General features: G+C 38.6%; 1 protein-coding gene across 1 annotated transcript; it reads right to left on the minus strand.

Moving 5' to 3' along the window:
- Window positions 1-93784: 93784 nt before the first annotated feature.
- On the minus strand, window positions 93785-243398 carry CPE (carboxypeptidase E). The gene is made up of 9 exons (XM_065904668.1): window positions 242882-243398; window positions 150711-150907; window positions 148884-149051; window positions 138755-138872; window positions 136978-137160; window positions 126931-127070; window positions 108670-108769; window positions 96777-96895; window positions 93785-94972 (listed from the first exon to the last, which is right to left on the minus strand). The coding sequence occupies exons 1-9, from the start codon at window positions 243183-243185 to the stop codon at window positions 94874-94876; spliced, it is 1428 nt and encodes a 475-aa protein (XP_065760740.1). The 5' UTR covers window positions 243186-243398; the 3' UTR covers window positions 93785-94873.
- Between the last annotated feature and the right edge of the window lie 12070 nt (window positions 243399-255468).

Below are 255468 nucleotides of genomic sequence, written 5' to 3' on the forward strand. Positions count from 1 at the left end.
GTGTCATATTTAAAATTGCTTATAATATGAAATATTGACCACTAAGTAAGGGTTAATAACTTTTCTAACATTTTTGTATATCTCATTTACATAATAAAATAACAAGTAACAAATGAATGCTGTTGATTGAAAAGACATGTATTATACCTATAATGAATTTTATTTAGAGCCCAGAGTTGGAAATAAGCTTTCCAACCATAAAGAACAGGATAGTTTCAAGAATAACAAATATCTCTGCACTTTCATTATGTATCTCAGGATAAAAATAAAATAGTTTTGAAAATAAACTAATAACCAGAACTTCTTTACGTATTTTAACATTAGATCTCAAAGCAAAGCTAAGAAGATTTGAAATGGAGCATAAAGAATCTTGCCTGTGTTACAAACACTATTAAAATCAGATAATGAAATGGAAATTTGGGGCATTCATATTACCAGAGCAGAGAATTGCTTATGCCAAGAAAATTATGTTATGTTTCTAATCCATACATTCCAGGGTTCTGTGTGTGTCATTAATATTCCTGTTTTAAAGGTAAGCCTGTGTTTCATAAGGACACTGAAATCACTGTTATGCTTAAATTTAAAAGTAGTCTGGCTATAATCAAAGTTAGTATTTATACAGAGGGCACTATATTCCATGTACTACTTTAAACCTTTACATATGTTAAGTCAATATACAACTCTCCTAAGTTAGGTGCCATTCCAATCATAACCCCATAAGATGAAGAATCAGAAGTTTAAAAGGTGGGTATCTTGCCCAAGTCACACAGCTAATATGTGACAGAGAAAGCGCTAACCTCACCAGTCTGAGTCATTTTCAACTTAATCAGTACATTATAATATTCTTCAAAAATAAACAAACAAAAAATGACCAGGAGGGAAATCAGGATGGCCAAGAAAGAGGATGCTGAATTCATCTTCCATCCTTGAACATATTAAAAATACATCTACATGTGAAGCAATTCCCACTGAAAACAATCTGGAGACTTGTAGAAAGGCTCTTCTACTACTAAGGCTGTAAAGAAAGATTCACACAGAGTTGGATAAGAAGGGAAGAGGGGCGATCAGATCAGGACCTGTGCCCCTGAGAGGGTACTCAGGAAGTGAATTACATAGGCAGAGATCCTTCCTGGGGAATGAGGGGTTTGAGCCACACATTAGGCATCCCAGATCTGGGGTCTGACAACAGAAAATGAGCCCCTTTAGTTGGCTTGAAAACCACTGGGACTTAACTGTGGGCTGTAAGAAACTAAGACTCTGCTCATGAGCAGTGCATACACAGGCTTGCTTACCTCCAGGAACAGTGCAGAGAAAATAGACTGAAAACTCCCTGAGGCATTGACTGACTTGCCACAATCATCCCAACACACACTCCAGTCACATAAAGAACTTCTCAGAAAAACAAAAGGTGAAAGAGTTTGTTAAAAATAAACCAACTTTGCAAGAAACGATAGTCTTCTTTAAGTGGAAAAGAAAAGGTTAAAACAAAAAGTAAGAATTTACAGGAAAAGAAAAACACCAGAAGACAAAAATTGCAAAATCAACTAAAACTACAATAAAGGTAAGGGATAGACATGAAGATATAAAATATGACATCAAAAACAAAAAGAGTGAGTGGAATAAATGTAGATGTTTTAGTATGTGTTTGAGCTTAAATGACTACAAATTTAAAACAAGTAGATATATTATTGTCAACATATATAAATCCCATGGTAACTACAAATCAAAGACATACAATAGATACACAAAAATGAGAAAAAATCACAAGCATGCCACTAAAGAAAATTATCAGACCACAAAGAAAGAGACTAAGAAAAGAACAGAGAAGAAATATAAAAACAACTAGAAGATAAGGAACAAATTTGGCACTAAGTACCTACCCATCAATAATAACTTTATTTTTAAAAAATATTTTATTTTATATTGGAGTGTAGCCAAGTAATAATGCTGTGGTATTTTCAGGTGGACAACAAAGGGACTCAGCCATATATGTATCCATTCTCCCCTAAATTTCTCTCTCATACAGGCTGCCACATAACATTGAGTAAAGCTCCATGTGCTATACAGTAGGCTTTTCTTGGTATTCCACTTTATTTATTTATTTTTTATTTATCTTTTCATTTATTTTTATTAGTTTGGAGGCTAATTACTTTACAATATTGTAGTGGTTTTTTGCCATACATTGACATGAATCAGCCATGGATTTACATGTGCTCCCCATCCTGAACCCCCCTTTCAGCTCTCTCCCCATCCCATCCCTCTGGGTCATCCCAGTGCACCAGCTCCGAGCACTTGTCTCATGCATCCAACCTGGACTGGCCACTTTAAATATAACAGTGTGAAAATGTCGATCCTAAACTCCCTAGTTATCCCTTCCCCACATCCTTCTCCCCTGGTAATCCTTGGTTCATTCTCTAAGTCTGTGAGTCTGTTTCTGCTTTGTAAATAAATTCACTTGTATCATTTATTTTAGATTCTGCATATGAGGTGTCATACAATATTTCTCCTTCTCTGTATGGCTGGCTTCACTCAGTGTGACAATCTCTAGGTTCATCCCTGTTGCTTAAAATGGCATTATTTTGCTCTTTTTAATGGCCAAGTAATGCTTCATTATACATATATGCATCATATCTTCTTCAGTCATTCCTCTATCAGTGGACAGATAGATTGCGTCCATGTCCTTGGCTATTAAAACAATGCTACAGTGAACGTTGGGGTGCATGTATACGTTTGTGTTGCGTTTTTCTCTGGATATATACCTGGGAGCAGGATTGCAGGGTCACATTGTAGCTTTATTTTCTGTTTTTTAAGGAACCTCCATACTGTTTGCCATAGTGGCTGTACCAGTTTATATTTCCACCAACAGTGCCAGAGGGTTCTCTTCTCCCCATACCCTCTCCAGCATTGACTGTTGGTTTTCTGATGATAGCCATTTTACCTGAAGTGAGGTGATATCTCTTTGTAGTTTTGGCTTGATTTGCATTTCTCTAATAATTAGCAACATTGAACATCTTTTCATGTGCCTCTTGGCCATCTGTATGTCTTTGGAGAAATGTCTATTTAGGTTTTCTGCCCATGTTTTGATTGGGTTGTTTTGATGTTATTAAGCCTCATGTGTTGTTTATAAATTTTGGAAACTAATCCATTGTTGATCACAAAATTTGCAAATATTTTCTCCCAATCTGTAGGTTGTCTTTTCATTTTGTTTATTTTTTCCTTTGCTATGCTAAAGCTTTTGAGTTTAAACAGGTTCCATTTGTTTATTTGTGTTTCTATTTCCATTATTTTGGGAGACAGTTCAAAGAAGATATTACTGCAATTTATGTCAGACTCTAGGAGTTTTGCAGTGTTTTGTCTCACATTTAATATCTGAGAAAGTGGTGAATATTCAGTAACAACCTATTTTGCTCTTAATTTCTTTAAAATACATGACTGTTTAATGTGAAAATCATAGCATCTTATGTAGTTTATAATGCACATAATTGTAACACATATGACAACTACAGCATAAAAACAGAGGCATGGTCAATGGGCCTATATGGTTGGAAATTTTCTATATTTTACATGAAGAGAAGTGCTAATGTTAACTCTAAATAGACTATGAGAAGTTAAAGTTGTATATTTTTATTGCTAAAACAGTGATTTTTAAATAAAAAAAAGCATATAACTAAAAAGCCAAAAATAAACAAAAATAAACAGAGGACACAGCTGGAAAATAATAATAACAAAAATAATAAGTGCATGTGAAGTCACTTCAGTGAAGTTCGACTCTTTGCAACACCATGGATGATAGCCCACAAGACTCCTCTGTCCATGGAATCTCCCAGACAGGAATACTGGAGTGGGTTGCCATTTCCTTCTCCAGGAGATCTTCCTGACCTAAGGATCGAACCTGTGTCTCTTAAGTCTCCTGCATTCACAGGTAGATTCTTTACCACTAGTGTCACCTAGAAAAACTAATAATAGCTACATGAAATATTAGTAGTCTTTATCAATTCAAAAAAAAAAAAAGACAGAGATTTTCACATTAGATTTTTAAAAGTAAGACTCAATGATATACTATCTATATAAACAATATAAATATTTTGTCAAGAGGGACTTGCCCAACTTTATTATAAAACTGTAATAACTGATATAGTGCAAAGATAAGCAAACTGACCAAACTGAAGAACTATAGAATGCAGAAATAGTGCCCCAAACAGAAATGGATTTAATTTTTTCAAGGTAGGCAAAATCTTCTGTTTAGAAAACTATAAGACTTACAGAAGACAATACAGGGAACTATGTATAAGACCCTGGGAGAGCAAATGATTTCTCAAGACAAAGCAAAAACTAGCTGTGTCAGCTTCTTTCCAGAGAAAGAGAACCAATCGGAGATGATAAGTAGATACATAGACACACAGACAGATACATGGATAGATATAAATAGATGCGGACGTGCTAAGTTGCTTCAGTCATGTCCAACCCTATGCAACCCTATGAACCATAGTCTGCCAGGCTCTTCTGTCCATGGGATTCTTCAGGCAGGAATACTGGAGTGGATTGCCAACTTCCTCCAGGGGATCTTCCCAACCTGGGGATCAAACCTGTGTCTCTTATGTTTCCTGCATTGGCAGGTGGGAAGATAGAAATAGATTTATTATAAGGAATAAACTCACTTAATTAAAGAGGCTGTGTCACTCTTCATCCTGTTCACAGTGCCAATTTTCTTGCCATTCACACTGTCAGCACTGTTCACTGAACCCAGGGTAGACAAGGTGTGAAGCTAAGAAGCCAGAAGAAAACTCAAGGAGCCATAGGAACTGCTGATGTGTTTATTCTCTCCTGGCTGGTGCAGCAGCCATAGTAGTAGACACGCTATATTCTCTCCTCTCGTGGCTGAACCAATGGACACAGCCATGACACAGCAGTAATGCCAGCAATTTCTGGGTGGAGCTCACATATCGCTACAGCACAAAGTGACTTGTGACCAAGTGAGTACCTCATGATGTGCATGCACAGTGCCATAAATGATCTCAGCTGCTACATAGTCATTATTTACAAAATGTGGAGCAAGAGAGCCTGAACATGCCATCTTGGCTAAGTTGCTCTCTTCCGCACAGAGGCCAAGTCGCAAGATCTGAAGCCAGCAACCTGGAGACCTAGAAAAGCTGATAAAATTCCAGTCTGAATCTGAGTACCTGAGAACCAGGAGAACTGACACTATAGTTTTTGTTTGAATGTGAGCAGGCTCAAAACCCAGAAAAAGACAATGTTTAAGTTCAAGTTTGTAGAACAAAAAGAACTGATGTGCCAGGTCGAGGCAATCAGGTAGAAGTTCCCTCGTCATTTTTATTCTATTCAGACCTTCAACTAATTGGATGATGCTCACTCACATTACAGAGGGCAAGCCACTTTACTCAGTCTCTGATTCAAATATTCGTCTCATTGAGAAACATCCCACAAACACAGCCAGAATAATTCCTACCAAATGTCTGGGTACCCTGTTGCCAATCAAGTTAATACATAGACTTAATCATTACAGGTTCACCCCTTTTCAGCTTGGCACCCATACACATCTCCTTAAACCATACTTAATTTCCAAGTAAAGACAATAACAAGGTCATAATTCAATCTTACACAATATAACTATGCTACCTACAACCAAAAATGCACTAACCCGGTCCACAGGACTTTTCCTTGAGTGATGTTTACTCTTCTCCTTGTTGTCTATATTCTAACACCTAATGTCTATAACCTAAACACTATGATCTAAAATTAACAATGCTGAGGAGGCTGCAGAAGAAGGCAGAGTAGTAAGATGGAAGATTATCAGCCTCCCCACAGATACATCAAAAACTCGTCAAGATATGGAACAATTTCTCTAAGGCAACCTCTGGGTGACAGCAGAAGACCCCAGACCTCCAGGGGGACAGGCAGTGAAGTAGGAGAGAAGACGGAGACATAACAAGAGAAAAGACAGAGACCTTCTGGATGGGAGCTTCTGCCCCGAGGAAGGGAAAGAGTCCTGAAACAGGAGGAGTTCCGGAGCCCATAGAAGCTCCCTCGCAAGCAGGCGAAGGGGAAGCTGCGGAGTCTCGGAAAACTGGGCAAAGCAGGGACTTAGAGGGCAGAGAACAGAGAAAGCCGCACTCCTCAGCCCTTAAACAGCTCACAGACTGTAGCCCTGACCAGTCTGCGGGCTCAGAGGACCGAGAGAAGCCCATAGAGACCCCACGGCACAGAAGGCAGGCCTGGGGTGCTGAGAGAGGCGAAGCATACAAACCTCTCCAGAGCACACAAACCGTGGGGTGCAGAGGGAAGGCCCGGGGAGCTGAACGAGGAGCACGCAAGTCTCCGCAATGCAGCAGGCATGATCAGGGACCCGAGAAAACATCCACACAAGCCCCTACCTATCAAGCTTCAGCCAGCAGTGCAGGGAGGGACCCGGGAACAGAAGCACCAGCAATGATTCCAGGGACAAGTAGGGGGCTGGCAGCAATGAAGATATGCTGAGAGGGTCACTTTGAAGTGTCTGTGGCAATAGAGGTGTCCAAAACTGCAAAAGCCAAAAGGACTGCCCAAAAACATACTGAACCCATAGACACCCCCAAAACCTTCTACTGGACACTGAACTACCCTTCAGAGAGAGGAGATCCAACTCCATCAACCAGAACACAGGCACAAGCTCCCCCAACCAGGAAGACCTCGCAGACCAACCCCATCCACAGGGGCAGACTCCACAACCAAGAACTACAACCTTGAGAACACTTTTTTCTTTTTTTTTTTTTTTTCTTATAAATCACACTGTTCGTTCCCCCTACATATTTCTACCTTCACATTAACCTTTTGTGTTGCTGTGGAGTTTTGCTTCTTGCTTTTCTTGTTAAAAACAAAAATTCATGTTAAGATTTTTTTCTTTTCCACCTATTTTTTTTGGTGATTTTTCTGATTTTGTTTTTTATATTTTTGACTGCTTTTCTTATAGTTCTTTACCCACTGTAGCTGTTTCTGAATATATATAAATCTTTTTCACATATGTATATTTTTCTTTGCTTTTCTATTTTTTAATTTTCTCTATTTTTAACCCTCTTTTCCATCCCCTCCTTTTCTACTTTCCCTCCCTTCTCCTCTTTTTTTTTCTTTTTTTCTTCTCCCCTTGTTTCCTTCACTTTCTTTTTTTCCCCAACTAAGTTAAATTATTGAGCTCTCTTTGCTATATTCCCCTGTTGGCTCATGCTCAGTTTTCCAGATTGAGCATTAGCTAGCTCTGCTTTTAATGGGTTAATATCACTTTTTGTTTCCCTTGTTCACAACGTCAATCTCCTGTACTCTTTTCTTTAGACTACTTTGGTTATAATTGTGTGTGTGTAAGTGTGTGTATATGTCCTATTATCTCTATAATTACCTGTTTGATCTGCTTGATCTCCTCACACTAGAACACAGGCACAAGTCACCCCTAACGAGAAGTCAGCACAAACCACTCAACCAACCTTTCCCTCCAAGGGCAAAACCAAAAGGAAGAAGAAATACAACCCTGAAGCCTAGGGAAAGGAAACCTCAAGTGCAGAAAGTTAGAAAGAAAAATTAAAAGACAGAGAAAGTAAAAGTGAAGTCGCTCAGTCATGTTCAACTCTTTGCAGCCCCATGGACTGTAGCCCACCAGGCTCCTCTGTCCATGGGATTCTCCAGACAACAATACTGGAGTGGGTTGCCATTTCCTTCTCCAGGGGGTCTTCTCAACCCAGGGCTTGAACTCAGGTCTCTCATATTGCAGGCAGATTCTTTAACCTCTGAGCCACCAGGGAAGCCCAAAAGACAGAGGAATACAGCATAAATGAAGGAACAAGGTAGAAACTCACAAGACCAAATAAATGAAGAGGAAATGAGCAATCTACCTGAAAGAGAATTCAGAATAATGATAGTAAAGATGCTCTGAAAACTTGGAAATAGAGTGGAGAAAATGCAAGAAACACTTAACATGGTTAATAGAATCACAAGAACATAGAAGAAATAAAGATTAAGCAAACAGAGATAAATAACACAATTACTGATATTAAAAATACTCTAGAAGGAACCAATAGCAGAATAACTGAGGCAGAGGAACAGAAAAGTGAGCTGGAGATAGAATGGTGGAAATAACTTCTGAAGAGCAGAATAAAGGGAAAATAATGAAAAGAATTGAGGACAGCTTCAGAGGCATTTGGGAGAATATTAAACACATCAACATTCAACTTACAGGGGTCCCAGAAGAAGAAGAAAAAGAGGTGCTGAGGAAACTTTTGAAGAAGCTATAGTTGAAAACTTCCTCAACATGGGAAGGAAATAGCCAACCAAGTCCAAGAAGTGCAGAGACTCCCTTACAGGATAATCCAAGGAGAGACACATCGAGACACATATTAATCAAGCTAACAGAGACTAAACACAAAGAAAGGATATTAAAGGCAGCAAGGCAGAGGGGTGTCCTAAGAGGGCAGAGGAATAGGACGTGGAGACCACTTTCTCCCCCACACATTCATCGAAAGAACATTTGAACGTGGAGCAAATTCCACAGACTAACTTCTGAATGCTGACAGAGGACATCAGGCACCCAGAAAGGCAGCCCATTGTCTTCAGGAAAAGGAAGGACAAAATATAAAAGATAAAAAGAGAGACAAAAGAGGTAGGGATGGAGATCCGTTCTGGGGAGGGAGTCTTAAAAAAGAGAGAAGATTCCAAACACCAGGAAACACTCTCTCCTGCAGGTCTGTGGCGAGTCTTGGAATCTCAGAGGGCAAAATAACCAGAAGGAAAAATAAATAAATAATTAAAACCCACAGATTATGTGCCTAACAGCAACTCCCAGTGGAGCAGCAGCCCAGACGCTTGCATCCCCCACTAGTCAGTGGGGGGAGGGGCAGGGAGGAGCGGGCTGCTTTGCTTAGGGTAAGGACCAGGCCTGAATGCCCTGAGGGCAATCTGAGGGATCTAGCTTGAGACAGCATCCCAGACTGTGGGATAGATCTCCCTCGATCCCCACAATTCAAATATTCATCTCATTGAGAAACATCCCACAAACACAGCCAGAATAATTCCTACCAATGTCCCAAAAAAATAAAGTCTAACACTGTTTCCCTATCTATTTGCCATGAAGTGATGGGACCAGATGCCATGATCTTAGTTTTTTGAATGTTGAGCTTTAAGCCAACTTTTTCACTCTCCTCTCACTTTCATCAAAAAGCTTTTTAGTTCCTCTTCACTTTCTGCCATAAGGGTGGTGTCATCTGCATATCTGAGGTTATTGATATTTCTCCCAGCAATCTTGATTCCAGCTTGTGCTTCCTCCAGCCCAGCATTTCTCATGATGTACTCTTCATAGAAGTTAAATAATAAGGGTGACAATATACAGCCTTGACGTACTCTTTTTCCTCTTTGGAACCAGTCTGTTGTTCCATGCCCAGTTCTAACTGTTGTTTCCTGACCTGCATATAGATTTCTCAAGAGGTGGGTCAGGTGGTCTGATATTCCCACCTCTTTCAGAATTTTCCACAGTTTGTTGTGATCCACACAGTCGAAGACTTTGGCATAGTCAATAAAGCAGAAATAGATGTTTTTCTGGAACTGTCTTGCTTTTCCATGATCCAGCAAATGTTGGCTATCTGATCACTGGTTCCTCTGTCTTTTCTAAAACCAACTTGAACATCTGGAAGTTCACAGTTCATGTATTGCTGAAACCTGGCTTGGAGAATTTTGAGAATTACTTTACTAGCATGTAAGATGAGTGCAATTGTGTGGTAGTTCAAGCATTCTTTGGCATTGCCCTTCTTTGTGATTGGGATGAAAACTGACCTTTTCCAGTCCTGTGGCCACTGCTGAGTTTTCCAAATTTGCTGGCATATTAAGTGCAGCACTTTCACAGCATCAACTTTCAGGATTTGAAATAGCTCAACTGGAATTCCATCACCTCCACTAGTTTTTTTCATCATGATACTTTCTAAGGACCACTTGAGTTCACATTCCAGGATGTATGGCTCTAGGTAAGTGATCACACCATCATGATTATCTGGGTCGTGAAGATCTTTTTTGTACAATTCTTCCATGTATTCTTGTCACCTCTTCTTAATATCTTCTGCTTCTGTTAGGTCCATACCATTTCTGTCCTTTATTGAGCCCATCTTTGCATGAAATGTTCCCTTGGTATCTCTAATTTTCTTGAAGAGATCTCTAGTCTTTCCCATTCTGTTGTTTTCCTCTATTTCTTTGCATTGATTGCTGAGGAAGGCTTTCTTATTCTCCTTGCTATTCTTTGGAACTCTGCATTCAAATAGGGATATCTTTCCTTTTCTCCTTTGCTTTTTGCTTCTTTTCTTTTCACAGCTATTTGTAAGGCCTCCTCAGACACCCATTTTGCTTTTTTCATTTCTTTTCCATTGGGGTGGTCTTGATCCCTGTCTCCTTTACAATGTCACGAACCTCCATCAGGCTCTCGTCTATCAGATCTAGTCCCTTAAATCTATTTCACACTTCCACTGATACTCTCAATATATGTAGAAAAAATGCTTTGACAAAATTCAGCACTCATTTATGGTAAAAATGCTTCAAAAAATGGGCATGGAAGGAAACTACCTCAACATGGTAAGGTCATATGATAATCCCACAGCAATCATCATTCTCAATGGTGAAAAACCAAAAGCATTCCCTCTAAGATTGGGAACAAGACAAAGTTGTCCCCTCTCATCACTATTATTCAATAGTGATTATAGTTTTGGAAGTGCTAGCTACAGTAATTAGAGACAAAAAAGAAATAAAATGAATCCAGATCAGAAAAGAGGAAGAAAAACTCTCACTGTTTGCAGATAACATGCTATACATAGAAAATCCAAAATAAGCTATCAGAAAATTCCTGGAGCTAATCAGTGAATTGAGCAAATGTCCAGGATATAAGGTCAATAAACAGAAATCACTTGCATTCCTATATACTAACAATGAAAAATCAGAAAGAGAAATTAAGGAATCAATTTTATTCACCATTGAAACAAACAAACAAAAAAATATCTAGGAACAAACCTACCGAAGAAGACAAAAGAATTGTAAATGGAAAATTATAAGACAATGATGAATTAAATCAAAGATAACCTAAACAATTGGAGAGATATTCCTGCTTAGGAAGAATCAATATTTTGAAAATGACTATATTTCCAAATTCAATCTGCAGGTTCATTGCAATCCCTATCAAACTATCAATGGCATTTTTCGCAGAACTGGAACAAGTAATTTCACAATTCATATGGAAAGACAGGAGAACCCAAATAGACAAAACAGTCTTGAGAAAAAAGAATGGAGCTGGAAGAATCAACCTTCCTGACTTTAGAATATACTACAAAGCTACAGTCATCAAGAAAATATGGCAAAGGCACAAAAACAGAAATATAGTCCAACGGAACAAGATAGAGAGCCCAGAGATAAACTCACTGACCTATGGGTACTTTCTTTTGACAAAGGAGGCAAGAATATTCAATGGGCCAAAGAGCGTCTCTTCCATAAGCAGCGATGGGAAAATTGAACAGTTATGTGCAAAATAGTGAAATTAGAACAGTTCTTAACACCAGACACAAATATAAAGTCAAAATGGATTAAAGACCTAAATGTAAGACCAGAAACTATAAAATTTTTAGAAGAAAACATAGGCAGAACACTCGATGATATAAATCAAAGCTAGATTTTCTATGACCCACCTCCTAGAATAATGGAAATAAAAACAAAAGTAAACAAGCGGGATCCAATTAAACTTAAAAGCTTTTGCACAGAAAAGGAAACTACAAACAAGGTGAAAAGACAACCCTCAGAACTGGAGAAAATAATAGCAAAGGAAACAACTGACAAAGGATTAATTTCCCAAATATATGAGCAGTTCATACAATTTAATGACAGAAAAACAAACAATCCAGTCAAAAAGTGGGGGAAAGATCCAAACAGACATTTTTCCAAATAAGACATACAAATGGCTAACAAACACATAAAAAGATGCTCAACACCACTCATTATTAGAGAAATGCAAATCAAAACTACAATGAGATACCACCTCACACCAGTCAGAATGACCATCATCAAAAAGTCTACAAATGATAAATGCTGGAGAGGGTGTAGAGAAAAGGGAACTCTCTTGCATTGCTGGTGGGAGTGTAAATTGATACATCCAGTGTGGGAGATGGTAAGGAGATTCCTTAAAAGACTAGGAATAAAATCACCATATGACCCAGCAATCCCACTACTGGCATATACCCTGAAGAAACCAAAATTGAAAGATAAACATGTATCCCATTGTTCATTGCAGCACTATTTACAATAGCTAGAACCTGGGAGCAACCTATATGTCCGTTGACAGATGAATGGATAAAGAAGCTGTGGTACATATATAGAATGGAACACTATTCAGCCATAAAAAAGGAACGCACTTGAGTCAGTTCCAATGAGGTGGATGAGCCTAGAGCCTATTATACAGAGTGAAGTAAGTCAGAAAGAGAAACATAAATATCATATACTGACACATATATATGTAATCTAGAAAGATGATACTGATGAATTTAATTTCAGGACAACAATAGAGAACAGACCTATGGACATGGCGGGGAGGGGTGGAGGGAAAGGGTGAGATGTATAGAAAGAGTAACATGGAAACTTATAATACATAAATATGTAATGTATAAAATAAACAGCCAATAGGAATTTTCTGTATGACTCTGGGAACTCAAACAGGGCCTCTGTGGCAATCTAGAAGGGTGGGATGAGAAGGGAGATGGGAGGGAGGCTAGGGAAGGAGTGGACATAGGTGTACCTATGGATGATTTTTGTTGATGTTTGACAGAAAATCACAGAATTCTGTAAAGCAACTACCCTCCAGTTAAAATAAATAAATAAAATGGCAAAATAAGTAAAAACTAAAATTAACAATGCTTAAATACTATGATACAGGGTCCATACACCTTACATTACATTATAAGGGGATAAGAGAAAAATATATATATATATCTATATATATATAATGTTATATACATATTAATATTTGTTGCATATTATATACATACACATACACTTTCATAAGAAAACAAGGAAGAAATGTTAATGACAGTTATAGGTCTTGTTTCTGTAACTGATATGCAGGACATAGCAGTCATATTTATAACCATGTTTTTCACTACCCATCCCATAGTCCCTTCACCCTCAACAAGCAGCTCAGCTAGTTGTTTTCCATCAAACCTTCATTCTGTTAGCAGTTTTTCCTGGGGTGGTTGTTTGTAGATTTCCATTGACCTTAATCACAGGGCAAGGTAACACTAAGAGATGCCCTATAAGATGTCTTGTATTCTAGATCTAATACTCTTCCTCTAGGCCAACAGGGGCTTCCCAGGTGGTGCCATGGTAAAGAACCTGCCTGCCAAAGCAGGTGAGGTAAGAGACGGGGGTTTGATCCCTGGGTAAAGATCCTTTGGAGAAGGAAGGGGCAACCCACTCCAGTATTCAAGCCTGGGAAATCCAACGGCCGTGGGAGCCTGGTGGACTACAGTCCATGTGATCGCAAAGAGTTGGGCACAGCTGAGCACACATGTAAGCAGGCCAATAAAGTATAAGGTTGTAGCAATAGGAAGCAAAGAGTTTGCTAAAGGTGTCTTTCTTATTTTTGCCATACCTGGGCCAGTGAACCCTGGCTATGAGAGAAACAATGTCATATATTAGACCCTGATTCAGAGCATATATAGCCTTCAAGAGTACCCCCACTTTAGTAGCAACCACTTTATGAACTGGGATTTCATCTTCTATTACAATGCAACCAGTTGCAGGATGAGATTCTAGGCTTGATATTCAGCAGTCTCAGCCTTGTAGCAACAGGAAATAAGGGTTTCATTTATGACAGCAAATTCAAACTCCTGAGGTCATCTTTTTCTTGTATCACTTTGTCCAGTGGAACAAACATCTGGAAAACCAGCCTAAGAACAACCGGCCTGCAAGTTACATCCATTGGTCTGACAAAAAAAGTTTGAAACACTATACTCACAGTCACCTATCTCCCTGCTTTTTGATGGATTTGGAGTGCCCAATGGTGAGATTCTGAGTATCTCTCTTCATCATCAGATCATGCCATGGATTATCAGTGTTCTCTACTTCTGGAAATAGAGCCATTAGCATCTTCAAATGTAATTAGGTTAGAGAGCCAATTTCAGAAACCAATTCAAGATATCTTGAATTTTTATCAGAACAGATTTAAAAACAGATACTTAAAGTTTTGTTCCTCTAAAACTACTCTTGGTACCAAAATCTGTGTTAGTCAAGGTAACCATTGGCCTAGCCAAGTTGACACATAAAATTAACTATCACACTAACCAAAGGAAACATTTGATAAATGTAACCACATTAAATTTAAGAACTTCTTTTCATCAAAAGATACTATAAATAATTTGAAAAACAAGTCACAAATTTGGAAAGGACAATTGCAAAATAAGTGATCACATAAAATTAGTATCTAGACTATTTAAATAACTCTTGTGAATCAATCTCACTTATAACCAAAGAAATAAAATTTAAATTTAAAAGGCAGAATTTTATACCCACAGGATTGATAAAACAATATCAAGTACTGATAAGGCTATGAAACAACTCTTACACACCTTATTAAGAAGGAAATTAGTCATAATAATCATCTTAGAAAATCATTTTACATTGCCTAATAAAATTCAGCGTGCACAAATCCTATGACCTAGGAATTTTCTTAGGAATACATCCTAAAATCACACAGCAAATCTTGCCCTTGCCCAACAAGTCCTGCACAGAAATATTCTTACCAGTAAAGCTCAGTAATAACAGCAAAAATCTTAATAAAGCCCAAATACCTATCAGCATTAAAATTGAGACATCAATATGAAATAAACTTTTTTAAAAGAAATTGAAGCATCGGGGCTTCCCTAGTGACTCAGTGGTAAAGAATCTGCCTGCCAATTCAGTTGCCACCGGTTCAATCCCTGATCTGGGAATTGCCACGGAGCAACTAAGCCCATGTGCCACAACTATTCAATCTGTGCTCTAGAACCTGTGAGTTGCAACTACTGAGCCCATGCACCACAACTATTGAAGCCTGCATACTCTAGAGCTGGCACTCCACAACAAGAGAAGCCACCTCGATGATAAGTCTTGTGGGCACCACAACTAGAGTGTAACCCCTGCACACTGTCGCTAGAGAAAAGCCCATGCAGTAACAAAGACCCAGCACAGCCAAAAATAAATAAATAAATAAAATTATTTTTTTAATTGAGGCATTAATCCTGTATGTATAATGGAACTCTATATGACAGTGACAATAAATATAGCTGCATGCACCAATAGTATATGGGGCACTGAGTCACTGAAGAATATAATAACAATAGTAATAATATGTACAATTATTGTTCTTATCTTATAGATGAGGAAATTACAATAAGAGGGATGAAATAATTTACCCAAATTGACCCAGCTACCTAGTGAAGAGGTTATAAAGTGGATTTCAAGCCCTAAGAATATGAGAGAAGTCTATTGGGTAAAGTTAGGTATGTAAAAAATGATTTGAGAATACACATAAGTATGTTTATTATGATATGAGAAAATATGTTGGGATGATTCACATAATGTTATTCCTCTAGATACAATTAAAGGAGGGGCACTTTGATATTTCAATATTAGTAGAATTCTTTATTTCTTAAGCTGAGTGATATGTATATGGTTGTTCACTCTATTACCATTCCTGAGCCTCTATTTATATATATATATACATATATATTTATATATAATGTAAATATATACACTTACACATGTAAGTAAATTTATTTATTTATTACCTGATTTATTGGGTGTTTTTCTAAGATAAAACAGTAAGAATCAAAGCTTATGAAAATTTTCAAACCTCTAATAATAAAAGAAATTAAACACCCTCGAGATTTCAATCAACAAATCTTGTGCAAGCAGAGACTTCTTATAACATCCACTGTTGTAGAGGATAAGAGGAAATGTGCATCCTCACATAATAATGATTGGCAACATGAATAAGAAGCCTTAAGATGTGCCTATTTTATTATGATAATTCCATATCCAGGAACTTGACCTAAGGAAATTATCATTAATATGCTCAAAGTTTTAACTACGTAAATGTCTATTTCAATGCTATTATAGTAGTGAACAACAAGGGAAATGTCCAACTACTTAAGGTTAAATAGTGGCATATTTACTGAATGGAATAATAATAATTTAAATGATATCAGAGAATGGAAATCAACATCAAAAATTAAAATACATTAAGTGGAAAAATTCTTCTTACAACCTATACATACAACTCGTCTGCCAGGTAGTTAACTTTAATATTTGAAGGAAGGAAATGAAAAGTAACAAGAGCTTCCCAGGTGATGCTAGTGGTAGAAATTCGCCCTGCCAGTGGAGGAGACATAAGAGACATGAGTTTGACCCTGGATAGGAAAACTTCCCTGAAGGAGGGCATGGCAACACACTTGTATTCCTTCCTGGAGAATCCCATGTACAAAAGAGCCTGATGGATCACTGTTGATAGGGTCACAAAGAGTAGGTTATGGCTGAAGCAACTTAGGATATGCACACATAGATATGAAACATGCTGGCAAAGAATAGTGAGTCTCACCAGTTGCCTAAGTCCAACACTGGTTGTAAGGCTCAAAATAAAGACTTGTTTCTTTTTCTAAAATAAATGATAAGCTATGTTCTATAAAGTACATACTATCAAAGAAGAAATGATTAAGAATATTTAAACTACCTTAGTTTATTGATGGAGAATGCAATGGCAACCCACTCCAGTACTCTTGCCTGGAAAATCCCATAGACGGAGGAGCCTGGTAGGCTGCAGTCCATGGGGTCGTGAAGAATCGGACAGGGCTGAGCGACTTCACTTTCACTTTTCACTTTCTTACATTGGAGTAGGAAATGGCAATCCACTCCAGTGTTCTTGCCTAGAGAATCCCAGGGACCGGGGAGCCTGGTTGGCTGCCGTCTATGGGGTCGCACAGAGTCGGACATGACTGAAGCAACTTAGCAGCAGCAACAGCAGCTTATTGATAAGGGAAAGAGAAAAATTTAATGAGTATTCAGTTTGCATACACGCCCATTAAGACTTTCTGATCATGGCTGATGTAAAGAAACTAAAATCAATCATGTTAAACCCCACGAAGAAAACAAAATGTTGAGATGGTCAAAGCTCTGTAATCACAGACAATCATTCTTGAGAATGCCAATAGCCCATCTCCAAAAGTGGTATATTAGTCCTGGATCGTTGATCTGGAACTTTGCAAAGGTAATTCTAATTGTTTATGTATTTTTATCCAAGAGAACAAAAAGTTTTCTCTCACCTACTTCCTAAAGGAAATTTATACATTCTTTCCCATAGGAATCAGGATTGGAATAATTGTATCCAGGATTTTCAACACATCTCACATATGTATGGAAAAAGCAATTATTACGAACTAAAAAGGCAAAACATTTTACATCTGTAAGACAAAGTGGTTGAAAAGTGTATGTGTTAAAAAGGATGTTAAAGTCATGAACAGCATGCATTTGTTCACCATAAACACAAACTACCAAATCTCAAAATACTAAATATGAGCAAAAAAGGAGATAGTTCTGGAACAATTTTACTAAACATATGGAGTTCATTTCCCCCAATAAATTGTGTGAGGCAAAATTGGAATAATCCAAGAAGCAATTGGCTAGAGCTCTTTTGTTTATGGATTCCATATATTATGAAAAGAGGGTAGTAACGACAGTCTATGAAGACCATCAGAGCAGGAAATAGCCAAGCTTTTCTAAACATGTGTTCTTATGTCACTGACAGTTCCCAAACAGATTCTGTACAATGTCATTTATTGCATTTTACTTGCATTGGCACAGTTCCTGGTATAGAGCAAGTACTTAATGTATATTCACTCAGTGACACCAAATAAAATCTGTATATCCCAGCATCCTTCAAACCATCTTTTATCTTCAAACTGCTATGTCATTGCTCTTCAGTTCAGTTCAGTTCAGTTACTCAGTCGTGAGTCAGTTCTTCACATCAGGTGGCTGAAGTATTGGAGCTTCAGCTTCAGCATCAGTTCTTCCAATTTACTTAAAGTTGCCATTATTTATATCTGTCATTTTAATACAAAAAACACTACTTAGCAAAGAATCTCATCACGCCACATCTCCTTCATCCAACAATTGTTTGATGAAATTTTGTTACTTTTTCAAAAGATCTATGAGAACTACAGGGGTGGCCACTCCCTGGATAAGATCATCCTTCCAGGGACAGTGAAAGTTGCTCAGTCATGTTCAACACTTTGTGATCCCATGGACTATAGTCCACGAAATTCTCCAGGCCAGAATACTGGAGTGGGTAGTCTTTCCCTTCTCCAAGGGATCTCCCCAAACCAGGGATTGAACCCAGGACTTCTGCATTGTGGGTGGATCCCTTATGAGCTGAGCTACAAGGGAAGCCCAAGAATACTGGAGTGCATGCCTATCCCTTCTCCAAGGGGTCTTCCTCATCTAGAAATTGAACCAGGGTCTCCTGCATTGCAGATGGGATTCTTTATCAACTGAGATATCAGGGAATCTGACTCAATGCAGGAGACCCTGGTTTGATTCCTGAGTTGGGAACATCCACTGGAGAAAAGAAAATTTACCCCCTCCAGTATTCTGGCATGGAGAATTCCATGGACTGTATAGTCAATGGGATTGAAAAGAGTCAGACATGACTGAGCAACTTTCACTTTCACGACAACTACAGAGTTGTGACTTGAATTCTATCTTGTCTACTTGTCTTTGGAGAATAAAATTTGTGGAAAAATAAACCCTGCTTTCTTTCCTCTCTACCAAATTTTCTTATGCAGAGGCACCCAAAAACATCCCTTGCAAGTAGTAGCTCAAAATGCATGGTTACCTTTCAGGGTTGCCAAGCTCTGTCAACAAAAGGAAATAGGCAAAATGCTATAAAATGCACTGTATGTGATGACTCTGACAGACGTGTATGTAATAATTTACAAGATATTTCCCTCCTACTTATTCCAGCCTTCCCCTGAATCATAAGGAATGTGCCATGTATTCTAATCAGATTTCTTTACTAACCTTCTGGAACCTGCTATTGTAGCTGCAGAAAATAATGAATCAAGATCTTCTCAAGGTTCCAAGCTATCACTTCACATATCAATCAAAAATGAGTCTCAAAAGAAAGTGTATCCACAAAGGGGTTCCCATAAGGATAACAGCTGATCTATCAATAGAAACCCTTCAGGCCAGAAGGGAATGGCAGGACATACTTAAAGTAATGAAAGAGAATATCTTACAACTTAGATTACTGTATCCAGCAAGGATCTCATTCAGATAAGAAGGAGAATTCAAACGCTTTACAGACGAGTGAAAGCTGAGAGAATTCAGCACCACCAAACCAGTTCTTCAACAAATGCTAAAGGATATTCTCTAGACAGGAAACACAGAAAGGCTGTATAAACGTGAACCCAAAACAACAAAGTAAATGGCAACGGGACCATACCTATCAATAATTACCTTAAATGTAAATGGGTTGAATGTCCCAACCAAAAGACAAAGACTGGCTGAATGGACACAAAAACAAGACCCCTATATATGCTGTCAACAAGAGACCCACCTCAAAACAAGAGACACATACAGACTAAAAGTAGAGGGCTGGAAAAGACTATTTCACACAAACGGAGACCAAAAGAAAGCAGGAGTCACAATACTCATATCAGATAAAATAGACTTTAAAATGAAGGCTGTGAAAAGAGACAAAGAAGATCACTACATAATGATCAAAGGATCAATTCAAGAAGAAGATATAACAATTATAAATATATATGCACCCAACATAGGAGCACCGCAATATGTAAGGCAAATGCTACCGAGTATGAAAGAGGAAATTAATAGTAACACAATAGTAGTGGGAGACTTTAATACCCCACTCACACATATGGATGGATCAATTAAACAGAAAATTAACAAGGAAACACAAACTTTAAATGACACAATGGACCAGCTAGACCTAATTGATATCTATGGGACATTTCACCCTAAAACAATCAGTTTCACCTTTTTCTCAAGTACACATGGAACCTTCTCCAGAATAGATTACATCTTGGGCCATAAATCTAGCCTTGGGAAATTTAAAAAATTGAAATCATTCCAGTCATCTTTTCTGACCACAGTGCAGTAAGATTAGATCTCAGTTATAGGAAAAAAATTATTAAAAATTCAAACATATGGAGGTTAAATAACACGCTTCTGAATAACCAAAAAATGATAGAAGAAATCAAAAGAGAAATCATGAGACAAGTGCTCGGGCCGGGTTCACTGGGAAGACCCAGAGGGATCGGCATGGGGAATATATATAAATCCATGGCTGATTCATGACAATGGATGACAATATTGCAAAGTAATTAGCCTCCAACTAATAAAAATAAATGGGGAAAAAAAAAACCTGGAAAAAAAAAAAGAAATCAACATATTCATAGAAACGAATGAAAATGAACACACAACAACCCAAAACCTATGGGACACTGTAAAAGCAGTGCTAAGGGGAAGGTTCATAGCATTGCAGGCTTACCTTAAGAAACAAGAAAAAAGACAAATAAATAGCTTAACTCTACACCTAAAGCAACTAGAGAAGGAAGAAATGAAGAACCTGAGGGTTAGTAGGAGGAAAGAAATCTTAAAAATTAGGGCAGAAATAAAAGCAAAAGAAATGAAAGAGTCCATAGCAAAAATCAGCAAAGCTAAAAGCTGGGTTTTTTTTTTTAAAAATAAACAAAATTTGACAAACTGTTAGCAAGACTCATCAAGAAATAAACGGAGAAGAACCAAATTAACAAAATTAGAAATGAAAATGGAGAGATCACAACAGACAGCTCTGAAATACAAAGGATCATAAGAGACTACTACCAGCAGCTCTATGCCAATAAAATGGACAACTTGGAAGAAATGGACAAATTCTTAGAAAAGTACAACTTTCCAAAACTGAACCAGAAAGAAATAGAAGATCTTAACAGACCCATCACAAGCAAGGAAATCAAAACTGTAATCAGAAATCTTCCAGCAAACAAAAGCCCAGGACCAGATGGCTTCACAGCTGAATTCTACCAAAAGTTTAGAGAAGAGATAACACTTATCTTACTCAAACTCTTCCAGAAAATTGCAGAAGAAGGTAAACTTCCAAACTCATTCTATGAGGCCACCATAACCCTAATTCCAAAATCAGACAAAGATGTCATAAAGAAAAAAGAAAACTAAATGCCAATATACTGGTGAACATAGATGCAAAAATCCTTAACAAAATTCTAGCAAACAGAATCCAACAACATATTTTAAAAAAATCATACATCATGACCAAGTGGGCTTTATCCCAGGAATGCAAGGATTATTTAATATCTGCAAATCAATCAATGCAATACATCACATTAACAAATTGAAAGATAAAAACCATAAGATTATCTCAAAAGATGCAGAAAAAGCCTTTGACAAGATTTAACATCCATTTATGATTAAAACTCTCCAGAAAGCAGGAATAGAAGAAGCATACCTCAACATAGTAAAGGCTATATATGAAAAACCCACAGCAAGCATTACCCTCAATGGTGAAAAATTGAAAGCATTTCCCTTAAAATCAGGAAAAAGACAAGGGTGCCCACTCTCACAACTATTATTCAACATAGTTTTGGAAGTTTTAGCCACGGCAATCAGAGCAGAAAAAGAAGTAAAAAGAATCCAGATAGGAAAAGAAGAAGTGAAACTGTCGCTGTTTGCAAATGACATGATCCTCTACATAGAAAACCTTCAAGATTCTACCATAAAATTGCTAGAGCTAACCCACGAATATAGTAAAGTTACAGGATATAGAATTAGCACACAGAAATCCCTTGCATTCCTATACACTAACAATGAGGAAACAGAAAGAGAAATTAAGGAAACAATACCATCCACCATTGCAACAAAAAGAATAAAATGCTTAGGAGTATATCTACCTAAAGAAACAAAAGACCTATATGTAGAAAACTGTAAAACACTGATGAAAGAAATCAAAGAGGACACAAACAGATGGAGAAATATACGATGTTCATGGATTGGAAGAATCAATATTGTCAAAATGACTATACTACCCAAAGTAATCTATAGATTCAATTCAATCCCTATCAAGGTACCAACGGTATTTTTCACAGAACTAGAACAAATAATTTCACAATTTGCATGGAAATACAAAAAACCTCGAATAGCCAAAGTAAAATTGAGAAAGAAGAATGGAACTGGAGGAATCAACTTTCCTGACTTCAGACTATACTACAAAGCCACAGTCATCAAGACAGTATGGTACTGGCACAAAGACAGAAATATAGATCAATGGAACAGAATAGAAAGCCCAGAGATAAATCCATGAACCTAAGAACACCTTATCTTCGACAAAGGATGCAAGAATATACAATGGAGAAAAGACAATCTCTTTAACAAGTGGTGCTGGGAAAACTGGTCAACCACTTGTAAAAGAATGCAACTAGAACACTTTCTAACACCATACACAAAAGTAAACTCAAAATGGATTAAAGATTTAAATGTAAGACCAGAAACTATAAAACTTCTACAGGAGAACATAGGCAAAACACTCTCCGACATAAACCACAGCAGGACCCTCTATGACCCACCTCCCAGGATATTGGAAATAAAAGCAAAAATTAAAAAATGGGACCTAATGAAACTTAAAATCTTTTGCACAACAAAGGAAACTATAAGCAAGGTTAAAAGACAGCCCTCAGATTGGGAGAAAATAATAGCAAACAAAGCAACAGACAAAGGATTAATCTCAAAAATATACAAACAACTCCTACAGCTCAATTCCAGAAAAATAAACGACCCAATCAAAAAATGGGCCAAAGAACTAAACAGACATTTCTCCAAAGAAGACATACAGATGGCTAACAAACACATGAAAAGATGCTCAACATCACTCACTATCAGAGAACTGCAAATCAAAACCACAATGAGGTACCATTACACGCCAGTCAGGATGGCTGCTATCCAAAAGTCTACAAGCAATAAATGCTGGAGAGGGTGTGGAGAAAAGGGAACCCTCTTAGACTGTTGGTGGGAATGCAAACTAGTACAGCCACTATGGAGAAGAGTGTGGAGACTTCTTAAAAAACTGGAAATAGAACTGCCATATGACCCAGCAATACCACTTCTGGGCATACACACCGAGGAAACCAGATCTGAAAGAGACACGTGCACCCCAATGTTCATTGCAGCACTGTTTATAATAGCCAGGACATGGAAGCAGCCTAGATGCCCATCAGCAGATGAATGGATAAGGAAGCTGTGGTACATATACACCGTGGAATATTACTCAGTCATTAAAAAGAATACATTTGAATCAGTTCTAATGAGATGGATGAAACTGGAGCCCATTATACAGAGTGAAGTAAGCCAGAAAGATAAAGACCAATACAGTATACTAACACATATGTATGGAATTTAGAATGATGGTAACAATAACCCTACATGCAAAACAGAAAAAGAGACACAGACGTATTGAACAGACTTTTGGACTCTGTGGGAGAAGGCGAAGGTGGGATATTTTGAGAGAACGGCATCAAAACATGTATATTATCAAGGGTGAAACAGATCACCAGCCCAGGTTGGATGCATGAGACAAGTGCTCGGGGCTGGTGTACTGGGAAGACCCAGAGGGATCAGGTGGAGAGGGAGGTGGGAGGGGGGATCAGGATGGGAATACATGTAAATCCATGGCTGATTCATGTCAATGTATGGCAAAACCCACTACAAAATTGTAAAGTAATTCGCCTCCAACTAGTAAAAACAAATGGACAATAAAAATAAAAATAAAGCTGATGTTTCTACAAAAAAAAAAAAAAAAAAGGTGTATCTTAGAAGCCCTAACTTGCTGTTCCTGCACCATCCTAATCACTGCTGGGATATAGAGGGAGTTGAAGTCATTAGAGCTAAACACCACACAGGAGACAAATCTAATAAGTCAAAGCATAACTTTTACTTCCTAGAATGAAGATTAAGTAGAGGAAGACAAGATAAAATAGTCAGTGGGAGTTTTGAGAGAGTCAATTTATAGACAGGTTGATAAGAAGTCCAAAGTCCCCAAGGAGGAAAGAGGGATCTGGGGCTCTTGAAGAGGAGATAAGGGTCTGGAATTCTCAAGGAGGAGAAAAGAACAAACTTTTTTTTTTTTTTTCTACATTGCTTTGTCTTGGTCAATATAACATGTATCTTACTTTGTTTATCCTTAACAAGAACTTTCTGACCAATCTTGTTATCTTAAAACCTATACTGGGAGAGTGGGTCTGGTAAGACCTTTCTATTGTTAGTTCTAATCTTGTTAATTTAAGATGTATGTTGTGGGAACAGGTCTGGTAAATGTATATAAGACCTTGATAAGATGAGTGAGTGTGGGCACTCTCTGTCCCCCTCCTGATGTGTATGTCAGAAGCTTTATCTGTCCCTTTTTGTACCTTAATAAATATCTTGCTATACAAAAGCTCTCGAGTGATCAAACCTTGTCCCTGGTCCCAAGCTAAATCTTCTTCTTCGGAGATCACGAATCCAGCATCGTTCAACATAAGCTCTCTGTTTGATGTGTGGTCAGAAAATGAAACCACATGCCCTGTGACAACCTAGAAGGGTGGGGTAGGGAGAGGGAGGTGAGAGGGGAGATCAGGACGGAGGGGACACATGTATACCTATGGCTGATTCATGCTGAGGTATGGGAAAGACCAACACAATATTGCAAATTAATTATCCTCCAATTAAAATAAACAAAAATTTTTAAAAATTTAAAGGATGGAAAAATATTTTCTCTCAATGATTCTCACAGACTGTATCTTTTTATTTTGAAAAAGTTCACATCCATACAAAATTGAAAGAATAGTACAACGCACACTGGTATATCATTTACCTATATAAACCCACTGTTAGTTAGCTTGTTGCATCTGCTTCATCTCTCTCTATGTTGCTGTTCAGTAACTCTGTCGTGTCTGACTCTTTGTGACCCCATGGACTACAGCATGCCAGACTTCCCTGTCCTTCTCTATCTTCCAGAGTTGGCTCAAACTCATGTCCATTGAGTCGGTGATGCCATCCAACCATCTCATCCTCTGTTGCCACCTTCTCCTTTCACATTCAATTTTTCCCAACATCAGAGTCTTCTAGTGAGCCAGCTCTTTGCATCTGGTGGGCAAAGTATTTGAGTTTCAGCCTCAGTATCAGTCCATCCAATGAATATTCAGGGTTGATTTCCTTTAGGATGAACTGGTTTGATCTCCTTGATGTCCAAGGGACTCTCAGGAGTCTTGTCCAATGCCGCTTCTCTACATCAGTTCAGTTCAGTTCAGTTCAGTCTCTCAATCGTGTCCAACTCTTTGTGACCCCATGAATCGCAGCACACCAGGACTTCCTGTCTATCACCAACTCCCAGAGTTTACTCAAACTCATGCCCATAGAGTCAGTGATGTCATCCAGCCATCTCATCCTCTGTCATCCACTTCTCCTCTTGCCCCCAGTCCCTCCCAGCATCACAGTCTTTTCCAATGAGTCAATTCTTCGCATGAGGTGGCCAAAGTATTGGAGTTTCAGTTTCAGCATCAGTTCTTCCAATGAACACCCAGGACTGATCTCCTTTAGGATGGACTGGTTAGATGTTCTTGCAGGCCAAGGGACTCTCAAGAGTCTTCTCAGCACCACAGTTCAAAAGCATTAACTCTTCGGTGCTCAGCTTTCTTCACCGTCCAACTCTCACGTCCATACATGACCACTGGAAAAACCATAGCCTTGACTAAACGGACCTTTGTTGGCAAAGTAATGTCTCTGATTTTTAATATGCTATCTAGGTTTGTCATAACTTTCCTTCCAAGGTGTAAGCGTCTTTTAATTTCGTGACTGCAATCACCATCTGCAGTGATTTTGGAGCCCAAAAAGATAAAGTATGACACTGTTTCCACTGTTTCCCTATCTTTTTGCCATGAAGTGATAGGCCCAGATACCATGATCTTAGTTTTATGAATGTTGAGCTTTAAGCCAACTTTTTCACTCTCCTCTTTCACTTTCATCAAGAGGCTTTTTAGTTCCTCTTCAATTTCTGCCATAAGGGTGGTGTCATCTGCATATCTGAGGTTATTGATATTTCTCCTGGCAATCCTGATTCCAGCTTGTGCTTCTTCCAGCCCAGAGTTTCTCATGATGTACTCTGCATAGAAGTTAAATAAGCAGGGTGACAATATACAGCCTTGACGTACTCTTTTTCCTATTTGGAACCAGTCTGTTTTTCCATGTCCAGTTTTAACTGTTGCTTCCTGACATGCATATAGGTTTCTCAAGAGGCAGGTCACGTGGTCTGGTATTCCTATTTCTTTCAGAATTTTCCACAGTTTATTGTGATCCATACAGTCAAAGGCTTTGGCATAGTCAATAATGCAGAAATAGATGTTTTTTCTGGAACTCTCTTGCTTTTTTGATGATCCAGTGGATGTTGGCAATTTGATCTCTGGTTCATCTGCCTTTTCTAAAACCATCTTGAACACCTGGAAGTTCACAGTTCAATATCTAAGCTATAGTCAAATGACCCCACTTGTCCCTAATATGTTCTTAGTAGCTTTTTTAAACATTCAGGATATGGTCAAATCTACATATTTGAATGCCATATGTACATTTCATCTTCCATTGTCTCCCACAGACCTTTATGACACTAAATCTTTTGATGAATCCAGGCCAATTGTTCTACAGAATATTCCACTTTCTGAATTTGTTTGTTTCCTCAATAGATATGAATAAAACATTTCTGTCAAGAATTCCACTTAGGTGATGCTGAGTAATCACTTACTGCATCACACCTGAAGGCACCAATTTTAGGCTTGGCCATTGATGCAGGGCTGAGCTCCACCATTTTATACAACAGTTGCTGCCAGATCTTTCCACTGTTAAAGGCACGTGTTGTCACATTGGAATTAACAAGTGATATGTGGTGTGACACTTTGAAACCATGTTAGTAATCTGTCACTCAATAACCTAAAATCTGATCGACATTTAGAGATGTTCTTGATGAAATTATTTTACTAGGAAATTTACAAAGCAGAAAAATTTCTAATTCTGTCATTCCTTCTGCACTTAATACCTGACATACTGTGATCCCTTCATGGATCACAGCCTTATCATGTTGAAGGGGTTTGCATAACTCAGTGAAGCTATAAGATTTGCCATGCAAGGCCACCCAAGATGGAAGAATCACAGTGAAGAGTTATGACAAAATGTGGTCCAATGGAGGTAGAAATGGCAACCCACTCCAGTATTCTTGCCAAGAGACCCCAGGGACAGTATGAAAAGACAGAGTGATATGATACCATATGATGAACCTTCCAAGTTAGAAGGTATCCAGTATGCTACTGGGATGAATGGAAGTGGCTGGGTCAAAGCAGAAATGATGCTCAGTTCTGGATGAGTCTAGTGAAAGTCCAGTGCTGTAAAGAACAATATTGCATATGAAGTGGGAATGTTAGTTTCATGAATCAAGGTAAATTGGAGGTGGTCAAGAAAGAGAAGGAAAAATTCAACATCAACATCTTCAGAATCATTGAACTGAAATGGACAGGAATAAGCGAATTTAATTCAGATGATCATTAAATCTACTACTGTGGGCAAGAATCTATTAGAAGGAATGGGGTAGCCCTGATAGTCAACAGAAAGATTCAGAAATGCAATTCTGAATGCAATATTGAGTGCAATCTCAAAAATGATAATATGATCTCTGTTTCTTTCCAAGGCAAACCATTCAATATCACAATAATTCAAGTCTATACCTGAGCCACTAATGCCAAAGAAGCTAAAGTTGAACAGATCTATGAAGACTACAAGACCTTATGGACCTAACATATATTTAAAAAAAAAAAAAAAACGTTCTTTTCATCGTTGGGGATTGGAATGAAAAAGTAAGAAGTCAAGAGATACCTGGAGTAACAGGCAAATTTGGCCTTGGAGCACAAAATGAAGCAGGGTAAAGTTGCTGAGTTTTGTCAGAAAACATGCTAGTCATAGCAAACATTCTTTTCCAACAACCCAAGAGATGACTTGACACATGAAAACGACCAGGTGGTCAATACTGATATCAGACTCACTATGTTTTTTGCAGCCTAAGGGGGAGAAGCTCTATACAGTCAGCAAAAACAAGACTTGGAGTTGATTATGGCTCAGATCATGACCTCCTTATTGCTAAATACAGGATTAAATTGAAGACACTAGGGAAAACCACTAGGTCATACAGGTATGACCTAAATCATATCCCTTGTGATTATACAGTGGAGGTGATGAATAGATTCAAGGGATTAGATCTGATAGACAGAATCCCTGAAGAACTACGAACAGAGGTTCATAATAATGTACAGGAGGCAATGACCAAAATCAACCCAAAGAAAAAGAAATGCAAGAAGCTAAGTGGTTGTCTGAGGAGGCTTCAAATAGCTGAGGCAAGAAGAAAAGCACAAGGCAAGAGGGAAAGGGACAGATATAACCAACTTAATGCAGAGTTCCAGAGAATAGCAAGGTGAGATCAGAAGACTTCTTAAAAGAACAGTGAAAAAAATTGAGGAAAACAATAGAATGGGAGAGATGAGACAAGAAAGAGGAAAATTGGAGATATCAGGGAAAGTTTCACACAAGCATGGACAAAATAAAGGATGGAAATGGTAAGAATCTAATAGAATTAAAAGAGATTAAGAAGAGGTGTCAAGAACACACAGAAGAACTACACAAGAAAGTCTTAACCTAAATAACCATGATGGTGTAGTCATTCAGTCACTCACCTAGAGCCAGACACCCTGGAGTGTGAAGTTAAGTGGATCTTAGGAAGCATTCCTATGAAGAAATATTGTGGCAGTGACAGAAGTCTAGCTGAATAATTTTTTTTTTAAGATACCATTAAAAGCTGTAGTCAATATGTCAGAAAATTTGGAAAACTCATCAGTGGCCACAGGACTGGAAAAGGTGAATATTCATTCCAATCCCAAAGAAGGACAATCCCAAAGAATGTCCCAACTACCATACATTTGTGGTCATTTCATAAGTTATCAAAGTTATGCTCAAAATCCTTCAAACTAGGCTTCATCAGTATCTGAACCAGGAATTTTCACATGTACAAGTTTGGTTTAGAAAAGGCAGAGAAATCAGAGATCAAATTACCAGCATTCATTGAATCATGGAGAAAGTAAGGGAGTTCCAGAAAAACATCTACTTCTGCTTCACTGAGTATGCTAAAGCCTTTGACTGTGTGGATCACAACAAAATATGGAAAATTCTTAGAGAGATGGGAGTACCTGACCACCTTATCTGTCTCCTGAGAAATCTGTATGCAGGTCAAGAAGAACAGTTAGAACCGGACAAGAAACAATGAATTGGTTCAAAATTAGGTAAGGAGTATGTCAAGGCTGTATATTGTCACCTGGCTTATTTAAATTATATGCAGAGTACATCATGAGAAATTCTGGGCTGAATGAATCACAAGCTGGAATCAAGATTGCCAGGAGAAGTATCAACAACTTCAGATGTGCAGATGATACCACCCTAATGGCAAAAAGTGAAGAGGAACTGAAGAGCCTCTTTATGAGGGTGAAAGAGAAGAGTGAAAATGTTGGCTTAAAACTCAACATAAAAAAGAATAAGTTCATTGGAGCCAGTCTCAATCACTTCATGGCAAATAGATGGAGAAACAATGGAAGCAGTGACAGATTTTATTTCTTGGGTTCCAAAATCACTGCCAATGGTGACTACAGTCATGAAATTAAAAGACACTTGCTCTTTGGAAGAAAAGTTATGACAAACCTAGACAGTGTATTAAATAGCAAAGACATCACTTTGCTGACAAAGTGTAGCCAAAGCTATGGTTCTTCCAGTAGTCTTGTATGAATGTGTGTGTTGGATCATAAAGAAGGCTGATCACCAAAGAAATGATGTTTTCATATTGTGGTGCTGGAGAAGACTCTTGAGTGTCCCTTGGACTGCAGAGATCAATGAAGTCAACCCTAAAGGAAATCAACCTTGAATATTCTTTGGAAGGACTGTTGCTGAAGCTGAAACTCCAAGAGCATTCTAAGAGCCAACTCATTAGAAAAGACCCTAATGCTGGGAAAGGTTGAGGGCAAAAGGAGAAGGGGGATCCAGGGGATGAGATGGTTAGATAGCATGACTAACTCAATGGACATGAATTTAAGCAAACTCTGGGAGACAGTGGAGGACAGAGGAGCATGGTATGTTGCAGTCCATGAAGCTGCAAAGAGTAAGACAACTTAGTGACTGAACATCAACATCAAAAATACAGATTTATAGAAGAGATTTTGTTTTCTTCTTTCTCCCTCTTTTTCTCCCTTTCTTTCTAATATCATTATGGAATCAAGGAATTTTCATATGTGCTATCCTTTATTATCCATCAGAGGGCAAACAGAATGGAAACCACAATTATAGAAACCTAATCAAGCTGATCTCTTGGATCACAGCCTTATCTAAGTCAATGAAATTATTAGCCATGCCCTGTAGGGCCACCCAAGACAGACAGGTCATGGTGGAGAATTATGACACAGTGTGGTCCACTGGAGAAAGCAATGGCAAACCACTTCGTATTCTTGCTTGTGAGAACCCCATGAAGAGTATGAAAAGGCAAAAAGATATGACACTGAAAGATGAGCTCACAGGTAGTTGGTGCCCAATAAGCTACTGGAGAAGAGCAGAGAAATAGCTCCAGAAAGAATGAAGAGACTGAGCAAAAGTGAAAACAACACCCAGTTATTGATGTGACTTCTGATAGAAGTAAAGCCCAATGCTGTAAAGAACAATATTGCATAGGAACCTGGAATGTTAGGTCCACAAATCAAAGGTAAATTGAAAATGGTCAAACAGCAGATGGCAAGAGTGGATATTGACATTTCAGAAATCAGTGGACTAAAATGGACAGGGACAAATTTAATTCAGATGACCACTATTTCTACAACTATGGTCAAGAATCACTTGGAAGAAATGGAATAATGCTCATAGTCAACAAAAGAGTTTGAAATGCAGTGCTTGGGTACAATCTCAAAAACAACAGAATGATCTCTGTTCATTTCCAAGGCAAACTATTCAGTATCACAACAATGCAAGTCTATGCCCCAACCACTAATGGTGAAGAAGCTGAAGTTGAACGGTTCTATGAAGACCTACAACACTTTATTGAAATAACACCAAAAAAAAAAGAAAAAAGTTGTCCATTTCATCACAGGGAACTGAAATGCAAAAGTAGGAAGTCAAGAGATACCTGGAATAATAGGCAACTTTGGCCTTGGAGTACAGAGTGAAGCAAGGCACATGCTAACAGAGTTTTGCCAAGAGAAGGCACTGGTCATAGCAAACACCCTCTTCCAATAACATATGAGACAACTCTATAGGTGGACATCACCAAATGGCCAATACCGAAATCAGATTCATTGTACTCTTGGTAGCCAAAGATGGAGAAGCTCTATACAGTCAGTGAAAACAAGACCTGGAGCTGACTGTGGCTCAGATCATGAACTCCCTGTTTCAAAATTCAGACTTAAATTGAAGAAAATAGGGAAAACTGCTAGACCATTCAGGTATGACCTAAATCAATGCTCTTATGATTATACAGTGGAAGTGACAAATAGATTCAAGGGATTAGATCTCATAGATAGAATGTTTGAAGAACTATGGATGGAGGTTCATAACATTAGACAGGATGCGGTGATCAAAGCCAGACCCAAGAAGAAGAAATGTGAAGATGGTTACTTTGAGGCACCAGCCTGCCATTTTCTCAGTCTGCTGGCTCCCCAATTAAAATCTCTTCCTTGCCTCAGCACATCGTTTCTCAGATTCATTGGCCTATCATGCAGTGAGAAGAGCAAGCTTGAAATTGGTAACAATTCTCTACTTTCAGGTTTTACTGATGGAACTGCAAGAATGGACTAAAAAGGCAACTGTAATTGAAGGACCAAAAGCCAGAGGCAGGAGACTTAACTCCAGAACTTTAGAATATCAGAAAACTCCAGACTCCAGGAAACATTAATAGACAAGAGCACACCCAAAGTCTCCACACCTACACTGAAACCAAACTTCATCCAACAGTCAACAAGATCCAGTGAAATACACACCACAATAATTCTCCAGCAAAGCAGGAACACAACCCTGATCATTAAAAAATGGAAGACATGCTAGACCCATAGAAATCCCAAAACTCACTACTGGACCCTTCATTGCACTCCAGACAGAAGAAATCCAGTTCCACACACCAGAACACAGACACAAGCTCCCCCAACCAGGAAACCTTGACAAGCCAGTAGTCCAAACCCACCCAGAGGAAGAAGACTCCACAATTAAGAGGAAACACAAACTTCTAGACTGCAGAAAGGGCACTCCAAACACAGTAATCAAACAAATGAAAAGGCAGAGAAATATTCAACAGATGAAGGGGCATGATAAAAACCCACCAAATCAAACAAATGAAAAGGCAGAGAAATATTCAACAGATGAAGGGGCATGATAAAAACCCACCAAATCAAACAGAAGAGAAGGAGATAGGGAGACTACCTGAAAAAGAATTCAGAATGATGATAAAAAAATGATCTAAAATCTTAAAAAACAAAATGGAGCTGCAGATAAATAGACTAGAGACAAGAATTGAAAAGATGCAAGAAATGTTTAACAAAGACCTAGAAGAAATAAAGAAGAATCAATCAATAATGAATAATGTAATAACTTAGATCAAAAGCTGGAGGGAACCAACAGTAGATAAACTGAAGCAGAAGAGAGGATAAGTGAGATGGAAGATAGAATGGTGGAAATAAATGAAGTAGAGAGGAAAAAAGAAAGAAGAATTAAAAGAAGTGAAGACAACCTCAGAATCCTCTGGGACAATGTTAAATGTCCCAACATTCGAATCATAAGTGTCCCAGAAGAAGAAGATAAAAAGAAAGGGCATGAGAAAATAGTTGAAGAGATAACAGTTGAAAACTTCCCTAATATGGGGGAGGAAATAGCCACTCAAGTCCAAAAACCCCCAGAGAGTCCCAAACAGGAAAAACTCAAGGTAATACACCCCTAGACACATATTAATCAAACTAACAAAGATCAAACACAAAGAGCAAATATTAAAAGCAGCAAGGGAAAAACAACAAATAACACACAAGAGGATCACCATAAGGATAACAGCTGACCTTCCAATAACAACTCTTCAGGCCAGAAGGGAATGACAGGGCATACTTATAGTGATAAAAGAAAAAAAACCTATAACCAAGATTACTCTATCCAGCAAGGATCTTGTTTAGATATGAAGGAGAAATCAAAAACTTTACAGACAAGCAAACCTGAGAGAATTCAGCACCACTAAACCAGCTCTTTGACAAATGCTAAAGGATCTTCTCTAGACAGGCAACACAGTAGCGGCTTATACAAACAAACCCAAAACAACAAAGTAAATGGTAACTAGATCATACTTATCAATAATTACCTTAAAAGTAAATGGGCTAAATGCTCAAGCAAAAAGACAAAGACTGGCCAAATGGATACAAAAACACTACCCCTATACATGCTGTTTACTAGATACCCACCTCAAACCTAGGGACACATACAGATTGAAACTGAAGGACTGCAAAAATATATTTCATTCAAATGGGAACCAAAAGAAAGCAGGAGTAGCAATACTCATATGAGATAAAATAGACTTTGAAATAAAAATTATGATAAGAGATGAAGAAGGACAATACATAAAGATCAAAGGATCAATCCAAAGAAGAAGATATAAAAATTATATATAGGAGCACCTCAATATGTAAGGCAAACACTAACAAGCATGAATAGCAATACAATAATAGTGGGGGACCTTAATATCCCCATTCACACCTATGGATAAATCAACCAAACAGAAAATTAGCAAGCAAACACAGCTCTAAATGATACAATGGACCAAAGTTAATTGATATATATATATAGGACATTTCACACCAAAACAATGGAATTCACATTTTTCTCAAGTACACAGGAACATTATCCATTATAGATCACATCCTGGATCATAAATCTAGCCTTGGTAAATTCAAAAAAATTGAAATCATTTCAAACATCTTTTCCAATCACAATGCAGTAAGATTAGATGTCAACTACAGGGGGGGAAAAAAAACTATTAAAAACACAAACATATGGAGGCTAAAAAATATGCTTGATCATGAAAGAAATCAAAAAGAAAATCAAAATATGCATAGAAAAAGTGAAAATGAAAACCCAATAACCAAAATTCTATGGGATTTAGTAGAAGCAGTGCTAAGAGGAAGATTCATAGCAACGCAAGCCTACCTCAAGAAACAAGAGAAACATCAAATAAACAACCTAACTTTACATCTAAAGCAACTAGAAAAAGAAGAATAGAAGAACCCCAAAGTAAGCAGAAGGAAAGAACTTATAAAAATCAGAGAAGAAATAAATGAAAAAGAAATGAAAGGGATTATAGCAAAATAAAAAAATAAAAACTGGTTCTTTGAGAAGAAAAAATAGACAAATCATTAGCCAGACTCATCAAGAAAAAAAAGGAGAATAATCAAATCAATAAAATTAGAAGTGGAGATGGATAAATCACAACAGACAACACAGAAATACAGAAGATCTTAAGAGACTACTATCAGCAACTATACGCCAATAAAATGGACAAACTGAAAAAAAAATTGACAAATTCTTAGAAAAGTATAACCTTCCAAAACTGAACCAGGAAGAAACAGAAAATCTTAACAGACCCATCACAAGTACAGAAATTGAAGTTGTAATAAAAAATAACCAAAAATATTCCAACAAAAAGCCCAGGACCAGAAGGCATCACAGGTGAATTCTACCAAAAATTTAGAGAAGAGCTAACACCTATTCTACTCAAACTCTTCTAGAAAATTTCAGAAGAAGGCAAACTCCAAAACTCACTCTGTGAGGCCACCACCACCCTAATACAGAAAACTTACAAAGATGTCACAAGAAAAGCAAACTACCAGCCAATATTACTGAGGAATATCCTCAACAAAATTCTCATCAAAATTTCCCAGCAAATATCCTTAACAGAATGCTAAAAAGCAGAATCCAACAACATATTGAAAAGATCATACATCAGGACCAATTGGACTTTATTCCAGGGTTGCAAGGATTCTTCAATATTTGCAAATCAATCAATGTGATGCACCATATTAACAAACTGAAAGGTAAAAAACATATTATTATCTCAATAAATGCAGAGAAAGTGTTTGGCAAAATTCAACACCCACTTATGATAAAACTCTCCAGAAAGCAGGCATAGAAGGACCATACCTCAACATAATAAAAGCCATATATGACAAACCCACAGCAAACATTATCCTCAATGGTGAAAAACTGAAGCATTACCTTTAAAATCAGAAGCAAGACAAGGATGCCCACTCTCACCACTACTATTCCACATAGTTTTGAAAGTCCTAGCCACAGCAATCAGAGAATAAAAAGAAATAAAAGGAATCCAGATTGGAAAAGAAGTAAAACTCTCACTGTTTGTGGATGACATGATCCTTGAGAGTTTACAGTGATCAGTGTTGGATTCATAATCTCCAGAGAAGATTTAGCTTCAGGACCAGGGACCAGGCCTGATCATTCAAGAGCTTTTGTGTAGCAGAGTTTTATTAAAGTATAAAAAAGAACAGAGAAGAGCTTCTGACATAGACATCCGAAGGGGGACAGAGAGTTCCCCATTCACTAGTCTAAGAAAGGGAATTATACACTTTGTTTATTATTTATTACAATAAATCAAAAGAATGTCTCAAGGTTGTAAAAGTTTTACCAGACCCACTCCCATAACTTACATTTTAAGATAACAGGATTAGAACTTAACAATAGAAAGATCTTACCAGACCCACTCCCATAATATACATTCTAAGATATCAGGATTAGTCAGAAGGTTTTCAGGAAGGAGAAATTGTCCTCAAACAGGATACAATGCTTTATATAATCCTTAGAACAGAGTTTAAACTAAGTTGTTTGTTGTGTAATCATCAGTTTACTAAAATTTATGTAGCTAAGACTAAGGAATATAAATGGAGAAAAAAAGATATTTGTCCTTTCCTCCACCTTGAGAATTCCAGACTTCTATCCCCTCTTCAAGAACCCCAGACCCCTCTCTCCTCTTCAGGAGCCCCAGACCCCCTTCTCTTCCTTGGGGACCCCAGAATTCTTATCAACCTGCCTAGGAATTGATTCTGTCATCCTCTACATAGAAAACCCTAAAGACTCCACCAGAAAATTACTAGAACTAGTCAATGAATATAGTAAATTTTCAGGACATAAAATTAATACACAGATATAACTTGTATTCCTACACACTAACAATGAGAAAACAGAAAGAGCAAACTATCCCATTCAGCATTAAAATGAAAAGAATAAAACACCTAGAAATAAATATACCCAATGAAACAAAAGACCCTTATATAGAAAACTATAAAACACTGATGAAATCAAACTGACACAAATAGATGGAGAAATATACCATGTTTGTGGATTGGAAGAATCAATATAATGAAAATGAGTATAATAGACAAAGCAATCTATAGATTCAATGCAATCCCTATCAAGTTACCAATGATATTTTTCACAGAACTAGAACAAATAATTTCAAATTTTGTATGGAAATACAAAAAAAAAAAAAAAAAACCCTCGAATAGCCAAAGTAATCTTTAGAAAGAAGAATGGAACTGGAAGAATCAACCTGCCTGACTTCAGACTATACTACAAAGCTATAGTCATCAAGACAGTATGGTACTGGCACAAAGACAGATACATAGATCGATGGAACAAAATAGAAAGCCCAAAGATAAAACCATGCATCTATGGACACCTCATCTTTGAAGAAGGAGGCAAAAATATACAATGGAGAATAGACTATCTCTTTAACAAGTGGTGCTGGGTAAACTGGTCAACCACATGCTAAAAGAATGGAATTAGAACACTTTCTAACACCATACACAAAAATAAACTCAGAATGGATTAAAGATCTAGATGTAAGACTAGAAACTGTAAAACTTTTGTAGAAAAACATAGGCAGAACAGTCTCTGGCATAAATTACAGCAAGATCCTCTATGATCCACCTCCCAGAGCAATGGAAATAAAAAGAAAAATAAACAAATGGGACCTAATTAAAGCTTTTGCACAATGAAGCAAACTATAAGCAAGGTGAAAAGGCAGCCTTAGAAATGGGAGAAAATAAGAGTGAATGAAGCAACTGACAAAGAATCTCCAAAATATACAAGAAACATATGCAGCTCAACACCAGAAAAATAAATGACCCAATCAAGAAGTTGGCCAAAGAACTTGGTGATCATTTTACAATACATACAAGGGTGAAGTCATTGTGTCATCTATGCAAAGCTAATATAATGCTAGAAGTTACTTATGCCTTAATGTGTGAATCAGTGAATTTGTATCAGATCAGTTCAGATCAGTTCAGTTCAGTCACTCAATCATGTCCGACTCCTTGCAACCCCATGGACTGCAGGACACCAGGCTTCCCTGTCCATCACAAACTCCCAGAGCTTGCTCAAACTCATGTCCATCAATTCAGTGATGCCATCGAGCCATCTCACCCTCTGTCATCCCCTTATCCTCCTGCCTGCAATCTTTCCCAGCATGAGGGTCTTTTCCAATGAATCAGTTCTTCACATTGGGTAGTCAAAGTACTGGAGCTTCAGCTTTAGCATCAGTCTTTCAAATTAATATTCAGGACTGATTTGCTAAGATTGACTAGTCTGATCTCCTTGCAGTCCAAGAGACTCTCAAGAGTCTTCTCCAACACCACAGTCCAAAAGCATCAATTCTTCAGTGCTCAGCTTTCTTTATAGTCCAACTTTCATATCCATACCTGACTAGTGGAAAAACCATAGCTTTGACTAGATGGACACTTGTTGGCAAAATAATGTCACTGCTTTTTAATATACTGTCTAGGTTGGTCATAGCTTTTCTTCCAAGGACCAAGCATCTATTTATTTCATGGCTGCAGTCACCATCTGCAGTGATTTTGGAGCCCCCCAAAATAAAGTCTGTCAATGTTTCCATTGTTTCCCCATCTATTTGCCATGAAGTTATGGGATAGGATGCCATGATCGTAGTTTCCTGAATGTTGAGTTTTAAGCCAAATTTTTCACTCTCCTCTTTCACTTTCATCAAGATCTTTAGTTTTTCTTCACTGTCTGCCATAAGGGTAGTGTCATCTGTGTATCTGAGTATCCAGAATGCCCAGTTGTGGATGTGACTGGTGATGAAAGTAAAGTCTGATGCTTTAAGTCCAATATTGCATTGGAACCTGGAATGTTAGGTCCATTAATCATGGTAAATTGTATCAAATATTGACACAGGTTATGTGAATTGTATTTTGACACTAACTTTATTGCCCAAATTCTATTTTGCTTAAGCTCATTAAGAAATTAATTTGTCTTCTTGGAGTTTACATTGACATATATGAGGGAGATAAAGTGCACCAGCCCTTAAGTGAACTATCTTCTGAATGTAATTTTCAAAGGTAAAGTAAGTGTAAGTCACACTTATTTTTATACTTACAAAGTATGTGTAAGTCACACTTACTTCAGCCTTTCTTTGTCTTGTTACTGCCCTAGCTTAGGTGTTTAGTTCCTCTCACTTGGACTTCAACATAACATGATAGGATGTCCTTATTTTTAGAATTCACGTGTTCAAGTACTTGACAGTGAAGAGTCAAATGCCTGAAACATACCTTCAAATAGTCAGGAGGAAAAACTACAGAAAGCAAGTATGGAAAAATGTTAAGAATTGAACATAGAGGCTGCATATACAGGTTTTCATTGTGCTTATCTTTAAGCTTTTCTGTGTTTGAAAATTTTACAGCAAAATAAGGAAAAATAACTCCTTAATGGATTCAACCTACTCATCCTCTAAGTCTTTGCAAAGCAACTATAATTGCCTTCTTTAAACCTAATGATAATGTCACTCTCTTGCTTAGAAGACTTCAGGAACTCCAAAATCACCTCGTAGCATTGGAGACACTGTTTATTAATAACACTGATGATAAATATGGGCCCTGTGGTCAGACCACTTAGGCTCAAGTCCTAGAGTCCTTGTTATCTTGTGAAATGGACACATTTCTTAACCTCTCTGTGTCTCAAATTCCACATATGTGAAAAGAAAAGTGAAGTCACTCAGTCGTGTCTGACTCTTTGCAACCCCATGGACTGTAGCCTACCAGGCTCTTCCATCTATGGAATTTTCCAAGCAAGAGTACTGGAGTGGGTTGCCATTTCCTTCTCCAATATATGAAAAAAAGATAAATAATATCAGTACCTACCCCCACAAAGTGTCATAAGGATTGAATGGGCAAATACATGTAGCTCATAAAAGACTGTGTGCCTAGCACATTGTTATGTATCACTGGTAGTTTTATATAGGTTTAAGTTACTTCCTTTCATAATATTATTTTTAAAGGATCCTGTGGTTACAAGCCTTTAGAAAAATGCCAGATTAAATTAAGTAAACAAGAATCTTGACTGTATGAATTCTAATTGCAATTAAATATTTTAATGTCTGTAATGAATCTTCAGATATGTAAATCTCACATTCAGTGCATCTCCTTGGACAAGTACATTGCAATGTGATTTAGGGAACTGCCGAAGTAGGAAATAAAATCTCAGTTCCTTCACTTGATTTTGAAGGGCTTCCAGGGCAAAGCTCTACCCACCTGTCAGCCTCTCAGTCTTCTACTTTCACTTACGTTGCTCTTCAGCCAAACTTCAATCCCTGCTACATTCCAATGTGCCATTTATTTCCCCAAGAGTGCTTTCCTGTCTGCCCGCAGAAATTTTTCTCCCATCTCCACCCATCAAAACCAGCTCATGTGGAGTTGCCTTTACAAAGACCACCCAGAAGCTCCCAGGGAAAATTAATTTTTTATTCTTACTCCCACTGCATATTTTGTTTGTTGTTGTTTAATTGTGAAGCTATTTTCAACCCTTTTGCAACCCCAGGGACTGTAGCCTGCCAGGCTCCTCTGTTCATGGGATTTCCCAGGCAAGAATACTAGAGTGTGTTGCCATTTCCTTCTCCAGGGGATCTTCCTGACCCAGGGATAAAACCTACATTTCTTGCATTGGCAGGTGAATAATCTACCACTGAGCCACCAGAGAAAACTGAGTATTTTGTTCAAAATACTGTAAAATTCTATGAAAATAAATGACATTTTATCATATATTATGGGTTTTTACTTTTATTTTTATGAAAAAATTGTATTGGAATTATCTGTAATTGTGTAAGAAGAGAAGCACATTCAAGATATAGAGGAAAACATTTGTTCACCACCGATTTTAATCTCTTCCCTCAAAGAATTTTTTAATCCTTTGTGACACACACTGGTAGTAGTATATTCTGAACTGAACATGTCTGTGTCCATACAAAGCTATACATTGCTAGAGGGTCAAATTGAATCTGGTCATTTTTTTACATCTCTCATAATACCTAACAGAGTTCAATCAGTTCAGTTCAGATCAGTCGCTCAGTTGTATCTGACTCCTTGTGACCCCATGGGCTATAGCCGGCCAATTCTCCCTGTTCATCATCAACTCCCAGAGTTTGCTCAAACTCATGTCCATTGAGTTGGTGATGCTATCCAACCATCTCACTCTCTGTTGTCCCCTTCTCCTCCTGCCTTCAATATTTCCCAGCATCAAGGTCTTTCCAATAAATACCATACCATGTATGCTACATAAACATGTGGAACATTATTGACTATACAAAATCTGTACTCACACACTTTGATTCAGAATAGAAAAAAGAAGACAAAGAATAACTTTTAAAATAACAGCTTTTTTGGAGAGGTGGGCAAAATGGCAAAGTAGGAAGACCCTGACCTCACATCTTCCTTCTGTCACACTAAAAAAAAAATTACAACTATTTGCAGAGCAACTACCAATCAGAATGGCCTCAAAACTAATAGTAGAAAAGATTTTCTGCAACAAAATATATGAAGAAGGAACTACACTGAAATAAGTTGGAGGGGCAGAGTCCCAGTCTAGTCTAGACCCATATCCCTGGTCCATGACTCGCAAAGAGGAAGATAATGAATCACAATTGCAGAGGTTCTCAGCAAGGAGTGATGGATCCAAGCCCCACATCAGGACTGCAACCCAGAGGTTTTGCACCAGAGCGACAAGGTTCCAGGATGTCTGGTTTTGAAGGCCAGTGGGGTTTGCATGGGGGAAAGATGGAGGGCTATAGTAAGCAGAGACTTTGCCCTTAAAGGGCGCGCTCAAAATCTCACACACTCCGAGTCTCCCAGCGCAGAGGCAGTCATTAGAAAGGAGTCTGTCAGACCCACCTGCTTGCTGATCTTTGAGCGCTTCCTGGAGAGACAACCGAGACTCTCTCTGGTGACAGAGACAGTTGTGGCAGGTATTTTGCGAATCTCATTCTACCATGAGGCCACTAGTGCTGGCAAGCACCATCTTTGTGTCCTTCTAACTTATCAGAGTCAGAGGCTTACTCACACACAAGTAAGTTAACACCAGTCCTGGGACACCTTGGGCCAAACTGCCAGCCATACAGGGACGCAGTCCCACACACTGAAGAGCTAGGCTCTTGTCCCCACAGCCAGCTGCCCTGAATCCCAGCCCTGCCCACTAGCGGGCTAGTAGCCAACCAAACCAAAGGCCAGCCCCCCCACCCGCCCCAATTACCATTCTCATTATAGCCCCACCACAACAGATAAGACAGAGTGCTGCTCTGCCACATAAGACATCATATACATAAGATCATTTCTCCAAGATCTGAGAATTTTCCTGACCTACCTAACAAATAGAAATAAATACGGATGATTAGGCAAAATGGGGAGACAAAGAAGTATGTTCTAAATAAAGAAACAAAGCAACAGTTTACAGGAATAACTAAACAAAGTGGAGATAAGCAATCTACCTAATAAAGAATTCAAGGTAATGGTCATCAAGGTGTTCAATGAACTCAGGAGAACAGTAGATAAACACAGAGAGAACAAAGTGTTAGAATATACAAAGAAGAACCAAACAGAGTTGAGGATTACAATAACTGAAATTTTAAAATACACTGGAAAGAATCAAAAGTAGATTAGGTGATAGGATAATCTGTGTATTCAATGTAACCTGTCATAATTCCACTGGCATTTATCACAGAACTAGAACAAAAAAATTCTAAAATGTGTATGGAAGTGAAAAAAAAACCAAGAATAGTTAAAATAATATTGAGAAAGAAGAACAAAGGAAGAGGTATTATGCTTTCTGATTTCAAACTACAGTTTGAGATGTGCAAATCTACAGTAATCAAAATAGTATGGGAGGGGACATATGTATATCTATGGCTGATTCATGTTATGTTTGGCAGAAACCAACACAATATTATAGAGGAATTATCCTTCAATTAAAAATAAATAAATTTAATTATATTTACAAAAAAACAGTATGGTTCTGGAACAAAGATAGATATATATAGATCAATAAAATAGAATAAACAACCCAGAAAGAAATACATACCTATATAGTCAATGGAGACAAGACTATACAATGGGGGAAAGGCAGCTTCTTCAATAAATAATGGTGGGAAAACTTGACAGCTATGTGCAGTAGATTATGTGCAGCAGATTATTTTCACACACTATACAAAAATAAATATATAAACTCAAAATTGATTAAAGATGTAAATGCCATATCTAAAGCCATAAAACTCCTGAATGAAAACATAAGTAGTAAAGGATTTTGACATTTGTCCTAGCAGTATTTTTTTTTCAATCTATCTCCTAACACAAGTGCAACAAAAGCAAAAATAAACAAATTAAACTAAAAAGTTTACTCAAAATTGCTTTGGCAATTCTGGATATTTTGTGGTTTTGTATAAAATTTAGGATTATTTGTTCTAGTTTTATGAAAACATCATAGATATTTTCCATGCATATTTTATGAAAATGTCATGGGTAATGTCTACAAAGAGTCAGACATGACTAAGCAACAGAACTAACATGGGTATTTTGACAGGGATTACAATCTGTAGATCATTTTAGGTAATATGGCCATTTTAACAATATTAATTCCTCCTAACCCAAGAGCATGAGATACCTTTCCATTTTTTTGAATCATCTTCAGTTTCCTTTATCAGTGTTTTATGGGTTTTAGCATATAGGTTTTTCACTTCCTTGGTCAAGTTTATTCCCAGATATTTTTTTATGCAATTTGAAATGGGATTTTATTTTACTCTCTCTTTCCCATATTTCATGGTAGTGTAAAAAAAAAAAAAATGCAACAGGTTTATGTGTGTTAATCTTGTATCCTGATACCTTGCTTAATTTATCAGTTCTAATAGTTTCCTGTGTAATTTTTAAAAAGAAGGTTCACACCAGTCATAAAGGCTATCCCCGAAAAGTCTTCAAATAATAAATGCTAGAGAGGGTGCAGACTCTGACACTTTTGATAGGCATGTAAAGTGATACAGACATTATGGAAAATAGTATAGAGACTCCTTAAAAACTAAAATAGAGATACCATATAGTCCAGCAATTCTGCTCTTGGACATATATCCAGAAAAGGTGAAATTTTAATTTGAGAAAGATATATGTACCCCAGTGTTCATAAAAGAACTATTTACAATAGCCAAGACACAGAAACAGCCTAATTACCTGTCACTGGACAATTAATATAAGATGCTATGTATGACGGAGATTGGCTTTTGCAGCAAATCTATGGACCTAGAGAAAATCATACTAAGTGAAGTAAGTCAGACAGAGAAACTCAAGTATTATATCATTTATAATAAAAATGAATTTATAATAAAAATGAATCTACAAATAAAACAGAAACAGAATCACAGGCAGAAAACAAACTTATGGCTACCAAAGAGGAAAAGGGTGGGAGGAGGATAAATTAAGCATATGGGATTAATAGATACTAGTTCAGTCCAGTTTCTCAGTCCTGTCCAACTCTTTGCAACCCCGTGGATTGCAGCATGCCAAGCTTCCCTATCCATCACCAACTCCTGGAGCTGGCTCAAACTCATGTCCATCTAATCAGTGATGCCATTCAACCATTTCATCCTCTGTTGTCCCCTTCTCCTCCTGCCTTAAATCTTTTCCAGCATCAGGGTCTTTTCCAACGAGTCAGTTCTTTACATTAGGTGGCCAAAGTATTAGAGTTTCAGCATCAGTCTTTCCAATGAATATTCAGGACTGATTTCCTTTATGATGGACTGGTTTGATCACCTTACAGTCCAAGGGACTCGCAAGAGTCTTCTCCAACACCACAGTTCAAAAGCATCGATTCTTTGGTGCTCGGCTTTCTTTATGGTCCAACTCTCACATTTATACATGACTACTGGAAAAATCGAGCTTTAACTAGACGGACCTTTGTTGGCAAAGTAATGTCTCTGCTTTTTAATGTGCTGTCTAGGTTGGTCATAGCTTTTCTTCAGAGGACCAAGCATCTTTATCTGCCTCCTGAGAAATCTGTATGAAGGTCAAGAAACAAGAGTTAGAACCAGATGTGGAACAATGGACTGGTTCAAAATTGTGAAAGGAGTACTTCAGGGCTATAAATTTAACTTATTTGGAGAGTAAATCATGCAAAATGCTGGACTGGATGAGTTGGAATCAAGCAAAGGCTGGAATCAAGCTTGCTGGGAGAAATATCAATAATCTCAGATTTGAAGATGACACCACCTTTCTGGCAGAAACAAAGAAGAACTAAAGAGCCTCTTAATGAAAGTGAAAGAGGAGAGTGAAAAATTTAGCTTAAAACAAATACTAAACTATACATAAAATAGATAAGCAACAGGATTTACTATATAATGCAGGGAATTATAGTCAATATTTTGTGAGAACCTACAATGAATGTATATAAATTATATATATATATATATATATCACTTTTTTGTACACTTGAAACTAACACAATGTTGTAAGTCAACTTTCTGTACTGTACTTTCTGTGCTAATTTTTAAAAATAAAGAACTTTTTCTGCTTCTCCATTTGAATGCTACAAACTACCTGAAGAAATGAACTCTGTAAACAAACTGAACACTTTAATTTCACTTTAGTAATGGCAACAGGCAAGGTGCAGAACTCAAAACTTACTACGGAGAAAGTAAATGTTATTTGGGGAGCAGAACTCATTGACATGAAATCCAGTAGGAAAAGGTAATTTGATATGTTCAGATTCTGGTCATCTGGAACTATAGCTTTTGTTCAGCTGCTCAGTAATGTTTGACTCCGCAACCCTATGGACTGAAATATGCCTGCAATCTTCCCTGCCCTTCACTGTCTCTTGGAGTCTGCGCAAACTCATGTCCATTGAGCTGCTGATGCCATCCAACCATGTCATTCTCTGTCTTCCTCTTTTCCTCCTGCCCTCAGTCTTTCCCAGCATCATGGTCTTTTCCTATGAGTCAGTTCTTCACATCAGGTGGCCAAAGTATTGGAGCTTCAGCTCCAGCATCAGTCATTCTAATAAATATTCAGGGTTGATTGCCGTTAGAAGAATGAATGATATACATCTAATGAATTGTTTTAGAACTTCCCTATAGGAAGCTTCTAAGTTTGATTTGTGTTGGAGAAATTTTGATTAAAAAAGGAACATGTGCATGGTGATATGAATATAGAACAAAAAGTGGCCTTCTTGGACCTCAAATCATGTAATTCTAGAAGACAACATAAGGAGAGGAATGTCTGGAGATATCTACCTAGAATTTCTAATCTCTCAGGCAATAAGCAATTTGATATTTTATATGAGACCCTTTACACTAGAAACCAAATGCCCTACCAAAAATCGGTGCTAGAAATTCTGTAAGCTTTAAGCACTATGAGTGATTCCAAAGCAAAAGGAACCAACTAAATGGTGTACAGAAAACATTTCACTCCCATGCAGTAGTGACATTAGCAGAGATTATTTTAAACCAGGCCAAGGAGGGCTGAGAGGTATAGATTTTGGCTGCTTTCACAAGGGGGCTAAAGGCATTTGTAGAAAATAGTAACATGAAAATTCTATGGACTTATATAGATTAAATCACAAATCAGTCTTTCTGGAAACATAAAGACAGTGAAAGGGGTCATCTTGTTATTGTTCAAAGGTATTATGGTACTCAAATGACTGAACTAATCATAAGTGAAGCAGAGAAGGAAGAATCTGACTCTCTAGCTTTTCCAGGCATCATTGGTCTAACCATGACTTAGAGGTTTGACTCTGTTTGGAAATTTTAAGTGGATATGAAAGAATTGCCAGGCTTTAAAATCTTCATGGAAGCAAATTTAAAAACATAATTACCTTGGGTCCTGCAAAAAAGGGGGGAGGGATGCATTTGTCTATATTATCATTTGAAATAACAAGTGTGTTCTCATGTGGCTTTCTTCCTACTCCTGAAATGTGAATTGTAATCTTAAAGCCTTCAGTTATAACTAATATACTTCATATGTGATCTCCTGAAGCAAATAGTTTCTGTAGAAGGAAAAAGCTGGAATAATGTCTGAAGAGCTTGAAAGATGACTTCTTTCAAATCATGCATTGGCCACTCACTAGGCTGTATCTTTAGTTAGGACTCCAAGCTTCAGTTTCCTGAGCTAAAAAATGGGATAAATTATACCTACCATACAGTATTGTAAAGATAAAATAAGACAATGAATGCACAGTGCTTTACCTGTAGGAAGTCTGCCTTTATTTTCCAGTCTTTCTATTTGAGAATCTAGGTAAAACCATGTTGTTGTTCAGTTACTCAGTCATGTCCAACTCTTTGCAGTCCCATGGACTGCAGCATGCCGACCATGATAGATAGTAAATACAAATTTTATTATCTAATATAGTCTATTTTTCTCAACCAGAAAAGTGTCTGACTGCTTCCATATTCTTCATCATAAAATTTAATTCCCTGGTGATGCAAAGCAGTAAAATCACTGTGTGATTACAACCATCAAAGTCTTGTGTGTGCTGAATCACTTCAGTTGCTCTTTGTGAACCCATAGAGTGCAGCCCACCAAGCTCTTCTCCAGGCAAGAATACTGGAGTGGATTGCCATGCCGCCCTCCAGGTAATCTTCCCAACCTAGGGATCAAACCCACATGTCATGTCTCCTAAATCGGCAGGCTTGTCCTTTACCACTGAGCTACCTGGGAAGCCCTACCATTGAAGCCTTACTATTTATCATTCAAGTACTTTGAGTAACTTTTTATATTCTCATCTGATTATCATGGTAAAACTAGCTTTATGCCTTTTTTGGCTAAAACAGGCAATAAAGCACAAAATCTTAAACAATCTGCTTATAGTTACACAGCTTATAAGTGGCAGCCCTGAAACTCAACCCCAAGCAGTCTGACCCAAGGGCCCATACTCTCAGAAACTATTACTTACAATGATGAATACACACTCAGTCCCTAGAATACACTCAGTTCCCAGTGAGAGAGACAATGTGTGCTGCCATCACTTGATAACAACTGCCCTCAGACCTCTCCTGCTCTCACACACACAAGTACAAAGTCATTTTCAATGATAAAGCTCACACCTCATTTCATATGAGATTCTTTAGGAACTATCAGGAAAAGTGCTAGGATTTTACCTTCTTCAATACTGCATTTGAAAGCTTATATACCTATTGACGGAAAGCTACCTTCTGACTCCAAGAATCTTGTCTGTGTGTTGTAACAGCATATCCAACTTTTTGCAAACCCATGGACTTTAGGCCACCAGGCTCCTCTGTCCATGGAATTCTCCAAGTAAGAATACTGGAGTGTGTTGCCATTTCCTTCTCCACCAGAATCTTGTCTGGTATCTAACAAAGAAAGCCTATCATTAGTCTGTTCCTCCATTTTTCACTTCATTGGTAGGTTAGTAGATTAGTGATGCCATTGAGGGAAAAGTTATTCCTATCACTGCCCACCAGCTAATTTCTTCATCCTTCAGATCCCCTCTGATTCCCTTTCACAGACTCTTAAGCTACTCACTCATCCAGCTTGTAACTTTCAATACCATGAAATGGTAATGATGTCAGTTCCTAAATTTATACCTCCAACTGAGACAAGTTATTGACCCCTGCATGATCAACACACATTTCAACCTTGACCTGTCTTAAACTGAATTCCAGGTCCTTAACCTCAAAGCCTGCCCCATCCTCAGTCTCTTTCATCTCAATTAGTGGCTCCTCTACTTTTAAGATGGTCAGACCAAATGTCTGTCCAACAGACAAATGATCATACCTCCTCTCTTTATCTCCTGCTCTCTTTAAAAATGTTCCATCCAAAACTAGAAAAAAATGGTACTGATGAACCCAGTAGAAATGGTTTTGTGGACATAGTAGGGTATGGTGAGGATGGGATGAACTGAGAAAGTAGCATTTACATGTATGCTCTGTCACTTGTGAAATAGTTAGTGGGAAGTTGCTAAATAGCACAGGGAGCCCAGTCTGGTGCTCTGTGATGACTTAGAAGGATGGGATGGGGGGAAGGAATGGAGGCTCAGGAAGGAGGGGATATATATATAATTATGACTGGGTCACATTTCTGTTTGGCAGAAACCAACACAAAACTGTAAAGCAATTTTCCACCAATTAAAAAAATAAACTTTTTTTAATTTCCATCTAATCCACCAGGAAATTCTATTAGCCGTACCTTCAAAGTCTAACCTGAATTTTACCACTTCTCAATACCATCCACATCCATACTACTATAATATTTATCTGATTTTTGGGTATCTTGGCATCCCTCTTTGATCCTTTAAAACTTTTGTCACAACAGCAAGAGTGATCCTCTTATCAGTAAGATGGTGTCTCTATTCAGAACATTATGGCTCCTGGCTCTGACCAAGATAGTGTTTCAATGGCCTACAAGGCCCCACGTGGTCTGCCACTCTCTACCTCTCTGACAAGTCCCTTAAATCTCTCTATTCCTTCTGGCCACATTGGCTTCCATGCAGCTCCTTGAACTCACCAGATGTGTTCCTGCTTGCTCCAGGAGTTCGCACTTTCTCATCTCTGACCACAGCTATTTCTCTCATTTCTTTCAAGTTTCAATTTTCTTTCAAGTTTCAAGTTCGCCCTCTCAAAAAGGCCCTTTCTCACTGCACCATTAAAAATTGCAGATTCTTACTCTGTGCAGTTTTTCTCCTTTCACAGCTTTATTCTTCTCCATAGCACTTATATTGGAAGCAACCAACTACAAAATTAGCTTCTTTTGTTTGTCTGTATCACTAAAGAAACAAATCAAAAGAATTCAATATGGAAATCTTTCTTCAAAAGCTTGCTCGAATCTGGGAGGTATCAAAATCTCTTCCAAGAATAAGAAAGAAGAATGTTATAGGATTATTTCAGCATATTCCAAACAGAAAAATCAAGTTACAAGTCTGAATTATCTGAAGCCTGAAACAAAAGAGGTTAGAAAACTTTTTACTCCTAAGAGCAAGCTGACTTTGCACTTTTATTTTTTAAAAATTTGGTGTGCTTTTGATATATTTTGTGTTTTCTTTTTGTTTTGTTTTTACTCCTAGTACACAATTACCCCTCTCAAGACAGCTGTCTTTTTTTTTTTAATTTATTTTTATTAGTTGGAGGCTAATTACTTTACAATATTGTAGTGGGTTTTGTCATACATTGAAATGAATCAGCCATGGATTTACATGTATTCCCCATCCCGATCCTGCCTCCCACCTCCCTCTCTACCCGATCCCTCTGGGTCTTCCCAGTGCACCAGGCCCGAGCACTTGTCTTATGCATCCAACCTGGGCTGGTGATCTGTTGAACCATAGATAATATACATGTTTCAATGCTGTTCTCTCAAAACATCCCACCCTCACCTTCTCCCACAGAATCCAAAAGTCTGTTCTGTACATCTGTGTCTCTTATTCTGTTTTGCATATAGGGTTATCATTACCATCTTTCTAAATTTCATATATATGTGTTAGTATGCTGTAATGTTCTTTATCTTTCTGGCTTACTTCACTCTGTATAATGGGCTCCAGCTTCATCCATCTCATTAGAACTGATTCAAATGAATTCTTTTTAATGGCTGAGTAATATTCCATGGTGTATATGTACCACAGCTTCCTTATCCATTCATCTGCTGATGAGCATCTAGGTTGCTTCCATGTCCTGGCTATTATAAACAGTGCTGCGATGAACATTTTCCTGCAGCTCAATTCCAGAAAAATAAATGACCCAATCAAAAAATGGGCCAAAGAACTAAACAGACATTTCTCCAAAGAAGACATACAGATAGCTAACAAACACATGAAAAGATGCTCAACATCACTCATTATCAGAGAAATGCAAATCAAAACCGCAGTGAGGTACCATTACACGCCAGTAAGGATGGCTGCTATCCAAAAGTCTACAAGACGGCTGTCTTTAAACTGTGATAGCGTACGTTAAACTTGCTTTGAAAATGGGGAAAATAAATTTTCTTAGCTTTTTGTTAGTGTTATATTGCCATCTAGTGATGAAAAACTATATGACTAGCACACAGCTAAAATGCAAAGTAACAGTAAAATCTCCACATGACTTTTCCTTTCCTTTCCTTTTTAAAATTTTATTGGAGTGCAGTTGATTTACAATGCTATGTTAGTTTTATCTGTATAGAAAAAATTAATTAGCTATTCATAGGCATATATCCATTTTTTTTAAAAGATTCTTTTCCCATATAGGTCATTATAGAGTATTAAATAGGGCTACTGTGTTATACAGTAGGTTCTTAATAGTTATCTATTTTATATATAGTATTGTGTATATATCAATCCCTCTCCCATATCTCCTGGTATCCTTAAGTTTGTTTCCTACATCTGTGATCGTGTTTTATAAATAAGTTCATTTGTACCCATTTTTTAGACTCCACACATAAGTGCACATATAGGTCTTCCCAAGTGGTGCTGGTAACTGGCTCCTGCCTGCCAGTGCAGGAGACTCAAGAGACACAAGTTTGACCCCTGGGTTGGGAATATCCCTGGAGGAGAGCGTGGCAACTCACTTCAGTATTCTTGCCTGGAGAATTCCACGGACAGAGGACCCCAGTGGACTAAGTCCATAGGGTCATAGAGTTGGACATGACTAAAACCACTGCACTGCACATAAGTGATATTATATATCTTTCTTTGACTTACTTCACTGACTTTACTTCAGTCTCTAGGTTCATCCATGTCACTGCAAATGGCATTACCTCATTCTTTGTTATGGGTGAGTAATATCCCATTGTACTTTATCCATTCCTCTGTTGATGGACACTTAGACTCCTTCCATGTCCTGGCTATTGTAAATAGTGTTGCAATGAACATCGGGGTGCATGCGTCTTTCCAAATTATTATTTTTTCCAGATATATGGTCAAGAGTAGGATTGCTGGATCATATGGTAGTTCTAAGGCAAATATAAACAAATGGTACCTAATTAAACTTAAAAGATTTGCACAGCAAAGGAAACTATAAACAAAACAAAAAGACAATCACAGAATTGGAGAAAATGTTTGCAAATGAAGTGACTGACAAGGGGTTAATCTCCAAAATAATCAACATGTGCAGCTCACTATCAAAAAAAGAAAAAGAAAAAAAAAATGGACAAAAGTTCTAAATAGCTATTTCTCCAAAGAAGATATACAAACAACCCAAAAAGCACATGAAAAGACTCTCGACATCACTAATTATTAGAGAAATGCAAATAGAAACTACACTCACACTGGTCAGAATGGCCATGATCAAAAAATCTACAAACAATAAATGCTTGGGAGGGTGTGGAGAAAAGGGAACCCTCCTACACTGCTTGTGGGAATGTAAATAGGTACAAAAGGCTATGTGGAATATAGAAAAGGACACAAATGCACTTACTTACAAGACAGAAGTGAAGTCAGAGATGTAGAAAACTAATATACGGTTACTGGGGGACAAAGCAGGGAGGGATAAATTAGGAGACTGGGATTGATATATACACACTACTGATAGTGAACAATGTCAGAAACCTGATCTCCAAAGAAGATTTAGCTTCAGGATCACTCAGAACCAGGCTTGATCACTCAGAACTTTTGGGTGGCAGAAGTGAAAAAGGACAGAGAAAGATTCTGACATAGACTTCAGAAGGACAGAGTGCTCACTCGCTAATCTTAGCAAGGGAGTTATATACTTTTTCAATTGGTTATTACTGTAGATCAAAAGAATGTCTCTAGGTTATGCACTTCTTACCAGACCCACTCCCACAATTTACATTTTAAGATAACAAGATTAGAACTAACAATAGAAAGATCTTACCAGACCCTTTCCCACAACATACACTTCAAAATGACAGGATTAGTCAAAAGGTTCTTAAGGAGAAACATGTCCTCAAGCAGAATACACTGCTGTTATATAAACATTGGTACAGTGTGTGTGTGTGTGTGTTAGTCACTCAGTTATGTCTTTGTGACCCCATGGACTTTAGCCCTCCAGGCTCCTTTGTCCATGGGATTCTCCAGGCAAGAATACTGGAGTGGGTTTGCCATTTCCTTCTCAGAGCTTAAGTAAAAACATACCCTTGAGCAAGATGAGTTGTTTTGTTGTGTAATCATTAACTCTGGGATTAAACAAAAAATGTTTGTCATTTTCTCCTCCAGAGTCCCAGACCCCTTTCTCCTCCTCAGAGACCCCAGACTACCTAAGAATTAACTCTCTCACTACTATAAAATAGTATAAAATAGATATATAAAATAGATAGTATAGCACAGGGAATTCTACTCAAATCTCCATAATGATCTGTATGGGAAAAGAATCTAAAAGAGTGAATATACATATAACTGAGTTACTTAACTGTACAGCATAAGCTAATACAACATTGTAAATCAACTATATTTCAATAAAAATTAATTATAAAAAAACTACACATCCAGCTTATCAAGCTTTGCCTTGGACATCCCTTCCAGACAATCTGCTGAGTTAGAACCTCCTCCTGACCAAAGCTTGCCCCTGACATGTTCAAACAGGGAAAATGATTTCTGTATTTGATAACTTCCCTGTACCAAATAAAAAGGGCTTTCCTAGTAGTTCAATTGGTAAAGAATCCGCCTGCAATGCAGAAGACCCTGGTTCAATTCCTGGATTGGGAAGATCCTCTGGAGCAGGGATAGGCTACCCACTCCAGTATTCTTGGGCTTCCATGGTGGCTAAGCTGGTAAAGAATCTGCCTGCAATGCAGAAGGCCTGGGTTCGATCCCTGGAGAAGGGAACAGCTACCCACTCCAGTATTCTGGCCTGGAGAATTCCATGGGCTATAGTCCATGGGGCCTGAACGAATCAGACGTGACTTTCACTTTCACTTTTTCCTGTGCCAACTTGACAGCTTTTGCATGATTCATAAATCACTTTAATGGCGCTCATGAAGAAAACACCCTATTTGGGAGATGTGATTCACTAACGTCTCTTCTGGCTTCATGGCGATCAGGAGATGCTTTGATCAGGGACTTGAAACACTTTTCTATCCACTTCAAAGCAGAGAAACTGTTGAGACCAGTGTAGTTCCATTTAGATACATGTGAATGCAAATATTTATGCATATTTTGGGGATCAATGATAATCACAAAGCACTCACATCACCTAAGTTTATTCATCTTCTGATAAATTTACACTATTGCACTCAACTGACACTTAAGCCCCTGGAAATTACCAGCTTTTATGAATATTTTTTTCTGCCTAATAAGCCCAAACTGCTAGTTTATATGCCTTTCATCTCTCACCACATTTATTTTACATAATAAATACATGCAATAATTTTATAATAAATATTTTAATTGGCTTATTCTAAAGATAACATATAAAGAAAAATGTGATGCAGAAATTAGAATACATTCACTTAGTTGATTTTATATGAACAAAAAGGGATTGGTATATACTTATAAGATAATCTTGTTTGGTTAACATCTGGTGTGGATATATTTAGAGAATAAGGAGGTCTCCAGAGAGATGGAAGCATATTTACAAAATGAAACAGAGATCATGGTACAAGTCTTGTAATCTAGCAATTTATTGCCACTGTGAAAAGCAAGGATATCCTTCATTTTTATTCAAGGGAGTTAAATGTGTTTCTCCTGGAAAAGATTGTTACAATTATGGATACTGTGTGCTGCCTCAATCCATTCAGTTACTATAACAAAGTATCATAGACTGGTATTTATAAACAACAGACATTTATTTCCCAAAGTTCTGGAAGCTGGAGTTCAAGACACAAGCAGGTTCAGTGTCTGGGCTCTTGCCCACTTTCTGGTTCATACATGGCTATTTTCTTGCTGTGTCCTCACAAGGCAGAAGGGATAAGGGAGTTGTCTGGGGTCTCTTTATAGGGCCACCAATCCATTCATAACTGCTACATCCTTGTGACCTCATCACCCCACAAAGGCCCCACCTCCAAATACCATTACAATGGGCATTGGGATTTAACATATGAATTCTGGGGGGAGGGACACAAGCATTAGGTCTAAAGCTCATGTAAACAACATATTCTTATAAGAAGGGACAGTAAGGTAAGGTGTTTATTGAAACTCCAAAAGCAGAGGCTAAATCTTATCTATTTAAATAGCTCATTAGTAGATAATGAGTAATTAACTGATTTTATTTTGCCTTATCTTGGTAGCAAAATTTTAAAACAAAGCTTAGAAAAGTGTCTGATATACCATAAACTACACACAAGTTGCACACAAGATGACTGAGTAGAAGGACATGTGCTTATCTGCTGCAAGAACTCCAAAATCACAACTCACTGCTGAACAACCATTGACAGGAGAATGTTGGATCCCCCCCAAAAAAGATACCTCACATCCAAGGGCAAAGGAGAAGCCCCAGCAAGATGGTAGAAGGGGTAAAATCACATTTAGAATTCAAACCCCATATCTGCCAGACAGCCTCAGAGGGTTCAAACAAAACCTACTGCACAGCAGGATCCAGACACCCCACAGAGACTGATCCAGGCCTGCCTGTGAGAGTTTGATTGTCTCCTGAGGAGGTAGAGGTCAGCAGGGGCCTGCCAGAGTGACAGGGGCTCTGGGTGCAATAGACCTGGGTCACACAGCATATGGCATAAGCCCCTTTTGGAAGAGGCTGTCATTAACCCCACCTTAGAACCACCAAGCAGACAACCAACTGCAGAACAATTATACCAAATAAATTCTTACACTGTTAAGAAAGTTATAGGGCCAACAACAGATTTTCCCATCAGGGGATCTGGAAAAGGGACTGAGAACCCCCAGGGAAACTGACTTTGGAGGCAAGTGGGATTTGATTACAGAATTTCCATACGACTGGGGAAATAGGCTCTTGGAGGGCACAAACAAAACCTTGCATGCACCAGGATCCAGGAGAAAGGAGCAGTGACCCTACAAGAAACTGCCTCAGACTTGCCTGTGAGTGTCCAGGAGTCTCTGGCAGAGGCATGGGTCTGCCATGGCCTGCTGCAGGGTTGGGGGCACTGAATGCAGCAGTGCCTCCTTTGGAAGGAGGCCAACATCATCTTCATTTAACTCCACCAAGGTTTGGTATCAGGTCAAACAACAGGGAGGGAACACAGCCTTGCCCATAAACAGAAAATTGAATTAAAGATTTACTGAGCATGGCCCAGCTCAACACAGCAGGATCCAGTTTCCCCCACAGTCAGTCTCTCACATGGACCATGGCCTTGTCTAACTCAATGAAACTGCAAGCCATGCTGTGTAGGGCCAACAAAGACAGATGGGCTATGGTGGAGAGTTGTGACACAACGCGGTCCACTGGAGAAGGAAATAGCAAACCACTTCAGTCTTCTTGCCTTGAGAACGCCATGAACAGTACGGAAAGGCAAAAATACATGACACTGAAAGAAGAACTCCCTAGGTTGGTAGGTGCCCAATATGTTAATGGAGAAGAGTGGAGAAATAATTCCAGAAAGAATGAAGAGATGCAGCCAAAGCAAAAACAACACCCAGGTTGTTATATGACTGGTGATTGAATTAAAGTCCAACGCTGTAAAGAACAATATTGCATAGGAACCTGGTATGTTACGTCCAGGAATCAAGGTAAATCAGAAGTAGTCAAACGTGAGATGACAAGAGTGAACATCAACATTTTAGGAATCAGTGAACTAAAATGGGCTGGAATGGGTGAATTTAATTCAGATGACAATTACATCTGAATTACATGACAATTGCCCACAATTACTACTGTGGGCAAGAATTTCTTATAGGAAATGGAATGGCCATCATAGTCAACAAAGGAGTCCAAAATGCAGTACTTGGATGCAATCTCAAAAATGACAGAATGATCTTTGTTCATTTCCAAGGCAAACCGCTCAGTAACACAGTAATCCAAGTCCATGCCCCAACAAGTAATGCTGAAGAAGCTGAAGTTGAAAGGTTCTACGAAGACTTGCAAGACTTTCTAGAACTAACACCAAAAAAAGATGTCCTTTTCATCATAGGGGACTGGAATGCAAAAGGAGGAAGTCAAGAGTTACATGGAGAAACAGACAAATTTGGTCTTGGAGTACAGAATGAAGCAGGGCAAAGGCTACCAGAACTTTGCCAAGAGAACACACTGGTCATAGCAAACACTCTCTTCCAACAACCCAACAGAAGACTCTACCCATGAACATCACCAGATGACCAATACTGAATCAGATTGATTATTATTTTTCCAGCCAAACATGGAGAAGGTCTATGCATTCAATTAAAACAAGACCGTGAGCCGACTGTGTCTCAGAACATGAATTCTTTGTTGCAAAATTCAGACATAAATTGAAGAAAGTAGGGAAACCACTAGACTATACAGGTATGACCTAAATCAAATCCCTTATAATTATACAGTGGAAGTGACAAATGGATTCAAGGGATTAGATCTGATAGACAGAGTGTTTGAAGAACTATAGACAGAGGTTTGTGACACTGTACAGGAGGCAAGGATCAAGACCATTCCTATGGAAAAGAAATGCTTAAAGGCAAAATGATTGTCTGAGGAAGGCTTACAAATAGCTGAGAAAAAAGAGATGCTAAAGGCAAAGGAGAAAAAGAAAAATATACACATTTGAATGCAGAGTTCCAACGAATAGCCAGGAGAGATAAGAAGGCCTTCCTCAGTGATCAATGCAAAGAAATAGAGGAAAGCAGTAGAATGGGAAAGCTTAGAGATCTCTTCAAGAAAATTAGAGATACCAAGGGAACATTCCACGCAAAGATGGGCATGATAAAGGAAAGAAATTGTATGGACCTAACACAAGTAGAATATTTTAAGAAGAGGTGGCAAGAATACACCGAAGAACTGTACAAAAAAGATCTTCAAGATCCAGATAATCACGAAGGTGTGATCACTCACCTAGAGCCAGACATCCTGGAATGTGAAGTCAAGTGCACCTTAGAAAGCATCACTATGAACAAAGCTAGTGGACGTGATGGAATTTGAATTGAGCAATTACAAATCCTTAAAAATGATGCTATGAAAGTACTGCACTCAATATGCCAGCAAAGTTGGAAAACAGCAGTGGTCACAGGACTGGAAAAAGTCAGTTTTCATTCCAATCCCCAAAAAAGGCAATGCCAAAGAATGTTCAAACACAACTACACTCACCTCATATGCTAGCAAAGTAATGCTCAAAATTCTCCAAGCCAGGCTCCAGCAGTATGTGAATTGAGAACTTCCAGATGTTCAAACTGGATGTAGAAAAGGCAAAATAACCAGAGGTCAAATTGCTAACATCTGTTGCATCATAGAAAAGCAAGAGGGTTCCAGAAAAATATCTACTTCTGCTTTATTCATTACTCCAAAGCCTTTGACTGTGTGCATCACATCAAACTGTAGAAAATTCTTCAAGAGATGGGAATACCAGACCACCTTACTTGCCTCCTGAGATATCTGTATGCAGGCCAAGAAGCAACAGTTAGAACCAGACATGGAACAGACTGGCTCCAAATTGTGAAAGGAGTTCAACAAGTTTGTATATTGTCACCCTTCTTATTTAGCTTATATACAGAGTACATCATGAGAAACACTGGGCTGGATGAAGCACAAGCTGGAATCAAGATTGCCAGGAGAAATATCAATAACCTCAGATGACACCACCCTTATGGAAGAAAGCAAAGAAGAACTAAAGAGCCTCTTGATGAAAGTGAAAGAGGAGAGTGAAAAAGTTGCCTTAAAACTCAACTTTCAAAAACTTAAGATCATGGCATCTGATCCCATCACTTCATGGCAAATAGACGGGGAAACAATGGAAGCAGTAGAAACTTTCTTTTCTTGGGCTCCAAAATCACTGCAGATCGTGACTGCAGCCATGAAATTAAAAGATGCTTGCTCCTTGGAAGAAAAGCTATGCACAACCTAGACAGCATATTAAGAAGCAGAGACATTACTTTGCCAACAAAGGTCCTTCTAGTCAAAGCTATGGTTTTTCTAGTAATCATGTATAAATGTGAGAGTTGGACCATAAAGAAAGCTGAGTGACAAAGAATTGATGATTTTGAACTGTGGTGTTGGAGAAGACTCTTGAGAGTCACTTGGACTGCAAGAAAATCAAACCAGTCCATCATAAAGGAAGTCAGTCTTGAATATTCATTGGAAGGATTGATGCTGAATCTGAAGGTTCAATATTTTGGCCACGTGATTAAAGAACTGACTCATTGGAAAAGACACTGATGCTGGGCAAGATTGAAGGCAGGAGCAGAAGGGGAAGACAGAGGATGAGATGGATGGATGGCATCACTAACTCGATGGATTTGAGTTTGAGCAAGCTCCGGGAGTTGGTGATCGACAGTGAAGCCTAGTATGCTGCAGTCCACAGGGTTGCAAAAAGTCGAACATGGCTGAACTGATACCATAAACATTTAATAAATAATAGTGACTCACTAATCGAAGTTGTGCTATATATTTGAGCTGTTAGAGGCAAAAGTGGCTCAGACGGTAAAGGGCCTGTCTACAGTGAGGGAGACCCAGATACGATCCCTGGGTCAGGAAGATCCTCTGGAGAAGGAAATGGCAACCCACTCCAGTACTCTTGTCTGGAAAATCCTATGGACAGAGGAGCATGGTAGGCTACAGTCCATGGGTTCCAAAGAGTGGGACACGACTGAGCGACTTCACTTTCTTTTTCTTTAGGGCAGAAAGTGAAGAGGAAGAGAAAGCAAAGAAGTCGTTTTCATAGTAGGGGACTGGAATGCAAAAGTAGGAAGTCAAGAGATACCTGGAGTAACAAGCAAATTTGGCCTTGCAATACAAAATGAGGCAGACAAAGACTAACAGCGTTTTGCCAAGAGAATACACTGATCACAGCAAACTCTGTCTCAGCAACTGGCAAATTCATGTTTTATATATCAGGTTTTAAAAAAAAAAATGTAAGAGCAGCTAATGAATAAAGATCCAGAACCGACACTGAAGTCCCAAAGACTTGTGACTTCTAACTACTGCATTACTGCCTCCAGTAAATAATATACCATGCACATCAGTTAACCAAATATTTCTTGAGAAACTATTAGGCTACATTTTTCATTTTAAAAATAGGGCAGTGTGTGTATCAAGCTTACACTGGGAATAAGAATATAAACAAAAATTTAATGAAGCATGAAACATCCAATGAAAGAGCTACAAGGTCGTGAGAGCACAAAAATGTTGAGTAATTCAGGAAGTAAAGAGGAGGGGAGCAGGGCTGGCCTCAGAATTTCAAGGCTGTGGACACTAACATGTGTTTGCACACATGAAAAATACATGTATTTAAGAGAAAGAACAGCTAAATGCAAATGTGTTTTTAGCCTTTCAGAGACCTCTTGGTGCCAACTTGCAAGGTCTGTTTGGCCTGCAGTTCTTTTGGAAGCCAAGGGGGTGTCACAGTGAAAGGTTGTTGCTGAACGGTAAGATGCCAGGAGTCTTGGCCTCCAGAAGAGACGAATTCAATCCGGGGCCAGAGATGAGGCTGGATCGCTCAGAGCTTTCGTGTAACAAAGTTTTATTAAAGTATAAAGGAGATAGAGAAAGCTTCTGACATAGGCATCAGAAGGGGGCAAAAGAGCACCCCCTCCTAGTCTTTAGCTCTATGTTATATAGTCACTCACAGTCTGTTAATGAAAAGAAAGGAATATCTTAGAATTTAGAATGGCACCAGATAATTCATCCCTGACCGTAAGATTGACTTGAATCTTGTAGAAGGTCTGATTACCAAACAAATAGCTTTGTTTACATAGATTAGGGAAAAATATCTGAGTAAGTATGTTAGGCCATTTGGCGGAACCAACTTGAAGATAGAGTCTGGGGTACATTAACATAGCTTAAGGCAACATTTCCATAAGAAAAAGAAATGTATGGGTTAGCTCAAGGTTTGAGAGTAGTTAGCTTCAGGTGAAACCAGGTGTCATGGCAACACAGCATTTTAAGAGAAACCTCTTTTTAAATTTGTATAGAGAAGGAAAAACATATGGCTGGCTTGTTTCTTCCAGCCGCTTAAGAGAGATAAAATTGTCTGGCACTTGCAGCCTTTTTCCTCCATTTGGAGACCCCTGGCCTTCCTACCTGTTACCCTCTCATTCCCCCCTTTTCTTTTAGGAGAATTATGTTGCCTAGAGAAAAGGGGCGTCGTTCTCATCCCATAACTGCTTCCGAGCTGACAAGGGGCATTGTCCCTAAATTGGTGAGGCAACATATTCTCCTAATCCTCAGAGTGAGGATGTCTGATCCAGGGGCCCCAAATAGTAGTCGGAAGAAGCTGCAGTGATAGCAGGAGTTTGAGCAACCATTTGTAACTTAAAAGCTTTCATGCGACTAGAAAGAAATCCAGTTACACAGTTACAGATGCGGGGAGCAAACAGCAAAAACAAAGCAATCAGAATTATTGTCGTTAAGATAGATTTCCACCATGGGGAACTAGTTAACGTCTCCCAAAGTGAGGCAATCGAGGCTTCAGGAGTATCCATGGCCCCAATCATCTTGTTCATGTGTTTAGTGAAGTGAGTAACATTAGTGCTCATATCAGGTATATATGTACAGCACTGGGTATGAATGATGGCACAAATTCCTCCTTGCACAGCTGTCAGAATATCTAAAGCCAATCTGTTTTGTAAACCCACCTTTCTAATTTGTGCTTGTTCAGCATTAAGAGCTGAAATCGCTTTTTGAGAATCTTGTAATGCCTGTTGAGTAAAATTAGTCAAAGCATCCACTCGAAGCATAACATCTGCAGTTCCCAAAGAAGGGACAAACACTACAGCCAAATAATCATGCCAGTGAAATACAGACCTTGCCCACCGAGTTTTAAGGTGGGGTAAATTAGCAGGTTTCTCTGGAAGCTCTGAAAATATAAAGCCATGAGTAAAGGCTAGACCCAGGGTGCTTCTCCCTATCCAACCAGGGGGAAGCCAAGCCCACAGGTAAGAGACACATATCCAATAAGTCCCATTTGGAGCAAGCCAGCGTGACTGAGATATCCAGTCCCAATTAGTGCCTGGCCAGACAAAGGGATGTCAGGAACTAGGGTTGGAAAACAGGGGGATGATTATGTTACATATTTCCTGAGGCAAAAATCCCAGTTGTTTCCAATCAATGTGATTAAGTTGTTGGCTAACTTTGGGGTATGGCTCTGTTTGTTCCCAGCATATAGGGGCAGTAGATATTAGACGTCCTTTTTCAGGAGTTAGCCATATAACCTCATACCATATTTGATAAACATCAGGTAAAAAACTATCAGATCTAGACCTATTTGTCTTATGTGTAGCAAAATAGTCATTAAACTGAGACAGTGTATAATCAAAATTAAAAGTCACATTATGTCTATAGTTATGGTACAAAGCATTGCACCAGTCCATTCTAGGGTTGTTAGATGTCATCAGATGAAGAAGAGGCATCACCTGTGATTGTTGTCGAAGATATTCGCAGACCTGGAGAAAGTCTTTTCCTTGAGGTGGAGATGTCCACCATGGGAAGCCTTCCACTGATGAAGAGGGGAGTGCTCCGCAGACCCAGCAGTTAGACTGATTGTGGAATGCAGCATAGGAGTGAGCCCAGGACAGGAAGGCATTGTCTTGAGGATCAAACGGCAGACTCAGGATTTCTGGAGTCAGCAGAAGTAGGCTCACATAGATTATCAGACCCACCTGAAACATATAAAGTCAGAGCATAGAAAGTAAAAACATAAAATGACATCACTTAGTTCTGGTCAGGGTGCCACCTCTTGACTCGAATGTGATGTACCCATGAATCAATTCCTGGCACTTTGACAGCTGTGGGAGAAGAAAGAATGACCTGGTAAGGGCCTTCCCAGAGGGGTTCAAGGGATGGGCCCCCAGACCCCAATGTTTTTATGAGGACCTCGGTTCCTGGCTCGAATAGAGGCTTGCTGGATTCAGAGGCTGGGTCAGGAGTCGTCTGCCGGAGTTCTGTTAATGCCTGTTGAAAAGCTGAGAGCTGAGTTACATAATTAGTTAACTCCAAGGCTTCAGGATCTATAACAATGTCTGTGCGTAAGAAAGGCCTTCCATAAATACATTCAAAGGGGGACAGTCCCTCCTTTTTTGGGGCAGTTCGAGCCCTCATTAAAGCTATGGATAGGACTTTAATCCAGTTGTCCTGCGTTTCTTGAGCTAATTTGAGCAGATGTCTTTTGATAATGTCATTAGCTTTTTCAGCCTTTCCTGAGGGTTGGGGTCTCCAGGAACAGTGTAAGTGATATTCTATTCCTAGAGCTTTAGACACCCCCTGAGTTACAGCAGCTTTAAAGGCAGAGCCATTGTCACTCTGAAGGCTCCGTGGCAGCCCAAACCTGGGGATGATTTCATGGATTAAAATCTTTATAACCTCCTTAGCTCTTTCACCACGACAGGGGAAAGTCTCAATTCATCCAGTAAAAGTATCCACCCAAACTTGTAAGCAAGAATATCCATTAGCTTTTGGCATATGAGTAAAATCAATTTCCCAGTCCTCTCCAGGATACTTTCCCTTTCATTGTAATCCAGATTTTGCTAGCTTTTCAGTCTTTGGGTTATTTTTCTGACAAACCTCACACCATTTGATAATGTTCTTTAAAGTTTTCATTACATTTTTACCTTCAAACAAACGAGAAGCCATCTGGTAAGTACTTTCTACACCCAAATGAAAACTCTGATGCAAACCCTTAAGAATTTTCCACTGAGCATTTTCAGGAATTATTAATCGTCCATCCTCGGACTGTAACCATCCTTTATCAGTGATCTTTGCTCCTCTTTTCTCATATCTTTTTAATTCTTCCTCAATATATTGTGGTTTTTCCTGTTCCACAGGACCTGTCCAGATCAAAGGCATCTGTAGGGAGGGGGGTTTCATAAAGTGCCGCTTTTTTTGGCTTGAGAGTCCGCTAACAGGTTACCGGCGGCTACTTTACTCCCATCCCTGCTGTGCCCTTTGTAATGCATAACCACTACTTCTTTAGGACAATAGATAGCAGTTAAAAGTCTCTCAATCTCTCTGAAATGCTTAATTGGTTCTCCTGTTGCTGTTTTAAACTGTCTTTCTTTCCATATTGCAGCATGAGCGTGTAAAGTTAAATAAGCATACTTAGAATCCGTGTAGATATTTACCCGTTGCCCTTTTCTTAACTCTAGAGCTCGGCTCAGAGCCACAAGCTCCACTAACTGGACACTGGTTTCCTGGGGGAGAGATTTTGCTTCTAAAACCTGTTCAGCAGTCACCACAGCATAACCTGCTTTACGCTTTCCATCCCGAACAAAAGAACTGCCATCTGTAAATATTTCCATGTCAGGATTGTCTAATGGGGTATCCATTAGATCCTCCTGAGCTGCATAGTTTAAAGTTAGGAATTGAGAACAATCGTGATCAGGTGTTTCATTTTCTCTCTCAGGAAAGAAAGTAGCAGGATTTAAATTTTCACAAACTTTAAGCTTAGTTACTGGTCCTTCTAACAACAATGACTGATATTTAAGAAGCCTACTGTCTGTCATCCAAATATTAACCTTAGAATTTAAGATTCCACTCACATCATGAGAAGTCAGTACAGTAAGGTTTCGTCCATTAATTATTTTTAAAGCTTCAGGTGCTAATAAACCGCTGCCCCAATTACTCTTAGGCAGTGGTGCCACCCACGTGGAATTACATCTAATTCTTTGTTTAGATAAGCAATAGGTTGCTGGTGAGGCCCTCGGGGTTGTGTCAAAACTCCCAAGGCCATACCTTTTCTTTCAGTGACAAACAAGTTAAATTCTGACCCTGTGGGCAAACTCAAAGCGGGAGCTTGCAGGAAAGCAATCTGAAGAACCTTAAGAGCCTTTTGAGTATCTGGAGACCAAACCAGTTTGTCGGTTTGGGCCTGCTGAGTTTCAGCTATAAGTTTATATAAAGGCCGGGCAAGTTCCCCATAGCCCGGAATCCAAATATGACAGTAGGCTGTGATTCCCAAAAATCCTCTCAATTGTCTTAAAGTCATAGGTAGGGGATGGTTTAGGATAGGTTTAATTCTCTCAGGGCCTATGGTCCTAGTTCCTTCTGATATGATTAGGCCCAGATATCTAGCAGATTGTTGACAAAGCTGAGCCTTATCGCTTGATGCCTTGTAACCGCAGCCTGCCAGAAAGTTTAAGAAATCTTCTGAGGCTCGTGAACAAGCTTCCTCTGTCTCAGCACAGAGCAAAATATCATCTACATATTGTAACACTACCGCTTCAGAGCTATTAAAGTTTTGTAGATTCCATGACAAACTTTGTCCAAATAAGTGAGGACTGTCAAGAAATCCCTGGGGCAAAACTGTCCAGGTTAACTGCGAAGCTGGCTGTACAGGGTCTTCAAAGGCAAATAGAAATTGACTTTCCTCCGCCAAAGGCACTGAGTAGAAGGCATCTTTCAAATCAATTACTGAGAAACGTTTGGCTCATTAAGGAATTTCAGACAATAGAGTATAAGGATTAGGCACCGCGGGGTGTAAAGGAACCACAGCCTTATTTATTATTCAATCTTGAGCTAGTCTCCATTTATCATTTGATTTCTTTATACCCAAAATAGGAGTGTTGCATGGACTGTTACAGGGAATTAATAGTCCCTGCTCCTTTAAATTCTCAATAATGGGTTTTAACCCTTCCTTAAGCTCAGGTTTCAGTGAATAGTGCTTCTCATGTGGGAATAAGTGTGGGTCTTTGAACTTGACAACTACAGGAATAGCATTTTGTGCTCGATCCACAGATTTTTCATCAGCCCATACCCTAGGATACACATTTTGTTCAACTAAAGGGAGAGAAAGGGAGGGCTCCATATTCATGAAAACAGAGGCATGGGCCTTGCTCAGTATATCCCTCTCCAAAAGGTGTGAGGGTGATTCTGGCACTATAAGAAATTCGTGTGAAATAGCACAGAATCCCAGTTGCAAGATAGAGAATAACTGAAATAATACCTTTTGGCTCATCCAGACAGTCCCATTAAGGAAGCGGATCGGGAAGAAAGTGGGCCAGGGGCTTCAGTAAGCACGGAGTAAGTTGTCCCAGTATCTAAAAGGAAATTGACGGATTGGCCTCCCACCGTTATCAATACCCGGGGCTCCTCAGGTGTAATTAGGACGGGAGCTTGTGTGGGGACCCCCGGGCACCTTCAGTCTTGATGGTCTTGAGAGTCAGACCCCTGAGCCCTCGCCTCTGGGGGCAGTCTCTCCTCCAGTGTGGTCCCTTGCAGACCGGACATGGAGCAGGGGCGGCTTAGATGCCTGAGGGCAATCCCACTTGAGATTCCCCTCCTTTCCACAGCAATAGCAAGCCCATCCCTTTTCACCTGGGTCCCTCTGGGCATTTTTCTCAGGCTGTTTAAGAACGGTTTTCATAGCCATTGCGAGGACTTCCGCCTTTTCCTTCATTTTTCTCTGCCTTTCTTTCTTTTCCTCATATTCCCTACCATAATAGACTGTCTGAACCAGTTGTAACAGATTATTAGACTGATTTGGTCCATACGCCCGTTTTGATAACTTACGGCGAATATCTGGAGCCGACTGAGTGAGAAATCTATCCTTTAAGATCACTTTTCCCTCTTCACTTTCAGGATCAATCTCAGTGAATCTGCGAAGGGCTTCTCTCAGTCTGTCTAGGAATTTACCAGGAGCTTCCTTCTCCTCCTGTTCTATGTCTGCCAGTTTGCCATAGTTTAAAGGCTTAGAACGCACCTGCCTGAGTCCTTCAAGAATACATCTGACAAAATGACTCTGATCCCATCTTCCTTTAGCAGTGTTATAGTCCCAGTCTGGTTCTGTAGCTGGGACCGCCTGACTCCCAGCGGGGAGGGCAGTTATCTCGTCCTCCCTCTTTCCTACTGATTCATTACCAAGCGATTCATCTCCATAAGCAACCGCTTTTCCCAAAACTCGAGCTTTTGAGTCGAGAGTCAACGTTTGTCCCAAGATATACATCACATCCTTCCAAGTAAGGTCATAATGCAGAGTAACACTTTTAAAAGCTCTAATATACTTTTCTGGATCCTCTAAACAGTCTTCCAGATCCTCCTTAATTCTTTGTACCTCTTGATAAGAAAAAGGCTTATTAACTCTCATAGACTGATAATTTCTCCCAGTGGGTACTTCATGAAGAGGCAACAGCATGAGTGGCTTTCCCTCAATCTCTCTGGCTGCTCTGCGCATATCCCAGGGATAGATTGGAGAAACCTGCTTTTCTTTATCTCTTACTTCAGTGGTCTGAGTTTCTACTGAAACCAGAGTAGTCTGAAGTCGTACTGAGACAGGAGTTGTTTGGACCTCTACGTGAGCGGTTTGAGTCTCAATTTGGGTTCCCACTGAGACCGAGGCAGTTTTAATCTCAGTTTGTGTTTCCACTGAGACCAAAGCAGTTTGAACCTCAGCTTGAAGCCCCGGATATGGGGGCAAAGTAGGAGGACAGGGGGGAGCTGAAGGTTTTACACCCAAATCTATGCCCTTAGGACATAAGTTTGGCATATTTCGCAGAGAGAAAAAGGGCAACACATACGCTACTTCTACCCATTTCCTTTGTTTTTTACATAACCGATCTAATTGTAAAACAGTATTATACTTAAGAGACCCTCCAACTGGCCACCATTCGCTGTCCTCCAGTGGGTACCACGGCCATACAGTATCACATAGGAAGACCAGGTGTGTCTTCTTTAAGCTCTGGGGATCAAATTTATCCCAGTTTTTCAGGATACAGTTCAAAGGAGTGAGGCTGGAACTGTTAGCTCCCATCTGTAAGAGAGAAAAAAAGTGACCAGCGCCATTTTTTCTACCAGAGGCGTCCCTCCCTGCTCTAGATGGGGGTGTAGACAGACGTTACGCCAAAAGCTTTTCCTTGCTGATCGGACTTTGTCTGTCCCTTACCGACGCAGGTGTCACACTCGTCCCTCCCGGTTCTACCACCGAGACGGGGTGGGGATGCACCCAGGGTAGACCTGATGGCATCCCTGACTGACGTCCAGCTCTTCACCTCGCTTGCCTCTGATGCCACCCGGGGTGCAGAGTAACCTTCTGGAATGCTTCCCAAGCTAACACCTCTGGGGGAAACATTCATCACCTGAGTGCCTGTGCACGACCATGAGTATATTCCTGACCACAGTAAGACCAACCGTCACCACACTGGTATAAAAGCCTCCTCTGGTCCACTAAGAGCCAGTGTTACCAAAGGAAAAAAAACCATTGCAGTTCCAATCTGAGTAACCTTTAACCTCAGAGATGCTCTTGGAGTTAGCTCCATCTAGCTTCCAACTTTCCATGCCTAGCAAGGCTAGGCACTTCCTGAATACCAATCCCAGTTTGAGACCTAGGCCACAATAGAGTAGCAACATAGATCACAAGCCCCTTGAAAGTCTATGATCCGATAGATAAGGTTAGTATTTCTAATTCCCAAGGAGTTATGAAATGGTCAAAGAGATCGAAAAGTTTGACCAAGAAGGGAAAGTTCGGTCCACACGCTTTGCCCGTTTCTGGTCGGATCCTGAGAGAGACATTGGTTGCATCTTGGCATTGGCAGGTCGGTATAAACCCCCAACAGGTTTCTGCCATAAGCCTTATGAGGTCACTGCGGAACTGCAGAACAGGGCTCCTCACTTGCTTCGCGCAGGGCGTTTCATTCATTCACACAAGCACACCGTGGAGTTAGTAAAGTACAGCGGAAAACGTGTTCGCTAGGAGAACAAAGAACTAGAGCTCCAAGCATCCTTACCTTGTCCTGAAGGATCCCTGATGAGCCCCCAAGATGAAAGGTTGTTGCTGAACGATAAGACGCCGGGATTCTTGGCCTCTGAAGGAGACGAATTCAATCCGGGGCCAAAGACAAGGCTGGATCACTCAGAGCTTTCGTGTAATAAAGTTTTATTAAAGTATAAAGGAGATAGAGAAAGCTTCTGACATAGGCATCAGAAGGGGGCAAAAGAGCACCCCTTTCCTAGCCTTCAGCTGTAAGTTATATAGTCACTCACAGTATGTTAATGAAAAGAAAGGAATGTCTTAGAATTTAGAATGGCACTAGATAATTCATTCCTGGCCGTAAAATGATTGACTTGAATCTTGTAGAAGGTCAGATTACCAAACAAAGAGTTTCATTTACATAGATTAGGGAACAATATCTGAGTAAGTATGTTAGGCCATTTGGCGGAACCAACTTGAAGATAGAGTCTGGGGTACATTAACATAGCTTAAGACAATATTTCCATAAGAAAAAGAAATGTATGGGTTAACTCAAGGTTTGAGAGTAGTTAGCTTCAGGTGAAACCAGGTGTCATGGCAGCACAGCATTTTAAGAGAAACCTCCTTTTAAATTTGCATAGAGAAGAAAAAATATACCGCTGGTTTGTTTCCTCCTGTCGCTTAAGAGAGATAAAAATGTCTGGCACTTGCAGTCTATTTCCTCCGTTTGGAGACCCCTGACCTTCCTGCCTGTTACCGTCTCAACAGTGAATCCCAAATCAGTGAGAATTGAAGCTCAAAAGTTTTTAGAACAGATTCATTTTACTTTCTAAAAAGTATGCTTTTTCTTATCATTTATATGTCATATTTTATTAAGTGAACTAACAAAAAGGCAATGAATATAGCTTAAAATATGATAAAAATACGGACTTTGAAATTTTGCATATGAACTTATACCATGGGCAGAACAATAGGTTCCCTTGAACAAAGTAGGCATGACACAGAAGCAAGGATGATGAGTTATGAAGATATTTTTGCTTTATAAACAGATACAAGGGATTCTCTATTTATTATTTCTTCAGACTGATGTATCCTTATTTCTTACAGAAAAATAGTGTTATAGATCTTATTACAAAAACCATACATACTCAGATGTACTTGAAAAGATACACAAAGTTATTTCATTCTTTCACCAAGTTGTAGACCCTTGGTGAAACTTCCTCTCTAGAAGGAAAGACAGAACACACCTTTGCATCATTCATGAAAAAAAAACCATAACCCACAAGATACAAAGTACAGACCAGAAGTCAGTCCTTTAAGAGATCAGTCCAAAAATCTTAAGTGATTTTAAAATTTTAATCTTGAATGCCCCAGAAATATGCAGGTGTGAGTTTGTCGGCATCAAATGCAGTTGATCATGTGGTAAAAGTATTTTTCTTATGGCATCCTAGCCATAAAAAGCTGCCATTGCCCTTCTAAGATACACAGAAATTTTTCACCTCAGAATAAGTGAGCACTCTACTTAGGGAAAAAAAAAAAAAAAAAAAAAAAAACCTTCTTTTAACTTCATCCTAGCCTACAAATCTAACTTAAAAACTAAAAAACATTTAATCAATTATTTTTTATTTTAAAGTAATGTAATCTATCATGCCTCTCCAGGCTGCCTATTATTAACACTTAGCACATACATCATAAAGCATAAATCATTTTAAAATAAAATATAGTATATTTATATTCAAGAGTTAGTACCAACACAATTCTGGGTATAAACCATATAATGAAGAAAATATAAGTGAACTAACCTGCTATTGCTATTTATACATTGAAACTACTCATTCCTATGAAAAAAAGAAAATATGGTTGGACAAATTAATATTTAGTAGATATGTGTTGAGCTTATTTTAATTTTAACATTTGGACAACATTGGGGCATGTAGATACACACACACACACACACACACACAAACACACACACATCATGAATCAGGAAAATCATTTAGTTCGTACCTTAGAATTTCTTACTTAAAATTCTCAAAGAATTGTCCCCTGGGATGACCCATCAGTGCAATATACTTCTAAATTACATTTGTATTTGTAACAAGTAGATAGTGTGAAGTAATGGTAAGATCGAGACTTGGTAGTAAAGGATTATGTTTCAGTGCTATCTCTGCCACTTTTTCTAACCTTTGACAAGTTACTGAACCTTAGTTTGTCTTCTGTAAAACAGGGATGTTTACAAGTTTCAGCAGGTCACTGTGAGGATAAAGTAGGGAAGTTCAGTTCAGTTCAGTCCTCAGTCATGTCCCACTCTTTTCAACCCCATGGACTGAAGTGTGCCAAGCTTCCCTGTCCACCACCAACTCCTGGAGCTGGCTCAAACTCATGTCCATCAAGTCAGTAATGCTATCCAACCATCTCATCCTCTGTCGTCCTCTTCTCCTCCTGCCTTCAATCTTTCCCAGTATCAGGGTCTTTTCCAATGAGTCAGTTCTTTGCATAAGGTGGCCAAAGTATTGGAATTTCAGTTCCAAAGAATATTCAGGACTGACTTCTTTTATGATGGACTGGTTTGAATGATCAAACTACTGAACAGTTGCAATCATCTCACACACTAGCAAAATAATGCTCAAAATTCTCCAAGGAGGCTTCAACAGTACATGAACAGAGAACTTCCAGATGTCCAAGCTGGATTTAGAAAAGGCAGAGGAACAAGAGATCAAATCGCCAACATCCACTGGATCATCAAAAAAGCAAGAGAGTTCCAGAGAAATGCCTACTTCTTTTTTATTAACTATGCCAAAGCCTTTCACTCTGTGGATCATAACAAACTCTGGAAAAGTAGGGAAAGTGGCCAGTGAATAGTGGACACCCAGCAATATATTTTTCTCCATCATTTCCTTAATTCCCATGGCTCCACACTCAAGCATTTTGATAAGTTTAAGATGCTCTTTACTTGATGACACAGTCAAATAACTCATTCAAATATTTGCTTTTAGTATCTTTCTAGATATTTCTCCTATAGGAGAAATAGGCAAGGGAAATAAAGCCAAAATAAACTAATGGGACTCCACCAAACTAAAAAGCTTCTGCACAGCAAAAGAAACCATCAATAAAAAAAGACAGCCTACCAAATGGGAGAAGATATTTGCAAGTGATATATCTGATGTGTTAGTATATAAAATATATATTTATACATACATAATACATAAATATATTACTATAAAATTTTATATATAAAATACATAAAGAATTCATACAACAGAAGAACAAAAGTCATCAGAAAATCTGATAGACAACTTTCCAAAGAAGACATGAAGATAGCCAACTGGCACATGAAAAAGTGTTCTCACACCACTAATTATTAGGAAAATGCAAATTAAAACCACAACGAGATATCACCTTACACTTGTCAGAATAGCTGTCATCAAAAAGATGAAAAATAGCAAATGTTAATGAGGAGGTGGAGAAAAAGGAACACTCATACACTATTAGTGGAAATGTAAGTTGATGAGGCTGCTATGGAAAATAGTATGGATGTTCCTCAAAAAGCTAAAAGTAGAGTTGATGGAAAGATGGCAGATGAGCAAGATTGGGAGATAAACTTCCTCCCCACAAATACATCAGAAATACATCTGCATGTGGAACATCTCCGACAGAACACCTTTTGAATGCTGAATGAAACCCAGATTTTCAAAAAGTAATCTTTTGTTATATTGCATTTTTCCCATGCTTTTGATTTTGTACTTTTGCTAATTTAGTTTTTAGTATTCATGTTCACTTATGGGTTTGTTTATTGACCTGATTGCTCTCTTTTTTGATTCTTATTTTTCTTTCTTTTTCTCTTTTTACTCTTTGTAAGTGTGTAAGTTTCTTTGGCTGATCTTGGCTGTTAAGTGTTGCTTTTACCATTAGTCTTGTCTTCTGTGCTCTGTGGACTATGAAATCTTGGTGCTACAGTAAGGAGGTGGGCCTGAACATTCAAAGAGGGAGACCTGAGTCCAGGACTTTGTACCACCAGAGACCTCCTGCCCCATGGAGCATTAATCAGTGAGAGCTTTCACAAAGGCCTCCATCTCAACTCTAAGACCAGGTTCAATCCAAAGCACAGCAAGCTCAGGTGCCAGATGCCTCATGCCAAACTTTCAGTAAAACAAGAACACAATCCTGTTAGCAGACAGTCTGCCCATAAGAATACCAAGCCCCCAGAAGCCCCCAAACTCACTACTAGACATGGCATTGCCCTTCAGAAAGACAAGATATAGCTCCATCCGCAAGAACACAGGCACAAGTCCCCCCAACCAGAAAAGCCTAGCAGGGTCCAACCCCACCCTTGGAGGGAAGACACCACAAATAAGAGGAACTACAGTCTTTGAGCCAGCAGAAAGGAGATGACAAACATAGTAAATTAAACAAAATAAAAAGACAAAGAAACATGCAGCAGATGAAGGAACATGGTAACACCCACAAGACCAAACAAATGAAGGAGAAGCAGGCAGCCTACCTGAAAAATAACTCAGGGTAAGAATAATAAAGATGATCCAAAATCTTAGAAATAAAAGAGAGACACAAAGGGAATGGAGGCATGGATCAAGAAGATACATGAAATATTTAACAAGGACCTAGAATAAACAAAGAACAGACAATCAGCAACAAACAACAGAATGAGACAAAGGATATACTAGAAGAAACCAGTAACATAATAACTGAAGCAGAAAAACAGATATGTGAACTAGGGTGGAAATAGTTGAAGCAGAGCAGAATAAAGGAAAAAGGATGAAAAGGAATAAAGACAGCCTCAGAGGCTCTTGGGACTACATTAAGTGCACCAATATCCAAATTATAAGGGTTCCAGAAGAAGAAGGGAAAAAGAAAGGGTATGAGAAAATACTTGTTGAGATTATAATCAAAAAATCTTCTAACATGGGGAAGGAAATAGCCCCCCAAGTCCAGACAGACAAAGAGATCCATAAAAAAAAAAAAAAAAACCCAAAGAGAAATATGCCAATCAAACATATTAATTGAAACATATTATTCAGAAACATATTAATCAAACTAACAAACACAAAGAAAAATATTAAAGGGAGCAAAGAAAAAGCAACAAATAATATACAGGGGGGTCCCCATAAGACTAACAGCTGATCTTTCAACAGAAATTTGGCAGGCCAGAAGGGAGTAACAGGGTATACTTAAAGTGATGAAAGGGAAAAAACCTACAACCAAGATTACTCTATCCAGCAAGGATCTCATTCAGATTCAAAGGAGAAATAAAAAACTTTACAGATAAGCAAAAGTCAGGAGAATTCAGCACAATCAAACCAGCCTTACAACAAATGCTAAAGGAACTTCTCTAGAAAAGGAAACGTAAGAGAAAGAAAAGGCCTACAGAAACAAACCCAAAACAATGAAGTAAATGATAATAGCATCATATATATCAACCTTAAATGTAAATGGATTTAAAGATCCAACCAAAAGAAGTAGATTGGGTGAAAGGACATAAAAGCAAGACCCCTATATCTGCTGTCTACAAGAGACCTACTTCATAACTAAAGATATATACAGATTGAAAGTGAGGGGATGGAAAAAGATATTCCATGCAAATTGAAATCAAAATAAAGCAGAGGTAGCAATACTCATATCAGATAAAATAGACTCTAAAATAAAGACCATTACAAGAAACAGTTAAGGACTACATAACAATTAAGGGATCAATCCAAGAAGAAGATATAACAATTATACATGCACCCAACATAGGAGCATCTCAATACATAAGGCAAATGCCAACAGTTCCTAAAAGTGATTCAGAAGTAGCACAATAATGGTGAGGGATTTAACACTCCACTCACATCAATGGACAGATCATCCAGACAAATTGAAATTATTTCAAGCATCGTTTCTGACCACAGTGCTATAAAATTAGATGTCAAATACAGGAAAATGCCTGTAAAAAACACAAACACATGGAGGCTAAACAATATGCTCTGAATATCCAAAGGGTCACTGAAGAAATCAAAGAGGAAATTTAAAAAAAAAAAAAAAACCTAGAAACAAATGACAATGAAAACACAATTAAAAACCTATGGGATGCAATAAAAGCAGTGGTAAGAGGGAAGTTTATAGCAATACAAGCCTACTTCAAGAAACAAGAGAAATATCAAATAACCTAAACTTAACCTAAAGCAACTAGAAAAAGAAGAACCAAAAACTCCAAAATTAGTAGAAGGAAAGAAATCCTAAAGATCAGAACAGAAGTAAATGAAATGAAGACAATAGCAAAGATCAATAAAACTAAAAGCTTGTTCTTTGAGAAAATAAACAAATTTGACAAACCATTAGCCAGACTCATCCAGAAAAAAACTGAGAAGACTCAAATCAATAAAATTAGAAAAGAAAAAGAAGTGACAACAGACAATTCAGAAATGCAAAGAATCATAAGAGACTACTAAGAGCAACTATGCCAATAAAATAGATGACCTGGAAGAATTGGAAAAATTCTTAGGAAAGTATAATCTTTTAAAACTGGATGAGAAAGAAGTTGAAAATTTGAACAGACCAGTCACAAGCATGGACATCAAACCTGTGATCAAAAACCTTCCACAAACAAAAGCCCATGGCCATATGGCTTCACAGGTGAATTCTGGCAAAAGAGCTAATACCTATCTTTCTCAAACTCTTCCAGAAAATTGCAGATGAAAGAACACTTCCAAACTCATTATATAAGGCCAGCATCACCCTGACACAGAAATCAGACAGAGATATCACAAAAAAATAAAATAAAATAAAACAAAATTACAGGCCAATGTCACTGATGAACATAAATGGAAAAATCCTCAACAAAATTCTAGCAAACAGAATCCATGATCAAGTGGGCAATATCCCTGGAATGCAAGGGTAGGTTGCTTGCATGTCCTAGCTATTGTAAACAGTGCTGTGATGAACATGTGGGTACACGTGTCTCTTTAATTCTGATTTCCTCAGTGTGTATGCCCAGAAGTGGTTTTGCTGGGTCATATGGCAGTTCTATTTTCAGTTTTTTAAGGAATCTCCACACTGTTCTCCATAGTGGCTTTACTAGTTTGCATTCCCACCAACAGTGTAAGAGGGTTCCCTTTTCTCCATACCCTCTCCAGTATTTATTGTTTGTAGACATTTTGATAGCAGCCATTATGAATGGCATGATGTGGTACCTCATTGTGGTTTTGATTTGCATTTCTCTGATAATGAGTGAAGTTGAGCATCTTTTCATGTGTTTGTTAGCCATCTGTATGTCTTCTTTGGAGAAATGTCTGTTCAGTTCTTTGGCCCACTTTTTGACTGGGTCATTTATTTTTCTGGAATTGAGCTGCAGGAGTTACTTGTATATTTTGGAGATTAATTCTCTGTCAATTGCTTTGTTTGCTATTATTTTCTTCCTCTCTGAAGGCTGTCTTTTCACCTTGCTTATAGTTTCCTTTGGTGTGCAAAAGCTTTTAAGTTTAATTAGCAAGTGGTGCTGGGAAAACTGGTCAACCACTTGTAAAAGAATGAAACTAGAACACTTTCTAACACCATACACAAAAATAAACTCAAAATGGATTAAAGATCTAAATGTAAGACCAGAAACTATAAAACTCCTAGAGGAGAACATAGGCAAAACACTCTCTGACATAAATCACAGCAAGATCTTCTATGACCCACCTCCCAGAATATTGGAAATAAAAGCAAAAATAAACAAATGGGACCTAATGAAAATTAAAAGCTTTTGCACAACAAAGGAAACTATAAGTAAGGTGAAAAGACAGCCCTCGGATTGGGAGAAAATAATAGCAAATGAGGAAACAGACAAAGGATTAATCTCAAAAATATACAAGCAACTCCTGAAGCTCAATTCCAGAAAAATAAATGACCCAATAAAAAAATGGGCCAAAGAACTAAACAGACATTTCTCCAAAGAAGACATACAGATGGCTAACAAACACATGAAAAGATGCTCCACATCACTCATTATCAGAGAAATGCAAATCAAAACCACAATGAGGTACCATTACACGCCAGTCAGGATGGCTGCTATCCAAAAGTCTACAAGCAATAAATGCTGGAGAGGGTGTGGAGAAAAGGGAACCCTCTTACACTGTTGGTGGGAATGCAAACTAGTACAGCCACTATGGAAAACAGTGTGGAGATTTCTTAAAAAACTGGAAATAGAACTACCATATGACCCAGCAATACCACTTCTGGGCATACACACTGAGGAATCCAGATCTGAAAGAGACACGTGCACCCCAATGTTCATCGCAGCACTGTTTATAATAGCTAGGACATGGAAGCAACCTAGATGCCCATCAGCAGATGAATGGATAAGGAAGCTGTGGTATATTTACACCATGGACTATTACTCAGCCATTCAAAAGAATTCATTTGAATCAGTTCTAATGAGATGGATGAAACTGGAGCCCATTATACAGAGTGAGGTGAGCCAGAAAGATAAAGAACATTACAGTATACTAACGCATATATGCGGAATTTAGAAAGATGGTAACGATGGCCCTATATGCAGGGCAGAAGAAGAGACGCAGAAGTACGGAACAGACTTTTGAACTCTGTGGGAGAAGGGGAGGGTGGGATGTTTCAAAAGAACAGTATGTATATTATCTGTGGTGAAACAGACCACCAGCCCAGGTGGGAGGCATGAGTCAAGTGCTCGGGCCTGTTGGGCTGGGGGGATCCAGAGGAATCGGGTGGAGAGGGAGGTGGGATGGGAGACCGGGATGGGGAATTCATGTAGCTCTATGGCTGATTCATATCAATGTATGACAAAACCCACTGAAAAATAAAAAAATAAATTAAAAACAAAACAAAACAAAAAACAATCAAACAAACAAAATTAGGTCCCAACTGTTTATTTTTGCTTTTATGTCCATTACTCTGGGAGGTGAGTCATAGAGGATCTTGCTGTGATTTTAGTCAGAGTGTTCTGCCTATATTTTCCTCTAGAAGTTTTATAGGTCCTGGTCTTACATTTAAATCTTTAATCCATTTTGAGTTTACTTTTGTGTCTGGTGTTAGAAAGTGTTCTAGTTTCATTCTTTTACAGGTGGTTGACCAGTTTTCCCAGGACCATTTGTTAAAGGGATTGTCTTTTCTCCATTGTATATTTTTGCCTCCTCTGTCAAAGATGAAATGTCCATAGATGTGTGGATTTATCTCTTAGCTTTCTATTTTGTTCCATTGATCTATATTCCTGTCCTTGTGCCAGTACCATACTGTCTTGATGACTGTAGCTTTGTAGTATAGTCTGAAGTCAGGAAGATTGATTTCTCCAGTTCCATCCTTCTTTCTCAAGATTTCTTTGGTTATTCAAGATTTTTTGTATTTCCATAGAAATTGTGAAATTATTTGTTCTAGTTCTGTGAAAAACACCATTGGTAGCTTGATAGGGATTGCATTGATTCTATAGATTGCCTTGGGTAGTATACTCATTTTCACTATATTGATTCTTCCGATTCATGAACATGGTATATTTCTCCATCTACTTGTATCATCTTTGATTTCTTTCATCAATGTTTTATAGTTTTCTATATATAGGTCTTTTGTTTCTTTAGATAGATTTATTTCTAAGTATTTTATTCCTTTTGTAGCAATGGTGAATGGGATTGTTTCCTTAATTTTTTTTCTGTTTTCTCATTGTTAGTGTATAGGAATGCAAGGGATTTCTGTGTATTAATTTTATATCCTGCAGCTTTACTATATTCATTGATTAGCTCTAGTAATTTTCTGGTGGTGTCTTTAGGGTCTTCTATGTAGAGGATCATGTCATCTGCAAACAGTGAGAGTGTTACTTCTTCTTTTCCAATCTGGATTCTTTTTATTTCTTTTTCTTCTCTGATTGCCATGGCTAAAACTTCCAAAACTATGTTGAATAGCAGTGGTGAGAGTGGACACCCTTGTCTTGTTCCTGACTTTGGGGGAAATGCTTTCAAGTTTTGCCAATGTTTGCTGTAGGTTTATTATATATGGCTTTTATTATGTTGAGGTATGTTCCTTCTATGCCTGTTTTCTGGAGAGTTTTTGTCATAAATGGGTGTTGAATTTTGCCAAAGGCTTTCTCTGCATCCATTGAGGTAATTGCATGATTTTTATCCTTCAATTTGTTAATGTGGTGTATCACATTTATTGATTTGCAAAATTGAAGAATCCTTACATCCCTGAGATAAAGCTGACCTGGTCATGATGTATAATCTTTTCATGTATTGTTGAATTCTGTTTGCTAGAATTTTGTTGAGGATTTTTGCATCTATGTTCATCAGTGATATTGGCCTGTAGTTTTCTTTTTTTGTGGTGTCTGTCTGGTTTTGGTATTAGGGTGATTGTGGCCTCACAGCATGAGTTTGGGAGTTGACCTTCCTTTGTAATTTTCTGAAAGTGTTTGAGAAGGATAGGTGTTAGTTCTTCTCTAAATTTTTGGTGAAATTCACCTGTGAAGCCATCTGGTCCTGGGCTTTATTTTGTTAGAAGATTTTTTATTATAGTTTCTATTCTGTGCTTGTGATGGGTCTATACAGATTTTCTATTTCTTCCTGGTTCAGTTTTGGAAAGTTATACTTTTCTAAGAATTCATCCGTTTCCTCCAAGTTGTCCATTTTATTGGCATATTGTTGCTGATAGTAGTCTCTTATGATCTTTTGTATTTCTGTGTTGTCTGTTGTAATTTCTACATTTTTATTTCTAATTTTGTTGATTTGATTCTTCTACCTTTTATTCTTGATGAGTCTGGCTAATGGTTTGTCTATTTTATTTATCTTCTCAAAGAACCAGCTTTTAGTTTTGGTGATTTTTGCTATATTCTCCTTTTGTTTCTTTGTCATTTATTTCTGCCCTAATTTTCATTATTTCTTTCCTTCTACTGACCCTGGAGTTCTTCATTTCTTCTTTTTCTAGTTGCTTTAGTGTAAAGTTAGGTTATTCATTTGATTTTTCTCTTGTTTCTTGAGGTAAGCTTGTAATACTATGAACCTTCCCCTTAACACTGCTTTTACTGAATCCCATAGGTCTTGTGTTGTCATTGTTATCCTGGACCATAAATATAGTCTTAACAAATTCAAATAAACTGAAATCATTTCAAGCATTTTTTTCTGATCACAATGCAGTAAGATTAGATGTCAACTACAGGGGGGAAAACTATTAAAAATACTAACATATGGAGGCTAAATAACAGGTTTCTGAATAACCAATAAATCATGGAAAAAATAAAAAAGGAAACCAAAATATGCATAGAAACAAATGAAAATGTAGTTACTTTGGATTCTGTCTTTCTTCAAGCTGGTTCTGCCTAAGACTCAGAACTGATAATGGCTCAACAAACCAATAGGTTTTACTCATGGAAATGTTCTCACAAGCCATGTTAATGAAACTATGTATTTGCTTGGAAATCTGCCTGTCTTTAAAATTCATGTCAATTGTTTTATGGCCTGGGATGACTCCACTTGTTCCAATGCTATCTCAAAATGCAAGTTGTGGGTGAGGGGCCTGGGGTCACTCTGACTTTGAGACATTTTCTTTCTCTAATTAGCAGCTTACTAATAGGAACATCCTATGGATGGAGAAGCCTGGTAGGTTACAGTCCATGGGGTCGCAAAGAGTCGGACACGACTGAGCAACTTCACTTTCACTTTTCAATAGGTATATAGCTTCTTGCTAAAAACTAGTAAGGGAGGCACTCTTTCTGTCCCCTGCTGATGTCTATGTCAGAAGCTTTCTCTATCTCTTTTACACTTTAATACTTTAATAAAAGTTTAATTACACAAACGCTCCAAGTGATCAAGCCTCGTCAATTGATCCAGATCGAATTCCTTTTCTCCAGAGGCCAAGAATCCCAGGGTCATTCACAGCTCATAGTGACAACCTTTCACAGGGATGGACATATGCCTGGTGGTGTCAGAGCTGATTTTTCAGGAATTTCTAGAGTAAATATTAGTGTAAATGTGGGTGAGAAGAAAGAGCAATTTTAGCCAAAAGGTTCAGTGGAAAACTGTAAGTCATGTAATCATAACAATTAGAAGAATGCATTATTATGATATTCAAACTCATGAAATTTGACTAACTCAACCTCTGGTTTACATATTTTGTATTTGTTATGCTTCCTTTTGTGGTAATAAGTTAGTGATTTCTTAGAAATTCAGTAAATATTCATTAACCAGGTTTTCTAAGTCCATGAATAGGTTTGCTGCCAATCAACACAGAGTTAGTTACCATTTAATTCTGAAAAATCATATAGAAAATAAATATCAGAAAAAGACTGTACTTTGTCCAGTTTTAACAACAATTATAGTAGGTAAATTTTGTGTTAAGTAAAAAGGGCAGGGTTATTTGTGTCTATTTCATCAGTGTTTTCTTCCTTGTAAGTTTTCTAAACTTGTCAAATGGATTGCTTGCTGTTGATCAGACTCGGATCATATTTGTGCATCAATGTTGGGACAACTTTGTTCAAGGTCCGCCTGCTTTCCTGACACCATGTGCCTTCCTTTCCCATATCATCATCCTTCTGAAAGATACCTGAGGATAGACATTCATGCCCAGTAACTCTATGTCCCACCATCTTCCATCACTGGCCTCTCAACATGGATGTTTAGCCAAAGATATTTCAGAAGCACCAAGATTTCATAGACATTCATGCCCATTAACTCTATGTCCCACCTTCTTCCATCACTGGCCTCTCAACATGGATGTTTAACTGAAGATATTTCAGAAGCACCAAGATTTCAAAATACAGGCTGAACACTAACCTCACAAATCTTAAAGTACTGATTCATTATGGTTTTATTGCTCTTTTTCATTTTATCATTTTGGCTTTATGATTGCTAATTAAATATAGCAATGAGTAGCAAAATATCAATAATTATTTTAGATCATTTTCAGTTATTCAAATACCACTATAAATGACACTAAAACTATACCTAAAGAAGATCCTTTTACGTGAGGCTCACATCACTTTTCCTTTTCTGCCCACTGATATCATGGTCAGGCTCAAATCAACTTTGGCTACGTGGACTGATCCTGATCTAACAGAGGGATATTTAAACAGCTCTAAGAGTCTTTTTTTTTTTTTTTTTTTTAGCTCTAAGAGTCTTATCTCCATCTCTTAAAACCTTTAAGAGACATAAATAATATGTTCAGTGTGGTTTTTCTTTTCTTTTTTTTCCAAAAGTGAAATCTTTTTCCAAAGGTGAAATTGGACCAGCACCTCTTGCATTTTGAATAGTGTGCTTCTCTTATTTCCAAGATGATACTTACCTTTGTTACCATTGCACTTCTGATAAGTAGGTTTTCATCTTGTTTCCAAGTTCTGATCCCACCTGTGGGTCTTTTACCTGGGAATTTTTCATGATTCCAGTTTCTCAGTACCAAATCTAGTAACTTATCTTGCAATAAAAGCAATAGTATAACACATCTTTGGGTAATAAGAACACATTGTTGAGAAATGATAATTACATTTTGAGCACTTACTACATACCAGGCAGTTTTCAAAATGCATTACACATTAATTCATTTAATATGTGCATCACAGGTGCTTCCTGCCAGCCTGCCTCCTAGAATTGCAAACTGACTGAGAATCTTCATCCAGGAACAGAAGCCTCTCTCTTCAAGGAGAGCAGACTTAACACTAAGGGTCCCTTCATCCCTTTAGTGAAGTGTTAATACATCAACTTCTACCTGATTTTAGAGGCTCTACTATTTCATTTTGTATCTTCCCATCCACTCTTGCTGTAGCTTATCCTGAATGCAATGTCAAGAAAGACAGCTTCTGAAATTAGAGCCAGCAGTTTGTCAGCTTCCCAGGAAGTGGGGAATAAGAGGCAATTGTGATGCCAAGCTCTCCTTTCCTCAAGTGCCCTGCTTTGTTATCAGTTACTGACATGTCCTGGAAAATCCTGAAATGCGTCTCTCTACAGAATTCATTTGAGGGCTAAATATCACCATATCCACAAGGAACTCGATGGAACTAATTGATTCACACTAATTCCATGTAGCAAGAAGCTATCAAACATAAGCTTATTATATTTATTTGCAAAATGTTCTAAAATTATCTTTAAAGGGCTTTTTTCAGAATAAGTAATAAATACGCCCCAGAAACCCAAAATATAACCATCTAAAGCAATTTGAAACCAGCCTTGTAGCCCCTGGCATCATAAACATTTCCTACAAGCTTCATCAAGGTGATTTTTCTTTTCTCAGCCATTACAGATATTTGAAAATCTGCTTGGGTTGCAATGAGGATCCTTAACCCAACTGAGTTTTGCACTGTCTTTAAAAACATTAATTCTCCAGGAATTTGAGATGATTTAAATTAATCACATGAAACTAAAGGTATGCATTCAATACGACACTATGCTACAAACAGAAGTTATAAATTGGGTTGATTCTTTGGCTGTCTCGTAGAAAATGAAGGAAAAAGAATCAGAACATTCATAAGTACCTAGAATGTTTACCTAAGAGGAGCAAAAGCAGGAAGTAGTATATAGATAAAGTGAGTCCTGAAATTCTGTGCTATTCTACCAGATTTTTCTGAGGTAGACTCCCCAAATGTCATCCAATCACAACAACAGAAGATGACCCTCATGAGAGTTTTGAAAGAGAAGCTGAGTCATATTTTGGGAAAAAAATGATGTTTTTAGTCTCCCACAACATCAAATTGTTGAAAGATTTCAGAAGTATAAATAAAATATGACTATATGAATATCAAAGTTTAAAGTTCCCTTCCTGCAAGTTTATCTTGGGGTGAGCTGAAAATCAAAATGTGAGTGGAGGTTAGCTATTCCTTCTGTAGTAATATCTAATTTTGATAGTCAATGAAGAAAAAACAAAGTTCAAGTATGCTCATTATTTCACTAAAATCAACTGCCTAGTCCTCTCCCTTCCTGACTTTGGTTACCTAAAATAATCTGGTCTTGTTGTTTATGGTTTGATTTGCTTAGCCCTCAGCTTTCATATCCCTCATGTTCTTCTCTGCTCTAACTTGTACTTTCAAATCAAATCAGAGTTTACATTTATGCTAAGTTATGTGAGGCACAAATGTGACATAACCTCCAAAAAAGGTAAGTATCATCTTGGAAATAAGAGAAGCACACTATTCAAAATGCAAGAGGTGCTGGTCCAATTTCACCTTTGGAAAAAGATTTCACTTTTGGAAAAAAAAGAAAAGAAAAACCACACTGAACATATTATTTATGTCTCTTAAAGGTTTTAAGGATTCAACACATAATATCCATTTCTTCCATTGCTGAGTTTAGAACCAACTGAAAAATAAGACACAGAAGACTAACATGTTAAACTGTCAACGTTATTATTGGTAAACTAATTAGAGAAAGTGACATTTAATCTGTGGACAAAATGGCCTGTTAATTCTCCACTCCTACAAGTCCTTCTTGCATCTCAGCAGACACACCCACACCTCCTTCAGTGCTTTGGGGGGGTCTGAAGTTGTCTCTGCCTGGGGCAGAAGAGGAAGGAAAAGGGGGAGGTTATAGTTCTTTCATAGATTTGTTATACTCAATTAGCTTACTTGTCATCACCTAACTGTTCCTGGCTTCTCTGTATGAAAGAGTAAGTGAAGGATGAACTGGAGGCTATGAGACTTGTTCTAGCTGGGGTCCTTCGATGTAGAAATATTGACCAAATGAAAGGAATTTCCTTGTTGTTGTTCAGTTGCTAATTTGTGTCTGACTATTTGCAACAAGTGCAGACTTCCCTGTACTTCACTATTTCCCAGAGTTTGCTCAGACTCATGTCCATTGAGTCAGAGATGCCACCAACTGTCTTATCCTGTGTTGCTCAATTTTTCTCCTGCCCTCAGTCTTTCCCAGCATCATGTCAGCTCTTTGCATCAGGTGACCCAAGTATTTGAGCTTCAGTTTCAGCATCAGTCCATCCCATGACTATTAAGGGTTGATTTGCTTTAGGACTGACTGGTTTGATCATCTTGCAGTCCAAGGGACTCTTACCCTTGGAGTCCAACACCACAGTTCAAAAGCATCAGTTCTTTAATGCTCAGTCTTCTTTATGTTCCAACTCTCATATGCATACATGACTACTGGAAAAACCATAGCTTTGACAATACAGACTTTTGTCGACAAAATGACATCTCTGCTTTTTAAAACGCTGTCTACATTTGTCATAGCGATTCTTCCAAGGAGCAAACATATTTTAATTTCATGCCTGCAGTCACCATCTGCAGTGATATTTTTAGCCCAAGAAAATAAAATCTGACACTGCTTCCATTATTTCCACACTTATTTGCCATGAAGTGATAGAACCGGATACCATGATCTTAGATTTTTGAATGCCAGTTCTAAGCCAGCTTTCTCATGCTCCTCTTTTGCCCTCATCAAGAGGCTCTTTAGTTTCTCTTCACCTTCTGCTATTAAAATGGTATCACATGCATATCTGAAATTGTTGATATTTCTCCCAGCAGTTTTGATTCAGCTCAGCATTTCCCATGATGTATTCCCATTGTAATTCACCCAGTCCAGCATTTCCTTTAAGGAGGGCTGAGAGGAGCTACTCCACGTTCAAGGTCAGGAGGGGCGGCTGTGAGAAGATACCCCTCCTATAAGGTAAGGAGCAGCTGTGAAGAGATACCCCACGTACGCGGTAAGAGAAACCTAAGTAAGATGGTAGGTATTGCGAGAGAGCATCAGAGGGCAGACACACTATAACCATTATCATAGAAAACTAGACAATCTGATCACAGGACCACAGCCTTGTCTAACTCAATGAAACTAAGCCATGCCATGTGGGGCCACCCAAGACGGTCGGGTCATGGTGGAGATGTCTGATAGGATGTGGTCCACGGGAGAAGGGAATGACAAACCACTTCAGTATTCTTGCCTTGAGAATCCCATCAACAATATGAGAAGGCAAAATGATAGGATACTGAATGAGGAACTCCCCAGGTTGGTAGGTGCCCAATATGCTACTGGAGTTCAGTGGAGAAATAACTCCAGAAAGAATGAAGGGATAGAGCCAAAGCAAAAACAATACCCAGTTGTGGATGGGACTGGTGATAGAAGCAAGGTCCGATTCTGTAAACAGCAATATTGCATAGGAACCTGGAATGTTAGGTCCATGAATCAAGGCAAATTGGAAGAGGTCAAACAGGAGATGGCAAGAGTGAATGTCGACATACTAGGAATCAGTGAACTAAAATGGACTGGAATGGGTGAATGTAACTCAGATGACCATTATACCTACTCCTGTGGGCAGGAATCCCTTAGAAGAAATGGAGTAGCCATCATGGTCAACAAAAGAGTCCGAAATGCAGTACTTGGGGAAGTGGGAAATAGATTTAAGAGACTAGATCTGATAGACAGAGAGCCTGATGAACTATGGATGGAGCTTTGTGACATTGTACAGGAGACAGGGATCAAGACCATCCCCATGGAAAGGAAATGCAAAAAGGCAAAATGGTTGTGTGAGGAGGTCTTACAAATAGCTGTGAAAAGAAGAGAAGCAAAAAGCCAAGGAGAAAAGGAAAGATATTCCTATTTGAATGCAGAGCTCCAAAGAATAGCTAGGAGAGATAAGAAAGCCTTCCTCAGCGATCAATGCAAAGAAATAGAGGAAAACAACAGAATGGGAAAGACTAGAGATCTCTTCAAGAAAATTAAAGATATCAAGGAAACATTTCAGGCAAAAATGTGTTCGATAAAGGACAGAAATGGTATGGACCTAACAGAAGCAGAAGGTATTAAGAAGAGATGGCAAGAATACACAGAAGAACTGTACAAAAATGATCTTCACGACCCAATAATCACAAAGGTGTGATCACTCACCTAAGCCAGACATCCTGGAATGTGGCATTAAGTGGGCCTTAGAAAGCATCACTAAGGAAAAAGCTAGTGGGTGTGATGGAATTCCAGTTGAGCTATTTCAAATCCTGAAAGAAGATGCTGTGAAAGTACTGCACTCAATATGCCAGCAAATTTGGAAAACTCAGCAGTGGCCACAGGACTGGAAAAGGTCAGTTTTCAATCCAACCCCTAAGAAAGGCAATCCCAAAGAATGCTCAAACTACTGAACAATTACAATAATCTCACACACTAGTAAAGTAATGCTCAAAATTCTCTAAGCCAGGTTTCAGCAATAGGTAAACTGTGAACTTCCAGATGTTCAAGTTGGTTTTAGAAAAGGCAGAGTAACCAGAGATTAAATTGCCAATATTCGCTGGATCATCGAAAAAGCAAGGGAGTTCCAGGAAAACATCTATTTCTGCTTTATTGACTATGCCAAAGCTTTTGACTGTGTGGATCACAATAAACTGTGCAAAATTCTGAAAGGGATAGGAATACCAGACCACCTGAGTTGCCTCTTGGAAACCTGTATGCAGGTCAGGAAATGACAGTTAGAACTGTGCATGGAACGACAGACTGGTTCCAAATAGGAAAAGGAGTAGTCAAGGCTGTATATTGTCACCCTGCTTATTTAACTTATATGCAGACTACATCACGAGAAACGCTGGGCTGGAAAAACACAAGCTGGAATCAGGATTGCCGGAAGAAATATCAATAACCTCAGATATACAGATGACACCACCTTTATGGCAGAGAGTGAAGAGGAACTAAAAAGCCTCTTGATGAAAGTGAAAGAGGAGGGTGAAAAAGTTGAATTAAAGCTTAATATTCAGAAAACTAAGATCATGGCATCTGGTCCCATCACCTCATGGGAAATAGATGGGGAGACAGTGTAAACAGTGTCAGACTTTATTTTTTTGGGCTCCAAAATCACTGCAGATGGTGATTGCAACCATGAAATTAAAAGACGCTTACTCCTTGGAAGGAAAGTGATGACCAACCTAGACAGAATTTTTAAAAGCCTGAGGAGTCGGGTGGAGAGGGAGGTGGGAGGGGGGATCGGGATGGGGAATACGTGTAACTCTATGGCTGATTCATGTCAATGTATGACAAAACCCACTGAAATGTTGTGAAGTGATTGGCCTCCAACTAATAAAATAATATTAAAAAAAAAAAAAAAAAAAGCAGAGACATTACTTTGCCAACAAATATCCGTCTGGTCAAAGCTATGGTTTTTCCAGTGGTCATGTATGGATGTGAGAGTTGGACTGTGAAGAAAGTTGAGCGCCAAAGAATTGATCCTTTTGAACTGTGGTGCTGGAGAAAATTCTTGAGAGTCCCTTGGACTGCAAGGAGATCCAAACAGTCCATCCTAAAGGAGATCAGTCCTGGGTGTTCATTGGAAGGACTGATGCTGAATCTGAAACTCCAGTACTTTGGCCACCTCATGCAAAGAGTTGACTCATTGGAAAAGAACCTGATGGTGGGAGGGATTAGGGGCAGGAGCAGACGGGGGACAACAGAAGATGTGATGGCTGGATGGCATCACTGACTCAATGGGCATGAGTTTGAGTAAACTCCAGGAGTTTGTGATGGACAGGGAGGCCTGGTGTGCTGTGATTCATGGGGTCCCAAAGAGTCGGATAGGACTGAGCGACTGAACTGAACTGAACTAAGGGAACATTTCACGCATAGATCAGCACAATAAAGGACAGAAATGTTATAGACCTAAGAGAAGAAGAAGATATTAAGAAGAGGTGACAAGAATACACAGAAGAACTATACGTAAAAAGACCTTAATAACCCAGATAACCATGATGGTGTGATCACTCACCTAGAGTGAGACATCCTGCAATGTGAACTCAAGTTGGTCTTAGTGAAATGGGAAACCAAGTTCTTGTTTGCAGGGCAAAAGAATGAACTTCACAAACACACAAATCTCACAGTAGCAAACAAACAGGATTTATTTTAAGAAGAAAGTACAAATCTCTCAGCATAGACACTGACAGCGGGCAAAGAGTCCCCCAAAGGTGGGGTAACAGCAACTTATATCCTCATTAGTATTGATCTGTACATTTGGTATTGATCTGGTTGGTTCCTGTCCATAACATATGTCATTTCTAACCAATCATTTTAAAATGTTTAACTTGATAATTTTATGACTTCTTTTGATTCCCAGTTTCTAAGTCTCCTAAGACATTGAGTTACTGTCCTGTGACCCTACCTTATGACCTTCGCCATTCCACAAAGGACCAGATATAGGCCAAAAGTTGATTTTCTACCTGTTGTTTTTCTTTTAGATAAGAGGGCCAGGAGTTAATGGTTGTCCTGTCCAGGATCTGAGTGTTTGATCTACCAGACTGAAGATGAATTGCTCTGAAAGTCAGGAAACTGAAACAAAGTGCATAGCTTTAGGTTGTGGAGTGAGATGTTTACTGAAAAAAAGATGGAGGTCAAAGAGCCCTACACTGATTGCCTGCCTAGCAATTTCTGCCTCATTAGGAAGCATCACTATGAACAAAGCTTAAGGGAAGTGATGGAATTCCAGCTGAGCTATTCCAAATCCTAAAAGATGATGCTATTAAAGTACTTCACTCAATATGCCAGCAAAATTGGAAAACCCAGAGTAGCCACAGCACTGGGAAAGGTCTGTTTTCATTACAATACCAAAGAAGGACTGTGCCAAAGAATGTTCAAACTACAGTCCCATTGTGCTAGTTTCACATGATAGCAAGGTAATACTCAAAATCCTCCAAGTTAGGCTTCAAACAGTATGTGTACTGAGAATGTCCAGATGCACAAGCTGAATTTAAAAAGACAGAGGAAGCAGAGATCAAATCCCCAACATCCTTTAGATCATAGAAAAAGCAAGAGAATTCCTGAAAAACATCTACATCTGTTTAATTGACCACCCTAAAGCCTTTGACTGTGTCAATCACAACAAACTGTGGAAAATTCTTCAAGAGATATGAATGCCAGACCACCTGACCTGCCTCCTGAGAAACCTATATGCAGTCAAGAAGCAACAACTTGAACCAGACATGAAATAATGGACTGGTTCCAAGTTGGGAAAGGAGTCCATCAAGGCTGTATATTGTCACCCGGTTTATTTAATTTATATGCAGAGTACTTCATGTGAAATGCCAGGCTGGAGGAAGCACATGCTTGAGTCAAGATTGCTGGAAAAAATATAAGCAACTTCAGATATACATATGACACCACCCTTATGGCAAAAAAATCAAAGAGGAATTAGAGTCTCTTGATGAAGGTGAAAGAGGATAGTGAAAAAACTGGCTTAAAACTTAACATTCAAAAACTAAGATCATGGTATACAGTTGCATCACTTCATGGCAAATAGATGGGAAAACAAGGGAAATATTGACAGACTTTATTTTCTTAAGCTTCAAAATTACTGTGGCTGGTGACTGCAACCATGAAGCTAAGAGATGTTTGTTTCTCAGAAGAAAAGCAATGAGAAACCTAGACAATGTATTGAAAAGCAGAGATATTACTTTGTCAACAAAGGTCCATATAGTCAAAGCTATGGTTTTTCCAGTAGTCATTCATGAGTGTGAGAGTTGGGCCATAAAGAAGGCTGAGCACTGAAGAATGGATGCTCATGAACTGGTGTTGGAGAAGACTCTTGAGAGGCTGGCTTAAAACTTAGCATTCAGAAAACTAGATCATGGCATCCAGTCCCATAACTTCAAGGCAAAGAGATGGGGGAAAAGTGGAAACAGTGACAGAGTTTATTTTCTTGGGCTTCAAAATTACTGTGGCCAGTGACTGCAGCCATGAAATTAAAAGACGCTTGCTCCTTGGAAGAAATGCTGTGACAAACCTACACAGTATATTAAAAAACAGAGAAATCACTTTGCTGACAAAAATCCATATAGTCAAAGCTATGGTTTTTCCAGTAGTCAGGTATGGACGTGAGAGTCAGACTATAAAGAAAGTTGAGTGCTGAAGAATTGATGCTTTTGAACTGTGGTGTTGAAGAAGACTCTTGAGAGTCCCTTGAACTGCAAGGAGATCAAACCAGTGAATCCTAAAGGATTTCCTAAAGGAAATCAACCCTGAATATTTGTTGGAAGGACTGATGATGCAGTTGAAATTCCAATACTTTTCCACCTGCTATGAAAAGACAACTCATTGTAAAAGATCCTGATGCTATGAAAGATTGAATGCAGGAGGAGAAGAGGGCAACAGAGGATCAGATGGTTGGATGGCATTACCGTCTCAATGGACATGAGTTTGAGCAAGTTCCAGGAGATGGTGAAGGTCAGGGAAGCCTGGTGGATTGCAGTCCATGGGATCACAAAGAGTCAAATGCCAATTAGTGACTGAACAACAACATCAACCTGAAGCATTGCTCAACCATATCACCACCACCATACATACAAATGCATGCTCAGTAACTCTGCATTGCTCACACATACTCACAGTCGGGAGGAGCCCAATATGCTACTGGAGATCAATGGAGAACTAACTCCAAAAAGAATGAAGAGACAGAGTCAAAGCAAAAACTGCACCCAGATATGGATGTGACTGGTGATGGAAGTAAAGTCCGATGCTGTAAAGAGCAATTTTGCGTAGGAACCTGGAATGTTAGGTCTATGAATCAAGGCAAATTGGAAGTGGTCAAACAGGAGATGGTAAAAGTGAACATCGACATTTTAGGAATCAGAAAACTAAAATGGACGGGAATGGGTGAATTTAACTCAGATGACCATTATATCTACTACTTTGGGCAAGAATCCCTTAGAAGAAATGCACTGGCTATCATACTCAACAAGAGTCTGAAATGCAGTATTTGGATGCACTCTCAAAAACGACAGAATGATCTCTGTTCATTTCAAAGGCAAACCATTAAATATCATAGTAGTTCAAGTCTATGCCCCAACCAATAATGCTGAAGAAGCTGAAGTAGAATGGTTCTATGAAGACCTGCAAGACCTTGTAGAACTAACACCCAAAAAAGATGTCTTTCATTTTAGGGGACTGGAATGTGAAAGAAGAAAGTCAAGACATACCTAGAGTAAGGAGCAAATTTGGCCTTGGAGTACAGAATGAAGCAAGGCAAAGGCTCACAGAGCTTGGCCAAGAGAACGAACTGGTCACAGCAAACACACTCTTCCAACAACACAAGAGAAGACTCTACACATGGACATCACCAGATGGCCAACACCAAAATCAAATTATATTCTTTGCAGCCAAAGATGGAGAAGTTCTATACAGTCAGCAAAAACAAGACTTCAACCTGACTGTGGCTCAGATCATGACCTCCTTATTGCCAAATTCAGGCTGAAAATGAAGAAAGTAGGGAAAACCACTAGACCATTCAGGTATGACCTAAATCAAATCCCTTATGACTATACAGTGGAAGTGACAAATGATTCAAGGTGTTAGATCTGATAGACAGAGTGCCTGAAGAACTCTGGACAGAGGTTTGTAACATTGTATAGGAGGCAGGGATCAAGATCATCCCCAAGAAAAAGAAATGTAAAAAGGCAAAATGGTTGTCTGAAGAGGCCTTACAAGCCACTATGAAAAGAAGAGAAGTGAAAGGCAAAGGAAAAAAGGAAAGATTTACCCATTTGAATTCAGAGTTCCAATGAATAGCAAGGAGAGATAAGAAAGCCTTCCTCAGTGATCAATGCAAAGAAATAGAGGAAAACAATAGAATGGGAAAGACCAGAGATCTCTTCATAAAAATTAGAGATACCAAGAGAAATTGTCCTGCACAGATGGGCTCAATAAAGGACAGAAATGGTATGGACCTAACAGAAGTAGAAGATATTAAGAAAACGTGGCAAGAATACACAGAACTATACAAAAAAAGATCTTCATGACCCAGATGATCACAATGGTGTGATCACTCACCTAGAGTCAGATGTCCTGGAATGCGAAGTCAAGAGGGTCTTAAGAAACATCACTACAAACAAAGCTAGTGGAGGTGATGGAATTCCAGTTGAGCTATTACAAACCCTCAAATATGATGTTGTTAAAGTGCTGCACTCAATATGCTAGCAAATTTGGAAAATTCAGCAATGGCCACAGGACTGGAAAAGGTCAGTTTCATTCCAATCCCAAAGATAGGCAATCCCAAAGAATGCTCAAACTACCTCATAATTCTATTTATCTCGCACGCTCAAACGCTCAAAATTCTCCAAGCCAGGTTTCAACAGTACATGAACCGTGAACTTCCACATGCTCAAACTGGATTTAGGAAAGGCAGAGGAACCAGAGTTCAAATAGCCAACATCCGTTGGATCATTGAAAAAGCAATAGAGTTCCAGAAAAACATCTACTCCTGCTTTACTGACTACACTAAAGCCTTTGACTGTGTGGATAACAACACACCATGGAGAATTCTTCAAGAGATGGGAATACAAGACCACCTGACCTGCCTCTTAAGAAATCTGTATGCAGGTCAGGAAGCAACAGTTAGAACTGGACATGGAACAACAGACTGACTCCAAATAGGAAAAGAACTAAATCAAGGCTGTATATTTAACTTATTTATGGCTGCTTATTTAACTTATGTGCAAAGTACATCATGGGAAATGCTGGATGGACTGGATGAAACACAAGCTGGAATCAAGATTGCTGGGAGAAATATCAATAACCTCAGATATGCAAATGACACCACTCTTACGGCAGAAAGCAAAGAACTAAAGAGCTTCTTGATGAAAGTGAAAGAGGAGAGCGAAAAAGTTGGCTTAAAGCTCAACATTCAGAAAACTAAGATCATGACATCTGGTCCCATCACTTCATGGCAAATAGATGGGGAAACAGTGGAAACAATGACAGACTTTATTTTGGGGGGCTCCAAAATCACTGCAGATGGTGACTGCAGTCATAAGATTAAAAGACACTTGCTCTTTGGAGGAAAAGTTATGATCAACCTAGACAGCTTATTAAAAAGCAGAGACGTTAGTTTGCCAACAAAGGTCTGTCTAGTCAAAGCTATGGTTTTTAGTAGTTATGTACGGATGTGAGAGTTGGACTATAAAGAAAGCTGAGTGCGGAAGAACTGATGCCTTTGAATTGTGGTGTTGAAGAAGACTCTTGAGAGTCCCTTGGACTGCAGGGAGATCCAACCAGTCTATCCTAAAGGAAATCAGTCCTGAATATTCATTGGAAGGACTGATGCTGAAGCTGAAACTCCAGTACTTCGGCCACCTGATGCGACGAACTGACTCATTTGAAAAGACCCTGATGCTGGGAAAGATTGAATGCAGGAGGTGAACGGGATGACAGAGGATAAGATGGTTGGATGGCATCACCGACTCAATGGACATGAGTTTGAGTAAACTCCGGGAGTTGGTGATGGACAGGGAGGCCTGGCATGCTGCAGTCCATGGGGTTGCAAAGAGTCGGACACGGCTGAGCAACTGAACTGACCGAACTGAACTCATAGTCTAAGTATGGGCTTAACTTGCATGAGAGGCCATCCCTGAATCTAGTCTAAAGCAAGTCCAGTCTAAATGCTCTGACATTTCTTTTGATCCACACACTAGTCCTTCCTATCACTTTACTCATCACAATGCTTAATTACATATTCATTTTTGTGTATATGTATTTAAAGTTTATGTCCACACCTGATCAATGGAATCACATTTTGTCCACCAAAATAATGTACACAGTGCATGCAGTGCAGTGCTTGCACTGTGCTTGGCATACAGCAGTCACTTAATAAATTTAAAATTATAGAAGATGAATCAATGAGAGGATGCTCTCAAGGGAATACGTTTTTTATCACAAGATCAAAACTGTAGACCAAAAATAATAGAGAATTAAAATACATACCATAGGGATTTTTTAAAATCTTTATTCATTCAGAATGCAATTCTGGGACAATCTACAACCAAGAGAAACCCTACACTTTGTAGTGTTAGCACACTGAATAATATAACACTATTGCGCCAATGTATACAGCAAGAAATCAATTTCCACTTCTTTCATAAAACTTCTCACTAAACATGTACATTTTATTCCCATCAAGAATGCGTTAACAAGATCATACTCCTATAGCTAGACAGTACAATACACAATGATGATTAATACAGGACTGTTTAAGTCTTGCAGTATAGTGTTCACAACTCAAGCTGTAGCTGTTGACCTTTCCAATGGCATTCATTATGTGACACTGTCACCAAATACATTAATTAAAAGGACTCACTATTTTTTCCTTTTTTTTTTTGCTTTTAGTTTTTATCATGTCAAAGTACCCCTTGTTTACTCTCCCCCTCTATCCATTGCACAGATGCTTGTTCAAATACATTTTCCTTACTTTTTTTTTTTTTAGGATTTTTTAAGTTTTTTACTTTATATTAGAGTATAGCCAATTACCAATGTTGTGATAGTTTTGGGTGTATGGCAAAGGGACTCAATCATGTATATACATGTATCCATTCTCTCCCAAATATCCCTCCCCTCCAGGCTGCCAGATAACACTAAGCAGAGTTCTCTGTACCATACAGTAGGACCTTGTTGGTTATCCATTTTAAATACAGCAGTGTGTACATGCTGATCCCAGACTCCTTATCTCTTCTTCCCCTATGACAACCATAAGTGGACTCACTAATTTTTAAAAACTAGAATTACTCAAAAAGTTCTGTACTGTAAATAATACATGGAATATTGTATCTAAGCCTAAAATGGCATAATCACTTAAATCTCTTCTACAGTCCTCTGTATCACATATATAGGAAAAAGAATGCTATAGACCACGTTCTTATATTTTAACCTAAGAGTCTATTTTAAGTAATGTTTATTAATATTTAAATGATCAAAAAATAAATCAATGTTAAATATTAACTGCACAAAGCCTAAAAGGAAATGGCCACATTACATCATACTACATACATTATATAGATTTAAAGCAATTAATTAGAAGCCTTCTTAAAAATTTAAAGTTTCTGACATCATCTTCCACCATTCCATTAATTCTTCCTTCTCTTCTTCTTTCCTTTCAGAAAATGACTCCAGTTCAAAATCAACCTAAAGGAGAAAATAATAATATATTATTATCAAATTGATTATGTACTTATAAAAACTAAAATTAAAAATGAAGAGCAGGTTTAGAGTTTATTAGAATAATCTCAATCTAGCCATCTGAATTAAAGTAAATCCTAAAAAATCTCTCGTGATAACCAAAAAGATACTTTTAGGGAAAAAGAATAGTTAGGGGAAAAGTCATTATGTTTGAAATGTGCTTTAATCTAATAGGGTCTCAAAGAATCGGACATGACTGAAGCAATTTAGCACATGCGCATGCACAGGATTATTGGAAAGCAGATTATTTATAGGCATATTATTTAAAGACAGTCTTTTCTCCCATAAAAAGATGTAACTTCTCTCACATCACCCCACTGTCTCCTCTCTCCCGGTGTCCAAATGTCTGTTCTTTACGCCTGCATCTCCTTTGCTGCCCTGCTAGCAGGATCATCAGTCTTGTCTTTCTAGATTCCATATATGTGCATTAATATTGTCTTTCTCTTTTTAACTTACTTCACTCTGTCTATGGCTGATTAATACTGATATATGGCAGAAACCATCACAATATTGTAAAGTAATTATCTTCTAATTAAAAATAAAAATTAAAAAAAAAAAAAAAAAACCCACACATAGCTTTTACAGGGTTCTGTTTTCCAGAATCTTGAATCTGTGAAAGAACTGATGGAAATACACACACCTCCAAACCACCATGAAGATCAGTAACCCAGGAGCTCAACTCTCCTATAGACTGGACATCCTCATTAGGTCTATGGAGAATTCATACATTTCTCCACAAAGGACTATTTAAAATATGCAGCCTCTTTTTGACCCATGAAATAGCCCTGCTCCATTCCACATGGAGCTAAGAGCTCTTTTATTTGGCCATTCAAGCCTATGGTTATTTAACAGTGTGACTACTCAATACCTCCTTGAATTAACACAAAGCAGAAAGGCCAAGGGTCAAAATAGTTGAAATCTTTTATAACCTGACTCTGAAGGCACATTTTTCCAGGATTTATTTTTTCAAATTTATCTCCTGATTTTAATACATATCCAGCCTAATAAACACATACAATCAAAACCAAAGGACCACTTAAAAACCCAAAATATTTAGCTTACAAAACCAAGCATTTATACTCCAAACTTTGGGTATATAACCAAAAATACAATAAATTCTTTTCAAGTAAGGCTTTCAATTGGAAATCCTGTAGGCCATTCCATAGTAATATATTACAAGGATAATAGTAAAATCATGCTCTATGAAAATTGTGGTCTCATCATCATCACCCTTACTAGTAAAATACCAATAAACGGCATCTACTTAAATAGGTATCATTTTTTATAGTTCTTATCATAGAGACCTGACTTTGCTCACAGTATGTGCTTAATAGATGTTTAGCGCCTAAAATTATGTTGCAGGCCTAATTTATTTTTCAAAATACTTATTGAGTAAGGTATGATACTAGCTGTTAGGGATAAAAAGATAAACAGAACATTATTTATATGTAAATCAAGATCAGCAAATAAAAGCTTAATTTTTTAAAGTTTTATTTAATTTTTTCGTGGATATCCTCAGAAAATGAGAAATGGTAACAGAGTTTCACACTGAGTGTTATTAAACACTGAGCCTCTGGTCAAGTCACTTAACTTTTCGAGGCCTCAGTTTTCTCATCTCTTAACAGATGGACAACAGGGTAAAAATAATTCTACGTCATAGAGTTATTATGAAAGCTAAATATAATGATTTAAATATGCCTGACCCATGGTAAGTGCTTAATAGATTTTAGCTAGTATCACGATCACTTACCCTGACAGCAGGGCTATACGGAACTGCTACTTTCTTTGCTATCGCCAGGTAGCCTGGCGCTGAGGCTGTGAGCTTATAGTTTCCAGGAACGAGCAATCTCCAGTAATCACCATCCTTTGCTGTGGGGAACAGAAAATCAAGTCACAGGCACAGATGAGAAATGCATAGTTATGCCACCTAAGTTCAATTTTTATTCCCTGTCTTTAGATATTTATAGAATTTCATGAAATTCCATTGAAAAGAGTACGACATTCTCTAGAAAGCATCATTTCTTATAGCAGTTTTACAGATATTAATGTTATCTAATGAATCTTCTAATATAATGAACCGTCATATTCACGTCAGAAATAACACAGATTAATGGATATTCTCAAGTCCCCAAGCTGCTGGAACCATGATTTGATTCTTGCTGCCATCTGGCTATGAAGATCTGAAAATCTGAGAGTCTGGGTAAGTATCTCACAAAGTGTGACCCAATGGCACCTCTTTGGAAATCCTGAGGGATGTGTTAGAATTTAGATTTCTAAAGACTCAGAATAGCTGGTCTGGCGTGCTTTCTAGGATTGCATTTTCAACCAGCTTTCCAGAGGATTTCTAAGCAGAGTTGTGTTCCTGCACCGACATCCTCTCTTTGAGCAGCTTAGGTTCCCAGACTCCCCAGTCATTCACTCACATGTCTCCTTCAGCTGATGTACTCTTCCCCACCTGTTTATATGCCTGGAAAGCCACCAGCACTGGGAAACAGCCACCCCTCTACTCTCTGCCTGCCTCTGTGGCTGCAAGGGGCTGGGGAAAACACACACCGATGATGAGCTGTCCCCTTTCTACAAACACAAGGCCCTGTCCTGCGCTGTCTTCCTCTCAAGTCCTTTCACTTTCCTGTTTCCTAGATTAGTGCACATCAATCACCTGGGAAATAGTAAGGAACAAATTCTAACTCCCTAGATCTGGGGTGAGGCCTGAGATTCTGCATTTCTAGCTAGTTCCAGGTGATGCTGAATTCAATCTTGGTAGGGGCCACAATCTGAATAGCAAGGTCCAAGTGGAATTCTCCCTTTTCCTAACACCTGTACAGCATTCTCTTCATCCTCACTCTTAGTTGATCTTCACATCGTACTAATATTTCACTGTGAATATGGAAACCATTTGAAGAAAATAAACTCCCATCACCATCTCTTTTCCTCTCTGGACTCTACATCTTTAAGCTAGTGTCTCATTTCTCTTTTTCACTTTACAGCAAAAGTTCTAGAAAGACTTGTCAGTACTCCCCATTTCAGGCCCTTTTCTCCTCCTCCACAGTCTACTGAAATAGGCTCATCAAGCCTCCACAGTGCCTCATTCAAAGGTGCATCTTTCCTGACACTTCACATTTCATCTCTCCTGAAACACTTTCAGGCTTCCCAGACAAGGCTTTCTCCCCACCTTTGACCCCACTGCCCCATTGCTTGTTTCTCCTGACTACCCTACGCTGCCCTTGAAAAGCTGCAGTGTCAAGGGAGAACAAGGTGGAGGAGGGGTAGGTGGGCGTGGAGTACATCTCTCTCCATGGATACATCAAGAACACACCTTCAGACACAGAAGTGCAAGCAGAACACCAGCTGAGAGCAGACAGGAGGACCTCATCAGTGGAAAAGAATATACAGAACCACACAAAACTCAGTAGGATGAAGGAACTAGGGGGGAAACAGGAGTGTTAGTAGGACTGGACCTGCCTCTGGTGGGTGGGGGAACTGAAGCAGGGGTCAGACCCCACATCAGGTCTGAGTCAGAGGAGAAACATTTAAGGCTGAGAGTGAAACAGCTGACCTGTGGCAGCCTAAATGGAATGAGAATCAGACAGTCCTTGCCACAGCCATACATACCCCGGGCAGGAATGCTGGTCTCCTGGAAGGGGCAGCTGCTGGGAGCTGGAGTTTAGGGATTGTGGAGCAATCTCAGGGTGAGGGCTGCTGTTGACTGCAGAGAGACGGATTGAGGGGATGTGAAGGAGGAGACAGTGGTGGGAAATGCTGGTAGAAGAAAGCCAGTCAACCATGGAAGCAAGGCAATACAGCTGAGTCACGCGTACGGGGTGGAGCCATCATCATAGCCTCTCTCTCCCCACACGCCAGCATCAGCATCTGAACAACAGAGAGGCTGGCCCATCAAACGCCCGATTGCACCGAACTACAGAGCAGGACCCCACCCAGGGTGCTCCTTTCAGTGACTGATGCACCAAACTACAGAGCAGGAGCCCACCCAGGTGCCCCTTTAAGTGTCCCATGTGCCAATCTACAGAGTACGACCCCAGCCAGGGGGCCCCTATGTGCCTGACACAGCGAACAACAGAGAAGGACCCCAGGCAAAGGAGCCCTTTAAGTGCCTGAATGGGTGGAGCTGTGAAGAAAGACGGGCCACAGAGGCCTTCTGAGCACCAGCTACAAGAAGCTCAAAAAAGACTCTGGTAGGGCTGTAACTCCTGTGTCCCTGCACATTTGGCGCCGCCAGCATCCCCAAAACCCAAGCAGCTGCTCCATGTTCACGCTCAACTCTCACTGGGGCAGAGATGCCACAGTCAAAAAAGACAGTCTTGCATTTATGCACGCGGGGTCGCTTTGGTCGTGTCTGACTCTTTGCTACCCTGTAGACTGTGGCCTGCCAGGCTTCTCTGTCAGAGAGAGGGTTCTCCAAACAAGAATACTGGAGTGTATTGGCTAAGACTACTTGCCATCCATTCTAGAGCACTGTTTCCTGCTGCCCTAGCCGCCAACCCTCCTGAGTACCTGGTGCTGCCAGAACCCCTGAGACCCAAGCAGCCACACCACCTCCACACCTGGCCCTCACTGGGGCAGACCCAAGTCCTCCAAGGCAATCTCAGGAGCAAACCCCACTGGACGACCCACATGCAGAGGTGGGAATAAAACTGCAACTGAAACCCAGGGGAGTGAGGCTAAGAAAGAAGATTCAAAACCTTCCCACCAGATGTACAAGCTGCAGATTGAATCCACACAACCAGCTAAGTAGATTTTGTGTCTACGGAATGTATGAAAGGCCATTGAGAGCGTCCACAAAAGAACATGCACTAGTTCTGATAGCTGTGGACATTGGAGGCAAGAACACACAGGAGTAGGACCAGACTAGAATCTGAGCTGCCCCCGCAGCAGGCTCAGAGATCAGCACAGTGCTGGAGGGCATCCTGGGGAGGTGAGGTGGACTGCGACTCCCAGCGAGGGAAAGGACCCTTACAGCACTGACGCAAGAAAAACATTTATTATTCTTCTTTTTGCTTTTTCTTTTTTCCCCCTCTGTTGTAGTTGTTGATTTTATTTGCATTAAGAAACCCAATTAAGCTTTTGAGTTTTTTTTCTTTTTTTCCCTCAGTCACATTTTGTATTGTTGTCATAAACTTCTGCCTTTACACTGGCTTTTACAGTTCTGTGGAGTTTTCCTCTTTTTGTTTTCTGGGTTTTTTTTTTTTTTTTTTTGGTTTTTTTTTTTAATTTTGATTTTTTAAACCTGTTATTATTTTTTCCACATTTATTCCTTTGCTTGCTTTTCCTACTGTTCTTTTCCCCTTGCAGTTAATCTTTAACGTATATAAATCTTCTTTATCTACTTCTATTTAACTTTGCATATCTATTCTTTCTTTCTTTTCTTTCTCTCCATTCCTCTCAACATATTTGTTAGTTTTATCTTCATTGCTTTATCCCCCAATTGGCAGCTTTCTTTAGTTTTGTTTTCCAGTTTGTGCTTTAATTAGTTTTGTTCTGGTAGGTATAATTTTTGGTTTCCTTTGTTCACTGGGTCAATGTATTGTACTTTATCTTTGTAGGACTGTTTTGATTTTGCTTATGGGTGTATATGCATATGTGCATATCCAGTCACATTTTCTATTGTTGTTATAAACCTTTGCCTCTACACTGGGCTTTTGCAGTTCTGTGGAGTTTTCCTCCCCCCACCCCGCTTTTTCTTTCTTCTTCCTTTTTTTCCTCTTTTCTATTTTTAATAATTTTAATTTTTAATTTTTTAAACCTATTATATTTTTTCTACATTTATTCCTTTGCATTTCCTACTGTTCTCTTCCCCTTGCAGTTAATCTTTAATGTATATAAATCTTCTTCACCTACCCCTATTTAACTTTGCATATCTATTCTTTCTTTCTTTCCTTTCCTCTCAACATATTTGTTAGTTTTGTTTTCACTGCTTTATTCCCCAATTGGCACCTTGCTTAAGCTTTGTTTTCCAGTTTGTTCTTAAGTTAGTTTTATTCTTAACTGGTAAATATAATTTTTTATTTCCTTTGTTCGCTGGATCAATGTACTGTACTTTATTTTTGTTGGATTGTTTTCACTTTGCTCATGGGTGTATATGTATATGTGTATATTCCATTATTTTAACTATTATTTGCCTGATTTTGTAACTGCATTTATATGGGGTTCATCTTTGGTTTCTCATTTGGATATTTGTTTTAATCTCACTTAATGCCATAACAAATCACTTGTGGTCTTCATTCCTGACCAGAGATCAAGCCCTGAGCCTTTGGAGTGAGAGCACTGACTCCAAGACCCTAGACTACCAGAGAACTAACCCTAAGGAGTATCAGATAGTGAGAACTCATACAAAGGAAACCACTGAAATAAAAGACCCAGCATCACCCAGTCACCAGTAGCACCCTGTGCAGAATGCTTCATCTAAACAAGAAACAAAACAAAAACACAAACCCAATCATCAGCAGACATCAGATTACCACCTCACTCAGCCTTGCCCATCAGAGGAAAAACAAGCAACCAAAAACTCAGCACAAATCTCACCCTATACGAAGCTCACACAAATACCGGGTGAATCTTAGGAGGGCAGAAACCAAAAGGAAGAAAGAAGTCAACCTTCTTCAAGGAAAGAATTCAACTTTCCTTCAAGCCTGGGAAAAGGAAACCTTAAACACAATAACTTAAAAAAAAAGAAAAGAAAAGGCAGAGAAATGCTGCACAAATGAAGGAACAAACTAGAAACACAGAAGTCCAAATAAATAAAGAGGAAATAGGAAAATTACCTGGAAAAGAATTCAGAATAATGATAGTAAAGATAATCAAAACTTTGAAAATAAAATGGAGAAAATTCAAGAATCAATTAACAAAGACCTAGAAGAAATTAAAGAATAAACACAGAGACAAACAACACGATTACTGAAACTAAAAACACTCTAGAAGGAACCAATAGCAGGATATTTGAATCAGGAGAATGAATCAGTGGGCTGGAAGATACAATGGTGGAAATAACTTCTGAGAAGCAGAATAAAGCAAAAAGAATTAAAAGAGCTGAGGACGGTCTCAGAGACCTCTGGAACCATATCAAATTCACCAACATTCGAATTATAGGGGTCCCAGAAGAAGAGAAAAGAAAGGGTATGAGAAAATTTTTGAAGAGATTAGAGTTGAAAATTATCCCCAACATGGAAAAGGAAACAGTCAACCAAGTCCAAGAGGCACAAAGAGCCCCATACAGGATAAACCCAAGGAGAAACAGGCCAAGACACATACTAATCAAACTAACAAAAACTAAACACAAAGAAAAAATATTAATGTTGGGACCAGCCCAACAACAAACCAACCTGAGGGAGTGGTGCCACAGAAGAATAAGGAAAAAGAAGACTCAGAAATAAAGTGGGGATCAGGGGACTGATGCCAATCGCAGGCAAAAGTCCAGATACTAATCCTTGCATGCCTTTTATTGTTAATTTCTACTTCCTTACTCGTGCTCTTGAGATATCTATTCTTTACAATCTCAGATCAGGGATAAAGATATAAAATGCACAGTCCTCAATGTCAAACCTTCAGGCCTTTCATGACTTTGTTTAGCCCTTTGACTAGTGACCCTTTCTCAGCAACTCCCTCAAGGCTCTGGTTATGGGAACGGTCACTTAATGGTTTTCCATCAGTCACATCAGTACTTCAACATCTTGTTTTCAAGATGTCTTTCCATGATGTATCTTTTACTGCTCCCAGCCCTTCGCCTGGGGGAGATGAGAAAAGTTATTCTTATTTTGCAAAGAGGCCCTGTTAATTATAATACAGGTTGGTGCATAGCAAAGTGAAGTGAAGTTGCTCAGTCGTGTCTGATTCTTTGTGACCCCATGGACTGTAGCCTACAAGACTCCTCTGTCCATGGAATTTTCCAGGCAAGAATACTGGAGTGGGTTGCCATTTCCTTCTCCAGGGGATCTTCCCAGCCCAGTGATGAAACCCAGGTCTCCCCCATTGCAGGCAGACATTTTACAATCTGAGCCACCAGGGAAGCATATTCCCTACAATTAAAAGCAGCAAGGGAGAAGCAACAAGTAACATACAAGGGAAACCCCATACCCTTAACAGCTGATCTTTCAGCAGAAACTCCAAAGGCCAGAAGGGAATGGCAGGATATATTTAAAGTACTGAAAGGGAAAAATCTACAACCAAGATTACTGTTCCAGCAAGGATGTCATTCAAAATTGATGGAGAAATAAAAAACTTTTCAGACAAGCAAAAGTTAAGAGAATTCAGTACCACCGTCCAGCTTTACAACAAATGTTAAATGGACTTACACAGTCGAAAAAAACAACAGAAGAAAAAAGATCTACAAAATCAACCCCAAATAATTAGAAAATGGCAATGGGAACATATATATCAATAATTACTTTAAATGTAAATGGATTAAATGTTCCAACCAAAAGACACAGAGTGGCTGAATGGATACCAAAAAATAAACAAATAAATAAATAAATCCATATATATGCTGTCTACAAGAAATCCACTTCAGACCTCAAGACACATACAGACTGAAAGTGAGAGGACAGAAAAATATATTCCATGAAAATGGGAAGCAAAAGAAAGCTGGAGTAGCAATCCTCATATCAGACAAAATAGACCTTAAAATAAAGATTACAAGAGATAAGGAAGGACACTAGATAATGATCAAGGGATCAATTCAAGAGGAAGATATAACAATTGTAAATATCTATGCACCCAACAAAGGAGCCCCTCAGTATATTAGACAAACACTAACAGACATAAAAGGAGAAATTGACAGTAACACAACAATAGTAGGAGACTTTAACACCACACTGACAACAATGGACATATCATCAAAACAGAAAATTAATAAGGAAACACAAGTCTTAAATGATACATTAGATGAGATGGATCTTATTGATGTCTTCAGGATATTCCATCCAAATGAAGAAGAATATACCTTCTAAAGTGCACATGGAACCTTCTCCAGGATAGACCACATCATGGGTCACAAATCAAACTTCAGTAAACTTAAGAAAATTGAAATCGTATCAAGCATCTTCTCTGACCACGACATGCTATGAGACTAGATATCAATTACAAAATAAGAAAGAAAGAAAGAAAGAAAAACTGTAAGAAATGCAAACACATGGAGATTAAACAACATGTTTCTAAACAACCAACAGGTTACTGAAGAAATCAAAGGGGAAATCAAAAAAATTTCTAGAAACAAATGACAGTGAAAACACAACAACTCAAAACCTATGGGATGCAGCAAAATCAGTTCTAAGAGGGAAGTTTATAGAAATACAATCCTACCTCAAGAAACAAGAAAAACATCAAATAGACAACCTAACTTTACACCTAAAGCAACTGGAAAAAGAAGAATAAAAAAAAAAAAATAGTAGAAGGAAAGAAACCATAAAGATTCGAGCAGAAATAAATGAAAAACAAATGAAAAAAACAATAGTAAAGATTAATAAAACTAAAAGTTGGTTCTTTGAGAAGATAAACAAAATTTACAAACCCTTAGCCAGATTCATAAAGAAAAAAACAGAGAAGAATCAAATAAACAAAATTAGAAATGAAAAAGGAGAGGTTACAATAGACAATGCAGATATACAAAGAATTAAAAGAGACTATTATGAACAATTATATGGCAATAAAATAGATAACCTAGAAATTATGAACAACCCATTACAAGCACTGAAACTGAAACTGTGATCAAACATCCCCCCCAAAAAACCAAAAGCCCAGGACCAGATGGCTTCACAGGAGAATTTTATCACACAGAGAACTAATGCCTATCCTTTTAAAAAATTTCAGAGGAGGGAACACTTCCAAGCTCATTTTATAAGGCCACCATCACCCTGATACCAAAACCAGACAGAGACAATACAAAAAAGAAGAAGAAAACTACAGGCCAATATCACTGATGAACATATATGCAAAAATCCTCAACAAAATTTTAGCAAGCAGAATTCAGCAATACATCAAAACGCGCATATATCATGATCAAGTTGAGTTTATTCCAGGGATGCAAGGATTCTTCAATATATGGACATCCATCAATGTGATACACCACATTAACAAAATGAAAGATAAAAACCATATGATAATCTCAATAGATGCAGAAAAAACCTTTGACAAAATTCAGCACCCACTTATGATTAAAACTCTTCAAAAAATGGGCATAGAAGGAACCTACCTCAATATAGTAAAGGCCATATACATTATTCTCCACGGTGAAAAACCAAAAGCATTGCCTCTAAGATCAGAAACAAGACAAGGGTGCCCACTTTCACCACTATTATTAAACATAGTTCTGGAAGTCTTAGCTATAGCAATCAGAGAAGAAAAAGAAATAAAAGGAATGCAGATTGGAAAAGAAGAAGTAAAACTCTCACTGTTTGCAGATGACATGATACTGTACATAGAAAACCCTGAAGATAGTATCAGAAAATTACTAGAGCTAATCAGTGAATTTAGCAAAGTTGCAGGATACAAAATCCATACACAGAAATTACTTACATTTCTATATACCAACAATGAAAAATCAGAAGGAGAAATTAAGAATCAATCCCATTCACCACTGCAACAAAAAAGAATTAAATATCTAGGAAGCAACTTACCTAAGGAGACAAAAGAATTGTACACAGAAAATTATAAGACACTAATGAAAGAAATCAAAGACGACATAAACAGAGGGAGAGATATACCATGTTCCTGGGTAGAAGAATCAATATTGTGAAAATGACTATACTACCAAATGCAATCTACAGATTTAATGCAATCCCTATCAAATTACCAATGGTATTTTTCACAGAACTGGAACAAAAAATTTCACAATTCATATGGAAACACAAAAGACCCTGATTAGCCAAAGCAGTATTGAGAAAGAAGAATGGAGCTGGAGGAATCAATCTTCCTGACTTCAGATTATACTACAAAGCTACAGTCATCAAGACAGTATGGTACTGGCACAAAAACAGAAATACAGACCAATGGAACAAAATAGAGAGCCCAGGAAAAAAAAAAATGCACCTATGGGTACCTTATTTTTGACAAAAGAGGCAATATACAATGGGGCAAAGAGAGCCTCTTCAATAAATGGTGCTGGGAAAACTGGACAGCTACATGCAAAAGAATGAAATTAGAACAATTCCTAACACCACACACAAAGATAAACTCAAAATGGATTAAAGACCTAAATGTAAGACCAGAAACTATAAAACTCTTAGAGGAAAACATAGGTAGGATACTCGATGACATATATCAAAGCAAGATCCTCTATGACCCACCTCCTAGAGTAATGGAAATAAAAACAAAAGTAAAAAGTGGGACCTGATTAAACTTAAAAGCTTTTGCACAGCAAAGAAAACTATAAGCAAGGTGAAAAGACAACCCTCAGAATGGGAGAAAACAATAGCAAATGAAAAAAACTGACAAAGGGTTAATTTCCAAAATATACAAGTAGCTCATACAACTCATTGCCAGAAAAGCAAACAGCCCAATCAAAAAGTGGGAAAAAGACCTAAACAGACATTTCTCCAAAGAAGACATACAGATGAATAACAAACACATGAAAAGATGCTCAATATTGCTCTTTATTAGAGAAGTGCAGATCAAAACTACAATGAGATATCACCTCACCCTAGTCAGAATGGCCCTTATCAAAAAGGCCTACAAACAATAAATGCTGGAGAGGGTGTGGAGAAAAAGGAACGCTCTTGCACTTTTGCTGGGAATGTAAATTGATACAGCCATTATGGAAGATGGTATGGAGATTCCTTAAAAAAAAAAAAAAAACAAACTAGGAATAAAACCACCATATGATCCAACAATCCCACTTCTAGGCATATACCCTGAGGAAACCAAAATTGAAAGAGAAACATGTAGCCCGTTGTTCACTACAGCACTATTTACAAAAGCTAGAACAAGGAAGCAACCTAGATGCCCATCAACAGATGAATGGATAAAGAAGTTCTGGTACATATACACAATGGAATATTACTCAGTCATAAAAAAGAATGCATTTGAGTCAGTTCTAATGAGGTGGATGAACCTAGAACATATACAGAGTGAAGTGAGTCAGAAAGAGAAAGATAAATACTGTATTCTAACGCATATATATGGAATCTAGAAAAAATGGTACTGAAGAATTTATTTACAGGGCAACAATAGAGACACAGACATAGAGAACAGACTTACAGACATGGGGAGAGGGGAGGAGAGGGTGAGATGTGTGGAGAGAGTAACATGGAAACTTACATTACCATACGTAAAATAGATAGCCAACGGGAATTTGCTGTGTGGCTCAGGAAACTCAAACAGGGATTCTGTATCAACCTAGAGGGATGGGATGGGGAGGGAGATGGGAGGGAGGTTCAAAAGGGATGGGGTATATGTATACCTATGGGTGATTTATGTTGAGGTTTGACAGAAAACAGCAAAATTCTGTAAAGCAATTATCCTTCAATAAAAAATAAATTAATTTTTTCAAAAGCTGCAGTCCCAGAACCTGCTCTTCAGATTTCATTCCTTTCTACCTATTTATACTGCCAATGTGAGATTTTCCTAAAATTTTCACATCTGGAATGCAGAGAAAACAATGTTTTCATGTTACCAAGGTTAAGAAAAGCAGTTGATTGTGGCCATAGGGTGTACGGCCTAGGTCCTTCAAGAAGTCCCTCCCCGGGGGTGAAGGGAGCAATAACTTGGTACAGATTCTGGTATATTGGTTCAGAAGGTGGGCTGGTACTTCATCAGGTGTTGATAAGCATTATTGTTTGAATAAATAAATGGAATTTTAGAAAAACAATCAAGATTAAAAAATACAAATTATAAATGTGGAGGTTAAATAAGAGTTAATGGCATAGGATGTTTGGGAACTAATTTAAAGGTTAACTAATGCAAAGATCTTGAAACTTGTAGAGTTAATAGCTAAAAAGATATTGTTGTTTTTGATAAGATACCAACAAATGAGAATTACACTAAAATGAGTTGGAAAGTTGTTTATTAACTGAAATAGACAAGCTTGCCAGAAAAACACACCATTTCCCCCAAACTAGGAAAATGGAAAGAGGGCTTTAAACCTAGAAATAACAAACATCAACTTCAACCCTGTAAGGTCCTTTTCAACCTTGGATACATCTGGCTTTATGACACAGATCAAATGAAGAAATGGATGGGAAATCCTAGACAACAAAACACAGGCAGTTACCCTCCTTCCTACTCTTCTGCTCCCTCCTGAGGTCCACCAATTAACAGCACTTTAAAACCTCTTCTTAGGAGAGATCATTAAGATACAGCATTTTAATTCCAACTGGTTCATCTTCCTTTGCCTTGATAATAGCAAAGAGCCTCACAGATGGCCCGACCTCACAGCTCTGGGGTGAGACAGCTAAAGAAACTGTGCCACCTGCTGCACTCCAGTTTCTAAATAGAGCAGCCATCCTAAGTAACTGCCTGACCTGTTCCCCAGATAAAAATTGAGCCAGATCAAAGGTGGAGAGAGACAGTGTAAAGAGACGTGACATGAGGCATTTAATTGCTTTGCAAAGAACAGTATAAGAATATAACGATGCTAAGAAGTAGCCATGGCCTCGTATGCAATACTAGAGCCTCTGATCACAGTAAAGAATACCCACCAGATGTGACATCATGGTCTATTCCTTCCACAGAGATGGTGGCATTGGCAATTGGGTTACCCTGAAGATCTCGGACAAATCCTTTAGCTCCTCGGTGTATCTGTGATGGTCAAGAATAACCAAAAATATTTGTATTAGAAACAACCTAAAAACATGCTTAATATCAAATATCTTCTTATTTTCTAGCAAAATACTGCAGATTCCTATTTTTTAGGAATCAAAACAAGCTCAAAAAGTCACTAAATTTTGTGTACATTCTTTACTCTGCTTTTTCTCAAGTAGACAAATGAGAAGTAACCTCTGGAAAATTGATTTCTTATTCTGAGTCAAATAAGACTTTGAAATACCTTCCAAATCACCAAAACAAACAAACAAACAAACAAACAAACAAAAACCTGTCAATGTGTAAAACAGCTCTGGTCTGAACGTATGTCAACTCTTTCTATATTGCTGCTGCTGCTGCTGCTAAGTTGCTTCATTCGTGACCAACTCTGTGTGACCCCATAGATGGCAGCCCACCACCCCCCCCCCGTCCCTGGGATTCTCCAAGCAAGAACACTGGAGTGGGTTGCCATTTCCTTCTCCAATGTATGAAAGTGAAAAGTGAAAGTGAAGTCGCTCAGTCGTGTCTGATTCTTAGCGACCCATGGACTGCAGCCCACCAGGCTCCTCCATTCATGGGATTTTCCAGGCAAGAGTACTGGAGTTGGGTGCCATTGCCTTCTCCGGCTTTCTATTTTAAATTTGGTTAATTATGTATACTTTATATGCCAGCTGTCAGTTAACAAGATATCACATTATAGCCCTTCAATACTTGCTCTTTTTAGATAAAAGGATATACATACTGTGAATATTTTTGCATTAAACCCACTAATAATATTATTTTGGTTGAAAATCAGTGCATGAAAAGTCAGTGAACTTACTAACTGAAAACTGGGTTTATTAATAAAAAAGAAAATTTTATATTGAGAAAAAGCTATTGAATTAAGTTGCTGTCATCAACTAACTACTACAATGAAAACTACAAAGACAACTTTATTTCTAAATGATAATTCAACTATGTCAACATGTATTTGAAGTAAAGGAGGGTCTGAGAAAGTACTGTTTCTGAAATACCAAATGATAATCTATCAATCTTGATAATTTAGCAAAACACCATCCACCCAGCTCCAGTTGCTCCTCACTCATATGACTCCAGAAAATGAATTTTATTTTGCTACTGATGATATTCACATATTTTCCTACAGAAAGTAGGATAAATCTCATGTGTCCCTTTGTCACTAGAGAGTAAATATGACAGTGGTACAATGTTTTATCAAAGAGATATCCTTTGTATATTAGTAAAAAATTTTTTTAATTTGCTATTAAAAAAAGAAAAAGCAAAACTCTTTAACACATAATTCTTTTCTCTAAAGGCAATTTACTCATGGTAAAAAAGTGATACAGGGACTTTCCCGGTGGTTCAGTGGCTAAGACTGTGTGCTGTCAATGCAGGGGGCTGGGCTTGATCCCTGGTCAGAGAACTGGATCCCACATGCCACAACTAAAAAATCCTGCATGCTGAAGATTGAAGATCCTATGTGCTGAAACTAAGATCCAATGTAGCCAAATAAATAAACATTTTTATAAAAAGTGATATGTTTGCAGCAATAATAATAATTTTAATGGCAACCAGGAAAGTAAGAAGAGAGTAAACACGTTTTTAGAACAAAAGGCATTTTTAACCTTTTCCCCAAGACTCACCTGTGGACTAGCCACCAAAATTGAATAAGACTGAAATTTAGCTACTGGAAACAAGAGAAGTTAGCTTTCTGAATGAAATTCACATGGTAAAAGTATTAGAAAAATTGTGGAGATCAATTTATTCATCTTGGGACACTATAATCCTGATATATAAGTTTGAAATTTCCTCACCATTGAAAAAATAAATCAATCACTTCAAAAGCATATAATTCACCTACATTGGGTATAAATATATCCATTAATATTCATAACTGTACTTTTTTCTGCCTCTGCAATCCAAGACTTAAATTGCAGTATGTGATTAACAAATAGTTATGTTAGGTAGGAAATTAGGCATGAGCAACAAGCGGTGGCCTAGCCAAAACAGATGCAAGCTGATCTCTAAACCCAATCCTAGACACACCCAGGAGAGCTCCCAGATGTGCTATAAAAATAACCACAGAGACTTTTCCAACTCCTGCACATGCACCCTAGGCATGTGGTGAATACAAACTAACCACAGGGGCTTTTCAAGTAACCTTAGGCAGCTAGGGGCCCATTAAGGGCTCATAAATACTCATAATATGTATGGATTTATGGATTCTTACATAGTCATAAATATGTATGTGTTCATATATACATATATCTGACTGTACAAACTGAATTATGGGAAAGACATGCACAACAGAGACTGTTGCTGTGTATCTTGCAACTGCCAACTGGCCCTGAGTGTGTGCCCTTTCCTGATAGGTGGTGAGTAGGGGCCCTATTTTGCACAGGACAGAACCAAGAGGAAGAGACAGGAAGTATAAAAGGAGAAGCCAAGAGGAACTGTTATGACTCCTTTGGGGTTGGCCTACTTCCACGTTTCTTTAATAAAAGTTCTGCCTGCTTGAGCTATAACTGAGCTGTAACTTGTCTGTTGTTTCAAGCCCTTCAGTCCGTCATTCTAAATCTTTGTTACTATGAGACAAGAACCAAGGGTGAGAAATAAACCAACTTGATGGTTAAATAAATAAATGTCTCATATGCCAATTATGGAGCATTATTCTTCTGTTTGAAATTTTCCACTATAGGAATAAATCTCAATGGAAATGTTGTGGGATAACAGGACTCCACAGGAATGCAGACTGGAAAACACAGTCACTTTATGGTGTTCGCAAAAGAAATCCCAGAAGTTTATTAATAAATTTCACCCATTATCTGGGGAAGTTATTTTACTACACACGTTCTTCCTATAATTCTCCCTCCCCAGATTCCAGACATTTCAATCAAGTAAGACCAAAAAAAAAAAAAAATTAAAAAATCAAATTCTTCATTGTTTCTAGAATTGTTTAATGTCAATAACCCTTAAATCTTCAAATACTTAAGTGTCCCCCAGAGGGACTGCTGAAATGGAGACTCTGGGGTTCTTCCCTTCAAGGAGTGTGATTCAGTGTTGAGACTGAAAACTCATTTTTAACAATAATCTAGATGAGTAGGAGGCAAGTGATCATGAACCATTCTGTGAAAAATTCTTTGGAAATTTTGAGAACTAGACAGTTCCATGGCTATTCCATAGGAGCTGTTCTTAGCAACTATTTATGCTGATTAACTTTACAACACCAGGTCCTAAAAACATCCTCTTAAGGCTCTGCAAGAGATTTCTTCTCAACCAATTATTGAATTAGATCTCCTAATCACCAATCGAATTTTGCCAAGAAATGCACTGGTCATAGCAAACACCCTCTTCAAAAAAAAGACTCTACACATGGACATCACCAGATGGCCAACACCAAAATCAGATTGATTATATTCTTTGCAGCAAAAGAAGGAGAAGATCTATACAGTCACCAAAAACAAGACCAGGAGCTGACTGTGGCTCAGACCATGAACTCCTTAGGCCATATTCAGACTTCAATAGGAGAAAGTAGGGAAACCACTAGATCATTCAGGTATGACCTAAATCAAATCCCTTACAATAATACAGTAGAAGTGAGAAATAGACTTGAGGGACTAGATCTGATAGACAGAGTGCCTGATGAAATATGGATGGAGATTCATGACATTGTACAGGAGACAAGGATCAAGACCATCCCCAAGAAAAAGAAATGCAAAAAAGCAAAATGGCTGTCTGTGGAGGCCTCAAAAATAGCTGTGAAACAAGGAGAAGTGAAAAGCAAAGGGGAAAAGGAAAGATACACCCATTTGAATGCAGAGTTCCAAAGAACAGCAAGGAGAGATAAGAAAGCCTTCCTCAGTGATCAGGACAAAGAAATAGAGGGAAAAAATAGAATGGGAAACACTGGAGATTTCTTCAAGAAAATTAGAGATACCAAGGGAATATTTCAGGCAAAGATGGGCTCAATAAAGGACAGAAATGGTATGGACCTAAAGAAAACTAGAAGATATTAAGAAGATGTGGCAAGAGTACACAGCCAGTTCAGTCAGTTCAGTCGCTCAGTCATGCCTGATTCTTGGCGACCCGATGAATCGCAGCACGCCAGGCTTCCCTGTCCATTACAAACTCCCGGAGTTTACCAAAGTTATGCCCATCGAGTCGGTGATGCCATCAGCCATCTCATACTCTGTCATCCCCTTCTCCTCCTGCCCCCAATCCCTCCCAGCATCAGGGTCTTTTCCAATGGGTCAACTCTTCACATGAGGTAGCCAAGGTACTGGAGTTTCAGCTTCAGCACCAGTCCTTCCAATGAACACCCAGGACTGATCTCCTTCAGGATGGACTGGTTGGATCTCCTTGCAGCCCAAGGAACTCTCAAGAGTCTTCTCCAACACCACAGTTCAAAAGCATCAATTTTTCAGCGCTCAGCTTTCTTCACAGTCCAACTCTGACATCCATACATGACCACTGGAAAAACCATAGCCTTGACTAGATGGACCTTTATTGGCAAAGTGATGTCTCTGCTTTCTAATATGCTATCTAGGTTGGTCATAACTTTCCTTCCATGGAGTAAGTGTCTTTTAATTTCATGCCTGCAGTCACCATCTGCAGTGATTTTGGAGCCCCCCCAAAATAAAGTCTGACACTGTTTCCACTGTCTCCCCATCTATTTCCCATGAGGTGATGGGAACAGATGCCATGATCTTAGTTTTCTCAATGTTAAGCTTTAAGCCAACGTTTTCACTCTTCTCTTTCACTTTCATCAAGTGGTTTTTTATTTCCTCTTCACTTTTGGCCATAAGGGTGGTGTCATCTGCATATCTGAGGTTATTGATATTTCTCCCAGCAACCTTGATTTCAGCTTATGTTTCTTCCAGCCCAGCATTTCTCATGATGTACTCTGCATAGAAGTTAAATAAGCAGGGTGACAATATACAGCCTTGACGTACTCCGTTTCCAATTTGGAACCAGTCTGTTGTTCCATGCCCAGTTCTAACTGTTGCTTCCTGACCTGCATACAGGTTTCTCAAGAGGCAGGTCAGGTGGTCTGGTATTCCCATCTCCTTCAGAATTTTCCACAGTTTATTGTGATCCACACAATCGAAGGCTTTGGCATAGTCAATAAAGCAGAAATAGACGTATTTTGGAACTCTCTTGCTTTTTTGATGATCCAGTGTATATTGGCAATTTGATCTCTGGTTCCTCTGCCTTTTCTAAAACCAGCTTGAACATCTGGAAGTTCTCGGTTCGTGTATTGCTGAAGCCTGGCTTGGAGAATTTTTAGCATTACCTTACTAATGTGTGAGATGAGTGCAAGAGAACACAGAACTGTACAAAAAAGATCTTCATGACCAGATAATCACAATGGTGTGATCACTCACCTAGAGCCAGATATCCTGGAATGAGAAGTCAAGTTGGCCTTAGGAAGCATCACTATGAACAAAGTTAGTGGAGGTGATGGACTTCCAGTTGAGCTATTTCAAATCCTGAAAGATGATGCTGTGTAAGTGCTGCACTCAATATGCCAGCAAATTTGGAAAACTCAGCAGCGGCCACACGACTGGAAAAGGTCAGTTTTCATTCCAATCGCAAAGAATGCTCAAACTACCACACAATTGCACTCATCTCATGTGCTAGTAATGTAATGCTCGAAATTCTCCAAGCCAGGCTTCAGCAATACATGAACTGTGAACTTCCAGATGCTCAAGCTGGTTTTAGAAAGGGAAGAGGAACCAGAGATCTTTCATTCCAATCCCAAAGAATGCTCAAACTACCACACAATTGCACTCATCTCATGTGCTAGTAATGTAATGCTCGAAATTCTCCAAGCCAGGCTTCAGCAATACATGAACTGTGAACTTCCAGATGCTCAAGCTGGTTTTAGAAAGGGAAGAGGAACCAGAGATCAAATTGCCAACATCGACTGCATCGTCAAAAAATCAAGAAAGTTCCAGAAAACACCTATTTCTGCTTTATTGACTATGCCAAAGCCTTCGACTGGGTGGATCACAACAAACTGTGGAAAATTCTGAGAGAGATGGGAATACCAGACCACCTGACCTGCCCCCTGAGAAATCTTTATGCAGTTAGAACTGGACATGGAACAACAGACTGGTTCCAAATAGGAAAAGGAGTACATCAAGGCTATATATTGTCACCCTGCTTATTTAACTTATATGCAGAGTACATCATGAGAAATGCTGGGCTGGATGAAGCACAAACTGGAATCAAGATTGCTGGAAGAAATATCAATAACCTTAGATATGCAGATGACACCATCCTTATGGCAGAAAGTGAGGAAGAACTAAAGAGCCTCTTGATGAGAGTGAAAGAGGAGAGTGAAAATTTGGCTTAAAGCTTAACATTCAGAAAACTAAGATCATGGCATCTGGTCCCATCACTTCAAAGGAAATAGATGGGGAAACAGTGGCTGGTTTTATTTTTTTGAGCTCCAAAGTCACTGCAGATGGTGATCTCAGCCATGAAATTAAAAGACACTTGGGGGAGGAGGAGCTAAGATGGCGGAGGAATAGGACAGGGAGACCACTTTCTCCCCCACAAATTCATTGAAAGAACATTTGAATGCTGAGTAAACTCCACAAAACAACTTATGATCCCTAGCAGAGGACATCAGGCACCCAGAAAAGCAACCCATTGTCTTCGAAAGGAGGTAGGACAAAATATAAAAGATAAAAAGAGAGACAAAAGAGTTAGGGATGGAGATCCGTCCAGGGAAGGGAGTCTTAATAGAGGAAGTTTCCAAACACCAGGAAACCCTCTCACTGGCGTGTCTGGGGGAAGTTTTCGAATCTCCGAGGGCAACATAACCAGGAGGAAAAATAAATAAAACACACAGATTACAAGCCTAAAAGCAATTCCCAGCAGAAAAGTACCCCAGACGCCCGCATCCACCACCAGCAAGGTGTGGCTGAATGGAGAGGAGCGGGCAGCATTGCTTAGGGTAAGGACCGGGCCTGAATGCCCTGAGGGCAATCTGAGGGACCTAACATGAGAGAGCAACTTAAACTGTGGGATAGCAAGAGAGAGAGAGAGAGAGAGAGAGAGAGAGAGAGAGAGAGAGAATTAACCTGCAAAAAGCCCCAACCTAAGGCACAGCCAGCCATTTGCAGAACAAAGAACAGAGAAGAGCTAGCCAGCTGTGGACCGGCCCATCCCCCCGCCAGAGGCAGGAGGCAGGGGGAGGCGGCTAACAGGTCAGAAAGAGGCAAACTCGGCCTCAGAGATGGCATCCCCTACAAAACTGCAAACAGGCTTCCAGTTTCTAACCAAAGACTTCTTGAGATAGGAAGGTTGGAGCCAGAGATCATCTCCCCAGAAGAGACACAAGGCGCACCGCACCGGCACGCCCAGAAACCGAGTCTGGGACGACGGGGAGGGGAGAAGTCGCGCTGGACCTGAAGAGAGTGCGCTCATCAAGCTGCTGGTTCCCTGAGTTGCTCGGACAGGGACGGCACAAAATGCAGGCCCAACCGAGTCTGTGCCTTTGTGGAGTACCTAAGAACCTGAAGCTGAGTGGCTTAGGCCTGGGAAGTGCACGCAACTCAGGGCCCACTCCCTGTAGAGCAGCCTGGAGCCTGAGCAGTGTAGACGGGGAAAGCACACACCCATGAGCGGGGGCAAACCCAGTGTGGCCGGAACACTGAGAGTGCTCCCCACACAGGCCAGTGACATTTGTCTGCAGCGTCCCTCCCTCCCCACAGCACCACTGAACAAGCAAACCTAAACAAGAGACCACCTCTGCCCGCCTGTGTCAGGGCAGAAATTAGACACTGAAGAGACCTGCAAACAGAAGCCAAATAAACAAAGGGAACCGCTTCAGAAGGGACCGGTGCAACAGATTAAAATCCCTGTAGTTAACACCGACTACACTGGAAGGGGCCTATAGATATTGAGAAGTGTAAGCTGGAACAAGGATCTATCTGAAACTGAACTGAACACACACTGACCACAACAGCTCCAGAGAAAGTTCTAGATATATTTTTACTATTTTTTTAATTATTTTTTTTTCTTTTTTTTAAAAGTCCTCTATTACTCCTTTATTTTCATTTTTATAACCCACTGTAACCTTGCAAAAAAAAAAAAAAAAGACACTATTTTTAAAGTGAACCTTATATATATTTCTTAATTTTTTTTTTTTTTTAAATATTGTATTTTTAAGAGTCTAACCTCTACTCTGTATTTCTAATCTTTGTCTTTCAGTATTTCATATCAATTTTGGACATTTAAGAATCCAATATTCAGTACCCATTTTCACTCAGGAGTGTGTTGATTACTCTCTCCCACTTTTGACTCTCCGTTTTCTCCCTCAGATCACCACTATTACCTCCCTCCACCTTCTCTTCCCAATCCAAATCTGTGAATCTCTGTGGGTGTCTGGGCTACAGAGAACACTTTGGGAACAGAGTACTGCATAGATCTCTCTCTCTCTCCTCTTGAGTCCCCCCTTTTTCTCCTCCTGCTCAACTCTATCTCCTTCCTCCCTCTCCTCTTCTTCATGTAACTCTGTGAACCTCTCTGGGTGTCCCTCACTGTAGAGAACCTTTTCACCACTAACCTAGAAGTTTTATTATCAGCTGTATGGATGGAGAAGTCTTGAGGCTACTGGAAGAATAAGACTGAAATCCAGAGGCAGGAGGCTTAAGCCCAAAACCTGAGTACATCAGAGAACTCCTGACTACAGGGAACGTTAATTAAAAAGAGATCATCCAAAAGCCTCCATACGTACACTGAAACAAACCACCAACCAAGAGCCAATAAGTTCCAGAGCAAGACATAACATGCAAATTCTCCAGCAATGCAGGAACATAGCGCTGAGCATGAATATACAGGCTGCCCAAAGTCACACCAAACCCATAGACACATCTCAAAACTCACTACTGGACACTCCATTGCACTCCAGAGAGAAGAAATCCAGCACCACCCACCAGAACACTGACACAAGCTTCCCTAACCAGGAAGCTTGTCAAGCCAATCGTCCAACCCCACCCACTGGGAGAAACCTCCACAATAAAAAGGAACCACAGACTACCAGAATACAGAAAGGCCACCCCAAACACAGCAATCTAAATAAGATGAAAAGGCAGAGAAATACCCAGCAGGTAAAGGAATATGAGAAATGTCCACCAAGCTAAACAAAAGAGGAGGAGATAGGGAATCTACCTGGAAAATAATTTAGAATGATAATAAAAATGATCCAAAATCTTGAAAACAAAATAGAGTTACAGATAAATATTTTGGAGACAAGGATTGAGAAGATTCAAGAAATGTTTAACAAGGACCTAGAAGAAATAAAAAAGAGTCAATTAAAAATGAATAATGCAATAAATGAGATTGAAAACACTCTGGAGGGAACCAAAAGTAGAATAATGAAGGCAGAAGATAGGATAAGTGAGGTAGAAGATAAAATGGTGGAAATACATGAAGCAGAGACGAAAAAAGAAAAAAAGAATAAAAAGAAATGAGGAAAACCTCAGGGACCTCTGGGAAATGTGAAACGCCCCAATATTTGATTCATAGGAGTCCCAGAAGAAGACAGAAAGAAAGGCCATGAGAAGATACTTGAGGAGATAATAGCTGAAAACTTCCCCCAAATGGGGAAGGAAATAGTCACCCAAGTCCAAGAAACCCAGAGAGTTCCAAACAGGATAAACCCAAGGCAAAACACCCCAAGGCACATATTAATCAAATTAATAAAGATCAAACACAAAGAACAAATATTAAAAGCAGCAAGGGAGAAACAACAAATAACATACGAGGGGATTCCCGTAAGGATAACAGCTGATATATCAATAGAAACTCTTTAGGCCAGAAGGGAATGGCAGGACATACTTAAAGTAATGAAAGAGAATAACCTACAACCCAGATTACTGTACCCAGCAAGGATCTCATTCAGATATGAAGAAGAATTCAAAAGTTTTACAGACAACCAAAAGCTAAGAGAATTCAGCACCACCAAACCAGCTCTTCAACAAATGCTAAAGGATCTTCTCTAGACAGGAAACACAGAAAGGTTGTATAAACGTGAACCCAAAACAACAAAGTAAATGGCAACGGGACCATACTTATCAATAATTACCTTAAATGTAAATGGGTTGAATGCCCCAACCAAAAGACAAAGACTGGTTAAATGGATACAAAAGCAAGACCTCTATATATGCTGTCTACAGGTGACCCACCTCAAAACAAGGGACACAGACAGACTGAGAGTGAAGGGATGGAAAAAACGTTTCATGCAAACAGAGACCAAAAGAAAGCAGGAGTCGCAATACTCATATCAGATACAATAGACTTTAAAATGAAGGCTGTGAAAAGAGACAAAGAAGGACACTACATAATGATCAAAGGAATAATCCAATAAGATATAACAATTATAAATATATATGCACCCAATATAGGAGCACCGCAATATGTAAGGCAAATGCTAACAAGTGTGAAAGGGGAAATTAACAATAACACAATAATAGTGGGAGACTTTAATACCCGACTCACACACATGGATGGATCAATTAAACAGAAAATTAACAAGGAAACACAAACTTTAAATGACACAATGGACCAGCTAGACCTAATTGATATCTATAGGACATTTCACCCCAAAACAATCAATTTCACCTTTTTCTCAAGTGCACACAGAACCTTCTCCAGAATAGATACATCCTGGGCCATAAATCTAGCCTTGGTAAATTAAAAAAACTGAAATCATTCCAGTCATATTTTCTGACCACAACGCAGTAAGATTAGATCTCAATTACAGAAGAAAAAAAATGTTAAAAACTCCAACATATGGAGGCTAAATAACACGCTTCTGAATAACAAACAAATCATAGAAGAAATCTAAAAAGAAATCAAAATATGCATAGAAACGAATGAAAATGAAAACAAAACAACCCAAAACCTATGGGACACTGTAAAAGCAGTGCTAAGGGGAAGGTTCATAGCAATACAGGTTTACCTCAAGAAACAAGAAAAAAGTCAAATAAATAACCTAACTCTACCACTAAAGCAACTAGAGAAGGAAGAAATGAAGAACTCCGGGGTTAGTAGAAGGTAAGAAATCTTAAAAATTAGGGCAGGAATAAATGCAAAAGAAACAAAAGAGACCATAGCAAAAGTAAACAAAGCTAAAAGCTGGTTTTTTGAAAAGATAAATAAAATCGACAAACCGTTAGCCAGACACATCAAGAAACAAAGGGAGAAGAATCAAATCAACAAAACTAGAAATGAAAATGGAGAGATCACAACAGACAATGCTGAAATACAAAGGATCATAAGAGACTACTATCAGCAACTCTATGCCAATAAAATGGACAACTTGGAAGAAATGGACAAATTCTTAGAAAAGTATAACTTTCCAAAACTGAACCAGGAAGAAACAGAAGATCTTAACAGAACCATCACAAGCACAGAAATTGAAATTTAATCAGAAATCCTCCAACAAACAAAACCCCAGGACCAGATGGCTTCACAGCTGAATTCTACCAAAAATTTAGACAAGAGCTAACACCCATTTTACTCAAACTCTTCCAGAAAATTGCAGAAGAAGGTAAGCTTCCAAACTCATTCTATGAGGCCACCATCACCCTAATAACCACACAAAGATGCCACAAAAAAAGAAAACTACAGGCCAATATCACTGATGAACATAAATGCAAAAATCCTTAATAAAATTCTAGCAAAAAGAATCCAACAACATATTTAAAACATCTTACACCATGACCAAGTGGGCTTTATCCCAGGAATGCAAGGATTCTTTAATATCTGCAAATCAATCAATGTAATACACCACATTAACAAATTGAAAGATAAAAACCGTATGATTATTTCAATAGATGCAGAAAAATTTGAAAAAATTCAAAATCAATTTATGATTAAAAAAAACTCTCCAGAAAGTAGGAATAGAAGGAACATACCTCAAGATAATAAAAGCTATATATGACAAACCCACAGCAAACATTATCCTCAATGGTGAAAAATTGAAAGCATTTCCCTTAAAGTCAAGAACAAGACAAGGGTGCCCACTCTCACCACTACTATTCAACATAGTTTTGGAAGTTTTGGAACAGCAATCAGAGCAGAAAAAGAAATAAAGGAATCCAGATAAGAAAAGAAGAAGTGAAACTCTCATTGTTTGCAGATGACATGATCCTCTACATAGAAAACCCTAAAGACTCTACCGGAAAATTACTACAGCTAATCAATGAATATAGTAAATTTGCAGGATATAAAATTAACATACAGAAATCCTTTGCATTCCTATACACTAACAATGAGAAAACAGAAAGAGAAATTAAAGAAACAATACCATTCATCATTGCAACAAAAATAATAAAATACTTAGGAGTATATCTACCTAAAGAAACAAAAGACTTAAATATAGAAAACTATAAAACACTGATGAAAGAAATCAAAGAGGACACAAATAGATGGAGCAATATACTGTGTTCGTGGATTGGAAGAATCAATATTGTGAAAATGACTATGGTACCCAAAACAATCTATAGATTCAATGCAATGCCTATCAAGCTACCAACGGTATTTTTCACAGAACTAGAACAAACAATTTCACAATTTGTACGGAAATACAAAAAACCTCGAATAGCCAAAGCAGTCTTGAGAAAGAAGAATGGAACAGGAGGAATAAACTTGCCTGACTTCAGGCTCTACTACAAAGCCACAGTCATCAAGACAGTATGGTACTGGCACATACACAGAAATATAGATCAATGGAACAAAATAGAAAGCCCAGAGATAAATCCACATACCTATGGACACCTTATCTTCGACAAAGGAGGCAAGACTATACAATGGAAAAAAGACAACCTCTTTAACAAGTGGTGCTGGGAAAATTGGTCAACCACTTGTAAAAGAATGAACCTAGAACACTCTCTAACACCATACACAAAAATAAACTCAAAATGGATTAAAGATCTAAATGTAAGACCAGAAACTATAAAACTCCTAGAGGAGAACATAGGCAAAACACTCTCTGACATAAATCACAGCAGGATCCTCTATGACCCACCTCCCAGAATATTTGAAATAAAAGCAAAACTAAACAAATGGGACCTAATTAAACTTAAAAGTATTTGCACAACAAAGGAAATTATAACCAAGGTGAAAAGACAGCCTTCAGAATGGGAGAAAATAATAGCAAATGAAGAAACAGACAAAGGATTTATCTCAAAAATATATAAAAAACTCCTGAAGCTCAATTCCACAAAAATAAATAACCCAATCAAAAACTGGGCCAAAGATCTAAACAGACATTTCTCCAAAGAAGACATACAGATGGCTAACAAACACATGAAAAGATGCTCAACATTACTCATTATCAGAGAAATGCAAATCAAAACCACAATGAGGTTCCATTACACGCCAGTCAGAATTGCTGCTATCCAAAAGTCTACAAGCAATAAATGCTGGAGAGGGTGTGGAGAAAAGGGAACCCTCTTACATTGCTGGTGGGAATGCAAACTAGTATTGCCACTATGGAGAAGAGTGTGGAGATTCCTTAAAAAACTGGAAATAGAACTGTCATATGACCCAGCAACCCCACTCCTGGGCATACACACCAAGGAAACTAGATCTGAAAGAGACATGTGCACCCCAATGTTCATCACAGCACTGTTTATAATAGCCAGGACATGGAAGCAACCTAGATGCCCATCAGCAGACGAATGGATAAGGAAGCTGTGGTACATATACACAATGAAATATTACTCAGCCATTAAAAAGAATTCATTTGAATCAGTTCTAATGAGACGGATGAAACTGGAGCCCATTATACAGAGTGAAGTAAGTCAGAAAGATAAAGACCAATACAGGATATTAATGCATATATATGGAATTTAGAAAGATGGTAACTATAACTCTATATGCAAAACAGAAAAAGAGACACAGATGTATAGAACAGACTTTTGGACTCTGTGGGAGAAGGCGAGAATAGCATTGAAACATATATATTATCAAGTGTGAAACAGATCTCCAGTCCAGGTTGGATGCATGAGACAGGTCCTCAGGGCTGGTACACTGGGATGACCCAGAGGGATAGGATGGGGAGGGAGGTGATAGGGGCGTTCAGGATGGGGAGCACATGTAAATCCATGGCTGATTCATGTCAATGTATGGAAAAAACCACTACAATATTTTAAAGTATTAGCCTCCAACTAATGAAAATAAATGAAAAAGAAAAAAGAAAGATATAAGATGGATTGATGAAGAGAGAGAGATAAGAAAGAGAGACAAATTAGATAAGCATGTGACCAGGGATATACAGTTAGATATTAATTACAAATCCAGTGGAGAGAGGAATGTTCATTATACATTCATTTCCATTTTTGCTATATGTTTGAAATCTCCTGTAATAAAGGGTTGGAATAAAAAAAATAAAAATAAAAAATAAAAGACGCTTTCTCTTTGGAAGGAAAGTTATGACCAACCTAGACAGCATATTAAAAAGCAGAGACATTACTTTGCCAACAAATGTCTGTCTAGTCAGGGCTATAGTTTTTCCAGTAGTCATGTATGGATGTGATAGTTCGACTACAAAGAAAGCTGAGTGCTGAAGAATTGATACTTTTGAACTATGGTGTTGGAGAAGACTCTTGAGAGTCTGTTGGACTGCAAGGAGATCCAACCAATCCATCCTAGAGGAAATCAGTCCTGAATATTCATTGGAAGGACTGATGCTGAAGCTGAAACTCCAATACTTTGACCACCTCCTGTGAAAAGCTGACTCATCTGAAAAGACCCTGATGCTGGGAAAGATTGATGGCAGGAGTAGAAGGGGACAAAAGAGGATGAGATAGTTGTATGGCATCACCGACTAAGTGGACATGAGTTTGGGTAGACCTCAGGAGTTGGTGATGGACAGGGAGGCCTGGCATGCTGTGGTCCAAGGAGTCGCAGAGTTGGACGTGACTGAGTGACTGAACTGAAATGAACTGAACCACCTATTTTCATCTGTTATAAAACTAGTCAATGATTAGATTTTACGCACAGTTGTTCAATTATTAATCACCACCATAATGTTCTACTGTCAAGAAACAATTTCAACACAAAAGTTCTGGCAGCCTTCACTGATATTCCACCAGTCTTTGATTCCCTAATCTGGAGTGTCCTTTGAGGCAAGCTGGTGTGGGTTCATTGCAAATACCAATCTTAATGCTTCCATACATTCTGTACAATAATAGTGATGTTACACCAGGATGGGTCACAGAGATCTGTAGACAGATCAAATTTTCATTTCAAGTGGCATAAAACAGGACTGTATAAAACATCTGATCCCTCTTCTTTCTGCTGATTCTTACATAAACTGATACAGCTTTTAGATTAATTAATGCACCTGCCACCATAAATATGACAGTCATTCTACTCTTTCTGATGGCACACATTTGGGTTTTGTTTTATAGTGCATTTTTTCTCAAGAACTAAGATAGGACTTCCTTGGTAGTCTAATGGTTAAGAATCCACCTGCCAATGCAGGGAACATGGATTCAATCCCTGGTCCAGGAAGATTCCACATGCCACAACCATGCACCCAACGACTGAGCCTGGGCACCACAACTACTAAGCCTGTGCTCTAGAGCCTGTGAGCCACAACTACTGAGCTTGCACACTCTAGAACCCATGCTCTGAGATCAGAGAAGACACCACAATAAGAAGTCTGCACACCACAACTAGTGAGTAGCCCCCACTCACTGCAACTAGAATAAGTTCATGTGCAGCAATGAAGATTCAGCACCGTCAAAAATAAATAAATTAGAACTAAGAACTTAAATAGCAGCTGAACTTTTTCTTTTAATTGCTGATGGGGTAAAAATTTTACTGACATCAACTGTAGGGAATCCTAGAGCATAGCTCCTAGAAGCCTTTTCTGAACTGGCAGCATTGGGTTAAGGACCCTTCTGTGTACTGCTATTGCTCTTTATTTTAGCATTTATCATCCTCTCTTGTAGTTAGGTATTGATATCTGAACTTAAGACTAAATGCACTCTCCCCAGAGCCTTACAGGGTGCCTAGGATACAAAAGTAGCTTAATAAATTTTTGCTGTAAAAATAAATAAATGAAATGAAAACATTGAATTAAGGAAGCATTCTTTGATATCTAAGGAAAGAACACACCAAAGAACCCCATCTTACTTACTCAACCTACAACTTTACTTTTCAATTTTGCTCTTCAAATATCCATCCAAATATAGCTCTCCTCAAATGACATTCTAGAAGGGTGCCCACTAAGGTTTTTTCAGAATTAACATAGCTAATTATCTTTAGCTTTGTTGTTGGGAAATATCTTTTTGTGTTAACATGTACTTTTATGTTAATTCCACTGACTGATAAAAATCCTGTATAATGGATGTTTTTTAATCACTGTCTGTCATCACTGTATCTATTCCATGATAATACCTTTTAGTAAGGTATATGGATACTTGTGGAGAAGGCAATGGCAACCCACTCCAGTTCTCTTGCCTGGAAAATCCCATGGACAGAGAAGCCTGGTAGGCTGCAGTCCATGGGGTCGCTAGGAGTCGGACATGACTGAGCAACTTCACTTTCACTTTTCACTTTCATTCATTGGAGAAGGAAATGGCAACCCACTCCAGTATTCTTGCCTGGAGAATCCCAGGGACGGGGAGCCTGGTGGGCTGCCATCTATGGGGTCGCAGAGTCAGACATGACTGAAGCGACTTAGCAGCAGCAGCATGGATACTTGACAAGTGTAAAAGAATTCTTAAGCTGATTTCACATTTTTAATGCATTGGGTTCACGTGTATATGTTTCTATGTACTTGTGGGTGTGAGCTAAGTCACTTCAGTGGTGTCCTATTCTTTACAACCCTATGGACTGTAGCCCACCAGGCTCCTCTGTCCTTGGACTTTCCCAGGGGTTTCCATTCCCTTCTCCAGAGGATCTTCCTGACCCAGGGATCAAACTTGCATCTCTTATGTCTCCTCTATTGGCAAGCAGGTTCTTTACCACTGATGCCACCTGGGAAGCCTGTTTATATGTACATGTATGTGCAAATAGCTACTTATCTATATAATAGCATTTGTTTATAACAAATTGGTTTAAAAATCAGTCTATACTACCTGCCAGTATATGAAACTAATATCACTCTCCCTGACTTTGGATGTAAATGGCCACATACAGGATGAAAAGTGAAACTGTCCAGGCACTGCAAACCAAGAACAGAGTCCTTAGTTCTTTCTCAACAGTACTGCCCCTGGTGTCAGTCTCTACCTAGTACAGAGGGGTGGGGCTAACGGGGAACTGGCCTGGATCAAATCTGAACAGGTAGGTATTCTACTCTGACACATGGTGAGATTCTCCAAAATTCTGTACAGTGACTCTCTGCTAAAGATCTAAATTTACATCATGAGAGGCAACACAGCACGGTGATTCTGGAACGAGAGAGCCTGGGTTCTGGCAGAATAACTTCAGGCAAGTTGTTTAACTTCTCTGTGCCTCTGATTTCTTATTTTTAATTCATGAATGATAATGGTGGTGGAATTAAAGAAGATGATGTTGATGATGATATAACTTTCCTCATGGGATTGTGAGAATTAAATTAATCGATTACTACATGTAAGGAATTTAGAATAATGCCTGGGGAAGAGTTAATGCCCAGTAACTCTAACTTACCCATCATTACCATTACCTCATCTCCAGTTGAGTCTGGGCTGACATGAGTGAGGCATAAGGAGACTTTCACTCCTAGGTGCTGATCCTACACCTGCATAACCCTGGGAGTGAATGGCTCATTAAATTTTGCATCCTGGGTGCCTCATTTACTTCATTCTAGTTTTGGTCCTGCCAGGAATGTCTGACAAACCCAAGGTGATCAGGGTAGAGGAGGATCCTAGAATTGCCCTTGATTAATGCAATATGAAAGAAAATAGGGTGTCACCCTACCTTTCTATAACTCCAGTGTAATCAGTTTGCAGCAAATATTCATGAACTAAAAAACCAATTACAAATGAAAGACTATTTGAATAAGGACTGATGCATTTTCCAAATGCATCACTCTCACTCTGGATCAGGTGGATTCATATAGTCTGGGATCCTCTTAGGGGACTACTGTGCACCAGGTTACTATTGTGCACTTAGATCTCCCATTTTATGCTGGAGACTGGGTTTACCTGCTGAATGTAGCTAATGAGGGAGTTTTTGTTATCCTCCCAGTAGTTCTTCAAAGTCTCTTCAGGTGGAAACTTTTCACAGCTAAGCTCCACAGTGATCTCAAAGCAGTTGCTGCTGAGGTAATTGAAATCTTGCATTCCTGCCAAAACACCAAATGAAAAGTTAAAATAAGCATGTGGCGACTAGAACCCACACCGACTGTTCTGCTAACAGCCAGGTAAAAACTGTACCAATCCATGCATCTTGAGGAGACTGCAGGAAATTGCAAATGAAATCACCTACTATATGGGAAGGAACAACATACTTGGGGGATAGTTACCACTTCACAAGCTTAGATTCTCTCAGGTTCTTAAGCAGTCATTTAGTGTAATGCACTGCTGTTGTATAGTGCTAAAGCAAGTATCAGCCACATCCCACAGTGCTGGAATCAACTTCAAAGACAACAGGAGAGTGACATCATCAAAATGGTGAAGCAGGAATTTTCTACTGTCTTCCCTCCCCCCAAAAAACACAAATTTTAACAATTACCCATGAATAGAGTGTGTTTGTGGAAGTTCAGGAATCTAATGGAAAATTTAAAGTACACCACTGAAGAAAAAAATTCAAGATTGGACATGTTGAAGGGAGGAAGAGGAACAGTCTCACTTCACCTGTATCACCTCCTTCCCTAAGGTGGCATAGCTTAGTGCCAAAGAGACCTAATTAGTAATATGAAAACGTATAAAAACATACAACACACTGATAAAGGTAAGTATATAGTCAGATTCAGAATATTCTGGTACTGTAATATGAAAGTGTATTATTCACTTAACTCTACTATAAAGTTTTTAAAATATTAAAAATAAGTATAGCTACAATAATCTGTTCATAGATACACAAAATGGAAAGATGTAAATTGTGACATCAAAACATAAAATGTAGGGTAAAGTTTCTGCTTGCAATCAAAGTTAAGTCGTTGACAGCCTAAAATGGACTATTATACTATAAGATGTTTTATGTAAGTCACATGGTAACCATAAAGCAAAAACCTATTCAAAAACAGTAAAGAGAAAAGAATCAAAGCATACCATGGTAGAAAATCACCAATTCACAAAGAAAGAGAGCAAGAGAGGAAGAAACGAACAGTAATTTCAAGACAGAAAACAACAATATGACAAGGACTTACCTGCCAATAATTATTTCAAATGTAAACAGATTAAATTCTTTAATCAAAAGGCAGAGAGTAGTTGAATAGATTTTAAAAAATAAGACCCAGCTATGTGGTGCCTACAAGAAACTCATTTCGGGTTTAAGAGCACACGTAAGCTAAAGTGGAGGGATGACAAAGATATTCAGTGCTTATGAAAGTCAAAAGAGGGAAGAGGTAGCAGTACTTTGCTAAAAAAAAATACAGTTTAAGTCAAACCCTGTAATAAGAGACAAATATCATTATATTTTGATAAAGGGGTCAATTCATCAAAGGATGACACACTATCAAAAATACATGAAGACTCAACATTGGAGTACCTAAATATATTAAGCATATATTAAATATATCTAAATATATATAATAGGCCTGAAGAGAGGAATGACTACAGTACTATAACAGTAGGGGACTTCAGTATCCTACTTCCAGTAATGGATAACTAGATCATCCATACAGTCTCAGCAAGGAAACACTGGCCTTGAACTATGCTTTATATTATATGAACCTAACAGCCATACAGAACAAGCCATCCAGCAGCTGCAGAATAGACATCCTTCTCAAGCACACATGGAACATTCTCTAGGATAGATCATATCATAGGTCACAAAACAAATCTCAGCAAACTAGAGTAGGCTGAAATCATGCCAACTATGTTTTCCAACCACAATGGTACAGAACTAGAAATCATAACAAGACAAAAACTAGAAAATTGACAAACATGTAGAAAAATAAACAACACGCTCTTGTACAAGTCAAAGGGAAACCAAAATATCTTGAACAAATGAAAACAGTAACACAACCTACCAAAACTTATGATATGTAGCAAAAGTAATCCTAAGAAAGAAGCTCATTATGATAAATGCCTACATTTAAAAGAAAAAAGAAATGTGTAAAATAAACTCTTTAATCTTACACTTCAAAAAACTAGAAAATGAACAAATCAAGCACAAAGCTGCAGAAAGATGAGAATAATAAGGATCAAAGCAGAAATAAATGAAATAGAGGCAGGGAAAACAATAGAAAAGATAAATCTAAGGGTTGGTTTTTTAATTTTTTCTTAAGGTTTTATTTATTTTTTAATTAATTTATTTTAATTGGAGAAGAATTATTTTACAATATTGTGATTTTTTTGCCACACATCAACATGAATCAGCCATGGGTACACATGGCTGGTTTCTGAAAAGATAAAATAGACAAAGCTTTAGTTAGACTTACCAAGAATAAAAGAAAGGGGAGAAATTTCAACTAATACCATAGAAATGCAAAGGATCATAAAAGACTATGAACAATTATAGCCAGAAACTGGACAACCTAGAAGGAATGAATACATTCCAAGAAACATACAACTTACCAAGACTGAACCAGGAAGAAACAGAAAAAAAAAAAAAAAAAAAAATCAATTACTAGAAGGGAAATTGAATCAGTAATCAAAAACTTTCCAAAAAGAAAAGCCAAGAATCAGAAGGTTTCACTGGTGAATTCTACCAAACATTTAAAGAAGAATTAACACCAATCCTCATCAAAATCTTCCAAAAAACTGAAGAGAAGCGAACACTCGCAAACTTTTTTTATAAGTCCAGCATAATGCTGATTCCAAAGCCAGATAAGGATACTACAGAAAAAGAAATTACAGGCTAATTATCATGATGAATAAAGATGCAAAAATTCTCAACAAAATATTAGCAAACTGAATTCAACAGCACATAAAAAACATCATACACCATGATCGAGTGAAATTTATGCCTAGGATGCAAGGATGGTTCAACAAAGACAAATCAACAAATATAATATACTGCATTAATAGAATGAAAGATAAAAATTAAATGATCATCTCAAAATATGAAGGAAAATCACCTGAAAAAATTCAGCATGTTTTCATGATAAAAACTCTCAACAGGTTGGGTAGAAAAGGAACATACCTTAACATAAAGTCCATATATGACAATTCCACAACTATCATTATACTCAATGTTGAAAGATGTAAAGCTCCTCCTCTAAGATCAAGAACAAGACAAGGAAGCCTACTCTCACCATTCCTATTCAATATAGTGTTAGAAGTCCTAGCCAGAGAAATGAGGCAAGAATAATAAATAAAAGACACACATGTTAGAAAGGAAGAAGTAAATTTATCTCTGTCTGTAATGATATGACCTTATCTATAGAAAACCCTAGAGACTACCAAGCGCGCGCGCGCGCACACACACACACACACACACACACACACACACAACTGTTGGGATGAATAAAATAATCCATTAAAGTTGCAGGATACCAAGTCAACACACAAAAACCAGTTACCTTTCTATCTGCTAACAAAAAACTACCCAACAAACATATAAAGAAACCAATCTCACCTTCAATAGCAACAAAAACAATAAAATACTCAGGAACAAATTTAACTAAGGAGATGAAAGAGCTGAACAAAGAAAACTATAAGACAGTGATAAAATAAATGAAAGAAGGTACAATGATAATGGAAAGATATCCCATGTTCATAAATTTAATACTGTTAAAATATCCACAGCACTCAAAGCTATCTATAGACTGAATATAATCCCTGTCAAAGAACCAATAACATTTTTCACAAAGCTAGGGGAAAAATCTTAAGATGCATATAGAAACACAAAAGACAAAGATAGCCAAAACAATCTTGAAAAAAAGAACAAAGAAAAAATAAGCACTTCCTTATTTCAAGTGAAAAGTGAAAATGTTAGTACTCAGTCATGTCCAACTCTGCAACCCCATGGACTGTAGCCAACCAGGTTCCTCTGTCCATGGAATTCTCCAGGCAAGAATACTGAAGTGGGTAGCCATTTCCTTCTCCAGGGGATCTTCCCAACCCAGTGATCAAACCCAGGTCATCTGCATTGCAAACCATACTACCAAACTACAATAATCAAAATAGTTTGGTATCAGCATAAAAACAGATACATATCACTGAACAAAATCAAGAGTGAGCCCAGAAATAAACCCTGATATATACAGTCAACTAATATTTTACAACAGAGCCAAGAATGCTCAATGGAAATAAGATAGTCTCTTTAATAAAAAGTTTTGGGGAAATTGGATACACACCTGTAAAAGCATCAAATGGGACTTTTATCTTACACTAACACAAAAATTAATTTAAAATGGATTAAAGGATTAAATTCAAGACTTTGAACTGTAAAGCTCCTAGAAGGAAACAGAGAAAAAAGCTCCCAACTTAGTCTTAACTAAATTTGGGGGCTATGACTCCAAAAGTATAGATTAGTACAAAAGTGTTTGTGGTTTTGCATTGCTGAAATTTGTCATTTGATACTGGAATATATTCTTAAATAAATGTGGTTATTTTATACATCATTTTGCTGCACAACATCTAGCTTTATGTTTTTTGCTAATGACTTATTACTTGCTGTTTATTTTATATTTATTTTAGACTATAGAAATGATGCTATAAAAAAGAATATTTGAGCGATCGCCTGATTTGAGTTCAAAATGAGTCACAAAGCAGTGGAGGCAACTTGCAACAACACTGCATTTGGCCCAGGAACTGCTAATGAACATACAGTGCAGCAGTGGTTCAAGAAGTCTGGCAATGGAGACAAGAGCCTTGAAGATGAGGAGCACAGTGGCTGGCCTGTGGAAGCTGACAATGACCAGCTAAGAAGATCATCAACACTGACCCTCTTACAACTACACGAGAAGTTGATGAAGACTCAACATCAGTCATTCTGTAATCATGAGGCATTTGAAGCAAACTGAAAAGGTGAAAAAGCTCAATAAGTGAGCTGATTGAAAATTTTAAGAATCATTTTATAAGCATCATCTTCTCTTATTCTACATAACAACAATGAACCATTTCTCAATCAGACTGTGATGTGCAAAAAAAAGTGGCTTTTACACGACAATAACTGGCAATAACCAGCTTAGTGGTTGGACCAAGAAGAAGCTCCAAAGCACTTCCTAAAGTCAAACTTGCATCAAAAAAAGATCAGGTCACTGTTTAGTGGTCTGCTGCCATCTGATCCACCACAGCTTTCTGAATCCTGGCAAAACCATTATATCTGAGAAGTATGCTCAGCAAATCAATGAGATGCACCAAAAACTGCAATGCCTGCAGCTGGCATTGGTCAATGGAAAGGGCCCAATTCTGTATGACAACACCCAACTACACATCACACAACTAGAGCTTCAAATGTTGAATGAATTGGGCTATGAAGTTTGGCCTCAACCACCATATTCATCTGACTTCTTGCCAACCATCTACCACTTCTTCAAGCATCTTGAAAGAGTTAACTTAGGCAGGTTGATAGGAAGTCCAGGGCCCTTTAAGGAGAAGGTGAACATTCTCACTCATGCTTTCCTTAAGCCTTGTGCAACAGTGTATCTTGCCCAAGAGAACTGGCTTTTCTTTAGCTATGGAGCTAATGAATATACAGCAGCCATATATTCTACTCGGGAAAACGCTTTTCTTAGACCCCATTAGGCTTTACTTAGGCCCTATGTTAATTATTATAATTTTAACAAAGCTTGTCTGGGAAACTGTTTCTCAGCAACAATATATCTCACCCAGAAATATGTTGCCAGGAACTTATTTCTTCTGGCTAATCTTGTACTGAAGTTATCTCAGGATGCATGCCTTGGGAGAGGGCCTGGTAGAACTTTTATAACCTTGAGGTATTCTTTTTATCTATTCTTAGCAGCCAGGTGAAAAGTATATAATGCTCTGCTTAAACTAGTGAGTTGGATACTCTTTCTACCCCTTTCTGATGTCAGAAGCTTCTATGTCAGAAGCTTTCTCTGTCCTATCACTATATATAATATTTTGCTGCACAAAGCTCGGAGTGACTGAGACTGTGTTTGTCCCAGAGTTAAATCTTCTCCTTCAGAGACCACAAACTTGGCACCAAACACCATAAGCTATCAATCTCAATAACGTTTTACAAAGAAAATGCTTCCACAACCAGCAAGAGGCAGAAAAAGCTTTCCTAGAGTTCACTGAATCCCAAAGCATGGATTTTTATGTTATAGGAATAAACAAACATTTCTTGTTGGCAAAAAAGTGTTCATTGTAATGGTTCCTATTTAGATTAATAAACATGTATTTGAGCCTAATTATAATAATGTAAAATTCATAGTTTGAAAACACAATTTTGTTTACACCAACTTAATAGAAGTAACAGAAGCAAAACTTAATAAGTGGGACTGCATCAAACTGAAAGCTTCTGCACAGCAAAAGATACAGCCAACAAAATGGAAAGGCAATTTAAGGAATGAGAGAAAGTATTTCCAAATCATATATTGGATAAGGAGCTAATATCCAAAAAAAAGTAAGGGACTCATATGACTCAAAATAAATTTCAAAAAAAACTTGATTATTATTTAATGGGCAAAAGACCTGAATAGACATTTTTCCAAAGAAGACACACAGATGGCCTACAGGCACATGAAAAGATGTTAAACATCGTTAGTCATCAGAGAAATGCAAATGAAAACCACGAGATATCACCTCACACCTGTCAGAATGGCTATATTCAAAAAGAACACAAATAACATCAGTTGACAAGAATGCAGAGAAGAACCCCCAAACACTGTTGTAGGAAATGCAAATTGGTGCAGATACTACAGAAAACAGTATGAAGCTTTCTGAACAAACTAAGAATAGATATACCATATAGCCCGACATACATCCAAAAAGAGACAAAAACACTAATTCAAAAATATACATACACCCCAACATTCAAGCAGCATTATTTACACTTGACAGAATATGAAAGCAACCTAAGTATCCATCAACAGATGAGTGGATGAAGATGTGGTATATACACACGATGGAACACTCAGTTCAGTTCAGTTCAGTTCAGTTGCTCAGTCATGTCCGACTCTTTGCGACCCTATGAATCGCAGCACGCCAGGTCTCCCTGTCCATCACAAACTCCCGGAGTTTACTCAAACTCATGCCCATCGAGTCGGTGATGCCATCACCCATCTCATCCTCTGTCATCCCCTTCTCCTCCTGCCCCCAATCCCTCCCAGCATCAGGGTCTTTTCCAATGAGTCAACACTTCGCATGAGGTGGCCAAAGTACTGGAGTTTCTGCTTCAGCATCAGTCCTTCCAAAGAACACCCAGGACTGATCTCCTTCAGGATGGACTGGTTGGATCTCCTTGCAGTCCAAGGAACTCACAAGAGTCTTCTCCAACACCACAGTTCAAAAGCATCAATTCTTTGGCGCTCAGCTTTCTTCACAGTCCAACTCTCACATCCATACATGACCACTGGAAAAACCATAGCCTTGACCAGATGGACTGTTGTTGGCAAAGTAATGTCTCTGCTTTTTAATATGCTATCTAGGTTTGTCATAACTTTCCTTCAAAGGAGTAAGCATCTTTTAATTTCATGGCTGCAGTCACCATCTGCAGTGATTTTGGAGCCCAAAAAAATAAAGTCTGACACTGTTTCCACTGTCTCCCCATCTATTTCCCATGAGGTGATGGAACCAGATGCCATGATCTTAGTTTTCTGAATGTTGATCTTTAAGCCAACTTTTTCACTCTCCTCTTTCACTTTCATCAAGAGGCTTTTCAGTTCCTCTTCACTCTCTGTCATAAGGGTGGTGTCATCTGCATATCTGAGGTTATTGATATTTCTCCCAGCAATCTTGATTCCAGCTTGTGCTTCCTCCAGCCCAGCGTTTTTCATGATGTACTCTGCATAAAAGTTAAATAAGCAGGGTGACAATATATAGCCTTGATGTGCTCCTTTTCCTATTTGGAACAAGTCTGTTGTTCCATGTCCAGTTCTAACTGTTGCTTCCTGACCTGCATACAGGTTTCTCAAGAAGCAGGTCAGGTGGTCTGTTATTCCCATCTCTTTCAGAATTTTCTACAGTTTATTGTGATCCACACAGTCAAAGGCTTTGGCGTAGTCAATAAAGCAGAAATAGATGTTTTCTGGAACTCTCTTGCTTTTTTGATGATCTGGCAGATATTGGCAATTTGATCTCTGGTTCCTCTGCCTTTTCTAAAACCAGCTTGAACATCTGGAAGTTCTCGGTTCATGTATTGCTGAAGCCTGGCTTGGAGAATTTTGAGCATTACTTTACTAGCATGTGAGATGAGTGAAATTGTGTGGTAGTTTGAGCATTCTTTGGGATTGCCTTTCTTAGGGATTGGAATGAAAACTGACCTTTTCCAGTCCTGTGGCCACTGCTGAGTTTTCCAAATTTGCTGGCATATTGAGTGCAGCACTTTCACAGCATCATCTTTCAGGATTTGAAATAGCTCAACTGGAATTCCATCACATCCACTAGCTACTCAGCCATAAAAAAGAATGAAATTTTGCCATTTGCAATATGAGTGAACTTGGAGGGTATTATGCCTAATGAAATAAGTTATACAGAGAAAGAAATACTGTATATCCCTTACACACATGATCTAAAAAATAAAGCAGTGAATATAATAACAACAAGGAAAAAAAAGAAAAACAGATTCACAGATATAGAGAACTAATTAGTGGGTACCAGTGGGCAGAGCAAGGAGGGGAGGGGAAAGATAGGAGTAGAAGATTAAGAGGTACAAATTATTACATATAAAATAAATAAGCTATAAGGATATATTATATAGCATAGGGAAGATAGCCAATATTTTATATGGCAACCCACTCCAATATCCCTGCCTGAAAAAATCATATGGATGGAAGAGACTGGTGGGCTACAGTCCATGGTGTCACACAAAGTCAGACATGACTGAGCAACTGAACACAAAGAAATTGAGTACAACCTTTAAAAATTCTGAATCACTATGTTGTACACCTGTAACTTACATAATATTGTACATCAACTACCTCAGTTTTAAATAAAACAAGTTAAACATATATCAGAAAGAAAAATATCTGAAAGAATATATTTATCAAGGCATAATTCAACAAGAACAACAACAAAATCTTATTAAACAAACCAAGTCCTATAATTAGCCACTACTGCTACTGTCCTAATTCTCTTTTCACTTTCCTTTTCAGGCGGGCCACAAAAAATTGTTCTTAGGCAGAGGAAAAAACAGTATCTTTACATTTCACGCTTTATCCTTGGTAAAGGTGATACTACACAAATGTGAGTGAGCCAGGTAGCCAGAAAAATAAGAGTTCTTCAAAGTTCATACTCGAACAGAGAGCTGTAAGAGCTGCCTTGATATCTAGAAATGCTTCCACCAGCTGTGCTGAGGTGGGTTTTTCCATTTCCAGCCTCAATAAAATGTGTAGAGCTTCCTGAACTGATAATAGTACTTACTGCAGTAATGAATAAACATCCCATATGAAGTGGAACTTATTAAGTAAAAACAAAAGGTATGTGAACCAAGATATGCTAAAGGCCAAAGCCAGCCCTCTAAAATATACATTTACATATGTCAAAGCATGACTAACATGTAATCATGATAATATCTTGTTCCCTAAGGCCAGAATTTGAAAACTAGGGTAATTAACAGTGTTCAATTTGTATTTTCCCAGTGGATATCTTCAGTTCTTCTCCTATGTCTCTTCTACATCTCAAACTCATGTCCATTGAGTGGGTGATGCCATCCAACCATCTCATCCTCTGTCCTTCCATTCTCCTCCTGCCTTCAATCTTTCCCAGCATCAGGGTCTTTTCCAATGAGCCGGTTTTTCTCATCACGTTGCCAGAGTATTGGAGTTTCAGCTTCAGCGTCAGTCTTTCCAATAAGTATTCAGGACTGATTTCCATTAGGGTTGACTGATTGGATCTCCTTGCAATCCAAGAGACTCTCAAGTCTTCTCTCATATCACAGTTCAAAAGCTAAATATAAACGGTAATTATTTTTTAAAACCCACTACTCACATGAAGAGTGAAAGGGAAACTCACCTCCAGGCACGCTGTACCATGCAGCGCCGTTGGTCGTTCCTTCTACAAAGCTGCTGTCATCATCATTCTTGCGACATGGGGGCCGATCTGGGTCCGACATCGGGGGGTTGAAGGATGAGTACGCCCGAGCTAAGCTTTGGAAGATGTCATCATCTGGGCAGGAGCTGTATTCGTGAGCACTGCCTGGAAAATAAAGCCACAACACTAAAGAAACCGACACAAACCAGCACTGCATGTTTCCTGAAGATGGATTTAGTGTTGATCTCCTACTGATGCATTTTTAGCTCATCACTCTGGGAAAGAAGTGAAGGCTTAAGTTCTCAACAACTACACTTAGTTTTCTTTCAGGTTTTATAAGGTCCACTCCTGATACCGCAAAGTAGAAATTGAGTAGAATGTACATTCTTCTAATGAATTGAAAGCTTAGCACATAGTAAACTGGACTTGGGAAGACAGTAAGGAGATTTCCATTGTTAAAATTTTTAATTTATAAATTGCATCTGTACAAATCCAATAGGCACCGTGAACCGCTGTCACACATAGTATCACACACACATAGTGTCACACATAGTATCTGAATTTACAGTTTTTAAAAATCTCCTACCACTGAAATAAATAATATATATTTTGGCACACAGTATTCTTATTCTCTATTATCAAATATATGAGTCCTTTAAATTTCCCAGTTATTGACAAACCATAAAGTCTCTAAATTTCAAGGATGTTTCACCAAAGAATCTTCAAAATCCAAAGTTTCCAATATATACAACTATCCTGTGTTGGTGCTTTCAAATTGTGGTGCTGGAGAAGACTCTTGAGAGTTCCTTGGATGGCAAGGAGGTCAACCCAGTCAATCCTAAAGGAAATGAACACTAAATATGCATTGGAAGGACTGACGCTGAAGCTGAAGCTTCAATACTTTGGCCACCTGATGTGAAGAGCTGACTTACTAGAAAAGACTCTGATGCTGAGAAAGACTGAGGGCAGGGGGAGTAGGGAAGGACAGAGGATAAGATGGTTGAATGGCATCACCAACTCAGCAGATGCAAATTTGAGCAAACTCTGGGAGAGAGTGAAGGACAGGGAAGACTGGTATGCTGCAGTCCACAGGGTCACAAAGCATCAGACATGACTTAGAGGCTGAATAACAACAATATTCTGTATTACAAAGACCTAACTCTTCAAAGTCTTCTGAAAATTGATTCAAAGCAGGTAATTCCTTGGAACAACAAAAATTAAGCTGAGAATATCAATCTGGCTAAAGTTTGCTGTGGCTGAAGATTAGCTAAAACTAGTTAAAGAAAATCAAAGCATCACTTCTTCTCCCTGACACTACCAAGAAACAGTTCCAAATGTAGAAGTGTGAATGCATAATAAGACACATGCAGAGATATTCATGGGCCTCTGATGGAGTTCTAAAAGTTTGCCTTCAGTTTTAAGCTGTCTTGTACATAAAACTACATAGATCTATTATTCCTCCATTTACTGGAATCCAAGAGTTACCCAAGTTCACGACTTCTGTTTTTTTTTCCCCTTTCTCTTACCTAAGTGATTATGCTTCTCTTCACTTAATTTTTTTTTAATTACAGTCTTTTTTCGCCAGGTATATGCCAATGCCACGTGAAACAGGGGATATTCCAGTTAAACAGATGTATTTCTATAGGCAAAATCACTGAACAACCAGTTCCTTAAAAGAATATTACAGAAATCATTCAATAAACCCTTGTAAAGTAATTGTAAATCTTGAATCAATTAAAGAAACAGGAAGAACACCTACCACTCCGCGTCTCATCATATGGATAATTGGCCACAAGGTCTCCTCCATGAAGATTGGCTGAGAGCACAAAAGGAATATCCATAATCCAATGAATGACAGCCTTCGTCTCAGGAGCAAGCTGTATTAAAGATTAGAGATTGAAAGGATTCTAAATGCGGCAGTCTTTGGTGGGGTCACTTGACAGAAAAGACATATAAAAGGTAAGAACAATAACAACCGAAATCTGGTCATATTCCAAGCAGTCTGTGATTGTTTTCATAGAAGAAATAAAACAGGAGCATTCCTCATCTCTATCTTTCTCAGACTTATAATAAAAAATATTTCTATTTCCTTAAAAGTTCTATTTAAAAGCTGCCAGTTTTCTTTCTTTGTAACTTGAAAAACAGCATACAAATCATTTACAAATTTGGGCACATCTCCATCTGAACTTGTTAATAATAACTAATGATAAGATAAGGAGAAAAGAAAATATCTGAACTGAACATGGTTCTTCTTTATGATGGTTCAACTCAAGAAAGGTGGTAGATTTTCTGTCCAAGTTTTGCTTACTATTTCTCCAATTCCCTTCAACCACATCAACATTTTTCCTATAAAAAAATTAAATTGAGTCTTTATCAGATTTCACCACCAAATTATGTACTTTGGGATGATCATCAAAAATTTTAAAACAACAGCAAAAGTTTTAGGAATTCATGTGGTCTTTTGAAATATTCACAGCCCCTCTTACCTTGGAAGCAAAACAAAGGAGGAAAGAAATCTATATCAAAGAATTAATCCAAGCCACAAGCTTGATACTTTTATGTGATGTGTTTTTAATAGCAACTAGGAAGATTCTCAAACTCCTAAGTACCTTTTTGATTTGAATTCCACCCCTCCCCACTGGAGATGTGGTTCATATTGTTCTTAGGGACAGAATATCTAAAAAACACTGGATAGTATATTTCACATGGGTGAGTTCTATGTTATGTAAATCATATGTTAATAAACCTGCTTTTTAAAAAGAGAAAAAGAAAAAATAATACAGTCCTGAATACACAAAGTAGTATGTGACTATTAGATGTTTGCCTACTGTTAGTTCCTACACAGAGACTTTCTTACATATATTGCATATACTGTCCATGTTACTAAATGATCAAAAACAAACTCCACAATTTTATCAATTAAGCTTAATTTCTCTTTGACTATTAATAGAGCCTTTTAGACTGACTAAATGCTGAAATATCCTCAGTACTGTAATCACATATTTAACTAATCCATAGAGGCGGCTTTGGAGCACCCCTAAATGGGGCCGGTTAGGCCAGTCCTTAACAGAATCCAGAGCCAAACATAACCTACTTTTTAAACTTTCATTGAGAGACTATAAATGTTCAAATATTATGCTCTATAATTATATAACTTGGCTCTTAAAATATATCAAAGCCATGTTTATTCTATATTCTTCACAATTCTAGCCACTAAAGACAAGTATTTAATATAATTATTTGATACAACCATTGTTTGGATGCAATCCAAGCCAAGGCCCATATACTGAGCCCAGATAATGGTGGACATAACCAGACTGAAGACTCGAGAGCAGATGAGAAATGATTCAGCAGGAAGAACTCCAGGGAACAGAAGAGACCCTGTGCTCAGAGAGGTTCAGAAGAGCAAAGAGAGCATCTGGAGGACTTGGTAAAAATGTATATTCCTTTCCATCACTCAACCCCATAGCATATACACCCCAGACTTCCTGATTCAGCATTCACAGGAATCTGAATTTTTTAATTGACATATAGTTGATGTACAATATTATATGAGTTTCAGGTATACAGTATAGTGATTTTCAGTTTTTAGAGGTTATATTCCATTTATAATATAACTTTATTTTAAAATACTGGCTATGTTCCCTGTGCTGTTCCCTGTATATCCTTGCAGCTTATTTATTTTATTCATGGTAGTTTGAACCTCTTAATCCCCTACCCCATCTAGTTCTTCCCCTTCCCCCTCCCCGCTGGTAACCACTAGTTCTCTATATCTGTGAGTCTGCTTCTTTTTTGTTATATTCACTAGTCTGTTTTATATTTTAGATTTCACATATAGGTGATCCCAGTATTTATCTATCTCTGTCTGACTTAGTTCACTTAATACCCTCCATATCCATCCATGTTGTTGCAAATGCAACATTTTACTCTTTTTTATGGCTGAGTAGTTTTCCATTGTGTGTGCATGTGTGTGTGCTTCTTTATCTAGTCATCAGTTGCTTCCATATCTTGCCTATTGTAAATAAGGAATCTGCCTTTTTAATCTTCATTCCTACAACTCTATAGATTTTAAAACCACTCTAATGATACAGCATCTTCCCTCGTAGCTCAGTTGGCAAAGAATCCGCTTGCAATGCAGGTGACCCTGGTTCAGTTCCTGGATAGGGAAGATCTGCTGGAGAAGGGATAGGCTACCCACTGCAGTATTCTTGGGTTTCTTTTGTGGCTCAGCTGGTAAAGAATCTGCCTGCAATGTAGGAGATCTGGATTCGATCCCTGTGGAAGGGAAAGTCTACCCACTCCAGTATTCTGGCCTGGAGAATTCCATGGACTGTATAGTCCATGGGGTCACAAAGAGTCAGAAACGACTAAGCAACTTTCACTTTCTAATGATTCAGAGAACAGACTGATGGTTGCCAGAGGCAAATTACAAACTTTGGGTTATAAAATAAATCCTGGGCATGTAATGTATAGCATGGAGACTATAGTTAATAATACTGTATTGTATACTTGAAAGTTGCTAAGAGAAAATATCTTAAAAGTTCTCATCACAAACAAGAAAAAAAAAAGTGTAACTATGTATGGTGATAAATGTTAACTAGACTTATTATCCAATCATCTCACAATATATACAAATATCAAATCAATATGTTGTATGCTTCAAATTAAATAATGTTATACATTAATTTTATCTATAGGTATGTGTCTATATCTATACCTATGCATATCTATCAGTTCAGCTCAGTTCAGTTCAGTTGCTCAGTCATGTCTGATTCTTTGTGACCCCATGAATCGCAGCACACCAGGCCTCCCTGTCCATCACCAGCTCCCTGAGTTTACCCAAACTCATGCCCATCGAGTCAGTGAAGCCATCCAGCCATCTCATCCTTGGTCGTCACTGTCTCCTCCTGTCCCCAGTCGCTCCCAGCATCAGGGTCTTTTCCAAAGAGTCAACTCTTCACACGAGGTGGCCAAAGTACTGAAGTTTCAGCTTCAGCATCAGTCCTTCCAGTGAACACCCAGGACTTATCTCCTTCAGGATGGACTGGTTGGATCTCCTTGCAGTCCCAGGGACTTTCAAGAGGCTTCTTCAACACCACAGTTCAAAAGCATCAATTTTTTGTCACTCAGCTTTCTTCACAGTCCAACACTCACATCCATACATGACCACTGGAAAAACCATAACCTTGACCAGATGAACCTTTGTTGGCAAAGCGATGTCTCTGCTTTTTAATATGCTATGTAGCTTGGTCATAACTTTCCTTCCAAGGAGTAAGCGTCGTTTAATTTCATGGCTGCAGTCACCATGTGCAGTGATTTTGGAGCCCAAAAAAAATAAAGTCTGACACTGTTTCCACTGTCTCCCCATCTATTTCCCATGAGGTGATGGGACCAGATGCCGTGATATTAGTTTTCTGAGTGTTAAGTTTTAAGTCAACTTTTTCACTCTCCTCTTTCACTTTCATCAAGAGGCTTTTTATCTATAGATATATATAAACACAGTACCTACATACCTACATTTGAGCTATTTCAAATCCTAAAAGATGATGCTGTGAAAGTGCTGCACTCAATATGCCAGCAAATTTGGAAAACTCAGCAGTGGCCACAGGACTCGAAAAGGTCAGTTTTCAGTCCAATCCCTAAGAAAGGCAATCTGAAAGAATGCTCAGACTATCACACAATTGAACTTATCTCACATGTTAGTAAAGTAATGCTCAAAATTCTCCAAGCCAGGCTTCAACAGTACATGAACCATGAACTTCCAGATGTTGAAGCTGGTTTTAGAAAAGGCAGAGGAACCAGAGGTGAAATTGCCAACATCCACTGGATCATCAAAAAAGCAAGAGAGTTCCAGAAAAGCATCCATTTCTGCTTTATTGACTATGCCAAAGCCTGTCACTGTGTGGATTACAATAAGCTGTGGAAAGTTCAGAAAGAGATAGGAATACCAGACCACCTGACCTGCCTCCTGAAAAATCTGTATGCAAGTCAGGAAGCAACAGTTAGAACTGGACATGGAACAACAGACTGGTTCCAAAGAGGAAAAGGAGTACGTCAAGGCTATATATTGTCACCCTGCTTATTTAACTTATATGTAGAGTACATCATGATAAATGCTGGGCTGGATGAAGCACAAACTGGAATCAAGATTGCTGGGAGAAATATCAATAACCTCAGATATGCAGATGACATCATCCTTATGGCAGAAAGTAAAGAAGAACTAAAGAACCTCTTGATGAAAGTGAAAGAGGAAAGTGAAAAAGTTGGCTTAACGCTCAACATCCAGAAAACAAAGATCATGGCATGCGGTCCCATAACTTCAATGTAAATAGTTGGGTAAACAGTGGAAACAGTGGCAGACTTTATTTTGGGGGGTTCCAAAATCACTGTAGATGGTGACCACAGCCATGAAATTAAAAGACGCTTACTCCTTGGAAGGAAAGTTATGACCAACCCAGACAGCATATTAAAAAGCAGAGACATTACTTTGCCAACAATGATCTGTCTTGTCAAGGCTATGGTTTTTCCAGTAGTCATGTAGGGATGTGAGAGTTGGACTATGAAGAAAGCTGAGCACCGAAGAACTGATGTTTTTGAACTGTGGTGTTGGAGAAGACTCCTGAGAGTCCCTTGGACTGCAAGGAAATTCAACCAGTCCACCCTAAAGGAAATCAGTCCTGAATGTTCATTGGAAGGACTGATGTTGAAGCTGAAAATCCAATACTTTGGCCACCTGATGGGAAGAGCTGACTCGTTTGAAAAGACCCTGATGCTGGGAAAGATTGAAGGCAGTAGGAGAAGGGGGCGACAGAGGATGAGATGGTTGGATGGCATCACTGACTCAGTGGACATGGACATGAGTTTGAGTAAACTCTGGTAGTTGGTGATGGACAGGGAGGCCTGGCGTCCTTCATGCCATGAGGTTGCAAAGAGTTGGACACGACTGAGTGACTGAACTGAACTGAACATACCTACATAGCACTAAAAGGCTAAGAAGAGGGAAGTGAGAAAGGGGTGATATGTAATTACATGAATGAAATGCCTACTATGTATCTTGTACTGAGTCATGTCAAAACACTGTCTAAGCCTAATTGACAAAGATGGAAAAAGGAGATGAGGCAGACATGGGCAGTATCATCCCATGATTTAAGCAGATTTACTGAAGAGTTAGTAAAATATAAACAAATCTTGCTTCTGTTCCAGAAAAGAGTTCAAAACTTAATTTTTATATATTTCTCTTTTTGTTACCTTTATAATACCCAGGAAAGGTATTGGCATTGAGACTTTTTAAAATAAAAGCTCTAATATTTTTTTAAAGTGTCATGAACAAGCATCTTTTTTAAAGTACTGCTTAAACTAGATATATGAAAATATCTAGTATAAATCTTATAGAAATATTATATAGGTTCCATTGGGGAAGAGGATGCAGTACTGGCTGAAAATGACAGCATTTTCACTAAAACTGTTAATCTAATATCCTGTCAACATGAGTTTATTTCATGATTGTTCAATGGTTGGTAACATGAATTCTTTTTCTCGTTACTTAGTTTCTTTTTTTCTATACAATAGTAAAAGATGTTTATCAGTTTTCATAAGCAATAGACAAAAAGTAGAAGATAATTACAATTGCAAGCCATAATAGTTACATGATTCACTTAACAATGTAAAATAATTACATACAATGGGGGGTCAAATAGAGTGATGTAGTAAGTGGAAGTGCATACATGCACATGTTTTCATCCACCAATCAATCTATGTTTTTTGGTTGGTGTGTTTAATCCATTTACATTTAAAGTAATTATTGATATGCATGATACCATTTTCTTAATTTTGGGGGGTTTATTTTCTGTAGATCTTTTCCTTCTCTTGTGTTTCCTGCTGGAGAAGTTCCTTTGGCATTTGTTTTCAAGCTGGTCTGGTGGTGCTGAGTTCTCTTAACCTTCATTTGTCCGGAAAGCTTCTGATTTCTCCATCAACTCTGAAGGAGAGTTTTCCTTAGAGTATTCTTGGTTGTAGGTTCTTCCCTTTCATCACTTTAAATGTATCATGCCATTCCCTCTGGCTTGTAGAGTTCTGTAGAGAAATCAGCCTGATGGGAGTTCCTTTATGTTATTTGTTGTTTTTCCCTTGTTGCTTTCAATATTTTATCTTTGTCTTTAATTTTTGTCAATTTGATCACTATGTGCCTTGATGTGTTTCTCCATGGGTTTATCCTGTCTGGGACTCTCTGTCTTTCCTGGGCTTAGTTAACTAGTTCCTTGCCTATGGTAGGGAAGCTTTCAGTTATTATGTCTTCAAATATTTTCTCAGGACCTTTCTCTCTCTCTTCTCCTTCTGGGACTTCTATAATGCAAATGTTGATGCATTTAATATTGTCCCAGAGGTGTCTCAGGCTGTCTTTATTTATTTTCATTCTTTTTTCTATATTCTGTTCTGTGGCAGTGATTTCCACCATTCTGTCCTCCAGGTCATGTATCCTTCTGCCTCAGTTATCCTGCTATTGATTCCTTCACATCTTCTCCATTCTTTCCCCAAGATCCTAGATCATCTTCTCTATCATAACTCTAGATTGTTTTTTCTGGAAGGTTACCTGTTCCCACTTCATTTAGTTGTTTTTCTGGGGTTTTATCTTGTCCCTTCACCTGGGACATAACTTTCTGCTTTTTCATCATGACTAGCTTTTTGTAATGTGGTTTTTGTTTTAGCTGCTATGGGACTGCAGTTCTTCTTGCTTCTTCTGCCTGCCCTCTGATGGAAGAGGCTAAGAGGCTTGTGTAAGCTTCCTGATGGGAGGGACTGGCAGTGGGAAAAATGGGGTCTTGCTCTGATGGGCAGGGCCCCGCTCAGTAAAGCTTTAATCCAATTATCTGCTGATGGGCGGGGTTGCACTCCCTCCCTGGTAGTTGTTTGGCCTGAGCGACCCAGCCCTGTCTTTGGGCTCTATGGTAGAGTTAATGGTGACCTCCAAGAGGGCTTTCATCACAGAGCACCTTCCCAGACTACTGCTGCCAGCGCCCCAGTCCCTGTGGTGAGCCCTGCTGACCCACATCTTAACAGGAAACATTTCATTTTGGTTCAGTCTTCTGTGGGGTCACTGTTCCTTTCCTCTAGGTCTTGGGGTGCATAAGATTTTTATTTATGCCCCCCAAGACTGGAGTCTCTGTTTCCCCCAGTCTTGTGGAAGTCCTATAGTCAAATCCTACTGGCACGCAAGGTCAAGTTCCCTGGGAATTCCCAGTCCCTTTGTTGGATCCCCAGGCAGGGAAGTCTGATGTAGGGTTCAGAATCCTCACAACAGTGAGAGAACTTCTTTGGCATTATTGTTCTCCAGTTGCAGGTCACCTACCAGCAGGTATGGAATTTGATTTTATCATGATTGCACCCCTCCTATCATATTTCTCTGTGATTTCTTCTTTGTCTTTAGATGTGGAGTATCTTTTTTGTGGTGGGTTCCAGTGTCCTCCTATTGATGGTTGTTCAACAGCTAGTTGTGATTTTGGTGCTCTCACAGAAGGAGATGCTCTCATTTCTTAGTTGTAACAGACAGCATGGGCAATGAGGAAAATCTGGGAAGATAGCCACACTAAGCTTTCAGAACAATTTTTCATTTCTGTCTTATGCCAGAGCACACAGAACTATCCTCTTTTCCCTTCTGATTACCCCTGCCTTTTTCTTTTCCAGTCCTCCCTTCTCCCAGAAAAGGTGGTTTAGGAGCAGAAAAAATGAAGATCTGTGACTCAAAAGCAACAGTGTTTAAGTCAGCCATTTATCAAGTTCTGCCAAAATCCTTGGCCCCAGGCAGCCCTTTCAAAGACTGATCCCCATTTATAGACTTAGCCCAGGTTTCTGGGATGAATTCTAAATATAGACAGGAAAATTTTTAAGAATTTTAGACCAATAATCTGAGACTCCCTCTCTCCTGGATCTAACAGTGTCCCAGCCATGTGCTGAGTGCATGTCTGGAAATCCAGCAGCTGGTTTTCAGATGTTGTAATATGCTTGCCAGGCTTGATTGCACTCACTCATAATAGGCTTCAAGCCTACTATGTGTTAGATTCAAATAAGAATTCTAATTCCTGTATTCAAGGGACTGAAATCTAAAATCAAAAAGAAAAACAGCTATATAAACACATAATAATATGACATATATAAAGTTCTATGTAACTATAAGCACCAGGCTGGAAGTATATATAAAGAACATAAAAGCAGGCTTAACAGAATGTTTGGAAGAGCAGAGAAAGGCTTCACAGAGGAGGTGATATGGAAGGAAAGTGAAAAGCACTGTGAACAGCTGGAATAAGCACAGGTATGAAGACATAAAGTTATTAGAAGATGGTACACTTAAGGAGTACATGGCATATCAAAGCCAGATTAAGGAGTGGCTGAGCTGGCAGCTACTAGGGGCCAAGGGAAATTTGAATGGTCCTGGAGCTATTATAAAATGGAGACACTGTCCCTTCCAATCTCTCACTTAGAAAGGTACTAGAAGTTGATAAGAGTGGAATTGCCAGGAAAGACACAAGAGGCAGTAGGGGCTGCCACCAGCAGTCCTCGCCATTCCTTCATAATGGGCTCACTTTCTCTCCATGGAACTAAACACAGTGTTCAAACAGTATAAGCTTAAGACTCAATGTTTAGTGGGTGTGTGTGTGTCTATTTGACTCTATGGGCCGTAATAAAGCACTGAGAAACAACGCCGACACAGGAGTGAGAATTCTAGATCCTGACCTCAAGCACTTCAAATATACTAACTCACTCAATCCTCATAACCACTCTATGCAACAGATACTATAATCATCTCCATATTTCAGATGAAGATAAGGAAGCACACAGTGGTTAAATAACTTTGCAAAACGCATACAGCAAGGACAGAACCAACATTTGAACCAAGGTGGCTGCCTCCAGAATCTTCACACTAAACCATCACAGTGGTCTCACATTTTGAGTTTTTACTTTGTTCTTTGGAGCAATGGAGACCTGACAAATTTAGAGTTTTTAAGCAATTTATTTTAAGCATTTTTTTCTGTATGAAGATCACTCCAGAGGAATTTGAGAAGACTGAAAGGAGTTGGGAAAGGCTGAACCCAAAACATGGATGGGGGCTCCTTTCCCCATCAGAACAGAAGACCATAGGGCCTGAGTTTTCAGAGAAGAGAGAGGCTGAGAGTGTCACTGAGATCTGGTATTTTTGTGTGGGGAGTGGTGACAGAAAGAAAAATTCAAGGTTTTGATGATCGAGTAAATGAGAGAATAGTGTTTTCTTAGGAAAAGATTTATTTCTGACCATGCTAAGTTTGAGGCCCTAGATGTCACCAGATAAAGGGACTGAGTGAGTAAGTAAAGAGATCTGGGAGAATCTGTATAATCAACAACACACGAAAGGTACAGAAGAGGATGAAAACCCAGGGAGAGAAATAACGGTAGCAGATGGGACCCTAAAGGCCAGTGTTTAAGCCAAGGCAGAAGAAGCAGGGAATGAAACTCAGAAGTGATTTAAAAGGTACTAGAAGAGGTAGAGGAAAGTAGAGTTGTGCAAAGCAGAAGAAAGTTCTGGAAAAGAAGAAAAAGCCAACAGTGTAAAATGCTGTAGAAGAAGTGAATCAAATGTGCTGATAAAGGGCCATTAAATAGGCCAAAAATACTTTCTAGACAACTGGGTTCCTCCCTCCTGCCCCTACCATTACATTCAATGCCATAAATTCATGACCAATTATAGTGGCAGGACTAGTTTCCAGGCCCCAGGCTCCTAGCCTTGACTTTCACAGCTACAGGGAAGTATCACATACAAGCATTCATGACACTTCCGCATCCTTCATTGTTATGAAGATAATAGATGTATTTCCCTAGGTTGGAGAACAGAACCCAAGAAAACCATACATGTTCTCTACCTTTGTGTTTTGATCCACAATTTTCTTCAGATTTTTCAACAGATGATTATTTGGACCACCTTCTTTCTCATTAACATAAACTATTCTGTCTAGGTCGGGAAAGTTCCGGTTCAGATCTATTCCCTGGGCATTGCTTCGACCCACGAACCAGTCCTTCAGCTCACCAAGCTAGAAAAAAAAAATCAGAGGAAAATCATCAGTTAATTTTTTGTTAATGTTATCATCTATTTAAAATCTTCTTAATGGCTTTTAAAATAATTTATAAGACTATTCATTTCAACAATATCCTCCTACAGTGGCATTTCACTATCTAACTGATACACGCATGAAAGTATCAGGTTTAAAGCATTTGTTATGGATATTTTGAAAACATTCTCAATGAACAATATTTTAAATGTTAATTATATATACAAGATATTCAACATCAAACTGCATATATGTTAGCTATTAACGTAGACGGCCCGTCTCACAGCACAATACTGCTTACTTGGTTTAAGCAAAATACTCACTGTCTCTGAAAACCACAGCAATCTACTCACAAATATTGGAAAGAATAAATTCCTAAAGAAGGTTAGGCATTTAAAATGAGTTTAACGTGAATTATTTACATATTACCTCTCTCTAATAGTCTTAATGAAAAAATGTGAGCTCTGTAACTTTTATTTCAACTTTGTAAATTGAAAATTTTCTGCTTAATTCTAAATACTTCATTTCACTAATGATATAATCCAGGAACTTAATAAATTTCTAGCATACTCAGTTACATTCCATTTTTTGTTTTACTATTAATACTAAATCTCTAATACAGAGATAATGTCCATATTCTTAAAGTCATGCAAGTTCAGATAGCTTAGAAAGTGAGGAATCAAAATCTATAAGGCAAAAGATAGCAATGACATTTTTTTGTCCATCCTGACAGTCCTGAATATCACTTTAAAATAGTCAAAAACTTAATTCTCTAGGTACTAGAATATACTAGAATTTTTCTCTTCATAACTTTAGAAATTATATCAACACTATACTTATAGAAATTCACTGTTTGGGTTTCTTACAAGGTCAAACGGTAATTGAATCTTTTATTTTTATTGTACAAAACAAATTCTTAGCTATAGATTAACATATTGAATATATACTTTAATATGTTCCCATTAAACACGAAAATTATTTCAAACTGTAGAAAACAACAAATAAAATGTCCTCCATCCCTGTCCAAACAAAAAGGGAGCAAACTTAATTATGAGAACGTAATTACTACCCAGTGTCTCTAACAGTTAAAATTTACTAAACTAGTTTTTTATTTATGGTAGGAAGGTTTTGTTCTGTTTGTTTGTTTGTTTTCTACTTTATGGATCATGTATATCAATAGATAAGAAAAGGATTAAGTATCCATAAAACATTATCTAGCCAAAAATCCTTATTTCTTGATTTCAGTAGACAGCAATATGATATCATCTCATTTAGAAACAGCAATGGCCTCACTCTTCAATACATGGGAATAGATAACTGTCAACCTTCTGGCTTTCTAGAAAGAAAGTTACCTAGTGACAAACATGAATGAATAAATATGACTCATTTAACAACAATAACCAAACAATTAACTATTGACTTATAAAATTTCTCATTTGAAAATTCTGTGGAAGAAAGCCTCATCCACCATTCCTTACCTTCTAAACTTTTTTCTTACCCAGAAATTGAACACCATATCACTTATATCCAGCCCTTCACTCTCTGTAAGCTTCATGTGAGCATATATTCCTTGTCTATAATTATATACGTACAAACCTTAAAAAAAAATTCACGCTCTGCTGTGATCTGACCCACACCCACCTGAGATGCTGCCTTTTCAAAGCCATCAGGGTTCAGGGAGGGCATGATGTGGATTCGGGTGTTGTGTATCAGCTGGACAATTGTCTCATTCCCTTTTTGGTACTCATTGCACAGGTACTGGGCCAGAAAAATGAGCAGCTCCCGTCCAACAGCTTCATTGCCATGCATATTCCCAATGTATTTAAATTCAGGCTCACCTAAAAGCCCAAAAATAAATAGTATAGACTTTTTCTATCATACCAAAGAGAAGGCAAGTAACATACAGTGTGAAAAAAAGTTATACAGTTACTAAGTTATTACACAAAGATTATAATTTCTTTGCCCTCCACAATTGATGTCTAAGAAATCTAATCTAAACATAAAATACTTAACATTTCCCTTCTATCTTTAGAGTTCTCTCTTCCCAGTTTCCCACTTACTGTACTCTGAATTTTGACCTCCAAAATCATAAGTCTAAATCCTAAGTTTGAATGTAACTGTATCTGGAGATATGACCCTTAAGGAGGTAATTAAGGTTAAATGAGGTCATAACCCAGAAGGACTACTGCCCTTATAAGAAAATGAAGAGAGAGATAGCAGAAGCAAGAAGAGCTACAATCCTAGAGACAGCAAAATTAAAGCAACAATTGCAGAAAGTTAGACAAAATGAAAATTCAGAGGATTATGTCCTAGATGAAGGAACAAGATAAAATCCCCAGAAAAACAACTAAATGAAGTGGAGATAGGTAAAAGTCCAAAAAAAAAAAAAAAAAACCCAGAATAATTATAGTGAACATGATCCAGGATCTCAGAAAAAGAATGGAGAAAAGACTGAGAAGATGCAAGAAAATGTTAACAAAGACCTAGAAGAACTAAAGAACAAACAGAGATGAACAATACAATAACTGAAATGAAAAATTTACTAGAAGGAATCAATAGCAGAATAACTGAGACAAATGAGCAGATAAGTGACCTGGAAGAAAGAATGGTGGAAATCACACTGAAGAACAGAATAAAGAAAAAAAAAATTAAAAGAAATGAAGATAGCTTAAGAGACCTCTGGGACAAGATTAAACACACCAACATTTACATTATAGGGGTCCCAGAAGAAGGAGAGAGAGAGGGGACATGAGAAAATATTTGAAGTCATGATAGCTGAAAACTTCCCTAATATGGAAAAGGAAACAGTCAACCAAGTCCAGTAAGCACAGAGAATCCCATGCAGGATAAACACAAGGAGAAACGTACCGAGACACATACTAATCAAATTGACAAAAACTAAAGACAAAGAAAAAATATTAAAAGTAACAAGGGAAAAATGAAAAATAATTCACAAGGAAACTCCCATAAGGCCATCAGCTAATTTCTCAGTAGAAACAATGCAAGCTGAAAGGAGTGTCATGATATATGTAAAGGTGTGAAAAGGAAGAATATATAACCAAGAAAACTCTACCCAGTGAGAATCTCATTCAGATTTGATGGAGACATAAAAAGCTTTACACAATTAAAAGCTAAGAGAATCCAGCATCACCAGACCAATTTTACAACAAATGCTAAAGGACTTCTCTAGGCAGAAAAGAGAATAGGAGTTCTAAGGAAAAATAATTCTACACATTCAGTTCAGCTCAGTCCACTCTGTCGTGTCTGACTCTTTGTGACTTCATGGTCTGCAGCACACCAGGCTTCCTTGTCCTTAAGAACATGCTCAAGCTCATGTCCATCGAGTTGATGATGCCATCCAACCATCTCATCCTCTGTCGTCCTCTTCTCTTCCTGTCTTCAATCTTTCCCAGGATCAGGGTTTTTTTCCAATGTGTCAGCTCTTCTCATCAATTGGCCAAAGTATTGGAGCTTCAGCTTCAGCATCAGTCTTTCCAAAGAATATTCAGGACTGATTTCCTTAACGTTTAACTGGTTGGATCTCCTTGCAGTCCAAGGGACTCTCAAGAGTCTTCTACAGTGCCACAGTTCAAAAGCATCAATTTTTTGGCACTCAGCTTTCTTTATGGTCCAATTCTCACATCCATACATGACTACTGAGAAAACCATAGTTTTGACTAGATGGACCTTTGTTGGAACTAATGTCTTTGTTTTTTAATATGCTGTCTAGGTTTGTCATAGCTTTTCCTCAAAGGAGCAAGCATCTTTCAATTTCATGGCTGCAGTCACCATCTGCAATGATTTTGGAGCCCAAGAAAATAAAGTCTCTCACTGTTTCCATTCTTTCCCTATTTGCCATGAAGTGATGGGACCAGATGCCATGATGTTTGTTTTTGAATGTTGAGTTTCAAGCCAGCTTTTTTCATGCTCCTCTTTCATTTTCATCAAGAGGCTCTTTTGTTCCTCTTGTTTTCTACCATAAGATTGGTGTCACCTGCATATCTGAGGCTATTGATATTTCTCCCTGCATCTTTGATTCCAGGGTGTGTTTCATCCAGCCCAGCATTTCACATGATGCACTCTGCATACAAGTTAAGTAAGCAGGATGATAATATACAGCCTTGAAATATTCCTTTCCCAATTTGGAGCCAGTCTGTTGTTCCATGTCCTGTTGTAACTGTTGCTTTGTGACTGGCATACAAATTCCTCAGGAGGCTGGTAAAGTGATCTGGTATTCCCATCTCTTTCCGAATTTTCCACAGTTTGTTGTGATCCACACAAAGGCTTTGGTGTAATCAATAAAGCAGAAGTAGATGTTTTTCTGGAACTCTCTTGCTTTGTCTATGGTCCAAAGAATGTTGGCAATTTGATCTCTGGTTCCTCTGCCTTTTCTAAATCCAGCTTCAATATCCGGAAGTTCTCAGTTCACGTACTGTTGAAACCTAGCTTGGAGAATTCTGAGCATTACTTTGCTAGTGTGTGAAAAGAGAACAATTGCATGGTCGTTTAAACATTCTTTGGCATTGCCTTTCTTTGGGATTGGAAGGAAAATTGACCTTTTCCAGTCCTGTGGCCACTGCTGAGTTTTCCAAATTTGCTGGCATATTGAGTGCAGCACTTTCACAGCATCATCTTTGAGGGTTTGAAATAGCTCAACTGGAATTCCATCACCTCCACTAGCTTTGTTTGTAGTGATGCTTCCTAAGGCACACTTGCTTGCATTCCAGGATGTATGGCTCTAGGTGAGTAATCACACCATCATGGTTATCTGGGTCATGAAGATCTTTTTTGTATAGCTCTTTGGTGTATTCTTGCCACCTTTTCTTAATATCTTCTGCTTCTATTAGGTCCATACAGTTTCTGTCCTTCATTGTGCCCATCTGTGCATGAAATATTCCCTTGGTATCTCTAATTTGCTTGAAGAGATCTCTAGTCTTTCCCATTCTATGGTTTTCCTCTATTTATTTTCTTGGTCACTGAGGGACTCTTTCTTATCTCTCCTTGCTATTCTTTGGAACTCTGACTGTTTCCATGTTGAACAGTTCTATGATGACCGACAAGACCTTCTAGAACTAACACCCCCCCCCCAAAAAAAAAGTCCTTTTCATCATAGAGGACTGGAATGCAAAAGTAAGAAATCAAGAAATACCTGGAGTAACAGGCAAGTTTAGCCTTGGAGTACAAAATGAAGCAGGGGAAAGGCTAACAGAATTTTGCCAAGAGAACACAATGGTCATAGCAAGAGATGACTTTATACTTGGACTTCACCAGATGGTCAATACTGAAATCAGATTGATTATATTCTTTGGAGATGAAGATGGAGAAGCTCTATACAGTCAGCAAAAACAAGACTGGGAGTTGACTGTGGCTCAGATCATGAACTCCTTATTGCAAAATTCAGACTTAAATTGAAGAAAGTAGGGAAAACCACTAGACCATTCAGGTATGACCTAAGTCAAATCCCTTATGATTATACAGTGCAAGTAACAAATAGATTGAAGGGATTAGATTTGATATACAGAGTGCCTGAAGAACTATGGACAGAGGTTCTACACATTCAAACTATTAAATCAAAACCTCATGGGAATAGGAAACCCCAAAGCTACAATAGATATACACACACAAAAGAAAAAGCAACGCAAAAACAAAAATAAAGATGCAATCAAACCACAAGAGATGAGAACAAAAGAGGAAGAGAAGAAAAAAGACCAACAAAAACAAATCCAAAACATTAAGCAAATGGCAATAAGAATATGCATCTCAATAATTACCTTAAATATAAATGTACTAAATGCACCAAGCAGAAGACATAGACTGGGTGGGTGGATTTAAAAAACAGTGTCTTTATATATGCTTTCTATAAAAGACCTACCTCAGACCTAGGGACACATACAGACCGAACATGAGGGGATGGAAGAAGGTATTCCATGTAAATGGACATGAAATGAAAGCTGGGAAATCAATATTCATAGTAGAGAAAATAGACTTTAAAACAAAAACTGTTACAAGAGACAAAGAAGGACACTACATTATGATCAAGGGATCAATCTGAGAAGATTTAACAATTGTGAGTATACATGCACACAACATAGGAGCACAATATGTAAGGCAAATAATAACAGTCATAAAGGGAGAAATTAACAGTAACACAATAATAGTAAGAGAAGTCAGCTCCCAATTTTCATCAATGGACAGATCATCCAAACAGAAAATCAATAAGAAAACACAGGCTTTAAATGACAAATTATACCAGATGGACCTAATTGTTATTTATAGAGCATTCCATCCAAAAGCAGCAGATTCTTTCCAAGTGCACATGGAACATTCTCCAGGACTGACCACCACATGCTAGACCACAGAGCAAGCCTTAAAATTTAAGAAAACTGCAATCATACCAAGCATCTTTTCTGATCACAACACTATGAGATTAGAAATAAACTATAGGAAAAAAAAGTAAAAAACACAAACAATTGGGGCTCAACAATATTCTACTAAACAACCAATGGATCACTGAATAAATTTAAAAAAATTACCTAGAGACAAATGAAGGTGAAAGCACACTGATTCAAAGCCTATGGAATGCAGCAAAAGCAGTCCTAAGAGGGAAGTTTGCTGTGGTATAATCTTACCTCAGGAAACAAGAAAGTCTCAAAGAAACAACTTAACCTACATCTAAAATAACTAGAGAAAGAAGAATAAATAAAACCTTAAGTTAGTAGAAGCAAAGAAATCATAAAGATCTGAGCAGAAATAAATGAAACAGAGACAACAAATAATAACAATAACAAAAATTTATGAAACTTAAAGCTGGTTCTTTCAAAAGATAAAAAAGATTGATAAACCTTTAGCCAGACTCTTCAAGAAAAAAAGGAGAGGGCTCATATCAATAAAGTTAGAAAAGAAAAAGAAGTTACAGTTGACACCATAGAAATACAAAGGATCATAAGAAGCTACTACCAGCAACTGTATGCCAATTAAATGGACACCCTGAAAGAAATGGACAAATTCTTAGAAAGATAAAGTCTCCCAAGACTAAATCGGAAGAAATAGAAAACATGAACAGACTAATCACAACACTGAAATTGAAACTGTGGTTTAAAATTTTCCAATAAACAAAAGTCCAGGATCAGCTGGCTTCACAGTCGAATTCTATCAAACATTTAGAGAAAACTTAGTATGTATCCTTCTAAGAGGATTAACAATCATGTAGGAAGGCCAGGGTTCCCCAAGCAACAGGAGGAAATAAACTGCAAGTGGCAGACATTTTTTTCTCTTCTAATTCTGTGATGTCATGATGACACCTGGTTCTGCCTGAACTTAACTTTTCTCAAACCTTGAGCTGACCAACGCATTTTTCTCATTGAAATGTTTTTCTTAAGCGATGTTAATGAACTATGTATTTGCTTGGAAATCTGCCTTTCTTCAAGATTCACGTCAATTGTTTTACGGCCAGGGATGACTCCCCTTGTGCCAGTGCTATCTCAAAATGCATGTTGCAGGTGAGGGGGCCTTGTGCAACTCTCTCAGTCTTGAGACATTTCTGTTATCTGGTTAGCAGCTTGCTAACAAGTATATAGGAGAAGGCAATAGCAACCCACTCCAGTACTCTTGCATGGAAAATCCCATGGACGGAGGAGCCTGGTCGGCTGCAGTCCACAGAGTCGTGAAGAGTCAGACACGACTGAGCGACTTCACTTTCACTTTTCACTCTCATGCATTGGAGAAGGAAATGGCAACCCACTCCAGTGTTCCTGCCTGGAGAATCCCAGGGACGGGGGAGCCTGGTGGGCTGCCGTCTATGGGGTCACACAGAGTCGGACACGACTGAAGTGACTTAGCAGCAGCAGCGCAATAACAGGTATATAACGCTTTGCTAAGAGCTCACAAGGGGGCACTCTTTCTGCCCCTTCTGATGTCTCTGTCAGAAGCTTTCTCTATCTCTTTTATACCTCAAAAAAACTTTGCCACACAAAAGTTCTGAGTGATCAAGCCTCATCACTGCCTGTGGATTAAAACCCTCTCCTCTGGAAGCCATGAATCCTGGTGTCATTCACAGCTCGCAGCCAGAGCCTTTCACTTCTGAAAATGTTCCAGAACAACTGCAAAGGCAGAACAATTCCCAAACTCATTCTGTGAGGCCACAATCACCCTTATACCAAAACCAGATAAAGATATCACAAAAAAGAAAATTACAGGCCAATATCACTGTAAAGAATATGCCTAGAATGTAGGAGACCTGGCTTTGATCCCTGGATTGGGGATATCTCGTGAAGGAGGGCATGGCAACCCACTCCAGTATTCTTGCCCGGAGAATCCCCATGGACAGAGAAGCCTGGTGGGCGACAGTCCATGGGGTTGCAAAGGGTCAGACACAACTGAGCAACTAAGCACACACACACCACTGATGAACACAGATGCAAAAATCCTTAACAAATATTAGCAATCTGAATCCACAGTCCATTAAAAGGATCATGCACCATGATCAAGTAGGATTTATCCCAGAGATACAAGGATTTTTCAATATCAGCAAATCAATCAGTATGATATACCACATCAACAAATTGAAGAATAAAAACCATACGATTATCTCAATAGATGTGGGGAAAGTTTTTGATAAAATTCAACAGCTATTTATGATGAAAGCTCTCCAGAAAGTTGTTATACAAGGAACATACCTCAACATAATAAAGCCCATATAAAGCAAACCTGCAGCTAACATGCTCAATTGTGGAAAGCTGAAAGTGTTTCCTCGAAGATCAGGGGCAAGATAAGGATGTCCACTCTCACCACCTTTATTCAACACGGTTTTGGAAGTCCTGGCTACAACAATCAGAGAAGAAGAAGAAATAAAGGAATACAAGTTGGAAAAGAAGAAGCTAAACTGTCACTGTCTACAGATGACATAATACTATACATAGAAAATCCTAAAAATGCTACCAAGAAACTACTAAAGTTCATCCAGGAATCTGGTAAAATTGTAGACAACAAAATTCATACACAGAAATCTTTTGCATTTCTATACACTAACAATGAAAGTTCAGAAAGAAAAATTCGAGAAACAATCCCACTTACCACTGCATCAAAAAGAATAAGATACCTAGGAATACACATATTTAATGAGAAAAAAGACTATACTCTGAAAACTATAAGATGCTGATGAAAGAAACTGAAGAAGACACAAGCAAATGAAAGATATACCATGTTTGTGGATTGGAAGAATCAATATCATCAAAATGACTGTCCTACCCAAGGCAATCTACAAGATTCAATGCAATTCTTTTCAAATTACCAATCGCATTTCTCACAGAACTAAAACAAAAAATGTTAAAATTTGTATGGAGACATAAAAGACGTCTAAAAGCCAAAGCAATTTTGAGAAAGAAAAATGGAGCGGGAAGAATCAAGCTCCCTGACTTCAGACTATAAAAGCTATAGCCATCAAAGCAATAAGATATCATGGAATAGGATAGAAAGCCTGGAAATAAACCCATGCACCTGTGGTCAATTAATCTATGAAAGGAGGCAAAACTAAAGAGTCATAGAAAGACAGTCTCTTTAACAAATGGTGCTGAGAAAACTGGACAGCTACATGTTAGAAAATGAAACTAGGTCATCCTTTTAAACCACACAAAAAAACAAGTCCAAAATGGATAAAAGACCTAAATGTGAGACTAGACACTATTAAACTCCTAGAAGAAAACATAGGCAGAACACTCTCTAACATAAATCACAGCAATATCTTTTTCAATCTATCTCCCAGAATAAATGGAAATAAAAACAAAAATAAACAAATGGGACCTACTTAAACTCAAAAGTTTTTGCACAATAAGAAAACAATAAGCAAAATAAAAAGACCACCAATGAATTGGGAGAAAATATTGGCAAATGATGTGACCCACAAGGGATTAGTCTCCAAAATTTACAAATAGCTCATAAGGCTTTATATCATCAAAACAAACAGCCCAATCAAAAACTGGACAGAAGACCTAAATAGACATTTCTTCAAAGACATACTAATGACCAAGAGCCACATGAAAAGATGTTCAACATCACTTATTATTAGAGAAATGCAAAACTACAATGAAATATCACACAAGTCAGAATGGCTATCATCAAAAAATCCATAAACAATAAATGCTGGAGAGGTGTGGAGAGAAGGGAACGTTCCTATACTCTTGGTAGGCATTGGTGGGCATACCTATACTCTTGGTACAGCCACTATGGAGAATAGTATGGAGGTTTCTTAACAAGCTAAAAATAGAGCTACACTATGACCCTGCAACTCTACTCCTGGAATATATCCAGAGAAAAACATGGTTCTAAAGGATACAAGCTCCCTAAGCGTCATCACAGCACTATTTACAATAGCCAAGAAAAAGAATGAATAATGCTATTTGCAGCAACATGATGGACACAGAGATTGTCATACTGAGTGAAGTAAGTCAGACAGATAAAAAGAAACATCATGATATCCCTTATATGCAGAATCTAAAAATAAATGAAACAAATGAAATTATCTACAAAATAGAAACAGACTCACATACCTAGAGAACAAAATTATGGTTACAGGGGTTGGGGAGGAAAGATGGAGAAGGGATTGTTAGGTAGTTTGGGATCAACATGTACACACTGCTATATATATCATGGATACCAAAATAAGGACCTAAGTATGGCACAGGGAACTCTACTCAAAATTATGTTGCAGCCTGGATGGGAGGGAGTTTGGGGAGATTGGATACACATATATGTATAACTGAGTTCCCTTTGCTGTCCACATGAAACTACCACAACTTTGCTAATTGGCTATACTCCAATATAAAATAAAAAGTTTAGAAAAAAAAAAAGAAGAAGAGGAAGAGACGCCAAAGATTCCTCCCTACCCTCTCTCTCTCTTCAGATGTATGAAGAAAAGCCAATGTGAGGACACTGTGGAAAGGCAGCTACCTAAAAGCCAGGAAGAGGGGCTTCATTAGAAACCAACACTGCAGATACCTTGACCTTGAAATCCCAGCTTATAGAACTGTGAGAAAACAACTGTCCATTGTGGCATTCTGTTATACCACAAATATACCACTCTACCCCCAGTAACTAATAATAGTACATTCTGTGCCTCCTTTCCTTAAACACTGAACTTTCATATTTTCTTATTTAGTCCCTATCAAACATCTTAAAATAGGTATTATTATCCACCTCTACTTTAAGGTAAGCAAACTAGAATTAAGACTGCTTAAGAGGCCTCACCTCAGTTACACAGCCAATGGACCCAGGATCCAAATGTTAGTCTCCTTATTTAGTTAAGAATCTACATTTTTTTTTTTTTTAAACCATCATGACGAAAAGCATTAACTTCTAGAGTCAGACTGTGTGTGCTCAAATCCTGGCAGTAATTCTTACTGGCTGGCCTCAAGTACTTATTTTAGCTCTCTGTGGCTCTATTTCCCCATTTATAAATGAAATACTAGATTCTACCTCACAATGTTACTATAAAAACTAAGTGAAATAATGAGTGTCTGCCCCCCCCCCAAAAAAAGGTGCTATGTGTTTGCTATATTTTTTTAAAATATCATTATCATATCACATTATCTTGTCATTGTGAGAAGCTTTACCTCACATAATCTAGTTTTCTCTTTGTAAAAGCTCACTAAAATACTGAAGACACTTATTATCATTATTGTAGGAATGCAGCAAAAGAAGATAAGTTTTGTTTAAGGACCCAGAATTCAAACATAAACCACGCTGCCCATTCCATTGCATTTTATAAGGAGTAATTAAACTGTAGACCATGGCTGCAAAATAATCTGAATTAATCTGTTGTTCTGATCCTTTCTGCTTCACCCATCCAACAGGCCCAATTTCTACAGTGGAAAAGATCTTCCCATTTAAAAAAAAAAAAAAAAGAAGAAGTTGGAATTATCCTTCTCTGAGAAATACATTATCTAAATATTTTCTGTGTGATTTGAGTGACTGCCAACTTTAGAAACCATGTCCCTTGTGACTTCTCAGCCTGAGCTGAAGCTAATCCTAACCTAAGGATCAGGTGGGAGCAGTCAAAGCTATATTTATACGACCTTCATTTTTCACTTGGAAGGAAGGTCTCCATAAAACTACACTCAGGGACTCGCGCAGAAGGTATGTATGTGGGAAGTAAGTTTTCTCTCCTTCTGATTGGAAGTCATAATAATCTTGTACCTTTCTGTCAAACTCACCCTCTCAGTGTGTGTGTTGGTGGGACTGAGGTGCAGGGGAAGCTGCCATAGTCCACTGAGACTGGACCAAAAGAAAACAGAGACCAGAATGCCAGGGGGTCTCAGAAGCCTGTCTCCCCAAAGTATTTGAGAAGATTGCAATGTCGGAGGTTTCTGGTCATGTTGCTTTACCCCAATACAACTTTGAAGCTTTAGTCACTCAAAAGAGCTTGGCCCACAACCCATAATGAGCACATTGAAATTTTCTATTTCTCTTCTGGATTAAAAAACAAAAAAATTTTAATAACTTAAAGGAGAAATAGCAAACTCAGTCACTTAGCCAAATTTGGCTGCCAGAGCCTAAACTTGTGTTTGAATTTGAATGCTCTGGCATAGAGCATACAGTTTCCAGTCTGCCACAGGTGGCGCCATGCCATATCACTGCTTTATTTGTTTCCAGAGTCAGAAATTTTCCAGTGTGGTTTTCCTTCTTTAACTATGTAGAAAATCTCAGAAACAAATCTCTCCCAATACGTTTATTATATTTGTAAGAAGGTAGTAATGACAATAGCAATGCTTTAGGCTGACATAAAGGTAGGATTGTAAAGGTCATTTTATGGAAGATATTCATATATGGAAATAAAGTACAAGGCATGTATGCATTAGCAAAAGAAAATAGTGTCTTTTCATACACTTCTTTGGTCTTCAGGAATAAATTTTATTGCTAGATAATGCTACCGCCAGAATATTGAAGGGCTATGATCTTTTAGGGCTTCCCTTGTGACTCAGATGGTAAAGAATTTGCCTACAATGTGGGAGACCTGGGTTCAATCCCTGGAGAATCCCCATAAACAGAAGAGCCTGGTGGGCTACAGTCCATGGGGTCACTAAGAGTCAGACACAGCTGAGCAAGTAAGACACCACAGCACAGCACATGATCTTTTAAGTTTTCTGTCTTATGAGATAAGGAAGATTCACAGTTCAAATACAGCACTTGTTGAATGTATGCAAATATGCAAATCCCAGTGTCAGAGAGTATGGGGCTCCAAAGCATGTAAAGCAGCACTCTTAAACTCAAGGAGTGCAGGGTCTAGAGGAGGGTGCAGACATGCCGACAGCAGTCAGGAAGGAGGCAAAGAGGAAGAAGAAAGAAATGTTGGGTCCATAATCAACCAGCTTCAAGTCCCCAAGATGAAATGCCACCACTGCTCTGGCCTCTTTCTAGCCCTTTTCCCTCCCAAAGCCAGAGCTAGTTTTTGAGAAATAAAATATTTTCTGCCATATCAGTAAACAAGGATGTCACAGTGAGCAGTGGTTACAGCCCTCCAATGTCAGCTGATGAACCCTAAGGGCACTGAGGAAGGAGAAAAATATGTGTGAATTACCACTCACCAGACTGCAGCCACTCCCTATAAGGAGCCCCAGAGGAGCTCAGGATGTGAAAAAACAATATACTGGCCCCAGATAAGTGAGGTTCATGTGAAAGGAATGATTTCAGTGAGCCCAGACTCTTGCAACTTACCATACATAGAAAAGTGCTAAGTTCTTTAATTGGGGAGGCCTGGTTTTCTTTCAGTTCAGTTCAGTCGCTTAGTCGTGTCCAACTCTTTGCGACCCCATGGATTGCAGCAGGCCAGGCCTCCCTGTCCATCACCAAATCCTGGAATTTACTCAAACTCATGTTCATCGAGTCGGTGATGCCATCCAGCCATCTCATCCTCTGTCGTCCCCTTCTCCTCTCACCTTCAATCTTGGCCAGCATCAGGGTCTTTTCAAATGAGTCATCTCTTCCCATCAGGTGGCCAAAGTATTGGAGTTTCAGCTTCAACATCAAGTCCTTCCAATGAATATTCAGGACTGATTTCCTTTAGGATGGACTGGTTGGGTCTCCTTGCAGTCCAAGGGACTCTCAGGAGTCTTCTCCAACACCACAGTTCAAAAGCATCAGTTCTTCAGCACTTAGCTTTCTTTATAGTCCAATTCTCACATCCATACGTGACCACTGGAAAAACCAAAAAAAAACCAAAAAAAACAGAAAAACCATAGCCTGACAAGACAGATCTTTGTTGGCAAAGTCATATCTCTGCTTTTTTAATATGTTGTCTTGATTGATCATAACTTTTCTTCCAAGGAGTGTCTTTTAATTTCATGACTGCAGTCATCATCTACAGTGATTTTGGAGCCCAATAAAATAAAGTGTACCACTGTTTCCACTGTTTCCCCATCTATTTGACATGAAGTGATGGGACCGCATACCATGATCTTTGTTTTCTGGATGTTGAGCTTTAAGTCAACTTTTTCACTCTCCCTTTTCACTTTCATCAAGAAGCTCTTTAACTCTTCAATTTTTCCCAAAAGGGGGGTGTCATCTGCATATCTGAGGTTATTGATATTTCTCCCAGCAATTTTGATTCCAGCTTGTGCATCCTCCAGCCCAGAGTTTCTCATAATGTACTCTACCTATAAGTTAAATAAGCAGGGTGACAATATATAGCCTTGACATACTCCTTTTCCTATTTGGAACCAGTCTGTCGTTCCATGCCCAGTTCTAACTGTTACTTCCTGACCTGCATACAGATTTATCAGGGGGCAGGTCAAGTGGTCTGGTATTCCTATCTCTTTCAGAATTTTCCACAGTTTATTGTAATCCACACAGTCACAGACTTTGGTGTAGTCAATAAAGCAGAAATAGATATTTTTCTGGAACTCTCTTGCTTTTTTGATGATCCAGTGGATGTTGGCAATTTGATCTCTGGTTCCTCTGCCTTTTCTAAAGCCAGCTTGAACATCTGGAAGTTCACAGTTCACGTTTTGTTGAAGCCTGGCTTGGAAAATTTTGAGCATTACTTTGCTAGCATGTGAGATGAGTGCAATTGTGTGGTAGTTTGAACATTCTTTGGCATTGCCTTTCTTAGGGATTGGCCTGAAAACTGACCTTTTCCAGTCCTGTGGCCACTGCTGAGTTTTCCAAATTTGCTGGCATAGAGTGCAACACTTTCACAGCATCATCTTTTAGGATTTAAAATAGCTCAACTGGAATTCCATCACTTCATTAGCTTTGTTCATAGTGATGATTCCTAAGACCCACTTGACTTCACATTCCAGGACGTCTGGCTTTAGGTGAGTGATCACACCATCATGGTTATCTGGGTCATGAAGGTCTTTTTTTGTATAGATCTTTTGTGTATTCTTGCCACCTTCTTAATATCTTCTGTTTCTGTTAGGTCCATACCATTTCTGTCCTTTATTGAGCCCATTTTTGCATGAAATATTCCCTTGGTATCTCTAATTTTCTTGAAGAGATCGCTAGTCTTTCCCATTCTATTGTTTTCCTCTACTTCTTTGCGCTGATAATTGAGGAAGGCTTTCTTATCTCTTCTTACTATGCTTTGGAACTCTGCATTCAGATGGATATACCTTTCCTTTTCTCCTTTGCTTTTGACTTCTCTTCTCAGCTACTTGTAAGGCCTCCTCAGACAACCATTTTGCCCTTTTGCATTTCTTTTTCTTGGGGATGGTCTTCCTCCCTGTCTCCTGTACAATGTCACAAACATCTGTTCATGGTTTTCTTCTATTAATAATAATCTTTTGATGTTCAGACTCCCTGCCCTTTGTTGCAAAACTTCTAAATAACCTGGTTCCCCTTCATGCCTCCTCGGAGCAGTTCTCTCAGGGTTACTTAAGATGCTGTCTTCTGGGCTTGGAGTTCTAAAAATTCCCACTGAATAAAATATAACTCTCAACTTTAAGGTTGTGAGCATTTTTAAGTTGACACTTCTCAAAATACAGTCTTCATCTGGTTCCCTCTATGTGAAAATATATCAGCTAACTTCCCACTGGCCTATTCTATAAACACCAAAGTTCCCCATAGTGTTTTAGCAGGCAGGTAGCTGGACTGAGCAGAAAAAGGAGAGCATGAGCCAGCTGGCAGGACACCATGCATCTTGTAAACAGTGTACATCCGTGGACAGATAAAGAAAAGGAGGAACCTTCAGACTGACAGGAAACCACACATTTTGGGGTGATAAGCTTCTTGGAGGCAGACAAAGAAAGGTAGGAAAAGGCGAGAATTTCCAATGTCCAAATGTTACCTGTTGCTCATTATGTTATCATTACAATAAAATTAGCCTAGAAGCTAAGAAGTACCCATCATGCACTGATGCCGTAATAATCTAAGATAAATAAGGACAAAAATCCCTCCTCCCCTTCGGAAGGTGGAGGTGGGGTGAAAATCAAGGAAGAAGACCCTCTAAACTCCTTCTTCCCCAATGAATATTCCACCCATTCATTTGTATGCCCCTCATAACCAGCTTGCCAAAGAAACCCAGCTACTCACTTGTCTGCCAGCTCTCCCTCTGAGAGCATATTCTTACTTAAATAAATCGTCACTTTATTTTCTTGATTTCCCTGTCACATTTCTGAATGCAGAGTCTGGCCTGAGGACTCACACACATTTTGATCTCTCATCTCTATGATCATGTTAACTATGATTTCCTTAGAGCACTTTGTCACAGTTCAGTTCCTTTGTTATCTTTAATATCTCAATTGGAAAATGTACATCAATCAGAGTGATTATATGTTTAATCCCCACCCCACACTGTGTGTAGTGGGATGGTGTCCATGTCAGCTTACATGTTTATCACCTGTGCCTGGCATTGAGTCTGAGACACAGTGACAGAATAGCTAAACTCATTATTAAGTAAATAAAGGAAGAGTCTTCTAAATCCCATGATCCCAGCAGCATAGCTAACAGTAAAAATTGCCCTTGAGATGTTCCTTTCTGGAATAGTGAGAGGAATAATTGAATAACTGAAGGGGGCCTGAGGCAGGGTCAGGGGAGTCAAGCCTGAGGCTTCTGCACTCACATTCTCAGGCAGGAATGAAATTCTTCTTTGGGAATGAAGGCAACAGTGTTGTGAACAGCTGATCTCCTAGGAAGAAGATTAATCTCCATGATCACAGAGAACCACAGAAACTCTCCAGGCAAGCAGCTCCCTAAGGTTGTTTTTGCTGAAAGGTCCAAACAAAGGATTCTGAAGAGACTTTGCCTTCATAATCTTTAATCCAGAAACAGAGATAAAATGGAAGGATTTAGACTTGGTATAAGCTTCTCTGTGTCAATTTACTTTCAATTTGTTTAACGAAAGAGTGACAGCTTTTCCTCAGCACTTACTTTTGTTTTCTGTGGCTATACAGATGGAGTTTACAACAGGATGACATATGCATTCCTGTTTACCAGATCCAAGGTTTAACGTGGACATCACTGGTGACGCATGTGTACCTGGGCGTGGGCTTATCTCTCTCCTGGCAACAAGAAGAAAATGCAGCAGCCACGCTTCCCAGTACACTTGGGAATGGTTGTTTTTACTTTTGTCTTACTTTACTCAGTATCTTTTTATGAAGTAGTTACCCTGTTAAGTGATTCTGCAGGTGAGGAATCACACTTACACAGGCTGTATACCATTGGCTCAAGAAGTACAGTTTTCCTGTGGCATCAATTTTTCCTCAATTTTTTGAACTATCAGTTTTCCAGTTTTCCAAGCACACAATCCTCAATTATGCCAGCATTAAAAGACAGTCAACTCATAAACCACATTCAGTCTGGTTGGGCTGAGTGTCTTTCTTTCTCATCTGTGTCTCAGAATGCACCTGAGTGGATCTGTATTCTCATCAGAACAAGATAAGAATAACTTACAAGAATTTTTAAACCTAAGAGCAAACTTGTATTGAAGTCAGAAATAATAAATACTAAACTGGAGCAAACAAATGATTTTAAACTCAATTTTTCCCATGTGAATTGCTATGATTTGAATATCTAAATCAGGAAGAAAGGAGAGGGGAAAGGGAGGAAGGAATTTCTATTGCTTTAAAAATAAAACATAAGTATTTTCCACGTCAGAACCCCACCTTTCAGCATTTGAGTGAAGTCTGCAGCTGACAGCAGAATGGCAAATCCCCAAATAGAAGTAATTAATGACCAGAGAGACCATGAAGCAAAATCCATATTCAATCAGCTGAGCCTAAAATAAAATGACCAAATAAATGGGGGAAAGTAAAAAACAATACTGCCTGGCTTTCCCACAAAAAAACTTTCACCTCCTTATTTGACCCAATTAGTCCCTCTAATATGTTTTCCTCCTGGAAATAATTGACAGACAGGCTGACTATTGGGTAGATCAAATATTTTAATGCCCATTTAAACCTTAGAGTCAGTTATTTAATGACTTTATGGGAAGAAACCTGCAGAGGGAAAATATCTAGTGGAAAATGAGATAAATGTGAAAGTGGGTGGTAAATTGTGAAGTTCTATTTAAGAGGTGTAGCATCACTATATAGAAAAAATAGGCAGACTAAGGGTACTTTAAGAAAGAACTTGATGATAGTAACAAACCCTTCATCTTTCATCCTGAAAATAGAAATGGAACTCATACCAAGATTAATCCTCCAACATCAAATTATTACCAAAATATAATTTCATCAACTCATTTGAAGTAAATATGTGTGCTCATTTGTGTCTGACTCTTTGGGACCCCATGGACTGTAGCTCACAAGGCACCTCTGCCCATGGGATTTTTCAGACAAGAATACTGGAGTGGCTGCCAGGTTCTACTCCATATAAATTCTCCAGGCAAGAACATTGGCATAGGTAGCCATTCCCTTCTCCAGGGGATCTTCCTGACCCAGGGATCAATCTCAGGTCTCCTACACAGCATGAAGATTCTTTACCATCTGAGTCACCAAGGAAGCCCCCACCAGGGAAACGCTCACATACCTCCATATACTTAACTCACTGATTATACAGTTCTTAGAGCTAGGGACAATTCCAAATACATGTCCCCTGGTACATGTAATACACTAAACACACTGCCTAATATCTATAGCATCCAAAACTAAAACCCCATTTCTCAAAGACATCGTGTTAAAATGAGAACATAATCAATGATTTTGAGAAACAGATAAGCAGTCACCCAAGCAGCACAATCATTGAACTGACTTGATTCACTGTGCAAGCAAGTCAGATACGCCTTTGGAACAGATGGCCTTTTAATCAATGACCTTCCTCCCTCAGTGCTAAACCTGAGATTAAGACATTAGTGTTAGTAATGATTTCCAGTTGTTTGACATCCTAACATATTATAGCCTGTAAATCATTCTTACAGAATGAACCCTGCAAGTTTCCTAGAACTTGTGGACAAATAATAGTCATTAATTGGCTCCTGTGTTAGCACATCTTAGCAACTTAAAATGCTGAGCAAATTCCTAAAAGAAATGCAAATAATCAATGGAAGAGAGTGACTATGGTTATAAAATTATATTCCTCTTCTACAGAAGTGATGAGAAGCAAAGAAAGAAGGGGAAAAGAAATATTTTAAAGAAATATTTGTAAAGAAGTATTTACAATATTTGTTTTCACTTGTGAATGCTAGATTACAATGCGAAGCTGGTAAACATTTAATAGTCAGCACTGATCTGTAGCATTTGCTAATTTCCATGCTGTAAATACTCCCACCATAGCCAATTTGAAGCTATATCTTGAGGTCAATTTGCCCACAACTTTACTGAACAGTAAAAAATAGGTCTCATAAACCAGTACAATCGTATACCAGCATACCACTGCATATGGAGAGCAATTATTTGGGATGTATGACTCTCAGTTTCTTCATAAGTTTTCCAGAAGGGGAATCTGAGGCCTAGGGAATCTGAGGCCTAGAAAATCTGAAGACTTTTCAAACACATGATAAGAAATATAATCAGATTAGCTTCTACTCTACTGTCTTTATGTTTAATTTTATACAGGAAGAATTGAAAGAGGTTCAGATTTTTTTTTCTTATATTGAGATAGACCTGTTTTCCAAAGCATTGCACCATTGTTCATTCATTCTAGGAGGAAGGAAAGGTAGAGAGAAGTGGGGAATATTTTGGGGCTGAGTTAATTATCCTAGCAGTTACTGATTCACTGGACCCTTTGCTCTAAACTTGGCCACAATAAATCAATGAAAAAAAATTTACCTTTAACCTATTCAATAGTTTTTCTAAGATATTTATCAGCAATTTCATGTCTTCAAAGTTCCTCTGTTCTTCTTACAGTCTTGAACTACAGGGCTATCTTTATGATGGAAAAGGCAATATAATTTCTGTGCCCACTCACAGAAATCAGTATTTAAAATTAGTCATGTGAAACATTTCATAATTACCGAGGAGAGACTGCCCACAGGAACCTTTAGATTCAGAAAAATCTTTGACTAAGGAACATCTTGAAGTGAACACAGAAAACTTTGAATGCAGAAATGAGATAAGGCAGTTATCGCTTTAATTGTATAGTCTCACGATAGATAACCTTTCTGCAATCAGAGAACTGCTTTAGAGCTCCACAGCAGTCACAGGCCTCCTCGAAAGCTTGGGAGGATGTGTTTGTGCATCATTTACTAAAACTGGCTTTTGGACTTTAAAGCATCCTTTGAAAGTATTAATTTCTAGCTATTTTAGACAACTCAGAAGATTCTGCTGTCTTTCACCAGTATTCTGATCAAATAAAATAAACTAAAAGGAAAAATTTATCCAAGAGGCCAGGAACAGAATAGAATTAAAAGAGCTGGCAGTAGGAGAGAAGAAGGGAAACAGGAAAGGACCTAGTTTCAGACAACTGATTATGATCCAGTCTTTGCCTACTCTCTCACTAACATATTTGGCCGTGATTGGTATATCTATTTGAAAAATTAATGCTCATGAAGAATTCACTTTGTATCTTGAGAAGATTAGGTGTAGCATCAAGTTTCTGAAGATTGAACTTTAAGTTTCCTAAAGTTGTTATGTAGGGAAGGATTTAACTGATTCTGCAAAAGTCCAGAGGACAAAACTAGAATTGAAACTAGAAGGTTCCAACAGGGAGCATTTAACACAGGTGAAAAACAAATCTTTCAGCTGGAGCTATTGGAAAATAGAATGGCTGGGATGAAGTCATTAATTCCTCTGAAAGGCATAAACCTATCTCAGAGACATGGTATAGAGGTTGGACTGGATGGTCTCTTAAACATCATCCTATGATTCCACTGAAATAGGACCTTTGACAAACTATTGGTATTCAAGCATCTAAACTTGCACTATACAAATCACAACCCTCAATACATGATAGTTGACAATTTTGATAGGTCTCTGAAAGAGAAAGTGGTGAATCATCATAGTGAACTATGACATGATCACAAAACGTAATGAAAAAACATGAGTCTATTTCCACCAATGCCAATGAATAAAGAGTTCATCTTATTTCAAAAATGAGTATTTGAGAGGGTGAATAAAACCTGTGTGGGTGGAAACTGCCAAGCATTTCTAGCAGAATTGGATGAATGATGACAAAAACCCCCCAATTTGCTAATAAGCAGATAAAGTGGTAGCACAAGTATGTGCACTACCTAAAACAAAATCAGCAATGTAAAAGCTTAGCTGATCAGTCCCTCCCCAGAAACTCCTTGGTAATTTTTTTTTCAATTCCCTAAGGAAAAAAACAACTCCAAACTCAAATTTATTTGTCAAAACATCTTCAAGATGTTGTTTTTTTCAACATCATAACTAAAGACTTGCAATGTTAAACATATACCAGTCTCAGAAGAAATGGGCAATGCAGTAGAATCTTTGAAGAGGAGCAAAGGATCAAATAGAGCCTGGGTCTCTCTGCTGCCTCAGCACTGAAGCCAGCACCTAGCCAGGTATGGCTCACCTGTGGGAGGGCTGGGTCTACTCCAGGTCTCCCTCCAGATTACTCCATATCAGGGCATGAATGAAGTATCTGCTCTTTTTTTCAAAGTCTTTAAAGAAAAGCATGCTGACATAACAGCTCTGTAGGTCAGAATCACTTATGGGCTTCCTATACAAACAGATTTCTGAGCTCCACTACCATAGATCATACTTCAAAAGGGCTGAGGAAGAGGCTGAACACGTGTATTTTTTAAAGGATCTAGAGGTGATTCTGATGCCCTTCCAGGATTGAGAAGGAGTGGTTAAGGAGGCAGGTACCGGGAAAGTCTAGTGGTGGGAGGAGGTCAATAATGACACCAGACAGGTGGGAATTTCAACACCTAATTCCATCAGAATATAACCTGAGTAGAGTGAGAGTTCTTAACAATTTGTGGGTCATGAACTTTTTTTGAGAAGTTGATTTAAAACAACACTATGAATTCTTTTTCCTCGCATTTGCAAGAAAAAAATCCACAAAGTTATGTAAAGATCTTACAAATGTAAGGAACTGTATACTAAACAATGTATGGAAAGAGGGAATTTACATGTCAGGAAAGAGGGAAAAGCATAGCCACCATAAATATTAATCTCTTACACAGGCTTGTTTTCTCTTCTAAACAAACAGGAGACTATTATGTGCACTTTCTTCCTGCAGATGGAACACGAAAGCAATTTGGCATTGTTTAAAAAGTTGGGGAAGTGGGGAGCATGCACTTGGGTAAGACAAACTTGGGTTTGGATTTCAGCTCTAACATATCTAAACTTCTGCACCTTCTCTGAGCCTTAGTGTTCTTTTCTGTAAATTGGCTTATTAAAACCTCTTTGGTTGACTTGTTGAGAGGGTTAAATAAGAAAATATATAGATATTTTGCACCATCCCAAACAAATAATAGGTAACCAACAAATAGAAGTAACATCACCAAGAACATACATTGCTATGATGATATGAACAATTGTCCCTACCCAAGACACATAGAGGCTAGAAGTTTCCAACAGGGATATGAGGTTATGCTTGGATCTTTCAAAGAACTATGGGACCAAAGTGGGTTTGGAAAACTAACCAATCCTTCCAGGAATGTACATGATAATTTCAGCCTAGTGTCAACCTATCCCATATAGCAGGCTCTCCGAGCCTGGACATGCATGTGAATGGCCTGGAGATCCTGTTAAAATGTAGATTCCAATTCAGTAGCTCTGCGGTGGGGCAAGAGAGCCTGAAGCTCTAATAATCTCCCTGTTGATACCATGCTGTTAGTCTGTGGACCACTTTTTCAATGTGGAAAGACTATCTGAAACCTCTAAAATCAAGAATAGGGGAGAGAAGGAGATAATAAGAGAGACTGACTTTTAAATAATAATAACTTTTTAGAAACTTGAGTGCTTTATCTTATTGTTGGCTTACTCTAATCAACCTAAGTGCCTACGACCCCTAAGGCATACAGCGTAATTCTGGAGGCCATGAAACGACCTTAGGTCTAAGAGTCACTATAAATGCTAAACTCTGTGATTAAAAAACTATCTGCTGGTGTATTCCAAGTTAGATGCAGCAAGATGGTAGACTATTACAGTGTTTCCTGAAATAACCCTAAACGCTCTGAAACTATTCAGATCATAGGAAAGCACATGGCCCTTCTCAATTCAATGGCCCTTCTTAAATTCAATGTTTAACTTTTAAATATACATGAAATAATTCTGAAAAGAGCTACATTTTTAATACAGTTATGAATAAATTATGAGTAGAGTCTTTAGGACATGTACTATCATATTTTTATTTTGTTTATAGTTTTCTCATTAAGTACTTTCATGATTTTCATTGATTGAAACTATTCTAATTTTACCTCCCACTCCATCTCACCCATTTTCTGTTACTTTTTGTATTTCCTCAGAGACTAAGACCTATAGAAAAAAAATTTTTGCAATGAAGAGAAAAGGTTAGCAAAATAAGGGACAACATCATACAAGGTCAAGTAGACAACTAAACAAATCCACATGGCCCCCCCAAAAGACTAGAGATTTCTGATCTTATATAATACTTTATATTAGCTTGTATTAGTATTTTACCTTTTTCTTCCCTTAGGGATTCTTTAATGTTAATTTAAATAAATGTTCTACAAGCATTCAAAAGTAAAACAAACAAACAAAAAAACTGAAATGTTTTTATGAGTTACCTGGCTTCAGTTAAAAGATGATGAAGAAATAATGTTCTAAGTATTAACTAATTACTTTTAATTTCATGTGATCACAAATAAACCATATCTAGAATCTCAAAATATCGACATAATTTTTTATATTGAATCTTGTTACTTTGCTGTCATTGGTTTTGTTCATGATTCTTTTAAAGCTATTTAAGACTGTATATTTGGATGGTTTGAGATATCTTGTCAAAACATTCTTATGGGTACATTTCTTAGTGAACAAAATAAACAGTTGTCTGTTTAATGATAAGAATCATCATGTACATCAAAAGCTTCTATCTAAAAAGATTTGCTAACTGCTTAACAGCTCAGAAAAAGAAACATAATTATATCCCAAGCCCAACAAGAGAAAAGAATGTCTTTTCTGGGAACAGAATTAAATAACTAAAAACAAACAGAAAAAACGCACATGAAACTGCACAAAATTAAAACAACCAAAAACTTACACAGCTCTATTTACAGAGATAGATATGTATACTTAAATAGCTTCTTCCAAAAAGTTACAGTAATTCACACACCCATCAGCAATGTATGACAGTATTTGTTTATCCATACCATTGCCAGCAATGGAGCTTATTGCCCATTTTCAATTTTAATAATAATTTCAATTTAATTTTAATTTCTTTTATTACAGAAGTTGAACTTCTTTTATATATTTCATACATTTGTACTGGCCATCTGCCTTCCATCTTAAATACCTTGTTTAATTGCAGGCTTTGTCTATTTTTTTAATCATATTTCTACTTTTCTTATTGTTTTATAGAAGCTCATTGAACATTAAATACAAGTTTCTTATTTATCATGTAGTCTTGCAAATATTTTCTCAGTTTAGACTTATTTTCTTACTTTTTGTTGCATATTTCCCACACAAAAATTCCTAGTTTTGTTAGTCAAAAATTTTTCAACTCTTTTTAAGTGGCATCTGGATTTTTCCTCTCTTTTAAGGAAAATTAAACAAATGTAATTCTAAAGTTTCTTCTATTTATCATTTTAATCTGTGTATTTATATCTTTATTCTACCTCAAATATATATGATGTGAAATAGCTTTTAACTTTATCTTATTCCAGATGGAGACCATAACTGGAGGCCTATAACATTTTCCCTCTGAATTTAAATTAGACATTTATCACAAATTAGATTTCCGTATATAACTTAAATCTATTTCTGGATATTTTTCTTTTCTACTAGTTCCTGGATTTCATATCATGCTGTTTTGATTAGATAATCTTAAAAGTATATTTTAACAGCTGGTAATACAATATAATTTTCATTTTCCAAGATATTCTCTAGAATTCTGATACATTCATTTTTTCATACAAAAGTGAAAATAATTTCTTTCATTTCAAAAACATAAGACTCTGGTTGGAATTTCATTAAAAATGCACATTCATTTTGGAAGAATTACTATTTTCATGATTTTAAATCTTCCTGTGAATTCAGTTTTCATTTATTCAACTCTTATCAATAATGTTGTACATCCTTCCTCACACAGAAGCTGCACCCTTCTTGTTAAATATATTCCTAGATATATAAGGATGAAGGGAATATATTTTCCACTACTATATCTAACTTATTATTGCTACTATTTTTAAAAAACTGTTAACTTTTTGTCATTCCCTTTATTTTTTCAAAGGCAAAGAAAATACTAAAATCAGCAAAAGAAGGCGGGAAATTTTCAAAGCTATAAGCAAAAATTAACCAAAACAATAGGAAATATTAATTAAATAAGTTTTCTTGAGCTTAAAACTAGAGGGGAAAAAAAAGGTAAAATAAATGTACATACTATTAGAAGAAAGGGAAAAACTAACATAAATGTAGACAAAGTTAAAATCACTTTTATTCTTATTAGTAAAAAAAAAAAAAAAAAAAAAAGGCAACAAAAGAGACAGGAAATAAGTGGGACTAGATCAAACCTGTGAGCTGTTTTCCCCACTTGGCCACCATCATTCCCAAATCTCCACCTCAAGTAAAAGCTATTTCTTTGCCTAATACGTTTCAAACCCAAATCGGTTGTCAACTTAAGAAGATAACGTCAAAATGCAAGTTCTGGAGATAGACAGGCTAGATTTCTGTGTTTCATCATTTACCAGCTGGGAAAATTTGGGCAAGATATTTATCGTCTGTACCTCAGTTTCCTCAACTCGGACACTGGAATAACAATAAAACCTACTTCATAGTGTTATTGGGAGGGTTAAATTTAAAAATCTATTAAAAGCACTTAGGATAGTGGCTTGCATGTAATAAATGACTCAAAATGTTAACTATTTGATAATGGTGATGATGGTGGAGAGGAGGGAGGAGAGAGGGGAGTAGGAGAAAAGAGAGGAAGAGGAGAAAGCACTCTGCTGCTTGCTAAATTCTTTATCCTGACTTTTGTGTGGAAGGCATTTCCAATGACTCTTAACATGCTCCTTCTCAGAATTCCTAGAGAAACTTCAAAATGATCCGAACCTCAGGAGATGCCAAAATCTTTGTACTTAGGACCCCTTTAACTGGTCTTTGCTAAGCTCTTTCATTTATTCATTCACATAAGTACTAATTGAGTGTCTGCTATGAGCCAGGCCCTGGGGTCACAGTGGAAAACAAAGCAGATGTAGACCTTGCCTTCATGAAACTTCAAGTCTCTTAGACCTTAGGTTCTAAATTCTGGGATTACTCTTAGGCTTCATTGCTCTTCCTCAAAGTAACATAAGGACTTCTCCTAGAGCTCTGACTCACTAGCACAGAATCGGATCTGAAGACACAACTGTAGGCTGACTCAACTTTATTTTCACTGGAGAATAAAAGGAGTGTTGATACAAACTCTGCCTATTCCTCTGTTATCTCAGTCCAGTAGAACTTTCTGTACTGGTGACAATTTCCTATATCTGTGCTGTCCACTATAGTAACATGAGGGCACCCAAAATGTGGCTAGTGCAACTGAGAACTGAATTTTTAATTATATGTAATTTTAATATCTGTATGTGGCTACCATATTGAAGAACACAATATTGAACACATATTGAAGAACATTTTTGTTTGTAACAATATGGAAACTGAATTTGGCTTTATTATTACTATTATTAATTCCCTGTAGGCTGAGTTTATTTACATTGCAAAAAAAAAGGTTTGAGGAATATTGGAAGGAAGTTCAGAAATAGTACTGTGGACAAACAAGCACAAGCGGCAGTTATATTTTGGAATAAAACTTCATTCTTTTGCACAGAAAGAAACGTTCTTTAGTAGGGAAATTTTAAAAGGTTCTGCCAAACAAGAAATGCTACTTGAGTAATAAGAATTTACTCACCTCACTCACCCCCCCCAAAAAATTTACTCCCTTCTCTTAGCAGGAGAGATGATCAATGATTGGAACAATTTACAAATGTCAGTTTGAACACATCTGCATTCACAGCCTGGGACAGCAGTGAGAGGATGGAGGGGATGTTGCAGCGCCTGAATCTCCCTTGCTTTGTCTCCCTTTTGATGGTCTTTGTACTGATGAAAATTTCCATTCAGTGACATCCTGCAGTTCCTTTAAGGTACAGCATTTTCTATTTTTCTTTTATTTATGAGATTAGATTAAAGGGAGTGGATTTTTAACATTTCTGTCATACTGATATTTTTTGATGCTGTCCCTACAATAAGGAGTATAGAAGCCACACTGGAAACCAAGTCCCTAACTCAGAGCAGGTTATCAGACATTCAGTAGCCAGAGTTGATCAAGAATTCACAGGTCTCAGGGAAAGTCCCTCAAGGCAAGTATCTCCCAGTTGGAGATACAGAGACAGACGTGGCCATACTTTCTAGTTCAGTCCTTGGAACTAGCCCAACACTGATGTTAACATTTACTAAAGATTAGAAGCTCAAACTACGACACAATTGCACTCATCTCACACGCTAGTAAAGTAATGCTTAAAATTCTCCAATCCAGGCTTCAACAATACGTGAACCGTGAACTTCCAGATGTTCAAGCTGGTTTTAGAAAAGGAAGAGGAACCAGAGATCAAATTGCCAACATCCACTGGATCATCAAAAAAGCAAGAGAGTTCCAGAAAAACATCTAGTACTGCTTTCTTGACTATGGCAAAAACTTTGACTATGTGCATCACAATAAACTGTGGAAAATTCTGAAAGAGAAGTGAATACCAGACCACCTGACTTGCCTCTTGGGAAACCTGTATGCAGGTCAAGAAGCAACAGCTAGAACTGGACATGGAACAACAGACTGGCTCCAAATAGGAAAAGGAGTACATCAAGGCTGTATATTGTCACCCTGCTTGTTTAACTTATATGCCGAGTACATCATGAGAAACGCTGGGCTGGATGAAGCACAAGCTGGAATCAAGATTGCTGGGAGAAATATCAATAACCTCAGATTTGTCGATGACACCACCCTTATGGCAGAAAATGAAAAAGAACTAAAGAGCCTCTTGATGAAAGTGAAAGAGGAGAGTGAAAAAGTTGGCTTAAAGCTCAACATTCAGAAAACTAAGATCATGGCATCAGGTCCTATCACTTTATGGCAAATAGATGGGGAAACAGTGGAAACAGTGGCTGACTTTATTTTGGCGGGGCTCCAAAGTCACTGCAGATGGTGATTGCAGCCATGAAATTAAAAGATGCTTACTCCTTGGAAGGAAAGTTATGACCAACCTAGACAGCATATTAAAAAGCAAAGAAATTACTTTGTCAACAAAGGTCTGTCTAGTCAAGGCTATGGTTTTTCCAGTAGTCATGTATGGACATGAGAGTTGGACTATAAAGAAAGCTGAGCACTGAAGAATTGATGCTTTTGAACTGAGGTGTTAGAGAAGACTTGGCATGCAAGTCCACTGGTATGCAAGGAGATCCAACCAGTCCATCCTAAAGGAGATCAGTCCTGAGTTTTCATTGGAAGAATTGATGTTGAAGCTGAAACTCCAATAGTTTGGCCACCTGATGGGAAGAGCTGACTCATTTGAAAAGATCCTGATGTTGGGAAAGATTGAAGGCAGGAGGAGAAGGGGACGACAGAGGATGGGATGGTTAGATGGCATCACTGACTCAATGGACATGAATCTGGGTAAACTCTGGTAGTTGGTGAGGGACAGGGAGGCCTGGCGTGCTGCGGTTCATGGGGTCACAAAGGGTCGGACACAACTGAGCTACTGAACTGAACTGAACTGAACTGAACTGAATAAGGTCATAGTGACACTATAACATAGCTCAATTGGGAGGGTATGAAGAGCATATCCTGTAAAGTGGATAAGGCTTTAAATATTATACAGAAATTATTATAAAAATTGACTCTTGTTCATTACCATGGTGTTTCTATGAATCATAAAATCAGTGACATTTCCCAAAACCTTGGAAGTAATACCAATGTTCCAGAAACCAGTTTGGAAGGGGGTATGGCAATAGCTGAGTTTTCCAAATTTGCTGGAATACTGCATGCAGCACTTTCATAGCATCATCTTTTAGGATTTGAAATAGCTCAACTGGAATTCCATCACCTCCACTAACTTTGTCTGTAGGGATGCTTTCTAAGGCCCACTTGACTTCACATTCCAGGATGTCTTTCTCTAGGTGAGTGATCGCACCATCGTGGTTATCTGGGTCGTGAAGATCTTTTTTGGACAGTTCTTCTGTGTATTCTTGCCACCTCTTCTTGACATCTTCTGCTTCTGTTAGGTCCATACCATTTCTGTCCTTTATCAAACCCATCTTTGCCTGAAATGTTCCCTTTATATCTCTAACTTTCTTGAAGAGATCTCTAGTCTTTCCCATTCTGTTGTTTTCCTCTATTTCTTTGCATTGATCGCTGAGGAAGGCTATCTTATCTCTCCTGGCTATTCTTTGGAACTCTGCATTCAAGTGGGAATATCTTTCCTTTTCTCTTTTGCTTTTCGCTTCTCTTCTTCTCACAGCTATTTGTAAGATCTCCTCAGACAACCATTTTGCCTTTTTGCATTTCTTTTCCATGGGGATGATCTTGATCCTTGTCTCCTGTACAATGTCACAAACCTCCATCCATAGTTCATCAGGCACTCTGTCTATCAGAGCTAGTCCCTTAAATCTATTTCCCACTTCCACTGTATAGTCATAAGGGATTTGATTTAGGTCATACCTGAATAGTCTAGTGGTTTTCCCTACTTTCTTCAGTTTAAGTCTGAATTTGGCAATAAGGAGTTCATGATCTGAGCCACAGTCAGCTCCTGGTCTTGTTTTTGCTGACTGTATAGAGCTTCTCCATCTTTGGTTGCAAAGAATATAATCAATCTGATTTCAGTGTTGACCATGTGGTGATGTCCATGTGTAGCATCTTCTCTTGTGTTGTTGGAAGAGGGTGTTTGCTATGACCAGTGTGTTCTCTTGGCAAAACTCTATTAGCCTTTGCCCTGCTTCATTCCGTACTCCAAGGCCAAATTTCCCTGTTACTCCAGGTGTTTCTTGACTTCCTACTTTTGCACTCCAGTCCCCTTTAATGAAAAGGGCATCTTTTTTGGGTGTTAGTTCTAAAAGGTCTTGCAGGTCTTCATAAAACCGTTCAACTTCAGCTTCTTCAGCATTACTGGTTGGGGCATAGGCTTGGATTACCATGATATTGAATGGTTTGCCTTGGAAACGAACAGAGATCATTCTGTCATTTTTGAGATTGCATCCAAGTACTGCATTTTGGACTCTTTTGTTGACCATGATGGCTACTCCATTTCTTCTAAGGGATTCCTGCCCACAGTAGTAGATATAATGGTCTTTTGAGTTAAATTCACCCATTGCAGTCCATTTTAGTTCACTGATTCCTAGAATGTCAACATTCACTCTTGCCATCTCCTGTATGACCACTTCCAATTTGCCTTGATTCATTCCTAACATTCCAGGTTCAAAGCAGAGACATTACTTTGCCAACAAATGCCCATCTAGTCAAGGCTATGGTTTTTCCAGTGGTCATGTATGGATGTGAGAGTTGGACTGTGAAGAAAGCTGAGTGCCGAAAAATTGATGCTTTTGAACTGTGGTGTTGAAGAAGCCTCTTGAGAGTCCCTTGGACTGCAAGGAGATCCTACCAGTCCATCCTAAAGGAGACCTGTCCTGGGTGTTCATTGGAAGGACTGATGATGAAGCTGAAACTCCAGCACTTTGGCCACCTCATTCAAAGAGTTGACTCATTGAAAAAGACCCTGATGCTTGGAGGGATTGGGGGCAGGAGGAGAAGGGGACAACAGATAATCAGATGGCTGGATGGCATCATCGACTCTATGGACATGAGTTTGAGTAAACTCTGGGAGTTTGTGATGGACAGGGAGGCCTAGCGTGCTGCGATTCATAGGATCACAAAGAGTCAGACATGACTGAGTGACTGAACTGAAGTGAACAGTAGCTGAGGGAATTATGAAACTTATGCTTGGTTTATTTCTGCTTCAAATTGAATACTTTGGTAACATTTTCATTTGCTAATATACATGTTATAAGGGGATCTTCAGTTCAGTTCAGTTCAGTCGCTCAGTCATGTCGGACTCTTTGCAAGGGAGTCTTAGATGATCTGAATTCTGAATAAGTAAACAAAGTTATTTTCTATGATGGTGAAGATTAACTCTAAAGCCACAAATCTTCCTGCCTCCCACTGATTCAGCACTGTCAAAACCATTAGGGGCCTTTGTGGTTAAAGACATCACTGCATGAGGAGTATTTTGAAAACTTGGGAAAAATACATGGAAAATAAAAACAGAAAACACACATAAACACACTGTGCTTTTTGCAGGAAAAACTGAACAAGAAAGAAAGGCTGGTGTGGAAGTCTTATGTAAAGCAACATAACAGCATAATTATAGAATGAAAACAATAGACTTTCAGCTAAGGTATTCAAATCTAAAAAAATTCTAGAAAGTGTAGAAGTAAATCTTCAAACAGATAAGTTGTATTTTGTTCACTCATCAGGTTAATGAGTTGATCTGGGGAAGTTTAGCTGTCTCATAAGTCCATCAGCTCCCCATCACCTCAACATTCTTTTCTCTAGAACACTGACATTTTCTCAGTTTAAGAAATCTCTCCTTTTCTAATCAGATGGGTGCCCCAAGCTTCTGGTATACAGAAAATTCTAGCAGCAACTGCAAATTTATATTCTCCTCATTAGTAATAGCATCCTTTTATTGTTAGTCTCTCTGAATTTTTTATGAGTAGGAAATGCAGCATTAACTTTTTGTCACATGAGAAATAAGTTTAAAATTGAGGTAAAATCTTCAAAGAGACATAAAAAATTGCTGTAGCCAGCTTTTGCCACAACATATTGTTTTACCCATGTGGATAAATCAGTAATAGAGAACACAGATGGCTCTTACTTGAATAATTTACTTTTAACAATTTAAGTAGGGAATGAATTCCTCTTAACTTATAAATCAAAATGAAAAACAAGGACATGGTCTACTTCCTTCCCCAGTTAAGTCTATGGTTTTTCCTCTCTTCTACCTTATCTATTTCCCTTTTCAGATGATCTTTTTGTTGCCTTGATAAATTTTAAAGTTGACTTAACCCAAGGCCACTCTTGGCAATTACTCAGTTCAGTTCAGTTGCTCAGTTGTGTCTGACTCTTTGCGACCCAAAGGACTGCAGCACACCAGGCCTCCCTGTCCATCACCAACTCCCGGAGTTTACTCAAGCTCATGTCCATTGAGTCAGTGATGCCATCCAAGCATCTCATCCTCTGTCGTTCCCTTCACCTCCTGCCTTCAATCTTTCCCAGCATCAGGGTCATTTCAAATGAGTCAGTACTTTGTATCAGGTGGCCAAAGTATTGGAGTTTCAGCTTCAACATCAGTCCTTCCAATGAATATTCAGGACTGATTTCCTCTAGGATGGACTGGTTGGATCTCCTTGCAGTCAAGGGACTCTCAAGAGTCTTCTCCAACACCACACTTCAAAAGCATCAACTCTATGACACTCAGCTTTCTTTATAGTCCAACTTTCATGTCCATCCATACATGACTACTTGAAAAACCATAGCTTTGACTAGACAGACTTTTGTTGACAAAGTAACATGTCTGTTTTTTAATATTGCTGTCTAGGTTGGTCATAACATTTCTTCCAAGCAGCCAGAGTCTTTTAATTTCATGGATGCAGTCACCATCTGCAGTGATTTTGGGGCCCCAAAAAATAAAGTCTGACACTGTTTCCAATGTTTCCCCATCTATTTGCCATGAAGTGATGGGATCATATACTATGATCTTAATTTTCTGAATGCTGAGCTTTAAGCCAACTTTTTCACTCTCCTCTTTCACTTTCATCAAGAGGCTCTTTAGTTCTTCTTCACTTTCTGCCATAAGGGTGGTGTTATCTGCATATCTAAGGTTATTAACGTTTCTCCCAGAAATCTTGACTCTGGCTTGTGTTTCATCCAGCCCAGCATTTTTCATGATGTACTCTGCGTATAAGTTAAATAAGCAGGGTGACAATATACAGCCTTGACGTACTCCTTTCCTAATTTGGAACCAGTCTGTTGTTTCATGTCCAGTTCTAACTGTTGCTTCCTGACTTGCATACAGGTTTCTCAAGAGGTAGGTCAGGTGATCTGGTATTCCCATCTCTTTCAGAATTTTCCAGTTTGTTGTGATCCACACAGTCAAACTCTTTGGCATAGTCAATAAACAGAAGTAGATGTTTTTTTCTGGAAATCTCTTGCTTTTTTGATGATCCAATGGCAATTACCAGACAGCCAGTTTTTACGTTTTGTTATTTGGAGGTGGGGGTTTTTTAGTAGTGGTTATTAATTGGGTTGGTTTCTTCGTTGTTTTTTTAGAAACGTGAAACTAGACTATTTACCCAAAAATATCTTTAGTGAAACAGGCAAATGAAATGCTTTCTCAATATTCTTTTTTTCTATGTCAGAATTATAAGAGCCAGATTCTCTGAAGGTTTAAGTCTCTTCCTGGCTGCAAATCAGACACCTTTGAAAAATACACTTACTCTTTTAGAATAGCAGGACAGATTAGCCAGAACTGCCTTGTACTAAATCACCCATTGTGAAAGGGACAAGTCTTCACACTGGAAGTCTGTCCAAGCACCTCTGCCTCTGCCCAGTCTTCGCACTAAAATAATAGTGAGCTTACTATTTTTTCATTTCTTTATATATTTCAGGAGTAAGAGTTTTTAATGTTTTAACAAAAAGTTTTAAAGATTGTAACTTTTCCCATTATTCATTAAGACTGCTCTGTATGGTCAGTCATTTTTATGATCCTACACTGCTATGCAAAGTGGAAACTGCCTACGTATTTAGGTATCATCACCACAAAAAGTGGCATCTAAAGCTGTGACACTGTGTAAGACCTACTTAGGAAAATGTTTTATCAACTGTTGGTGGTGACTCATAAGTGTGTACTGCAATGAATTTAGTGGATATAAAGAGAATGTTTAATGAATTAGAAAAGAGAAAAGAATACATCAAAGTGCGTTGTGTTGGGAGGACTTTGACGCGGTGTGTGTGTGTGTGTGTGCGCGCGCGCGCACACACACGTGCGCTCAGGAATATCATCAAATGTAATTTTTTTTTTTTTTACTACATATGAATCAAAATGAGTTTCAAAGTCATTGAGCAAAGAAATGTATACAGACAGAGAAAAAGGATCAAGGACAAAGTCCCAGATACTCTAAATACTTGTGTTTGGGTAGTAGAAAGAACTATAAAGCAAATAGAGAAGAATCAGCCAGTGAGAAAAGAGAACTAAGAAACCAAGTCAAAAAGTGTTTTAAGAAGGAAGAAATGACCAGCAAGAGCGACTCCTGATCCAAATACTACTGTATCAGCAACGTGGGGTCCTGACAGTCTCAAAGTCACGGAGACAGTAACCTTCAGTGGGACTGAAGGAGAAAAAGCTTAACTGGAATTTATTCAACAGGAAGGAAAGTGAAGACTCAACACAAAGGTCTTCCAGTAAAATGGCACAGATTGATTCACCAAATGTGTGAGGGGCACGGCACCAATGAAGTGGAAAATGTCAGTACACACGGTATCAATTATGGCACATAAACTGTGCTCAAAGCTACTATTATACATGTTATTTTTCTCCCCTTCTATACCTTTTATGAATCATAGAGCTAAGAGGGCACACAAGAGGTAATAGTACTCATATTTCCAAAACTTTAGGTAATTTTTAATGTTTTGCATCATAGTTATAATCATTTTCTATGACTAAACAACCTATGACCTGTTCCACTAATGAATTAACTATACATCTCTCTGTAACAACCCAAGCTCAAGCTTTCATCCTTTCTTCCTTTGTATCTCTGAATTATTTTCCAAGTTGTATTCTCTTCTACAGCCCAAAAAGCATTAGCATTTCAATTCCCCCAGAGGTTGGGAAATTAAAAGGGGGAAAGTCTGTGGGGGAAGCCTTTTTCAGGCTTCGGAAGCAGGAGAGCAGGCCTCTGACCTGCCTGGACACTGCCCGGATTCCGTGTCTGCCCGCAAGTACAGCAAATCAGGGGGCACTTTAGATAAGAAGGGAGTGAGTCCTGGAATTCTTAATCACCAGAAGTTCTGACCAATACCCAAAGTCTAACAAAATCCTGTGACTCACAAGGTGAAACAAACAGCCTTGTAAAAAGGTTAAAGTAAATCCAGAGCTGAAATCTTTGTGTGCAAACTGATGATAATATCAGTTTGAGGCTTGCGGTTATAAGCAGGAGTCCCCGAAACTGCAATTTGAAGTCTCACCCATGGGGTGGACACACTACCTGGGACCCTTTCCCAAGTGGGACTCCAGATTGCTGTTAAGCAAGGGACTTCTCAGCACAGTTTCTAAGTCTGGATATAGATCAGCCCAATTTGATGATGTGTACACTGTTACTTCTCTCTATTGTTTCTTTTCTTTTAATGATTGTATATTGAAATTAGGTCAAATAATCTTCTATAAAAAATTGAAATTGTTTATGTGTGTAACAAGTGGTTTCTTCTATTCTATTAAGGAATCCTTCAAACCTAAAATGGAAGTAAAACTTTCAGCACAACGCCCAGAAAGTCATAATGTGCAAAATCATGGTCCCTTTTCATTTCACAGAGGCTATATAGATTATTGGAGACTATAACTTTTCCATGTTTTTTCCTATAGTTTCGACTAACCAGCTCCAAAGACCTTTCGTTAGCACACATCAATCACTAAGTGTTGCTACAGCTCTTCTACCTGCTCACATCCCACTAACAGATTCCCTCACTCTTACTTGCAGAGCTTCATCTCCATCAGGAGCTCATTAAACCCAAAGTTCACGGCAACACAGTCCCGGTGGGCACTGTGATCCCATGTTCGTGTTCGTTGGTTCCAATGAGATCTATAGGCGCTACAAGTAGAGAGCTATAAGAAAGGGCACATTAGGTTGAGACACAAAAAATTGCCTTTTTTATAGGTCAAGAATAGTCAAATGTAGGCAGTTTCATACGGTTCAGCCTCTGCAAAAAAATGTTTTCCTTGTAAAATCTGTGTGTTCTCCATGGCTACATATCAAGTTTCACCTTGATACTAGAAACTAGAAACAGTTTCTCTAATATCAATTTTCACATTTACAGATAACAATTGTACATTTATTTATTTAGCAAATATTTGCTATCTGCCTAATCTAAGGGCACAAGATTTGATGTTGAGAATTCATACTTGAAACTTCAGACATGTTTCCTGACCATAAAGTTTCACTGTTTAGTAAGAGGTTAACTGTTAGACAATGACAAAAGTGTTTGTTTCATTAAAACTACAATTAAAAAAAAAATTTGTTTTTAAGTATGGACATAGTATAAAGAACCTAAATTAGTCTGGGGGGATAGGGACAATTTCCCTCAGAAAGTGATATTTAAGCTGAGAGCAGAAGGTTCAGTGGGAGTTAGGAAAGTGAAGTTTTCCATGGAAAGGAAAACAACTTGTGTAAAGATCATAAGTCAGGAACAAGCTTGGAGCTTTCAAGGATCTCACTGACATAAGGCCAAAAGGACTGGCTTAAAATGATCAAGAAAGAAGGGGTCATAAGCAGATCAAAGATGCAGGCATTTCCAATTTACTCCCGTGAGCTGTGAAAGCATTAGGCAGGAGTCAGACACTATTCACTCAGCATTTAAGCATCACAAACCAGAGTATAGAGCAGGATTCTCAGCAAACTATAGCTAGGACACTAAACCCTGTTGCTATCTGTCTGGAAATAAATTTTTATTGGAATACAACTACCATTTTGTTTATCCCTTCGATGACAGATTGAATAGCTGAGACAGAGATGGTATGGCTAAAAAGCTGGAAATTGTACCTATTACTTGGACCTTTACAGAAAAGTTTGTTGACTCCTGATGTGGAGAATGAATTGGAGGAGCCAATAATGTAAAAGGAAAGAAGTTAGAAAGCACTGCACTGGCCCAAGCAGGAGTGGAACTAGACAGTGGTGCAAGTCGTGGAGAGCAGTGGGCAGATTTGAGAAAGATTAAGAACCAAGAGGGATCGCTGATGGGCTTGGGGAGGCAGAGGGGCAGCTTACACGTGGTGGTGTCACTTATGCAATTAGGAAACAAAGAATAAATGGTTTCAAGAGGCCAGATAAGGAACTGTCCCTGAACTTCCAAGACAAAAAAGAGTAATCCATCTGGTTTCCCTGATAGCTCAGTTGGTAAAGAATCCACCTGCAATGCGGGAGACCTGGGTTCGATCCCTGGGTTGGGAAGATCACCTGGAGAAGGAAAAGGCTACCCACTCCAGTATTCTGGCCTAGAGAATTCAAAGGACTGTATAGTCCACAGGGTCACAAAGAGTTGGGCACAAATGAGCGACTTTCACTTCGCTTCACATCTGGATGATGGAGTCACTGGTGAATCTGTCATCTGCACCCAGCACCATGACTAGAACATAGCTGTGTTCACAGAACATCAGGTGAAGGAAGGCAGGGCAAACAAATCTTCCCACACCAATCACTTTCTCATTTTCTGAGTATCCAGACCCTCTTTTTCAAGTAGGGGTGGTGGACTTGGCTCTCGGGAGGGTGGGCAGAGTTTCTTCCTGGGAAGGGTCAGCGCTCCTTCAAGAGCGACCAGCAGGTGGTGGTACCCTGTGGGTGCCCATGAGGATTGGTCTGGCACTCGCTGGGCAGAGATCAGGGGCAGCGAAGCCTTCTTCCTGAAGAGTCTGCCGTTCTAGCTGCCAGGTGGGGGCCCTGGCAGCTAGATAGTCTTACACTGTTTTACAATGGTTGTTTTTGTTTTGTTTTGGGGAGTGGATGGTGAGTAGGAGAGAGAGAGTACATGTTTTGTTCTGTTTTTCTATCTACCACATTCTTCTCTCTTGCCTCTTTTACTTAGGTTCTCTGTTGGCCCCTGCAACTGATGGGAATATCTATTCTGTGAAATCCTCAATATATGCCCTTCTCTTTAGATCTTTTCTCATATATTTAGCCATGCTTATTACTCTCTGGGATCTTTATTATCCTTTACCACACTTTAGTGCCTTCATGTTCAAATAATTAAATAATCTAAAAATCAGCTTTTCCAAGTCTGTGTCCAAAATTCCAAGTCCTTCAACTACTTAATTTTAGTTATCACCATTGTATGTTATACAGAAAAAGCAGAAGCTTTTCATTTCAAATGTTTCAAACTTGTAAGGCAGCAGTATGTTGTGGTAGAAAAAGTATGGTTTTTTGCCCTTATTATCAACTATGTGCCCTGATGTAATGGGGCTATGAACACCTGCTTCTTAGAGAGCTAAGGGAATTAAATACAAAGATTCAATATAGAAAGCATCCCCAAGTTATCATCTTTCCCTTCTCCCCTTTCCCTTCTTTCTCTTACACAGAAAGAATCAGTTCTGCTAGTCCTTTGCCCTTTTTAACAAGGGTAATTTTGTAGTATTAACATGCCTAAACTACAGCCAGAGTGGTACAGAGTTGATACAAAAATAAATGCTAATACTAACCTGGGTGACATAATGTAGGCATGGACAGTGAGCAAGAGCAGTGTCCCCTCAGGACAAGGGAGCCCTACCAGAGAAGGATCTGATGGATATGGAGCCCACTCAACACCAACGCTCCTGAGCTCACAGAAAATATGACTCATAGATCAATACAAGAAGATCTAAGGAAAAAAAAAAAATAGGAGGCTGGGGAAAGGCAGGGACATGTTGAAAACTCCCTAGGAAATGGGGCTGGAGCTCCATCTTCCCAGAGTGAGCAGCTGCAGCAGGGGGCTGAGGCCAAGGGCTGAAGGGCTGGCTATCTTTGGAGGTAAGTTTACTGGAAAAGGCCAGGGCACAGGGCTGCTCATGAGCAACCAGCACAGCCAGAGTTTCCTCTGGTAGGGCAGGCGCTGCATCAGTAACAGGAGACGATGGCTCGGACATGCCCAGAGTCCCTTTCAATCCTTAGTCTCCTCCAGACTGTGCCAGCATCCTTCAACATAAGTCCAAATATTCAACTTAAATCATGTTCTGATTGTTCTTTTCACTTCTGAAGAACAACTTGTTCACCCTAAATTTCCCTCTTCTGTTAATAAGCCTGAAAAGTGCATATCCTTAAATTTCTTTTTACATTTCTTTTATAAAGCATATAGATATCATTTTCCAAATGATATCTATATTTTTTCCAAACTCCAACATGAAATGAAAACTATATATTTTACTAGCACACAGTTTCAATTATCAATCATAATTTGAATTTCAGAGAGCCCTTATTACCCTCCTTTTGGGACTTGTGCTAAAAATGATAATACTTAATATTAATTGACAACAATTTTAGTCTGTTACCTTCAAAATGTCATTGAAATGGGATCCTGTGGAATATATCTATAAACATCATTCTGAAATCCCACACAAGCACTTAGGTTTACAATCATGTCCCCATAATAGTTTTCATGTTATTTTGTCACACATTGTTTTGCACTGCTTTAAAAAATTTTGTGCAAACATACCAGTGTGACATTTTCTCCAGAGAAGTCTTGTAGCAAATATAACTAAGGTTATTTCTTCCCAAAATTGAAGTTAAATTTTCCAAAATAAGTTAAAAAATTTCCAAAAACTAGTTAAAAATTAACTTATTAAGCAGATTTTTTTTAAATCAAAACTATCCCTCATATATATTTACATACACATATACATGGAAAGAGGGCAAAAAAAGACTAATGCCAAAAGCACTACTGTGATTATTTATATTTTAATTTTCCCAGCTATTGTGCATGTCTTTCTTTTATAAAACGGTCCACTTCAGATAGACACAGGAGATTTTTACTTCCTCTTACTTCTAAAAGAATTTGAGGCAGCTTACGCAATTTAACATTATATAAATTGTTGTTGTCCCTGTTTAGTTGCTAAGTCGTATCTGACTCTTCTGTGACCTGATATGAAAATAAATAAAAAGACTAAAATCAACCCATTTTAAAAAGCATGGTATCGATAAATGACATTATTTCTATTTTTCTTTGATATTTGCACTCAGCTTGCAAACAGAAGAATGATTCCCAGGAGAATCCTGGCTGAACTCATGCTAGCTGAGGTTATGACTTCCCCAGGGATTAAAAGTTAAGCATTATCTTTCTTATCAGACATTAGTCATATATACAGCATGAAAAATAATCTAAAACCACAAGTCCAGCATAAACAAGAATTTATATTCCCTTACAGTTTGTGTTGGTGGTTTATTTTTCTAATATTATATGTATGTATATTTAGCCATTCTCATAAATTTTAAGTGTTGGTAGTGTGACAGTGTGTGTAAAAGAACTAAGAATCTTCTCAATATGCTTACTTTGGGAATGCTTTCGTACAGGCTTGGATTTCTAAACATTTCAAATAGGGGAGATGCAGGGTATTACTAAAAACTCTTAAATCAGTGACATTTAAAGAATCACAACTCTGAGTCCACATCCTCTGTCATCCCCTCTGGTCTGCTGCTAACCCACAGCCTGCACAGGCAGATGTAAGTGCAGTTATGAAGCCACCAGGCTTCTACATGAACTCAGGCAAACTGAGAACTGCCCAGCTGAACCTAGACCAAACTGCTGACCCACAGATTTATGGAAAAAAATCAGATGACTGTTTTAAAGCCCCTAAGTTTGAGGGCGGTTTATTATGTAGCAATAGATAACAAAGTAATACAGGAGAGAAGAGTGACAGGACTGGTTAAGAGAAACAGTAAAGACTGATGTTAAAAGATAAACTGAAGTACACTAAAATTTTTTAGAATTTATTTCAGCAAAATGTGATTCAAATCAGGCAGTATCCAATCTAGCAAATAGAAAGGAACTCCATGAAGCTGTGCAAAATGGAGAACTTCTACAGGCAGAAGGGAGCACCAAAGGAAGCTATATAAGGCCGAAACACAAGCAGGTCGCTTACTGCAAAATGACTTTCCTTCAGTGAAGGGCAGACATCTATCGGGCAGATTACCTACTAGTGCTGACAAGTGCTTCCTAACTGACTGGTTAAGATTTCATTTCCAAATTTGCTGTATCACTCAAGGTACTCAAACCAGGGCTCTGAAACAACCTAGAGGGGTGAGGAGGCTCAAGAGGGTGGGCACATATGTATAGCTATCGTTGATTCATGTTAATGGTTGGCAGAAACCAACACAGTACTGTAGAGCAATTATCCCTCAATTAAAAATTATTTTTAAAAAAGAGAATAGAAAAGAGATTCCATTTCCAAGGGACCCGAAACTATAATTAAGTCTGGTTTGGTGATGTGGGGGTCGGCATGAATGATTCCAGATGCTATAAGAGGAGACGCCACATACAAAAGAGAGGAAAGCATTGTGACTGCAAAGGCAGACACTAGAGTGAGGTGGCCACAAGCCAAGGGATGCTGGCAGCAACCACATGCTGGAGCAGGAAAGGAAGGGGCTCACCCCTGGGGCTTCTGGGGGGAGCACTGGCCCTGCCAACACCTTTATTACAGCTCAGTAATGCTAATCTCAAAATTCTGGCCTCCGTATAAATAAATGAAAACAAAAATTTTTTTAATTAAAAAAAAGGGGAGGGAGGTGGGAGGGGGGATCAGGATGGGGAGCACATGTAAATCCATGGCTGATTCATATCAATGTATGGCAAAAACCACTACACTATTGTAAAATAATTAGCCTCCAACTAATATAAATAAATGAACAAAAAATTCTGGCCTCCAAAACTGTAGAGAATAAATTTCTGTTGTTTTAAACCACCAAATTTGTTGCATAACCCACAGGAAACTAATACAATTGGTAATGCATGTATATGGGAAACAAGCTGTCTTTATGTGTGATGTCAAAGAAAATATTATCTTCCATTACAGATAGATCTTTTTTCTTTGAGCAGTAGGTCATTCTTTGAGTGTTTTCACACTGGAATACTTCACACTTGCCAAGGAGTAAGAAAGTACAGCATAAAGCATAAAATCTTAAGGAAAGAGTTCATTTCACTAATAAGTAATAAAAACATTATTTTTATTTATAGAATGCAATATAAATTCATATGATTTTTTTGAAGAAGAAAATTACACCTAAAATAAATATCAAATGTACAAGGTATGGGTGCTTAAGAGTGCACCCTGAGATTGTTGGAGATTCTAAATCACTATCCCCTACTACGAGAGGAAATTTCATGAAAAATACGGAGATGAGTTATATTCACGTGTATTCACACAACAGGGACAGTGGATACTTCTGACAGACGCTTAGAGAAATGAAGCATCATCAGTAGGGAGTTCTGTCCACATCGTAGAAGACAGGGTCTACTTCAGAGGATCTAATATTCAGAAGCAAAGAATCAAAAAATTTTGTAAGTTCTTACCCAATGTCCATGTAATTTTTTTTTAATTCAGAAAGTATTCTTCACAAAACAAATAAATTATTCTACATCCACAAAATGGAATATTATACAACCATTAATATGTCCTCCAAATCTCTGTAGGAAATGGTTGAGGAAATGTTTCTGATAAAATGCTTTAAAAAAGCAAGACAAAACTATAATATCTACATACACATATGCATGGAAAGAGGGCAAAAAAGTAATGCTGAAGCACTGCTGTGGTTATTTATGTTTTTCATTTTCCCAACTGTGTGCATGCCTTTCTTTTATAAACCAGAAATGGTCCACCTCAGGTGGACACAGATTTTTACTTTTTCCTATATCTGAAAGAATTTGAGGCAGCTTACAGAAATTATGAGGCTTCTTTGGTGGCTCAGACAGTAAAGGATCTGCCTGCAATGCAGGAGACTGGATTCAATCCCTGGGTTGGGAAGATCCCGTGGAGAAGGGCATCTTCTCCACTCCAGTATTCTTGTCTGAAGAATTCCATGGACAGAGGAACCTGGTGGGCTACAGTACATGGGGTCACAGAGTCAGACATGACTAAGTGACTAACATTTTCACATTACACAATTTAACATTACATAAACTGCTGCTTTTTTTGTTTAGTTACTAAGTCATGCCTGACTCTTCTGCTACCCCATGGACTTTAGGCCACCAGGCTTCTGTGTCCATGGGATTTCCCAGGCAGAGTGGTTGCCATTTCCTTCTCCAGGGGATCCTCCTGACCCAGGGATTGAACCCTCATCCTCTGCATTTGCAGGAAGATTCTTTACCACCGAGCCACCAGGAAAGCCTCTGACATAAACTAGATAACTGAAATTGAAAATAGAATCAAGACCAACAAAAGAGGTGTCTAAAACTTTACTGTGCATAGAAATCACCTGGGACTGTGTTAACTCAGAGACTTTGCTCCAGTGAGTCTGTCTGGAACCTGAGAGGCTGCACTTCTAAAGCAGGTGTCGCCAATACTACTGGCAGAAGGGCGGGATGGGTGCCACCCTTCAGAGAGCAAGGAGAGAAACAGGGAGCAGGTGGCATAGAGTGCCTGAGATGACATACTCAATATAGCTGGACGCTGGATTTAGCATTTTTCCTACTTGTTTAAACAGAATGAATCACCATACATACCAAAGGCTAACTTTGGAAACTGTAGTTTAGTAAAAAGAATTTCTCCAAAACCCGGACTTAAATTTTATTTTTAAAAAGTACAGAAGTTTGTGGCACACGCTTCTTGAAAAAACAGTATTTATAGATTTACAAAGACTTTGGTTGAGTCACTAAAATAGAGCCTTAAATTTCTAGTGTTGAAAGGCATTCCCCAGGAGAAGTTTTTTCAGTATGGGAAAATTACCAGTTATTTTGACTTGGCTGAAGACTCTAGATCATAGCTAGTAAGAGCCCTGAAATCCAAAACACAGAGAACAATACAGAAAGTTTATTGCTGAAGTCTTCAAGCAATTCATTCAGGCACTTATCAGTATTTGGATTTCTCCTTCTGTCTTACAAAAATTATGTAATGTACATCAACATTATAAAAAACATTTACTACTCTACATAAACACTTAAGATACCTCTAAACTAAAGAAGGTATAACTATGGCACTATTGCCCTTTGGGATCAGATTATTTATCGTCGCAGGGCTGTCCTGTGCCCCATAGGATGCTTAGCATCATCTATGGCCTCTACACAACAGATGCTAGTAAAACTTCCCCATGAATTGTAACAACCAAAAACATCTCCCAACATTGATAAACATTCCCTGGGGAGCAATCTCCCCTTGAAAACCACTAATTTAAAACATCTACTTGGACTTCTTGGTATTAAGGAACTTTTTAGAGAAATATCTTACTTTTAAATGCATCTGACCTTGAGCAATCTTTGCACAATTTTAAGTACATTGTCAATATCTTAACAACTCTGACAGATTATCTTTCATTTGCAGCTCATCTTTATCCAAGAAACAGGCAGGTTGAATTTTCTATTAAATATTTTCCTAAACAAGAATCAGGCAAAGTTTTCACCCTGTCTCTGTTTGTAGGCACATAAAGGGAATATTAATCTGAAATATTGCTTGAACAGAATTTTATAAATACCTTAGACTTAAAATTAATTCAAGAACCAGAAAATACAGTAAGAAAAAAGGGACTGTAGCAGTTTCTTAATAAGATAAAAGTATAGAAGCTGAAAAATCAAAGTAAAAACTCATAAGTTAAATACAAAGAACCAATAAATATTAAAAGAGAATTTATATTTTTACATTAATAAAAAGATTATAAATCTATATTATCTTTATGATCAGCAACAGTGGAATTAAAAAGAGATTTCTGCTTTTTAAATCATTATAGAAACTAAAAGATGATGACCCTTGGTGCAAAATGCAGAATAGAAGCAAATAGTAATAGAAAATAAAAGAATGACAAGATTAAACATCATAATTATGGAAATCAATGTCAGTCTTTTATATTTTAATATCAAAATGATAAAAAGCCTAAGATATGATGAGAAATAACTAATTCTACAACTTCTGATAAATATACCTAAAATAAAATGACATGGAAATATTTTTTAAAAGAATATGTATAATGCATATAAAGCAAATCAAAAAATAAAAAAGTAAGCTAATTTGCAGAATTGACTTTAACTTTTTCTAAAAGGAAGTCATATTTTGAAGTTACAATATTACTGAGTATATATAAGTCTGAATAATGCATCAAGAAAAGTACATACAAAAACACTTTTGGAGATATAATTAGAAAACTGTAAAAGGACAATTACATAAGAGATCAACCAACTTTAAACAGTTTTCAGTAGGTCAAGCAGACAAAAAGAAGAATAGCAGAGGTTTTTAAAAAGAAAGATAAATATTAATCAAAACATATTCAACTTGATAATCTAGAAATGAGGACTTTACCTTCTAAGCATACAAATGAAACATAATGACTAGTTACATAACTGGTCATAGAGAAATTTCTGAGTAATTTTGAAAGGCAAAGTTGTATAAATAAAACTATAGATCACATTCTCTAATAACCATACAACAAAACTGGTAATTAATAAAAAGTTTGAAAAGAAGCTTGTCACCCTGCTTATCTTTAACTTATATATAGAGTACATCACATGAAATGACAGGCTGGATGAAGCTCAAGCTGGAATCAAGATTGTGGGGAGAAATATCAATAACCTCAGATATGCAGATGATATCACCCTTATGGCAGAGAGTGAAGATGAACTAAAGAGCCTCTTGATGAAAGTGAAGGAGAGCGAAAAAGCTGGCTGAAAATTCAGCATTCAAAAATCCAAGATCTTGGCATCCAATCCCCTTGCCACTTCATGGCAAATAGGAAAAAAATGGAAACAGTGTCAGACTTTATTTTCTTGAGCTCCAAAATCACTGCAGATGGTGACTGCAGCCACGAAATTAAGACACTGCTCCTTGGAAGTAAAGCTATGACAAACCTAGACAGCGTATTGACAAGTAGAGACATCACCTGTGGCTGATTCATGTCGATGTATGGCAAAAACCACCACAATATTGTAAAGTCATTAGCCTTGAATTAAAATAAATAACAATTTTTTAAAAAAAAGAAAAGCAGAGACATCACTTTGCTGACAAAGGTCTGTATAGTCAGAGCTATGATTTTTTTCAGTAGTCACTCATGGATGTGAGAGTTGGACCATAAAGAAGGTTGAGTGCTAAAGAACTGATGCTTTCAAATTACGGTGCTGGAGAAGACTCTTGACAGTCCTTTGGACAGCAAGGATATCAAACCAGTAAATCCTAAAGGAAATCAACTCTGAATATTCATTGAAAGGACCGAGGCTGAAGCTGAAACTCCAATACTTTGGCCACCTGATGCAAAGAGTGGATTCACTGGAAAAGACCCTGCTGGGAAATATTGAGGGCAAGAAGAGAAGAGGACACAGAGGATGAAATGGTTGGATGGCATCACAAACTCAATGGAGATAAGTTTGTGTAAATTCCAGGAGATAGTGAAGGACAGGGAAGCCTGGCATGATGCAGTCCACAAAGTCAGACAAGACTGAACAACTGAACAACAACAAATAAAATTAGAAAGTTTAAAACTTTTTTCCTACAAAATTGCACAATTTTTTTAAAGAAAAAATTGAAAACAAAATAGCAATAATGAGTTTGCTTTACCAAAACCTTTAGGATTGGTCCCTTTAGGGTTTCCCTGGTAGCTCAGCTGGTAAAGAGTCCACCCACAATCCAAGAGACCCCAGTTTGATTCCTGGGCCAAGAAGTTCCCTGGAGAAGAGATAGGCTACCCACTCCAGTATTCTTGGGCTTCTCCGGTGGCTCAGGTGGTAAAAAATCCTCCTGCAATGTGGGAGATCTGGGTTCAATTCCATGGTTGTGAAGATTCCCTGGAGAAGGGAACAGCTACCCAACTCCAGTACACTGGCCTGGAGAATTCAATGGACAGAGAAGCCTGACAGGCTAAAATCTATGAGGTTGCAAAGAGTCCGACAGGACAGAATGACTTTCACTCAGGATTTAGTGAGTTGGGATTGGTCAAAGGTATATGTATTCAGAGATATTATCATGATATTTTCATATTTACATATTAAAATAAATGGAAAAACTATTTAAAAATTTAAAAAGATGGAAAATTCGTTTAAAAATAAGTAAAAGTAAACAAATAAGATGGAAAAACTGTGAATTGAATAAACAAATTCCAAAGCTCCTGTTTTAAGCAAAAATAATGTTGATAAAATAGACTGTGTGTGTTGTCACTCAGTCATGTCCAACTCTTTGCGACCCCATGGATTGGGGCCCACCAGGCTCCTCTGTCCATGGGATTTTCCAGGCAAGAATACTGGAGTAGGCTGCCATTCCCTTCTCAAGGGATGAAATAGACTAACACTTTCCAAACTGGTGTTAAGAAAAAGTCAGTAACTGTGCCAAGAAACTCTTCCTCTACACAAATAAGTTCTTTATTTTTAAGTTCTTTAAAACATTAAATAGGCCAGGAGTTTTCTCTTTTAAGTTAAAACTTCTCAGATCTTTTCTTATGTTAATATGTACTTTGAATCCTCAAGGGGGGGTATTTACTATAATTTACCAAGCCTATTTGCTCTCTTTTTTAGTATTCTAAGGAGCATGGTTTGCAAAATCCTGTACTAGACAAACTCCTAGCAAAACTACTCATGAAAAAAGCAGAAATAATAAATTAGAAATAGAAATAATATATAGAGAAAAATGTGCTAAAAATGGAATGCTATGCACAGTCACACATTAATTAAAATGGGAGAACACAATAAGAAAACACTACCTTCTCATTTTAATTTTTGTTTTAAATCAGGATGTGATATTAACTAGGATTATAAGATGATGAAAATGTAAGCACAAAATATTTAGCCTAAATCAAATTTTAAGTGAGGATCTGTAACTATAATTCAAATTGTCCTTTCTCCCGCAGAAAAGATAGGCTGTTTGAAGGGAGACAAAGAAATTTAAAGTGTTTCTCTTTTAAAAGTGAGAACGATAGGGGATTTGTTAGGCAAATGTTAGGGGTTCTTTGGGCAAACTTGGAGAAGGAAAGGGAATGCACCCATTGGGAATGATCCCTACTTCAGTGAGACACAGGGACAGGAACTTTAAATTGCCAAGTCCAGCAAATGGAATGGGGCAGAGGTTATTTGCTGATCAGTCACACAAGGGACATAAACATTAAGATTCAGTCCCTTCTCTGCACACTGGAGGACAAGGAGTCAGGCATGCACATCCTAAAAGTAAACCCTTCAATATATCTATTATTTTCTTCCCCAAAGAAACCATCAGTCTATATAGCACAGCAATGAAAAGTCTACAGGTCCACTTATGAGGGGAGCAGAAAAAAACAGAGTTAGATGGCAAAATACTTTTTACTTTACTATCACACTTAAGTGTTTGCCTTAAGATTATGCTTAATTTGGCCAGTCTTAGGCAATTAAAGGAAAAGAGCAGATGACCACACAGTGCTAAGAAATGTAATTTTCTTATATGATACAGACCTAAATATATTTACTATTACATTAATAAATATGTTGATTTCTTAAAATGATTTTCTGAAAATAAATTACAACTCTAATTCCAAATCTGACAAAAAATTACATAAAATAGAGAAGTCAACTGAAAAAAATGCACAACCTAAAAGCTGGGAATTACTGGGGACAATATGAGGACTTAAGCCAGGGATACAGGCTCTCAGTAGTTCTGAGAGACAACTCTGAAGAGGGAAGGGAGGAGCCGGGATACATAGGAGTTTTTGCAACCAGGTAATCAGAACATCAAAAGATTACTGTTAATTAAAGACAACCAGACATCTCAAGTTAATGAATTTAACACCTTTCTATGTTATCATGCTTATGCTCAGTCGCTTAAGTCGTGTCTTTCTCTTTGCAACCCCATGGACTGTGGGCCGCCTGGCTCCTATGTCCATGGGGTTTTCCAAATAAAAATACTGGAGTACCATTACCATCTTTCTAAATTCCATATATATGTGTTAGTATGCTGTAATGTTCTTTATCTTTCTGGCTTACTTCACTCTGTATAATGGGCTCCAGTTTCATCCATCTCATTAGAACTGATTCAAATGAATTCTTTTTAATGGCTGAGTACTATTCCATGGTGTATATGTACCACAGCTTCCTTATCCATTCATCTGCTGATGGGCATCTAGGTTGCTTCCATGCCCTGGCTATTATAAACAGTGCTGCGATGAACATTGGGGTGCATGTGTCTCTTTCAGATCTGGTTTCCTCGGTGTGTATGCCCAGAAGTGGTATTGCTGGGTCATATGGCAGTTCTATTTGACCTTTGGACTCTGTGAGAGAAGGCGAGGGTGGGATGTTTCGAGAGAACAGCATCGAAACATGTATATTGTCTATAGTGAAACAGATCACCAGCTGAGGTTGGATGCATGAGACAAGTGCTCGGGCCTGGTGCACTGGGAAGATCCAGAGGAATCGGGTGGAGAGGGAGGTGGGAGGGGGGATCGGGATGGGGAATGCATGTAACTCCATGGCTGATTCATGTCAATGTATGACAAAACCCACTACAATAATGTAAAGTAATTAGCCTCCAACTAATAAAAATAAATGAAAAAAAAAAAAATACTGGAGTAGGTTGCCATTTTCTCGTCCAGGTTATCTTCCCTACACAAGGACTGAACTCATGTCTCCTGTGTCTCCTGCCTTGGCAGGTGGATTCTTTACCACTGAGCCACCAGGGAAGACCTTCTTCTATGTATAGGAGGATGCAAGAGTCAGGGTTTATTAAATTATTCCTTTGATATGCATCTTAGCTCTCTAAGGTCAGTATCCTGCTTTTCTCCATCCTGAATCCCCAGAGGTGCACAGTGAGAAGGAAGGTGACTGCAGTGTCTGACTGCTAGATGGTGGGCATCCTGTTTCTATCCTGAGTTCTCTTGGCTCGCTGTTGGGGAAGCTGTAATGTGATGGCTTGAAGGCTGCAACACCATTTGTGACTGATATGGCAGGGAACATTTTTTATTGACAAAGCCAATGTCCTTTATGAAAATAGACATAAAAATCTAAGTGAAACATCAGAAAACAGAATATATTAGAACAATCCACCCCAGTCAGAGTTTTCTGCAATATCTTTTAAATAAAAAATTATTTCAAGTCAAAACAACATTTGATAAAACTAATTAAAGGCTAATTAAGGCTTAACATATTGAATCGGCGAGTGCAGAAGTACAGTCATTTACATGCTCAAGTAGGCACATGGACCATCATGCAGTGATACAGAGTCATTCCCTTAAAAGTCAGAGGAAAGAGATATCTAATGGTGATGTTATGCAACAGTGTACTAGAAATTCTTAACTTTTACTATACACATGTAAATAAATTAAGATATGTAAACTCTGAAAAAGAAAATGCAAACATCATATACAAATTATATCGTATATTCAGAAAAACTGAAAGGATCAACTGAACTATCATTTGAGAGGTAAGCAAAATGGCCAAAAATAATATACATATACAAAAAATGAATAGTTCTTATGCTCCAGCAATAACAACTTTAAAATACTATTAAAAAATTAATTAATTAATTAATTAAATAAAATACATTGAAAGGCAATTCATCCACAGTAGCAATAAGAGCATTGTTTATATAGGAATGACTATAATGAGAAGTATATTACCAATATTAATAAACTGTTAGAATTTTCTGAGAAACAAAAGTTATAGAATATTTTCATTTTTCCCAGATTCATTCTTTGATGCATTTTCAGTCAGTATAAAAGAGGATATTTTTGTTACATGATAAAATGATTCTACAGCCAACATCACAGTCAATGGTGAAAAGCTGAAAGCACTTCTTTTCAAAGATAAGGAGCAAGATACGGATGCCCACTCTTGCCATTTCTATTTAGTATAGTATTAGAAGTCATAGAGCAATCAGAGAAGAAAGAGAAATAGAAGCAATCCAAATTGGAAAGAAGTAAAACCATCACTGTTTGCACATGACTGATACTATATATAGAAAATCCTAAAGACATTGCCAAAAAACTTAGAACTCACCAATGAATTCAGTAAAGTTGCATGCAGGATACACAATTACAAGTATATATACTTCTAATACTACTACTAATATATATATACTATAAGTATTATATATATAATATATAAAAATAATACATATAATATAATAATATATATACTATATAGTATATAGGTACTATATATATATATTACAGTATACATTATATATAATGTTAACAGTATTATATTATATATCATAATATATTATTATTATTATATAATATGACAGCATTGTATTATATATAATATAAAAATATATATACTGTATATAGAAGTCTATTGCATTTTTATACATTAAGAATGAGCTATCAGAAAGAGAAATTAAGAAATGTATGACAAAACCCACTGAAATGTTGTAAAGTGATTGGCCTCCAACTAATAAAATAATATTTAAAAAAAAAAAAAAAAAAGAAAACAATGTCATTTACAATTACATCAAAAATAATAAAATACCTAGGAATAAATCTAGCTAATGTAGTAAAAGACTCATACTCAGAAAACTAAAAGACTAATGACAGAAACTTAAGACAAAACAAATTCAAAGATATACTGTGTTCATGGATTGAGAGAATTAAAACTATTAAAATGGTCATACTAACTAACACAGTCTACAGATTCAATGCAAGCCCTATCTAAATACCTAAGTCAGTTTTCACGTAACTAGAACAAATAATTCTAAAATTTGTATGGAAATACAAAAGATCCCAAATAGCCAAGTAAACTTATGAAATGCAAACAGGCTGAAAGTATTAAACTTCTGATTTCAGACTATACTACAGCGGTATTGTAATCAAGCCATTATGGTACTGGCACAAAAACAGACACATAGATCAATGGAATAGAATAGCCCAGAAACAAATCCACATGTATATGGTCAATTAATCTGTAAAAAAGCAAGCAAGAATGTACAAAGGGGAAAAGACAGCTTCTTCAATAAACAGTACTGGGAAAACTGGACAGCTAAGTGTAAAAGAATCAAACTGGATTACTTCCTCACACCATGTACAAAAAGAAACTCAAATATGGATTAAAGATTTAAATATAAGACCTAAAACCATAAAAATCCTAGAAGAAAACATAGGTATTACACTCTTTGACACTGGTCTTACCAATATTTTTTTGGATTTTTCTACTGAGGCAAGGGAAACAAAAGCAAAAATAAACAAATGGAAACACAACAAACTAAAAAACATCTACACAGTGAAGGAAACTATCAACAAAATCAAAACTCAGCCTAGTGTATGGGAGGGGATATTTACCAATTATATGCCTGATAAAGGACTAATATCCAAAATATACGAAGAACTTACAGCTCAATGTCAAAAAACAACCAATTTGATTTTAAAATGGGCAGAGGATCTGAACAGACACTTTCCAAAGAAGACATTCAGATCATCAACAGGCACATTTAAAAAAAAAATCTCAACATCATTAACCAACAAGGAAATACAAATCAAAGCCACAAAATACCAGCTCACACTTGTCAGAATGTCACCTGATATCTGTCTTCAAGGAAAACAAATAACAAGTGCTGGTGAGAATGAAAAAAAAAGGGGGGGAACCCTAATAACTCTTGGTGGGAATGTAAACTGGTGCAGCAGTTTACTATGGAAAATAGCATGGAGTTTCCTCAAAAAATTAAAAACTATTTTAATTAAAATTTAATTAAAATTTTAATTAAAAATTAAAATTAAGAACTATGACAAGATTCAGTAATTGCATTTTTTCTGAAGAAAGCAAAAACATTAATTAATTCAAAGAGATATATGCACCCCTATGTAGAATGCAGCATTATTTATAATAGCCAAGATACAGAAGCAACCTAAGTGTCCATCAATAGATGTGATATATACATACAATTAAATATTAATCAGTCATAAAAAATGAAATTTGCCATTTGTGACAACATGGATGAATTTAGAGAGTATTATGTTGAGCGAAATAAATCAGAGAAAGACAGATACTGTATGATCTCACTTATATGTGAAATCTAGGAAACAAAACAACATGAAAACAGACTCATAGATCCAGAGAACAAATGTGGTTGCCAAATGGGAAGGCAAATTGGTAAAGGGAATTGGTAAAGGGGAAACTGGTAAAGGGGATTAAGAGTATCAACCTCCAGTTACATAATAAATAAATCCTAAAATGGAAAATAGAGTATAAGTAATATAGTCAATAACATTTTAATAAATTTGTATGAGGACAGATGGTTAATGAACTTATCATAGTGATCATTTCATAATATACTTAGATGTCAAACCATTATGTAGTATACCTGAAATAATATTGTACATCAACTACATTTCAATTTTAAAAATTTAAGCATAGACAATTAAGTCCTTTATTACCTATTCCCAATTCTAAGTGTTTGACTGTGTCTACCATAAAACATTGACAATGAATTTTTTTCAAATTCTCCCAATCCCATGCCAAATGATCCATTCTCCCTGCTATATTTTCCCCTCAATTTTCTAATTAAAATTCTGTACCTTAAGCCACAACATTTTTATTTCTCCTTTTCTATATCCCATACCAAAGGCCTTTCTAATGAAAAAAAAAAATCTAAAAATGTTTTGTATTTTCTTTCGGTTAAAAAATTAAAATTGCCATCCTATTGCCATTTGTGGGGAATTGCGTATTACATCAAAAATGTGAAAAACAAAACTTTTAAAATAATTTTGGTCACAGTCTCTAAGTAAACAAAACCTCTAATGGAATAACCCATATCACATTTCTGTTACCCTGACACAAATACACACTGTTTTGGTACTATTACTGTTTCTTTTAATAAACACTAGCCAAAGTTTTAATTTTTTCCCCAAACCTTAAAATATAGATGAATAATTTTACAGTCTGTGATTTTTAGCACAATTACCCCTCACTGAATACTTCCTGTCACCATATGCCTCTGTTAAGGCCAAATAGAACATTTTTTGGCTTGCTTCCTTTTCTGCAATCTGTTGTCTGGAATTTTTCTCACCACCTCCTGGCCTTCTGTATTTTTGGAGAGTAGTTCCAATCTGATGGAGTCTTAGCTCTTCCCACTCATGTGTTCCTGGTTTTTCCAATGGATCTTGAATGTCAATCAATGGGCTAAGTTCTCATTCACATAAAATGTGTTTGCCTTGCTGTCAGCTAATGATACTTGCGTTTTAAGCCAACACATTTATTACTTCCTGTATCTATTATTCTAAACAACTGTTGCATCTGTATCTTCTGTCTTAAAGGTGTAGAGGACGAGAAACTTAGCTCCCCTCAGAATTTTACTCCAACAGTGAGTGTAACAGTGCATGTGTACGCTAAGTCACTTCAGTCATGTCCGACTCATTGCAAACCTATGGACTGTAGCCTGTCAGGCTCCTCTCTCCATGGGATTCTCCCAGCAAGAATAATGGAGTGGTTTTGCCATGCCCTCCTCTACGGGATCATCCCAACCCAGGGATCAAACCCAAGTCTATGTCTCCTGCATTAGAATAGGTGGGTTCTTTACCACTAGCACCACCTGGGAAGCCCAAGTGTAACAATATCATATGAATTTGATCCTTAAAGTCCTTCATAACTTACATTCAGTGAAATACCTTACACAGAACCATGGGGGAAAACATCAGACTTTGTTAATACTGAGTAAAAAATGATTTATGGGCCTGACTTGACTTTTCTCATTCACCATAAATTACTTTTTAAGGGTCCACCATGTTCCAGGCATTATTCCAGGAGCTGAAGACTCAACATATTAAAATTACTATTAAAGAGACAACATATTAATGTTATAACAGAAGTTATAGAAGTTACAGAACTTACAGCCCTAGACACTTTTGGAGAGTTAAATGGTGAGGTTTCTCCCTTATCCTGACATCATCTACTTATTTTAGTGCTATTTTCTACATAGCTTTTTCTGGAATAAAATCTAGGAGGTTCTAAGCTTAATGTACTTGTTGCCATTGAAAAAGACAAGGCCAGTGATGAAAAACTTTAATTGCCAACAAATATTTATGACTGAATAAGTGAATAGCTCCCAGCTCTACTGTTCATTAGTTTTGCAATTCTAAAGCTAATTAGTCCCCCTGAGCTTGTTTTCTTATCTCTAAAGTAAAATTCCCACCTCAATAGATTATTGTATTAAAGAAGGAAATAATCCATATCAAGTACCAGACCATAAATGTTGCTCAATAATATAGTTCTATATATACCTATCCCTGGTAGCTCAGATGGTAAACCATCTACCTACAACGTGAGAGACGCTGGTTCAGTCCCTGGGTCAGGAAGATCTCCTAGAGAAGGAAATGCAACCCACTCCAGTATTCTTGCCTAGAAAATTCCATGAACGGTGGAACCTTGTAGGCTACTGTCCATGGTATTGCAAAGAGTCGGACACAATTGAGCGACTTCACTTTCTTCTCTTTCATATGTACCTATGGCTGATTCATGTTACTATATGGCAGAAACCAACACAATATTGCAAAGTAATTATCCTCCAATTAAAAATAAATTAAAAAAAATAATATAGCCATCTCTAAATCAAATGTCATCCAATAATATCAAGAGAACCATATTTCACTGAGTCCAAACATTTTCATATGGCTACATATGCCTTTTAGGAAATTCACTCATTTAAAAAAAAGTTCAAATTAAACAGAATGGACAGTTTTCCAATTTCCATAATCATCAACACTGCAACTGCCACTCACCCTGTACCAGCTACCCCATTCCATATTATCTTCAAGTCTGAGAAAATGCCTATCTCTCTACCTCTTGAATTCAGTGGTCAATTTACACCTTTTATAAGAAACCTACCAGCTTTTCAAATAAAATCCAGTCCCTATCCTGAAACATTACATTAAAGAAAGTATTATCCAATATAGTGAAAAGAATTGGTTGGCAGTTTCAACTCTTTTTTTCTGAACTCCCATTCACTTTGACTCACTCGGACTTTTAAAAAAGTCAGACTTTGTTAATACTGAACAGAAAATGATTTACAGTTCTGACTTTTCTAGTCTACCATAAATCATTTATTAAGTGCCCACTGTGCATCAAGCACGGTTCTGGGTGCTGATGATACGGTGCTGGAAAAGACAGACAAAATGCCTACCTCTCCAAGCAGAAGGCCTAACATGATGTGTGACTGCAAAACAGGGTGATGAACAGGCAGCAGTGGGTTTACTAGAGTGTATAAGGCCAATCTAAGCCAGGCCTTGGGAACTGGGGAAATCTTACCTAGTCTGAAATCTAAAGAGTAAGAAGAAGCTAGTCAGACAAAGATAGAAAGAGTAGACTGTGAAGAGGGAAACAGCATGTTCAAAACCTGGAACTGGAGTGTGGGGCTGTCGAGATAAAGTTACATGGAAGGGCTTAAACTGCCTATTGTGTTTCCTTCCCTTGCTGGTTTCCAATCTGCTACCCCAAAGCCTCTAACTTCCCACGTGTAAGTGCTTCATCCTGCCATGAGCTGTGCTGATGAAAACTGGAAGCAGTATTTTGTGTCCTCATGTGGGGGCGAGCGTGAGGAGAGCAGGCCCCCAGAACCAGGCCTGTGATGGCAGCCGGACTGCAGACAGCCCCCAGGCGAGGAAAGTGGAGGGAGGCAGGCAGAGTCAGGACCAGACTTGGGTACACCTTCCGTGGATACACCTTCTCCCTCCATCACCCAGCATGGAAGATCAGGCTGAGTTGTACTAAAAAGCCCAGAGCTTCCCTGCGCTGAACCAGAAAGCACTGACTTGGTCTCAGTTAAAGTTATCACTGAGCTAGCAGAGGAGTACAGATGGTGGCCAAGCTGGCAGGGAATACCAATGAGAATGTGCTCCCCTGGGCCAGCACCTAAGTCTCCAAAAAAGCATGAACGCCATGCATACAACTAGCGAACTCAAGCCAAGTTCATATTCTCTGTTTTATATCTACTGTTTAAATCTAGTGGATATAGATCCTAAAAAAAACTAAACTACACACTCAAGCAAAGAGCCTTTCTTCTCTGAGGGCTATATATAATAGCATGGTAAAGTTTTACTTAGTCTTCCCTGATGGCTCAGTTGGTAAAGAATCCACCTGCAATGCAGGAGACCCCGGTTTGATTCCTGGGTGGGGAAGATCTGCTGGAGAAGGGATAGGTTACCCACTCCAGTATTCTTGGGCTTCCCTTGTAGCTCAGCTGGTAAAGAATCCAACTGCAATGCAGGAGACCTGGGTTCAATCCAGGGGGTGGGAAGATCCCCTGGCGAAGGGAACGGCTACACATTCCAGTATTCTGGCCTGGAGAATTCCATGGACTATATAGCCTATGGGGTTGCGAAGAGTTGGACACCACTGAGCAAATTTCACTTTCATTTTCACTTTTTAATGAAATTTAGTTCATTTCTCCCATTTTACTTACAAGGCAGACAAAGGACTTATTCGTGACCATTTTGATCTATACGTAATTATTATCTACATAGTTGAAATTACACACTTTCAAGTTGTGAAATAATTAGGTGATGCTTGGGGACCAGAAGGTTTCCCTGGAGGCTCAGACGGTAAAGAATCTGCAATGCAATGCAGGAGACCTGGGTTTAATGCCTTGATTGGGAAGATCCCCTGGAGGAGGGCATGGCAACCCCCTCCAGTATTCTTGCCTGGAGAATCCCCATGGACAGAGGAACCTGGTGGGCTACAGTCCAGGGGGTCACAAAGAGTTGGACATGACTGAGTAACTAAACACAGCACAGCGCAGGGGACCAGAGACAGACACAGAATATAAATGTTTACCCAAAAGTTTGTACTTCTGAAAATTTAAGCATTATTCTTGTTAATTACCTCAAAACATATCTTCAAGGAAAATAACACTGAGAAAATATTAAAGACTGTCGTGACAGCTACCCTAAATAACGACACTTTCATTTTGCTATATTTAATTCTAGTGGTAAAATAATTTATTAAAATTACCTTCCAGGTAGCAGGGTAGTTTTAAAAGACAACTCACGTCAGTTCTTACAGATCATTCCCTAGAGAACAACTTATTTTACATGGGAAGAAATACAATCCTATCTGTTACCCCCACATCAGAAGAAGCAGATTAGCTCACCACCACAGAAACCTGTAAAAAAACTTTCTGTGAAGGTTTTCCCAGTCAGGAAGTCAATGATGCAGAGAAACTTTCAGATTTGGCACTATTAACTTTTTCACTGATTTTAGCTGTTAAAGATTTGTGATCAGCAAGGCTAAGGATGTAACAAAGATTCTAGACCAATGTTTCCTTCAAACATATTAATTTAACACAGAGGTAATAACTGGAAAACTCATCTTAGTATTAACATTGCTACAAAAATTGGCTTTCTGTCCTTTCAATCTGGCACTTACTCTTTGCAACCTCATGGACTGAAGATTGGAAAGTTAAACAAAAAGATTTGTATTCTGTACTGATTATGTTCTAGCAACTCTAAGTACTGAATGCTTTTGTAAGGGAGAGGAGAAAAAGACCACAGAGGAGTTACTTGACTGTTTGACAAGACACAGTATTACGTGGTGACCTTGTACAAGGGCAACAATGCTCTTTTGGTTTTCCTCCTGCCTGATTCATGCTCCATGCCTTCACAGCCTCTTATATTGTCTCTTCTTGACTTTTCTGACCTCTAAATGTGAGGGTCCCAGAGAGAATACACAGAACTATACAAAAAAGATCCTCATGACCCAGATAATCAGGATGGTGTGATCACTCACCTAGAGCCAGACACCCTGGAATGTGAAGTCTCCTGGGCCTTAGAAAGCATCACTATGAACAAAGCTAGTGGAGGTGATGGAATTCCAGCTGCGCTATTTCACATCCTGAAAAATGATGCTGTGAAAGTGCTGCACTCAATATGCCAGCAATTTTGGAAAACTCAGCAGTGGCCACAAGACTGGAAAAGGTCATTTTTCATTCTAATCCCTAAGAAAGAAAGGCAATGCCAAAGAATGCTCAAACTACCGCACAATTGCACTCATCTCACATGCTAGTAAAGTAATGCTCAAAATTCTCCAAGCCAGGCTTCAGCAATACGTGAACTGTGAACTTCCAGATGTTCAGGCTGGTCTTAGAAAAGGCAGATGAAGCAGAAATCAAATTGCCAACATCCGATGGATCATCAAAAAGCAAGAGAGTTCCAGAAAAACATCTATTTCTGCTTTATTGACTATGCCAAAGCATTTGACCGTGTGGATCTCCACAAACTGTGGAAAATTCTGAAAGAAATGGGAATACCAGACCACCTGACCTGCCTCTTGAGAAAACTGTATGCAGGTCAAGAATCAACATTAGAACTGGACATGGAACAACAGACTGGTTCCAAATAGGAAAAGGAGTACCTCAAGGCTGTATATTGTCACTCTGCTTATTTAACTGATATGCAGAGTACAGCATGAGAAATGCTGGGCTGGAGGAAGCACAAGCTGGAATCAAGATTTCTGGAAGAAATATCAATAACCTCAGATATGCAAATAACACCATCCTTATGGCATAAAGTGAAGAATAACTAAAGAGCCTCTTGATGAAAGTGAAAAAAACAGAGTGAAAAAGTTGGCTTAAAACTCAACATTCAGAAAACTAAGATTGTGACATCTGGTCCCATCACCTCATGGGAAATAGATAGGGAAACAGTGGAAACAGTGTCAGACTTTATTTTCTTGGGCTCCAAAATCACTGCAGATGGTAATTGCAGCCCTGAAATTAAAAGACGCTTGCTACTTGGAAGAAACATTATGACCAACTTAGACAGCATATTAAAAAACAGAGACATTACTTTGCCAACAAACGTCCATCTAGTCAAAGCTATGGTTTTTCCAGTATTCATGTATGGATGTGAGAGTTGGACTATAAAGAAAGCTGAGTTGAAAAATTGATGCTTCTGAACAGAGGTGTTGAAGAAGACTCTTGAGAGTCCCCTGGACAGTAAAGGGATCCAATCAGTCCATCCTAAAGGAAATCAGTCCTGAATATTCATTGGAAGGACTGATGTTGAAGCTGAAACACCAATACTTTGGCCACCTGATTCAAAACACTGAATCATTTGAAAAGACCCTCATGCTGGGAAAGGTTGAAGGCGAGAGGAGAAGGGGACGACAGAAGATGAGATGGTTAGATGGCATCACCAACTCAATGGACATGAGTTTGAATAAACTCTGGTAGCTTGTGATGGACAGGGAGGCCTGGAGTGGTGCAGTCCAATGGGGTTGCAAGGGGTTGGACATGACTAAGCGACTGAACTGAACTAGACTGACTCAGGAGAAGCAAGTTCCATCGCTGGGTCAGGAAGATCCCCTAGAGGAGGAAATGGCAACCTACTCCAGTATTCCTGCCTGAAAATCCCATGAACAGAAGAGCCTGGTGGGCTATAGTCCAAAGAGTCTCAAAAAGTCACTAAGGTTCACTTCAAAATACAAATATTATCATCAGCAAATGACCAACTATTGCTTCAGTCATGTGACATGGTACTTTTTAAGCTCAATTTTATTTCTGGATACATTTTTCTGATTCACTTTACACATATGTGTGTGTGTGAGTGTGTGTGTGTGTGTGTGTTTGTGTGTGTGTGTGTGTGTATGGCCACCAAGGTTACTTTTGCCAACATTTCTTTGGATAAACAGTACAAACCAATTTGGATTTTTATCAAACTACTGTAACGATGGAGCCAGGCAGCCTTCAAAGGAACACTTTTCAGCTTGTTAACACACACACAAATTATTCAGAAAAAATTTTCTTACCTTCCTGACTGTATTACTTTTGCTATTTTTCTTACATAAAAGCTATTCTTAGAAGCCTAACAAATTTTGTTTTTCAAATAAGAACATCTGGCTTTAGGTTGTATACAACTACACTTATTATTTAAATTCATCCTTCTTTAAGGCAGGTGGTCCTATTCATTTCAAGACTCTTTAAAATTTATAACTTTGCTTTTATTTATAATAAAAAAACTTTCTTTGGAATAAAATACATCTTACCCAAAAAGGCAGAACTATTTTCAAAATATGTTCATCTGACCAATTTGATACATAAAGCCCTTCAAGGAATAACTCCACAAGTTATTTTACGAGAACCAATGAAAGAGTAAAAGCTTAAAATGCAAATTACACACTTTAAAAAGTTCTAAATCCTTCATTGATATTATTTTGCTATTGTATTCTAGGAAAAGTAAACAAATCTTTCAAGAAATAATAAAGCTAAGACTTTTTTTCCCAGTAAGCTATAAGCAAGCTCAGAAAATGTTTCAAACTGGGCATTTTTCTTACCCATATTAGAAACAGTATTCTCCAAGTGCTATTAATAATTTAATTTAGAATCATAAATATGCATGAATGGAAGATCATTTGCCCTATCCCAATGCTCAGAAAGACCTTGGACTACACTCTTCCAGAAAAATAAATATTTAGTATCTCTGGGCATGTCTATGCCAGATGCTCTAAGGAAGATGAAGTTTTAAAGGCAGTTTCCTGGACTCTGGGCTGCACTGGTTGCCCCTCCTCTGTGTTCCCACGGCAGTATCCCATAATATGCATTATGTGCCATAATTATGTTAACAAGTCAGCTTCCCACAGAAAAGTTTCCAAGCCATTTTAGTCACCCCTGCTTTTTCATTTGAGACAACAAGCTCAGAAAGATTAAGTAACTGGCTTAAAGTCTCAAAAGTAGTAAGTGATAAAGCCAGGATTCAATTAAGAGACATCTGATTACAAAGTCCCTCAGAGTCTCCATTATATGTTATATGTCAATTAAATTTCAATTAAAAGAGAGAGAGAATGAGAGAGACACAGCCCGCTAAGAAGTTTGAGTCTGACCAGAGTACAGGTAGATCACCAGAGGGTTTTGAGCAGAGGAGCTGTCTAGATTGATGTTTGGCAGAAAACACTCCAACAGTGAGGAGAATGGGGCAGGAGGACATGCTGATTGGAGGCTGGTGAGCCAACCAAGAGCCTGGGGCATTAACCAAGTCAGAGGTGGAGGAGCGGGCCCCAGAGCTTCCCCTCGATGTAGCGCTACAAATACAGCACTTTCTGACGTTTTTATGTTTCTAATGTGAAGAAAACTACTTGCCCTGCTTGCCTCACGGGCTACTGTCACGGCCAAGCCAGCACAGCGGCAGGGCGGACGGCGTGAACTGGGTGTGCGGCACGGGGGCCACAGCCGTGGGGTGAGAAAGCCTGGGTTCCAACGCTGCCTTCTCTGCCTCCTCCATGCAGCTTTGGGCAAGTTACGTCACCTCTCTGTGCCTCGGTTCCCTAACATGTGAAATAGAGGTAATACTGGTGCCTAATTCACAGAGTTTGCGGAGAGGATTTAATGAAAGAATGTCTGTTTTATTTATGGCCTTATTTCCAGCATCTAGAATTGTGTCTGGCATTTAGTAAGTGCTTATTAATGTGACGGAGAAGGCGATGGCACCCCTCTCTAGTTCTCTTGCCTGGAAAATCCCATGGACGGAGGAGCCTGGTAGGCTGCAGTCCATGGGGTCGCGAGAGTCGGACACAACTGAGCGACTTCACTTTCACTTTTCACTTTCATGCACTGGAGAAGGAAATGGCAACCCACTCCAGTGTTCTTGCCTGGAGAATCCCAGGGACAGCGGAGCCTGGTGGGCTGCCATCTATGGGATCGCACAGGGTCGGACACGACTGAAGTGACTTAGCAGCAGCAGCAGTAGCAGTATTAATGTTAAAATTAATTTGAAAATTATAAAGGACTATGTAATTGTAATGAGTTCCTCTCCTTTTACAAGATGGTTTTGGCTATCTGAGAGCTTCCCAGATGGCTCAGTGGTAAAGAATCTGCCTGTCAATTCAGGAGACACAGGTTTGATCCCTGGATCAGGAATAGCCCCTGGAGGAGGAAATGGAAACCCAGTCCAGTATTCTTACCTGGAGAATCCCATGGACAGAGGAGCCTGGTGGGCTGCAGTCCATAGGGTCACAAAGAGTCAGACACAACTGAATCACTGAGCACTCATATGTAATTGTGAGGAGTCACTGTAACTATAAAATGTATTTAATGTCTCCAACTTCCCCCACCAACACTATACTAAAAAAAATCCACAATCTTTGTTAATAGCACATCTATTCTGTTAAACATAAAAAGGAAGTTTACATCCTTCTGTTTCTTTCTTAACTTTTCCATTATGTGCTTTGTTCTTTCAAACAAAAGCCGATGTGTTGAATTTGTTTGTAAACCCTCAGTTTCAGGCTGGCTCGGACCCAAATGCCCTCCAGCATCACCTACACCTGCTGTGCTCATGAACAGATACTGTTTCACCAAAGAGCTGTCCCTTGGGTGAGACATACCAGCTCAGATGGTGGCAGCCTCTTGCTGTGCCAGAAGTTATGAATGAGTACAAAAAAGATGGCTCCATCGTAGACAGAAAGTACTTTCATATTTGAAGAGAGAGACTCACTCTCGTGGAGGAATTTAGACACACAGACCCTACTGTTCTGCACACTTGCTTTCTCCACTCCTTCCGGTAAAGAAAGGTGTTCTCCTCCAATCATCAGCAACAGGTGTAGTGCTTCATCCAGCAGGGCCAGAATCCACTGAACAACTCATAAGACTCTAATAAGGGCAAACTCTTCACTTTGAATACAATTATTGAAAAAAATCATTTGATCAGATAAACAAAATGTGTTTGCCACCCTATCCCCTGACAGGCTCTACCTATGAGAAAGTGGCTTCAAGCACATTACAAGGTTTCCACTGTGTACCATGAAGAATTAGAATTCAAGTGGCCACACCTAAAAAAGAGAACACTGATTTCCACCTTCATTCAAAAGAGCCTAAGGAGGCCACTGTTGGCCAGCCATTTAGCGATTTCTGTGGTACTGACTGGCCAGCTGTATGGAATGTTAAGTGGATTCTACCAGATGGCTGACTGTGAACTCCAGAAAGAGAAAAACAATGAGACAAGGGGCCACGGGAAGTTGAGGGGAAAAAGCAGCAAGGAGTTAGGAGGAAGGGAGAGAGGGAAAGGAGGGAAGGGAGAGAGAAAGTAGGAAAGGAGACGAAGATGGGAAAGATGGAGGAAAAGAAGCAGAGCTGACAGAGTCATGTTTTAAATAAACAAGCACTGACAGTGCCTCTCTTACGTGGCTAAAAAAGCTTCCTTTCTAATAACTCCTGCAGCTGCTGCTGCTGCTAAGTCGCTTCAGTCATGGCCAACTCTGTGCAACCCCATGGACAGCAGCCACCAGGCTCCCCCATCCCTGGGATTCTCCAGGCAAGAACACTGGAGTGGGTTGCCATTCCTTCTCCAGTGCATGAAAGTGAAAAGTGAAAGTGAAGTCGCTCTGTCGTGTCTGACTCTTCATGACCCCATGGACTGCAGCCCACCAGGCTCCTCCGTCCATGGGATTCTCCAGGCAAGAGTACTGGAGTGGGGTGCCATTGCCTTCTCCGTTTCTAATAACACTTGTTTTAATTTCTTTTCACAGAAGACAAAAGGGGGGGACGGTTAATATTTCCTCCATAGAAGAAAAAGGCCAACTCTCAGAAACAATGAGTTAGATTTTTATCTTAAGTGATAGTGTGGTTAAGATCCTGTACAACAATACTGAAATAATCACTTCCCTATATATTTCACGCCTGAAAGACTATAATGGCTTCCATTCACACACTCTCTGGTCCTGGATTCATCTCCCTGTGCAGTCAGGAAATTACCTTTGACATCCCCCAAACCAGACTTCCTGCTGAACTGTTGTTCTTTAGCTTCAAATCCTGTAGCACCCACAGAAAGAGAATGCCAACACACACAGACACACAGACAAACACACAATGTACCTAAGAGGCAAGGTAGCACCATGAATGAAAAAATATTTAGAGCAAGATTTTCTCATTCTCTAAATTAATCCCAGGTTTTTAGTTTTGTGTGTTAGTCACTCAGTTTTGTCCAACTCTTTGCAATCCCATGGACTGTAGCCCACCAGGCTACTCTGTCCATGGAATTCTCCAGGCAAGAATACTGGAGTGGGCTGCCATTTCCTTCTCCAGGGGATCTTCCCAACCCAGGGATCAAACCCAGGTCTCCTGCATTACAAGTGGATGGTTTATCATCTGAGCTACTAGGGAAGCTCAGGATTTTAGTTAAGCCTTTCAAATATCTGCTAATAAAGTATTCCACCCTTCATCTGGGGAAGGAATAAATGTGAAAACAAATTTGATCCACTTCCTTTAGTTATTTTTTCTTTTTTTTCAATAGCTACAGACTTATAAAATTTTTGCCTCTTAAATCAAACAGTACTGAGATTCTATTTCAGCACTTTTGGGGATGAAAAAATACATCCAAATGTATACTAAAAAACAAATTCCATTAATAGCTGGGTCTTTGGCAGCTGACAGAGTTACTGGTCTCTTTAATTAACTCACCCAGAGAAGTTGTGAGTTCTTTGGGCACAACTGTGAATAGGACCATTAATAATCAGCCTGCATCAAAAAGGAATCAGTTTAAAGCTCTTGGCTTCAATGATTATTTTTTTGATTCTTTACAAATTGAATTGTCCTTCTCAGTAGATCACTCATACAAGACTGATCCACTAAGATCCCTGATTTTCTAAATCAATTAATTTAGAAGCCTTGTATGGTTGATAGATACAGAGGCAACCAGTACACAATCCTGAGATTCTATAAATTCCATTAATACTGTTTCTGCAATGAATTTACAGAACTCAGCAATACAAAGATTACTAGGTGAGCATAAAATCTAAACAAACTATAGAGTAAAACAATAAAGACTAGTCCATTCATGTTTACTGCAGGATGAGGTTATCACAGTAATTCAAAGCTTCTTAGAAAAGGAACACATCTGAGTCAGTTCTGATGAGGTGGATGAACCTAGAACCTATTATACAGAGTGAAATGAGTCAGAAAGAGAAAGATAAATATCGTATTCTAACACATATATACAGACTCTAGAAAAATGGTACTGAAGAATTTATTTACAGGGCAGCAGTGGAGAAACAGACATAGAGAATAGACTTATGGACATGGGGAGGGGGAAGGAGAGGGTGAGATGTACGGAAAGAGTAGCATGGAAACTTACATCACCATGTGTAAAATAGATAGCTGAGGAGACTTTGCTGTCTGGCTCAGGAAACTCAAACAGGGGCTCTGTATCATCCTAGAGGGGTGGGATGGGGGGAGATGGGAGGGAGATTCAAAAGGAAGAGGATACATGTATACCTATGGCTGATTCATGTTGAGGTTTGACCAAAAAAACAACAAAATTCTACAAAGCAATTATCCTTCAATAAAAAAATAAATTAAAAAAAAAGAAGTAATAACCCCCTCAATAAAAAACTTCTTAGAAAAGCTTCTATTTTTTATATTTTCTTTATCAAGATTTCATTTGTACTTTGAAGGACTTAAAGCCAAAGAGAATCATCTAATTAAGTCCATTATTTAATTTTAGTCTCTCATACAAATGGCATCAATTCACTGAAACTGACTGTGGGTTAGAAGATTCTGACCAGCCTCGATCATATTACTTTCCTGCATCAGACTCACAGTCTAGCTGCTCTCTCTACACTTCTTCCATCAACTGCTCCTGAACCACCACCCACTCCACAACCAGATTGCCTCTGCATTCAGTAGCTCAGCTGCTATAGGAAAAGCTGTGACCAAAAAAAGTAAGAAAATACATTTCTACTCCGTGATTTCAGCAGCTGGAGGCAAAGACTGGAGGAGGGTTTCTTTTTTACTTTTAAAAAAATTTTTATTGCTATATAGTTGATTTACAATGCTGCATCAATTGCAGGTGTACAATAAAGTGATTCAGTTATACATACATATATATACATTTTCTTTTTTAATACTTTGCCATTGTAGGTTATTATAAGATATTTAGTAGACTTCCTTAGGTATCTATTTTATATATAGGAGTGAAGTGAAGTCTGTCAGCAGTGTCCAACTCTTTGCAACACCATGGACTGTAGCCCGCCAGGCTCCTCTGTACACAGAATTTTCCAGGCAAGAGTACTGAAGTGGGTTGCCATATGTATATTTTAATCTCAAAGTACTAATTTAGCCTACTCCTAGGTAACCATAAGTTTCTATTCTATGTACTTGAGTCTACTTCTATTTTGTTAATAATTTCATCAGTATACTTTTTATAGTCCATATATAGGCCATATCATATGATATGTCTTTCCCTGTCTAACTTACTTCACTTATTATTATAATCTCTAGGTCTATCAATGTTGCTGCGAATGGCATTCTTTCATTCTTTTTATGGCTGAGTAATACTTCCTTGTATTTGTACACCACATCCTTTTATCCATTCAGTGCTGCAATTAACGTTGGGGTGCATGTATATTTTTTAATTACTGTTATCTCTGATTATGTGCCCAAGACTGGAATTGCAGAGTCAAGGAGGCAAGAAAATACAATGGAGAAAGACAGGCTCTTCAATAAGTGAGCTTCCCTGGTGGCTCAGACGGTAAAGAATCAGCCTGCAACGTGGGAGACCCAAGTTCAATCCCAGGGTTGGGAAGATCACCTGGAGAAGGAAACGGTACCCACTGCAGTATGCCTGCCTGAATATAAGTGGCAGAGAAAACTGGACAGCTATGTGTGAAAGAATGAAATGAGAACACTTTCTAACACCATGTTGTTGTTGTTTAGTTGCTAAATCATTTCCGACTCTTTCTGACCTCATGGTCTGCAGCACGCCAGGCTTTCTTGTCCTTCACTATCTCCCCGAGTTTGCTCAAACTCATGTCTATTGAGTCAGAGATGCCATCCAAACATCTAATCCTCTGTTGCCCGCTTCTCCTCCTGTCCTCAATCTCTCCCAGCATCAGAGTCTTTTCTAATGAGTCAGCTCTTCCCATCAGGTGGCCAAAGTACTGGAGCTTCAACTTCAGAATCAGTCTTTCCAAGGAATATTCAGGCTTGGTTTCCCTTAAGACTGACTGGTTTGATCTCCTTGCAATCTAAGGAACTCTCTGGAGTCTTCTCCAGCACCACAATTCAAAAGTATCAATTCTTTGGCACTCAGTCTTCTTTATGGTCCAACTCTCACATCAGTTCATGACTACTGGAAAAACCAAAGCTTTGACTATACAGATCTTTGTCAACAAAATGATGTCTCTGCTTTTTATTAATAATTATTAATACATTAATTAGTAAACCTAGACAAATTATCTAGGTTTGTCATAGCTTTCCTTCCAAGGAGCAAGTGTCTTTTAATTTCATGGCTGCACTCACCATAGTGGTTTATAAAATAATATCTGGAGCCCATGAAAATAAATCTGTCATTGCTTCTACTACTTCCCCTTCTATTTGCCATGAAGTGATGGGACCAGATATCATGATCTTAGTTTTCATAATGTTGAATTTCAAGCCAGCATTTTCACTCTTATCAAGAGACTCGTTAGTTCCTTTTTGCACATGTGCATGCTCAGTAGATTCAGTCATGTCTGACTCTCTGCGACCCCATGGACTGTAGCTCACCATGTTCTTCTGTTCATGGGATTCTCTAGGCAAGAATACTGGAGTGAATTGCTATGCAATGCTCCAGGGGATCTTCCCAATCCAGGAATCGAACTCAAGTATCCTGCATCTCCTGCACTGCAAGCAGATTCTTTACTGATGACCCATCAGGTAAACCCAGTTCCTCTTCACTTCCTGCCATTAAAGTGGTATTATTTGCATATCTGAGATTGTCCATATTTCTCCTTGGCAATCTTGGTTCCAGATTGTGACTAATCCAGCCCAGCATTTCACATGGTGTACTCTGCATATGTTAAATAAGCAGGGTGACAATATATACCCTTGTCATACTGCTTTCCCAACTTTGAACCAGTTCCTGTCCCGTTCTAACTGTTGTTTCTTGACCCTCATACATTTCTCAGGAGACAGGTAAGGCGATCTGATACTCCTAAGAATTTTCCACAATTTGTTGTGATCCACACAGTCAAAGGCTTTAGCACAGATAGTGAAGCAGAAGTAGATGTTTTCCTGGAACTCCCTAAATTTCTACATAATCCAATGAATGTTGACAATTTGACCTCTGGTTCCTCAGTCTTTTCTAAATCCAGCTTGTATATCTGGAAGTTCTCATTTCACATACTGTTGAAGCCTAGCTTGAAGGATTTTGAACCTTATCTTGCTAGTGTGTGAAATGACCACAATTGTATGGTAACTTGAACCTTCTTTGGTATTGCCTGGCTTTGGGATTGGAATGCAAACTGACTGTTTCTAGTCCTGTGGCCACTGCTGAGTTTCCAAATTCGCTGACGTACTGACTGCAGCTTGCTAACAGCATCATCTTTTAGGATTTTAAATAGCTTAGCTGGAATTCCACCACCTTCACTAGCTTTGTTTGTAGTAATGCTTCCTAAGGCTCCCTTGACTTCATACTCCAGGATGTCCAGCTCTAGGTTTGTGACCACACCATCATAGTGATCCAGGTCATTAAGACATTTCTGTATAGTTTTTCTGTGTATTCTTGCCACTTCTTCTTAATCTCTTCTATATCTATTAGGTCCTTACCATTTCTGTCCTTGATCGTGCCCATCCTTGCATGAATGTTCCCTTGATATCTCCAATTTTCTTGAAGAGGTCTCTCATCTTTCCCATTCTACTGTTTTCCTGTGTTTCTTTACATTGTTCATTTAAGGCTTTCTTGCCTCTCCTTGCTGTTCTCTAGAACCCTGATTCAGTTGAGATATCTTTCCCTTTCTCTCTTGCCTTTCACTTTTCTTTCCTCAGCTCTTTGTAAAGCCTCCTTAGACAACCACTTTGCCTTCTTGCATTTCTTTTTCTTTCGGATGGTTTTGGTCACTGCCTCCTGTACAATGTTATGAACCTCCATCCATAGTTCTTCAGGCACTCTCTCTACCAGATCTAATCTCATGAATCTAGTCATCACCTCCACTGTATAATCATAAGGGATTTGATTTAGGTCATACCTGAAAGGCCTAGTTGCTTTCCCTACTCTCATTTTAAGGTTGAATTTTGCAATAAGAATCTCCCTCATTTGAGCACAAGAATCATTTTAGCAGGTAGCATTAACTCAGCAGAAGGCTTGCCCTGAAATATACTCTCCAGTAAGTCTACTCCCATCTTTGATATTCCCAGTATTTGAATGAAGCAAAGGTGGAAATATGAGTTGAGTTGTTTTCAATGGTGGAATGGAAGCTGGTTTGGGTGGCAGTCTCTAGGAAGACTCAGTCAAGAGCTGTCCTCTCCTGCCAATCAGATGTGCTCAGGTAAGGATCACAGTGAGGGAGATAGTCATTAATGCATCCTGACAGGTTCCTGAGGAAAAAAGAGCAAGGCCTTCTGACTTTTTACAAACTGCTGTACGGTATGAAAGAGGTATGTGATGCAGTTAGCTCCTGGGAAAAGTGATGCCATGGCAGTGAGGGATGAAACTCTCAGCTAGTTCAGGTCATTTTGTGAATAGCATGTGTCACTTCCTGGAAATATACTGGTTGGCCCGAAAGGTCATTTGGGTTTCCATAAAATGTTATGAAAAACCCGAACTTTGGGGCCAACCTTATAGTAAATAAACCCTGGAGCAGGAAATGGCAGCCCACTCCAGCGTTCTTGCCTGGGAAATCCCCTGGAGAGAGGAGCCTGGTGGGCTACAGTCCATAGGGTCACAAAGAGTCAGACACGACTGAAGTAACAGCATGCACATGCACTTCCCCAGTAGCATATTGTACACCTTCCAACCTGGGCAGGGCTCATCATCTGGTGTCGAATCTTTATGCCTTTTCATACTGTACATGGGGTTCTCTAGGCAAGAATACTGGAGTGGGTTGCCATTTCTATGTCCAGTGGATCACATTTTGTCATAACTCTTCACTATGACCTATTTGGGTGCCCCTGCTTGGCATGGCTCAAAGCTTCATTGAGTTGCGCAAGCCCCTTTGCCACAACAAGACTGTGATCCATGAAGGGAAAAAAAGAGACATACAAAAGGCACATGAAAAGATGCTTAGCATCATTATTTGTTAGAGAAATGCAAATCAAGTAACAATGAGATACCACTTCACACCTAGTAGAATGACTATATCAAAATGACATAAAATAACCAGGTATTGATATAGGAAAATCAGAACCTTCATATATTGATGGGAGGAATGTAAAATGGTGCAGCCACTTTAGAAAACAGTCAGGCACTTCCTAAACATGTAAAACTAAGAGTTACAATACAACCCAGCAATTTCATTGCTACGACTGTATCTAAAAAAATGACAACATATGTCTACACAAAAACTTGTACATGAATGTTCATAGCAGCATTGTTCATATCATCAAAAAGTAGAAAGCAATCCAAATGTCTATCAGCTGGTGAATGGCTAAACTGTGGAATATTCATATAAATGAATATTATTTGGCAATAAAAATGAATTAAGTACTGTTACATGCTACAACATGGATGAATCTTGAAAATATTATGCTAAATAAAAGAAGCCAATTAACAAAAGACCACACATTGTATGATTCTATATATATCAAATACTTAGAAAAGGCAAATCCATAGAGACAAAAAGTAGATTAGTGATTGCCAAGGGCTGCAGGAAATGAGGAAATGAAGAATGACTGCTAATGGGTACAGGGTTCCTCGTTAGGCAAATAAAAATGCTCTAAAATTGCCTGTGGTGATGGCTGCACAGAACTGTGAATACACTGTGTAAATTGTTTGGTGTGTGATATCTTTCTCAATAAATAAAACTTACTGTAATAAATATACTATAGTAAAAATAATAATAACAGTAAGGCTTCAGCCATTAAAATAAAAGCAGCGAGTTTTAGGATAGAGCTTGAGAACAGTATGACTGAAATTTCGGGGACAAAATCTGTGAAGTCAGTTCAATTATATTCTTAATTACAGTGTATCAAAGGAAATTTTTTAAAAAGATGAAAATAAGATTAAAAATGTAAATTCAAGGGGCCATTGACTTTATCTTTTTATGTCATTAGCAAATCAGAAAATACATTCCTGTGGCATATATGTAATTTAAATTTTCAAAAATTAAATCATTGTCACATTAATAGTAATGAAACATTTCAGAGCTGGGGCCCTAGTGATTGTCTATTTCAACTTGTGGTTTTTACAAAAATTAACTTCTCTAACATTTTTCATACCACTCCACACTGCCTCCTTACTAGTATGCAAACATTAGCTTTTACTTAATGCAGCTCTAATAAGTTGTCTTCTGGAACATGTTTCAGTGGTCTCAACTTTGAAGTTTCTTTTGTCTTAAATTTTTCATATTACCTTCTTTTCAAGCTTAGCTCACTTGAATATTTGCTATAATGGTAGGTGGTGATGATTTCCTTTGGTGATATACATACATCATAAACATTTCAGCTTTTTTTCTTTTAATACATTTTCTAAGTAGCTATACAGAGCTAGAAAAGAATCAAGTAGCCATCTAAGAGCTCTTCATAATTCCCATTCATTTTTAGTGAATTTTTCTTTCCCAGTGCTAGACTTTTAAAAAGTTTAATATCTGAGCTTTAGCATCTCACATTTAAAATCTGAGGTCAAATTTGGTGTGTCTACACTTCAAGACTGACTATTTCCCAATATTTGTTCCAAATCTTGAAAAAAGATGGAAGTCTGGAAATAAACATTCCATAGTTCAAAGTAAAAATTATTCCAAAGGAAAAGAAAAAATTTTACAAGTATTTTAAAGACATAGATAGTTTTCCCCTTTCCATTTTTCAACTCGCCAAATTTGTTATATTTCCATATCAAATCTTTTCTCTTTAGTGGAAACAAATCTTTTTGTGATATGTTTTTGAAAGTCTGTATCTTACTTCACATGGTATCATATAACAAGCTAGAATCACCTGAGCACAAACACCCTTCACAGTGAATTATGTATCAGGAGAAGTTCCCACATGCTGTGCTCAGTACTCGGTGGTGTCCGACTCTTGGCGACCCCACGGACTGTAGAGTCCGCCAGGCTCCTCTGTTAATGGGATTCTTCAGGCAAGAATACTGGAGTAGGTTGCCATTTCCTTCTCCAGAAGTCTCCATAACTATGAGAATAATAAAGGCATCACAACTGGGGCCAGTCATTTACAAAAATCATGCAAAATCTGAAGAGGCAAATTAATATCTAAGTAAACAGTGGGTGAATCAAGCTGAAGATGTTTTCCATCATTATTGCACATCCTCCTTTCTCACACATAGAATGGCTCAAAACAGTCATGATAAAGTTTTACTAAATCTTTAATAAATATATCTTATCAATGAAAATGAAGTTATAGTCTTCTGAAGAACAGATATGAAAAATAATCTACAGATTTATCACCTTGTGCTACCTATCTTTTCCTCTTTATCCCACTGTCACCACCCTCTTCTAAGTCCTCATCAAGTTATGCTTTTCCCTGCCTTCATGTTGAATACATCTGGCTTGATAATAAAATAACTAATTTTACTAAAACACCACTTTTCATAGAGTCACCTTTATACTTTAAAGCTTACAGATTCCCCTGTTACCCACCATCATCTCTAAGGTTCTCTGCTCAGCTCTGAGTTCCCCTGAACATGAACCCACCTCCACTCAGATAGGCAGGTGTTCTGCATCTCATCAAGATGGGAAATATGGGAGGAGAATAAGGTTTGAGGAATAATAATAATTCCCATTACTTATTAAGATTATTGTGTGCCATGAGCCATTATTAGCATATTACATGTGCTATCTCATTCTCTCCCCACATAAATCATGCTTGAGAGGTTTCTTGGTTTTACAGAACGAACAGAACTCTGAGCAAGGCTGAAGAGAAGAAAGGGACCTCAGAAGTGACTGAGCAATATGAGTAGAACCAGGAGAGTTACTCAGCACAAGTCAAAGAAAAGGAATTTCAAATCACAGTAAAAGACCATGATCAACTCATAAAGCAAAAAAAAATAAATAAGGTCAAGTAAGACAAAAAATGAAAACTGCTCACTGAAATTGTTAGTTAAGAACTAGGGTGACTCAGAACTTGTCATCCAAGCCTGGACAGTTTTGAGAGTGAAAGAGAGCTCTATTAGCAAATACCTCAGGATCATGGAATATTGTCCAGTGCAAACCAGGACATAAGGACACCCTGTTAAGAGGTCACCAGTCCCCTTCATGCAATAGACATGCAATAGACAGAAGCAGTGCAAGCCACACTGTTGTGCATTCAGAAGAAAAGTGAGATGAAGACTAGTTTTTCAAGAACTTCAGTTTGACTGATGGGTAACAAAAAGGTTAGTGTTGAAGCGGAACACTTCCTCCCGTTCCTCTGTCTGACTTGCTCCTCTCAACTCTACTGGAACTGCTTCCCCAAATGGCACCAAAGATTTCCATCATAACATGTATTAATACAGTATCATCCCTACTATATTAGAAGCTCCTTAAAATTGGGGTGTCTCTTAATAAATAAACAACATTAATTTATTATTTAGAATGTATAGTCGTCATTTGTGTAATAGATGCACTTGACATCTTTTCACTTCTTACTTGAAAATCCATTATGTTATCACTCTCAAATGCAGAAGAAAAACCAACTATTCATGCTCTAACCTGTTAAGCATCCTCAGTAATCATTATTTTAAAAAACACAGTGTGAGAGGATGTTTTATTGAATAGGTACATTTTTAGGTACATAAAAATTAATGTGACCATGTAAAGGTGTGTATTTAGGGAATTAAATTTATATAGCATATGTCATTTATGTAATATATGTAAAGCTCAAAAATAAAGCTTTTTAATTTCTAGTGTCATAGCCAAGAATTATGAATTACTAACTGGCAATAATAGGCAGTGATTTGAAGTAGAATTTCTCAGTCACTTATTTCTAAAAACAACTAATGTCAGCAAAGCCTGCTTCTAACGCCTCAGGGTATCACCCCTTATTCTTTGTCCAACAGAACTGTCTGTACCTTTCGAAAGGCTAATGACAGATGGTCTCCTCAATAAAAAAACAGCAGGAGGCAACATATTAATGCTACTCAGCAAGCAAGTCTGCAGACACTCAACCAATGAAATTAGTCTTCAGTTGCTAAGCCATCCTGTCACCATGGCAACATCTAGTTCAGAAAAAATATTGGATTTTCAAATTAAAAGGGCCACCTATCTTAAAATTTCAGTATCCTCCAAGCTTATGATGGTCATACTTCAGCTAAAAGAACTGCCTAGATTTTCTCACTCATCTCAAATCAGACTTACCCATGAAAAGTCATTTGCCTTTTCACTTAAAAATATTTATTTACACTCAGTTTCTAACTTTATTGACTTCCTAGATAAACACATTCCATTTAAAGGTGTTTTTGTGTGTATGTATTTATGTGCACAAACTTGCAAGCTAATAGCTATAAATATAATGACAAATGTTACTGCCTTAGAAAATTTTCACTGGTATATATTCTTATCAGTCTGTTATTATATCTGATTAGAGAGAATAATCAAAGAAATAAATAATGTGGTAAGATCAGAATGACATTCTTATTATTACTTGAGATACCTAATATGAACTTTCAAAGTAACAAGTAAATATTATTTTTAAAACAGCTTCATATTTAAGTTGAAATGATAATTTGCCCAAGGAAAATGATCTTATTTTACCTCATGAAAATGCAGAGAATCTGAAATGTTTGGAAATACATTGTAGAATCAAGATATGATGGCGAGGTGGAGAGGAGCCTTATTTTGGAAGCAAGAACACAGGCTATCTTAGATCATGGCAGCAACTCCCACTCAAATCACATGGTAAGGCGAATTCTCCAAAACAAAAGAAAGGCGAGAAGAAGGGAGATAATTCAGAAAAAGGAAAGGGGATGAAGCAAATGGTGTCTAATGTATTTGTTTTTATATTTAACTAACAATGTAGCTACATATAAATATATTTTTCATATCTTGGTTTTGCCACTTATAAGCCTATGATCTCTCAGGTAAGGGAATAAATCACTCATCTCTCTGTGCTTTAGCTTCATAATTTATAGAATAGAAATAATAATAGTACCAACTCCATAGGGGTTGAGGATTAGATGAGTTAAGCTTTTAAACAGTACTTGACATATACTGAGCATTACTTAACTATGAGGGGGGAAAAGTATATTTATTGTACATTTTGCAATGTTTAAATTTTTTGTTTAATCTTTCTATTTCATCTTTAAATTTTTTTTCTTACTTCTACTGTTTCCTAATTTTCTTTTTACATTTGCTTTACTTCCTTCTTTTATTTTGTTATATTTCAGTCTGTCTTAATCTTTTTTGCCATCTTTTATTATCTTAACTTCATATCTGAGATTTCCTATATTTGATGGCTCACTTCCTAGTAGATACCTCAAAGCCAAGTTGTAGGAGTTACAACAGACAGACTGACCCCAGGCCACAAACCACAGTTGTGACACTGACAACTCCTACATCACTCTGTCACCTCCCCCTAATTAAAGATGACTTCAGGAACTCATCCCGGGAAACAAAACCTCACTGTGCAGAAAAATGCAGCTGATGTTCTGACAAGTGTTTTTTATGAAAACGGTTGTATTTGAAATTTCCAATTAAGAGTGCATATGTGTATGTACACACACGTGCGCACATACATGCACTTTCCCTTTGAAGGGAGGAGAAAAGAGCAAAGTAAATGGAACATCTTTGAGGTGCCTCCTTTTTGTGGGGAGAAACATGTTGCAATGGTTTTAGAACAACTGACTGGACAGAGGTCAATATAATTTTTTATTTATCATACTTAAGAGAAGGGTGGAATTCCACATCTCAGAATTGGCCAGGTCCTCTGGCCCATGCGTGTGTGACTGGGTCGGCACATCCTGCTTCGGAAGTACTCCAGGCACCTGTGGACCCTGCACACAATGGATTAGCACCTTCTAGAACTAACACTTCCCAAGGGCCCTGTACAATTCCCTACATGGGAAAGAACAGCTAATACCCTTGAACTACATAAAATGCACAGCATTTATGATTTCAAGGTTTATCCTAAGTGTCTATTTAGCTTCTAAACTGAATAGAAAGCAAGAAAAAAATGAAAGCTGATTCAGTCTTTTCTCTTTATTATAATCCATTTATACAAAAGGACTTGGAAATGATGGTAATAAGTCACTGTTTATTAGTCTGGCAAAAAGAAATGGCTGCTAATAAAACTGCCCAAAGGATCCCAGCATTACCTACTGACCCCTACTACACCCAGAAATCTCGCTCCCCAACCTGCTTCCTGCCCTTGCACCTGATTAGGCTCTGGGCTCCCACTCTCCTAATGCCCAACAGTTATGACTGTACACAGACCAAAAGGAGATTAAAGCTATTATGTGAATCACTCAGACCAAACACTTTCACCTGAAATAATGGTCATCAAAAGGTAAGTTATTTACCCCATATTAACTGAAACTACCTTGTCATTTCACTGTGTTATTAGCCACCTTCCTGATCATGAGAATACAACCTCTAATACAAACTTCAGCATGAAGATATGGGCATGTTTTTCGTGTGTGCATATCCTGATTACAAATTGCCAACAGAATTTATCATCTACTCATCTTGGTGGACTTTCTCAAATGGCAAGAAACAAAACAAAAAATTTCAACTATATTTTATAAATATTCTTAAATTCCTGCAATAATGAATTCCACTATTCCCTAAATAATAATTTAAGGACACACTTTACTCCAAGCATAGTTCTTATACATATTTATTCTTTTACTATAGGCTATTTGTTAGGTATGCAACATAATGTCAATAATTCTTATACCATTGTAATGTGTTATAAAAGATTCACAAATAAAGTTCTTTTTTATTTTTAATTGGAATATAATTGCATTACAGTGTTGTGTTAATTTCTACCATACAACAGTGTGAATCAGCCATGCGTATACATAAATCCCCTTCCTGTTAGGCCTCCCTTCCACCCTTCCCCACCCAACCCATCTAGGTCATCAGAGAGAACCGAGCTTATCCTATGCTATATGGCAGCTTCCCAATAGCTATCTAATGCCAAAAAGAAAAGAAAACCCTCTTGCACTGTTGGTGGGAATGTAAATTGATGCAGCCAGTATGAAGGACAGAATGGGTGTTCCTTAAAAAACTATAAATAAAACTACCATGTGACCCAGAAATCCCACTACTGGGCATATACTCTGAGAAAAGTATAACGCAAAAAGACATATGTACCTGAATGTTCACTGCAGCACTATTTACAAAAGCCAGGACATGGAAGCAACCTAATCGTCCACCAACAGACGAATGAATAAAGAAGACATGGTACAAATATACAACAGACTATTACTCAGCCATAAAAGGAACAAAATTGGGTTATTGGTAGTGATATGGATGAACCTAGAGTCTGTCATACAGAGTGAAGTAAGTCCGAAAGAGAAAAATAAATATCATATATTAATGCATATATATGAAATCTAGAAAAATGGTACTGAAGATGCAGAGATAGAGGACAGACTTACAGGCACAGTGGGGGAAGGAGAAGGCAGGGCAAATTGAAATACTGGAAATAAAGTTCTTTAAGAAACTGTATGCTGACGGTTTAGAAAAATTCTCGATAAATATGTAATCTTCTTTTGTGCAAACAACTTTTTTCACATCAAAATATAATGTAGACACTTGAACAGGTCAATACAAGTGCTGTTTTTCTGAAAGGAAACCTCACCCAATTTCAGTTATTTATATTCCATGCTCTTAATCTCCACCAATACAACATATGATTCATTCTGCTTGCTGCACAAATCTCAAATTGGCTTACAAACCATAACCTAAAGACTCTCACCCGGTGTTAACTTTCTCTTGGGATCAGGATTCCAATTTGGAATACACAACTCAGGAATCTGGAAGTATACTGTAAATGATCAGTAAGATGGGGGACATCTGGCTGACATTCCAAAAAAACACCTTTATGGCTTCTAGGAAGCACTGGGGTATAGTGTATATCTGATCGTTGTTAATAAGGTTAATAATTTCTTGTTTCATAACTTCTGTGTTACTGTCTTTGCTTGGACAACTTCTGGTTTTGGCGATATTGAAACAAGATTAAGTACTTCATCCAATCTCCCAAAGCAACCTACCACACAAAGCATCACAGAGCATAGAAGATTGTGTGATGCCTCCATTAACAATGTCTGTTATCCCCAAAGTTCTCCTGAGACATTGTCTTTCTGTCTTCTCTGACTCTCCACCAAGCCTCTGAAAATATGTCTCTTCTTTTTATTCAACTTAGCCTGTTCCTGAGACCCAAAGACCCGGATCTCAAAAGAGTTCATCAGAACACCCTTTCAACAAAAGCTTGTTTCTTCCTTGAGAAAGGGTTCTACTGCCAAGAAAAATAAGATTTTCTGTATATACTTACAGTATGCCAAAGTGATTTAACCTCAATCCTTTCTGGATTTCTTGCCTCTCAACATACTTTCCCACCACCCAAGTCCTATTATCCTACCTGGAAACACAGACCCATTTATAAATTATAGATCAGGAAACTGTGCTAAAGAATTGAAAATACACTAAGTTACATTCCTGTACACACCAGCACAGACTTCAGTCCACATAAATAATTCATGATCCTTATTGACCACAGAATAAATAGTTATATTTATCCCCCATCCGTATACATTGCTGTGGGGAATATTTTGAGAATAATGCCCAACCTCCTATATCAAGAAATGGGTTCTAGCCTTCAAGGCTAAATACGCTTGAGCACACTGTTCAAAAATCTCTCTGAAGCTATTTATTCATATTTAAAATAAGAGTGCTCCTTTCAGCTAGGGGAAAAACCTATAATTCAGTGTTTCACAATGCTACATAACATTAATGAAGATTGGGTTTAACATAAGGAGTAATTCAAAATAAATTTAACCTAATCAAAACTGCATAATTGTAAATTGTAAATAATAAATCTTCACAGTGAAATTTTCTCCCAAAAGCATTCAACAAACTACACAATCATATTTAAGTGTTAGATAAGAGTAGCTAGATGAATGTTCTAGAGGGGCTGCAGTACATGAAGAAAAACTATGGGTTGCATCTTCCTTCAATAACCCAGACTATAGCACTCTTCTTGTTGTGGTTCTTATTTTGTTATTAAATACAGTCTTTGAAAGGCATAAATGGGTTGTATATAACTGCTGGAAACTGGCCTAATAAAATCAAAATTACTTGACAATTTTTTACTCTGTGCCTTTAGGAGAGTGTTCAGTAATAGCTAACTTGAGGGAAAATAATAGCTACCTTGAGGGGCTTCACTGTTGTCTCAGATGGTAAGGAATCTGCCTGCAATGTGGGAGACCCAGGTTTGATCCCTGGGTTGGGAAGATCCCCTGGAAATGGCAACCCACTCTGGTATTCTTGCCTGGAGAATCCCATGAACAGGGGGGCCTAGTGGGCTACAGTCTGTGGGGTTACGAAGGGGCAGACACAACTGAGCAACTAACCCTGAGGGTAAAGAAACTGTCCCTCTACCTTAAGGCGAAAAGGAATTATTACCTATTATAAGTAACACATATTATATGCTTAATACCATTACACTTATATGATAACCATATCATTATATATATATACATATTTGTTGTTGTTGTTCAGTCACCAAGTCATATCTGACTCTTTGCGACCCCTTGGACTACAAGGGATCCCTGTCCCTCACCATCTCCCCGAGTTTGCCCAAGATCATGTCTATTGAATCAGTGATGTCATCCAACCATCTCATCCTCTGTTGCCCTCTTCTTCTGCCTTCAATCTTTCCCAGCATCAGAGTCTTTTTCAACGAGTCGGCTCTTCACATCAGGTGGCCAAAGCTTCAGTCATTAGTCGTTCCAATGAGTATTCAGGGTTGATTTCCTCTAAAATTGACTGACTTGATCTCCTTGCTGTCCAAGGGACTCTCAAGAATCTTCTCCAGCACCACAGTTGAAAAGCATCAGTTCTTCAGTGCTCTGCCTTCTTTATGGTCCAGCTCTCACATGCATACGTGACTACTAGAAAGACCATAGCCTTGACTATATGACCTTTGTTGGCAAAGTGATGTCTTTGCTTTTTAATACACTGTCTAGGTTTGTCATAGCTTTCCTGTCAAGAAGCAATCGTCTTCTAATTTCATGGCTGCAGTCAACATCTGTAGTGATTTTAGAGTTCAAGAAGAGGAAATCTGTCACTGTTTCCACCTTAGCCCCTTCTATTTGCCATGAAGTAATGGGGCCAGATGCCATGATTTTAGGTTTTTTTAATACTGAGTTTCAAGCCAGCTGTTTCACTCTCCTCTTTCACCCTCATCCCTTTCATGAATCACTGCCTTGTCATGGTGAAGGGTTGCATAACTCAGTGAAGCTATGAGCCATGCCATGCAGGGCCACCCAAGACAGATAAGACATAGTTCAGACAAAATGTGATCCACTGGAGAAGAGAATGGCAAACCATTCCAGTATACTTGCCATGAGAACCCCATGAACTACATAAAAAGGCAAAAAGATATATATATATATATCTGTCCAAGAGACTCTCAAGAGTCTTCTCCAGCACCATAGTTCAAAAGCATATCATAACCTCCATCTCAAATAGTTTTATTCTCATGATGAGGGAAATCAACCCTAAAGGACAACACCCTAAAAACTATATTATCTCTAACAAGGTGGAAATTTCAAGTTAATGGAATGTGTCATTATTTCACATTAATGGAATATAATTATATGTCACAATGCTAACTGAATATAGCTATGACACCGCCATTGGGATAGTGGAGAAAAAGACATAAGATGCATCAATGATCTAATAATGGCACAGAATGAAGTCCTCTCATCTACTTTCCAGATGCGGTTCATCCTTTAAGAGCTGCTCAAATCCCCACATCCTTCTGAACGCTTTCCTTTGATGATCTCTGTCAACTTACTCTAGAAACTGAATTATGCCTCCATACTAAGTACCCTGTTAAAAACTGCTGTGTGCTGCTCCTTTTCTAAGTATCTCTTCAATGTTCAGAATGTCACTAAAACAGCAGGCACTTGGCTATTCTTGTGAAGTACATTCAGTTCAGTTGCTTGGTCGTGTCCGACTCTTTGTGACCCCACGAACCACAGCACGCCAGGCCTCCCTGTCCATCACCAACTCCCAGAGTCCACCCAAAGTGAAGTACATTACAGACACAAATATAGTAGCACATACAGTAATGAAAGATGCACTTCATTCTGCCCTGCACTATTCAAGAGTTTGAGTGTGAACTGGTTAAAAGCAATTCTATCTGGTATTTCCAAGTGTTCTTGCCTGGAGAATCTTGCTCCTGGGACGGGAGCCTGGTGGGCTGTCATCTGTGGGGTCGCACAGAGTCAGACACAACTGACGTGAGTTGGCAGCAGCAGCAGCAGTGAATGAATGCTTTCAGTTTTCTTGGTAATTTGTACAATTAGGGCGATTTATACCTCCAAGGTTAATATGATATAAAAATACTAAAGTGTTACTACCTTGGTCAGGAAACAGGACATCATGGAAAGTCTGGTATGAACTAGCTACAAAGGACAGCCTTCTTGGCCTCTTGAAAATGCTGGTAAGAGTATGAATGTTTTGCTTATGCTACTGTCTTTACAGAGGCTACAAAGACATTCCTTTATTCTATAACTTTGGGGGAAATTACCTGCCAGCCTCACCCTCTGTATATTCATTTCAGAAACATGTTTTCATTCATCCCTCTCCTTGTGCACGCATGGCATAGAATTACTGCAGCTAACGATTCAGCCTCAATGTTAAAAAAACAGCAACAACACAAGCTTTAAAACTATTCAGGAAAAATGCTTGATGCTCCTGAAAGTTATGTGTCATTTTTAAAAATATACTTTGTGCAAACTCAAATAGAGCCCAAAGAGAAGGGGAAATGTTTGTTAGAACAATACAAGGTGCCATCCAGCGATTTGAATCAACTATGAAAAAGCACACCAAAAGGTCTAGAAATAATGTAAAAGATGTCTCAGAAATATTAAAGACATGTATCACATATTTCATGGCTTTTACCATTAATTCAAGACCTAGAGTTGTCCTCAACATACAGCACCTCATGTAGACACCAGAGTGAAATTAATTCTGTCAGTGAGATTCCTCCAGGTCGGCCGCAGGTAACAGCGATGAATGACAAACTGGGCACTAAGGTGGGTTTGAAAAGTACATGAGATTGTGTAAAATACACATATGAACCAATTCTCCATGAACACTGAAAGATGACTGCACAGACTTAACCAAAATGTGCATTATTTTAAGACTCAAACTGCTCCTTCTACAGCTATTAAAAATAACTTCCTTTAAAAATAAACACCTTAAGTTACCTGTCTTTTTTACAATCTAACTGTTGTTAATATATTCACTAAGATTTTTCAAAATGTAAGTAACAGCAATTATGTGCTTTTTAATAGGGAATTAAGATCATTGTGACAAGGTCTGTAAAAAAGAAGACAATCCACATTTCTAATTTTTCTTTTAAATACCTCTTTTCAACAACAGGCAAACTCTCCTTGGATCTTTAAGTCCCCATAAAGATAAGTGTTATCTAATTCCTCACCTGTGATAGGTATGAAAAAGTTGTTTATTTAGGACCAAACTGGAGATTATTTACAGTGAGCCATGAAGTAAATGAGCCAGGACAACGTGGGTTTGTGCATGCTAAGTCACTTCAGTCATGTCCAACTCTGTGCAACCATTTGGACGGTAGCCCATAAGGCTCCTCTGTCTATGGAATCCTCCAGGCAAGATACTGGGGTGGGTTTTCAGGTCCTCCTCCAGGGGATCTTCCTGGCCCAGGGATCAAACCCAGGTCTCCCTTGTTTGCAGGAAGGTTCTTTACCATCTGTGCCACCAAGGAAGTCCCATATTTAGCAGAGGAAGCCTCCCAGCTGATATCCAGATGACGACCCTTTCTTATTCTAATACCCACAGAAGAGGAGGAAGCAGAGGGGGAGGAGTAGAAGAATAGGAAAGGCTACATCCATCTACTATGGTCTCCAAACTCATCTCAGAGGGTACCTAGGCAGAATCTTCATGAAAAGAAAGGCAAATGTGGCCAAATATTTAAAATCTTGGTGGAATATATGACCATATTTAAAGAGGAAATTAATAGCCCAGGAAATTTTTCTGAAAAAAAAAAAATTTGCAAAATGATTTTTCATATAAGCCACTTAGATAAAAGAGAAAATCCTTTAATTTCTGATAAAAGCTACAGATAAAGGTAAAAACAATTAAAATGAAGGGATTCTATAGATGCAAATGAAATTTAAAAACAATGTAAAATGACTGCTCCACTCATGATTATCCCACCATCATCAAGACTTAGACAAAACCTACATGTCTATATGATATTTTAGTCTAAGTGTTAATATAGCATTAGTCACTATACATCTATAAAATACTTACATGAGAAATATCCATATTTTCATTGCATTAGCATCTTCCAACGGAGGAGGCAATGGCACCCAACTCCAGTACTCTTGCCTGGAAAATCCCATGGATGGAGAAGCCTGGTGGGCTGCAGTCCATGGGGTCACTAAGAGGCGGGCACAACTGAGTGACTTCGCTTTCACTTTTCACTTTCATGCATTGGAGAAGGAAATGGCAACCCACTCCAGTGTTCTTGCCTGGAGAATCCCAGGGATGGGGGAGCCTGGTGGGCTGCCGTCTGTGGGGTGGCACAGAATGGAACACGACTGAAGCGACTTAGCAGCAGCAGCAGCAGCATCTTCCAAAAACTGAATTTGACTCTTGAGAGAATATATTTAACAAACAGATTTGTCCCTATATGTTTCATTATATAGGTCCTGCTGATTTTGTAGAGTTAGTGCTGTTTCCCAAAGTATGTTAACTTAATTTCCATGATGCTGATTATGTGCACAATCTGGTCTAACATAAATACTGAGTTCCACAGTGAATAAGACTGGTTTTCTCTAAAAAAATTTTTTAAATTGTGCTGAACAACATCACAACTTGAGACAAATGGAGCTATTTCAATAGAACTATCATACTTTAAAAGCAGATGTCCAGTGCCACATCTAAAACACAAAAGGGCAGAAACCATTTTATTTTGCAAATATCTAAGATTTCTAGTAGTTTCACTTGCAGATACTGTCTTATATCCACTACATCAAGAATTGTATAAGGAACTATTTGACCCTTGCATCTTATGTGCAGCATACATTTTGCAGAATCAAGGGATGTGTCCACTAGTTATGTGCATGTGTGCATGCTAAGTCGCTTCAATCGGGTCCAACTATTTGCAACCCTATGGACTATAGCCCACCAGGCTCCTCAATCCATGGGATTATCCAGGCAAGAATGCTGGAGTGAGTTGCCATACCTTCCTCCAGGGGAGATCTTCCCAACCCAGGGATTGAACCCATGTCTCTTATGTCTCCTGCACTGGCAGGCGGGTTCTTTACCACTAGTGTCACTTCGGAAGTCCATCCACTGGCTATACAACATGTCAGTTAAGCTCAACATTCATGAAAGAGTGTATCCAAGACCAATACCCAAATACACATTTCAGTACACTAAGGAACAGCCTGAAAGAGTGACTGGCAGATAAAGGAAAATAGCATGTACATCATGAATAATCATTAACTAGTCCCTAAATTAAATTGACAGTACAAGCTATATTAACAAAAGCCTATAGTTTCTTTTCATCTTGCAAAGTTTATTCCAGCTTAGAATGCTACATAGCAATTTTTATAATGGTTATGAGAAAAGGTTGTTTTAAAAATTACCCCTTGGCCAGGAAGAGAAACATACGAAGTATTTAGGATGTTGATCAGGGAGGTGATGGTCCAACCTATATATTCAAGTTATCCTACCCTGAACTCCTGGTCAAAGCTTGTGATTTGCACAATTTGCTGAACTGAGCACTAGAAACAAGAGATTTCTTGGGGGGAAAAGATTACAGTATGGCAATGAAGGGAAATTTTCTGGTTTTGAATACTTTAGGCTATAGAGAAAGGGAAGTCAGGCAGGTCCACTCTGGCAGCATCACATGTCGGACCTACACATTTGAGTAGCTGCCTGCATGTGCAAATACATGAGATAATTGTTGCCTTTCCTAATTACCTTGACATGAATCACCACAGCAAGGGAATATTTTTAGAATCTGTGGAAGTCCCATTTAAAAAATAAGTAATCTGTGTCTACTTTTTAAATATTAAAATTTCTATTTGAAATCAAGTACCTTTAATATCAGCAGCATTATTATTATTGAACTATGGTGTCAGAGTGGTTTCACAGTAAACAGATCTCTATTTAAATAACAAAATATGTACTGGTAGTAGAAAGTTGTTTCAGGGTTTACTATCATAATTAACTTACTTATTTTTGTTTTGTTTAAGAATCAACTCTGTAACTCTGTACAAAAGCTACCCTCAAAGTTACTAAATGTGAACAAAGTCGAAGATAAATCATTCAAACATATTAAGAGACACTGACAACCAAACAGTCCCTTCTTCGAGGCCATATTGTATTAGAAAGAGCTGGCTGCTAGAAAGCCTAGGAAAACTTCATCCTGAATTTCAAAAGAAACAAAACATTCACAGAGCAAAGGACTGGCAGCAATTCTTGTAATTAACATGCTTAGTCGCTTCAGTTGTGTCTAACTGTGAGACCTATAGCCATATGGACTGTAGCCCGCCAGGCTCCTCTGTCCATGGGATTCTCCAGGCAGGAATACTGGAGTGGGTTGCCATTTCCTTATGCTACCGCTCTTCAAAGAACTGTGGAAACACAAAGAAAAGATCCCGGTGCGGGTAAGAAAATTAGGCAGGGGTGAGAAAGGATTCGAAGATCCTTCACCTATACTGAGTCAGTGAAAGAATAAAGCAATCAGGACCTGAGCACTTTCATTATAAATTCTTCAGAAAAGTAAGTTAGTTTGCCAGAGTAAATCCTGGAGTTGCCCTAGGTTTATTTAGCTACCTGAAGATACAGTCATAAAGACATTCTCAAATAATGATGAACACTTTCACTGTTTCCACTTAATGAAGCAAAATAAGATGTCAAACAGAAGCAAAGAAGGAATGGCCTACATTTTAAAAACTGAGAGAAGACAAACACTTGTTAACAAGGATACCCAGGTAATGGGAAGGAGTCCCTCAGAGCTCCCACTTGGTTTGTGCAGACGGGCTTCCACTGTAACAGGTAAGCCTCCAAGGGCTCCTGGGGTGACCAGCCTAGGAGGCCCCCTTCCAACGGGGAAAGCCGATGAGCACAGGCTGGACCAATTTGCAATCATGAAGAAACATTTTAACAAATTAGCCCATGTTTTTAATAACTACATGAAAGCAACTTTATTAAATTATGTTCTATATTACTTTGGTCTCACAGAAGCCCTGCGAGGTTTGAGTTCTTCAAGTATTCCTATGTCAGCCCACTTCAGTATCCTTGCCTGGGAAATCCCACGGACAGAGGGAACCTGGCAGGTTACAGTCCATAGAGTCGCAAAAGAGTCAGACACAACTTAGCGAATAAACAACAACGATTTTATTGACAAAAAAGGAGGCAAACAGAAGTTAAAAGCATGAAGCTACTTAACAAAAAAAGAATCAGAATGCATTTGTCACTTGAATCTTTCCAATCAAAAGTATCTGTCCTCAAAATCACATTCTTAATTCAATAAGCATATCTTAAGAGATTATACAAGTCATTAAATTAGCTATTTATGGGGAAAAAAAATGGAAAACATATGCTCCACATCCCTGAGGAACTCCTTATTTGAGTGTCTCTGCTAAAGAATTACCAAATAAATCCCTCAAAATATGAAAATGAATAATAATAAGGACTGCAAGGAGATCCAACCAGTCCATCCTAAAGGAAATGAGTCCTGGGTGTTCATTGGAAGGACTGATGCTGAAGCTGAAACTCCAATACTTTGGCCACCTGATGAGAAGAGCTGACTCATCTGAAAATACCCTGATGCTGGGAAAGATTGAGGGCAGGAGGAGAAGGGGACGACAGAGGATGAGATGGTTGGATGGCATCACCAGCTCAATGGACATGAGTTTGGGTGAACTCTGGGAGTTGGTGATGGACAGGGAGGCCTGGCGTGCTGCAGTTCATGGGGTCGCAAGGAGTCAGACGCGACTGAGCAACTGAACTGCCTGACTGGTTGAGTCCTATGCTTTTCAAACTAGTGTAATACCAGGCACAAGATACGCTCCTTGGGGACAAAAAGAAGTTCCATGGTGAAAATACTGTAGGATATACAGTTGGAGGTTTGAAACACACATTATCATATTTCGAGTCTTGCCACACCCAAGCCTTTTTATCTTTTGTTTACCTAATCCTTTTCAAACCAAGCTTAACTAATATTCCATAGAATACACTTTGGGAAAAGCCGGTCATGTGTCACTTCTGGAGCTGTTTTTGTATTTGTCAAAAATAGCTTTCCCGAAGAACTATAAAGGTGATTATTGGAATATCCTCTGTGCTACACAATGAGGCAGATGCTGGCAGAGAATTCCTTTGCTGCCTCTCAAATCAGTTTTCACAGAAAGACACTTATTTTGTCTAAGCACAGGATACAAGGTTAGGGGCCAACTCAATGTCCTCTCTTCCTTTAGCCAATCACAAGCCAATCAAATATATTATTTCTGGCAAGAACTACATTGACTCACTTGGGTCTAAAAATAACTCTTGACCACATGTAGTACATCTAGATCCTTCTCCAGAATCTAACATCAATATTCACCAGTTGTAAGGTGTTACTCAACTTAAGCATTTCCCACTAAATCACACTAATCTAGTAATAAAAGAAGCCACACAAAATAACCAAAATCCCCACTTCTTTCTTCTTTTTTTGAGTTGTACAGAAATTTTGCCAGCATTTAATGCTCCATCACAATATTTGGCAAATGCACACTGGCATCCATACACTTTAAATCTGAACAGATTTGAGGAGGAACAAGTCCAAAATAATCATTCCAGACTTTGAGAGAGGAAAGTCTATGCCCTAAAGAACATTTCTAAGATAACATTTTAGCTATAAATCAGATTTACTCCCCAACAGCAATTTTAAACTGCGTGTAAAAGAATTAAGAGCTTTAAACAAACTAATCTTAACTCATGTTTAGCCCTGAGAGGAGTAGTCTGGGAAAACAGATTCCATTGCTTAGACATAAATTGATAAATGTTTCTTTTATGAGTATTGCAATGATAAATATGTATGCCTAGGAAAGCATATGTTTGGGTTCAAGCATATGAGTCCCTATGTGTAGAAATATTTTAAATGTATAAAATATAAGCAAAGAGAAAGAAAATTGGGAAACAAGAACAGGCTCGGCAGGTATGTCTCAAGGGAACACATCTGAGTGCAGAGCCTAAATCTTAGCTGCGCCTCTATCCCATCCCCAGGTCTGGAGTCTAGATTCACGACATGTGCGGAGATGAGACTGGGGCCAAGACCACGCACAGGTCTTCTGAGAATGGCTAGACCCGTCACCCCCATCCAGCAGATTTGTCCGGTCAAAGTAACGAAAACAATAACTGAGATCCAGCTGGTCAGAATAGATGTTGATATTCCTCCCTCACCAATTCCAAAGAGAATTTTCTTTCCCTTTTGATGAATTCAAATGCAGAATACCGGAGAGAATAAATCATTTTCAGGAGATCAGTTCAGATTCAGCCCATGGTCTGGTGCTAAACAAGTCTGATGATCATTTATTTTTTTCCATTTAGGCAGTGAGTTGGTGGGATCAAGGAACACCCTCTGTCCATAACTGCAAATCTAACCATATCAACTTCTGCCACAAAGAAAGCCTTGATATTGTCTTGTTTTGGGGAGAGTATTTCTATGATGATACTAAATATTTGGGCATGATTTACAATTTTTTAAAGTTCAGAAAAACAATTTAGATGAAGACATGTGACACCTCACTCATGTTGGAAGATAAAATGAATATGGGCAACTTCATCAATGTTTAAGTCAAGTAAACAAATTTGTTAAGCTAAACATTATTTCTGAGTAACTTAATCAGAAACATTATTTCAACCCTCCCCAAAACACTTATAATATGAAAACAGTTGAGGTACATTGGAATTGGTAAATTTCAGTAATCAGTATATCCCTGCCTTCTCATCATCCATTCTTCAATAACCAAATGCCCCTGACCTAGTGTCCATAGTCTCCCTTCTCTGGGCCTCCCACTCCCTTCGTGCAGCCCTGACAACCTTTAAACTGTCCTCTAACCTCCCAACTCTCAATCTCCCACAGGGCGAGAACCATCCTGTGTATCACTATACAACCTACGTAAGTTTGCTCACCTAGTGTGTGGGTGTTCAAAACACACTGAATTAATCCATTTCTATCTCAAAATAAGTATGAAACTTCCTTCTCATTCCTTAAAATATTTTAATCTAAAAAGGAATATGAAGGCCATTTAAGAATGGTGACTACATCCCTTCATTCAAAACTTCCTAAAAGTTAACTCCAACAAGTGCTATTAAGCTCATATACTGATCAGACCTCTGCACCCAAAGCCAGTGCTCTCGGACAACCCAGAGTGGTAGGGGGTAGGGTGGGGAGGGAAGTGAGTGGGGGATTCAGGATGGGGGGACACATGCATACCTGTGGCCATCATCACAATATTGTAAGCAATTATCCTCCAGTTAAATAATTGAAAACTAACAAAGACAGGGGCTTTCCTGGTGGCCCAGTGGTTAAGAATTTGCCTTTCTATGCAGGGGACTGGGTGAAACCCTTGCTGGGAAACTAAAATCCCCCATGCCATGGGGCAACGGAGCTCACTGCCTCAACTAAAGAACTTGCATGCTGCAACTCCTGGAGCCCACACAGGGCAACTGGGGAGTCCATGCGCCAAAGCAAAAACTCACACCTGCCCGACTAAGACCACATGCAGCCAAATATATAAATAATTTTTTAAGAAAAGACAATAGGCGCCACATGGAGTTGCTCATGCTAAAGCCTCACAAGACCAAACCAAGACTAAATTACAGTTTTGGCTCTTTCAGAAATGAAATAAATCTTAACCCAATTAATTAGGAATCCTCTGGTCAGTACAACATCCTGTAAAAGGGAGTAACTTTGTAATAAGCAACCCATTTTTTGCCTAGTGTAACTTCCTTGTTCCAGCTCCCATCTACCTATAAGTCTTTCATTTTGTACACATCTTAGGAACATCTTTCTATCTGCTAGACTGAATGATGTTCAACTCATGAATCACCAAATAGTCAATAAGATTTTTAAAATTTACTCAGCTGATTTTTCATTTTTTAAATTAGTTCCCTGAAGATTTCCAACCTGTTCATCTCTTCTTAAAAGATGGTGGAGGGGGAAATCACCCTGTGTTTCTCATGCTGGCTCATAACAGTTTATTGCAACCTTTAAAAATACAATTGGTCATTTTGTATTCTATTTATTAAGTAATACCACCAACTTAGTTTCCTTCATTTAACAAGCAGTAAAGCAGGTAATATAAATATTTCTTTCTTCACCTTCTTAAAATGAGTTAAGTTGCTGTATATTGTGTTTAAAAGGGACAAAACATCGAAGGCATTGTGTTATTCAGCAAATGACTGACTCATCCTTTTCCCTAATGTGACCTGAGTGCCTGCTGTGTGCCAGACCTGGCCTGGGTGCTGGAGACACAGCTCTACCCCAAGGAGCCTAGAGCTGGAGAAAGGGACCTGCAGATCTTGACAAACTATACATGTCAGATATTTAAGCAAAAGAATTATGGTTTTCATTTTCAAAAGCATATCACATTTTAACAGTAACATCACTTTACAATTTTGTTTCTAAACTTGAAGACAACAAAAAGTTAACATTTGCTTTCATATGATCTCTTGGAAGAAACAACAAAATCTGAGGAGCAATCTATGATAGAATAACCAAAGGTTCCAATTAAGTAGGCAGAAGAATCACAAATATTTAGATTCTCTTATCTTTAGATGTCTTTAGATTCTCTTTAGATCTCTTTAGATATCTTTAGATTCTCTTTATCTAAGATGTCTTGACTTCAATTATCTAAAATAACTGAAAATGAGTTTTCACATATAAAATTTTTCTTTATCTTCAGATACAAATATGAAACTAACTTTCCAAATTTCCGATTCTACATGCTGAAACCTGCCAGAGAGCATTCAGTTCAGTTTGGTCTCTCAGTCACTTCTGACTCTTTGCGACCCCATGGACTGCAGCACGCCAGGCTTCCCTGTCCGTTACCAACTCCCAAAACCTACTCAGACTCATGTCCATCACATCTGTGATGTCATCCAACCATCTCATCCTCTGTCTTCCCCTTCTTCTCCTGCCTTCAAACTTTCCCAGCATCAGACAGCATTACTGAAAATGTTTTCCAGGATCTAGTTTTAGGGTTTTGATGGCAAAATTATGCAAACCTTTCCATTTACATTATTTGAAGGTAAGAAATGTTTCCCATTTTACTAAAAATTTACTATTGATCAGACCATACTCCTTCCATTTGAAGATCAAAGTGTCTCCATGGATCACATATTTTAATCTCATCTCAGTTTGGTTCTTAAATATCATTATAAAACTATTCTGGCCCTACATTTGAGAGTTTTTACCTGTTTTCTTGCTTTGTCATTTAAAAAAAAAAAAAAGCATACCATGCCGATGTAATTAGCCCAGATTACTTTAACCTTTATGGTCATAAGACCAGGTCTTAAAAGTTATATTATTTTCAAAGAGCAAAGAAAAAGAAGGACCAAGAACATTTTTCAAAATATTTCTTTATTAATACCAGATGCGTAACATTTAACATAAATTAAAACGTGCCCTAACACACTCAAGAGGATGATGAATAAGATGGTCATATGAAAACATCCGATGTAATAAAATCCTGATCGCAAACTACTCATCTCCAAGGGCTAGAACAGGGGAAAAAGGGAATATTCCTTTTTCCTTAGTAAGACTGTGTGCAGTTTTGAGATCGAAATGCCTGCCAGAGGCGGCTTTATCACCTTCTACCCGCCAGTGTTACCAAGATCCTTAACATCCCAGCAGTGTGTTACCTAATACGCACATACAGGTAGAGATGGGTACCTAGAGCCTCCAAGGCCAATAAACTGGTCCTCTGGAAATTAGGAAACAAATGATAAATGACTTTTCCTCATCTCCTCAATCCCTGCCTTCTGCACCTTATCGTTCTACTCCAGCTTGCCAGGAAGGACAACCTCCTTCCTGAGGCCTCACAGTTATTCCCTACGGTTTTAGGCACAGCGAAGTGGCGGGGGGGGGGGGGGTGACAGCGGGTTTGCGGGGGCGCAGATTTGCTTGCTGCGCTCCTACCTGCATCTGGGGCAGCCCCTCCGGCCGGGGCTTACCCAGGGGGAGGGGTGTGCAAGGCTGGGGAGGACAGCCAGCCGACAGGGCTTGGCAAGCCCCAGCCCCAGCCCTCTCCCCGCGTCCACTTTCCACCCCGGGTGCCTCGCGCCCTCCTCTCCCACCGCCGGGCCACCCCGCGCGGCTCCCTTACCCGGCTCGTGGACGCCGGGGCTGTCGGACAGCTCGAGAACCAGCAGCTCGCGGCCCTCGAAGCTGCGCCCCACCGTGTAGATCCTGCTGACCGCGGCGCACTGCAGCCACACGGACACGAGCGCCTCACGAAGCTCTGGGTAGCGGTGGTACTCAAAGGAGATGCCGTCCTCCTGCGGCCGCCGGCGCCGCCTCGAGCCCGCGGCAGGGCCCGCAGTCCCCCGGGCCTCGGCGCCCAGCAGCCAGGCACAGGCGGCCAGCGAGCCGCACAGCGCCAGCAGCGCGCAGCCCCCTCGCCGGACCATCCCGTCCCGCGTCTCCGGTGCGGCCTCCTCTGGGCCCGGAACCTCGGGGCGCACGGCCTGCGGGTCCCCTCGACTCGCCGCCCGGCGGCCTGGAGCGGGGAGGGCGGCGAAGACCTGAGCAGGGACCGCGAAGCAGGAGAGGAGCGCAGGACGCACCGCCGCCGAGTGCGGGACGCAAGGGAGGCGGCGCGGAGCCCGGCGAGGCGCACGGGCGCGGCGGGGCGGGGCGGGGAGGGCGGCGCCGCCGGCCGGATTCGCGGCTAACCGGGGGCCGCTATGCGATTTGCGGGTTTGGAGCCACGTCAGAGTCAAATGGCGCCGCTAGGACCCAGGTGAGATGACAGCTAAGGTCGGAGGTGGGCACGTTGCTGTCAGCATTGAGAGACCGTGACTGTGCCTGTGGGCGGTGTGTGGGGGGAGCCACTCTGAGACTGTTAGTGAGGCTTTTAATGTGCCATCAGTTCCAAGCCGACCAGGTTTCCATCTTGATGCTCCCAAGACTAGAGAATATTCCAGAAAGAAAGAAAGAAACACAAAGGCAGCCACTTGCCTTCTGCCCGTGATGTGTCTTTAATAATTGTACCGATAGTTCAAACACAAACCCACTGGTTGGATGTTCATTGATTGCACGGTGTGTCTGAAAAAACAGAACACTGGCCACTTGGATTTAGAGGTTTAAGAAACCGAAAATGCGTTTTATCGATTTGCAGATAGTGTCTTTAATTGTATTTATGCACATACCTGGGTGGTAACAGCGCGGAAGGGAAAGAGTAAGACAATGTCATCTGCCAGTGCCTGTGCCAACCCCCTTCTGCAGTTCCTGTGGGGAAAGCAGAGTACAGCCCGAGCGCTGGTCAAGGGATTTAGTTGGGTATTAAGGTTAAATCTTTACAAAACAGCTTTTCCGGGTGGTTCAGGCTCAGAGTCTTACCTGTTTATAACTAAGATGCTGCCAGGACTGCAGTCATCTGAAGGCTTGACTGGGGCTAAAGAATCTTCCTCCAAGAAAAAATGTTAAAGGTCAAAGCTATTACAGAAAGAAAACTCTGATCATGAAAGATAATCTCTCCATTCCCCTCCCATAATTATTGCAAAAATATAAAATCATTTATAGCTTTAGATACCCAGTCTTTACACAGAATTTGTAGTGGAACAAATGTTATTCTGAAGAGGTTGCCTTTTGGATTCAATAATAGCACAAATCTAATTAAATAATCCCTTGGGTATTTCAACCAAGCAGGAAAAATAGACATCATGTGAGTAATTTTTTATGTTAAACATTTTTTTTTTTGTCTTAACTCATTCTTTTCCCCCTGAACAGTGCAGTGCACTGAATAAAAACTCTCTCTTGGGAATGGATTCATTTAAAAAAAAAAAAAAAAATGGTGCTGTTTCAAAACTTTCTGACAGCATCATGGATCTTTTTTGAAATTTTTTGGGATGAACTGCCACTGTAAAGACATGCCACTCAATTGAATTTGGACCTGGACATGTTCCTTGTCAATTTAGGCAGAAGTAAGAACCCTATATTTTTCTCAGTGACCAATCTCAGTTTGATTACATGGTTCAAAAGTTTGAAACCAGAGTTATAATTAGATTTCTAAAAACATGCCCCAAAGAACAACCTTGTAAACCTAGAAAAAGAAAACAGTGTAGCTAAAACCAATAACTTCAACAGTGGAAGGTTAAGATTTTCAGGTTAGCAATTTAAGGTAACCACACTAATTTGTGGCAAGATGGGTCATATACTAGTTTACAACACATGTAAACAGCATATGGTTTGGTGTAGTCCTGTGTTACCCTTAAGTTTCTCTTCAAACAAAGGGTGTGTTTTCTATTTTCTCCCAAATCTCAGTTTTATGGATTTTTCTTTTTTTGCTTTTTTGTAAACAGGTAAGATTCTGCCTGCGCTGTGGTCTCACTTGAAAGGGATCTTTTGGAAGAACCTTAGAAGTTTGTTTTCTTTATCTATTAAAGTGAAATATTTGGATTCATTCAAGTGCAGCAGGGTCATCTAGAGAATTTGTAAAATGTGCAGATTTCTAAACACCCACCAATGCAGAAGGTCTGAGATGGGTTTCAGGTATTAACAAGTTTCCAGATTTTAATAAGAATCCAGGTATTTTTTATTTTGATGTTTGATTGATGAACATGCTTCAAACATCTCAAATACTGCAACTCTGGAAGTTTTCTTTTTTAGAAAAGTTCCTGTTCACCAAAACTCTGGTGAACATAAGCCAAGAAATCAATTCATAAGAATTAAAACTTTGTTTTTTTATTTCTGGGCAATTTTAGGTGTAGGTCAGCTTCACTGGAGTGTAATTATTTTTTGTAGTTTCATAGGCAATTGTGTAAAAGGTTATATACCAATCCTGATTGCTAGATAGAAAATCTTGCATGCTAAGCATTTACTATGTTTGACCCTGTGCATTCATGGGTAAATCTAGTGTGCAGGCACATTTTAAGTTATTCATATATATGCACACACACACAAGGAAGAAAGAGATCTGTTTTTTGTGTCACTTCTGAACATCTATATAAGCATATTTAAGCCCCCTGAAGCTTCATTTCCTGCATCACTTCTATTATTTTCAAATCCAGAAACTGTCTCTTCCTATATCCCAAACCTTGTATTCAGTTCAGTTCAGTCAGTTCAGTCAGTTCAGTTCAGTTCAGTTCAGTTCAGTCATGTTCAACTCTTTGCAACCCCATGAACTGCAGCATGCCAGGCCTCCCTGTCCATCACCAACTCCCGGAGTTTACTCAAACTCATGTTCATTGAGTTGGTGATGCCATCCAGCCATGCCATCCTCCGTTGTCCCCTTCTCCTCCTGCCTTCAATCTTTCTCAACATCAGGGTCTTTTTAAATGAGTCAGTTCTTTGCATGAGGTGGCCAAAGTATTGGAGTTTCAGCTTTAACATCAGTCCTACCAATGAACACCCAGGACTGATTTCCTTTAGGATGGACTGGTTGGATCTCCTTGCAGTCCAAGGGACTCTCAAGAGTCTTCTCCAACACCACACTTCAAAAGCATCAATTCTTTGGTGCTCAGCTTTCTTTATAGTTCAACTCTCAGATCCATACATGACTATTGGAAAAACCATAGCCTTGAGTAGATGGACCTTTGTGGACAAAGTAATGTCTCTGCTTTTTAATATGCTGTCTAGGTTGGTCATAACTTTCCTTCCAAGGAGTAAGCATCTTTTAATCTCATGGCTACAATCACCATCTGCAGTGATTTTGGAGCCCCAAAAAATAAAGTCAGACACTGTTTCCACTGTTTCCCCATCTATTTGCCATGAAGTGATGGGACCGGCTGCCATGATCTTAGTTTTCTGAATGTTGAGCTTTAAGCCAACTTTTTCACTCTCCTCTTTCACTTTCATCAAGAGGCTCTTTAGTTCTTCTTCACTTTCTGCCATAAGGGTGGTGTCATCTGCATATCTGAGATTATTGATATTTCTCCCAGCAATCTTGATTCCAGCTTGTGCTTCATCCAGCCCAGCATTTCTCATGATGTACTCTGCATATAAGTTAAATAAGCAGGGTGACAATATACAACCTTGACGTACTCCGTTTCCCATTTGGTACCAGTCTGTTGTTCCATGTATCACTTCCTTCCAAAGCCCTGTCTAGTCATCTACTCTAGAAAGATTCTGTAAACACATAGCTTTATATCTATCTGGTGGTAAATGTTGACTCTCAACTTTCCTTGGGGTATAAAACCTGATTTAGAGTGTTTGCTGATTTCCATCATGTAAATATTCCCACCATGGCTGATTTCATATTGCCAATGTGACATGACTGAACACAGCCTTGAAAAGAGGTATGTAGTACCATACTTTCATTCAAATTCTTTATCTCCTACCTTTCAAGAGAGAGGGCTTAATTCCTTTCTACCTGAGTGTAGGCAGTAGTGACTTGCTTCTAATGAATGCAATATGGCAGAAGTGATAGGATGTACCTACAGGTGGTTCTAGTGGTAAAGAACCCGCCTGCCCGAGCAGAGCAGGAGACTTAAGAGACAAGGGTTTGATATCCGGATCAGGAAGATCCCATGGAGAGGGGAATGGCAACCCACTCCAGTATTCTTGCCTGGATAATCCCATGGACAGAGGAGCCTGGGGGTTCATGGTCCATAGGGTCAAAAAGATTCAGACACGGCTGAAGTGACTTAGCACACATGAACGCATTATAATTAGGTTATAATGAGACTCTCTCGCTCCCCCTCCTTCTCATCTCACTTGTCCTGGGCAAGTTGTTTGCTGTGTTGTAGAGATGCTTACGCAGCAAGGGCTGGAAGCAAGGAAGCCTCTGTAGAAGCCTACGAGAGACCTGAGAGCTCTGCACCCAGGAGCCATGAGTTCCTGAGGCCTGCCAACAGCCATGGGAACAGATCTGTCAGCCCAGGAAAGCCTGGGAGAGCTGCTTGACTGACAGCTGAACTCCAACCTCCTTAGATACCCTGAGCCAGAACCACCCAGTAAGGCAGCAGCAGTTTCCCAACCAACAGAAGCTGTTAGAGAATAAATGTGTGTTGTTTCAAGCTGCAGAGATTGAGAGTAATTAATACATAGAGTTTGCTTCCTAGGTCATGCAGTGTTAAAGAATCTACGTGCCAGTGCAGGAGATGCAAGTTTGATCCCTGGATTGGGAAGATCCCATGGAGAAGGAACTGGCAACCCGCTCCAGTATTCTTGCCTCAAAACTCCCATGGACAGAGGAGCCTGGTGGGCTACAGTCCAGGAGGCTCACAAAGAGTGGGACACGACTGAGCGACTGAGCACACGCACAACACATAGACAGCATCTCCCATGTAGATACAAGAGACAGAAACAACCTTGAGCACACAGAGGGTAATACAATATGGCAGAATATGAAGAAGTGATGGGTTTTCATTATTCATTGCCTTTGTTCTTCATTGTTGTTCAATCACTATCATATCCAACTCTTTGCGACCCCGTGACCTCAGCACACCAGGCTTCCCTGTCCTTCAGTATCTCCTGGAGTTTGCTCAAACTCATGTCCATTGAGTCAGTGATGCCATCCAACCATCTCATCCTCTGTCATTCCCTTCTCCTCCTGCCTTCAATCTTTCCCAATATCAGGGTCTTTTCCAGTGAGTCGGCTCTTCCTATCAGGTGGCCAAAGTATTAGAGCTTCAGCTTCAACATCAGTCCTTCCAATGAATATTCAGGACTGATTTCCTTTAGGATGGACAGATTTGATCTCCTTGCAGTCCAAGGGATTCTCAAGAGTCTTCTCCAACAGCACAATTCAAAAGCTTCAGTTCTCCGGTGCTCAGCTTTCTTTATGGTCCAACTCCCACATCCATACATGACTGCTGGAACAACCATAGATTTGACTGTAGAGACCTTTGTTGGCAAAGTAACATCTCTGCTGTTTAATATGCTGTCTCGATTGGTCATAGCTTTTCTTCCAAGGAGCAAGCATCTTTTACTTTTATGGCTGCAGTCACAATCTGCAGTGATTTTGGAGCCCAAGAAAAGTCTGTCACTGTTTCCTTTGTTTCCCCATCTAGTTTCCATGAAGTGATGGAACCGGATGCCATGATCTAATTTTTTGAATGTTGAATTTTAAGCCAGCTTTTTCACTGTCATCTTTCACCTTCATCAAGAAGCTTCATATGTGAAATGAATTGCCAGTCCAGGTTCGATGCATGATACAGGATACAGGGGATCCTGTATCCCCAGATACAGGATCCCAGAGGGGATGACCCAGAGGGATGGGATGGGGAGGGAGTAGGGAGGGGGGTTCAGGATGGGGAACACATGTACACTCATGGCGAATTCAAGTCAATGTATGGCAAAACCAATACAATGTTGTAAAGTAAAATAAATAAATAAATTTTTTTTAAAAAAGAAGCTCATTAGTTCCTCTTCACTTTCTGCCATAAGGGTGGTATCATTTGCATATCTAAGGTTACTGATATTTCTCCCAGCAATCTTGATTCCACCTTGTGCTTTATCCAGCCTGGCATTTCACATGATGCACTCTGCATATAAGTTAAATAAGCAGGGTAACAATATACAGCCTTGAGGTACTCCTTTCCCAGTTTGGAACCAGTCTGTTGTTCCATATCCAGTTCTAACTGTTGCTTCTTGACCTGCATACAGATTTCTTAGGAGGCAGGTAAGGTGGTCTCATATTCCCATCACTTTAAGAATTTTCCACAGTTTATTGTGATCTACATGGTCAAAGGCTTTAGCACAGTCAATGAAGTAGAAGTAGATGTTTTTCTGGAATTCCCTTGTTTTTCCTATGATCCCACTGATATTGGCAATTTGATCTCTGGTTCCTCTGCCTTTTCTAAAGCCAGCTGGTACATCTGTAAGTTTTTCATATAATTTATTTAATTGCAAGTTTATATAATTTATATTTTAATAAATAATGACTATTTAACAAGTGATTCATAAGATTCCTTCAGTTTTATCATTGCCTCTTGCAGGTGTCAATCAAGAAACCCAGAAGTTGCAAATAAGAAAAGCGCTATCTGGAGGTCCTAGAAACTGCAGTGCTGGAGACACAGATTCAGGTAAAACTGAGAGTTCAAAGGAAGAGAAGGAGTCAGGGGTGTATAAAGGCAAAAGCCACAAGATTGTTAAAGTTTTCTGGCAAAAATCATGATGAACTTTGATGCAAGAAGGAGATATTTTTCCTTAAAAGATAGGATGTCAGAGTTATTTAGGGCAAGGGTCCAATAAGCGTCTTGAGTTTCTGGGACATTGGGCAGATGTTCTAGATGCTCAAGTTAAGAGAGTAAGTGGCCAAAAGGACAGATTCCATCCAGAGTCACTTCCTCGGTGGCCTTGAGGCTTTGTCTCAGAGCTCTCTTAGCAGTGCCTCCTGTGCTTGACTTTCCTCCCACACAGGATGGCTCAACTCTTCCCTCCACAGGCCCCACTCCTCACTCAGCAGGACCCCTTTCAGCCTGGCCCTCCTCTGTGGTTCCCCGTAGAGGCAAGGTTGCATTGAACTTCAGGGTTCATGAACTTTCCACATCAGAATCACCTGGTGAGCATGGCCACATTCTGGACCAGTTGAATACAGTTTTCTGGGGCTGGGGCTTAGAAGTCTGCATTTAAGCAAGCTCACCCCACCCGCATCCTCTCAGGGGGACTGTGGTGCATAATGGGATTAGAGGAATACTGTCTGGTTAAGGAGACTAGTGTTGAGGTTTGACAGACAGCATTCTAATCCCAGGTCTGTTTATTCCTAGAAGCTACTCCATGACTTCACCCTAAAATAAGGGACACAGCATTCCGTGAACTCATAATAATGCAAGCAGAGGGAAGCAGAGTCAGAGAGAGAAGATGCTATGCTGCTGGCTTGGAAGATGGAGGAAAAGGCCACCAAACCAAGGAACCAGACAGACACCAGAAGATGAAAAAGAAACTAAGCCCTTTTTTCCCCCAGCTTCCATGCTAAATAAATAAGAATTTATCTCCATGTAAACTCACTTCATTTTCTGTAAAAGATCTCAACAGCCACACTGTTCTCTTTCTGACATGGGGCATGTGGATGGGCCACGGGTGGGCGTGAATCAGGAGGGCAGCAGGTTTCAGGTCCCTATACTCTTACTCATGCGGCTCGAAAGTGCCCAGGCCAGAGGAAGGGTCTCTGGGCCAGCAGAGACTGCAGTGAGCTCAGCTTCTGGTCCACAGAGCTGAGCTCCACCTTTGTGGCCATCCTCCCCTGCCTCCCAGCTGGTGGGCACAAGAGCAGTGCTCACTGAAGGGGTCTTCTGAGCTCCTTGCCTCCCTGCCAGGACAGTCTCCAGCCTTGGTCAGTGGCCAGTCCTCTCACTGCTCTAGCAGTCCCACTTAGTCAGCCTGCTCTGGAATCCTTCCTCCTTCCCATGAACTCCCAACACACTGCAGGGCTTTCCTGGCAAGCCCTGGAGAAACTCTTACCAAATTCTGCTTGACTTTCTCTCCATCCACGCCATGAAGCCTGTGTCCCTGACTTGACCAGCGCTGCAGTTGGTCTCATGGGTCTCCCATTTTTCCCATTTCTCACTTTTTTTTATCATTGGGTTGTGTGCAAACGAAGCATCAGGCAGGTGTCCCCAAAATATTCATGGCACTTTTAATTGTCACTGTGTAATTAATAAAACAAAACAAAATCGAGTAAACTGATAAATACAAGAGTACAAAAAAAGTTGAATGCCTTGGAAGCACTTGAATTTTAAAAATGGAATTAGATATGAATAAGAAAACAGTGAAGGACTGAGGAAAAGATAAAAAATCTCAAAAGACACTGCTTTTAGATTTGTTCAAAAATCTGACTCTAAAACTGTAATGGTAGAAAACACGTTATGGGGAGAAGTTCTCATCCCAACAACCAAACCCAACAGGTGGATAACCAGACACTTACATTTTAAGTTCAAATAAGTTACTTAAAGTGTGCTTTCTTCTTCTTTTTAAATAACTCTCCTCTTTAACTGATTCTTTCCTTAAATACCCACTGCATATTCCAGTTGTATCAGCTTAGTGGGTGGATGTACCACGCAGACAGTTAACAGACACAGCACTCTGAACCTACCACGTGAGTCAGCAAGATAAAACTCCCATTTACAGCTATCACAGCCTGAAACCTAATAACTAGCTCAAATTAAATATAATCCACAGGGTTTATCACTGTTATTGTATAGATCTATGTGTGTGTGCTAAGTTGCTTCAGTCCTGTCTGACTCTTGGAGATCTCATGCACTGTAACCTGCCTAGCTCCTCTGTCCATGAGATTCTCCAGGCAAGAATATTGGAGTGGGTTGCCATGCCCTCCTCCAGGGAATCTTCCAGACCAGGGATCAAACTCTTGTCTCTTGCATCTCCTGCTTTGGCAGGCAGCACCTGGGAAGCATTCTACAGCTCTAGGGCTCAGTCGCTTCAGTCGTGTCAGACTCTTTACAACCCCATGCACTGTAGCCCTCCAGGCTCCTCTGTCCGTAGGATTCTCCAGGCAAGAAGGCTGGAGTGAGTTGCCATGTCCTTCTCCAGGGGATCTTCCTGACTCAGGGATCGAACCTGCATCTCTCACGTCTCTTGCATTGGCAGGTGGGTTCTTTACAGCTGACCCACCGGGGAAGCCCCTGCTACAGCTCTGTCTATACCACTTTCTCTGTATCCCAATGGCCACCCCAGTATTTTTGATTTCCCAGCAGCACGACTCAACACAAACACAGTATGAGTCATATATGTTATTTTGAACTTGTTAGGAGCCATGTTTCTTAAAAAGGGAAGAGGGGAAATTAATTTTAATAATAATTTTAACCCAATATATTCCAAATGCTATCATTTCAACTTGAAAACAGCATAAATTATAAATGATTTTTTTTCATTCTAAATCTTCCAAATTGCTTGTGTAATCCGCATTATAACACATCAGCACAATTCAGACTATCCATATTTCCTGAGCTCACAGCTCACAGGTGGCTGGTGACAGCTATGTTGGACAGGTGTTCTTATATTCCTATCTTCTAAAATTATTCCTTCTGCTTTATTTTCCCAGATAATGCCTTAGCACAGGCTCTGGTTATTTCTTGCCTGGACTATGGTAACATCCTCCCCTAAAGATTATTCCTCTCATCAGCAGTTAATCTCAGTTGCTAATCTTGCTGCCAAAACCACCTTTTTCCTCATTCACCTGGATTATGCCATCCACCATCCTGCCCTGTCCATCACTCAGTGGATCAATGCCAAAGCTGTGATCCTCTTCCTCAGAGAATTTCCTTAGAGAGCTCACTTCCTGTGCCTCCTCTTGCTTATTCTTTCACTAGCACATTTTCTCTCTCCAATTCCTGCCCCATCACCCATCAAACCACAACACATTTATGTCTACTCTTTCCTTACCCCTGTACTGTCCCTTTCTGGTCCCTAGTCCAGCCTCAATCCACTAACCTACTCCTGTTCTCACTTCCCCAAGAGCACTCTTCCCCTCTCCTGAAATTGCAGCTGTCTGCTCTCCTTGCAAAGAGAGAGCAACTCTCCTTGGCCAACTCTTTTCTCTCCTCTAGAAAACACTGAAATTCTCACTTTTTACTTTCCCCATTAGTTATCATCCAGTGCTTCAACTTTCTCACAGCACATCCTCTCTCCCATGTGAATTCTCCTCTGTGGGTTCTGGCCCCACCCAGAATGAACATCACCTGGCCTTGCCTGGGCTTCTTCAGGCCCGCACTTGGCCTGCTGTCCTGCTACCTCTTCACATGCTCCATCTGGGTGACCTCATCCTTGCTCATGGTATCAATTATCACCTCTCTGTTTGTCATGCCTAAGGTTGAGTCCTTTATCCATTCCCTCCCACTGAGAGGCAGAGACTGGCCTGGCTTGTGTGTTTGCCTCCACAGCCCAGCACAGAGGGCCACGGCCACCAGGACTCAACACGCTTGCAGACAGTGGGTAAACTGCTAACTTGCTACCGGCCACCTTCTACTTTTTGCCTGTGTTTTTAATGCTCTGATTACTCAGTGAATTCCTGGGCTCTTTCATTCTTCTGCAGGTTCCCTTCCTTGGTTTGACACAACCAGTGTCCTCTTCACTCATCAACCACATGCACTAAGTTGTTTGCATGTAACAAGGCATTTGCCGTGATCTCATTTTATCTGTGTAATTCTTCAATGTAGTCCCTATCTCTGTCAACATTGTTGTTGTTCATGTGGTCAATTTAAGTAAACTGCATCACACATATAATATGCAAAAGAGAAAGGTGGATTTTTCTATGATGTTCTTATCTTTGGAAACCAAATTACTGAAATGAAAATCAAATTGCCATTTTCCATCATGTAAACCTCTCAAAGAATGATTGATTTTCCCTTCAACTGCTGGAAGCCAATCAACATGAATAATTCATGACAACTTCATACACAGGATGCCAACTTTATGGAGTTCAGGAATATTAAGCATTATGTAGATCATGATGAAGTACTGAAACTCCTCATTACAAACAATAAACATGCCTTATCTACCACATAATATTTCTTGTATCTTTTAAAATCTCAAATGTCCAAGAAAGAAAGGTGTTCACCTCTTAGTTTTGCCACCCCATGGACTGTAGCCTACCAGACTCCTCTGTTTATGGAATTTTCCAGGCAAGAATACAGGAGTAGGTAGCCATTCCCTTCTCCAGGGGATCTTCCTGACACAGGGATTGAATCTGGATCTCCTGCATTGCAGGTAGAGTCTTTACCTTCTGAACAACCAGGGAAACCCCTTTATAGAACATATGAAATGTCAAAGTGAAACAGTCTCTTATCTGAGGAAGATGCCCATTTTCCTGTAAACCCAAAATTATTAATATAAGTAAATATATGTTGCACCCACATGTATAAGTTAAGGTGACTTCTGCCTTGGCCAACATTTGGAAGCTTCTGCTTCTAGAGGGACTGACCAAGGTGCTAATGAGATTAAAATTGAGGCTGACTGATGACTCCAGTACAGAGAGGAAAACAAGAAAGTCAGCAAGCAAATTTCTCACTCATTACCAGGACTGTACCTTTAATTTCAAAGAGGCTTTGTGGATAGCAACAAACCCACTGAAGGAATGACTTACATCATCCTGTGGGTGAGTGAGCACTCAGTCACATCATTATTTGCAAAAAAAAAAAGTATAGCACATTCATCAAGTGGATGCTCAAACACTGTTCATAGACATCTGTGACTTTAACATGGTACAGTTTCAGTCATTGCTATTATGCACCTCGGTGTGGATTGATTAGTCTTTGAAGTTAAATCAGACTTTTCCTACACCCCATACATAGGACTGGGATTGACCTTTTTGTTGAAAAGTAACTCATAGGTTGAGTCTTGCTCCAAGTCAAAGAAGAAAGCAGTTTGGCTTATTCCTCTCTCAGTTGCATGATTTACTCCACGACTCTACATCCAGAGAGGCAGAGGGCAGACTAATACACTAGGAGAGAAGGGGCCAGGAAGTCTGGAGCGGTGGCTGCCCAGAAGGTTCGGCTGGCCAGTCATGCCTTCCTATGAGTGCCTTAGTAGGCTGTCCCCTTTAGGGGAAATCCCATGGTGAAAGGAAAAGAGTATAGCTGAGAACCTAGGTGGGGTTTGTGTAAGAGAGGAAGAGTAGGGTGGGAGGAGAGAAATAGTGAGACAGAGAGGAGGGCAAGGGGGAGAGTGAAAAAATAAGAGGAAGAGAGGAAGAAAACAAGCAAAAGTAAGGCAGGTGAAAATCTGGTAATCTCTCTATTCAAGAGTCATAGAAGTTTAATAACTCCATCTACTTTGTGATAAGTGTGAGAAATT

The sequence above is a fragment of the Muntiacus reevesi genome, chromosome 13 (assembly GCF_963930625.1).
Source record: "Muntiacus reevesi chromosome 13, mMunRee1.1, whole genome shotgun sequence".
Lineage (NCBI taxonomy): Eukaryota > Metazoa > Chordata > Mammalia > Artiodactyla > Cervidae > Muntiacus > Muntiacus reevesi.

What these genes read in the sequence shown, in the direction of transcription:
- CPE (XM_065904668.1), bottom strand. Translation starts at nt 243,185, where the DNA reads ATGGTCCGGCGAGGGGGCTGCGCGCTGCTGGCGCTGTGCGGCTCGCTG. An exon ending in ATATGATGAGACGCGGAGTG is followed by an intron (nt 137,161 to 138,754) that starts GTAGGTGTTCTT and finishes TTTATTTTCCAG; the next exon opens with GCAGTGCTCACGAATACAGC. An exon ending in CGTATAGCCCTGCTGTCAGG is followed by an intron (nt 94,973 to 96,776) that starts GTAAGTGATCGT and finishes TTTCTCCTTTAG; the next exon opens with GTTGATTTTGAACTGGAGTC.